The 250,995-nt window shown below is 40.1% G+C and overlaps 3 protein-coding genes, 1 long non-coding RNA gene, 1 other non-coding gene and 1 pseudogene across 16 annotated transcripts; 4 read left to right on the plus strand and 2 right to left on the minus strand.

The window, feature by feature from the left end:
• Positions 1 to 23,151: 23,151 nt before the first annotated feature.
• Positions 23,152 to 187,542, plus strand: LOC104006792 (uncharacterized). 6 transcript variants are annotated; one of them, XR_008548461.2, is made up of 8 exons: positions 23,152 to 23,339; positions 139,160 to 139,219; positions 178,974 to 179,036; positions 179,515 to 179,605; positions 180,841 to 180,986; positions 182,339 to 183,130; positions 185,620 to 186,159; positions 187,017 to 187,541. It is a non-coding gene; the product is annotated as an uncharacterized LOC104006792 (long non-coding RNA). The 6 variants fall into 6 exon arrangements; XR_008548462.2 differs by having other exon boundaries at positions 180,838 to 180,986; positions 185,620 to 187,542; XR_001718361.4 differs by having other exon boundaries at positions 185,620 to 187,542.
• Positions 63,593 to 145,472, minus strand: TSBP1 (testis expressed basic protein 1). 7 transcript variants are annotated; one of them, XM_024356989.2, is made up of 26 exons: positions 145,237 to 145,472; positions 143,470 to 143,556; positions 142,345 to 142,377; positions 141,489 to 141,521; positions 139,770 to 139,802; positions 139,656 to 139,685; positions 139,550 to 139,570; positions 129,013 to 129,033; positions 128,488 to 128,508; positions 119,976 to 119,996; positions 113,811 to 113,831; positions 110,163 to 110,201; positions 109,541 to 109,561; positions 106,465 to 106,485; positions 105,990 to 106,010; positions 102,586 to 102,606; positions 101,148 to 101,168; positions 94,153 to 94,176; positions 93,679 to 93,699; positions 93,048 to 93,068; positions 86,956 to 86,976; positions 86,332 to 86,352; positions 73,445 to 73,465; positions 71,564 to 71,584; positions 70,806 to 70,820; positions 63,593 to 64,930 (listed from the first exon to the last, which is right to left on the minus strand). In XM_024356989.2, exons 1-26 carry the CDS (start codon positions 145,247 to 145,249, stop codon positions 63,876 to 63,878), a joined length of 1,698 nt encoding a protein of 565 aa, XP_024212757.1. In that variant the 5' UTR covers positions 145,250 to 145,472; the 3' UTR covers positions 63,593 to 63,875.
• On the plus strand, positions 95,661 to 98,092 carry LOC107975110 (heterogeneous nuclear ribonucleoprotein A1-like; annotated as a pseudogene).
• On the plus strand, positions 123,113 to 123,219 carry LOC112209614 (U6 spliceosomal RNA). The gene has a single exon (XR_002944445.1). It is a non-coding gene; the product is annotated as a U6 spliceosomal RNA (small nuclear RNA).
• A 3,836-nt stretch (positions 187,543 to 191,378) lies between the features above and the next one.
• BTNL2 (butyrophilin like 2) lies at positions 191,379 to 227,801 on the minus strand. The gene is made up of 5 exons (XM_016955229.4): positions 226,974 to 227,801; positions 196,707 to 196,790; positions 194,626 to 194,973; positions 192,618 to 192,899; positions 191,379 to 191,485 (listed from the first exon to the last, which is right to left on the minus strand). The coding sequence occupies exons 2-5, from the start codon at positions 196,783 to 196,785 to the stop codon at positions 191,379 to 191,381; spliced, it is 816 nt and encodes a 271-aa protein (XP_016810718.3). The 5' UTR covers positions 196,786 to 196,790; positions 226,974 to 227,801.
• Positions 227,802 to 228,365: 564 nt separating this feature from the next.
• On the plus strand, positions 228,366 to 233,859 carry PATR-DRA (major histocompatibility complex, class II, DR alpha). The gene is given in 5 exon segments (NM_001134339.1): positions 228,366 to 228,853; positions 231,270 to 231,515; positions 232,007 to 232,288; positions 232,578 to 232,743; positions 233,470 to 233,859. Coding segments are annotated over 4 exon segments (765 nt in total). The 5' UTR covers positions 228,366 to 228,771; the 3' UTR covers positions 232,733 to 232,743; positions 233,470 to 233,859.
• Positions 233,860 to 250,995: the final 17,136 nt, after the last annotated feature.

Raw genomic sequence — 250,995 nt, forward strand, 5'->3', positions numbered from 1 at the left:
TAAGTGCAAAACTATAAAACTATTAGAAAAAGGCCTAAAAGTAGATATTCATGATGTTGGGCTAGGCAATGATTTCTTACATATGATACTTTCTTACATCTACACAAGCAATAAAATAGTATTTTGTTTTTGGAGACAGGGTCCTGGTATGTCACCCAGTCTGGAGTGCCATGGTGCAATCATAGTTCACTGCAGCCTCAACTCCTGGGCTCAAGTGATCCTCCTGCCTCAGCTTCCTGGATAGCTGGGACTACAGGTGCATACAACCACGCTTGGTTAATTGTTAAATTTTTTTTTTTTTTTTTTTTTTTTGGTGTGGAGACAGGGTCTCACTATATTGCCCATGCTTCAGATAAAATATTGATAATTGGATTTCATCAAAATTGAAAACTTTTGTACTCCAAAAGGCACCATCAAGAAAGTGAAGGCTGGGTGTGGTGGCTTACACCTGTAATCCTAGCACTTTGAGAGGCCGAGGCAGGTGGATCACTTGGGGCCAAGAGTTTGAGACCAGCCTGGCCAACATGGTGAAACCCTGTCTCTAAAAAATGCAAAAATTAGCTGGGCATGGTGGTGCATGCATGTAGTCCCAGCTACTTGGGAGGCTGAGGCAGGATAATTTCTTAAACCTGGGAGTTGGAAGTTGTGGTGAGCCGAAATCATGCCACTGCACTCCCGCCTGGGTGATAGAGCAAGACTCTGTCTCAAAAAAAAAAAAAAAAAAAAAAAAAAAGTGGAAATTGCCTTCATTAAGGAAAAAAACAAACATAAAAATAACAGCAACCATAAGAAAGTGAAAAGATAAACAAAAGCAATAGAATGAGATCAAGTATTTGCAAATCATTTATCAGATAAGGGACTTGTATCTAGAATATAAAAAGAACTTTTATAACTCAATAATAACAATAAAAAATGGGCAAGAGATTTGAATAGACATTTCACCAAAGAAGATATATAAATGGCTATCAAATACATGAAAACATACTGTTTGGGGTTCACTTAGCTTCTTGCATCAATCAGTTAATATCTTTTGCCAAATTTGGGAGTTTTTCAGGCATTGTTTCTTTGAGTACATTTTCCTGCTCCATTCTCTCTCTCTTCTTCTTAAATGCTGATGACAGAACGTTAGTTAGCTCTTTTGTTACAGTCCCATAAATGAACCTCTGTTCATTTTTTTCAGTCTATTTTTCTCCGTTGTCCAGATTGAGTAATTTCTCTTCTACCTTTAAAAGTTCGCTGAATCTTTCCTCTGTCCTCTCCAATCTGCTGTTAAGCCAATCTATTGAGTCTTCAATTTTCATGATTATATTTCTAAGTTCTAAAATTTCTATTTGATTCTTCTTCTTCTTTTTTTTTTTTTTTGGAGATGGAGTTTCACTGTTTTTGCCCAAGCTGAAGTGCAATGGTACGATCTCGGCTCACTGCAACCTCTGCCTCCCAGGTTCAAGTGATTCTCCTGCCTCAGCCTCCCAAGTAGCTGGAATTACAGGCACCTGCCACCATGCCTGGCTAACTTTTTGTATTTTTAGTAGAGACGGGGTTTCACCATGTTGGCCAGGATGGTCTTGATCTCTTGACCTCATGATCCGCCCACCTCCACCTCCCAAAGTGCTGGGATTACAGGTGTGAGCCACCTCACCCGGCCTGATTCTTCTTTATATCTTCCATTTCTTTGCCAAAATTTCTGGTTTTCATTTGTTTCAAGAGAGTTTGTAATTGCTTGTTAAATGTTGTTGTTTTTTTTTTTTTTTTCCTTTTCTTTTTGAGACAAGGTCTTGCTCCGTTGCCCAGGCTGAAGTGCAATCATGGCTCACTGCAGCCTTGACCTCCTAGGCTCAAGTGATCCTCCCACCTCAGCCTTCAAGTAGCTGGTACCACAAGTACACACCACCATGTCTGGCTAATTAAAAACATTTTTTTTTCCCAAGGGGCTGGGACCACAAGTACACACTACCATTCCTGGGTAATTATTATTATTATTATTATTATTATTATTATTTTGTTGTTTTTTGTAGAGACAGCATTTCCCTATGTTGCTGGTCATGAACTCCTGGGCTCAAGTGATCCTCCCACCAGGCATGAGCCACTGCACTTGGCTGTAAAGCTTTTTTTTTTTTTTTTTTGAGACAGAGTCTCACTCGGTTGCCCAGGCTGGAGTGCAGCAGTGCAATCTTGGCTCACTGCAACCTCCACCTCCCAGGTTCAAGTGATTCTCCTGCCTCAGTCTCTCGAATAGCTGGGATTATAGGCATCTGCCACCACGTCTGGCTAATTTTTGTATTTTTAGTAGAGATGGGGTTTTGCCATGTTGGCCAGGCTGGTTTTGAACTCCTGACCTCAAGTGATCTGCCTACCTCGGCCTCCCAGAATGCTGGGATTACAGATGTGAGCCAATGTGCCTGGCCTGTGAAGCTTTTTTTTTTTTTTTTTTTTTTTTTTTTTTTGAGATGGAGTGTTGCTCTGTCGCCCAGGTTGGAGTGCAATGGCATGATCTCAGCTCACTGCAACCTCTGCCTCCGGGTTCAGGTGATTCTCCTGCCTCAGCATCCCTAGTAGCTGGGATTACAGGCATGCACCACCATGCCCAGCTAATATTTGTATGTTTAGTGGAGACGGGGTTTCGCCATGTTGGTCAGGCTGGTCTCGAACTCCTGATCTTGAGTGATCCACCCGCCTTGGCCTCCCAAAGTGCTGGGATTACAGGAGTGAGCCAATGTGCCTGGCCTGTAAAGCATTTTTAATACTTGTTTTAAAATACTTGCTTGCTTTAAATATGCATCAGGTGATTCCAACATTTAAGTCAACTTGGGTGTTGATGTCTGTTAATTGTCTTTTCTTATTCAAGATTTTCCCGATTCTTGGTATGACAAGTGATTTTCGCTTGCATCCTGCACATTTTGGATTGTATGTTATGAGACTCTGGATCTTATTTAAGTCTGTTTTAGTGATCATCCTTTGACACTGCACTAGTTGAGCAAAGAGGGTGCTGCCTCACTGCTGTCAGGTTGGGGGAGAGGCCCAGGTTCCTCACTTGGCCTCTGTGAACACTTGAGGGAGCCGTGCTCCTTGTTATTGCTAGGTGTGGATGGGGGTTCAGGCTTCCCACTAGGTCTCTGCTGACACACCCTGGCTGAGAGAGTAAGAAGCACCTCATTCCTGTTCCCCACGGGGTCTCCAGTGACACCGGTTGTCCTGGTGGGATTTCATACCACCAGGCGGGGCTGAGAGTCCCAGCTTCCTACTTGCTGGGGAGGGGTGCCTCAGCTGGGTGGGAGTTGATGGCTAAACTCCCCACTCATCCTTTATTGGCAGATATGGGGGTGAGAGTGTTTTTTTTTTTTTTGCCTGAAATAGAGTAGTCATTGTCTAAAAGTTTTGTCTTTCCAGGATGTTCCTTTGTTGGTCCTTTGGCCAGAGACTTTCCGGGATTTTTTTCATCTTCCTGTTGGAGTTTCCTGGTTGCTGGCTTTTCCAGCACCCAGTCTTGTATATATGAGGCAAAAGCCAAACCCAGGGAACTCACCACTATATTGTTTTTTCGGGTCTTGAGATTCCTAGCCAGTCTGCCTTCTCTGCATCTTTCAGGATCTTCTTATGTTTGTTTTATATATACCATCCAGGATTGTAGCTGTATTTAGCAGGAGGAATCAGAAGAGCATCTACGTCATCTTGTCTTGGAGCTTGAAGGCAGCTGGTTAAGTCCTTAAAACATTCAACACAGATTTTCCATATGACTCAGCAATTGGGTTCCTAGGTATCTACCTAAGAAAAATGAAAGCAGGCCGGGTGCGGTGGCTCACGCCTGTAATCCCAGGAATTTGGGAGGCCGAGGTGGGCGGATCACCTGAGGTCAGGAGTTTGAGACCAGCCTGACCAACATGGAGAAACCCCATCTCTACTAAAAATACAAAAATTAGCTGGGCATGGTGGTGCATGCCTGTAATCCCAGCTACTTGGGAGGCTGAGGCAGGAGAATCACTTGAACCCAGGAGGCGGAGGTTGCGGTGAGCTGAGATTGCGCTGTTGCACTCCAGCATGGGCAACAAGAGCAAAACTCTGTCTCAAAAAAAAAAAAAAAAGAAAGAAAAATGAAAGCGTATTGTCCACACAAATACTTGTATAAGAATTCATAGCAGTGTTATTCACAATAGGTATGAAGTAAAAACAACCAAATATCCATTGATCAGTGAATTGGTGAACAAAATATGGTGTGTCCCTTTGGGAGGCTGAGGCAGGTGCATCACTTGAGGTCAGGAGTTTGAGACCAGGCTGGCCAACATGGTGAAACCCCGTCTCTACTAAAAATACAAAAAATTTAGCTGGGCATGGTGGTGCACCCCTGTAATCCCAGTTACTTGGGAGGCTGAGGCAGAAGAATTGCTTGAACCTGGGAGGCAGAGGTTGCAGTGAGCTGAGATCACACCACTGCACTCCAGCCTGGGTGACAGAACAAGACTCTATCTCAAAAGAAAAAAAAAAAAAAAAGGTGTGTCCATACAATGGAATACTATTCAGCAATAAAAATGAATGAAATATGGATACATGCTGCAAAATGAATGAACCTCAAAAACATTATGCTAAGTGAAAGAAGCTAGACTCAAAAGGCTGCAGGAATCCACTTACATGAAATGTCTAAAATAGGCAAATCTATAGAGACAGAAAGATTAGTGATTGTCTAGGGCTCAGGTTTGGAATGGGGGCTAAGTACAAAGGAATATGAAATTTCTTTTTGGTGTGATGGAAATGTTTCAAAATTAGATTGTGGTGATAGTTTTACAACTCTATAAATATACTAAAATCATTGAATTGTACACTTAAAATGGATGATTTTTTTTTCTTTGAGGTGGAGTCTCGATCTGTTGCCCAGGCTAGAGTGCAGTGGTGCCATCTTGGCTCACTGCAATCTCCACCTCCCAGGTTCAAGCAATTCTCTTGCCTCAGCCTCCCGAGTAGCTGAGATTACAGGGGGCCACCACTACATCTGGCTAATTTTTGTATTTTTAGTAGAGACGGGGTTTCACCATGTTGGCCAGGCTGGTCTCGAACTCCTGACCTCAAGTGATCCATCCACCTCGGCCTCCCAAAGTGCTGGGATTACAGCTGTGAGCCACTGCGCCCGACCAAAGTGGGTGAATTTTATGGTATGTAAATTATGCCTCAATAAATCTGTGAGAGGAGAGGAGGTAGAGACATTTTGTGTTGTAGAATTTCTTAAGGAATTTTGCTGTCAAGAGTTGCAGAGAAAGTATGTCTAGCGAGACAGCATATGAGGTCATGAGAAATTTTAAAAAACTCATTATTCCAGAAAATTCATACACATAAATAGAGATAATGAAAAAGAACTCCCATATACCCGTGACCCAGATGCAATAATCATTAATTCAGGAACACTGATGCCTGTAATCCTAGCATTTTGGGAGGCTGAGGCAGGTGGATCACCTGAGGTCAGGAGTTCAAGACCAGCCTGGCCAACGTGGTGAAACCCCGTCTCTAATAAAAAATACAAAAATTAGCCGGACACGGTGGTGCATGCCTGTAATTCCAGCTACTAGGGTGGCTGAGGCAGGAGAATCACTTGAACTCAAAAGGCGGAGGTTGCAGTGAGTCAAAATGGCATCACTGCACTCCGGCCTGGGCAACAGAGCGAGACACTGTCTAAAGAAAAAAAATTCAGGACCACTCTGGTTCCATCTCTACTCCCAACCTCCATACCAGATTATTTTAGAACAAATCCCAGATATGATATGATATGATATGACATGATATGATATGATATCGTATCATTTCTATCACAAATATTTCAGTATCCTAAAAGATAAGAACTCTTAAATAATATAACCATTTTGCTAGTATTATTTCTGAAAAGTTTACATAATTTCTTAATATTATCAAATATGCAATGTTTAGTTTTCCCAAATTCTCCATTAAATATATATACAGTTTGAATCGATGTCAAAACAATATCCGTGCATTGTATTCAGTTGATATGTGTCTTAAGTCTCTCTTTCTCTTCTTTGAAGTGGAATTCACATTTTAGAACAGTTTTAGATTTATAGAGAAACTGAGAGGATAGTACAGAGTATTCCCATGTGCCCTCCCTGGATTCAGTGTCCCTTATTAATAACATCTTACGTGAGTGTGGGTATATGTGTTATAATTAATGAATCAATATTGATAAATTGGTCAGGCATGGTGGCTCACGCCTGTAATCCCAGCACTTCGGGAGGCTGAGGTGGGCGGATCACCTGAGGCCAGGAGTTTGAGACCAGCCTGGCCAACATGGTGAAACCCTGTCTCTACTAAAAATACAAAAATTAGCCAGGCGTGGTGGAGCACACCTGTAATTCCAGCTACTTGGGAGGCTGAGGCAGGAGAATCACTTGAACCTGCAAGTGGAGGCTGCAGTAAGCTGAGATCATGCCACTGCACTCCAGCCTGGGCAACAGAGCAAGACTCTATCTCAAAAAAAAAAAGATAAATTATTATTAAAGTCCATACTTCATTCATTCAGATTGTCTTAGTTTTCACCTGGTGTCTTTTTTTCTGTTCCAGGATTCCATATTTCTTTTCCTTTTTTTTTTGAGACGAAATTTTGCTCTTGTTGCCCAGGCTGGATTGCAATGGTGTGATCTTAGCTCACTGCAACCTCCGCCTCCTAGTTTCATGCAATTCTCCTGCTTCAGCCTCCCGAGTACCTGGGACTACAGGCGCCCACCACCATGCCTGGCTAATTTTTTTGTATTTTGAGTAGAGACGGGGTTTCCCCATGTTGGACAGGCTGGTCTCGAACTCCTGGCCTCAAGTGATCTGCCCGCCTCGGCCTCCCAAAGTGCTGGATTGCAAGCGTGAGCCACCACGCCTGGCCTTCCAGGATACCATATTTCATGTATTTGTCATGTCTCTTTGGGCCCTCTTGGTTGTGACAGTTTTGCCAGTGTTCCTTGTTTTTGGTGACCTTGATAGTTTTGAGGTGTACTAGTCAGGTGTTATGCAGGCTGCCCCTCTTTTGGAATTTGTTTGGTGATTTTCTCATGGTTAGACTTGGAGCTTAAGTCTCTTTAAATCTTTTTTTACCCCCTTGACATTTATCTGTTGAAGAAATGGCTTGTTTCCTATAGAACTTCCCACATTCTGAATTTTGCTAATTGAATCACTGTACCATTTACCATATTCCTCTGCCTCCCCCATTTTCTTCTTAAACTGGTAGTTAGATTTAAAGACTTTATATGATTCATGATCTATTTTCTGGCAAGGCTACGTCATAGGTGGTATTGTGCTGTGTTTCTATCAGGAGGCATAGAATTCTAGTTGGTAGCCATGATGAGCATTGCTAGATCCATTATTTTCTTAGGGATTACAAAATGCAAATATTGTAAGTCTATTATTCTGTCTAAACTGATTTCATTTATACAGATTATGTCCCATCTACTATTTTGACATGACTTATTTAGGAAAGGCAGATTGATGCCATTCTTTCCCCTTTATTTAGCAGCTTTCAGAATAATGAGTTTGTTCTCTAGCATCTGCCAAAGGTAACCAATGACCCTTTATTTAGTATCACTATGAGTCAGTTGATTTTAATGTGTTTTAATCCCTTGCTATCACTATTTTTACTGAGGCTCCATTTATGCCATATTTGGGCAGTGCGAGCCTCAAGTTGATAAAATACTAATATCTTTGATGCCTTTCTTGTTTTCTGGTGATAAGATGTTCAGGCTCATCTTGTACATAAGCTGCTATATGTTTCTTTTTAGAGGAAATGGTACTAGGAGACCTCAGTTTTGGTGCTGAGGAAGGTTTGTATTTATTCATTTTTTATTTTCTAAGATAGGAGGAATAACATGTTTGCTTGCTGATGGGAGTGAGCCACTGCAGAGGGAAAGGCGGTGTGCAGGAGACGGGGTATTGCTGGAGGAATGGCCCTGAGTAGGTGAGAGGCAGTGGGGTCTAGTGCCCAAGTGGAGGAGTTGGTTGTTAGTTGAAAGTGAGCAAGATGAGCTGAGCACATTGGCTCATGCCAGTAATCCCAACATTTTGGGAGGCTGAGGAGGGTGGATCACCTGAGTCAGGAGTTTGAGACCAGCCTGGGCAACATGGTGAAATCCCGTCTCTACTAAAAATACAAAATTAGCCGGGTGTGGTGGCGCATGCCTGTAATCCTAGCTAATTGGGAGGCCGAAGCAGGAGAATCACTTGAACCCAGGAGGCAGAGGTTGCGGTGAGCCGAGATTGCGCCATTGCACTCCAGCCTGGGCCATACAATGAGACTCTGTCTCAAAAAAAAAAAAAAAAAGAAAGTGAGGAGGATGGAGGCTGTGTAATGAAATACAAGAAAGTGTGAAATAGTTGCCTTGAAATTCTGTGAGTGAGTGGCCAGGAAAATGCCGTATACTTCTTTTTCTTTTCTTTACTCTAATTCCATCACAGGTTATCTGCTGGGTGTTTCTAATGGCCAACTTGAAGTTTGTAAATGTTTGATGAGCATGGTTGAGTATTTTTATCCAACCACTTCAGCTGCTTGGATGCAGGCATGGAGTCGGTGGGAAGTTGGAGGTAGCCAGAGCTAGGCTTTTGACAGGCAGGCATGATGGAGGGAATGAGGGAAATAGGAGTTGAGATGCAAGATAGCTCTGACAACATTGCTTCCTGAAACCTAAGCGGGATAAGGTTGGGAGGGCACAGGATCTCATAATGTCAGGGTCAAAGGGGTTGGAGGTCTGGAGAAGTGAAAATATTGTTTGATCTTTGGAGGTGGACACTAGAGGGAGTGATCTGCAAGGACAGGAAGGGGGATACTTAAAACTGAGATTATGGAGAGGTTTCAGGTACAGGTACGGGTAATGACAAGGTCTAGGTATGACTGTGGAGTGAGTGGCTGCGGTAGGGGGAGGACAAGATCACTGGAGGTGAGAAGGTCAAAAGGTCAAGGTGAGAGGCCAGGGTGTTGGGCGGAGTGTCTTGGTTGATAGAGAAGCCACAAAGAATGGTAGCAGGAGTGGGATGAAGAGAAAGACAGTGACCCAGGGACTGAAAATTTTAGTGAATTGTGAAGAGTGAGGAGTGACTGGAAGGCTGTTAAATGCTGGCAACAGGAGCAGCTGAGGGTGACGTTGGAGGCCACATGTACTGCAAAGCAGCTAAGGCCCTGCATTACTCTTGACCACCAGAGAAAAGTTCATGTATTCATTCATTTATTCAAGCAGTAAGTCAACCAAGCTTGACTATCTACCCTGTGCTTAGCAAAACCCTCCCTGCCCTCACAGAATGTATATGTATTCATTACAAAATTGTCCTTATAAAGTCAGGACATCTTCAGGACACTTCCAGTTAATCAGACACCCCCGTCAATACTTCTGGTTAACTGACAGTTTTTTTTGGTTGTTTGTTTAGCAGTGAATTTTAATGAATAAAACATCTGGGATTAAAACTCTTTTTTTTCCCTCCATTTTTTGAGATAGGGTCTTGCTGTGTTGCCCAGGCTGGAGTGCAGTGGTGCGATCTGGGCTCACTGCAACCTCTGCCTCCCAGGTTCAAGCGATTCTCCTGCCCTAGCCTCCCAAGTAGCTGGGACTATAGGTGCACACCACCACACCTGACTAATTTTTGTATTTTTAGTAGAGATGGGGTTTTGTTATGTTGGCCAGGCTAGTCTTGAACTCCTGACCTCAAGTGATCTGCCCGCCTTGGCCTCCCAAAGTGCTGGGATTACAGGCATGAGCCACTGTGCTCAGCCATATTAAAACTCTTGTGTAATAAATTCGCAGATATGGAAATCCTTCATTTTCCACAAAAAAACCCCATCCTGTGTAGATACCAGGTGACCTCATCACAAGAGTCAAAATGAAAGTGCTGTCAGCGTGGTGAGAGAGGTGGTGATGTCAGATCACCTGTGGAAGTGAAAGGACCTTGGAGTTGAAAGGAATCTTCAGGATGGTCTTGCCTCTGGCTTTCAAACTTTTTCTTTTCATCATGTCAAATGTAGAGGAATTTTGTCCATCAAACTCATATCTAGAATCCCAAAATAGAGAAGAGATATAGGATCAGTGCTCTGGCTGAGTCTTTCCCCTCCTGAGACCCCACCCCTACCCAGAGTGACCCTTCAAGGTTGCCATGGGACGTAGGATGCTGGGGAACACAGCCTGGAACCGTTCACTTGGTCCCATTTCTTCTTTTACTGAGGCCCAGAGGGGAGACGTGACCTGCCCAAGGTGACACAGGCTTGGGACCCATGCCCAGTGTCCTGCTTGCTGGTCAGGAGTGGCTGAGGAAAGCAGAGCAGGGGTGAGGTGGGAGGAAAGGGCAGGGCCGCACTGCCTTGGTTCTGGAGCCCTCGCTGATAGCCTTGGGCCTTTTTCACTTGTTTTTCTAACTTTGGGGACAAAAGATTTTCTTTCTTTCTTTCCTTCCTTCCTTCCTTCCTTCCTTCCTTCCTTCCTTCCTTCCTTCCTTCTTTCTTTCTTTCCTTCTTTCGCAACAAAGGCATGATAAGAAATTTTTTGGTGGGTAGAGCAGAAGAGTATATAATAGTAAAAAAAACACTTAGCTTAGGAGTTTGACACAGTGTGATGTTGGTCAGACTAGCTAACCTCTCTGAGCCTCACTCAGTTCCTTCATCTGTAAAGAGGTTGGGGCTGGCGTGGGTGAGTGAGTGGGTGCTGGATGAAGAGGGAAGGAGATGGACAGGAGGCACCTGGCGGACTTGGCCAGTGTCAGCTGCCGTCCTAGGAGACTCTGGGCTGGGGCGGCATTACTGGTTATCCCTTTCCTGGGGAGGTTGACAATTAACCCTGGAAACAGTCTTTAAAATTTTTACTGGACACATATAATTATGGATTGACAATCTTCCATTTTAAATTTAGAAACTACAGGCGAAAGTTAAAGATATCACAAATGAGTTTTTTATTTTTATTTTTTCATGACAAGGAAATTAGTTGTGTGCTGGGGTCTAGTATGGGGAAAGAATCTATTAAAATATATTTAAAAAGGTAAATCCAAAAATTTATAATTACAAGAGTGAATGACAAGATGATTGTCAATAAAATTAAATAAGCAAAACAACTGCTTGCCCTTTAGAAAATGTATCCAAGCTCCAGGGATCCAAAATGTTTATGAATCTGTGGATGTCTGTGTGTGTGTGTGTGCGTGTATATTTTTTTGTCGTTGTTGTTTCTCTGCCTCTCTTGCCAAACTATATGGAGCCCTGGCTAAGGATAGAGGACTGTCAGATGTGTTTTCAGGGGAATCGCTGTTTTCTTCACATCAGGGGGGAGTTCTTAGGCAGCTGAAAGCGGGGGCTCAGGTGGGCATGGGGGGGTGGGAGGGCTGAGGTTTAGGATGGGAGGGTGGGTGAGAGCTAGTAAGGGTGGGTGGGGCACTGGGGGTGGGCAGCGGGTACTTGGCTAGGGGTTCAGGACCTGTCTCAGGGCTGCTGTCCAGGGGGGTGGAGGAAGGGGTAGTGAAGGGGTCAGAGCACTCAAGATGCGCAGTGTAGGCAGGGGACAGGCTGCGGTGTGTGACGAGGGTAGCCTGAGGTGGTGAGACTTGCTGATCACCCAGCTGGGCTGCCTTGGTCTACTCACAACTGGTCTTCCCTGTGTGTTTGGTAAACACCAAAGGAGGTAAACTCTCCAATCCTGGCCTGTGCTGATGGTGAGGCGGGAGAAGGCTTCCCTGGGTCCCAGGTCCCCAACCTGGCACAGTCATGGGTCAAGGGCTGCCTGTTCCTCACCTGCCTTCCTCACGGGGCTTCTGAGCCTAGCCTTGCTTTGGGCATTAGGAGAGTCTGCCTGGAAGGCTCTCTGGCCCCCAATGCCCTGCCCTCCAAGGCTCCCAGTCTAGGTGGGAGAGACATACAGAACAAATAGCATCGTGGGGGTGGTGGGAGGTGGTGTGAACATGTCTCCTGCAAGCTCTGGGAAGAAGCTGTGGCCACACAATGGAATGTCTCCAGCCCTGACCTCTCCTTGGAACTCAGACCTTTCTGCCTCTCTCGCCAAACTATACGGAGCACCTGGTAAGGATAGAGGACTGTCGGATGTGTTTTCAGTGGAATCACTGTTTTCTTCACATTCTTCACATCAGCCACCTCCTCCACTCCCCACCAGGATGTCAACTGAAACATGTCTCAGTCCAAATTCTTTATTCCCTGCTTCTGCAGCTACTCCCTCCCTCCCCGCAATCCTGGCACAGCGTATTGCTTAGGCTGGACTACGCTGTGAATGTGTCTCCCAAAATTCATGTGTTGGAAATTTAATTCCCATGCAACTGTTGGAAGGTGGGGCCTTTTGGGAGGGCCTTTTGGCAGAGCCTGCATGAATGGATTAATGTCATTATAAAAGGACTTGATGGAAAGAGTTCATCCCTTTTGCCCTTCCACTCCCTGCCACGTGAGGACACAGTGTTCCTCCCCTCCAGAGGATGAAGCAACAGATGCCACATTGGAAGCAGAGAACAGCCCTCACCAGGCAGTAGTGCCTTGATCTCAGGTTTTCTGGCCTCTAGAACTGTGAGAAAAGACATTTCTTTTCTTTTTTCTTTTTTTTTTTTTTAAGACAGAGTCTTACTCTGTTGCCCAGGCTGGAGTGTAGTGGCATGATCTTGGCTCACTGCAACCTCCGCCTTCCGGGTTCAAGCGATTTCCGGCTAATTTTTGTATTTTTAGTAGAGACGGGGTTTCACCATGTTGGCCAGGCTGGTCTCAAACTCTTGACCTCAAGTGATCCGCCCGCTTCAGCCTCCCAAAGTGCTAGGATTACAGGCATGAGCCACCGCGCCCGGCCTCGTTTTGCTATTCTTCAACTTCGCATGTTTGGATTGCTACAGCTTGAGGTCTTTAGTGTCTGGTTTCCTTCGCTCCCTTCCACGGTTCTAAGATTGTTTTCTGCATCCTCCGTACCCCTCCCTCGGTGTCTTCCTGCTGGGAACTGCTCTTTCTGTCTGCCACGTGGTGGCCACAAGGGGGCAGCAGAGGCTGAGGAAAATCTGGTGAGACCAGGTTGGGGGCCTTTTCCCGGGCCCACGAGTTACTCCCCCCCGCCCACGGAGCACCTTCTGTCTGGGCGCCTCCCAGGCCGCTGCTGCTTCTTGGTTCTGCTTCCTTTTCTGAGACCCGCTGCTTTAGAGAAGATTTCTGGAGCAGAGATTTGGAGCAAGGATCTCCAAACTCTTTTGATCACACACTCCATTCAGTAATATATTTTGAACATGCAGCTAACAAACACGTGCAAACATAATGCAGGTTGAAAGAACAAACGCAAATCACATTAAAAGGGCATAAGATTAAAGATTTTATAATAGTTCTAATATGTTCTCTGCCTTCTTTCCTGTCTCTCCAGATCCCTGGAGGACCCCTAGGGCTGGTGCCCCTAATCTGGTGGCCCCCTGTTTAGAGCTCAACTGAGCTTTGATGTAGACCTGGCCCTTGTTAGGGTTTGGCCACACGACCTGTGACCCTGGGCAGGTTTCCTCAGATCATCGAGGCTCTGTCTTTCAGCTGTAAAGTGAGGACAGTAAGGACCATCTCATGGTATTGAGCTAAAACATTCACGGAAATAAATATGTAATGCTCAGAGTAAGATGCCACCTAGTGAACAGTGGGCCTGAGTATTTGGTGGTGGTCATTAGAGAGCAGAGGCGCTGGCCTCAGGGTTCAGCCCACAGTTCTGCCTGTGGAGAGGAGACTCAGTGACAAGAGAGAAAAAAGTGTCCGACATCCTGGGGACTGAGAATCTGCCTCTCAGGGTTGGACAGGGCAGGGCCTCTTCTGCCTCCAGCACCCCAGGCCTCTCTCCTCTGATTCTATCAGGGACGGAGGCCAAGGTTGGAGACCCCTAGGCCTTTTCACCTAACTTGGTTTTCAAATTCCTCCCACTAGGACTTGCGTGTTTCAGCCTTAACCATGGATGGGCCTGACCTACACGGGATTGAGAGGGTCAGTAAATTCGTCCCCACCACTGACTGGGTCACCTACCTGGGCAGTACACATGCTGCTCTCGGCAACTGTTTCTTCTCCTGACACTTATGATTTTATATACAAATTGTTGGAAGTTATGTCGTAATATAGTCCTTTTGGTAAGAGTATATATGGTCAAGGATACTGTGACTGAATTTGAAGAGTAAATAATACAGCTCTGTATTGAGCTATATAATGACTAGGGCTCTCTTTATTTTGGGGACAGAGTGAGAACTTCTTCACTTATAAGGTGGCTTTGTCTTGATTGGTGAAAATAGAGAATTATTTCATTGTTGTATAAAAGTTCAGGCCGGGCACGGTGGCTCATGCCTGTAATCCCAGCACCTTGGGAGGCCAAGGCAGGCAGATCACCTGAGGTCGGGAGTTCCAGACCAGCCTGGCCAACATAGCAAAACCCCATTTCTACTAAAAATACAAAAATTAGCTGGGTGTGATGGTGGGTGCCTGTAATCCCAGCTACTTGGGAGGCTGAGGCAGGAGAATCGCTTGAACCCAGGAGGCAGAGGTTGCAGTGAGCTGAGATTGTGCCACTGCACTCTGGCGTGAGTGACAGGGCAAGACTCTGTCTCAAAAAAAAAAAAAAAGTTCAAATATGTGTAATATGAAAACTGTGCAGCCAAAGGTGTGACTGGTGCTCAATATTATTTTATTGCATCTTTGTTCCAAATCCACTCCATCTTTGTCCTGCCTTGTGGTTCTGGAGCAGGACCCTATAAACATTTCCTCTTTACCATTGGGCACAACGTTAGACTTTGACAGTAAATTGCACTGGAAGGAATACTGCAAGACATAGCAGAGAAAACAGCTTCATTCTAGTTCTGGTACTTTTTTTTGAGATGGAGTCTCGCTCTGTCACTCAGGTGGGAGTGCAGTGGCGTGATCTCGGCTCACTGAAACCTCTGCCTCCCAGGTTCAAACGATTTTCCTACCTCAGCCTCCTGAGTAGCTGGGATTACAGGTGCACACCACCACACCTGGCTAATTTTGTATTTTTAGTAGAGACAGGGTTTCACCATGTTGGCCAGGCTGGTCTCGAACTCCTGACCTCAGGTGATCTGCCTGCCTTGGCCTCCCAAAGTGCTAGGATTACAGGCGGGAGCCACCGCGCCTGGCCTGCCAGGCTTTCTTAATATGCCCTACCACCATGAAACTTATATTGGGGAGGAGACTCAGATAGGGGCCAATGGGGGCAAGTTTGAGCCTTGCCGGGTTGATACTTGGGCACTGAGCAGAGTGACTAGTGTCTGTGTTTTGACATGTGTGTATAACTCCTGTTGGAATGGGAAATGTTAATTTAGTTCCCCCACACAACCTGTTGGGCTGCCTCTTGCAAAACTGGGGCCTTTTGCCTGTGGTTCCATGAAAAGAAAAGGAATGTTTTTCTTTTGTAACGTGGCTTGGCCCCCACAGCTATGGTGCAGCAAGCAGAGTCATCAAAAGCCACTCTGCTCTTCTGGAAGCAGCTGAGAAAGGGAAGCCATAAACCTGACAAGCTGGTAAAAAGCTAATTTCTTACCAGCTAGCCTCTGGCCTTTCTCTCTCTGTGCAAATGAGTTGAGTGAACAATAAAAATCACTGTTTGTCTCCTCTGCAAAGTTTTGATTAATAGGGAAGAAGATTTGTGTGACTAGTCTTAGGTTGTAGTGAATCTTGTGTACTTTTGCTACTTTGAACTATAAATATTTGTATTGTTTGGCCCCTTCTCAGAAATCACCTTTTTTGCCATCTTCCTTTGTCTTTGCCTTTTTGTGTCGTTCTGTCATGGAGAAGGATACCATAGGATAGAACACAGGCCTAGGATCCCTGTAAGCCTGCTGTTCAAGCCAGCCCTGCAGAGTGGTCGGTTACAAACTTTGCTGCAGGTCCTTAGAACAAAAACTGGATGAGATTTCCCTTGTCTTGTTTTATGTGGTTGAGAGCTTGACTTTGTAACCATGTAGGGGTACTCTCTCTCTTGATCTCTGCCATCTGGAGGGTGGAAATTCTTGGGTTCAAGTCAGGTGGCTGGTCTGAGAGGACTGGGAGTCTGAGACACATTAGCATACTCTTCGTCCTGAATGTGTCGAGCCCTTAGGTGAGTTTTGTCTTAAAACGTCCCATCTCTGCTGGTTGGATTTATTAGGACAAAAAAACAGTCCTATCTCTACAGGACTTTTGTTGTATTTTGCTATCTTAAACCCATTTCCAAGAGGGAATACTTGGGGATGCCTCCTCTAGGAATACTTCTTGCTGCTTATATGGCAAAAACCTGGAAAATTACCATCTGCAATTTAAAAAAGGTGTTTGAGTCTCTATTGGAACTAAGTACACCATTGAAAGAAAAAGGATTTTAGAGATCTCTTATCTAAAACAATTGAAGGAAGGTTAAACAGTAGTGTCGTGGGTAGCCTTAAAAATTCTCTTGAGCAGTTAAAATCATTCGCAAGCTTGAAAATGACTGCTCTAGATTCTTTCTGGGAAGAGCACTGGCAACCACCCTATGCTGTAGCACAGTAGCTAAATCTCTGCCCTTTCACTATGGTGGCCTGGGATCACTTCCCAGCTTAGGGAATGCGTCCTTTCTGGTTTTGTATTTGTGGGACTTTTTGCCATTCATTGATGGACAGCTTCTGATTTCCTGTCTTGAATTTTCCTTGCTCTGAGATACCTTTGGGGTGATTCTAGATCTTGTAAAAAACTGCTTGGCATCTCTTTGGAGATACCTTGTGCATCTGTGGTTAAGTCATAACCCTAGTTAAGGCTCATTGGTTTCAGGTGGGAGGTTATCCTTAGTAGAGAGTTCAAAAGCCAGAAATATCAGCTGTTTGTTCCAGCTAAAAACTTGTAATAAGAGATCTGAAAGAATTTTCTTCAAGAGCTCTATAGTTAAAAGTCAACTTAATTAAAACTGATTTAGAATATATGTGTACAGATATTGTTTTAAAGCCTCTGCTCTCTCTCTGTAAAAACTTCTTAAGCAACTGAATTCTGTCTGCTTAAATTTTAATCTTGGTATGTAAAAGCTAGGAAAGAAATATACTTTTAGAGATGGCTATTGACAGTTGTTTACAGTGAATAGTTATTACTACACGGTGGTACTGCTTTTTTTTGCACATTTAGATAAGAAAAGCATGCTTTGGGGCACCTAGAAGGTATGGAATGAGGGCTAAGACTCCCATGGAGCATTAAGTGATTACAGAATAGGCTGATTGCTATAGGGTTGCCCACCAGCCTCAGGGGAATGTCCTTGCAGTGAAGTGCACCGTAAAAGCATTGCACTGTCTTGTCATGCGGTGTTCTCCTCTTTTGAGGACCCAGGATTCAGTGTTAAAGTTGGATCCTTAACTTTGGAGATCTGTTTTGCCTTCCAGCTGTGCCTGCTTATTAGGCCATAGAAACTGCATGCTTTCCTGGCCCTGTTCCTTAAAGGGCTCCACCCTAAAGCCAGTAATTCAATTAAGAAACTAACATCTTTAAAAAAATTTCAGTGGGCAAGTGTGTCTGTTTTCCTAACCATCTTTTTTCTTTTTCTTCTTTTGAGACAGGGTCTTGCTCTGTCACCCAGGCTGGAATACAGTGGTGAGAACATAGCTTACTGCAGCCTTGACCTCCTGGGCTCAAGTGATCCTCCCAGCTCAGCCTCCCCAGCAGCTGAGACCACTACGCCCAGCTAATTTTTGTATGTTTTTGTAGAGATGGGGTCTTGCCATGTTGCCCAGGCTGGTCTTGAGCTCTTGGGCTCAAGTAATCCTCCTGCCTTGACCTCTCTAAGTGCTGGGATTACAGGCATGAGCCACCACACACAGCTTCCTGGCCATCTTAACTGAACTTTTACTCATACCATTTTTCCTTGGTTTAAATAAAATATGAATTTTCTATTTCATTTCACTTAAGAATTGTGCCTTTAGAAATGCAGATTTGGAGTGGCATAGCTGACAATTATTTAGGGCAGGGAACAGGTAATCAAGAGAAGGTCCAAAATGAGGAAGAGAAACTTTAAAAACTGGCACATGAAGAATCTTACAAATCTATAAAATCTGCTTCTGTGTGTTTGTATGTCTGTGTGTTTATACATGTCATGTGTTTGTGATATTTTCACTACCAAAATATATGAAAAAGCTGTAATTAATGGCTTTTAGAAAAATAAGCACTTAAATATTTTATCAGAGAAATATATATATATATATACATATATATATTTTAATACAGAGTCTCGCTCTGTTGTCAAGCTGGAGTGCAGTGGCACAATCTCGGCTCACTGCAACCTCCACTTCCCGGGTTCAAACAATTCTCCTGTCTCAGCCTCCTGAGTAGCTGAGACTACAGGTACACGCCACCATGCCCAGCTAATTTTTGTATTTTTAGTAGAGCCAGGGTTTCACCTTGTTGGCCAGGATGGTCTTGATCTCTTGACCTCGTGATCCGCCCACCTCGGCCTTCCAAAGTGCTGGGATTATAGGTGTAAGCCACTGTGCCAGGCCGAGAAATAGAAATTTTAAGGCCTTTTAGTTCATGTGACTTCAGTGATCTTTGGTAAATAAAGATGGTTTTAAAGATTATTAATAAAATCAAATAACATCTTCAAAATGTATGCATTTGGTCTAAATTAGTCAAAGGTTTTGCAAGGCTACATCAAGGATGCAGTTATATTATTGGGCCTAAGCCATAGGGTGAAAGATATGGCCCAGGTAGAGAGTAAGAGTGAAAAGACAATAGGTCAGAACCTTGGGGACATCATCACTTAAGGAAGAGGAGCTTCCCAGGGACAATGAGGACCACTACATGGGAGGCAGGAGGCTTCAAGGCACAGGATAGTTTGAATCATAAAAGGCTTCCTACCTCCAGGAAAAGGGAAGAGCAGTGTAGTTAATATTTAGATTTACTTTGCATTGCATTTAATGGAAAATAAAGGGGAAAAAATTGTATCTTGTTAGTCCTATATCATCTGTGCTGTGGTTAGAAAGATTAAAATAATAAGTCTTTTCAAGAAGTGGGGGGATAGCCCTAATTTTGGCAGGCCATAAGACATGTAGTGTCTTCTAGAACTAGGGGAAGAATTAAGGCCAACCAGCATCAAGAAAAATAAGCACCTTGTTTACTGGGTTTAGTATCTGAGTCGTTTTGATGCTTTAGTTGGAATAGAAACCAAATTGCAAAGTGCAATCGATGGCGAGGAAGTAAAGAGTATGGACATGATTCCTCTAAAAAGCTTGGTTATAAAGAAAAGGTGCAGGCCGGGTGTGGTGGCTCACGTCTGTAATCCCAGCATTTTGGGAGGCTGAGGTGGGCGGATCAACGAGGGCAGGAGTTTGAGACCAGCCTGACCAACATGGTGAATCCCCGTCTCTACTAAAAATACAAAAAATTAGCTGGGCATGGTGGCACGTGCCTATAATTCTAGCTACTCAGTAGGCTGAGGCAGGAGAATTGCTTGATTCTGAGAGGCGGAGGTTGCAGTGAGCTTAGATCGCACCATTGCACTCCAGCCTGGGTGACAGAGCAAGACTCTGTCTCCAAAAAAAAAAAAAAAAAAAAAAAAAGGTGAGAATAATAGGATATTTTGAAAGTTTTTTTTTTTCTTTTTTGAAGATTGGAGAGTCTTGACTGCATTCATATGTGTTTGAGGGGTAAGGTATGGGCATGGGAAATAGGAAAGAGGTTGAAGATGAAGTATGGACTTCTGGGAGACAGGAGATGATGGAATCTAGAGCAGGATACTCAAAGGATGATCCGCAAATGGGTGGCACTGGCATCACCTGGAAGCTTGTTAGCAATACAAAATTGTTAGACTTCATCACAGATACAGTGAATTAGAATCTGTGGGTGTAGGGCTTTAGCAATCACCAGGTGATTTGGATGCATGCTCAAGTTTGAAAATCACTTGGCTAGAGCACAGGTGAAGGGAAAAACTTTGTATGGAAGCAGGAATGCTACTTCCACTGAGATATGAGAGAAGGATGTGAGGATAGATCTCTGGGGCAATTAATAGAGTTGTGAGTTGATTAATTTAATTTTCTCTGTGTGTGTGTGTGTGTGTGTGAGAAATATTCAAAATAATAATGTCTTTTCAAGAGGTGGGGGGGATGGCCCTAATTGCAGCAGGCCATAAGACATGTAGTGTCTTCTAGAACTAGGGAAAGAATTAAGGCCAACAGCATCAAGAAAAATAAGAACTTTGTTTACTGGGTTTAGTACCTGAGTTATAATACAAAATTGTTAGACTTTATCCCAGGTACAGTGAATTAGTATCTGTGAGAGTGGGGCTTTAGGAATGTACCAGGTGATTTTGATGCGTGCTTAAGTTTGAGAATCACTTGGCTAGAGCACAGGTGAAGGGAGAAAATTTGTATGGAAAATCTGTATGGAAGCAGGAATGCCACTTCCACTGAGATATGAGATAAGAATGTAAGGTATGATCCTCTGCTGAGAATGAAGACTAGGAAGTGGTTTAAGAATATGCCTGAAGGTCTGCAAAAGCTGCCTTGGTCAATAGAAGGACATGCTTAAGTGAGCATGTTGGAGGCTCAGAGGAACATGGAGCTGAAGAATTGGGAGTCCAACATGCAGACTTTTTAATCTTCTGACAACTGAGAGGGCAGAGTTAATTTGATCTAGTAAGGGGATGTTTGAATTGTGGGTGCAACTGAATTGACTGATCATGGTTTAGGCTAGAAAGTTTCAGGTAATGTAGTCGGTAAGGGAAGGAAGCTGACTGACTGGAAACAAAAGGGGGAAGTGCCTGAAGGTACTAGTGAGGTCAAAGAAGAAAGGCAGTGGGAACTCTAGAGCACTAGAGCTGCAAAGATATTGGGTTTTGGTTGGAGAGTGAGATGCTGATGTGTAAGGTTTCAGAAGGGACCTCTTAGTCTCATTAAAATGCAAAGAAAGTATCCAGTAACAAAGGCAGAGTTCAAAACAAGGAAGAACTTGGAAGAACAGAGACAATTCAGAAGAGACTTTAAAACACAACTATAATCAATGAGAAATAAAAGCAGGTATCACATCTATGAAAGAACAAGATACTTAAACAAGGGAAGGATTAACAAGTAAACAGCTCCTGAAAACTTAAAATATGAGAGCTCAGAATAAGTATTTAATAAAGGTTTGGGAAGGTAAAGGAGAAGAAATATCCCAGCAAGTATAACAAAAACATAAAAACATAGGCAATAGGAAAAGCAAAGATGTGAAAATAGAGGATTGAGTTTATATCAGTTACTTCATTAAACTTTCCTATTATTTATAGTAATTTGTCTTTAGATTAATTTATCTTTAGATTCTATGGTGTAATCATGTCCTCTGTAAATGTTGACAGTTTTATGTCAACATTCCTTTCCAATCTTTTGGTTTCTTTTTCTTATCTCATTATGCTGGTAATGACCAAAATACAATGTTGAATAAAAGTGATGATAGTAGTCTCCTTGTCTTCATAATTTTAATGAGAATGCATCCCAACTTTCTCTTTTTGGAAGATGTGTTTCAGAATAAAAAAAAATAGATACCCTTTATCAGGTTAAAGAAGTTCTCTTCTATTCCTGGTTTGTTTATTTATTTTATTTATTTATTTGAGATGGAGTTTTGCTCTTGTTGCCTAGGCTGGAGTGCAATGGCATGATCTCGGCTCACTGCAACATCTGCCTGCCGGGTTCAAGAGATTCTCCTGCCTCAGCCTCCCAAGTAGCTGGGATTACAGGCGGGCATCACCATGCCCAGCTAATTTTGTATTTTTAGTAGAGATGGGGGTTTCACCATGTTGTCCAGGCTGATCTTGAACTCCTGACCTCTGGTGATCAGCCCACCTCAGCCTCCCAAAGTGCTGGGATTGCAGGTGTGAGCCACTGCACCTGGCCTTATTCCTGGTTTATTAATTGTTTTTTTCTTTAAGCCAGGGATGAGCAAACTACCACCCAATGGGCCAAATCCAGTCTGCCACTTGTTTTTTTTTTTTGTATAGCCCATGAGCTAAGAATGATTTTTACATTTCATGTAAAATGTCACATAATATTTTGTGACATGTGAAAATTACATGAAATTCAAATTTAAGTCTCCATAAGTAAAGCTTTATTGGAACATAGCCATGTTCTTCATTCATTTATGTATTGTCTATGACTGCTTTTGTGCTATAAAGGCAGAGGTGAGTAGTTGTGATGGAGCCCATAGGGACCTACAAAGCCAAAGTAAACATTTGGCCCTTTATAGAAAAAGTTTACTGATTCTTGTTTTAAGTCAAAAATGGTATTGGGGGAAAGTTAGGTTCATGGATGTGCAGACCAAGAATAAGGGAAAGATCTCAGCCCTAACTCCTTCTTATACAGATTTTCAATAGGTCCATCTTTTTCAGGTTTACCCTCTTACCCTAGACTTTCTTAGTTTTTAGCTTTCCATTTCTAGAGATTTAGGGCTCTGTCTAAACAGTGGTTTTCCTTCTGTGTAGCATTTCTTTGGATGCACAATAGGTTCCACTTTCATCAGCTCCGCTTTTCACCAGTTTTCCAGAAAAGCATTACAGCCTGTTGCTGTTCCCTGTTCCCCTTGTCTGCCTGATTATTTATTTTCAGAGTCATTTTAGCAGTGTTTGGGGAGGGAGTTATACCTTTTATTCCTCAGGTATAACCACTCTTCTCTTCCTACCGCGAAACAGCACAGTGAAAGGGAGGAGATGGAGTGAAGAGACCGAGGGCAGGGAGAGGGAGGGGGGTGTGACGGGGTGGGGAAGTGAGGAGGAAGAGGGGGAAGAGCTACTGGGGAGGAGGAAGATTGGGGAGGAAGAGGATGATGGGGTGGGGTGGTTCAGGGAGTGAATAGGCCGGGTTGGGTGAGATGAGGCTGGGTGTATGTGCTTGAGAAGTCCGGGAGTGCGGAGGGGCAGAAAGGTAGACAGTGCGTGCGGGAAGAGGGGATGCGGGTGGGGAGGCGAGGGCGGTCAGTGGGTTGAGAGGAGTGGGGAGAAGATTTAGGGCGAGAGAGGTGCCATCGTGCTGGGGAAGGCGGGACTAGGAGAGGTAAAAGAATGGGGAGAGAAATGGGAGGGAGAGAAGGAAGCTGAGGGAGATTTGAGGGGAGAAGGCGCTTGAGGGGGAACCAGGAGGGGAGAAGGCTTGTGAGGGGGAAATGTGAGAGGAGAAGGGGCGCGAGGGGGAACCGCGAGGGGGAACCGCGAGGGGAGAAGGGGCGCGAGGGGAGAAGGGGCGCGAGGGGGAACAGCGAGGGGAGAAGGGGTCCCGCCTCCTGGCCGCGCCGCCCTAGGTGTCGCCGCCTGGCGGTTACGAGGAGGCCGCCTCCTGCTTGCCGGCCTGGCGGTCCTACTCAACACCGCAAGATTTCAAAAGGGAAATTCCTCCAGGGCTGAGTCACAGGGAAGAAAGCCATTTCCTCCGCCTCTTCCAAAGCGGTAGGTTTCCTTCCTCCGCCCGCCTCTTAAATAACGTGGTACCTCGCAGTTTGGCTGAAACCTGAACTAAATGCAATGCTTTTTTGACTTTTACTTTCTCCCAGAACAACAGTTGTGATATGATCTGTTTTGGGGCCCTTCCTGTGCTCCGCCCTGGGCCAGAGTATGTAAAGCTCGTGGGTCTCTGTGTGTGTCTGAGCAGCTGCTCTGCCAAGACTCCACACAGCTGTGTGTGTGTCGGACCCAAGGCTTTGGTGGCATGGGCTCATGAGGGAATCTCCTGATCCACCAGTCGCAAAGATCCATGGGAGAAGCATGGTTTCCTGAGGTCGCACCATCACTCACTTCTTCCCTTGGCTGGGAGTGGGGGTTCCTTTGGCTCTGTGTCGCTCCCAGGGGGGCTGTCGCCCCATCCAGCTTTTCTTTGTTCTCTGTGGGTCGAGTTGTTTTCCTGATGAGTCCCAATGCAAGTACCTGGATATTTCAGTTGAAGATGCTGTATTCACTTGCCTCTTTTGTTCCTCTCTGTGAGTGCTGTGGACCATAGCTGTTTCTAATCAGCCATCTTGGCCTGGCAATCTACAGTAGTAAATGTTAACATTGGATAGTGTGATTCTTCCTACTTTACTATTCTTTTTAAATATTGTTTTAGCAATTTTTGTTCTTTTGACTTTACATATAGATTTTAGGACCAGTTTGTCTATATCTACAAAAGGAAGCTTTTGATAGGAAATGTGTTAAACCTATAGACCGATTTGAAGAGAATTGACATCTTTGTTGTCTTCCAGTTAAATGACACTGCATGTCTCTCCGTTTGTTTAGATCTATTTTTATTTTTCATCAGCATTTTATAGTTTTCAGCCTGCTGATTCTGTACATATTTTGTTAGATTTATACTTAAATATTTAATTTTCTTTGGAGTGGTTGTAAATAGTACTGTGCTTCAGTTTTGGCTTCCTACTTTTTATTGCTAGCATAGAGGAATACAATTGATTACTATTCTGTAACATTGCTAAAAATGTGTTTGAAGTTTCCTTGGAGTATTATCTCTGGATATAAGCTTCTGGGCTGATAGGTCTTATTTTTTAGCAGTTGAAAAATGTTGTGCTACTTTCTTCCTGTTTTGGGTTTTTTGGTGAGAAATCCACTGTAATTCTAATTGTTGTTCTCCTATAAATAATGCTTTTTCTTTCAGAATGTTTTCAAGATTTTTTTAAGTTTTCAGAAATTTGATTATGATGTATCTGAGCATGGATTTCTTTGAGTTTATTATATTAGAAGTTGCTTTAGCTTTTTGAATTACACATTTATGTCTTTCATTAAGTTTGAGAAGTCTTCAATCATTATTTTGTTAAAAAGTTTTTTCAGACCAGCCTGGGCAACATGACAAAACACTGTCTCTACAAAAAAAAAATAAAAAAAATGAGCTGGTCATGGTGGCATGTGTCAGTGGTCCCAGCTACTTGGGAGGCTAAGGCAGGAGGATCACCTAAGCCTGGGAGTTTGAGGCTGCAGTGAGCTGTGATCATGCCACCGCACTCCAGCCTGTGTAACAGAGTGAGAGCCTGTCTCAATTTTTTTTTTTTTTTAGCACCCTATGCCATCTCCTTCTGTAATTCCAGTCACGGGAATGTTAGAGACTTTGTTATTGTCCCACAGATACTTGTTGCTCTGTTCGTTTTTTCTTTTCTTTCTCTCTCTTTTTTTTTTTTTTTATTATACTTTAAGTTCTGGGTTACATGTGCAGAATGTACATTTTTCTTACATAGGTATACATGTGCCCTGGTGGTTTGTTGCACCCATCAACCTGTCACCTATATTAGGTATTTCTCCTAATGTTATCCCTCCCCTAACTCCCCACTCTCCGACAGGCCCCGGTGTGTGATGTTCCCCTCCCTGTGTCTGTATGTTCTCATTGTTCAACTCCCACTTATAAGCAAGAACATGCGGTGTTTGGTTTTCTGATCTTGTGATAGTTTGCTGAAAATGATCGTTTCCAGCTTTATCCATGTCCCTGCAAAGGACACGAACTCATCCTTTTTTATGGCTGCATAGTATTCCATGATATATATGTGCCACATTTTCTTAATCCAGTCTATCATTGATGGACATTTGGGTTGGTTCCAAGTCTTTGCTACTGTGAATAGTGCCACAATAAACATATGTGTGCATGTGTCTTTACTATAGAATGATTTATAATCATTTGGGTATATGCCCAATATTGGGATTGCTGGGTCAAATGGTATTTCCAGTTCTAGATCCTTGAGGAATCGCCACACTGTCTTCCACAATGGTTGAACTAATTTACACTCCCACCAACAGTGTAAAAGCATTCCTATTTTTCCACAACCTCTCCAGCACCTGTTGTTTCCTGACTTTTTAATGATCGCCATTCTAACTGGTGTGAGATGGAATCTCATTGTGGTTTTGATTTGCATTTCTCTAGTGACCAGTGATGATGAGCATTTTTTTCATATGTCTGTTGGCTGCATAAATGTCTTCTTTTGAGAAGTGTCTGTTCATATCCTTTGCCCACTTTTTGATGTTTTTTTTTCTTGTAAATTTAAGTTCTTTGTAGATTCTGGATATTAGCCCTTTGTCACATGGATAGACTGCAAAAATTTTCTCCCATTCTGTAGGTTGCCTGTTCACTCTGATGATACTTTCTTTTGCTGTGCAGAAGCTCTTTAGTTTAATTAGATCCCGTTTGTCAATTTTGGCTTTTGTTGCCATTGCTTTTAGTGTTTTGGACATGAAGTCTTTGCCCATGCCTCTGTCCTGAATGGTATTGCCCAGGTTTTCTTCTAGGAGTTTTATGGTCCTAAGTCTTATGTTGAAGTTTTTGATCCATTTTGAGTTGATTTTTGTAAAAGGTGTAAGGAAGGGGCCCAGTTTCAGTTTTCTGCATATGGCTAGCCAGTTTTCCCAACACCATTTACTAAATCGAGAATCTTTTCCCCATTGCTTGTGTGTGTCAGGTTTGTCAAAGATCAGATGGTTGTAGCTGTGTGGTGTTATTTCTGATGCCTCCGTTCTGTTCCATTGGTCTATATATCTGTTTTGGTACCAGTACCATGCTGTTTTGGGTACTGTAGTCTTGTAGTATAGTTTGAAATCAGGTAGCATGATACCTCTAGCTTTGTTCTTCTTGCCCAGGATTGTCTTGGCTACGCAGGCTCTTTTTTGGTTCCATATGAAGTTTAAAGTAGTTTTTTCCAATTCTGTGAAGAAAGTCAGTGGTAGCTTCATGGGAATAGCATTGAATTTATAAATTACTTTGGGCTGTGTGGCCATTTTCATGATATTGATTCTTCCTATCCATGAGCATGGAATGTTTTTCCATTTGTTTGTGTCCTCTCTTATTTCCTTGAGCAGTGGTTTGTAGTTCTACTTGAAGAGGTCCTTCACATCCCTTGTAAGTTGTATTCCTAGATATTTTATTCTCTTAGTAGCAATTGTGAATGGGAGTTCACTCATGATTTGGCTCTCTGTCTATTATTGGTGTACAGGAATGCTTGTGATTTTTGCACATTGATTTTGTATCCTGAGACTTTGCTGAAGTTGCTTATCAGCTTAAGGAGGTTTTGGGCTGAGACGATGGGGTTTTCTAAATATACAATCATGTCTTCTGCAAACAGAGACAATTTGATTTCCTCTCTTCCTATTTGAATACTCTTTATTGCTTTCTCTTGCCTGATTGCCCTGGCCAGAACTTCCAATACTATGTTGAATAGGAGTGGTGAGAGAGGGCATCTTTGTCTTGTGCCGGTTTTCAAAGGGAATGCTTCCAGTTTTTGCCCATTCAGTATGATATTGGCTGTGGGTTTGTCATAAATAGCTCTTGTTATTTTGAGATATGTTCCGTTGATACCTAGTTTATTGAGAGTTTTTGGCATGAAGGGGTGTTGAATTTTATCAAAGGCCTTTTCTGTATCTATTGAGATAATCATGTGGTTTTTGTTATTGGTTCTGTTTATGTGATGGATTACATTTATTGATTTGCGTATGTTGAACCAGCCTCGCATCCCAGGGATGAAGCCAACTTGATCGTGGTAGATAAGCTTTTTTATGTGCTGCTGCATTCGGTTTGCCAGTATTTTATTGAGGATTTTCACACTGATGTTCATCAGGAATATTGGCCTGAAATTTTCCTTTTTTGTTGTGTCTCTGCCAGGTTTTGGTATCAGGATGATGCTGGCCTCATAAAATGAGTTAGGGAGGAGTCCCTATTTTTCTATTGTTTGGAATAGTTTCAGAAGGTATGGTACCAGTTCCTCTTTGTACCTCTGGTAGAATTCGCCTGTGAATCCATCTGCTCCTGGGGTTTTTTTTGGGGGTAGTAGGCTATTAATTACTGCCTCAATTTCAGAAATTGTTATTGCTTTATTCAGGGATTCGACTTCTTCCTGGCTTAGACTTGGGAGGGTGTATGTGTCCAGGAATTTATCCATTTCTTCTAGATTTTCTAGTTTATTTGCATAGAGGTGTTTATAGTATTCTCTGATGGTAGTTTGTATTTGTATGGGATCAGTGGTGATATCCCCTATATCATTTTTTATTGCATCTATTTGATTCTTCTCTCTTTTCTTCTTTATTAGTCTGGCTAGTGGTCTATTTTGTTGATTTTTTCAAAAAATCAGCTCCTGGATTCATTGATTTTTTTGAAGGGTTTTTTGTGTCTCTGTCTCCTTCAGTTCTGCTCTGATCTTAGTTATTTCATGTCTTCCGCTAGCTTTTGAATTTATTTGCTGTTGCTTCTCTAGTTCTTTTAATTTCGATGTTAGGGCATCAATTTTAGAACTTTCCTGATTTCTCTTGTGGGCATTTAGTGCTATAAATTTCCCTCTAAACACCGCTTTAAATGTGTCCCAGAGATTCTGGTACATTGTGTCTTCATTTTCATTGGTTTCAAAGAACATTTTTAGTTCTGCCTTCATTTCATTATTTACCCAGTAGTCATTCAGGAACAGGTTGTTCAGTTTCCATTTATTTGTGCAGTTTTGAGTGAGTTTCTTAATCCTGAATTCTAATTTGGTTGCACTGTGGTCTGAGAGACTGTTTGTTATGGTTTCCATTATTTCACATTTGCTGAGGAGTGTTTTACTTCTGATTATGTGGTCAATTTTAGAATAAGTGCAATGAGGTGCTGAGAAGAATGTATAGTCTGTTGATTTGAGGTGGAGGGTTCTGTAGATGTCTGTTAGGTCTGCTTGGTCCAGAGCTGAGTTCAAGTCCTGAATATCTTTATTTTCTGTCTCATTGATCTGTCTAATATTGACAGTGGGGTGTTAAAGTCTCCCACTATTATTGTTTGGGAGTCTGGGTCTCTAAGAACTTGCTTTATGAATCTGGGTGCTCCTGTATTGGGTGCATATATATTTAGGATAGTTAGCTCTTCTTGCTGCATTGTTCCCTTTACCATTATGTAATGCCCTTCTTTGTCTCTTTTGATTTTTATTGATTTAAAGTCTGTTTTATCAGAGATTAGGATTGCAACTCCTGCTTTTTTTTTGCTTTCCATTTGCTTGGTAAATATTCCTCCATCCCTTTATTTTGAGCCTATGTTTGTCTTTGCACATGAGATGGGTCTTCTGAATACAGCATACTGATGGGTCTTGACTCTTTATCCAATTTGCCAGTCTGTGTCTTTTAATTAGGGCATTTAGCCCATTTACATTAAGGTTAATATTGTTATGTGTGAATTTGATCCTGTCATTATGATGCTAGGTGGTTGTTTTGCCCATTAGTTAATGCAGTTTCTTCATTGTGTCAATGTTCTTTACAATTTGATATGTTTTTGCAGTGGCTGGTACCAGTTGTTCCTTTCCATGTTTAGTGCTTCCCTCAGGAGCTCTTGTAAGGCAGGTCTGGTGGTGACAAAATCCCTCAGCATTTGCTTGTCCGTAAAGGATTTTATTTCTCCTTCCCTTATGAAGCTTAGTTTGGCTGGATATGAAATTCTGGGTTGAAAATTCTTTTCTTTCAGAACGTTGGATATTGGCCCCCACTCTCTTCTGTCTTATAGGGTTTCTGCAGAGAGTTCGGCTGATAATCTGATGAGCTTCCCTTTGTGGGTAACCCGACCTTTCTCTCTGGCTGCCCTTAACATTTTCTCTTTCATTTCAACCTTGGTGAATCCGATGATTATGTGTCTTGGGGTTGCTTGTCTTGAGGATTATCTTTGTGGTGTTCTCTGTATTTCCTGAATTTGAATGTTGGCCTGTGTTGCTAAGTTGGAGAAGTTCTCTTGGATAATATCCTGAAGAGTGTTTTCCAACTTGATTCCATTCTCCCCGTCACTTTGAGGTACACCAATCAAACGTAGATTTGGTCTTTTCACATAGTCCCATATTTCTTTTTTTTTTTGAGATGGAGTCTCGCTCTGTCACCGAGGTTGGAGTGCAGTGGTGTGATCTCGGCTCACTGCAAGCTCCACCGTCCGGGTTCACGCCATTCTCCTGCCTCAGCCTCCCAAATAGCTGGGACTACAGGCGCCCACCCCCACGCCCAGCTAATTTTTTGTATTTTTAGTAGAGACGGGGTTTCATCATGTTAGCCAGGATGGTCTCGATCTCCTGACCTCGTGATCCACCCACCTCGGCCTCCCAAAGTGCTGGGATTAGAGGTGTGACCCACCGCGCCCCAGCAAGTCCCATATTTCTTGGAGGCTTTGTTCGTTCCTTTTTATTCTTTTTATCTAATCTTGTCTTCTCTCTTTATTTCATTAAGTTGATCATTAAGTTGATCTTCAATCACTGCTTCATCAGTTTGGCTATTGATACTTGTGTATTCTTCATGAAGTTTTTGTGCTTTGTTTTTCAGCTCCATTAGGTCATTTATGTTCTTCTCTACATTGGTTATTCTAGTTAATTTGATTAACCTTTTTTTAAGGTTTTTAGCTTCTTTGCATTGGGTTAGAACATGCTTCTTGAGCTTGTAGTTTTTTGTTATTACCCACCTTCTGAAGCCTACTTCTGTCAGTTCATCAAACTCATTCTCTGTCCAGTTTTGTTCCCTTGCTGGCGAAGAGTTGTGATCATTTGGAGGAGGAGAGGCATTCTGGTTTTTGGAATTTTCAACCTTTTCATGCTACTTTTTTCCCATCTTTGTGGTTTTATCTACCTTTGGTCTTTGATGTTGGTGACCTTCGGATGGGGTCTTTGAGTGGACGTGCTAATCCTTTCTGTTTCTTTTCCTTCTAACAGGCCCCTTTGGTGCCAGTCTGCTGGAGTTTGCTGGAGGTCCACTCCTGACCCTGTTTGCCTGGGTATCACCAGCAGAGGCTGCAGAGCAGCAAAGATTGCTGCCTGTTCTTTCTTCTAGAAGCTTCGACCCAGTGGGGCACCTGTCAGATGCCAGCCAGAGCTCTCCTGTATCAGGTGTCTGTCGGTCCAAGCTAGAAGGTATCTCCCAGTCAGTATACACGGGGATCAGGGACCCACTTGAGGAGGCAGACTGACCCTTAGCAGAGCTTGAATACTGTGCTGGGAGCTCCACTGCTCTCTTCAGAGCCATCAGGCAGGGACATTTAAGTCTGCTATAAGCCCCTGACTGGGGTTGCTGCCTTTTTTACAGAGATGCCCTGTCCAGAGAGGAGCAATCTGGCAGTCTGGCCACAGCAGCCTTGCTGAGCTGCAGTGGGCTCTGCCCAGTTTGAACTTCCCAGCAGCTTTGTTTATACTGTGGCCATAAAACCATCTACTCAAGCCTCAGCAATGGTGGACGTCTCTTCCACCACCAAGCTCAATCATCCCAGGTGAATCTCAGATTGCTGCTATGCTGGCAGCAAGAATTTCAAGCCAGTGGATCTTAGTTTCCTGGGCTCCATGGGCGTGGGAGCAGCCAAGCCAGACCACTTGGCTCCCTGGCTTCAGCCCCTCTTTCCAGGGGAGTGAACGGTTCTGTCTCGCTGGTGTTCCAGGCGCCACTGGGGTATGGAAAAAGAAAAAAAGCTCCTACAGCTAGTTCAGTGTCTGCCCAATTGGCCACCCAGTTTTGTGCTTGAAACCCAGGGCCCTGGTGGGGTAGTCACTGGAGGGAATCTCCTGGTTTGTGGGTTTCGAAGACTGTGGGACAAATGCAGTATCTGTGCTGGAGTTCCTCAGGCTCAGACCCTCATGGCTTCCCTTGGGTAGAGGGGAAAATTCCCTGACCCCTTGCACTTCCCAGGTGAGGTGATGCCCCACCCTGCTTCGGCTTGCCCTCCGTGGGCTGCACCCACTGTCCAACCAGTCCCAGTGAGATGAACCGTGTGCCTCAGTTGGAAATGCAGAAATCACCCACCTTCTGCCTCGATCTCACTGGGAGCTGCAGACTGGTGCTGTTCCTATTCGGCCATCTTGAATCTTGCCTGTTCATTTTTTACTTTTTCTTTCAGTGTATTTTCCTCTCAGTTCAGGCTGGAAAATTTCAATTGCTCTATCTTTGAGTTCACTGATTCTTTCTTTTGTCATATTCATTCTGTTATTGAATCCATCCAGTGAGTTTTCGTTTTGGTTATTTTATTTTCCAGCTATAAAATTTCCATTTGCTTCTTTCTTTCTTTTTTTTTTAGAAATGTTCATCTTTTTATTTTAAGTTCCGGGGTACATATACAGGATGTGCAGGTTTGTTACATAGGTAAACATGTGCCATGGGTAGTGTTCATCTATAGCTCTATCAATGCTTCTTGTCTTTAAGTCTACCTTGTTTGAGAGCTATGTCAGCATTCTTTTTTTTTAAATTATACTTTAAGTTCTAGGATATATATGCACAATGTGCAGGTTAGTTACATGTCTATACATGTGCCGTGTTGGTGTGCTGCACCCATTAACTCGTCATTTAACATTAGGTATATCTCCTAATGCTATCCCTCCCCGCTCTGCCAACCCCACAACAGGCCCCGGTGTCTGATGTTCCCTTTCCTGTGTCCATGTGTTCTCATTGTTCAATTCCCACCTATGAGTGAGAACATGTGGTGTTTGGTTTTTTGTCCTTGCGATAGTTTGCTGAGAATGATGGTTTCCAGCTTCATCCATGTCCCTACAAAGGACATGAACTCATCATTTTTTATGGCTGCATAGTATTCCATGGTGTATATGTGCCACATTTTCTTAATCCAGTCTATCATTGTTGGACATTTGGGTTGGTTCCAAGTCTTTGCTATTGTGAATAGTGCCACAGTAAACATACGTGTGCATGTGTCTTTATAGCAGCACGTTTTATAATCCTTTGGGTATATACCCAGTAATGGGATGGCTGGGTCAAATGGTATTTCTAGTTCTAGATCCCTGAGGAATCGCCACACTGACTTCCACAATGGTTGAGCTAGTTTGCAGTCCCACCAACAGTGTAAAAGTGTTCCTATTTCTCCACATCCTCTCCAGCACCTGTTGTTTCCTGACTTTTTAATGATTGCCATTCTAACTAGTGCGAGATGGAATCTCATTGTGGTTTTGATTTGCATTTCTCCGATGGCCAGTGATGATGAGCATTTTTTCATGTGTCTTTTGGCTGTGTAAATGTCTTCTTTTGAGAAGTGTCTGTTCATATCCTTCGCCCACTTGTTGATGGGGTTGTTTGTTTTTTTCTTGTAAATTTGTTTGAGTTCATTGTAGATTCTGGATATTAGCCCTTTGTCAGATGAGTAGATGCAAAAATTTTCTCCCATTCTGTAGGTTGCCTGTTCACTCTGATGGTAGTTTCTTTTGCTGTGCAGAAGCTCTTTAGTTTAATTAGATCCCATTTGTCAATTTTGGCATTTGTTGCCATTGCTTTTGGTGTTTTAGACATGAAGTCCTTACCCATGCCTATGTCCTGAATGGTGTTGCCTAGGTTTTCTTCTAGGGTTTTTATGGTTTTAGGTCTAACATTTAAGAGGATACAAACAAATGGAAGAACATTCCATGCTCATGGGTAGGAAGAATCAATATCGTGAAAATGGCCATACTGCCCAAGGTAATTTATAGATTCAAGGCCATCCCCATCAAGCTACCAATGACTTTCTTCACAGAATTGGAAAAAACTACTTTAAAGTTCATATGGAACCAAAAAAGAGCCCACATTGCCAAGTCAGTCCTAAGCCAAAAGAACAAAGCTGGAGGCATCACGCTACCTGACTTCAAACTATACTACAAGGCTACAGTAACCAAAACAGCATGGTACTGGTACCAAAACAGAGATATAGACCCTCAGAAATAATGCCACATATCTACAACTATCTGATCTTTGACAAACCTGACAAAAACAAGAAATGGGGAAAGGATTCCCTATTTAATAAATGGTGCTGGGAAAACTGGCTAGCCATATGTAGAAAGCTGAAAATGGATCCCTTCCTTACACCTTATACAAAGATTAATTCAAGATGGATTAAAGACTTAAATGCTTCTTTCTTATATTTTATATTTGTTGCTAAGATGTTCCATTAAAAATAATTTTGAAGTTATTCATAATTGCTTGTTGGAACATTTTTTATGATAGCTGCTGCAAAATACTTGTGAGATAATTGCAATACCTGTGTCATCTTGGTGTTGACACTGTTTGAATTTTCTTATTTAGATTTTTGTGGTTCTTGATAATGACAGGTGATTTTTTGTTTATATGTTGGACATTTTGAATATGGTGCATTGAGGCCTGGTTTCTATTTAACGTTTCTGTTTTAGTAGGCAGTCAACTTGTTTAGGTTCAGAACACATGTCTTGACCCATGTTTATGGGCCATGATGCAAATGTTAATTTAGTGTTCAAAGTCTTTATGGTGCTATTCTGGCTTGTCCTACTTGTGTGCTACTTAGAGGTCAATCTGAAGCCTGGTGATGTTTCACATCACTGTTAAGTTCTCAGGTTTTGTAGATGTCATTTCTGATCAGTTTAAAAATTTTTTAAAAATTATTTATTTATTTTTGAGACAGAGTCTTGCTCTGTTGCCCAGACTGGAGTGCAGTGGCACGATCTTGGCTCACTGCAACCTCTGTCTCCTGGATTCAAGTGATTTTGCTTCCTCAGCCTTCCGAGTAGCTGGGACTACAGGTGCGCACCACCACACCTGGCTAATTTTTGTATTTTTAGTTGAGATGGGGTTTCACCATGTTAGCCAGGATGGTCTTGATCTCCTGACCTCGTGATCCACCTGCCTTGGCCTCCCAAAGTGCTGGGATTACAGGCATGAGCCACCACGCCCGGCCTATTTATTTATTTATTTATTTTGAGACTGAGTGCAAAAGTGTGTCGCCCAGGTTGGAGTGCAGTGGCGCTATATCGGCTCACTGCAACCTCCACCTTCTGGATTCAAGTGATTCTCATGCCTCAGCCTCCCAAGTAGCTGGGACTACAGGTGTGTGCCACCACGCCCAGCCTCTGATTAGTTTCTTACATGTACTGCTCACAAGAATTTCATACACAGATTCAGAATATTCCTTTCTCTTTTTTCTGTAATCTTACCAGCCCCACATACTTTAGTTGGGATAGAGAAGAAACTGCCTTGTGATTGCAGGGCAGGGGTTCTGCACCCTGTCTCTACAGCTGCTGCACCAGATACCTTTTGATTCAGAAATTACTTTTTTGGAAATTTAACTTCAGGAAAAATTTAGATAAATGTGTAAAGAGACATACATTTACTGTAGTGTTGGTTTAAATGAAAAGATAAAGTCCACCTACAGGGGAGTGTTTAAATAAATTATGCACTGATTAAATATTATATAGATACATATTATTATGGAAAAATTTTCATGGTATATTGAGTGAAAAGATGCAGGTATGTAAGTTTGAAATCTACTTGGAAAAATGAAGTATCTATCTGTATGTATACTCAGGCTTTGAAGAAAGTTAATGATTTAACTTAAATGTTAATAGCAGAGTCATTTTAAGGGATGAGGATGGTTATAGTAATTTTCACTTCCCTCTTTTTTTTTTTACATTTTTTAGTATTGTCTGTTTTTAAATGACCATGCCTTGCTTTGTATTCAAAATAAATTACAAACTCTAATTTGAACAAATCAGATCTAGTCACTTGTCTGATGACCAGTACAGTTTTAATCTTAAATAAGTCTTCTATTGCCAGTCATTTGATTCTTGTATCTTATGCTGTCCTGCCTGAGAGTAGTCCTACCAAAACCAGTTTTATCTGAGGTTTTTCTTTTCCTTTTTTTTTGTTTTTTTTTTTGTTTTTTAGAATTGCTTTCCTGTAGAGGAGAAGGATTGAGACATGACCTTTGGTGAAACTGAAGCTATAACTTGAATAATATTCGTTAATCTGGGGAGAATAAAATTTTGAAAGAAGAAATTTAATTTTGATGCTCTTCTTTAAAACCAAGGGCTCCACATTGTCTGTAAGATAAATAATTAAAGCTTTATTTACTATGGCATTCAAGGGACTTCTCAATTGGGCCCCAATCTACTTTTCTGATATCATTTCTGATACTACTTTTCACTTATAGTCCAGCAAGGCCTGTCCACTCACTCTCGTTAGACCCTTCATGCTGTCCTACCTCTGGGCATTGGCTCATATTCACTCCTTGGAATGGACTTGATTTCACCTTTTAAAATCCACTTTTATTTGCTTCATCTAACTTATGACTTCTTCAAAGCAGATCAAATATCATCTTTTTGTGAAGTATCCCAGCACTCTATTAGGGTGAAATTATCATTCCTCCTGTAATATTTTGTTCCTAAGCTGTTTGTTACTGTATATGATAGTTGTTTACTTTTTTCCTCTTAAGACTGAGATTCTTTCAGTAATTTTTGAATGATTTTCATGAACCAGCTAAGCTTAACTCTGGAGAAACAAAGATGAAAAACATCTGGTTTCTCACCTCCAGGTGCACAGAATCTAGTAAAGCGGGTAAACGTATAAACAGAGAATAATTGAGGTATATAAAAGTGGTTTGGGAACTGTGTGGAGGGCAGTCTCCCTTAGTAGGTGTTTAGGAAGACTTTACAAATGAGATGACATTTGACCTGAATCGCAAATAAGTAGGAGCTTGTCAGATGGATAAAAGGTAGAATGTGAGTCCTTTTAACACCTAGTCAAAAGTGATTGGATGGTGGTTAGTTTTAATGTAATTTTTCTTATTTAGTGTATGAAGATGTCCATAAGTTACAAAGCAGTGTGGTTTCATCAGAATTGCCACTGGACCATAGGGTACTTCATATGATAAAGAAGATGTTTCTTTCCACAGTCATTCAGTCCACCATTGAATAGATCTGAAAGGTGTAAAGTTCACTGATATTCATCTGATTTTTTTTTTCTTTCTTTTTTTTTTTGAGACAGAGTCTTGCTCTGTCACCCAGGCTGGAGTGCAGTGGTGTGGTCTCGGCTCACTGCAAGCTCCACCTCCCAGGCTCACGCCATTCTCCTGCCTCAGCCTGTCATGTAGCTGGGACTACAGGCGCTTGCCACCATGCCTGGCTAATTTTTTTTGTGTGTGTGTTTTTAGTAGAGATGGGGTTTCACTGTGTTAGTCAGGATGGTCTCGATCTCCTGACCTCGTGATCCGCCTGCCTTGGCCTCCCAAAGTGCTGGGATTCCAGGCGTGAGCCACCCCACCCGGCCCATTTTTTTCTTTTCAACTTTTCTTAGGCTGGACAGACACATTTCAGTGATTGGCAAAGCACCTCATTAAACTTGGCTGCTGTAATTTTTCTTCTTTTTTCATCTCATTTTCTATTCTCTCATTTTATTTTTGCCTTTGTTTAATCTACTCTTTGTTGGTTTGGAAGTTCCTTCTGTTTTTAGCTGATAAAAATCTATGACTAATCTCAGATAATTTTATTATTTTTCATTAGTCATTTTGCTATTCAGGGGTGTTTTCTTTTTTTAAAAAAATAGACTTAATAGACTTAAATAGATAGTTATTATTTGGAATGGACTACATCCAAACAATTATGAGGAACAATTGTGAGGAACTCAGTTCCAGAAACTTTTGTATCCAATAACTGATAAATAGATAAGTAATGTACTAATGGGAAAAACTCGATCAAATAATAAACCAAAGTCAATCTTTTTTTTTTTTTTTCCCCCTAAGATGGAGTCTTGCTCTCTTGCCCAGGCTGGAGTGCAATGGCGTGATCTCGGCTCACTGCAACCTCTGCCTCCTGGGTTCAAACAATTCTTCTGCCTCAGCCTCCCAAGTAGCTGGGATTACAGGCGTGCACCACCACACCCATCTAATTTTTGTATTTTAGTAGAGATGGGGTTTCACCATGTTGGCCAGGCTGGTCTCGAACTCCTGATCTTGTGATCTGCCCACCTTGGCCTCCCAAAGTGCTGGGATCACAGGCGTGAGACACTGTGCCCTGCCAAAATTTTTTTTTTTGAGACGGAGTCTCGCTCTGTCATCCAGGCTGGAGTGCAGTGGTGCGATCTCAGCTCACTGCAAGCTCAATCTCCCGGGTTCACGCCATTCTCCTGCCTCAGCCTCCTGAGTAGCTGGGACCAAAGACCCCTGCCACCACGCCCGGCTAATTTTTTTGTATGTTTAGTAGAGACAAGGTTTCACCCTGTTAGCCAGGATGATCTCAATCTCTTGACTTTGTGATCCGCCCATCTCGGCCTCCCAAAGTGCTGGGATTACAGGCATGAGCCACCGCACCCAGCCCAAAGTCAATGTTTTGACCAAGAGCAAGGCTACCACTTGTTATTATTAATTAATTAATTAATTAATTAATTTTTGAGACAGGGTCTTACTATATTGCCTAGGCTGGCTTCAAACTCCCAGGCTCAAGTGATCCTCCTGCCCTGCCTCCTGAGTAGCTGGAATTACAGGTGCGTGGCGCCATGCCTTACTATTTATTTCTAAACACATTGCAGAACATGGAATTTAGGGAGGACAAATTTTGATGAATCAAATAGGTACAGTGATATGGGTAGAAGATTGGTTTACTTTATCATAATTCCTTAAATACATATTGTGTACTTGATTAATGAAATGTTAAATGCTTAGATATCATTTGACATTAAATAACTCAATCACTAAGCATGAACTCCATATTTAAAAACTTTATAAAATTTTCAGAGCTCACACAGACAAAATTCCTTATTGTCATGATCACTACGTATAAGTTCGAGTTCTTTCTTACTTTTTTTTTTTGAGACAGAGTTTCGCTCTTGTCGCCCAGGCTGGAGTGCAATGGCGTGACTTCGACTCACTGCAACCTCTGTCTCCTGAGTTCAAGCGATTCTTCTGCCTCAGCCTCCCGAAGTAGCTGGGATTACAGGTGCCCGCCACCACACCCAGCTAATTTTTTTGTATTTTTAGTTGAGACGGGGTTTTACCATATTGGCCAGACTGGTCTGAACTCCTTATCTCAGGTGATCCACCTTATCTCAGGCGCCCCCCGCGATGCGGGGAGTAAGAGCCAGCCCCTCTTCCCTCGGGCCTCCCAAAGTGCTGGGACTACAGGCGTGAGCCACAAAGCCCAGCCCTTTCTTACTCTTCATTACATTGTTGAGTATAGTATTAACTATCCTATCAACTGACATTTATATTGCCATTTAATCCAGTTTGATAATTTTTGTTTTTAAAATGTGGCATTTCTTGTCCAACAGGAAAATATCACAATCCTAAATATATATGCACCTAACACTGGCGCTCCCAAATTTATAAAACAATTACTGCTAGACCTACGAAATGATATATACAGCAACACAATACTAGTGGGGGACTTTAATACGCCACTGACAGCACTAGACAGATCATTAAGACAGAAAGCCAACAAAAAAACAATGAATTTAAACTATGCCCTGGAACAAATAGACTTAACAGATATATACAGAACACTTTACCCAACAACTGCAGAATATACGTTCAATTCTTCAGCACATGGAACTTTCTCCAGGATAGACCACATGATAGAGCACAAAACAAGTCTCAATAAATTTAAGAAAACTGAAATTATGTTAAGCACTGTCTCAGACCACAGTGAAATAAAACTGGAAATCAGCTCCAAAAGGAACCTTTAAAACCACGCAAATACATGGAAATTAAATAACCTGCTCCTGAATGATCATTGGGTCAACAATGAAATCAAGATGAAAATTAAAAAATTATTCAAGCTGAATAACAATAGTGACATGACCTACAAAAACCTCTGGGATACAGCAAAGGCGGTGCTAAGAGGAAAGTTCTTAGCCCTATATGCCTACATCAGAAAGTCTGAAAGAGCACAAATAGACAATCTAAGGTCACACCTCAAGGAACTAGAGAAATAAGAACCAAGCCCAAAGCCAGCAGAAGAAAGGAAATAACCCAGATCAGAGCAGAGCTAAATGAAATTGAAACAAAAAAATACAGAAGTGAAACAAAAAGCTGGTTCTTTGAAAAGATAAATAAACCTGATAGACCATTGGCAAGATTAACCAAGAAGAGAGAAAATCCAAAGAAGCTCAAGTAGAAATGAAATGGGAGATAGTACAACTGACACCGCAGAAATACAAAAGATCATTTGAGGCTACTATGAACACCTTTATGTGCATAAACTAGAAAACCTAGAGGAGATTGATACATTCCTGGGAAGAGAAAACCCTCCTACCTTAAATCAGGAAGAATTAGATACCCTGAACAGACCAATAACAAGCAGCAAGATTGAAATGGTAATAAAAAAATTACAAAAAAAAAAGTCCAGGGCCAGACGGATTCACAACTGAGTTCTACCAGACATTCAAAGAAGAATTGGTACCAATCCTATTGACACTATTCCACAAGATAGAGAAAGAAGGAATCCTCCCTAAATCATTTTATGAAGCCAGTATCATCCTAATACCAAAGCCAGGAAAGAACAAAAGAACATAACAACAACAAAAAAGAAAACTGCAGACCAATATCCCTGATGAACATAGATGCAAAAATCCTTAACAAGATACCAGCTAACCAAATCCAACAACATATCAAAAAGATAATCCACCATGATCAAGTGGGTTTCATAGCAGGGATGCAGGGATGGTCTAACATATGCACGTCAATAAATGTAATACACCACATAAACAATTAAAAACAAAAATCACATGATCATCTCAATAGACACAGAAAAAGCATTTGACAAAATGCAGCATCCTTTTATGATTAAAGCTCTCAGCAAAATCAGCCTACAAGGGACATACCTCAATGTAATAAAAACCATGTATGATAAACGCACAGCCAACATAATACTGAATGGGGAAAAGTTGAAAGCATTCCCTCTGAGAATTGGAACAAGACAAGGATGCCCACTTTCACCACTTCAACATAGTACTGGAAGTCCTAGCCAGAGCAATCAGACAAGAGAAAGAATAAAGGCATCCAAATCGGTAAAGAGGAAGTCAAACTGTCACTGTTTGCTGATGATATGATTGTATACCTGGAAAACCCAGAAGACTCCTCCAAGAAGCTCCTAGAACTGTTAAAATAATTCAGCAAATTTCCTGGATACAAAATCAATGTACACAAATCAGTAGCTCTCCTGTACACCAACAGTGACCAAGCTGAGAATCAAATCAAGAACTCAACCACTTTTTACAATAGCTGCAACAAACAAATAAACAAATCACACAATCAAAAAAACTTAGGAATATACCTAACCAAGGAGGTGAAAGACCTCTACAAGGAAAACTACAAAACACTGCTGAAAACAATCATAGATGACACAAACAAATGGAAACACACCCCATGCTCGTGGATGGGTAGAATCAATATTGTGAAAATGACCATACTGCCAAAAGCAATCTACAAATTCAATGCAATTCCCATATAAATACCAGCATCATTCTTCACAGAACTAGAAAAAAAAATCCTAAAATTCATATGGAACCAAAGAAGAGCCCAAATAGCCAAAGCAAGGCTAAGGGAAAAGAACAAATCTGGAGGCATCACATTACCTGATTTCAAACTATACTGTAAGGCCATAGTCACCAAAACAGGATAGTACTGGTATAAAAATAGGGACAAAGACCAATGGAACAGAATAGAGAACCCAGAAATAAACCCAAATACTTACAGCCAGCTGATCTTTGGCAAAGAAAACAAAAACATAAAGTGGGTAAAGGACACCCTATTCAACAAATGGTGCTAGGATAATTGGCAAGCCACATGTAGGAGAATGAAACTGGATCCTCATCTCTCACCTTATACAAAAATCAACTCAAGAAGGACTAAGGACTTAAATCTAAGACCTGAAACTATAAAAATTCTAGAAGGTAACATTGGAAAAACCCTTGTAGACATTGGCTTAGGCAAGGATTTCATGACCAAGAACCAAAAGCAAATGCAATAAAAACAAAGATAAATAGCTGGGACTTAATTTAAGAGCTTTTGCATGGCAAAGGGAATAGTCAGCAGAGTAAACAGACAACCCACAGAGTGGGAGAAAATCTTCACAATCTATACATCTGACAAAGGACTAATATCCAGAATCTACAACAAACTCAAGCAAATTAGCAAGAAAGAAAGAAACAATCTCATCAAAAATTGAGCTAAGGACATGAACAGACAATTCTCAAAAGAAGATATACAAATGGCCAACAAACATATGAAGAAATGCTCAGCATCACTAAGGATCAGGGAAATGCAAATCAAAACCACAATGTGATACCACCTTACTCCTGCTTCTCTGAATCAGGGTTTTTCTAAAGAAATCTTTCAGAATCAGCAAAAGTGGGGATGACCCAGGCATCTTGATTTGCAAAGTCACAAAACTAAGTTGTCAATTATCACTGTAGATGAGCAACTCATCTTTTTAAAGTATAGTTACTGAACTGATTCTGAGAAATCTTTAGAGAGAAAAAACTCAACAGTACAAATTAACTAATTGGGAAAGTTAGAATGTCCTTTCTGAATTTTTCATTAAAAAATTACATTATCTGAAATAACATACAGCTACTAAACTGCTTTGTATTCTATTAAGAAATAGCTCCTAAAGATGTAGTCTTGTTTCATAGTTGTAAGCCCAATTCTTCTCTGTATAGAAAGGAAACATTGTGTACTTAATGAATTATTTATACAGAGCATTTGTTGCCAACTGTTGTTCCAGCTATCTACACAGGAGTCTGTTCTGAGGTGGCAATAGCACATGGGAAGATGAACTTTCCCTGTTTGTTTACCCATTTTTCTTTGGCTGTATCTGATGACAGTATAAGATGTTCTTAATAAAGTTTTATGTTCTTTTTGAAAAAAAAATCAGAAAATAATAGAGGTTGGCATAGATGCGGTGAACAGGGAACACTTTTACACTGCTGGTGGGAATGTAAACTAGTACAACCACTATAGAAAACAGTTTGGAGATTCCTTAAAAAACTAGAAGTAGAACTACCATTCAATCGAGCAATGCCACTAGTGGGAATCTACCCAGAGCAAAAGAAGTCATTATACAAAAAAGATACTTGCACATGCATGTTTATAGCAGCACAAGTTACAACTGCAAAAATGTGGAACCAACCCAAATATCCATCAGTCAACGAATAGACAAGGAAACTGTGGCATATATATATGGTGGAATACTACTCAGCCATAAAAAGGAATGAATTAATGACATTTGCAGCAATCTGGATGGGATTGGACACTATTCTAAGTGAAGTAACTCAGGAATGGAAAACCAAACATCATATGTTCTCGCTCATAAGTGGGAGCTAAACTATGAGGATGCAAAGCCATAAGAATGACATTGGGGACTCAGTGGGAAAGGGTGGGAAGGGAGTGAGGGATAAAAGACTATAAATTGGGTTCACTGTATACTGCTTGGGTGATGGGTGCATCAACGTCTCACAAATCACCGCTAAAGAACTTACTAGTGTAACCAAATACCACCTGTCCCCCTAAAACCTATGGAAATAATAAATAAATAAATAAAAACTTAAGCAAAAACAAATAAAATGTGGCCATTTAGTCCATTTATAATTAATGGAATTATTGATTGATATATATGGGTCTAAGATTATTTTATTGCTTGTTTTATATTTTTTTCACCTGTTTTGTATTCTATGTTTTCTTATGTTTTTGGCCTCCTATTTATTTATTGAGACTGCATCTGGCTTTGTTGCCCAGGCTGGTGTGCAGTGGTGTGGTCTCTCTTGCAACCTCCACCTCCCAGGCTCAAGTCATCCTGCCACCTCAGCCTCCCGAGTAGCTGGGGCTACAGGTGCACACCAACATGCTCAGCTAATTTTTGTATTTTTTGTAGAGATGGGGTTTTGCCATGTTGCTTGGGCTGGCCTTGAACTCTTGGGCTCAAGGAATCCACTCGCCTCTGCCTCCCAAAGTGCCAGGATTATAGGCATGAGCCACTGCATCTGGCCTCTTGGCCTCCTTTTGGAATGATTTTTATAAATTATTCTATGATCAGCCTTTGTTAGTTTTTTTTTTTTTTTTTAATTAATTTATTTATTTTTATTGATCATTCTTGGGTGTTTCTCACAGAGGGGGATTTGGCAGGGTCATAGGACAATAGTGGAGGGAGGGTCAGCAGATAAACAAGTGAACAAAGGTCTCTGGTTTTCCTATGCAGAGGACCCTGCGGCCTACCGTAGTGTTTGTGTCCCTGGGTATTTGAGATTAGGGAGTGGTGATGACTCTTAACGAGCATGCTGCCTTCAAGCATCTGTATAACAAAGCACATCTTGCACCACCCTTAATCCATTTAACCCTGAGTGGACACAGCACATGTTTCAGAGAGCACAGAGTTGGGGGTAAGGTCACCGATCAACAGGATCACAAGGCAGAAGAATTTTTCCCAGTACAGAACAAAATGAAAAGTCTCCCGTGTCTACCTCCCTCTACACAGACATGGCAACCATCCGATCTCTCAATCCCTTCCCCGCCCTTCCCCCGCTTCTATTCCACAAAACCGCCATTGTCATCATGGCCCATTCCCAATGAGCTGCCAGGTACACCTCCCAGACGGGGCGGTGGCCGGGCAGAGGGGCTCCTCACTTCCCAGTAGGGGCGGCCGGGCAGAGGCGCCCCTCATCTCCCGGACCGGGCGGCTGGCCGGGCGGGGGGCTGACCCCCCCACCTCCCTCCCAGATGGGGCGGCTGGCCAGGCAGAGGGGCTCCTCACTTCCCAGTAGGGGCGGCCGGGCAGAGGCGCCCCTCACCTCCCGGATGGGGCGGCTGGCCGGGCGGGGGGCTGACCCCCCCACCTCCCTCCCGGATGGGGCGGCTGGCCTGGCGGGGGGCTGACCCCCCCACCTCCTTCCCGGACCGGGCGGCTGGCCGGGCAGAGGGGCTCCTCACTTCCCAGTAGGGGCGGCCGGGCAGAGGCGCCCCTCACCTCCCGGACAGGGCGGCTGGCCGGGTGGGGGGCTGACCCCCCCACCTCCCTCCCGGTCAGGGCGGTTGGCCTGGCGGGGGGCTGACGCCCCCACCTCCCTCCCGGACGGGGCGGCTGGCCGGGCAGAGGGGCTCCTCACTTCCCAGTAGGGGCGGCCGGGCAGAGGCGCCCCTCACCTCCCGGATGGGGCGGCCGTCCGGGCGGGGGGCTGACCCCCCCACCTCCCTCCCGGATGGGGCGGCTGGCCTGGCGGGGGGCTGACCCCCCCACCTCCTTCCCGGACGGGGCGGCTGGCCGGGCAGAGGGGCTCCTCACTTCCCAGTAGGGGCGGCCGGGCAGAGGCGCCCCTCACCTCCCGGACGGGGCGGCTGGCCGGGCAGGGGGCTGACCCCCCCACCTCCCTCCCAGATGGGGCGGCTGGCCGGGCAGAGGGGCTCCTCACTTCCCAGTAGGGGCGGCCGGGCAGAGGCGCCCCTCACCTCCCGGACGGGGCAGCTGGCCGGGCGGGGGGCTGACCCCCCCACCTCCCTCCCGGATGGGGTGGCTGGCCGGGCAGAGGGGCTCCTCACCTCCCAGTAGGGGCGGCCGGGCAGAGGCGCCCCTCACCTCCCGGACGGGGCGGCTGACCGGGCGGGGGGCTGACCCCCCCACCTCCCTCCCGGATGGGGCGGCTGGCCGGGCAGAGGGGCTCCTCACTTCCCAGTAGGGGCGGCCGGGCAGAGGCGCCCCTCACCTCCCGGACGGGGCGGCTGGCCTGGCAGGGGGCTGACCCCCCCACCTCCCTCCCAGACGGGGTGGCTGGCCGGGCGGGGGGCTGAAACCCCCCACCTCCTTCCCGGACGGGGCGGCTGGCTGGGCAGAGGGGCTCCTCACTTCCCAGTAGGGGCGGCCAGGCAGAGGCGCCCCTCACCTCCCAGACGGGGCGGCTGGCCGGGCAGGGGGCTGACCCCCCCCCACCTCCCTCCCGGACGGGGTGGCTGGCCAGGCGGGGGGCTGACCCCCCCACCTCCCTCCCAGACAGGGCGGCTGGCCGGGCGGGGGGCTGACCCCCCACCTCCCTCCCGGACGGGGCGGCTGGCCTGGTGGGGGCTGACCCCCACCTCCCTCCTGGATGGGGTGGCTGCCGGGCAGAGACGCTCCTCACTTCCCAGACGGGGTGGCTGCCGGGCGGAGGGGCTCCTCACTTCTCATATGGGGTGGTTGCCAGGCGGAGGGTCTCCTCACTTCTCAGATGGGGCGGCTGGGCAGAGACGCTCCTCACCTCCCAGACGGGGTCGCGGCCGGGTAGAGGCGCTCCTCACTTCCCAGATGGGGCGGCGGGGCAGAGGCGCTCCCCACATCTCAGACGATGGGCGGCTGGGCAGAGACGCTCCTCACTTCCTAGATGGGATGGTGGCCGGGAAGAGGCGCTCCTCACTTCCTAGATGGGATGGCGGCCGGGCAGAGACGCTCCTCACTTTCCAGACTGGGTAGGCAGGCAGAGGGGCTCCTCACGTCCCAGATGATGGGCGGCCAGACAGAGACGCTCCTCACTTCCCAGACGGGGTGGTGGCCGGGCAGAGGCTGCAATCTCGGCACTTTGGGAGGCCAAGGCAGGCGGCATGCTTCGCCGGGTGGTCAGAGCTATTCGCCCATAGTCCGTAGCCCAGAGCCGGGGCTGCTCGGCTCTCCGTCCCGGGGGGCCGGGGCCGGGCTGGAGGCGTGCGAGCCTCTCATCGCCGCCTCCCAGCGCAGCCACCCGAGCCGCCGCCGCCGCCGCCGCCTCCGCCTCCCTCCATGGCTGCGGCGCCGCCACCCGCAATTTTTTAAAACCCTAGATTTCTAGTATCTAGGGCCTGGCTGGAGTGCAATGGCGTGATCTTAGCTCACTGCATCCTCTGCCTCCAGGGTTCAAGTGATTCTCCTGCCTCAGCCTCCGGAGCAGCTGGGATTACAGGCATGCGCAACCATGCACAGCTAATTTTTATATTTTTAGTAGAGATGGGGTTTTGCCATGTTGGCCAGGCTGGTCTTGAACTAGCCTTTGTTAGTTTTGTATTATGCATTTTAAATTGTTATTGTTGTTACTTAGAAAATACAAATATATCCCTGATGTGAGTACTTTATTTTAAAATTTATATATTTAAACTGACAAATAAAAATTGTATACAATTATCATGTATAACATGATGTCTTGAAATACGTATACATCACAGAATGCTAAATCATGCTAATTAACATATATCAGCTCATATACTTATCCTTTTTTTATGATGAGAACACTTAAAATCTACTCAGTGGTTTTTCAAGAATACAATAATGTTGTTTTAACTATAGTCTCCATGTTATAAAATAGATATTCTGACTTCCTTATTTATTCTATGAAACTAAATTTTGTATCCTTTGACAAACAACTCCCCAATTCCCCCATTTTCTGTCCCCCATTTCCCTGCTCCCAGTACCTGGTAACCACCATTCTACTCTCTGCTTCTTCATTCAACTTTTTAAGATTCCACATATAAGTGAGATCATGTGGTATTTATCTTTCTGTGCCTTAACATTTCACTTAACATAATGTCCTCCAGGTTCATCCATGTTGTCACAAATGACAGAATTTCCTTGTTTTTTAAAAGCTGAATAGTATTCCACTACATACATACATACATATATATATATATATATATATATGTATCACATTTTCTTTATCCATTTGATGCAGGACAGACATGCCCCAAAATTAGAGCTTAGCCCAGGAAAGTTCTTGACTTTGCCCAGGAATGAATTCAAGGGCAAACCAGTGGTTTTAGACAGCAATCTTTTATTGAACTTTATTGCTCCTTGCAGAGCAGGGCTAACTCATAGATAATGTGCCAAGCTGGCAATGAATGGACTGTTGGCAACTCTATACCCACTTATCCCCACTTTCAATCATATGCCAATCAGTGGTGGGTTAATGCAAATTGAGGAGTAGTTTATTTAAAGCTTTCTAGGAAAGGGGTGGTAACTTCTTGGTCATTGTCATGGGAAGGGGCAATAACTTCTGGGTCCTTACCATGGCATTTGAAAACTGTCATGGTGCTGGTGTCTTATACTAATGAGTAGTGAGGGCAACTAGGGATTGCTTTTGTTACCATCTGCTAGTTTCTGCTGTTTTTTTCACTTATCCTGTCAGTACCAGGAAATAAGTCCTGCCAGTCTCCTACCTCATTCCCCCCTCAGATATTAGATACTCCTCCTTAATCTTAAGGGGGCTGAAGAAGGGTGGAGGTCCATCTTCTGTAACTGCTTCCTGCTGATTTTATGGGCATAGGCCCTGATATGGTTTGGATTTGTGTCCCTGCCCAAATCTTATGTCAAATTTTAATCCCCAATGTCGGAGGAGGGGCCTGGTGGGAGGTGATTGGATCAAGGGGGTGGAGTTCCCCTTTGCCATTCTTATGATACTGAGTTCTCACGAGATCTGGTTGTTTAAAAGTGTGCAGCACCTCCCCCTTCTCTCTCTTCCTCCTGCTCCAGCCATGTAAGATATTGCCTGATTCCCCTTCACATTCCATCATGATTGTAAGTTTCCTGAGGCCTCCCCAGAACATGTACAGCCTGCAGAACTGTGAGCCAATTAAACCTCTTTTCTTTATAAATTACCCAGTTTCAGGCATTTCTTTATAGCAATGTGAGAACGGACTAACACAGAAAATTGGTACTGGTAAGTGGGGCATTGCTATAAAGATACCTGAAAATATAAATCTTAAACTATGAACTTTGGGTGATAATAACACATACACATAGATGAGACTATGAACAAATATTAGGAGAAGCAAATCGTAATTTTAGAAACAGTAAATATTAGTAATTGGCTAAAACTCAATAGGCTAATCAGGACATTAGACACTGAAAAGAAAATCAGTGAATTGGAAGGTAGACCTGAGGAAGTTGTCTATACTGCATTGCAGACAGACTTAAAAATACATAAAAACAAGGTTAACAGAAATAGAGACTAGAATGAGAAGATCCAAAATACATTTGAATTCCAGAAAAAGAATATAGAAAGCATGGAGGAAAAGCAAAGTTCAAAGAAAGAATGCTTAAGAATTTTTCAAAATTGATGAAAGACATTACTGTAAAGTTTTAAGATGCACCCTCCTAAAGCAGGAATAATGAAAATGGACTGGACACATAGTAGTGAAACTGTGTAACACCAAGACAAAGACAAAATTCTAAATATTACCAGACAGAAAAAGACAAAATAACCTGCAAACTAACTAGGTATTAAGCCGACTTCTTAAGAGCAAAAACAAAGGCCAAAAGGCAATGGATAACATCTTCAATTAGCTGAGAAAATACATTGAGTTCCTTATTCAGCAAAACTGTTATTTTATAATGAAGGCGAAGTTAATTTTTCTGGCAAAAGTCCAAGAATTTATTATTCACAGATCCTCATTTAAAAATGAAACCACAGGCGGGGTGCGATGGCTCACACTGGTAATCTCAGCACTTTGGGAGGCCAAGGCAGGCAGATCACTTGAGGTCAGGAGTTCGAGACCAGCCTGGCCAACATGGTGAAACCCTGTTTCTATTAAAAATAGAAAAATTAGCTGGGTATGGTGGCACATATCTGTAGTCCCAGATACTCGGGAGGCTGAGGTGGGAGAATCGCTTGAACCCGGGAGGTGGAGGTTGCAGTGAGCTGAGATTGCACTACTGCGCTCTATCTTGGGTGACAGAATGAGAGAGCCTGTCTCACACAAAAAAACTAAAAACCAAAAAACAAAAAAAATCAAACCACAAAGCAAGGATTAAGATACAAAGAGAAATAGTGAGCAATATTGGTAAATATATGAATATATCTGAAAAACACAGACTATAAAAATAATTTTATCATGACTAATTTTGGGGTGCATAAGTGTAGCAGAATGAAAATATCAGACAACAATAGCAAAGACAGTGGAATAGTACTGTAAAATTATGCAATATGGAAAGCACTTGGTAAGGTGTCATAAACAAAACTGAATAAATCAGTAATCATCATAAATACAAATGGTTTAAACTTGCCACTTAAAAGATCTATACTCTAAGACAGGGAAAAAGGATCCAGTTATTTTCTATTCACAAGACTTATTGGAATCTGAAAAGTAAAATAATAGAGAAAGACAAAGCAGAGGAAAATATTAACCAAAAAGCTATTATTTAAAATATAATTTAAATCAGAAATTACTATTTGAAATAAAGAATACTGGAAGTTCCTGGGAAAGATGGCTGAATAGGAACAGCTCTGGTCTGCAGCTCCCAGTGAGACCAATGCAGAAGGCGGGTGATTTCTGCATTTCCAACTGAGGTACCCGGTTCATCTCATTGGGACTGGTTAGAAAGTAGGTGCAGCTCATGGAGGGTGAGCAGAAGTGGGGTGGGTTGTTGGTTCACCTGGGAAGTGCAAGGAGCTGGGGACCTCCCTCCTCTAGCCAAGGGAAGCCGTGAGGGACTGTGCTATCCGGGCCAGGGACTGTGCTATCTGGACCAGATACTATGCTTTTCCCATGGTTTTTGCAACCCACAGACCAGGAGATTCCCTTGTGTGCCTACACCACTAGGGTGCTGGGTTTCAAGCACAAAACTGGGCGGCTGTTTGGGCAGACACCGAGCTAGCTGCAATTTTTTTTTTCATATGCCAGTGGCACCTGGAACCCCAGCAAGACAGAACCATTCACTCCCCTGGAAAGGGGGCTGAAGCCAGGGAGCCAAGTGGTCTCGCTCAGTGGGTCCCACTCCCCCAGCACCCAGCAAGCTAATAACCACTGGCTTGAAATTCTCACTGCCAGCATAGCAGTCTGAAGTCGACCTGGGATGATCCAGGTTGGTGTAGGGAGGGGCGCCCGCCATTACTGAGGCTTGTGTGGGTGGTTTTCCCCTCACAGTGTTAAGGAAGCCACTGGGAAGTTCGGACTTTGCAGATTTCACTGCAGTGCAGCAAAGCAGCTGTGGCCAGACTGCCTCTCTAGATTCCTCCTCACTGGGCAGGGCATCTTTGAAAGAAAGGCAGCCCCAGTCAGGGGCTTATATGTAAAACTCCCATCTTCCTGGGACAGAGCACCTGGGGGAAGGGGCGGCTGTGGGAGCAGCTTCAGCAGACTTAAACATTCCTGCCTGCCAGCTCTGAAGAGAACAGCAGATCTCCCAGCACAGTGCTTGAGCTCTGCTAAGGGACAGACTGCCTCCTCAAGTGGGTCCCTGACCCCCATGCCTCCTAACTGGAAGACACCTCCCAGCAGTGGTTGACAGACACCTCATACAGGAGAGCTCTGGCTGGCATCAGACCGGTGCCCTCTGAGATGAAGCTTCCAGAGGAAGGAACAGGCAGCAATCTTTGCTGTTCTGCAGGCTCCACTGGTGATACCCAGGCAAATAGGGTGTATAGTGGACCTCCAGTAAACTCCAGCAGGCCTGCAGAAGAGGGTCCTGACTGTTAGAAGGAAAACCAAAAAACAGAAAGCAATAACATCAGCTGGGCATGGTGGTTTACTCCCAGAACTTTGGGAAGCTGAGGCGGGCAAATCACAAGGTCAGGAGTTTGAGACCAGCCTAGCCAATATGGTGAAACCCTGTTTCTACTAAAAATACAAAAAGTAGCTGGGCATGGTGGCGCACACTTGTAGTCCCAGCTACTTGGGAGGCTGAGGTGGGAGAATCACTCGAACCTGGAAGGTGGAGGTTGCAGTGAGCCGAGATCACGCCGCTGCACTCCAGGTTGGGCAACAGAGCAAGACTTTGTCTCAAAAAAAGGCAATAACATCAACATCAACAAAAAAAAGGATGCCCACACAAAAACCGCATCCAAGGTCATCAACATCAAAGATGAAAAGTAGATAAATCCACAAAGATGAGGAAAAACCAGTGCAAAAATGCCGAAAATTCCAAAAACCAGAATGCCTCTTTTCCTTCAAATGATTGCAATGCCTCTCCAGCAAGGGCACAAAACTGGACAGAGAATGAGTTTGACGAACTGACAGAAGTAGGCCTCAGAAAGTGGGTAATAACAAACTCCTCTGAGCTAAAGGAGCATCTTCAAACCCAATGCAAGGAAACTAAGAACCTTGATAAAAGGTTACAGGAACTGCTAACTAGAATAACTAGTTTAGAGAAGAACATAAATGACCTAATGGAGGTGAAAAAACACAGCACAAGAACTTCGTGAAGTGTACACAAGTATCAATAGCCAAATTGATCAAGTGGAAGAAAGGATATCAGAAATTGAAGATCAATTTAATGAAATAAAGTATGAAGACAAGATTAGAGAAAAAAAATGAAAAGGAATGAACAAAGCCTCCAAGAAATATGGGACTATGTGGAAAGACCAAACCTACGACTGATCGGTGTACCTGAAAGTGACAGGAAGAATGGAACCAAGTTGGAAAACAAGCTTCAGGATGTTATCTAGGAAAACTTCCCCAGCTTAGCAAGACAGGCTGGCATTCAAATTCAGGAAATATAGAGAACACCACAAAGATATTCCTCGAGAAGAGCAACCCCAAGACACAAAATCATCAGATTCTCCAAGGTTGAAATGAAGGAGAAAATGTTAAGGGCAGCCAGAGAGAAAGGTCAGGTTACCTATAAAGGGAAGCCCACTAGACTAACATTGGCTCTCTCTGCAGAAACCCTATAAGCCAGAAAAGAGTGGGGGCCAATACTCAGTATTCTTAAAGAAAATAATTTTCAACTCAGAATTTCATATCCAGCCACACTAAGCTTCATAAGGGAAGGAGAAATAAAATCCTTTACAGACAAGCAAGTGCTGAGGGATTTTGTCACCACCAGGCCTACCTTAAAAGAGCTCCTGAAGGAAGCACTAAATATGGAAAGGAAAAACCAGTACCAGCCACTGCAAAAACACACCAAAATATAAAGACCAACGACACTATGAAGAAACTGCATCAACTAATATGCAAAATAACCAACTAGCACCAGGAGGACAGGATCAAATTCACACATAACAATATTAACCTTAAATGTAAATGGGCTAAATGCCCCAGTTAAAAGACACAGACTGGCAAATTGGATAAATAGTCAAGACCCATCAGTGTGCTGTATTCAGGAGACCCATCTCATGTGCAAAGATACACATAGGTTCAAAATAAAGGGATGGAGGAATATTTAACAAGCAAATGGAAAGAAAAAAAAGCAGGGGTTGCAATCCTAGTCTCTGATAAAACAGACTTTAAACAAACAAAGATCAAAAAGACAAAGAAGGGCATCACATAATGGTAAAGGGATCAATATAACAAGAACAGCTAACTATCCTAAATATATATGCACCCAATACGGGAGCACCCAGATTCATAAAGCAAGTTCCTAGAGACCTATAAAGAGACTTAGACTCCCACACAATAATAATAATTCCTGGACACATACACTCTCCCAAGACTAAACCTGGAAGAAGTTGAATCCCTGAATAGACCAGTAACAAGTTCTGAAATTGAGGCAATAATTAATAGCCTACTACCCCCCAAAAAAGCCCAGGAGCAGACGGATTCACAGGCGAATTCTACCAGAGGTACAAAGAGGAGCTGGTACCATTCCTTCTGAAACTATTCCAAACAATAAAAAAAGAGGGACTCCTCCCTAACTCATTTTATGAGGCCAGCGTCATCCTGATACCAAAACCTGGCAGAGACACAACAAAAAAAGAAAGTTTCAGGCCAATATCTCTGAAGAAGATTGATGCAAAAATCCTTAGTAAAATACATGCAAACTGAATCCAGCAGCACATCAAAAAGCTTATCCACCATGATCAAGTCGACTTCATCCCTGGGATGCAAGGCTGGTTCAACATATGCAAATCAATAAACATAATCCATCACATGAACAGAACCAATGACAAAACCCACATGATTATCTCAATAGATACAGAAAAGGCCTTCAATTAAATTTGATACCCCTTCATGCTAAAAACACTCAATAAACTAGGTATTGATGAAACATATCTCAAACTAATAAGAGCTATTCGTGACAAACCCATAGCTAGTATACTGAATGAGCAAAAGCTGGAAGCATTCCATTTGAAAACTAGCATGAGACAAAGATGCCCTCTCTCACCACTCCTGTTCAACATAGTATTGGAAATTCTGGCCAGGGCAATCAAGCAAGAGAAAGCAATAAAGAGTATTCAAATAGGAAGAGAGGAAGTCAAATTGTCTCTGTCTGCAGATGACATGATTGTATATTTAGAAAACTCCATCGTCTCAGCCCCAAAACTTCTTAAGCTGATAAGCAACTTCAGCAAAGTCTCAGGATACAAAATTAATGTGCAAAAATCACAAGCATTCTATATACCAATAATAGACAAAGAGAGCCAAATCATGAGTGAGCTCACAATTGCTACAAAGAGAATAAAACACCTAGAAATACAACTTACAAGGGACGTGAAGGACCTTTTCAAGGAGAACTACACACCACTGCTCAAGGAAATAAGAGAGGACACAAACAAATGGAAAAACATTCCATGCTCGTGGATAGGAAGAATCAATATTGTGAAAATGGCCATATGGCCCAAAGTAATTTATAGATTCAATGCTATTCCCATCAGGCTACCATTGACTTTCTTCACAGAATTAGAAAAAACGACTTCAAATTTCATATGGAACCAAAAAAAGGGCCCATATAGCCAAGACAATCCTAAGCAAAAAGAACAAAGCTGGAGGCATCATGCTACCTGACTTCAAACTATACTATAAGGCTACAGTAACTAAAAGAACATGGGACTGGTACCAAGACTGATATATAGACCAATAGAACAGAAGAGAGGCTTCAGAAATAACACCACATGTCTACAACCATCTGATCTTTGACAAACCTGACACACACAAGCAATGGGGAAAGGATTCCCTAATTAATAAATGGTGTTGGGAAAACTGGCTAGCCATATGCAGAAAACTGAAACTGGACCCCTTCCTTACACCTTATACAAAATTACCTGAATAAAGACTTAAACAGAAAACCTAAAACCATAAAAACTCTAGAAAAAAACCTAGGCAATACCATTCAGGACATAGGCATGGGCAAAAAAGATTTCATGACTAAAACACCAAAAGCAATGGCAACAAAAGCCAAAATTGACAAATGGGATCTAATTAAACCAAAGAGCTTCTGCGCAGCAAAAGAAACTTGTCATCAGAGTGAACAGGCAGCCTACAGAATGGGAGAAAATTTTTGCAATCTATCCATCTGATGAAGGTCTAATATCCAGAACCTGCAGGGAACTTAAACAAATTTACAATAAAACAAAACAACCTCATCAAAAAGTGGGCAAAGGATATGAACAGACACTTCTCAAAAGAAGACATTTATGTGGCCAAGAAACATATGAAAAAAGCTCATTATCACTGGTCGTTAGAGAAATGCAAATCAAAACCACAATGAGATTCCATCTTATGCCAGTTAGAATGGCAATCATTAAAAAGTCAGGAAACAACAGATGCTGGAGAGGCTGTGGAGAAATAGGAACACTTTTACACTGTTGATGGGAGTGTAAATTAGTTCAACCATTGTGGAAGACAGTGTGGTGATTCCTCAAGGATCTAGAACCAGAAATACCATTTGACCCAGCAATCCCATTACTGGGTATATCCCCAAAGGATTATAAGTCATTCTACTATAAAGACACATGCACACGTATGTTTACTGCAGCACTATTTACAATAGCAAAGACTTGGAACCAACCCAAATGCCCATCAATGATAGACTGGATAAAGAAAATGTGGCACATATATACTATGCAGTCATAAAAAAGAATGAGTTCATGTTCTTTGCAGGAACATGGATGAAGCTATAAACCATCATTCTCAGCAAACTAACACAGGAACAGAAAACTAAACACTGCATGTTCTTGCTCATAAGTGGGAGTTGAACAATGACAACACATGGACACGGGGACGGGGATATCACACACCAGGGCCTGTCAAGGTGTGGGGGGCAAGAGGAGGGAGAGCATTAGGACAAATACCTAATGCATGTGGGGCTTAAAACCTAGATGACAAATTGATGGGTGCAGCAAACCACCATGGCACATGAATACTTATGTAACAAACCTGCACGTTCTGTACATGTATCCCAGAACTTAAAGTATAATAATAAAAAAAGAAAGAAAGAATATCATTAAAATTAATAAAAGAAATTATTCTCCTGGAAAAAGCTGGATTCTATACACACAGAACAAATACTAAAAATGCATAAATGTAAATTGTATGAAGCAAAATTGTATCTCTTTACACAGTATACTAAGAAATCCAAGAAATGGCCAGAAAACTATTAGTAATGATATGAGAGTCTGATGTCACGTTAATCAAGATAAATACAAAGATTAATTACTTTTCTCTACACTTGTTAAAATTAATTAAAAAATAAATGTAAAAATCACACTTACAATGACAACAAAACATTATAGGTACCTAGGAGTAAATATAACAAGAACTAATATGAAGAAATCTGTAAACTTTTCAGAAAGCACCAATTGTAAAGTCTTGTGAAAGCACCAATATGAAGACCTAAACCAATGAAGACTCATACAACATTTCTGGGTGAAGTGACTTCAGTAATAACAATAATGTCAAATATCTCCAAATAGTTAACTCATTTTCAGCCAGAATGCTATTTTTTTTTGAGGGGAGTCAGGTAAAATTAAAGTTCATGTGGTGGAACATATTCCAAAAGAGCCAAGAAAACAATGAACAAAGAGCAGAATGAGACATGCTTAATAGATACTCAAACTTTCTATATACCCTGTATAATCAAAGCAGTATGATATCCTAATTGCCTCACTTTACAAAATTGTAATATTACCAATATACTGTATATCTGCTTGTGTATTTTATTGTCTATATATCTTCTTATGTACTTTATACATAAGCTGATAAGCAACTTCAGCAAAGTCTTAGGATACTGAACATCTGTGATTTATACCTGAAAAGAATAAATCGCAATAAATCATTGGATTTCTTGATCCACCCAGAACTCGTTTTTGACCCTTGGAGGGCAATGTGGCCCCTGTTGAGAATGCATGATTTAGGGGAAAAAGAATAATTGATTCTACAAATGCTACTGACATAATTTGATATCTGTCAAGAAGGAAAAAAAGTGAAACCTCTGTTCACACCATAAACAAAATGGATTAAATATTTAATTGAAGAGAAATAGAGAATAAAAATTATAAAAGAGAAAAAAATTAGGTGACTATAAATATGTGTACCATAGTAGTCAAGGAGACCATTTATTTATTTATTTATTTATTTATTTATTTATTTATTTATTTATTTATTTTTTCAACTTTATTTTAGATTCAGCAAGTACATGTGCAGGTTTGTTACCTGTGAATATTGTATAATGCTGAGGTTTGGAATATGAACGATCCTGTCACTCAGGTAGTGAGCATAGTAGCCAATAGGTAGATTTTCAACCCTCATCCTCCTCTCTTCTTCCCCTCTCTTCTTGTCTCCAGTATCTATTGTTCCCATCTTTATGTTCATGTGTACCCAATGTTTAGCTCCCACTTGTGAGAACAAGCCGTATTTGGTTTTGTTTCTGTGTTAATTAGCATAGGATAATGGCCTCCAGCTGCATCTATGTGGCTGCAAAGGACATTTCATTCTTGTTAATGGCTGGGTAGTATTCCATGGTATATATGTACCACATTTCTTTATCCAGTCCACTACTGATGGGCACCTAAGTTGATTCCATGTCTTTGCTATTGTGAATAGCACTGCGATGAACATATGAACGCACATGTCTTTTTGGTAGAATAACTTTTCTTTGAGTGATATATATATATATATATACATACACACACACACACACACACACACACACATACATGTAATGGGATTGCTGGGCCAAATGGTAGTTCTTTTAGTTCTTTGAGAAATATCCAAACTGCTTTCCACAGTGGCTGAACTAACTTACGTTCTCACTAATCGTGTATATGCATTCCAAAGAGACCCTTTAGAAAGCCCAGAAGTTTCCGAGGATAAGGCAGACATATTTGACTAGATGAAATATATTTTTGTATAGTAAAATGTACCTTCATTTAATCTACTTCATGTCAGTTAACAAATCTTTGATGAGCATCTACTATGTGCGAGGCACTTTTCTAAGCATGGAGATTCAGCGGTGAACAAAGTCCCTTAGAGTTTACATTCTTGTGGGGCAGAAAGTCAATAAACAAAAATAAATATATGATGTCAGGTGATAAATGCTAGTAATAAAGATACATCAGGGCAAAGAGATAGAGAATGGGGGGTACTGTTTTAGTTAGGGTAGTCAAATTTAAGCATATTTCTTAAAATAATTGAGTAGTGCATATGTTTGAGGGGGAGTGTTCAGGTTGATTCTGAAGCAAGAACATGCTTGGCAGGCATGAGGAGAAATGAGGAGGCCAGTGTGGCTGCAGCAATGGAAGGGAGATGGAGAGTGGGTGATGAGGCTAGAGGAGAAGCCAGAAGCTAGATACTGTAAGGCCTTCAAGGCCAGGATAAGAACTTTCATGAAGCTGGGCCTGGTGGCTCAGCCTAATCCCAGCACTTTGGGAGGCTGAGGCGGGAGGGTTACTTGAGCCCAGGAGTTTGAGACCAGCCTGGGCAACATAAGACCTCATCTCTAGCAAACCTAAAAAATAAAAAATTAGTCGGGCATGGTGGCGTGCATTTGTAGTCCCAACTACTCAGGAGGCCAAATGGAAGGATTGCTTGAGCCTGGGAGGTTGAGGTTGCAGTGAGCTGTGATCATGCCAGTGCACTCCAGCCTGGGCAACAGCTCGAGACCCTATCTCAAACTAACAAACAAAGAAACAAAAAACAACTTTGCAATTTTTACACTGATGGGGGTTGGTCTTTGGAGAGTTTTGAGTAGAGAAGTGACTTCATCTGATTTATATTTTGAAAGCACGATTCCGTTGGGAGTGGGGAGTGGGATTGGGAAGCTCAGTTTGGAAGCAGGCACAGCAATGCAGGTGAGATATGGCGATGGTTTGGACTTCTTGATGAAGGAGATGAGTAGTAGTCAGATTCAAGATATAATTTTAGGGTACAGGTTGATGAATTGGATGTAGAGAAAGAATGAGTAGATTGGGAAAACATTTTCAACACAAATGGCAGATAAAAACTTAATATGCAAAAACACATAAAACTGAGTAAGACAAAGGGCAAACCACCAGTTTGAAAAGCAATTAAATCACAGGAGAGAAAATTCAAAATACGATTAAACTTATGAAAAAATGTTCAGTCTCACTAGTAGTCAGGAAAATACAATTAAAGAAACAGATACCACTTTTCTCAATAGACAAAGATTAAAAATAGCTACCGCTTCCAGCACCAGTGCAAGTATGGGGAAGATAGGACTCTCATATATTCCTGTAGGAATATGAATTATTACAAATTTGGGGAAAAGGAATTAGGTAATATCTATTAACGTTAAAATACACATTTCTTTTGATCTGGCAGTTCTACTTCTGGAAATCTATCCTAGAGAAATAAAATCCTGATCATATATAGAGATGTGTATTGCAGTATCATTTGGCAATGGCAGAATCATTTAGCCAAAGGCAAAAGGTTGGAAACAAGCTAAATGTCTATCTTTAAGGAAATGGTTGAATAAGCAGTAATTCATTCACACTACTGGATGCTATGCTATTAAAATGTTAGATTGATGTGTTGCCCATGATGTATTGTTAGGCAAAAAAGACAAGTTGCAGAATTATGTATATAGTTTGACCCTATTTTTAGAAAAAAATTCCTACATATACTCGTATTTGCATATATTTTTATATAAACATGGATTAAGATGTGGAGAGATTCATAGAAAGTTAACACTGTGAGTTTTTAATTTTTGAAGAGAGAAACTTAATAAAGATTTGAATAGAAAATTTATTGAGACCTAGCTTACAACGTGTATAATCTGTAGTGTGGCATCTCAGGTTTGACTTCTCGGTCTTGGCAAGTGCTCAAGCTTCTGGATGATGATAGATAAGAGTGTCTTTATTCCTGAAACACTAAGATTACAGGCTTGTATTTCTTCAAAACCACAATTGGAACTTCTCAAGTAGAGTGTAGGAACACTAGTTGTTTTTTTCCTATTCCTGATTGTTTTTAAGGGGGAGAGTAAAGGAATCTCATCAAATATAAAACTGAATATTTTGATCAATTTTTCAGGTTATTCTTTTATTCCTTTGGATCCTGTTTTTTCCTTCTATATCTTGTCCCCTTTCTCGGTTCCCTGTATTCACTTCCTTGATATGTCAGTTATAACCTAGGGTGAGAGATATTTAGGGGAAAATGGGAAATTGCATTTTTTTATTTTTATTTTTTGAGACAGAGTCTCACTCTGTCGCCCAGGCTGGAGTGCAGTGGCACGATCTCGGCTCACTGTAACCTCTGCCTCCCGGGTTCAAGCAATTCTCCTGCCTCAGCCTCCTGAGTAGCTGGGACTACAGGTGTGCACCACCACGCCTGGCTAATTTTTGTATTTTTAGTAGAGACGGGGTTTCCCCATGTTGGCCAGGCTGGTCTTGAACTTCTGATCTCATGATCTACCCGCCTCGGCCTCCCAAAGTGCTGGAATTACAGACATGAGCCCCACACCCAGCCAGGAAATTGCATTTTTAATGCACTACTAACTCAGGGAGTCTTTAATTGGGATAGGAGCCGCATTAACTGATTTTACATAAATTGTTTGTTTCCTAATATTTTGTGTTTCTCATTTAGCTTCATTATCTCTAAACTCACCTTTCTGCTTTTCTTTCCTGTGTTCTGCTCCTAAATGAAAAATGACTAATTGAATTGACTTCTATTCCATTCTTGTGAACAGGACATTTGACATTTGTATTAGTTTATTTGCAAAACAAAATTTACTATTGATTTCTTAAGGTAAGTTTCACATTCCTACTTTTATATTGCCACTATCTTAGAAGCACATATTTATGTATTTTCTTAAAATTTTCGTCATTTTGTTAAACATGGTTTCATTTTGATAGCTTGTCCTTTCTCCCTTCCTTTGTTTGGGGTCCTTTAAGATTTCCACATGTGTATCTTTACAGGAGGGTTAACAATTGCTTTAAATTTGTCAGTTTTTCAGTGGCCTTTAGAAAATGGTCCACAGAATTTTTATAGTTGGAGTATTCTATTGTATGATTTACTTGCCTTCAAAGACCTAGTGGGAGTGCAAATGTTTTGACCCCAAGTTAGAAGTTATGGAGAAGATACAGGGAGGTTTCTATAGATCTATCTCTTCTGAATTCTTGCTTCAGTGGGACATACACACAGATATGGAGTCAGCTGAGCTGGGTTGCTGAAGCCTATCTACTGTTTTTTAGTAATTGCCTTGACAAGGTCCCTGCTTCTTACCAGAAATCTGAGAGAAGTTGAATTAGTCATACCCTTCTAAAACCTAGTAGTGGCTGGGCACAGTGGCTCACGCCTGTAATCCCAGCACTTTGGGAGGCTGAGGCGGTGGATCACCTGAGGTCAGGAGTTTGAGACCAGCCTGGACAACATGGTGAAACCCCATCTCTACTAAAAATACACTAATTAGCTGGGCTTGGTGGTGCACTCCTGTAATCCCAGCTACTTAGGAGGCTGAGGCATGAGAATCGCTTGAACCCAGGAGGAGGAGGTTGCAGTGAGCCAAGATCATGCCACTGCACTCCAGCCTGGGTGAAGAGTGAGGAAAAACAAACAAACAAGCAAACAAACAACCTACTAGTTAGCTGTCACATGGACCAGAGGGGCTATAGGAAAAATGACATGAGAATGATGAAAATCTAATACTTTTAACTATGTGAAAATCTTTCTGGTCAAAAATGTTCCCTGATAACAGCATAATGTATGTAAAAGACATGCCAACAAAGGCTGGTAAAATCTCTAAATGTGTATTTTCCACAGATGACAAAAGCAACTTACAATATTAAAATCCATGTTTAATATCTGTCTTCTTCTCTCTCACTCTCTCTCTCTCTGGCAACTCAGTTTTGCTAAACCTGTGCAGCTCATCAAAGACCTGAGGATTCTGTGACTTCTAAAATTAACATAGGCTTCCATACCTGCGGCAGGGCTGTGAGAACACAGTAGACAGCCATACAGTGGATTAGATTGTGCTAGAAGTTATGGAGATACTCTTTTAAGGTTGTGATTGGGTAGCCTGAAACATTTATGAAACATTTTATACTTTGGGCAGAGACTAATGTCTGGTTTCTCTCCTTTATTCATCAAACGCCTCCAAAGAATAGCATATCAGTATGAAAAGCTTCCTTGGAAGACATCTAGTTAGTCCAAAGAATTTGATAACTAGAATTATAGACTCTCAGGAATTCTATTTGGAAGGGACCATAAAGATAACTTATTCCAATTACTCAGCTGTTTCCTGAGTCTCCTCTATGGCATTCTCACTGAATGAGCCTTAAACTCTTGCTTAAACTCTTTGGACCTCCACTTCTCCTTATTACTAAGATAAAATTTGTTACTTTGTACCTTCCATTCACTGATCTCATTTCCTTGGGGCTATACAAAATATTCTAATCCCTTATGAACTTTCACTATTTGAAAGTAATTCTCATTGTTTCCTCATATTTGTCTTCCCGGGGGAATTCTGCAACTTCCTGCACACTTGAGTCTTTCTCTCCTGAAGGCATTTAGTTTATCCACATCCCATGATTGAACTAAATGTATATTCAGGGTGTGGGCTAACCAGCACAGTATTGAACAGTATAAAAATAAAATTTCTAAAAATGATTATTTTAAAATAGACTAAAATAAGTTAACTCTGTTGGATGTTTGAAAGGCACATCCCACAACTACTTACTTGTATCTCTATATTCTTCCTGCTTACCTTCCTTCTCCTAGCTTCCTTTCTTTGGAAAGTGCTCTTTAGAAGTTCATTAGTCAGCTCCAAATAGCAACTACAGTGTTCTTTCAGTCCTTATTTTCCTTGAAGTTTCAGTCATTTTTTTCTCAAAACTCTCATCTTCCTTAATTATTGGAACATTCCACTATACAGGTTTTCCTTCTATCTTCCTATCCCTTAGTTAAATTTCTTCAATATATTACATATAACAAACTCAGTCCTTGGACTTCTGCTTTCGTTAGTCCTGTACTTTCTCCTTTGAAGAACTCACTCTTATTGCTTCAATTGTTACCTGTACTCATCTAATTCCAGATATCTCTTGAATGACAAATGTTATTGCTTATCCCCTTAAAACAATTTGTTGTTCCCTCTCTGTCCCCCAAATTAGTTCCTAGTTTGTTTGTTACCTAGTTTCAAAAGTTTTGAAACCATTGTTTTTTTCACTTTTCCTTACTCCTATGCAGTCAGTCATCATGAAGTAATGATTCTTCTTTTATTTTTTTCCTATTTATTCTCTTTCCATTACTTACTCCAAGTACTTCTTAATTAGATTTACTATCTATGATGTTTCTTTTTCTATCTTATTTTTCACAATCACATGATACAACCTTATTTTTAAAATGATACAACCTCATTCATTTCCCTCTGTGTCTCAAACATTGTAGAATGCTTCCAGCTGCCTGAAGAGTAAAATATAAATTCCTGGCTTGTTTTTCAAATCCTTTTATATTCTCCTTTTCAAAATTATACCCCAGGATGCCTCCCATGAATCTGCCGTAACAGCAAAATTGCCTACTGCACCTGGAGCATGGCACGACAGCCTTTAACCCTTTACCTTTCTTTTACTCTTTGTAATTCACTCAGCATATCAACACCTTATCCATCTGCTGTGACATATTGTATACCACTACTCCCTTCCCCATGAAGTTACCACCTCTACTTTCTCATCCCATGATGGATTATGTTGTCCATCTAAACTTTTTGTAACTTAGATTTTACTTAAAAAATTGCCATGTATACATATATCACTATATATGTTATAAGCTACTTGATTGCAGGAGCTCTGACTTGTGTTTTTCTGTACACCCCTTATTGCTAGACCAGCGCCTTGCAAACATTAGGCCTGCCATGAGGAGTTACTGGTTGATTGGTTGGAAAGGCTATCATAGACATACTTGTCAAAGGAAATTACTATATATTTCTTTAATTAAAATGTTTTACTTCAGAAAGTATCCAGTCTTTCTTGATGGAATCATATATGTCTTAACTTATAAAACAAATATTTGGAAACTGAGGTTTGTGGCTGAGAGATTAAAAAGGGTGAAACTTCTGAAGAGCAGAAACTGTGATATGAAGATGAAAGGGATTTTATAATTATAATCTGTTTAGGCAATGGCTGGGATATGGTTTGTATCTGGAGTATGGGAATCATAATAATCACTTGTCTTATGGGCCTTTAAAAAATTTATCCTTACTCTTCCACTTTTTTGTTGTACTTCCTTCCTTTATTTGCCTTCGCCCTTTTCGAGCCTTTTGATTTTTCACCATTGATTTCTGATTCTCTCTTTCCTTTAACTTTGTCCTTTCCTTTGTCACCTTTTGTGTTTTTGTCACCTTTTTCTTTTTTATTTGGATCTTTCTCTGCATCTCTCTCCTTTTCTTTATCATTATTTCCTTTATCCTCAAAACTCTCCTTCTTTTCTTGGGCTTCCTTTCCTTTTAGTACACCTGACTCACTCTTCTTTACTTGGGATTCCAGTGTTTCTGGTACACTCACCTCAGTGTTCTTTACTTGGGATTCTGGTCCTTTCAGTACACCTGCCTCACTCTTCTTTTCTTGGACCTCTTGTTCCTTTGGCACATCTGCCTCACTCTTCTCTACTTGGCCTTCTTGTTCTTTTGGTACCTTCAACTCACTCTTCTCTACCTGGGCTTCCTGTCCTTTCAGTACAACTGACTCCCTCTTCTTTACCTGGGCTTCCTGTCCCTTTGAGACACCAGACTCACTCTTCTTTACTTGGGATTCCTGTCTTCTTGGCACACCCATCTCACTCTTCTCTACCTGGGCTTCCTGTCCTTTCAGTACAACCAACCCACTCTTCGTTACTTGGGCTTCTTGTCCTTTTGGGACACCTGACTCACTCTTCTTTACTTGGGACTCCTGTCCTCTTGGTACATCTGACACACTTTTCTTTATTTGGGCTCCCTGTCCTTGTGGTACACTCATCTCACTGATTTTTAGTTGGGTTTCCTGTCTTTTTGGTATTCCAGCGTCACTGTCTACCTTGACCTCCATTCCTATTTTGTCTTTCTCTAAATCAGTGCCTTTTCCTTCTCTTTCTGGCTCCTTTATGTGTGCTGATTTCAAGGATTCTACAGAATTCGTAAATATGATGTCATTCTTTAGTGCTTCCTTGTTTTCTTCTCGGCTATTCTGAGACCTTGCAGTGCCTCCACATTTTAGAATCTGGATTTTGGAACAAGATTTTTTTGCAAGTTCTTCATCCATGTAACCTGTTAATATAACTGAGCATACAACAAAAGGGCGTGATTTAGATATCAAGTATTTTCTCTTTATTTCTATTTTTTTCCCCTTGATACTGGTTCCTTTTTTGTCTTAAAACTGACACACTAAAATTTTTCTGAATCTCAAGTTATCTAACATGATGGTTCTCTGTACATAAAATTATAAAAGTATCGATAAAATTCTGGACTATTTTCAATAATTTGGAAGATTAATGAGAGAAAAGGTAAGATGTACTGTAAATGAACTGACATTTGTTCAGTGGATTATGGCTAATGAATAATGCTTAGTGGCTAACAGAGGATGTATTCTGAAAAGAAATAGAATTTGTTTTAAGGAAAAATTGTGGGAGGAAGCAATAATTATATTTCTCAAGACAGAAAAAGGAAACTCAAAAATGCTTTCCATATTGAATAAAAGCATATCTTATTATGCAAAAGTAATAACAGTACTAGCTGATAATTATTAAGTGCTTACCACATAGCAAGTACTCACTGCTCTAAGCACTTTATGTATTAAATCATTTGATACTCACAACAACCAGGTAGGGTATTATTAACCTCATTTTACAGATGAAGAAACTGAGGCACAGAATGCTTAAATGAATATGAATAAGGTTATGTAATCAGTAGGTGGTGGAGCTGGGATTTGAATCTGAGTAGTCAGACTCCAGTATTCAGTTTTGATCATTACTGTAGACTACTTCTTGCAATATCTGCAAACTCTGCAAAAATTTCAGGTCCTTTGATCATGTTCAGGTAAATCAGCTGTTACGTCTCAATTCCTGTGTGATTTAACAAACCTGAATTTATTGGCTTCTCCTAGTTATTTTTTATTTGCTTTTTTTTTTTTTAAGTAATATGGTTCCCTGAATTAAGTAAAAGAAATATCTGAGCCACCAAGGCATTGTGTGGGTTCTTGCCATGGAGCAGAGGGATGTCTTGCTTTGAGAAAATCTAATATTTAATATTTACTATAGTAGAAAGAATACTGAATATAAAAGCTGAATCAGAAGACTTGGGCTGGGGGCAGTGGCTCACACTTGTAATCCCAGCACCTTGGGAGGCCAAAGTGGGCAGATCACTTGAGGTTGGGAGTTGGAGACCAGCCTGGCCAACATGGTGAAACCTGATCTCTACTAAAAATACAAAAATTAGCCAGGCATGGTGGCACACACCTGTAACCCCAGCTACTCGTGAGGCTGAGGCAGGAGAATCGCTTGAACCCGGGAGGCAGGGGTTGCAGTGGGCTGGGATTGCACCACTGCACTCCAGTCTAGGTGACAGAGCGATACTCCATCTCACACACACACACACACACACACACAGAAAAAAGAAGACCTAGGTTTATTATTCCTGCTAGCTGGGTTTAATGGGTTTATTAAGGTAAATCAGTTAATCCTCAAAGATTCACTGTTTTTATATTTAGTTTGATCTGCTCACTTTGTAGAGTTACTAAATATTGTAGACAAATGTTAAAGTAACATAGCCTTTGGAGACAGACTGGTTCAAATCCTGCCTCCGCACCTGCCTAGCTGGGTGACCTTTGGCAAACTTTACTTTCTGTCTGTAAAATGGGGGCAATAGTAGTAGCTACCTCAAAGAGGTGTTATGAGATTAAATAATGTTATCTAAATAAAAGCACTTGGTACAGTGCATGGGACATAAGTAGTCAATAAATATTGGCCATTACTACTTCCCAATGAGATAGTACAGGAAAAAACTCTCTAATTAAATCAAGACAAGGCATTCTTAGTTTCCAACAAATAATTTACAGGAGTGGTTAATTGTATTACAGGAAAATTTCTTTTTTTTTTTTTTTTTGAGATGGAGTTTCACTCTTGTTGCCCAGGCTGGAGTCCAATGGCACGATCTCGGCTCACCGCAACCTTCGCCTCCTGAGTTCAAGGGATTCTCCTGCCTCAGCCTCCCAAGTAGCTGGGATTACAGGCATGCGCCACCACACCCGGCTAATTTTGTATTTTTAGTAGAGATGGGGTTTCTCCATGTTGGTCAGGCTGGTCTTGAACTCCTGACCTCAGGTGATTCACCTGCCTTGGCCTCCCAAAGTGCTGGGATTACAGGCATGAGCCACCACACCCAGCCAATTACAGGAAAATTTCTTGCTTAAAAATGAATTATTGGACTTTTCGTTTTTTACATTTAGGGTTTGATGTTTGAAAAATTGGCATACACATAACTTCAGAATTTTATCAATTATAAAAATGAGGCACACCTGTATTAGATAAGAAACTAATTATAAATCAAAAGAGTTGTTGTAGTTCAGTGTTTTCTTTTATTATTTTCAGCTGTTGACATCCAAATAAAAATAACATTAGGAAAATTACAGTAATGTTTTCTGAACCTTTTTGTGTATGTCCCCACCTAGAGTTCTTCATTAAAATATGGTTACTGACATTTTATTCTAGACAATCAATTTTCAGTTTCCTAATGAAAATCAGTGGTAATATATTTCAAGCATTGCTAAATTGAGAAAAATAGTTCAGAATATTTTGATCTTCGACAGTGCTACCAGTGGACACTGTTTTGTTTTGTTTTCTTTAGGGGTATGGTGGTGTGGAATGGTAAGATCATGCTCCACTGAAGTTTCTAACCTTAAGAATTTCATGGAATGTACTCCTCACATAAGCTGATTTTCCTTAAGCTATGAATATTTTTAGTTTTACTATCCCTTGGGGGTAATTATTTGCTACTGTGTGTAATACTTCATGACTCATTTTAACCTAAATTTACCTTCTAAATTATATAGGCTTTGTAAACCAAAATTAAGTATTATAGGATTTCCTGAAGCACCCAGTGTTTATTCTAGCTACACCTTTCCTAATTTCACAGAATTAAAAAACTTTTTATTCTTTCTCCCACTACACTGAAAAATACCTCTAGTTACTTCTAATAGAATCTTCATACCCTTATTTTAATATATTTGCTGTCATCTTTTAAATCTTGAATTTAATTAACATAGATGAGATTTACAGGATTTATTTTTGAGGAATCTAGCTATCCCATAAAGTGAGGTTCACTTTTATTTCAACTTTGCATTTGAAGTAAGCCACAAATCATTATTCCACCACATTCTAAGTTCTTTTCTTCCTTCTCCCAGATTTCAAGATAGTTCATACATCTTTTCCTTCTGTTGGACCTCATAATCATCCAACAGGTACAGTGTAAATCTTCATAATATAAAGACTTGGAAGCCCTGGCTGCAAGTACATTTATTGCAGGCAGTAGCCCATACTACAAAATTTTAATGCAATCAAAAGATTTAATCAACACTTTGGGGATCATCATAATATATTCTGATTAAAAAGTAATTATTAAAATGTTTAAATTGGATTAATTTTTGTTAAAGCTAAAAGATATCATGAAATAGCTATCACATTAACAATTCTATCTAAATGATACTTAACGTAGAAAATAGAATGTGGGCTTTATTAGGAAACTAATCTTAGGTTCTTAATCCAGTGGTTGTCAGGGAGAGCACAATTGGATCTAGACTGTAAAAGATCTATTCAGTATCAGAGGGATAAGTCATTATAGTTCTCAGGCTATGAATTACATTTTAAAAGATCATATACTTATTAGTTGAATGAGGAGGTGAGAAATAAGAGACTCAGTTTGCTGGGATGATGATGTTTGTTGGTTTAATCTATCTTAAACCTTTCTTTGAACATTGACTTAAACCTTAACCTCCTTTTTCTAAAAATATCAACTGGGGCCAATGCAGTGGCTCACACCTGTAATCCTAGCACTTTGGGAGGCTGAGATGGGAGGATTGCTTGAGGCCAGGAGTTCGAGGCCAGCCTGGGCAACATAGTGAGACCCCATCTCTATTTTTTAAAAGAAATAGAAAAACAATCAATTGGGAAAAATGTGTTTGAAAGATTATATCAATAAGAATATGTCTTTTACAAAAAATTTTTTAAAAGATTAAACAGATTTTTCTCTGGCAACTTAAAAAATTAGTATTCATTAAAAATTTATTACCTCTGGGAAGAAACTTGGCCTGTGATCCCTTCTCAGAGCCCTTGTATTAGTCAGGGTTCTTCTGAGTCAAGTTGACATACAACATCAATCATCAGAGCCCACCTTTTTTTTTTGTAAGAGAAACTCACAAGATCACAGTCCTATCACTTTTTCTATGTGAGGAGAGCATTTGAGGGATGTTGGCGCATTATAATTATTCTGAATGCATACTGTTTCTTGTACCATGAATCAAAAGAAATTAATTTCCCCGGCTGGGTGCAGTGGCTCACGCCTGTAATCCCAGCACTTTGGGATGCTGAGGTGGGTGGATCACCTGAGGTCAGGAGTTCGAGACCAGCCTGACCAACATAGTGAAACCCTGTCTCTATTAAAAATACAAAATTAGCTGGGCATGGTGGCACATGCCTGTAATCCCAGCTACTTGGGAGGCTGAGGCAGGAGAATCACTTGAACCCATGAGGCAGAGGTTGCAGTGAGGCAAGATCGCGCCATTGCACTCCAGCTTGGGCGACAAGAACGAAACTTTGTCCAAAAAAAAAAAATTAATTAATTGCCCCTTTCAACTTCATCTCCCTGCCTTCCTTTCCCTCTAAACCCACTCTCTTTCTAGTGTGAACTGAGAAAGAAGAATGAGGCTTAAACACGATTAAATATAAGGACATATTTTGTGTTTGTGTCAGTGTTTGGAATGTTTGAAATGCTTGAAACGTGTCTCACTAGGTTTAAGTCTTATTTGCTTCTTTTGATCATATATTTACAGAATTAAACAAAAGTTATTATTCTACTTTGTTTTGTATGGTTTCCTTGCTTGAAGAGCTGAGTCATATATTAAGTAATCCCAATAGTGATAAATCTGAATCCAGAAAACAGTTAAAAAAGTCAAACATTGATTTAAATGCGGTCTTCTATTTTTAAAAGGATCCTTTTGTGTACATTTAGTTATCCAGCTTTTCTGTAGATGTATATTTGTATTTACAAACATTCCATAAAGTTTCCTGACTAATCACAAAAAATGCATTTGTGATTCAGTATAGGAGGCAATGTGTTAGTATGGGAAGAGTGGGAAGAGTGTGTATTTTGGAGATAGGACATCCTGGGTTTAAATCCTGACACCAGTGTTTACCAACTCTTTAACCTTGTGTAAATACCTGAGTTAGTTTCCTAATCTGTAAAATGGGGAATAATAATATCTACCAGGCAGGCATATGGTAAGAATAAGAGATGCTACTTTTGTAAGTGCCTAGCACAGTGCACAAATACATAGTCAATGCTCAATACCTACTGTCTTTCAAAGGTAGTTATTTAGAAGGCAATAGAAAGGAGATGGTATTTTGTTTTTAACTAGTTTTTTTCCCCCATTAATATGATTCAGAGGGACTTCACCTATAACTAAAAAAAGAGTTCTAAATTCCCAGCAAATAACTAATGGAATTCAGAAACCAATCTTCCTTTCATTATGTTTTCCTGAGAATCAGGGAGGAGATTCTTTTTCAGAGCCTAGAAGATGGCCAGAGATTGTGGCACCCTTTCATATGAGCTTCATCTTCTCTACAGCAATCTCTTAAATTGTAGTTATTTAAAAACTTGGGGCCTGGCACAGTTGCTCACACCTGCAATCCCAGCACTTTGGGAGGCTGAGGCAGGAGGATCACTTGAGCCCAGGAATTCAAGACCAACCTGGGCAACATAGTGAGATCCTGTCTCAAAAAGAAAAGTGGAGGGCGGGGGGGAAACTTGGAAGTTTCTGGAAGATAGGAACATTCAAATTGGCCTTAGAAGCACAGGCCTCTATTTTGGGAGTAGAAACAGGCAGGTCACAAAAGAATTAAAAGCAATGTAAAATATCAGAGTTGAGAATAGATATGGAACTTACCCACAGGAGTCAGTGCTAAAAACAAAACACAAAAGAAAGATCAGTGAGGATTTTCTAACTCAAGAGAAACCCACCTTCCAATAGTATCCTTCCTAGGTGAATTTAGAAACAGGACTTGGAGGGAGCACAAAACTCTATTTCATCCTCAGGAGTGTTGCTGGCCAATGCTCCATATCCCACTCCACACAGAGGGTTATCTTTAGGATGCCATTTAATTACTATAGGCATTTGAAATCTTGGGTAGGTAATATCAATTCTACTGAAATTCAAACTATTGCATTTCCTGCCTTTCTTTGTTCTTTGATAAGTCTTTCATATGTCTTCTGCAAAACAGTTTTTTGCTCACTGTTCTGGTCAGTTTGAAAAATGTATATTGTTGGTCAATTACCAAAATCACATCTAGTCCTGACACATATTCTTTTTGTCAATCTTAGAGGATTTTCTTTTTTAGTAAAAATTATTAGTTGCCAGATTATAGCACAGAGGAAATAGGCTCTGTTGTGATAGATTAGCTGGGAATATATGCTACCAATAATCTTTGGTAGTAAATAACTAGAATCAAACACAAGACCATTATACTTTGTTACAAAAGGAAAATAGATAAGAAGAATTAAAATTGAAATATGAGGAAATCACTTATTGAAGAAATATTGACTGCTGTAAGGTAGAGGAACTCGTAACACAAGAACATTTGGGAAAAAGAACTTAAAGGTCCTAGGCACAGAAATAGGTAAGGCAAGGAAATGATCCAAACTTACTGATTTTTCCAGAACTGTCCACTGAAAGAGACAAAGGCAAACACATCAGTAGGTACTGGGCATTCCCTTCTTCCCAGTCCCCAAGCCTCTGCATTGAGTGGGATCTGTGTCATTAACAACTAAATTTCATTTATTTAAATGTGAAGAAACTTCATTTCCCTTCCCCCTTCTCTTTGCCCAGTGTAGTTTACAAAGACCTTGTGATAAGCTACTTTAAATCACCTTTACTTATCATTGATCATTAGCAATTTTGTCTAGAATGTCAAGATTACAATTTATAAAAATAGGACATATAATGGTCTTGCTTAGAAGATGTGTGCTAACATTATTTTTTGACATTGTTTGATACGAATTTTTTTTTTAATATATTTTTTTGAGACAGGGTCTCAGTCTCCCAGGCTGCAGTGCAGTGGCATGAACATGGCTCACTGCAGCTTCCACTTCCGGGGTTCAAGCGATCCTCCAGTTTCAGCCTCCTGAGTAGCTGGGACTACAGGTGCGTGCTACCACAACCAGCTAATTTTTGTATTTTTTTGTAGAGACGGAGTTTCATCATGTTGCCCGGGCTGGTCTGGAACCCTGAGCTCCAGCGATCCACCTGCTTTGGCTTCCCAAAGTGCTGGGATTACAGGTGTAAGCCACCATGCCTGGCCTGGTACGAAATATTTAAGATACAGTTGTTACCAAGTACTGAAATATAGGTATATCTCTTGTGTTGATGTTACTTGATAAACCTAACATAGAAAGCACAAAATAGGCTGGCGCGGTGGCTCATGCCTGTAATCCCAGCACTTTGGAAGGCTGTGAGGCAGGCGGATGGCTTGAGCCTAGGAGTTCAAGACCAGCCTGGGCAACATAATGAGATCCCCATCTCTGCAAAAAAAAAGAGAAAAAATTAGCTGGGTATGGTGGCAAGCGCCTGTAGTCCCAGCTGCTCAGAAAGCTGAGGTGGGAGGATTGCTTAGGAAGTCAAGGCTGCAGTGGGCCATGATCACACCAGTGCACTCTAGCCTGGGTGAGTGAAATGCTGTCTTAAAAAAAAAAAAGCACAGAATAATAAGAAAGCATGAAATTGTAAGAAACATATACCAGGATTGTTTACCAGAGATACATATGTGGAGTTAGGGTATTTAAACCATAGAATGGGAGTTGGCAAAATACAGCCCATGGAATAAATCTAGTATGTTGGCTATTTTTGCATGTCCTGTGAGGTAAGAATGGATTTTACATATTTAAATAGTTGAAATAATAATAATAATAATAATATTTTGTGGCACATGAAAATTGTATGAAATTCAAATTTCAATGTCTAAAATAGTATTTTATTGGGACATATCCATGCTCATTCTTTTATATATTGTCTACGACTGTTTTTGTGCTACAACAGCAGGGTTGAGTAGTTGTGACAGAGACTTTAAGGCTTATAAAATTTAATAAAATATTTGGCTGGGCATGGTGGCTTATACCTGTAATCCCAGCACTTTAGGAGGCTAAGGCAAGGGGATCGTTTGAGGCCAGGACTTTGAGACCAGCCTAGGCAACATAGCAAGACTCAGTTTCTACAAAAAATAAAAAAAAGTTAGCCAAGCATGGTGGCACACATCTGTAGTCCCAGCTACTCAGGAGGCTGAGGCAGGAGAATTGCTTGAGCCCAGGAGTGGAGGTTGTAGTGAACTATGATCACACCACTGCACTCCAGGCTAGGTGACAGAGCAAGACCGTGTCTCAGAACAAAACAAAACCAAAAACACCAAACAAACCAAAAAACACAAAAACCCAACAAACAAAAACAAACATAAAACATTAAAAATACTTGTAGGAAAAATTTGCTCACCCCAGCCCTACAAGAAACTAATTATTAAAAATATATTAGGAACTTACTAGTGTGAACTTGAGGTATTCCTGAAAATCAAAACAAGAAAATAGGTTAATGGCAGCATTTTTGGAACAGAAGTACAGTTCTTTCCTACTCCCAATTCCCTAGTTGTTTTTTCTAGGGTACCATAAAGACTTCTAGCAGAATACAATGAAATATGATGAGACAACAGATCCCTTAGTGTGTTATAAGAACCTGACGGTTTTTACCACCTTTATGTGGTCCAACTTATTGTTGTCTCTCTAATTGAGCTCTCTGCTTTCACCCTTGCCTCCCAGTCAGTTCCCAGTACAGCAGTAAGTGGGACCCTTTTAAAGTGTCAGCAAGACTCCTGCTTAAGAGCCACCAATGGTTCCCCATCTTGGTTTAACAAAAGTCAAAATCACAACAGTGGCTTTCAAAGATGGCCCTGGAAGATCTGTCCCTCCAAATCTCTCTTATAGCTTCTTTTTATGTCACTTTTCATTCTGTTTCAGCTATATGGTACTTGCTGTCTTGCTTTTCCTCAAATAGTCTGGAAATGTTCCTACCCTAGGGTGGTTTACTTGTTGTCTTCTCTGATTGAAATATTCCCCCCTCAGATATTGCCTGGCTAATTCTCTCACCTATTTCATGTTCCATCTAGTAGTTATAGCAATTGCTGAGAATGAGGCATTAAACTTTCCAACTGTAGTTGTGGGTTTTTCTGTTTCTCTTCAGTTCTAGTAGGTGTTTTTTTTTTTCCAGTGTGTTTTGAAGCACTGTTGTTTGGTTCATACATATGTAGGATTTCTATGTCTTCTTGATGCATTGATGTTTTTATCATGATATAATGTCCCTCTTTTGTCCCTGGTAAATTTCTTTGCATTTAGGTCCACTTTACGTGATATTAATGTAGCCACTTCTGCCTTTTTTTTGAAAAAATTAATGTTTCATGGCATATATTTTTCCTTCTTTTTACTTTTATTGTTAAATTTGAGGTGACTTTCTTGTAGATAGGATATAGTTAGGTCATGTTTTTAATGTACTCTGGTAATCTTTTAAAAAAATTGGTGTATTTAGACCTACACAAAATAAATTTGTGTGATTTGCCTGATTGTTATGAGAGGCAAGTCCCAATTCTTTCAAGGAGGGGAAGTCAGAAAAGGCTTAATCTCTGCAGCACTAGTGGTCCAAGTTTAGATGTAATAAACTTTATGGAGGAAAAGGCAAAGATCAATCTTTCTTTTTTATCTTGAATTCTATTTTAGTGTTTTCTCTGTTTGCATTTTGCAGTCTGTCCCTTCTTCTACTCCCATTTGCTACATCTTCTTGTTTTTATTATTTTTACCTTTTATCTTTTGGAGTTTCATCTTGTGACCCTGTGGCTTCAGACTGTGATACAAACTTCTTAGTGTATTATTTCCATAGTCTTCCCAGCATATTTTCCCAGCATTATTTCCTCTTGCTTCTCTTTTGCAACTTAACTCTCTAACCAGAAGAACAACTTGATTTTGGTCCTTTCTATGTGGTTTCTTGTTTCTGTGGGCCTTTGACTTATTTAAAAGACAAAGACAGGAAGAAGAAAGAAAGAAAGGAAGGAAGAAGAAAGAACGAGCGAATGAACAAAAGAAAGAAAGAAAGACCCAAACTAAACCAAAATAGAAACCAAAAACAACAAAAGTGTCAGTGCAAATAAAGGAATCGAGATGCTACAAAAGACCAGAGGAAACTGAGAAAAACAGTAGGAGCTTACTGGTTGCTATTGGACCAATTGCTAAAAATAAAATAAAACAAATCAGTTTTTTTTTTTTAAATTATGTATTGAGTTCCTATTGAAAATCCACTTGGAACACCAGAAAACAGACCTTTGGGCAACATTAAATCTTCTAGGAATATGCTATCTCATATTAAGTCAATTTTAACTCCACTTTAATAACTTAAATATCCAGGCCATTTTGAATGGCACGTATGATGGGTTATATGAGTGAAGGCCACTTTTTCTAATGAAATAAAATATATTTTTGAACATTCTTAAACTAGGTCACATTCTTTCAGGAGACTGGCTAATAGTTAAAGTTTACTAATTTACGTTATCTCTTCATCGTCTTTTTTGTCTTTTCATGTTTTCTCTTCTTTTCAAATCTCTACCATTATACCAGCTCTCATTGTATTTTTTTTTACAGTACAGAAAGTTTATTTGTAATTAAAATGTAGTTGAGTTTAGCACCTTTTCTTTTTCTTTTCAGCTTTTATGAGAATTTAAAACTCTTCAAAAGTTAGTAATACTTATTTTAAGTTTTGCTTCTTTTACTTTTTTTCCTATTTCAGTCTCTAATCTCAAAATATCTGTTCTCTTCTTCACTGTTCATTGTATTCTCCTTCTAGATTTCCATTACTAAGTTTACTTACTCTTTGCCTTACTGTGGTAGGGCAGGTCTCACTAACGCAGGCCTCCATAACAACTGTTTCAGCACTGACTGACTGGTTAAGTTAAATGTTGAAAGCTGATAGAGCCAGGCTAGAATGTAACAAGCCCACCAAGAGTTTGCCTAGGCCTTTCCTGGGCCTTGAAGCATGACAAGATTACGAAGGAATTCTTAACAGGACCGGTTTAGGATGAAAACAAGTTTATTGGGGGGTCTGAAGAAACTCCCCAGGCCTTCACAAACAAGTTTATTGGGGGTCTTCTGAAGGAGACAAGATAAGGGTAATCATCCCAGCACCTGGACCCATTTAGATTAAGTAAATTTACTGAAGCTCTAGAGGAAAGCCTTCAGGACTCACATCTTAGTCACAGATTAGAAGAAGTTAATCACTTATGTCTTTAGATGAATGCATGCTTACACGTAGACATATAGCTTAGAAGGTATATTGGCTCTGGAAAACTTTGTAATTTTCAGTTGGTCTGGCCAAAATTTCCAGGCCTTCTCTCTGTACCTACTTATATAAATAAAAACTGTCTTCTTTCTCAGTTCATCTGCATCTCATTATTGGGCCATGAAGAAAAGCAGCCTGATTCTCCTACCTCAGCCTCCCAAGTAGCTGGGATTACAGGTGTGTGCCACCACACCCAGCTAATTTTTGTATTTTTAGTAGAGACGGGGTTTTGCCATGTTGGCCAGGCTGGTCTCGAACTCCTGACCTCAGGCAATCCTCCTGCCTTGGCCTTCCAAAGTGCTGGGATTACAGGCATGAGCCACCACGCCTGGCCAGGTCATATGTTTTTTAAAGGTCTGTATTGTCAATAAAAACTGGAGGCAAATTGGAACTGAGAAACATTTTTCTTTTCTTTTTTAAGTTGCAGTGCTTGCAAGCAAGTCCTGTCTTCAGAAGAACTGGCTCACTTAATAAGAGACATAGCAGGAGTTTAAGGGGCATAATCTATAAAGTTAGTCAGTTTACCGATTATTCTCATTGGTGGAAAAATAATTCTCCATCATAATTATATATTGGCAAGGGTCATAACACATTTGTATGGCAGTGAAACAGCAAAATAACTAACATGAACTCTTTTTTTGTTTAAAGGACCTTCACCCATTCCTGCATGTAAGTTAGGACAATTTTAGAACACTAAGATAAAATGCAAAAACAGCAATCACGGAATTTTTGAAACTAACTGTACGACTAAGGGGGAATTATGTAAACAACTAATTATGTTTTGTTAAAGATTTATGGGAGCATTGTGACCTGACCAAGGACAAAGACGTTCCCAACCTCCTCTGACTCTTGCTGGCATCCAGATCTCTGTGTTCCTCAGTCATCTCTTGATTCTAACTCCTGTGCATAATTTCCCCATATCCCCCCTCCCATAGAAACCCTCCAGCCAGCCTGAAAGACATTAGAAGGGTGGTACTTTAGAATGCTGGTTCTCCATCTTCTCGGTTTGCTGACTCTCCAATATAATCTGCTTTTCATCCCACCAACCCTTGTCTCTCATGTCTGGCTTTTCAGCTGCAAGCAGCCAAACCTGGGTTTGGTTACTTACATTTATGTGTATCAATATTGTAAAAATCAGCACTAAAATTGTTTCCATTAGGAAGCCAGCAATGTAAAGCATATGAACTTAAGCCTTTATTTTAGGTTGCAGTGCTAAATGGAACTATTATTCAATATAAGAACATATAAAGCAAGTTGTCTGTCCCTCCCTCCCTCCTTCTCTCCTTCCCTTCCTTCTGGTTTTCTTTCCTTCTTTTTTCACCTCCTGCCATCCTCAGTTTATCTCATGATACAAGGTTTTTCTGACTGTCATGTTTAATGTCAAGTGCTCAGGCAAAATAGATGATTTGGCTAGGCTAACGAAGTATTCATTTTGCAGTATTTCCATTTTTTTAGTGCATTTTCTTATGATTTTGAGGAAATTTTGCTTTCTCTCTACATTTCTATTTTGTTCCTTGTACTGTTAGTGCTTTTCCTTTTCTTTAATTTTGTTTCAAAATAATCAAAATTATTCTGTTGATTATTTTTAAATACTTTTCATTTCATTAATTTTTGCCTAATAAAAGTAGGACATTTTTATTATTGTGTCCTACTTTTGAGATTTTTCCTTTTTTAATCATCTTGAGCTCATGTTTAGTTCATCAATTTTTATTAATGAATAATTTCTATTAAAACCATTTACCATAATAATTTCTCTCTAAATGATATTTTGGCTGTATCCGAAGTGTTTTGATAAGTAATGATTTTATACTCACTTATTTCTATATATTCTGTAATTTCTCTCACAATTTTGTTTGTAACCTGTGGATTATTTGGTTGTATGCTTTTTTGTTTCTAAATATGTATATGTTAATATTTTTTGTTATTTATTTCTGTTTTGTTGCCTTGTGCTCAGAAAATGTGATTTATATTATGTTGAAGTGTACTTTGAAATTAGTTGAGGCTTGCTGTAGTTGAAGGAATTGGTGGTCAAGTTAATCTTTTCCATCTGTGCTTGCTTGGTGGAATGTTCAGTGTACATTACTAGATAAAGCTTTCTAAAATTATGTCAAAGCCTCTCTAGCCTTACTAATTTTTGTCTGTTTTATTTATTTATTTTATGAGAGAAATATTATTAAAATATCTTTATTTAGTTACAGATGTCTTTGCTATTTTGTCAGTTTTTGTTTTATGTATTTCAAAGGCTATGCTATAAGCTCACAACTTTCACTTATACTTTATCTGATATTTGCACAATTATATCAAGTTTTGTTTTGTTGTTAATTGCCTGGTTTTTTTTTTTTTTTTTTTGAGACAGAATTTCGCTCTTGTCACTTAGGCTGGAGTGCAATGGTGCAATCTCAGCTCACCGCAACCTCTGCCTCCTAGGTTCAAGTGACTCTCCAGCCTCAGCCTCTCAAGTAGCTGGGATGACAAGCATGTGCCACCATGCCTGGCTAATTTTGTATTTTTAGTAGAGACAGGGTTTCACCATGTTGGCCAGGTGGGTCTCGAACTCCTGACCTCAAGTGATCTACCCGCTTTGGCCTCCCAAAGCGCTGGAATTACAGGCATGAGCCACCGCACCTGGCCAATTGCCTGGTATGTTTTAAAATTTCTTCATTTAAATTTTTCTGTGTGTCACCTTATTTTAGGTATATTTCTTAATAGAGTTTAGCTATTTTTCTTATTTTTTTTTAACAGGAAAATAGAAAAATTAAAAAAATTTAATTCTTTTAATTACATCTGAGAGTTTCTAGCTTTTAATCTGTGAGTTTAATCTGCTATTGTATAATATTGTGCTAAGCAACATATTTAGACTTTTTTAACCCTCATTTAAAAAAATTTGCTTTTTATTTGCTTTCTCTTTTTCTTTTTTCTTGCTTTCTTGTGGACTAGTATAGTTTTCTTTCTTCTTTTTATTTTCCCTATGGGTTCAGAAGATGTATGTCACATTTCTATTATATTAATAGTTGTCTTTTATTTTTGCCATAAATATCCAAATGTATATATTTAATGAGATGAAAAGTTAATCAGTACATCTGACCTTTTGTCAAATTATCTTAGTTCATAATCATTAGCCTTGTCTCTAAGGTTTTTTTCCCTAATGCTTTAGGTCTACTCATTTTAAAGCACACTAATATATTTCTCCTTCACTCTCTCCTTCTCCTTCTTTTCTTCCTGCTTTTTTTTTTTTTTTTTTTTTTGACAGGGTCTTGCTCCTAGGCTGGAGTGCAGTGGCATGATCACGGCTTACTGCCGCTTTGACCTCCCAGGCTCGAGCAATCCTCCCGCCTCAGCCTACTAAGTAGCTGTGACTACAGGCATGCACCACCACACTCACCTGATGTTTGTATTTTTTGTAGAGACAGGATTTCACCATGGTGCCCAGCCTGGTCTCCAACTCCTGAGCTCAAGCAATCCACCTGCCCTGGCCTCCCAAAGTGCAGGGCTTATAGGTGTGAACCACTGTGCTCAGCCTCTTTCTGCTTTTCCTTCTCCTTCTTCTCTTCCTTCTCTTTTTTTTCTTTATAGTCAACATTTTAGATTTACTATCATGTTTTGTTGATTTGTTTTCTTACATATGTTTCTTGGTTCTAACTTCTTTTTGAGTTTTTACTCAAAAGTAAACTCCCTGAAATTTGTCCCTTTGATAATTCTTTCATTGGGGACCTGTGTTTAATGAGTTTCTATGTTCTTGAATATACAAAATGACTTCATTTCAGTCTCACTCATAAATGATAATTTTGCTGATTGTATCTTATGGGTTTATAGTAATTTTCCTTCAGTCTTTTGATGATATTGTTCTGTTGTATTCTTTTTAAAATTTTTTTATTTTTAATTTTTATGGGTATATAGTAGGTGCAAGTAGGTACATGAAATATTTTGGTACACTCATACAATGTGTAATAATGTGTAGTAATCACATCAGGGTTAACTGAATATCACCTTAAGCATTTATCATTTCTTTGTGTTACAAACATTGCAATTATATTCTTTTAGTTGTTTCAAAATGTACAATAAATTTCCTTTGACTATAGTCACCCTGTTGTGCTATCAAATATTAGATCTTATCCATTCTATCTAACTATTTTTGTACCTATTAACCATTCCCAATTTTTCTCTCTCCTGACTACCCTCCCCAGGCTCTGGTAACCATCATTCTACTCTCTATCTCCATGAGTTCAATGTTTTAATTTTTAGTTCCCACAAATGAGTATGGACATGTGAAGTCTGTGGTTCTATGCCTGGCTTATTTCACTTAACATAATGACCTTCATTTCAATCCAGGTTGTTGCAAATGATAGGATCTCATTCTTGTTTGGATTTCATTCTTGTTCTGTTGTATTCTGGCACATATTATTGCTAATGAGATGTCTAGTGTTAACATGATTTTTTGCAGGTGATCTGCTTCTCTGGTTGTCTTTATGATTTGCTTTTTAATGTCTGTTTGTCAGCTTACTACGATGAGTTTTGGCACATGTAAGTGTGTGTGTGTGTGTGTGTGTATATATATCTGTCTGTGTGTTTTAAAGTTATCTAATTTCAGCTTTCAGTGGACCATTTTGATCTGAGGATTTATGTCTCTTTTCTTCTGGAATGTTATTAATTATTACATTTAAAATTATTACCTGACACTTATTCTTTTAATTCTCTCTTATCAAATTCCATTACACTTGACCTCATTCTATTTACAGCTCTTCTTTTTCATATTTTCAATATCTTCTGTGTATTATTTTGAGCTGAGACTTTCAATATTTTCCATGTACTATTTTGAACTGAGATTTCCTCAGTTCTATCTTCCAGTTTACTCTTTTAAACTGTGATTAATAATATTTAAATATTATTTACATATAGTTACATTAGAATTTATATATTATCTAATCACTGTTTCAATATTAATAACTTTCTTATTTTCAAGATTTCAGCTTGGTTCTTTTTTAAATCTGCCTGTTCTTTCTTCAAACTATCTCTGAAATATATATACGTATATATATATATTTTTTATCTTTTTAGAAAGGATAGTCTTTCTTTTATTCCCCAATAGGTAAGCCACAACCTATCAGAACTCCAGCCTTTTGTGGCCTTTTCATGCTATACTAGCTGTCATATGCCGTATCAGCTGCCTTACCGTTTAAAATTTTATTATCTCCTTCACCTCCTCCATTTAGGCATTTCTTCCCTCCTATCTTATCAAGGTTACTTATGACATTCATTTTGCAAAATTCCTTGTCAGTTCTTACTCCAAAAATTTATTGCTTAGCTGTTTTTGATGCTGTTGTTTATTTTTTCCATATTGAAATACTATCTTCTCTTGAGTGCTGCGAGACCCCCCCTTTACTGGTTCTCCTTCTTTCTCCCTGCTCACTACTTCTCTATATGCATAGTTAGATTTTTCTCATTCTAAACTTCTAAAACTGATTAATCCTTACCCCTTCATTTTTACATATACCTTTGATTATCTAATTTAGTCCAATCGTCTTAAATGTTACCTATATGCTGATTACTGTCTAATTTATTTCCCACCCAATCTCTCCCTAAATCTTCAGACTCAAATATTTAATTGCCTTTTGATATAGAGTATATGCTTGGATGGGGGGCAGAATGTTTAGTGGGATTTTTCTTGTTACTCCCAAATTGACAAGTAGGATCACAAAGCTGAGGAAAAAGAGGTTATAACTTCCCATTATCCTCCTCAGCAAACTGAGGTGAGACAAGCCCTCAGGAGGGATTGCAGCATTGCCAACTCCATAATTAAAAGGGAAAGGATTCTTGAGGCTGTGCAGTGCAGAGGTGCTGCTCGCCGGCCTTGACAGATGATGGCCAAATTAGCTCTCCTATCTCAAGTGTCACCCTTTTTCCAAACAACATAAGCAAACAACTGTAAAGGGCAGGAGATTTAAGAGTCTTTAGAGTTGTGAGTAGTTAACAAAGGAATGGTGTTGTACGGGAGGAAGGAATAGTGCTTTCTTTTTCTGAAGGCAAATGAGTAGCACTTTGAGATTTGCTTACAGTGATTGGGGGTATCTGTGAGAAAGGATGTGTGGCAACCCATCTTCTGGTTGAATAGTGGATTTGTTGATTTGTTTTGTGCCTATCTGAATGAAGGAAAATAAAATTGGAGAGAGACAGTAGTGCAGAGTGTCCTTGTTCTGTGATAAGGATTCTTGAACCTCCTGAGGGCTCAGTGGGCAGTGCAAAATACATCCTGGCTTGAGCCTTCTTGCTAGTATGTCACTCAAGTGGGTGGCCTACTTGGTAAGGGCATCTCTGCAGTATGAGAAATGAAGCGTATTGCTGGAGAGGGAGTTGAGGGGCTCTGGAATAGGCAAGACTAGAGTCAGTACTCCCACATCAGGGACTATGCATGGTCGAGTTCTTGTATGTTCCTCCAAAGAACTGGAATATGTATTCTGCAAGACATTTGGGTGTCTGCTGTAGATGATATCAAAGGGCAGTCAGTCTCAGGTTCTCAGAGAAAAGAACCTACAACTAACAGAGGAAGGAGATTGCATGCCCCAAATCCATCCTCTCAGCCTCAACAGTGGGAATTATAACAACAGTGGGAATTATAGCAACAAAGAGAGTGGACAGGAAGGGGAAGCACATTGTATTTCTCCTCCCCATTCTGAGTCAGTGTGCCTGAGACTGGCCATTAGGAGAGGAGAGGGTTTTAAAGGGGGTGGCTTGAGCATTTTAAATAATTTAGCATAACTAGAAAATTATGGGTTCTAAGACATCATTAAATGATAGGAAGGAGACACATGGCAGAGAACATGCTTGAAGCTTGCTAAGGTCAGATTATTTAATTAATTAGTCCTAAATGTTCCAGGCATCTAGAACCAAGCATACACAAAACTGAACTCACAATAGCATCCTATAAATCTGCTCTTCTCCACTACCTAAATCAATAAATAGTTTCATTCGTCAAGTTGCTTAGACCCCAAATCTAGGAGTAACCCTTGGTGTCTTCTTTTTCCCTTAAAATCACATTCAGTCGAACAGCAGGCCCTGTTGGCTTTGCCCCCAAAATAAATAAAATCTGAAGACCTTCTTCCCACTTCCACTCTGATCACTCTTCTCATTGCCACACTCACCTTTAGTTTCAGGCCTCTAAACTGGTCTTCCTGCTTGCCCTCTTGAGCCCTCACTCTCACCCCAGTTAATCCTCCACAATAATAGAGTGATCTTTTAAAATTATAAAGTAGACCCTATCATTTCCCTGTTCAAGCCCTTCAGTTACTTCTCATGATGCCTAGAATGAAATCTGCAATTTTTTATTAAGGACTGCAGGGCCCGACATAATCTGGCTCTTGTCGCTCTGGCCCTACCTCCTGCTCTGCCTCCTTCTTTCTAGCCTGGCTGGCTGTTTTGCACCTCCATAGCAGGCATGTGCATGTTGTACTTGTTCCTTTTGCCTGAAGCACATTCCCCCTTCTATACCATCTTTCTTTAGTCTGTTACTCTTCTTATTTTTCTACATGAATTTATCTGCCTGACATTTACTACATGTTTACTTGGCATTATTTGCCTGTTTTATCTCAACATATAAACTCCTTAAGTGCAAGGACTTTGTCTTGCTCATGGCTATATTACCAGTGCTTAGGATAATGACTGGCCTACAATAGGCCAATATATATTTGTTGAATACATATATTTTTAAAATGCATTAATATCTTTGAAGGTTTTTTCTTTTTTTTCCTTTAGTGTTTACTTGTTCAATGCTGTCAGGTTTCTTATTTTAGTCTTCTTCAGATTGCTCTAGTTATATTTCTCTGGGTTGGAATTCTCCAATTTGTTGGGGCTTGTGAGGTATCACTCACATGGTGCTGGATTTTCTCATAGATTTCATAACTTTTAGTAGTTTCTTATTCCTTAGGGGCTATCTTTCATGGATATTCTATGATATAAATACCCTGGGTTGTGGATCCCTTCTTGGTGGCTATTGTCCTAACTTCCTGGGTACACTGCCACTGAACCAGATCTCAGCTGTTTTAACTTGGAATATTATGCACACTGCATGGGTAGCACACCTCCAGCAGGGCTCTGCACCCTGGACAGATCTAACTCTGGACCTGTGTGGGTGGCTTTGTTTTCATGCCTGGGGCAGATGGGTGAAGATATTTTGGCTTCTCCGCATGGAGAGGCAGTGTGTTTTCTGCTCCTGGCTTTACTCCAAGTGGTGGAATTCCAGTTTTCTACATGTTGTATCTTGAGGCTTTGTCCACCATCTAGGATCAGGTGTTGAAACCCTACCTTTGTTCCTGAGGCAAAGCTGCCACCTCTGTTTCCTCATCCCCTCACCATTCCTCCCAAGAGCTTAACTTTAGCTTTCCTTTCTTTATATGTGTTCCTATATTCCATTTCTGCTCCTTGGAAATCACTCTTACCCTCCTTCTTTATGCTTAGGTATGGCTGTGTATTTTTCATTTAAAAATATTTCCAGCCAAGACTTAGCCAGCCAAAAATGAGGTGTTATAACCCCTAGTTACTTTGGCATTCCTTTTTTCTTTCTCCCTACCCCTCGGATATTGGATTTTTACATTATTTCCCTGCCCATCCTCTTTGATGACTCCTCTGAAAAGGACACTATGCATTCAATTTGGGTTCTGGCTTGTAATTTCTAGCTGTGAGACCAATAATCCCTTCTCCTGAACTTTGGTGGGCCTTGGTCTCTGTTCCCAATTATATGGCCCATGTGCAAACATAGACATCTGGAATTTCCAGCTTCATTTCTGGGTCTCAACCACTGAGTATGTATTTTCATCTGTGCAGTGAGAATACGTAGCTGATCAGCCTCTTTGCTCAGGCTTCAGAAAGGTATGTGGATGGGGATTTTGGAGAGACACTCACTTATAATTCTTTGTTGACAGTTCCAATTCTCTTCACTCAAATACCAATGTCTTTGTCCTAACATTATTGAAATTAGTAAAATGTTGTTATTATGAAAACTATATCCGAGTGTGTTTAGAAGGAACTGGAGGAGGACATATAAGCATATTTGAAATCTGTTAGAATAACATAGATGTCTTTCATGTTTAAAAATTGGAAAATTTTACCTACTATCTGGATTAAGTGAGATGCTTTGACAACTCTAGATGTGAATTCTTGCATGAAGAGGTTGGCTGGAGCTGGGCAGCAGCTACCTTCTTCAGACTATGCGTGTCCTCCCAGTTTAACACAGTTCCCAGGAGACTCACCTCAACTCGCTCATTTACTGACCTGCCTGGGCTCTTTTGGCATCTGCATTTTTAACCTTGACAGGAACTTTGGGTTTTAATATTAATGTGATTTAATTTCAGGATGAGGAATCTCAGCTGATATTGGGTTTGCTTAAATCATTTGTAACTGAGATATGAGAACCAGATTTGCATTTTGGAAAACTAGGACATAGTGTGAAAGGTGCTTTCACGAATTCTATATTAAATATCATCATTGTCAACACTTGATCTGGTTTAAAAATTGAGTCACTGTTGGTATGTGTTACCTTGGAAGTTGAGTTTAGAACTAAAATAATGGGGCTGGGCGTGGTGGTTCACACCTGTAAGCCCAGCACTTTGGGAGGCCAAGGCGGGCGGATCACTTGAGGTCAGGAGTTCAAGAACAGCCTGGCCAAATGAGGAAACCCTGTCTCTACTAAAAATACAATAATTAGCTGGGCATGGTGGCTTGCACCTGTATTGCTAGCCACTTGCGAGGCTCAGGCAGGAGAATCGCTTGGACTCGGCAGGTGGAGGTTGCAGTGAGCCTAGATCACGCCACTGCACTCCAGCCTGTGTGACAGAGTGAGACTCTGTCTCAAAACAAAACAAAACAAAACAAAAAAACCTAAATAATGGGAAATATTACAGTTATGAATCAAAAAGTTTGTCTTGCAGTCCTAATCTGGAGGACTTTGGGTAATGTAGAAGCAAATGAATATGAGAAATATGAGTCTCAATCTTTTGGATACTTAGAAGTAGAAACATCTAACATAAATCTCCACATATGACCAGCTGAGAAATAAAGAACTTACTTGCAGTTCTCTGCGAAATTACTAAAAAATAAGCAAAAAGAAATCCATTTAATTTTTCTCAAATGGAGAAAACATAGCATTATCTAACATATTTTGTTGGAGTCTGTGAGGGGAGGACTTGTGTGGGCAAAGAAGGAAGCATTCCAAACCGCCCTATAGATTAGTTTTAGATTAGTTTTACAATGCAAAAAACTAGATATAAGATTAGGCAGTGATGATGTGATGAAATCAAAGGTAGGGTTTCCTTAAAGGCCCTCTTCATTTACTGGACCCAACAGCTTTGGGTATAGTCTCGGGTAGAGACTGCCATATCTTTCTGTTTCCTTTGAATAGCATTATAATGTTTGAGAGAACACTGAAAGCCTCTCTCCATTTAAACATCATTATGGATTTCATCTCTCAATAATTCTGCTTACGTGTTATTTCATAATATTGTTCAGTTTATTACTGATGAATCCTAGCTTAGTCCCTCTTTTAATTAGTGTTTAAAAAGATTCTCTGTAATATAGACCATGTAGGGTAATAAGGAAGCAAGGGAATAATGGGAACCGCAAATCACTTTGACAGAAGTGAAGTGAAGGGGACCAAAGAGAACCAAAGTAGAAAAAGACATGTAATACTTACTTATAGGTGCTGCCAGCTGACCTAAAAAAATTAGATATCAGTGAAGATTTGTTTGAAAGGAGCAAGTTTCCTTCTAGGGAGAGATATTTGTGTTGGGGAGAATCTTGGTAGTCACACAGCTCTGGATGGCAATGGCTAATTCTCTGTTAATAGCTCCAATTCTTTATGACTGCATTCTTGGGTAAGTATTTGGGTCAGTTTCTTATCTCTTACAAAGGGGTTAGTGGAGTGATTCTAAGGATTAAATGGGATAATGTAATTAAAGCACCTATATAATTCTATAGGAGGTACAAAGTACATATGTGTTTGAAATCATGTAAATGTAAGCTTCCTTCTCAGGGAGAAGCTAGATTAGCAGAGGGCAGAGGAAACTGGGAGCTTTGAGTCAGGTAGCTGCACACAGAGTTAGAAATGAGTAGGGTAGGCCAGGCGCGGTGGTTCACACCTGTAATCCCAGCACTTTGGGAGGTCGAGGCAGGTGGATCACGAGGTCAGGAGATCAAGACCATCCTGGCGAACACTGGGATGTTCTAAAAATACAAAAAAATTTCTCCTCCCTATTCTGAGTCAGTGTGCCTGAGACTGGCCACTAGGAGAGGAGAGGGTTTTAAGAGGGGTTGCCCTGAGTGTTTTTAATAATTTAACATGATTAGAAAATTATGGTATGCTACCAGGCTACAGTAAGCAAAACAGTATGGCACTAGTAGGAAACAGACACATAGATCAATGCAACAGAATAGAGAGCCCAGAAATAAGGCCACATGACTACAACTATCTGATCTTTAACAAAGCTGATAAAAACAAGCAATGGGGAAAGGGCTTCCTATTCAATAAACGATACTGGGATAACTGGCCAGCCACATGCAGAAGATTGAAGCTGGACTCCTTCCTTACACCACATACGAAAATTAACTCAAGATGGTTTAAAGATTTAAGTGTAAAACCCAAAGCTATAAAAACCCTGGAAGACCACCTAGGCGATACCATTCTGGACATAGGAATGGGCAAAAATTTCATGATGAAGATAACAAAAGCAACTGTAACAAAAGCAAAAATTGACAAATGGGATCTAATTGAACTAAAGAGCTTCTGCCCAGCAAAAGAAACTGTCAACAGAGTAAATAGGCAACCTACAGAATGGGAGAAAGTTTTTGCAAACTATGCATCTGGCAAAGGTCTAATATCCAGCACCTGTAAGGAACTTAAACAAATTTACAAGACAAAAACAACCCCATTAAAAAGTTGGCAAAAAAAAGGGAATAGATACTTTTTAAAAGAAGACATACATGCAGCTCACAAACATATGAAGAAAAGCTCAACATCACTGACTGTTAGAGAAATGCAAGTCAAAACCACAATGAGATACCATCTCGCACCAGGCAGAATGGCCATTATCAAAATGTCAGAAAATAACAGATACTGGGGAGGCTGTGGAGAAAAAGGAACAGTTTTACCTTGTTGGTGGCAACGTAAATTAGTTCAACCATTGTGGGAAACAGTGTGGCAATTCCTCAAAGACCCCAAAACGGAGCTACCATTCGACCCAGCAATCCCATTTCTGGCTATATGCCCAAAGTAATAAAAATTGTTCTATCATAAAGAAACACACGTGTGTTTATTGCAGCACTATTCACAGTAACAATGACATGGAATCAACCTAAATGCCCATCAACGATAGACTGGATAAATAAAATGTACATATACACCATATAATACCATGCAGCCATAAAAAGGAACAAGATCATGTCCTTTGCAGGAACATGGATGGAGCTGGAGGGCGTTATCCTTAGCAAACTAATGCAGGAAGAGAGAACCAAATACCACATGTTCTCACGTACAAATTGGAGATAAATGACGAGAACACATGGACACAGAAGGAAACAACAGGCACTGGGGCTTATTGAAGGGTGGAGGGTGAGAGGACGTAGACAGTCAGGAAAAATAACTAAGGGGTTCTAGGCTTAATACCTGGGTGATGAAATAATCTGTACAACAAACCCACATGACACAAGTTTACCTATATAACAAACTGCACATGTATCCCTGAACTTAAAACTTAAATAAAAATAAAGAAAGCAAGTTGATACTACTTATCATAATATTTCCTTACAAGTAAATAAAGGAAAGCTAAAAAAAGCCAACCAAAGACATAATGAAATATTATTTGGCCATAAAAAGAACTGAAGTACTGCTGCATGTTATCATGTGGATGAACCTGGTAAACCTTATGCTAAATGGAAGAAGCCAGTCACAAAAGACCTCCTATTGTTTGATTCCATTTATATGAAATGTCCAGAACAGCTGAATCTATAGAGACAGAAAGAAGATTAGTGGTTGCCTGGGGCTATGGTGTGGAGAGGGTTTTGGGTTGGGGGATAGTGGGAAGTGATTGCTAAACAGAGTTTTTCTGGGGGGTGATGAGAATGTTCTAAAATTCATTCTGGTGATGGTTGTACAACCCAGTGAATATACTAAAAAGCATTAAATTCCACACTTTAAGTGAGTGAATTGTGTCATATGTTAATATCATCTCAATAAAGCTGTTATTTACAAAGATAAAAAAGATAAAATTATGGGTTCTAATGCATCATTAAGGGACAGAGAGGAGATATTTTCCAGAAAACATGCTTGAAGCCTGCTAAGGTCAGATTATTTAATTAATTAGTCCTAAATATCCCAGGCATCTAGAACCTAACATATGCAAAACTGAACTCACAATAGCATCCTATAAATCTGCTCTTCTCCGCTACCTAAATCAATAAATAGTCTCATTCGTCAAGTTGCTTAGACCCCAAATCTAGGAGTAACACTTCGTGTCTTCTTTTTCCCTTAAAATCACATTCAATCGAACAGCAGGCCCTGTTGGCTTTGCCCCCAAAATAAATAAAATCTGAAGACCTTCTTCCCACTTCCACTCTGATCACTCTCTCCTTGCCACACTCACCTTTAGTTTCAGGCCTCTTAACTGGTCTTCCTGCTTGCCCTCTTGAGCCCTCACTCTCACCCCAGTTAATCCTCCACAATAATAGAGTGATCTTTTAAAATTATAAAGTGGGCCCTATCATTTCCCTGTTCAAGCCCTTCAGTTGCCTCTCATGACACCTAGAATGAAATCTGCAGTTTTTATTAAGGACTGCAGGGCCTGACGTAATCTGGCTCTTGTCGCTCTGGCCCTACCTCCTGCTCTGCCTCCTTCTTTCTAGCCTGGCTGGCTGTTTTGCACCTCCATAGCAGGCATGTGCATGTTGTACTTGTTCCTTTTGCCTGAAGCACACTCCCCCTTCTATACCATCTTTCTTTAGTCTGTTACTCTTCTTATTTTTCTACATGAATTTATCTGCCTGACATTTACTATATGTTTACTTGGCATTATTTGCCTGTTTTATCTCAACATATAAACTCCTTAAGTGCAAGGACTTTGTCTTGCTCATGGCTATATTTCCAGTGCTTAGGATAATGCCTGGCCTACAGTAGGCCAATATATATTCGTTGAATACATATATTTTTAAAATGCATTAATATCTTTGAAGACTTTTTCTTTTTTTTCCTTTAGTGTTTGACTTGTTCAGTGCTGTTAGGTTCCTTATTTTAGTCTTCTTCAGATTGCTCTAGTTATATTTCTCTGGGTTGGAATTCTCCAATTTGTTGGGGCTTGTGAGGTATCACTCACCACTCACATGGTGCTGGATTTCCTCATAGATTTCATAACTTTTAGTAGTTTCTTATTCCTTGGGGGCTATCTTTCATGGATATTCTATGATATAAATGCCCTGGGTTGTGGCTCTCTTCTTGGTGGCTATTGTCCTAGCTTCCTGGGTACACTGCCACTGAACCAGATCTCAGCTGTTTTGACTTGGAATATTATGCACACTGCATGGGTAGCACACCTCCAGCAGGGCTCTGCACCCTGGACAGATCTAACTCTGGACCTGTGTGGGTGGCTTTGTTTTCATGCCTGGGGCAGATGGGTGAAGATATTTTGGCTTCTCTGCATGGGGAGGCAGTATATTTTCTGCTACTGGCTTTATTTAGAGGGGCCTAATTTCAGTTTTCCGCATGTTGTATCTTGAGGCTTTTGCTGTCATTTGGGAGCAGATGTTGAAACCCTACCTTTGTTCCTGAGGCAAAGCTGCCATCTCTATTTTTTCATCCCCTCACCGTTCCCACCAAGAGCTTAACTTTAGCTTCTTCTTACAATGTGTTCCTATATTCAATTTCTGCTCCTTGGAAATCTTACCCACCTTTTTTATGCTTAAGCTTGGCTGTATACTTTTCATTTATAGATATTGCCAGGTAACACTTTTTAAACTTTTATTTTAAATTCAGGGACACATGTGCAAGTTTGTTATATAGGTAAACTTGTGTCATGGGGGTTTGTTGTACAGATTATTTTGCTACCCAGATATTAAATCTAGTTATTTTTCCTGATCCTCTCCCGCTCCCACCCTCCACCCTCTGACAGGCCCCAGTGTCTATTTTTTCCCTCTGTGTGTCCATGAGTTCTCATCATTTAGCTCCCGTTTATAAATAAGAACATGTGGTATCTGGTTTTCTGTTCCTGCATTAGTTTGCTAAGGGTAATGGCCTTTAGCTCCATCCGTGTTCCAGCAAAGGACATGATTTCATTCTTTTTTTGGCTGCATAGTATTCCATGGTGTATATGTATCACATTTTCTTTATTCAGTCTACCATTGATGGGCATTTAGGTTGATTCCATGTATTTGCTATTGTGAATAGTTCTGTGTTTAACATAACTGTGCATGTGTCTTTATGATAGAATGGTTTATATTCCTTTGAGTCTATACCCAGTAATGGGATTGGCCAGCCAACCCTTAGCTATCCAAAAAGCAGGTGGTATAATCCCTAGTTACTTTTGCGTGCTTTTTTTCATCCCCTCTACTAGGATGATATATAGGATCCAAGACCCTATATATCTATTGGGTCTTGGATTTTTACATCTTTTTCCTGCCCATACTCTCTGATGACTTCTCTGAAAAGGACACTATGCCTTCAATTTGGATTTTGGCTTGTAATTTCTAGCTGTGAGACCAGTAATCCCTTCTCCTGACCTCAGGTGGGCATTGGTCCCTGTGCCCAATTATAGGGCCTATGCCCAAACATGGGCATATGGATTTTGCAGCCTCATCCCTGGGTCAGAACCATTGTCTCTGTATTTTTATCTGTGCCGTGAGAATACTTAGCTGATCAGCCTCTTTGCTCAGGCTTCAGAAAGATGTGTGGATGAGGACTTTGGAGAGATACTGGCTAATTCTGTGTTAATAGCTCCAATTCTCCTCTCTCAAATACCAATGCCTTTGTCCTAACATTATTGAAATGAGTAAAATGTTATTATGAAAACTGTATCCAGAGTGTGTTTAGATGGAACTAGAGGGGAGTATGTAAGTATGTTTGCAATCTGTTAGAGTAACCCAGATGTCTGTCATGTTTAAAACTTGGAAAATTTTACCTACTATCTGGATTAAGTGAGATGCTTTGGCAACTCTGAATCTGAATTCTTGCATGAAGAGGTTGGCTGGAGCAGGCAGCAGCTACCCTCTTCAGACTATATGTGTCCTCCCAGTTTTACACAGTTCCCAGGAGATTCACCTCATCTCACTCATTTACTGACCTGCCTGGGCTCTTTTGGCATCTGCATTTTTAACCTTGACAGGAACTTTGGGTTTTAATATTAGTGTGATTTAATTTCAGGCTGAGGAATCCCAGCCATGTTAGGTTTGCTTAAATCATTTGTAACTGAGATATGAGAACCAAATTTGCATTTTGGAAAGGTAGGACATAGTGTGAAAGGCGGTTTCACGAATTCTATATTAAATATCATCATTGTCAGTGCTTGACCTGGTTTAAATATTGAGTCACTGTTGGTATGTGTTACCTTGGAAGCTGAGTTTAGAACTAAAATAATGGGAAATACTACAGTTACGAATCAAAAAGATTGACTTGCAGTCCTAATCTTGAAGACTTTGGGTAATGTAGAAGCAAATGAATATGAGAAATATGAGGCACTTAGAAATAGAAACAACTAAGATAAGAAAAGTCCCCACATATGACCAGCTGAGAAGTAGAGTACTTACTTGCGGTTCTCTGTGAAATTACTGAAAAATAAGCAAACAGAAATCCATTTAATTTTTCTCAAATAGAAAACACATAGTATTATCTAATATATTTTGCTGGAGTCTGTGAGGGGAGGACTTGGGTGGGCAGTGAAGGAGGTATTCCAAACCACCCTATAGATTATTTGGTTTTAGATTAGTTTTATAATGCAAAACTAGATGTAAGATTTAGCAGTGATGATGTAATGACGAAGTCAAAGGTAGAGTTTCCTTAAAGGCCCTCTCCACTTATTGGACCTGAACAGCTTTGGGCATAGTGTTGGGAAAAGACCACCGGATCCTTGCACTATAATGTTTGAAAGAGCACTGAAGGTCTCTCTCCATTTAGACATCATTTTGGATTTCATCTCTCTCTCTCTTTCTCTCTCCATCCCCCTGAAAATTCCTCCTACTTGTTATTTCATAGTATTGTTCAGTTTATTGTTGATGAATGCTAGCTTAGTCCCGCTTTTAATTAGTATTTTTTAAAAATTATAGGGCAAGGAGGGTAATAAGGAAGCAAGAGAAGAATGGGAAACTCAAATCACTTTGACAGAAGTGAAATGAAGGGGACCATAGAGAACCAAAGAAGAAAAAGAGATGTTATACTTACTTATGGGTGCCATGGGTGGACCTAAAAACCAAATTAGATATTGGTGAAGATTTCTTTGAAAGAAACAAGGTTCCCTCTAGGGAGGTATATTTGTGTAGGGGAGAAACTTGGACACCTTTCTGGGTCTAAATTATGATTCTATGACTATGTATTCTTGAGTAAGTATTTGGCTCAGTTTCTTATCTCTTACAAAGGGATTAGTGGAATTATTCTAAGGATTAAATGAGATAATGTAATTAAAGCACTTAAATAGTTCTAGAGGAGATACAAAGTAAATATATGTTTGAAATTATGTAAATATAACTTCTTTCTCAGGGAGAAGCTGGATGAGCAGAAGGCAGAGGAAACTGGAAGCTTTGAGTCAGGTAGCTGCACACAGAGTTAGAAATGAGCAGGGTAGAGACAGGTCTCTAAGCCTTGCAGGGAACAACAAGAACAACAACAGAAAACAGTAGAAAAAGAAATTGAACTTACCGCGGGGTGCTGAAGGTGGACCAGCTGAAAAACAGAGAGGTATCTTAGCAACTGTTTTTTCTCCCATGATATTTTCCTTTCTATGTAGAGAGTTTCTTCTTGGTAGGTCATTATAACAATAGGGAAAACTTTCCCTTTGGTATTCATTTATTTTAATATGAATCAGCAGAATGTGAACTTTCAAAAAATCATTAATAACTTCATGGAATTTTGATGATGGGAAAGTAAATAGTTAAAGTAGTATGCACCCCAAGCCTGGAAATCTTAGCTGTACCAGGGAAAGGAGAGGTTCCAGAATCCTACAGTGGTGAAAACATGGACATACTGATGGCAAGTGAAATGAATCCAGCTTGCAACTAGACCAGAGACAATTATCTCCTTTTTCTTTCCCCTTTGCTCAAATTGTCTTTCAGTTTGTTAAGTCCCTTGTAATATATCATTTTGACCTGCTGATAAACTTTCTCCCCTGCCCTTTATTTTTTAATAAAATAGTAAGTTTGATTTTTTCCATAGAGTTATTTAAAATGTGAGAGAATGATGTGTCACGTGAAAGCAAAACATGGAGGAAATAACAACTTAAAGTTGTTATTTAAAGTTTAGGCTTAAATCCTCTAAAGTCTCTAAAAGGTGATACAAATTTTTCTTAGATGTTTTGGAATTTAAATGTGGAAAAAAGAGACCAGATATGGCAGGAGGTTCAAATGAAAAAGGGTTATAGAAACTTCTTATCTACTCCTTTCTCTCCTACCATTTTTTCCCTCTTTAAGATAGTCTCTTGTTGATGGGCTTTGAAATTTTGTAAAATTTTTTTCTCTGCTCTGACTTATCTCTTCCCTTTTTGCAGTGACTGGTAACTGCTTGAAATCCTGCAGGGGATTGTAAATTGATAGTCTTAAAACTTTCCAGTACATCATTAATAATGCAGAGAGGTTTTGATAATGAGACAGCAAGAGGCCAAGATGTATCTCAAGCCCTTTGTATCCCAATATGGGCAGATAAAGACTCTTGGACTCCACTAGAGACCAACTGAGTCCTAAAGGAGAGAATTCAATGAACACATAGACTTACTGATTGTGTGAGGATGCGATCTGACTGAAAAACAAGCAAAGATACTTTTTGTTACCCCTTTCTTGTTTCTTTTCCTACTCATTTTTTTTTCTATTGGTAAATTTACTAGTGATATACTTGCTTGAACTTTTTTTTTTTTTAATCAAAGGCACTAGAAATTTCCAGAAAACTAATTATCAGCTGGTTGAATTCTGGATAATGGAAAAACAAAAGGCTGAGAAAATAGAACTTCAAGTTCCATGTTGCAACTCAAGTTCCAATAGACATCAGTGGACTTTGATAAGTGCACCACAGAGAAACAAATAAATAACTGACTAATTGCCTGTATAGATGACTTATCTAGAAAGCAGAAATGGGTCTATATCATTTTTCTCTCATTTTTTTCCTTCTGCATGGGAAGTTCCTAACATTCTTTAGAGTCATGTAAAAACTTTTTTCTCAGGTCTTTATTTTTTATGCGAGTCAGTGAATGTTCTAGAAACTTATTAATAATTTATTTATGCCTTTCTGCCCATGGATGCCATGGAAGAAGCATCATTAAAGTCTCTCTTCTCCTGGCCGTCTTGTCTAAGTCAGAGTCTCCTAAAGAGCCAGAACAACTGAGGAAGCTCTTCATTGGAGGGTTGAGCTTTGAAACAACTGATGAGAGCCTGAGGAGCCATTTTGAGCAGTGAGGGACACTCCCGGACAGTGTGGTCATGAGAGATCCAAACCCAAGCGCTCCAGGGGCTTTGGATTTGTCACATATGCCACTGTGGAGGAGGTGGATGCAGCCATGAATGCAAGGCCTCACAAGGTGGATGGAAAAGCTGTGGAACCAAAGAGAGCTGTCTCAAGAGAAGATTCTCAAATACCAGGTGCCCACTTAACTGTGAAAAAGATATATGCTGGTGGCATTAAAGAAGACACTGAAGAAATCACCTAAGAAATTATTTTGAGTAGTATGGAAAAATTGAAATGATTGAAAACATGACCGACCGAGGCAGTTGCAAGAAAAGGGGCTTTGCCTTTGTAACCTTTGATGACCATGACTCCGTGGATAAGACTGTCATTCAGAAATACCACAATGTGAATGGCCACAACTGTGAAGTTAGGAAAGCCTGTCAAAGCAAGAGATGGCTAGTGCTCCATCCAGCCAAAGAGGTCGAAGTGGTTCTGGAAACTTTGGTGGTGGTCATGGAGGTGGTTTCAGTGGGAATGACAACTTTGATCATGGAGGAAACTTCAGTGGTTGTGGTGGCTTTGGTGGCAGCTGTGGTGGTGGTGGATATGGTGGCAGTGAGGATGGCTATAATGGATTTGGTAATGATGGAAGCAATTTTGGAGGTGGTGGAAGCTACAATGATTTTGGCAATTACAACAATCAGTCTTCAAATTTTGGACCCATGAAGGGAGGAAACTTTGGAGGCAGAAGCTCTGGCCTCTCTGGTGGTGGAGGCCAATACTTTGCCAAACCATGAAACCAAAGTGGCTATTGTGGTTCCAGTAGCAGCAGTAGCTATGGCAGTGGCAGAAGATTTTAATTAGGAAACAAAGCTTAGCAGGAGAGGAGAGCCAGAGAAGTGACAGGGAAGCTACAGGTTACAACAGATTTGTGAACTCAGCCAAGCACAGTGGTGGCAGGGCCTAGCTGGTACAAAGAAGACATGTTTTAGACACATACTCATGTGTATGGGCAAAAAACTCGAGGACTGTATTTGTGACTAATTGTATAACAGGTTATTTTAGTTTCTGTTCTGTGGAAAGTGTAAAGCATTCCAACAAATGGTTTTAATGTAGATTTTTTTTTGCACCCATGCTGTTTATTGCTAAATGTAATAGTCTGATCGTGACACTGAAAAAAATATATATTTGTGTTCTGAGTAATGGAAAAATAAGGGACCAAGGAAATTGGAATATTATCATATCACAATGTGGATGCATACATTTTGGCTTAAGATATGTTAGACACTGCTGGAGATAATTGAGTTTCAGTCATGAAGGGAAATGGTCAAACTTACAAGAGGATCCTGTAGCTGAAAAACAAAGATAAATCAACGTGTACAGCCTGCTGAAAAAGGAGCTAGTTTTCGTACTACTTTCCTGAAAGGAAATATCAGAAATGGCAACGGAAGAAACATCCTTCTTAGGGCAGGGGCATAGAGCGCTGTGCTGGGGAATATACCTGCCATCATGCCTTGTGGGGATTCTGCCTTCTGCTTAGTATAGGAGGCTGCAGGAAAGGGAGATGATTGATCTCTTTTTGCAGTGAGTGGTTACTGCTGGAAATCCTGCAGGGGATTGGTAATTTCTTTAAACTGTGCTGCCTTTACCTTTCTTCTCCCTATTTCTGCCATCCTGTGAAAGCTTTCATTTATTCATGCAAATATCCTTCCCTTCCCTTGTTGACAAGTCACTATAAACTTCGGGTAGTTTCCGAACTTTATCTCTCTATTTTGGGTTTGGTATTCTCCTTTATTCATTCCTTACAGGAGTGGAGCAGCAGCTAAATAGAGGAATAAGCAAAAGAAATGAAGAAATGTGAGTTTCCACACACACAAGACAGAAATGAGCAGAGAGGAAAAGTATGCCAGGCCCTATAGGAAGCCAAAGGCAGCTATCATACAATAGACATGGAACTTAACCAGTCATTTCTGAAGTTTCATCTGGTGGTAAAAAACGGAAGGAACACAAAATGGAGAAATCAACGTGTAGAACAAAGTGAATTCAGTTCTCCCTTGATAGGCTTAAAGAGGGTAACTGCAGAGAGGATATGGGGGGCCCTAAAATCTGACAGCTCAGTGCATGTCTGGCCTTACGGGCCTTACTTTGTGCTTTGTAGCCTCAGACCTGTTTCTGCTGGTCTGAGGCAGGAGATTGGCTATAAAGTGATAAAGTGAGGCTTTGTTCTTCCTTCTCATTTCATTTAGGGACAGTAAATGCTTGAAACACTTCTAGAGGTTCATAATGTCTTAAACTTATATGTACTTTTGTCAGTCTCATATTCTTTTTCTTTTATTTTTTTCTTTTTGAGACAGAGTCTTGCTCTGTTGCCCAGGCTGGAGTGCAGTGGCATGACCTCAGCTCACTGCAACCTCTGCCTCCCAGGTTCAAGCGATTACAGGTACCTGCCACCAAGTCTGGCTCATTTTTGTAGGTTTTTTTTTTTTTTTTTTTTTGAGACGGAGTCTTGCTCTGTCACCCAGGCTGGAGTGCGGTGGCGTGATCTCGGCTTACTGCAAGCTCTGGCTCCTGGGTTCATGCCATTCTCCTGCCTCAGCCTCCCGAGTAGCTGGAACTATAGGCACCCGCCACCATGCCCGACTTATTTTTATTTATTTATTTTTTTTGTATTTTTAGTAGAGACAGGGTTTCACTGTGTTAGCCAGCATGGTCTCCATCTCCTGACTTCGTGATCTGCCCGCCTTGGCCTCCCAAAGTGCTGGATTACAGGCGTGAGCCACCAGTGCGGCCTAATTTTTGTATTTTTAATAGAGGCGCGGTTTCATCATGTTGGCCAGGCTGGTCTTGAACTACTGACTTTAAGTGATCTGGCCCACGGGGCCTCCCAGAGTGCTGGGATTATAGGCGTGAGCCACTGCGCCCGGCCTCATTTTTTTTTTGAGACAGAGTCTCGCTCTGTCGCCCAGGCTGAAGGGCAGTGACACGATCTCGGCTCACTGCAACCTCCACCTCCCGGGTTCAAGCGATTCTCCTGCCTCAGCCTCCTGAGTAGCTGAGATTACAGGTGTGCACCACCACGTCCGGCTAACTTTTGTATTTTTTTTTTTTTTTTTAGACAGTCTCACTCTGTCACCCAGGCTGGAGTGCAGTGGTGAGATCTTGGCTCACTGCAATCTCCACCTCCCAAGTTCAAGTGATTCTCCTGCCTCAGCCTCCCAAGTAGCTGGGACTACAGGCATGCGCTACCATGCCTGGCCAATTTTTTGTATTTTTAGTAGAGACGAAGTTTCACCATGTTGGCCAGGCTGGTCTTGAACTTCTGACCTCAAGTGATCCACCCACCTTGGCCTCCCAAAGTGCTAGGATTACAGGCATGAGCCACCTTGCCTAGCCAAATTTTTGTATTTTTAGTAGAGACGGGGTTTCACCATGTTTGTCAGGCTGGTCTTGAACTCCTGACCTCGTGATCCACCTGCCTCGGGCTCCCAAAGTGCTGGGATTACAGGCATGAGCCACCGTGCCTGGCCCCGGCCTCATTTTCTTTAGTCACTCTTGTTCACTAACCTTTTAATTAATTAATTATATTTAAGACGTACAAGTACAGATTTCTTATGTCATATACGGCATAGTGGTGAAGTCTGGGCTTTTAGTGTACCCATTACCCAAATAGTGAATATTCTACCCAATAATTTTTATTGACTTGAAAAGCTTTCTTCCTACTCTTCTTTACTAGGGCTGTTGGGAGCCACTAATTTTTGTTAAAGTCATTTAAATTTTAATCAGTTCATTTTGCACTTTCTCCAAATCGCTTATAACTTAGGGGAAAGCTAGAAAGGAATAAAATAGCAATATATTTTTCATTTATACACTATCATATTTTTAAATTGTTTACACATAAGGGAGAAGGAGTCAAGCAGGGGAGAAAAGGGAAAGGGAATTCATGTATCCATGTAGATTCTCTGGCACATGGTGGCTATTAGGGAACTGTGGACCAGATGTGACCCTTCCTTTAGCCCCAGTGAGATCCTCTGAGGTGAGCTGGCTTATGTTTATCCTCCCTGTAATAATTATGAGAACTTCCAAGGCTATAAGTCTTGGCAATCTGTGAGTACTGAGAAAAGCAGTCTTGATTCAGGGGAATAGTCAATAACAAATGGCTCATATTCATTCACAAAAAGGATAGTTAGAACCAGAATTCAGGGCAGTAAATATCCAGTTTTAATGGTCGTAGTGTGGTTGTGTGGGGTGCTGCCTGCCCTCTACACATTTTGGGTTTGTTTTCCCAAGTTATCTTATAGGACTGTAAACTCCATGGCATCAGTGACCAACCATATCTTTCTCTCCCTTATTCGTGACTTTATCCTCAGTGCTCAGCTTAGTATCAGATACATGGTAGGAGCTCAGCTAGATGAAGGAATGTTTGTTTGAATATATGTGACTTGCCCTCTGATAATTCTTCCTGCTTGACTTAAACTTTCTAATGCTATCCCTTAATTTCTAGATTCAGAATTTCCCATGTCCTGGGGTTGGTTCGATGCCCTAGATTTTAACACCAGTTTCTCCCTAGCTCATCACAATATGAACTTTCACTTTATTCTCTTCCATATGTGATGCTTCTGCCAGTTCCTGTAAATTATAGCCCAATTACTGTTATATCCTGTTCCATGAGGTGCTCTGTCCTATCTTTCTTTTCCTCTCTCTTTGTCGTGCGTGTGTGTGCGCGCACGCACGTGTGTTGGGGATGTTTGGAGATAGTAGCCGGATAGGACATGAGGAAAGAGAAAGGCCTTTGGAGAGAAGACTGGAGAACTCAGGTTAGACTAGACCCTGCATAGTATTTCCTGTTAAATTTTATTGTTTTTTCTCCCTTTTGTATTTATTCTTAAAATTTGATTTTCTTTTCTCATTTCCTCCTCATTGTCTCCTCCATTATCTTTGAGTAGGCCCTTTAGAAACTACAAAGCACTTCAGAACTGGAAAGCTGCTCTTATTATTCTCTCTCTGCTACTTTAGCAAATTCTTGTATATTGTTATAGAAGACATTATGACTATTTCTGGGGACATTTTCTTACTCTTTTTCTTTTAAAAAAAATAGCCCTGGAGAATTCTCAGTAGGTTGAAATCAGGAAGCATAAAAACATGTGTAAAATAACTGCTCTTATGGCAGTGAGACACATCTAGGGCATTTGAGACAGGGAACAGGCCCTCTAGACACTGTAGAAGACCAAGGAACCTGGAGGGAGAAGGATAGATAAGGTACTTACCATTGGGTCCAGGATATTGTACTAAAAAATAGAAACAAACAAATTAAACACACACACACACACACACACACACACACACTTCTATTTTTTGAGACAGAGTCTCTCACTCTGTCGCCCAGGCTGGAGTGTGGTAGGGTGACCTTGGCTCACTGCAACCTCCACCTTCTGGGTTCAAGTGATTCTCGTGCCTCAGCCTCCTGAGTAGCAGGGATTACAGGTGCCTGCCACCATGCCTGGCTATTTTTTGTATTTTTAGTAGAGATGGGGTTTCACCATGTTGGCCAGGCTGGTCTCGAACTCCTGACCTCAGGTGATCCTTGGCCTCCCAAAGTGCTGGGATTACAGGTGTGAACCACTGCGCCTGGCCCCAAAACACCTCTATTAGTGATATTTTCCAAAGGCAAGCAGTGAAAATGATTTCCTCAGGAATTACTAAATCTCAGTATTCAGGATTAAATATTTTTCACTGCACTGCTGCTGTACTCTAGCCTCTCCATAAGAACCAGATCTTCTTTTAGGAGATTATTAACCCTGTTTTAGCATAACCACTTCATTCTTGCTTTTCACTATAGGTGTTGGAGATGAGATCCTTAATTGTATTCCTTTCCCCATATTCCCCCAGTGTTTTTCCTCAGATCACTCTGTTTCACTCTCAGCTATCTTTATGTTCTTGTTCATTTCTTATATTCTTTTCCAGATTCGATTACACCTTTGCCTTAGGAAGTTATTCTAATGATTACTGACAAGCCACTATAATCATTATTAAAACAATGCCTATCTATTATGAATTTTAAGGTAATGGAATTTCCATTTTCTAAAATATAATTGGTTGCCCAGAGAGATGGTTAGTGTTAATCCAAACTGCACCATTTTGTAAGCCTCCAGCAATTTGAAGACCTTGGTAAAAGTGAAACATTCCACGGGGGTTCGGGCTGTGAGAAACATTCTGCCTAACCACCTGAACACAAGGTGGACAAAGGGCCAACTAAAGGAACATCCCTATCATATTCAGCTGGGAGAAAGTGCAAGGAACACTACATTCTGCAGGAACAAGGGCCAGAACCCCCTCATCATGGGAACATCTTATCAATATCCTGCCGGCCAGCAAGCCATACTACCCAGACCCCTCCCGCCTATACCTATAAGTACCCCCAGCCTGTAAGCAGCAGTGGGCACTGGCATTAGGCTGGTTCCCCACTTCTGTAGGTCTTATGCTGGACGTAAAGCCTACATTTGCTGTACAGCCGCCACTCTCTCTGTGTCTTTCTTTAACCCTCGCCTTCCCTCCAAAACCTAACAGTTACGATATGGGGAAATGAAAGTCTAAGAAATATGATTTTTAGCTTCTTTAACCCAGATACTTAAACAGTTGGAGCCAGTCTCCTTCAGACATAGTAAGAAGCCAGTAGAGATAAGTTGATATATACAGGCAGCTTACCAATAGGTCCTGGAGTTTGCACTAAAAAGAAATTCAAATTGGCATATTAGTACAGTTATTTGACTGGAGAGTGTATTTTTCACTAATTGTATCCTAGAAGTGAGGCTTTGAGAGGTAGAGCAGGGGAGAGGAAGTGATATCAGTTATGAGATCATTAGGGAGACGTAATCCAACTATATTAACTATAGAAAAAAGGAAAAAGGATATTTAGCATTTACTGCAATATTTCAGCCCAAGGTGAAGGTTTTTATAGGATCCTTGCCAACCTAAGAGATACTAGGGAAAGGCAAAACTTTGTTATTAGGTATTAACATTACTGATGGTAGGGAAAGGTGAAACACTTCCTGTCAGTAAGAGTAGAAGATATTTCTTTCTCAAGGGACTGTTCTTTCACTAAAATCTTTATTTCTGATCAACTAATATGTTCCAGAGGTAGACATTAGAATAGGAGGTAAGAATCTAGTTTCTTCTTCTCACAGCTTCCAGCTTATTGGAGAGTGATAGAGCAGTGACTGCTGCTTTGATTAGCTTTAGAGTCTGTGAGCAAAGAGTCAACAAAGCCTTCTGTTTTTTTTGTTTTGTTTTGTTTTGTTTTTTGAGATAAGGTCTCACTCTGTCACCCAGGCTGGAATGCAGTGGTGCAATCCTAGCTCACTACAGTCTCGACCTCCTGGGCTCAAGTGATCCTCCCACCTCAGCCTCTTGAGTAGCTAGGACTACAGCTGCATGCCACTATTCCTGGCTAATTAAAAAAATTTTTGTAGAGATGGGGTCTTGCTCTGTTGTTGCTCAGGCTGATCTTGAACTCCTGGTCTCAAGTGATCCTCCTGCCTTAGCCTCCCAAAGTGCAGAAATTACAGGTGTGAGCCCATGCCTGGCCAAAACCTTCAGTTTTTAATGAGAATTTGGCCTTCAGTTGATTTTCTAGCTCTGATCGCCTGGTGACCTGATAAATATCGAAAGCCTGTTATGTTTTTGTTGTTGTTGTTTTTTTTTTAGACGGAGTCTCACTCTGTCGTCCAGGCTGGAGTGCAGTGGCACGATCTCGGCTCACTGCAACCTCTGCCTCCTGGGTTCAAGCGATTCTCCTGCCTTAGCCTCCTGAGTAGCTGGGACTGCAGGCGCACGACACCACACCCAGCTAATTTTTGTATTTTTTTAAGTACAGATGGGGTTTCACCATATTGGCCAGGCTGGTCTCAAACTTCTGACCTTGTGATCCGCTGGTCTTAGCCTCCCAAAGTGCTGGGATTACTGCACCCAGCCGAAAGCCTGTTATGTTATTTAGCAACACTGCTTACATAAGAATGATCCTTGATGTTAGACTGCATCTGAACTGGGAGAATTGTAAATATGTATTAAGGAGCCATAACTTTGGGCTTCCCTGAGTGTAGTGACCCATGTATTTGGTCATATTCCTTACGGGATCCCTGCAGGTAATGTGTATGGGGTTCTTATAGGAGATTTTAGTTCCTGGTGGACCTGTGGGGTTTCTAAGCGAGGTCAGCTCCCAACTCAACTGACAGAAAGCCAAACAGAATAGGTCCTAGGTGGCTATGTGGACACCTGCATAGATCATGGCGAGTACTACTCCCACAGCAGAGGGATAGCTGTTAATGCCCTTGCTGGCAAACTGTGCTTCCTGCCTTAGGTCCTACTGAGTAGACTGTTCCCAGATGAGAGCTATGGTAATCTTCTAAGTCTGCATGGTTAGTTGAATCTAAAAAGACCATATCCTCACCCAGTGGGCATTGCAGTTAATAATCCTTCACTTCAGTGTCACTCAGAATGAGAAATATCCACATTTTGATCAATAATCCTCGAACTTTTAACTCTGAATTTTTTTTTTTTCCTGTGTAAAACACCTGGAAGATGGCTTTCCAGATCTGGATACCCTTGGCTATGAGCAGTAAACCAGTAACACATTTAGATATTATGCTAACTTAATAGTTGCTTTGCCTGTATCTACAAATATGTATCTTTGATTCTGAAGTAGAACTCATATGATACCTGCCCTCTTGACATAAGTTACTAAATCCTTGGATAGGTGATCACTTCAAAATTTTGTTTCTTCAGTTTTTCTATATTCTCTTCCTTCCTTTCCGGTTTCAATTTGTGACTTTTTGTACCTTTATTTTTATTCTCTTTCTCAACATACTCATTTCCCTTCTTTATTCTCTTATGTGCCAATTCACTTACTCTTTCTGCTTCCAATTTTCTTCCTACTTTTGTTCTTTTTAAATTTTCTCCTATTTATCTCTCTCTAAACTGCATCTTCATTCTGTGTCTGTTACTATTTGTGTTACTCATTCTCTCACTTTTTCTCCTCTAGGCCTTTACTACCCTTTAATCTCAATATTAGAAGTTCATTTTATTCATTGTTAATAACCTGTTATAACACCCAAAAATGATAGTGGAAAGAATGAAGAGTTAGTAAAACTTCAGTCTTAATTTTATTAACTAACCCATCCTCTTATTTTTTTGAGAAATGACTCCTGACCCTCAGTTTCCTCATCTCTAAATATGGGGATAATAACTGCCTTACTCATTGCCATTTGAATGTTGTTTAGATGCAACAAAGTAATGTACGCGAGGGTTAAAAAAACAGTAGTAAGACATTATAGGGATCACTCAAAGAATGTGACTAGGTTGCTAAAAGTTGCTGAAAATAGAGCCTAACTCTTCTGGAGAGAACTTTTCAGGGCAATTAGAAAGGAAAGGAAGGCCGGGCGCGGTGGCTCACGCCTGTAATCCCAACACTTTGGGAGGCTGAGGCGGGCGGATCAAGAGGTCAGGAGATCGAGACCATTCTGGCTAACAGAGTGAAACCCCACCTCTACTAAAAATACAAAAAAATTAGCCGGGCGTGGTGGTGGGTGCCTGTAGTCCCAGCTACTCGGTAGGCTAAGACAGGAGAATGGCGTGAACCCGCGAGGTAGAGCTTGCAGTGAGTGGAGATCATGCCACTGCACTCCAGCCCGGATGACAGAGCGAGACTCCATCTGAAAAAAAATAAAGGAAACTTAAAATTTGCATTATTTTACAAAGTGAAGATAATCTAATAATGGAAAAATTATTTGCATGGAAAGCAAAGCAGGAAGTTTAGGTGCTGGGTTCTAAGTCTTTATTAAGTATTGGCTCTACAGAGCTAGATTATATGCTGAAGTGGAAACAGCTTAGGACCATCTCTAGCAGGATATTTTTCACTTTGCATTTCAGCTTCATAGTTAATATATTTTTATTGCAGAACCTGGATGAGTCCAATCTGGAGTTCTGGGTGAGATTATGAGGTGGCAGAAGGACTTGATCCTTGAGTCCTTGGGCATGAATAATTGAAATAAAAATAGATTGATGTTCTAAGTAAAGTACCAAAAGGCATTATAATTGAGAATCAGATGACTTACCAATGGTTTTTTGAGAGAGCTCTAAAAAAAAAAGAGAAAAGAAATCAGTAGCTATATATATATTTTATATATACTTTTTATTTATATACTTTAATTTGTATACTTTCCCTAGTAGGAATCTGCATCACTATTGTCAAGTTCAGCTGCAGTTGAGTAGTAGAAATGGTGACTTTCTTGCTATGGCAAACTAGTACATATAAGGGCCTCCTCATCTAAAAATCCCTTGTGTGATGCTGAGAAGCCATTGGAAATCTGCAAGGGTTCATTCTCCACTTTGTAGTTTGTTTTTATTGGTGAAGTGTACATTCACACAGCTAATCATGACTTACTGAAATGCTAGGTTGAAGAAAAATAAGGGTTGAAGAAAATGTGAACTCCAAACCCTTGAAATCCCAACATGGAAACCAGGTAGCGATCCCTAAGATACTGCAGGAAAGTAAAATGCTCACTGTGGAGAATCAGAGAGCAAACTTACTGATAGGTCCTGTAGCTCCGGCTGTGAGAGAGAAAGAGGGAGAAAGAAAAAGATATCAGTATGCTTCACCACTGTGAAGGAAATTCCCATTTCCCAACACTCGCTCTAGGGAGTATCATAAATAGAAACAACGGGAAGATCAAGAGTTGCTTGTATGGCGAGCCTCAGGCAGGCTCCCTGTTGCACAATATAAGGGACCTACAGGAATGGAGGCCTCCTCCTGCTTTCAGTGATGGTTGAAAATCTTCAGAGGGTTGGGAAAGACTCACTCCATATTAATCTGTTATGCCTCTATTTTTCTTCTTACATTTTCTTGCCCCTTGCCCCTAGTTTCCTTAGAGACATGGTTTATTTGAAAGGTGTACCTTCCCTTGCTGATGGATCATTATGACTATTTCTAAGAGGGCTGTTTTGGTTTATATTTTTAAATGTTAGCCTGTGAGATTTCTTAACACTTCGTGCATGGCCTCTTTGGAAACTATGTAATAGGAATGCCAGGGGAGTTGAGAAAGACAGTGTTAAAAAAGCAAGTCACCCCTAAACCTCAGCATCACACAATATACCCATTAGCAAACCTGCATAGGCACCACCTGAATCTAAAACAAAAGTTGAAATTATTTTAAAAAATGCAGGGCAGATTAGGCCCCAAGACCTTGTAGGTCAGATATCAAAGGGACCAGAGTGGAAAAACAAACTTGATACTTATGAATAGGGGCTGTGAATTGCACTGAAATACAAAAAGGAGGAAAGTGTGGTTTGACGTTAATAGAATTTTCATTTTACCAGTATTGTTTCTAAAGAAACTATGAAGCAATTCAACCAGAGGAGAACAACTACTGTGGGACTGCAGATAATCTTAGCCTGGAAGCTGCATAACCCTCCTACCCGATCAAATCATTCAGCATCCATCTTAAATGAGAAATTTAAGTAACTAAAAATAATAAATATAAATAATTAAAATAAACTACAGTTTTAAACATGAATTATTTGGCTTTCCCTTGTCCTAAACTCAGTAACAATTCAGGATATTGTGTCTGATTGCTTGGGCATCAGAAGGTGTCAGAAGATTTGAATACAATTAAGAAGTATGAGTGAGAAATCCTGCAGGGGTAGAAATGGTAACAGTTAGGATGTGGAGAGGACCCCATATCCTACAGAAGGCCAAAGAACATTAGAGGAAACAGAAAAGGAACTCACTTATAGGTCTAATAGTTACAGTTAAAATATGGAAAAAACAAAATAGAACTAATGAGAAAATACTGTTTGCATTAAAATTCTTCCTGGGAAAACATCACAAATGTAGACACCAGGAGCAAAATTTCCACTTCAGTGGAGGAACAAATAAAGTTTATAAATGCTTCTTTCTTCATCTTGGAGGATCCCGGTTACTGGTGGAATCTGCCAGCTGGAACTGCGGAGACGCACATTTGGTCAGGCAGCGTTCCTTCCCCTTTCCCGACGGGTGTCCTGCTTGTATCTCAGGAGATTACACAGGCCATTGCCTGTCTTCCAGCTGGCTAATTTGAACTTACTTAGCTAGAATCTATAGCCTCATCTGAAGGAGACAGTGGGAATTGCTGTCTCTGTAGTGATTTTGGCCCTTATTCAACAGAGTAACTTGGCCTGCCATGTAAAAGGGAATAGAAACTGCTAGGTTGACTTAAGACATTTATAGGTATGAGTAGTGGGCAAAGGAATTGAGACACTAGACCCACATACTTGTTAATAATGCAGTAACAGTCTTCTTCTTTATGACCACACACACACATACACACACACACACACACACACACACCCCACCACACCTCTCTACACCTCATAGGCTATAAGTGATCCTCTCACCTTGGCCTCCCAAAGTGCTGGGATTACGTGTATGAGCCACTGTGCTTGGCCTAATATGTGCTTTTATGATACCTACCCAGTATTTGCTCTCAAAGTTTGACTTGATTATTTTAATAATGTTTCATTTGTGTAAATACTCCAAGAGGAGTAGACACAGGATGTGATATACCATGAGCTTTAATTATCAAATCACTTTTTTTCTCCTTCCTTCAGAGTTAGTCCTGTCTCAGGGGCTCAAGCTCTGAACATCCTCAAAAATGAAGGATAGAAATGTGTTAAGAAGTGAATTAAACCCTGATGAGTTTCATCTTTCTTGTCTTTGGCTTTAAGGTCACTCTTGGTGTGGGGAATCTGCAGGGCTGGAAAAGCTGGTTAAATTTGGACCAAGTGCATTCATCTTTTTATTTCCTCTCTCAGGGCAGAGAATTAAAATCCTGTAGAGCAATGGTTCTTAAACTTTGGTATGCACGCAAATCACCTGGGGATCTTATTAAAATGCAAAGTCTGATTTAGTAGGTCGGGGTGGGCAATAGGCTGAGATTCTGCATATCTAAAACTCCAGGGTGATGTTGATGCAGGCCCTTGGACCCACTTTAAGCATCAAGGCCATAAAGGGCTGGAAAAATCTCAGATCATATAAAAGTCATTGTTTCCATTTACCATTTTTTTTCCTTTTTAAATCAACTTCCTCTCACTTATTCCTTATTCTCTATTCCCAACCAGTGCTTCTTCCAGAGATATATGCTACAGTTTCATTTAAAATTCTATCTGGATACTTATTTCAGATTTATTCTTTGTTCATAACAGGGGATATACATCCCACACAAACATCAGCGACAGTCTGGGATCCTCGGTCAGTGAGCTGGGACTCACTGCATGTCACTGAAATTTTCTTGGTGGGTCTTAAGTAGAATGGCCACCATCAAGCCTCTTTCTTTGAGTGTTACTGGGTTTTCTCACAGGGGAATCTTTCTTCCTTTCACTTGACCATTTTTTGTTCTTCACTCTTTTCCCTTTGCTGTTGAATCTCAAGATTTCGGAAAAGTTAAAGGCAATAGTAGTTTCTTACAGAGGCACCCCAGTTTATTAAGATAAGAATAGGGAATAAAGAAGGGGAAAGGAATGGACAATTTGTGAAAGAAATAAAAAAATCTAGGAATATGAGTGTCTTACATATTCTAACAGTTTAGTAAAGCAAAGCACATGAGAATTAAAGGGCAGAAAAAGAACTTACTCATGGCTCCTGCAGTTCTGGCTAAAATACAAACAAAAAAGGTGAGTTTGAAGAGAGCATGACTCAAGGGTGTTTATCTCAGGGAGTTTCAGATCAAGCATTTACTACATATTTGATTTACATGGAAAGGCAGCAAGAAGGTAAGTAGGCATTTTCCTTTTTTCCTTAGGAGACTGTTAAAATCATACTCCCTGCAGTTATTTTTCTTATTCTTAATTTTCATTATCTTCCTGCTGTCAAATCCTTCTAAAGGTTATAGATAATTTTCCCTGGCCCCAGAATCTTTTTCACAATTTCATTAATTAATCTAGTTTTTATTATAAGAATTTCCACTTTGTTAAATGAAAAAATTGATCAGTCACTTAGAGGATCTTGAAATCAGCCTCAAATTCCTCACACTGGTAAAAGAGAGAACAGTAAAATTGCAAGTTTTTCTCCTTTCCTCCATCTTTATGTGCTTTCTCACCACCTTCCCCATTCCTCTGGTAGCAGGCACATTATAGAAGATCAAAATCATTACACATGGTATGCATGTATCAAAATATCACATGTATCCCATAAATTTGTACAATTATTAGGTGTCAGTAAAAAAAGGACTGAGTTGTATATATGGGAAACTTACAAGGAGGTTCTTCAGTTGTTTGTAAACATTTTATACTACCTATAATAAAAATTGAAAAGTGTAACATTACTTAGATTTAGACTTTCAGAAGGCATGGAGATAGACAATCCCATTCCCTCCTCCCCTTCCCCAGGTGTGGTACAAACAGTCTTGAGGTTAAAGAGCTGAGTCCGACTTTTGCTATTCTCTAGCTCTGTGATTTTGGGCAAGTCACTAAATGTTTTGAACATTAATTTCCTCATCTCTAAAACAGAAGTTGTGTCCTCTGTCTTACCTATATTGTGAAGTTGCAGTGAAAAATCAGGAGTAATAACAGAAGGGAAAGATGAAAAGTTGTATTAGAAATGTTATGGAAAGAAATATTCAGTAACTATACATGAATGAAACACTTCGGCAGAGTAGTAAGCTACTTTATATTTTACTTTTTTCTGCTTTAATTTTTCCTCTTATTTCTGACTGTCATTTGGAAAGTTCTGAGTCCTGACAGCAGAGCATTATAATGTGCACTTAATTGTGTTTTTATTTTTGATTTATTAATTTCTGTTATTTTAATCTTTAAAACAACGCTATCTTCTTGTGTACCTTAGTACCTTAATTATGTCATTTTAATCTCTGTTGCTTCTATCTTGAGAAATAACCAATCATATTTTAAGATGTTGAAAATTTTGCAATTTTTTCTCTTAAAATAATTGAATAATTTGTTTCCTTCTTTGTGTATCATTATTTTTCCCTTATTTGTTACTTTGCTGTTTTGGGGAGGGAAATAGTAGCTTTCCCCAGAAATGACAGGATCTACCCTCAGCATTTGGGAAGAGATGTCTGTTTTTCTATGTGGTATTTTAGGCCATCAATCATTGAACTGTCAGTTTCTTGAGAAGGTGAAGCCTATCCTACCACCAAATAAAGATAATTTTAAAAGGACAGTTTTCATATACTTAATTTTTAAAGATTTAAGATATTAACCTATGTTAGGAGTGACAAGTATACTTGAGTTATGCATATTTAATTTTGATCAATTATTAATGACTATCTGGAGATGAGAAGAATTTTAGGATACATGTGGGCTGAGCAGGAAAGAGAATCATGATCAATTACTGATTTCTGCCACAGGCAAAGGCATGAGCAGAAATGTAACACAGGTCATATATATTCCATTCCTGACCTAAAGTAATATGGAATAATGAGGAGAAAGGAATTTTTCTTTCTTTTTTTTTTTTGAGACAATCTCTCTCTGTCACCCAGACTGGAGTGCAGTGGCACAGTCTCGGCTCACTGCAACCTTCACCTCCTGGGTTGAAGTCATTCTTGTGCCTCAGCCTCCTGAGTAGCTGGGATTACAGGCATGTGCCACCACGCCCGGCTAATTTTTGTATTTTTAGTAGAGATGGGGTTTCGCCATGTTGGCCAGGCTGGTCTCAAACTCCTGGCCTTGAGTGATCCCCTCACCTCGGCCTCCCAAAGTGCTGGGATTACAGGTGTGAGCCTCCATACTGGGCCAAGAAAGGAAATTCTTGAACTGAGTATTTTGTGGCGTTTCCCAGCTGAAGACAAATAAGCAGGGCAGTGGAAGGTATTTACTTGTTGCCTTACAGAGTAAAGAAGAAGATAAAAAAAACTTACGATGTATATATCCTGCCAAAATACTGAATATTGTGTGTTTTGGATTAAGGACATTGTCTCTGTGGATATTCTTCCTAATGGGAGCATCAGTTAGTTCTTTTAGAGAGTACCACATTTTCCATACCAGACAGAATTCCTGATTATCTCTGTGGGGATCGATCACAAACTCAGTTGCATTAAGGGGCCCAGCAGGTCTCATGATTGTGAATCTGCTAGTTATAAGGGATAGAGATGGTGAAAAGTCCATGCCCTACCCAGAGGCATTCAAATTCAAAATTTAAAATAATACCGTCGTGACCAAACAAAACACATCTATAGGTGGCACCGGGCTAGTGGTGGCTAATTTGGGAGCTCTATTTTCAGATGAGAAGAGACGATTTAAGTGAGCACCATCTATACTTCAAGAACAGTGAACTTTGAAATCAGTGTCATATGGTTGTGGCCTGATTTGGGATAGGGCAAGTGAATCCCTTCCTTTTCGTTACTTTAAGGATAGGTATTGGTTGGATCACATTTAATTAAAACCTGTGAGTAATAAACTTGTTCAGATTGTGAAGCATCTGGAAGTTTTGATACCTTTTAGAAAAAATAATGGAATATGATATATTTAATTCCATCTTTGAACAAGAAACAACTTTGCTAGTAGGAAATGTGTCCCTAATATGTAACCACAAATGTAATAGTCAGTATGAAAACTTTTGTAGGAAAAGCACATCGATCAGAAAAAAAACCCTGTCCAGCCAGGATTATCTGTTTTGGATTTTTTGCTGATTTCCTCACTTCCTTGCTCCTCATTCCTGTCACAGTCTTCCCTTCATTTAGAAAATGTGTTCTTTTTTTTTTTTTTTTTTGACAATCAATTGAAATCAGTTCCAGAAGGTTTATTTAAACTTTACCTCTTTGGTTTTCCTCCCTTCTCCATTCATTTTTTCCAGCTTCCCTCACTTCTCTGTTCTTTTTTTTTTTTTTTTTTGAGATGGAGTCTCACTCTGTTACCCAGGTTGGATGGCAGTGTTGTGATCCCGGCTCACTGCAACCTCCTCTCCCAGGTTCAAGCAATTCTCCTGCCTCAGCCTCCCGAGTAGCTGGAATTACAGGAGCACACCACCACGCCCAGCTAATTTCGTATTTTTGGTAGAGATGGGGTTTCAGCAGGCTGGTCTTGAACTCCTGACCTCAGGTGATCCACCTGCCTCAGCCTCCTAAAGTGTCATGATTACGGGCGTGAGCCATGGTGCCCAGCCTCTTCTCTGTTCTTTTATTTGATTAATTTTCAACTGGTTGTTGAAATTAGTTATGTAACGGACTTGAAATTTTAATGAGAGATTAAATAACTTGCCTATGTTCAAACAAATAGTAAGTAGGGAGCTGGGATACAACTCCAGTTAGCCTGGCTCTAGAGTCTGCATGCTTAACTGCTAGGCAATAGTCCTCTGTAAATTGAAAATAATTAACAAGCAAATTTATTTTAAAAGTGATTTTTTAGTAGGTCTTATTATATTATTCTCAATTCATGGAGAAATAGTGTATAGTTCAGATACGAAGTGAGCAATAACTTTTTCCTAAGCCTACAGTCAGAGTGTACAGCATAATTTCCTCCCTTGAAGGTAGGCTGTGATTAGAGAGGGACATAGTCAAGGGAGGATCTGTTTAAGATGGAAGAAAATCAAACCTGTTCTATACCTTAAGGAGAAGCAGTTAAAGGAAGGAAAATATTTAAAGATGTAGAAGAGAGAAGCAATGACTTCTGAAGAAATAAGGGGGTGAGAGGATGTGGTCAAAGGCAAGAATAAAATAATTTGCTTAAGCAAGGTGGGAGGTCTCATTGTCTTAGAGAGGGGGAAAGGTGAGAAAGGTGGGCATGATCCAGTTAAGATGGCTAATGAAGGACAAGGTGGAGAATTATGAGTCTTAAGCCCTTTCACCCTGACATAGCAGGAAACAGGAAATAGTTAAGACAGGGAGAAGTCCTCTGCCTAGTATAGGAGCCCAACAACACCAGAGTTTGAAACAAGAAGATAAACTTACTCATGGATCCTTGAGGTAAAGCTAAAGAACAATAACAATTATTCAAGTCAGTCTAAAGTTTCAATAATCCATCAATTTCCCAAAAGTCTTCCCAGAAATAGTGTCCTCCCTCAGGTTATTAGACTTTCCATTCCCCTGTAGGTAGGCTCATAAAGTGGCCACACTTGCAAGTGATCCCATGTCTTTTCCCCCTTAGACACTATGCAGGAGTGAAAGTTTCAGGGGAATATTCAGCTTTACTATATTTCCAATATTCTGATTTCATTCACCACCTTTCTCCTGTCTTTTCCGTTTCTCCCTCCCTCTTTCTTTCATCTTTTCAGTTTGGAGAGTCTTCTTTCCCTAATGTGATAGCCTCAAGAACCAAAGAAAGGCAATGTTACAAAGGTTCTAGTTTTATAAGAAAAGAAAACCGAGATTGAGAAAGGGCAAGGCTGTGCCTGAGTATGCAAAAAATTAAAGGCAGTTTTAGCTTCCAGTTTGCTTGACTTTAAGTTCAGCACGTTTTCCTTCATATTCTTTACAATTTTCTCTTCTTTCTGAATATTCCTTAAACATTTTTTTTCTTTAACGTACTGACCATCTTCCCTCTCCAACATTTTGTTTCTGTTCTTTTTGTTCAGCTCTAAAATGTTTCTCTTGTAAAATAACCTAAATTCTAGGGCAAGACTTATAGAAGGCTTAATGATATTAACTTTGATAGTAATTTGTACAAGCTACCATAGAATGAACCCTCACTATATTCAGTGGAGAAAGTCTGGGCATTAGTCTTATTTGTCTTACATTGACTGTTAAATGACTATGCAAAGTTTGATAATTCTCACCATCTTTTGGAACTGCATTTATTTAATTTAATTAATTTATTTATTTTATTTTATTATTATTGTACTTTAAGTTTTAGGGTACATGTGCACAATGTGCAGGTTAGTTACATATGTATACATGTGCCATGCTGGTGTGCTGCACCCATTAACTCGTCATTTAGCATTAGGTATATTTCCTAATGCTATCCCTCCCCCCTCCCCCCACCCCCCACCCCACAACAGTCGATCAATGACAGGGTTTAATAATTTTTCTTCTGCTCAACTTTTATGATTCAATGAGGCTAAATTCACAAACTAAAGCCCTGTGTTCTTGGGCCTTTTAGCCTTAGGGTAAGTTTTGGTAGGAGAAGCAAAAAGGCTGACTTTCTAGAAATAGGGCCTGCCTAGAAAGAGGTAAATAAGGAGGACAAGGTCCCTAGACAAACAAGCGTTTATGGTACTGAAACAACCAAGAACTTGCTCAATTCCCTTGTAAATTGTGCTAGATACCCACATCTCTAAGTGCATGTCAATTGCTTAAAAGCATCAGCGTTAATCCCCCTTTGAAAAGAAGATCAGAAAAAAAATCCCTCACACTACCTCCCCAGGGAGCATCAAATCCTCTATGCCAGCTGTAGTGTGATTTTTTCATGGATTGTTTAGGCATCTTATATTTTGGTGGTGTGGCCGAGGCCCAGAATGACATGTAGGACTGACAATGAGCAGAGAAGGTGATTCCCTTTTCCTTTTCTTCTCAGCCTTTGTAAAGACTGAAACTGTTAAGGGAACTTGGAAGACCTTAGGTTTTTTTGGGGGGGCTGGGGTTGGGGGGACGGGTTTTCACTCTGTTGCCCAGGTTGAAGTTCAGTGGTTGCATAGCTCACTATATATAACCTCTCACTACTGGGCTCAAGTGATCCTCCCAACTCAGCCTCCCATGTAGCTAGGACTACAGGCATGCCACCATGCCCTACTAATTCTTTTAATTGTTCTGTAGAGACAGAGCCTCACTATGTTGTCCAGGCTGGTCTTGAGTTCCTGGCCTCCAGGATCCTCCTACTTCGGCCTCCCAAAGTGCTGGGATTACAGGTGTAAGCCACCATGCTTGGCCCTTAGTCTTTTTTTTTTTTTTTCTTTTTCCTCTACTTGCTTTTAGGAGGTGGAGGACCTTAGTCTTGATTAAACTTTCCTTAGTTTCCCTATGTACTCCCTTCTTATTATCTGTTTGCTCTCATTTCTCTTTCCTAAATTGAGAAATAGAAAATAAACTGAAATATGGTTCCTGGAGTTGGCACTGAGGAATAATAATAAAAATCCACATCAGTCTGAGTTAATTGGTTTATAAAGTATATAATTCTCACCGAAATCATTTTAGAAAGGGGACCCTTGATTAGGTCTCATTAAGTACAATGGGCCATCAACTACTAGAATGCTTGGGTTTGAATTCTGGTTCCTCTACTTACTAGCTGTGTTACTCTGCCTGTTTTTTTTTTTATGCCTAAGTTTATTCATTTTAAAAATGGGATTTATAATATCTACTTTCTAGGATTATTATGAAGAAAAAATGTTTAGGACAGAGCCTGGAGCATAATGCTTAACACATATTATTATATCATCATTTCAGATTGCAGTCCTTATCTGTTTATACATGTATGGGTAATGGACCATAGTCTCCTCTATCTTGGGCACTACGCTAGTTCAAGATTTTCAAGGAAATAATAGGATCAAGTCTTTTGAGGTCCTGGTTTGACAGGCCCTTTCTCGAGTTATCACAGTCCAGTGAATTGCCTATGAGAATTATCTCTCAAGAGGGCCTCATCCATTCTGTAGGACCACACATCATCTTGAACTTCAGGGATGAATAGCTTCCTGTGGCCCTATGCATCTTTCAGCTAAATACTCTATGTAACTAATTACTCATCATCCTTTGAGATTAATCCCAAAATGTGTCATATCCTCATTTAATTTACTCACCATCCAAAGACAATCCTCATCTTAAGGATGCTTATTATCATAATGCTTTTTATAATTCCTAATCGGACGTTCCTTCCACCTCTCCTTGCTCCCTAAAACACACCATGCTGTCTGAAATTCATATCAGCAAATTTTCCTGTATCTTTAACTTCTCCAAACGTTTTCTTCACCGTCTTGCTTTAATATTCCTGTCTTTTAAAATACTGTATCTCAAGCCTGGGTGCGGTGTCTCATGCCTGTAACCCCAGCAATTTGGGAAGCCGGGGAGGGCAAATCACTTGAGGCCAGGAGTTCAAGACCAGCCTGGGCAAGATGGCAAAACCCTGTCTCTACTAAAAATACAAAAATTAGCTGGGTATTGTGGCGCACGCCTGTAATCCCAGCTGCTTGGGTGGCTGAGGCACAAGAATCGCTTGAACCCGGGAGGTGGAGTTGCAGCGAGCCGAGGTTGCACCCTGCACTCCAGCCTGGGTAACGGAATGAGATTCTATCTCAATTTAAAAAAAAAAATACTGTATCTCAGATGTTGCTCAAAGCATACAAAATTGCAGTTAGATGGGAGGAATACTTTCAGGAGATCTATTGTATAACATGGTGATCGTAGTTAATAATGTGTTATACTTGACATTTGCTAAGAGAGTAGATTTTAAGTGTTCTTACCACAAAAAGTATGTGAGGAAATGGATATGTTAACAGCTTGATTTAGTCATTCTACAATGTATACATATATCAACACATTATGTTGTATACCATAAATATATACAATTTTGTCAATTAAAAATTATAACATTTTTAAAAAACCATGTCTCTTACAGCCCTCTTAGATTTTTTTTTTTTTTTGAGACAGGGTCTCACTCTGTCACCCAGGCTGGAGTGCAGTGGCGTAATCACAATTCACTGTAGCCTTGACCTCTTGGGCTCAAGTGATCCTCCCACCTCAGCCTTCCAAGTAGCTGGGACCACAGGTGCACACCACCATGCCGGCTAATTTTTTATTCATTGTAGAGACAGGGTCTCACTCTGTTGTTGAGGCTGTGATGTCTGGTTTTTTGTATGTTTGTTTTAGAAAAAATCCATACCCATATACATGCCTGAATGTAGGTAAATGTCATTTTTGCTCCCCATTGCTGTTTCCAAACAGTCTTCTCCAGTAGAAACTCCTGTTGTCTTTGAAGCACATATGAGACTTTACTCTGTACCTCTCTCCTTCTTGCCATCATAAATAAATATGATGGTCATTCTCTCCCATTTCATTCTCTACCAGAAGCCAGGGTTGCCTTTTTAAAGCATAAATGTGGCTTTATCCCTTCCCTGATGAAAACAATGGCTTATTGTGGTGCTCAGAATTGTTCTCCATATTTTATTCTAAAAGACTTTTTGTGATCTGGCCTCTCCCTACCTTTCAAACTCCTCCACGATCTTTCGCAACTGGCCTTCCTGCAATCTCTCATACATGCTACTCTTCTTCCCCTCTCAGGAACTTGGTGTTCTTTCTGCCTGAGATACTCTTCCCTAAGATCCTCCTGTGGCTGCCACCTTTTCGCCATTCAGAGTCAGTTCAGATATCTCCTCAGGGAAATTTCTTCTAATCTCCTAGCTAAAGGCCCTCACTTCTTGGTCTTGCTCTATCATATTATCTTAATTTGTTTTCTCCATAGAATTTACTATGATAGTCTAGTAATCATAGTAGGAATTATCTAGAAAGGGAAATCATTGTATTTGTTTGCTTATGTGTTTATTTTCTGTCTTACCGCACTAGAATCTATGCTGTCTATGAAATACTTATGTTGTCTTAGGTATAGCAGCTGCAGTGCTCTAAATGATTTCCCCTTTGGAGGGTTTTTATGGCAAGCCTGTCTCACATGGGTCCTCTGCAGATTTTGCTGAAGAAACTGAAGATTTGAGTTTATTGTTTAGCATGTTTCAACTCCCAAATATTTTACCCTTTCCATAAGTTAGATGCAAACAAAGTAAAACTAGATAAAACATGTTTTAATTATAAAAGTAATAAAATATTGAGCTTGATAGCTTTCTAAGGGCACCTGTTAACAGTTGTATATACAACAAAACAGCCTTATTCATGGGATAAGGTTATGGCACAGTATTGGATTAGCACATTAATTCTGATATTTTATATTAATTTACATTTTAAGATTTTCAAATTACATTTTAAAAATTGAAGTAATATATTTTTAACATATGCATGATTTTCTAAATTCCTTGGAACAAACATTTTATTTCCAAAGAATACTTTGGATTGGAAGAGTAAATACATTTAATGATGTCCTGGGGGTAGTTGGAAAACCTCAGGACTTGGAGTCCAAAGGCCAGTGTTTAGAACCTCAGTTTTACTCTTTTGCTAGCTATATACCTTTGGTCAAGTTAAATAATATCTTTAAATTTCATTTTTTCCTCATGTGTAATATCTGTAAATAGTCAAGAAAGATGACTTGCTTTAATTACAAACCTCTCCTTGTCCCCTACTCCCATTCCCTGGTCTCTTCACAAGCCTCTCTCTTCTTCCCTCCTATTCCTAAGTTAATGAATTTATTACTGTTTTGCTGAAACTATGATTGCCAGCTAAAACCATTTTAATCCTCTCTTTATTCTTTAATCGGTGGACTTCTCATTCTTCGAAGGTCTCATTAATTTTAGACAAAATGCTCAATGATGGGGAAGGAAAAGGAGGTGAGGGACAAAAGCTCAGCAGGGTTAGGGAATGTTCCTTAGTTCTGTGACACACTAAAGAGACTTAGAATTTGGAAATACGAAATTTCCCCCCTTGCTCTCCTAAAAGTAAATATAAACAAAAAATTCATGTGGTTGTCTGGCTCAAAAACTATCCATTCTTTTTTTTTTTTGCAGGGGACAGGGCAGGAATGAGTATCAGAACCAGGAACGCCTAGGAGCATCAAACCCTTAGTGTCAGTTGCAGCTCAGGGAGATAGGGAATTAGCCATCTCTTCCACTGCTGCCAGCCTGACTTGGGGATGCCTCAGGGAAGGCTGCCCTTTCGTGCTAGCCATGTAAAGCTTTAAAATTCTGAGGACACAGCTAATATCATTTATCCCTCATTCTATATTATCTTCATCCTCATCTTATTTTTCTTACTAACTTTTTGCTCTTATCCTTTATTTACTCTGTTTTTCCAACACTTCAGGTTTGGAAATTGCTCTCTTCATGTCATCATAATAAACCACTAGAAACTTGCATTTACTTTTGACTGATTATTGAAGTGTCTGGTTATGGAGAACAAAGAAATTGGAGAAATGTGAAGCTTAAGCTTCTGCTGTGCTGCAGCGAAGAAGTCTGGGAAGTTTAGGAAGATATCCTCTTGATTAAATGGGGCTAAATGTCAGCAGAATTGAAGAAAAGTAAAGGAACTTACCAATACTTGATCGAGACAGTGCTAAAATAAAACACATCAAAAGAAGAATGAGTTCTGTTTGTCCCAGGGAGAACTTAGATGCCATAGACACTACATTGCAGAAAGGTTGTGGAAAAGAGGATAGAAATGAGTCACAACTCATTTCCTGGTATCAATTGCAATGCAATGTGGTGAGCAGCTGGATATCTACATATGGATTCCAATACTTTTGTGGTAAGGTGGGACTACAAGATCTATGCAACCTGTCTTTCAATTTTGGTAAGAGAATAAAAATATTTTTGGAGATTGCTAGTTTCTCAATCTGAGGACATTTTTCTCTCCCTATAAGTCTTCTTTCATTGGTGATTCTGCTGCTCTGTTCTTTCCTTCTCTACCTTTCCTCCACCTCTTCCTCTCTCTCCTTAATTTTCTTTCTGTTTTCCCTTTGTTCAAAAAGATTTTTTGTTACACCAAACAATTACCACCTAACTGCTTCAACAGGGGTTTCCACTTTCCAAAATTCACTTGTGCCCTATGGAGATGAAGAATAGCAAGAGACCAAATCAGGAAGTTCTTGAATAATATTAGAAGCTAAAGAGTCAAAGTAGTGAAAGTATTTAGAACCTCGGGGCTTACTGAAAGGGTGCTTGCTATTGAGGGGAATATTTCATCCTTTCCTTTAAGTGATTACTTTGAACATGGTATTTTTAAAAGTTTATAAAGTAGAGCTGAGCTTGAAAACTAAAAAGAGAAGTAATATATTCAAGAAAAGTATATCAAGAAGGAACCCATATTCTTGGTAATGAATGAGAAGTTTTACCACCCATGTGATACCTTATTGGGGGATTGAGGCTTAAACACCTGATCACCAGCAGAAATCAAGGCCATAGGCCTCATGCATTGTAAGAACCTGGGATTATCTTCCTGTTTAATATGTTAGGTTACATGGAAAAAGGGAATTAATATTGCAGATGAAGTTAAAGTTGCTAATCAGCTGACCTTAAAATAGGATGATGATTTTGGTATATCTGAGTGGGCCTAATATAATCACAAAGATTTTTAAGAGTAGAAGAGGGAGATAAAAGAGAGTAAGAGAAAGAGGTACTACAGTGGAAGAAGGGCAGAATGGTGTGATGTGAGGACTTGATTCATTTTTGTTCACTTTGAAGATAGAAGAAGGGAGCCATGAACCAAGGAATGTGGCCAGCCTCTAGAAGCTGAAAAAGCAAGGAAACAGATTTGTTCCTAGAACCTCCAGAAAGAATGCAGTCTTGCTGACAACCTGATTGTTGTCCAGGGAGACATATATGACAGATTTATAACCTATGGAACTGATAGATAATAAATTTGTGTTGTTTTAAGCCATTAAGTTTGTGGTAATTTGTTAGAGCAGCTATAGAAAACTAATACAACATGGTTGACTATTTCCCCAAAATTCCCTTGTAGTTAGGTGTGGCTATATGCTTGAGTTCTAGCCAATCTAATGTTGTTAGAAGTGATATGAAAGTCATCCAGGCTTGTTTGTAAAGTCATCCACTCATGATCTTCAAGCTTTTTTCTTTCTGTTCACTTAAGGTGGACTAACATGATGAACTTAGGAGCCATTATTTGAAGATGGTGGAGTCATTAGTTAAGATGAATTTGAGTGCCTAAGACATTGCTGAGAGAAGGGCCATCCGCCAATCTGGAATTCCTGTTTTGGACTTCTCATAAGTAAGAAATAAAATTCTATTAGGGAAAACCACTGAGATTTTAAGATCCGGGGCTAACTTAATCAGTGCAGGTAAGAGATATTAAAGAGAAGTCACAAGATCTGCAAGATGGAAGGAAAATCTTTACATACATAGTAATTTTAGAAGTAGAGACTACAGTTTGTTGTTAGATATAGATATAAATATGGGCAAAATTCATAGCAATTAAAGTTAAATTTTTCTGTAATTAGAAAGATTGAGTCCACAGAATGGAAACTCTTGAATGTTTATGAGTGTGAGATTAACTTCATTTATCCTGCTCAGAGTAAATGGAAGCATTCAGGATTTTCCATCGTGGGTGTGAGATTCACTTCATTTATCCTGCTCAGGATAACCTCACACTCATAAAAAGTTAATCTCACACCTATAAACATTATAATTAAATGCAGAGCACAAAAATAAAGAGAATCTTGAAAATATATTTACTTAGGAACAAACATCAAACTAGTGATAGATTCTTATCAACAATAATAAATAATAAACAACAAGCAAATGGAATAAATCTTCAAAGTACAGAGGGAAAATAATGTTCAATTCTATACCTAGCTAAATTTTCATTTAAGGCTGAAGGTAAAGTAAAGCTATTTTCAGCCATATGAAGGCTTAGAAAATTTTTCACATACATGTAGAGTTTAAAGAACCAGTAAAGGATTGTATTTGGGCAAGAAATAGAAGAGAAAAGACACAGGATGTAGCAAATAATGTTAAGCAAAAACAATGCTGAAATATTGTTGTAAGTCTAAGTAATAATTAATTGTGAAAATAAATGATTATTTTGTCTTTAAAAAGGATACCACAAACAAGATGGAGAATTTGGAAAGAATAGTTTGGAGGGAAGATGGTCAAATAAAAGTTATTATCTAGTCTTGGAAGAAGATACCGATTATCTTTAATTTTTAAAGAAAAATTAAATAGTACGCATGTTACAAATATCAGGATACATAAAACAAAATCCAGAAAAACACTAAGTAAAACAAAAGAAACAAGGAAATCTAATATACCAGCAGAAGGTAGGAAAGAAGATTTAAAAATGAAAGAACAGAGCATAGTACTGTAAGTTGAAAACACAATATAAATTGGAAACATTTAGATAAACATATAACAATTCACAATATAAAATGAACTAAATTCATCTATTAGGAAACAGAAAATTTTACATTGTTAATATGAACAAAGTCAAGCAATATGCCATTTAAAAAAGACACAAGACAAAAACAAACTTTTAAGGTTCAAAATAAAAGGAAGAAAAATAGGCAAATACTAATTAAAACAAAGGTGTTAGAACAATGCTAATATCAGAGTGTAGAATTGAAGTAAAAAAATAGTCATGAGGATATGAGTGGATATGAGGATATGAGTTTCAGCAGCATTTAGAAGTTACTTAGATACTTATATTAGAAAATAAGAGCGCCAACTTCGGCAGCATATATACTAAAATTGGAATGATACAGAGAAGATTAGCGTGGCCCGTGTGTAAGGATGGCATGAAAATTCATGGTGTCCCATATAAAAATAAAATAAAAAAAGAAGATGAGAAAGTCTGGAAATTGATTAAGAGTTTCATACAGCAAGCTAGAAAAAGGAACAAAAATAAAGCAAAAGTAAAGAGAAGGAATTTTACCCATAGATATACATAGCCCAAGCTATGACAAGAAAATGGTTTTAAGAATTGGAAAAGGAAACTCAAGATTATCAGATTTTGCAGATGACATGATTTTTTACATATAGAATTCAAAAGAATCTGAAAATTATTAGAACTCTAAGAGCACAGCAGGGTGGCTAGATACAAAATCTACTCTCAAATATACAACATATAACTTATATTCCAACAATAATTATTTGTTTTTTTTTTTTTTATTATACTTTAAGTTTTAGGGTACATGTGCACGTTGTGCAGGTTAGTTACATATGTATACATGTGCCATGCTGGTGCGCTGCACCCACTAACTCGTCATCTAGCATTAGGTATATCTCCCAATGCTATCCCTCCCCCCTCCCCCCTCCCCACCACAGTCCCCAGAGTATGATATTCCCCTTCCTGTGTCCATGTGATCTCATTGTTCAATTCCCACCTATGAGTGAGAATATGCGGTGTTTGGTTTTTTGTTCTTGCGATAGTTTACTGAGAATGATGGTTTCCAATTTCATCCATGTCCCTACAAAGGATATGAACTCATCATTTTTTATGGCTGCATAGTATTCCATGGTGTATATGTGCCACATTTTCTTAATCCAGTCTATCATTGTTGGACATTTGGGTTGGTTCCAAGTCTTTGCTATTGTGAATAATGCCACAATAAACATACGTGTGCATGTGTCTTTATAGCAGCATGATTTATAGTCATTTGGGTATATACCCAGTAATGGGATGGCTGGGTCAAATGGTATTTCTAGTTCTAGATCCCTGAGGAATCACCACACTGACTTCCACAATGGTTGAACTAGTTTACAGTCCCACCAACAGTGTAAAAGTGTTCCTATTTCTCCACATCCTCTCCAGCACCTGTTGTTTCCTGACTTTTGAATGATTGCCATTCTAACTGGTGTGAGATGATATCTCATAGTGGTTTTGATTTGCATTTCTCTGATGGCCAGTGATGATGAGCATTTTTTCATGTGTTTTTTGGCTGCATAAATGTCTTCTTTTGAGAAGTGCCTGTTCATGTCCTTCGCCCACTTTTTGATGGGGTTGTTTGTTTTTTTCTTGTAAATTTGTTTGAGTTCACTGTAGATTCTGGATATTAGCCCTTTGTCAGATGAGTAGGTTGCGAAAATTTTCTCCCATGTTGTAGGTTGCCTATTCACTCTGATGGTAGTTTCTTTTGCTGTGCAGAAGCTCTTTAGTTTAATTAGATCCCATTTGTCAATCTTGGCTTTTGTTGCCATTGCTTTTGGTGTTTTGGACATGAAGTCCTTGCCCACGCCTATGTCCTGAATGGTAATGCCTAGGTTTTCTTCTAGGGTTTTTATGGTTTTAGGTCTAACGTTTAAATCTTTAATCCATCTTGAATTGATTTTTGTATAAGGTGTAAGGAAGGGATCCAGTTTCAGCTTTCTACATATGGCTAGCCAGTTTTCCCAGCACCATTTATTAAATAGGGAATCCTTTCCCCATTGCTTGTTTTTCTCAGGTTTGTCAAAGATCAGATAGTTGTAGGTAAGCGGCGTTATTTCTGAGGGCTCTGTTCTGTTCCATTGATCTATATTTCTGTTTTGGTACCAGTACCATGCTGTTTTGGTTACTGTAGCCTTGTAGTATAGTTTGAAGTCAGGTAGTGTGATGCCTCCAGCTTTGTTCTTTTGGCTTAGGATTGACTTGGCGATGCGGGCTCTCTTTTGGTTCCATATGAACTTTAAAGTAGTTTTTTCCAATTCTGTGAAGAAAGTCATTGGTAGCTTGATGGGGATGGCATTGAATCTGTAAATTACCTTGGGCAGTATGGCCATTTTCACGATATTGATTCTTCCTACCCATGAGCAAGGAATGTTCTTCCATTTGTTTGTATCCTCTTTTATTTCCTTGAGCAGTGGTTTGTAGTTCTCCTTGAAGAGGTGCTTCACATCCCTTGTAAGTTGGATTCCTAGGTATTTTCTTCTCTTTGAAGCAATTGTGAATGGGAGTTCACTCATGATTTGGCTCTCTGTTTGTCTGTTGTTGGTGTATAAGAATGCTTGTGATTTTTGTACATTGATTTTGTATCCTGAGACTTTGCTGAAGTTGCTTATCAGCTTAAGGAGATTTTGGGCTGAGACGATGGGGTTTTCTAGATAAACAATCATGTCATCTGCAAACAGGGACAATTTGACTTCCTCTTTTCCTAATTGAATACCCTTTATTTCCTTCTCCTGCCTGATTGCCCTGGCCAGAACTTCCAACACTATGTTGAATAGGAGTGGTGAGAGAGGGCATCCCTGTCTTGTGCCAGTTTTCAAAGGGAATGCTTCCAGTTTTTGCCCATTCAGTATGATATTGGCTGTGGGTTTGTCATAGATAGCTCTTATTATTTTGAAATATGTCCCATCAATACCTAATTTATTGAGAGTTTTTAGCATGAAGGGTTGTTGAATTTTGTCAAAGGCTTTTTCTGCATCTATTGAGATAATCATGTGGTTTTTGTCTTTGGCTCTGTTTATATGCTGGATTACATTTATTGATTTGCGTATGTTGAACCAGCCTTGCATCCCAGGGATGAAGCCCACTTGATCATGGTGGATAAGCTTTTTGATGTGCTGCTGGATTCGGTTTGCCAGTATTTTATTGAGGATTTTTGCATCAATGTTCATCAAGGATATTGGTCTAAAATTCTCTTTTTTGGTTGTGTCTCTGCCAGGCTTTGGTATCAGAATGATGCTGGCCTCATAAAATGAGTTAGGGAGGATTCCCTCTTTTTCTATTGATTGGAATCGTTTCAGAAGGAATGGTACCAGTTCCTCCTTGTACCTCTGGTAGAATTCGGCTGTGAATCCATCTGGTCCTGGACTCTTTTTGGTTGGTAAACTATTGATTATTGCCACAATTTCAGCTCCTGTTATTGGTCTATTCAGAGATTCAACTTCTTCCTGGTTTAGTCTTGGGAGAGTGTATGTGTCGAGGAATGTATCCATTTCTTCTAGATTTTCTAGTTTATTTGCGTAGAGGTGTTTGTAGTATTCTCTGATGGTAGTTTGTATTTCTGTGGGATCGGTGGTGATATCCCCTTTATCATTTTTTATTGCGTCTATTTGATTCTTCTCTCTTTTTTTCTTTATTAGTCTTGCTAGCGGTCTATCAATTTTGTTGATCCTTTCAAAAAACCAGCTCCTGGATTCATTAATTTTTTGAAGGGTTTTTTGTGTCTCTATTTCCTTCAGTTCTGCTCTGATTTTAGTTATTTCTTGCCTTCTGCTAGCTTTTGAATGTGTTTGCTCTTGCTTTTCTAGTTCTTTTAATTGTGATGTTAGGGTGTCAATTTTGGATCTTAACAATAATTATTTGTAAAATCCATGTAGAGAGATAGTATTCACATCCGAAACAAAAAACAAGTATGTGTATAAGAATTAATGCAACAAAAGACATGCAAGACCTTTCTGAAGAAAATTATATGACATTATTGAAGGGTATATGAGAAAATTTGAATAGTAGGCAACCATGTTAATGCATGGGAATAATTGATTTTACAAATTAATCTACAGGCTCAATGAAATTTCAATGAAATCCTAATATGACTCATAGATTTTGAGAAATTATGAAATTCTTGTGTAAGAGAAAAGGTCAAAGAATAGCCAACACATTTCTGAAAAAGAACAAAGGTAATGTGCTATTTTTTGTAATAAATGTTATAAAGTTTTAGTAGTGAAAGCAATGGAGTATTGGTTCAGTAAAAAACAAAAGATCACTGGAACAGAAAATAAAATCCATGGAAAAATGAAATATATAAGATGAAGATGGCATTACAAATCAGCAGAGAAAGAATGCACCAGTCAATAAATCTAGTTGGAACAAGATGAGACGAAATCCCTCTAGTTTGTTTTCCAGATGAAAGGAAAATTAGATCTCACCTGTATTATTACTAAAATCACTCACCAAAACCAAAAAACAATTAACAAAGCCCCATTTGGATTAAAGTTCTATATGTAGAAAGGGAAATTTCAAAACTATTAAGAGAAAGTATTAGATAAAATCTTTGTGATACCCAGATAAGGCCAAAGAAACTAAAAAGCAGAAACTCTAAAAGAAAACAAGAGATTGACAAATTTTATTACAATAAATTGTGTGGTGTTGGGGGAGAGTGAGTAGAGGCCTTCTAAAAGTCAGAGACAGCATAAAAATTTAAAGCTAAGAGACAGAATTGGATGAGATAATTGCAGATATTTAACATAACATATACAAGTTGATCTTTCTTAATAATAATTACCACATATCAATAACTAATAGATAAATGGGTAAAGTAAATGAACAAGCAATTTATATAGGGTGAAGCCTAACTAGCTAGTAAGCCTATGAGAAGATACTCAATTTCAGGAGTGAGCAGGGAATGCAGATTTTAAAAATTGTATACGTATTCAAGTGGCAATAATAGAAAAATATGACAAAATCTGGGATTGTTACTAATGCAGAGAAATTGGAAACATTTATTTATTTTTGTATGCCTCTATGTAACTACCAAGGAGCTTAATTAATAGCTACTAAAATTTAAAATATGCATAAATTACATAAATGCTCATATACAATGTGAACACTAATCCTACTTCAGGGTATGTACCCCGGATAAACTCTTTTCCACCTACTTAAGGACTATCTTTGCAGCATTATTTGTGATAGCAGAAATTGGAAACATTGAGAATGCATCGGTAGTAGAAATAATAGAAAAATATTGTATATTCATAAGGTGGAATATTATTCAACAAAGTGTATAACCTGGATTTCAAAACTACATTTTGAGAGAAAAATGCAAATTGTAATGATACTATCAGACAGATGCCATTTTTGTAAAATTAAACGTTAAAAAAAGATACTATATTTTGTTCAGTGATAGGTAGAGACTATAAATATATGTAAATAGACTTAAATATTTAAAATATATTAATAAGCCTTTGGGAAGAAGGGAGTGGAATATGTCTATGATAACTTGAGAAATATGACAAGAATATTATCAATTTGTCACATCTAAGGTGTGGATATACAAGTGTTAATTATTTTATACTTAATTTTAAAAACTTTCTTAAAAGAGAAAAAATACAGAAAAAATAGGGCTTGCAAACCAGATGACAGTGGAATTGAAAGAAAACCACAAAGCACTTACCTAGAGAGTTGGTTGATGGTGCTAAAATACACACACAGAAAACATGAGGTGAATCATGAGAGTTTGGATCCCTAATCTTTACATATCAGCTTCAGTTGCTGTCACCCCCTTCTCAGGAGTTAAAGTCTAGGCCCCGGGAGTCATCACTGATCTGGTGATGGGTACTGACAGCCACTCCCACCAGCTACTGCATATGCTTTCCATCTCTAAAAATGGGTTTAATTTTTAGTAGGCAGATGCCATTCCTACTGCCCTAATTCCTCCCTCCCTTTTTTCCCTCTCTATTTTCTTCTCTCTCTCCCTTTTATCTTTATTACTTTCCTTTTCTCTTGCTCATCACTTCTATTGTTTTCCTTTTCTCCCAGCCAGATCATTCTAAACCAGCACTAGAAAACTTTATCTATTGCTTAATATTCATATGACTTGACATATGACAGGATTTCTCTTTCCTCCAAAGCATTTACAATCTAGGGAAATGTTACTAATAGGAAGCAAATTTTTGTTAAGAAGCAAGATAATACTTACTGTAATCTCTTTTGGATCCCTCTGAAAACATAAACAAAATAAAGAAAAATCAATTTGGATATTCTATTTCTGTAGTTTTGGTATCACTACAGAGGATTACCCAATCAACACCCTCAAATATCCAATTAGGCAAGAAACTGGAGACAAAATCTCCTCATGGCTTAATTTATAAGTTTAATGACATTAAAAAAACAGGCAGAGTTTAATTAAGGTAAATACATGTAGTGAGAAGAAATAATAAACTATACATGCAAACATTGAAACAGAAGAATGTATAGTTATAAGGTAAGTTGAGGTCAAATAAAAGAAGGAATGGCAAAATATTTACTCAGCTGACTGAGAATTCAAGTTCAGTGACAATATGGCAAATTATAATGAATGCAAATGTGTATATTGATTGCGATTGAATGTGTATCCTATGATCTAAAACTTGTTTCTTAGTGATGTCATGGAAACAGACTTTCTAAAAGATCTGGAGACAAAGCAAATTACATGGAAAACTAGTCATGTTATCACTGTTGTTTTCATAAAAGTGTAAAAGTAAATAGTAATATTGATACTTTGTAGTTGATTTAAATTATGTTGAATCATAATATCACTTGCTATTTCACTAAAGTATAGTTAAAGATCTACTCAGAAATGTAAAGACAATAGTATTTTTTTTTCAGCTTCTTTTCTGAAAATGAGTACTCTCCTTCCATACTTGGCAGTCATTGTGATGGGAATTAAGTACAAAACACATTCTCTGTTTTATAATAATGTTTCTTGTTTCTCATGGTTCTATGGGGATTTTAAAAATGGTGTCTCAAGCCTGTAGTCCCAGCACTTTGGGAGGCCGAAGTGGGTGTGTTACCTGAGGTCAGGAGTTCGAGACCAGCCTGGCCAACATGGTGAAACCCTGTCTCTAGTAAAAATACAAAAATTCTCTGGGCCTGGTGGTGCACGCCTGTAATCCCAGCTACTCAGGAGGCTGACGCAGGAGAATTGCCTGTGCCTGGGAGACGGAGATTGCAGTAAGCTGAGATAGTGCCACTGCACTCCAGCCTGGCCCACAGAGCAAGACTCTGTCTCAATGAAAAAAGAAAGGGAAAATACATCAAGATGTTAATAGAGTTGCCACAAAAATGGAAAATACCACTGAAATGCCGAACATTTTAATATGCTGCACTTGAAATTTGTTATAAAAACTTTCATGCGCTGCACTTACATTTGCTAGAAAAATACTAAGAATAAATTTAATTTCAAAAAAATTTTGGAATAACCATGGCAGCTTTTATATGTGATATATTTAAGTTAAACTAAACTTTGAGTACTAAATTTCATGTACCTAAACTAACATAATGATCTTACCTAATATTAATATCTTCCTGCCAGAAGATTTCTATAGTCTCAAGTTGACCAGTACATTTATATTCCTATGTCTAGAAATAATGGAGGGAAGACTAGTAGGGCGTGGGAACCTAGAAACTTAGGATGACTGAGATTTACAGGTTATGTTAGGGGGACTGGAAAGTCAGAGAAATAGTCATTTGGGTTTATGAATTTTAAAGTATGACTTATTAAAACAACAATAAAATGTTTACTGATTCAAGTTTTTCCTTAAGAATGCAAGGGAGCCCAGATTAGAAAGATACTAAGATTGTAGGCTTGTACACTAAAGATCTGTAAACAGGAAATTAAAAATTAAGATACTACTAAATTACATAAGAATAAACTCTCTGACTGCCTAAAATTTGGAATTGGACAATTCTAAATTCCTATCCAGGTTGTCACTTCCAAGTCCTGTGGCCTTGGGCAAGTCATTAATGTTTTTTAAGCATAAGTTTCTCTTCTGTAAATTAGGGATAACAATAGTAAATTACTTTATTCATTTAAGAGGTACTTATTAAGGATCTCCCTCGCTGTGGTGAGGTGAATAGACTATAAGAAGGCAAGAGGAGTATCAAGGAAACAAGGTAGGAGGCAAGAGATATTGGTGTTTGGGCAAGGATTGTCATGGTGGTGGAAGGTGGTTTGATTTGGAGTATAATTTGAAAGCATCAGAGATGGGATTTGATGGTGGATTGGATGAAGAGAGTAGGAAAGGAGTTAAATATCATTCCAAGGTAGATAGTCTGAGCAATTAGGTGAATACAGGTGCTAGCACCAGTGTGTAGAAGGGATTAGGGCTTGGGTTTTAGATATGCTAAGAGTGAGATGCCTTTCATATATCTTCAGGACACGTGTGCTATGATTATATAGGTTGGCTCACTGCACAAAGGGTTAAGGGAACTGAAATCCCCAGCAGTGTCTCTGGGGTGGGGCTGCATTCACTTGCAGGAAGGAACACCTTTTCCTAATATGCACCAAAGCAACCTGTAGGCTACTGGAGGCCTTGGACAGCCAGGGAGGGATTTTTGGGTAGCTCATCTTTGTGTGGTTGACAGGGTTGTTTGTAGATATTCAATATTAATAAAATGAAAAAATGCTCACCAGAATGACTAACATATAGTAGGTGCTGAGTACATGTTAATTCTCCTCCCTTCTTATAGTGTGTAGTTTTATTTTGCTTATCCGTGTACCCTTAAATTCCTAACATTGAGGTAGCTTCTTGCACTGGTTAAATCTGGTGTTCTGGTGGACTGTTACTGGAGAGGTTTTTTCCCAAGAAATATGAGATGTAAATGACAACAGTAGACAACAGCAGTATTTCTTTGCACCCTTGGAATTTTATTGCACAAGTCATATCTTAATGTGATGAACTTTTAAGAATTTATTCCTTGATTTCTTTTTATTATTATTATACTTTAAGTTCTAGGGTATATGTGCACAACGTGCAGGTTTGTTACATATGTATACATGCGCCATGTTGGTATGCTGCACCCATTAACTCGTCATTTACATTAGGTATATCTCCTAATGCTATCCCTCCCCACTCCCCTCACCCCACAACAGGCCCCGGTGTGTGATGTTCCCCTTCCTGTGTCCAAGTGTTCTCATTGTTCAATTCCCACCTGTGAGTGAGAACATGAGGTGTTTGGTTTTTTGTCCTTGCGATAGTTTGCCGAGAATGATGGTTTCCAGCTTCATCCATGTCCCTACAAAGGACATGAACTCATCCGTTTTTATTGCTGCATAGTATTCCATGGTGTATATGTGCCACATTTTCTTAATCCGGTGTATCATTGATGGACTTTTGGGTTGGTTCCAAGTCTTTGCTGTTGTGAATAGTGCCACAATAAACATACGTGTGCATGTGTCTTTATAGCAGCATGATTTGTTTTATTATTATTATTATTATTATTATTATTATACTTTAAGTTTTAGGGTACATGTGCACAATATGCAGGTTAGTTGCATATGTATACATGTGCCATGCTGGTGCGCTGCACCCACTAACTCATCATCTAGCATTAGGTATATCTCCCAATGCTATCCCTCCCCCCTCCCCCCAACCCACAACAGTCCCCAGAGTGTGATGTTCCCCTTCCTGTGTCCATGTGTTCTCATTGTTCAATTCTCCTTTGGGTATATACCCAGTAATGGGATGGCTGGGTCAAATAGTATTTCTAGTTCTAGATCCCGGAGGAAGAGCCACACTGACTTCCACAATGGTTGAACTAGTTTACAGTCCCACCAACAGTGTAAAAGTGTTCCTGTTTCTCCACATCCTCTCCAGCACCTGTTGTTTCCTGACTTTTTAATGATCGTCATTCTAACTGGTGTGAGATGGTATCTCATTGTGGTTTTGATTTGCATTTCTCTGATGGCCAGTGATGATGAGCATTTTTTCATGTGTCTTTTGGCTGCATAAATTTCTTCTTTTGAGAAGTCTCTGTTCATATCCTTCACCCACTTGTTGATGGGGTTGTTTGTTTTTTTCTTGTAAATTTGTTTGAGTTCATTGTAGATTCTGGATATTAGCCGTTTGTCAGATGAGTAGATTGCAAAAATTTTCTCCCATTCTGTAGTTTGCCTGTTCACTCTGATGGTAGTTTCTTTTGCTGTGCAGAAGCTCTTTAGTTAAATTAGATCCCATTTGTCCATTTTGGCTTTTGTGGCCATTGCTTTTGGTGTTTTAGACATGAAGTCCTTGCCCATGCCTATGTCCTGAATGGTAATGCCTAGGTTTTCTTCTAGGGTTTTTATGGTTTTAGGTCTAACATTTAAGTCTTTAATCCATCTTGAATTAACTCAATGAGTAGTTAGCATTTGTGAGATCTGGGATGTTGAATTTCTCTTGACTACTCAGATTATTTTTTTCTTTTCTTTGGCTTTATTGAGGTATAATTATAAAAATTATATATATTTAAGGTATTACAGTGTGCAATTCTAATATATGTATACATTGTGAAATGATTGCCACAATCAAGCTAATTAACATATCTACCACTTCAAATACTTACTTCTATTTTTCATTTTGTGATGAGAATATGTAAGACCTACTCTCTCAGTAAATTTCAAGTATATAATACATTATAGTCACCATGCTGTACATTGGGTCTATATAACGTATTTGTCATAAAACTGCAAGTTTGTACCCTTTGGCCAACTTCTGCCCATTTCTTCCACCCCCTAACCTCTGGTAATCACCTTTCTGCTCTCTGAGTTCAACTTTTTAAGGTTCCATATATACATGAGATCATGTAGTATTTGTCTTTCTATGCCTGGCTAATTATACTTAGCCTAAGGTCTTCCAGGTTCATCCATGTTGTCACAAATGGCAAGATTTCTTTCTTTTCCTAAGGCTGTATAATATTTCATTGTGTGTGTGTGTGTGTATGTGTGTGTGTCTGTGTATCACATTTTCTTTATCCATTCATCCATTGATGGACACCTAGTTTATTCCTCTATCCCAGGTATTGTAAATAATGCTGCAATGAATATGGGAGTGCAAATATCTCTTCAGGATAATGATTTTTATTTCCTTTGAATATATGCCCAGAAGTAGCATTCCTGAATCATATGGTAGTTCTATTTTTAATTTATTGGAGGAACCACAATACTGTTTTCCATAATGGCTGTATTACTTTACATTCCTAACAGCAGTGTACAAGGGTTCCCTTTTCTCCATATCCTTGCCAACACTTGTTATCCCTTGACATTTTGAATGCATCCTATCTGGTGTGAGGTGCATTTCCTTGATGATTAGTGATATTGTGCACCTTTATTTATTAGTTGGCTGTATGTCTTCTCTGAAAAAATGTCTATTTAGGTCCTTAGTCCATTTTATTTTAATTTATTTTGTTTCTCTCTCTCTCTTTTTTTTTATTATACTTTAAGTTCTAGGGTACATGTGCACAACGTGCAGGTTTGTTACATATATATACATGTGCCATGTTGGTGTGCTGCACCCATTAGCTCGTCATTTACATTAGGTATTTCTCCTAATGCTATCCCTCCCTGCTTCCTCCACCCCGCAACAGGCCCCAGTGTGTGATGTTCCCCACCCTGTGTCCAAGTGTTCTCATTGTTCAATTCCCACCTATGAGTGAGAACATGCAGTGTTTGGTTTTCTGTCCTTGCAATAGTTTGCTGAGAATGATGGTTTCCAGCTTCATCCATGTCCCTACAAAGGACATGAACTCATCATTTTTTATTGCTGCATAGTATTCCATGGTGTATATGTGCCACATTTTCTTAATCTGGTGTATCATTGATGGACTTTTGGGTTGGTTCCAAGTCTTTGCTATTGTGAATAGTGCCACAATAAACACACGTGTGCATGTGTCTTTATAGTAGCATGATTTATAATCCTTTGGGTATATACCCAATAATGGGATGGCTGGGTCAAATGGTATTTCTAGTTCTAGATCCTTGAGGAATCACCACACTGTCTTCCACAATGGTTGAACTAGTTTACACTCCCACCAACATTGTAAAAACATTCCTATTTCTCCATATCCTCTCCAGCACCTGTTTCCTGACTTTTTAATGATTGCCATTCTAACTGGTGTGAGATGGTATCTCACTGTGGTTTGATTTGCATTTCTCTGATGGCCAGTGATGATGAGCATTTTTTCATATGTCTGTTGGCTGCATAAATGTCTTCTTTTAAGAATTGTCTGTTCATGGACTAAGGTTCATGAACAGATATGAACCTTAGTCCATTTTAAAATCAGCTTATTTGTTTCAGCTGTATTTTGAGTTGTATCTTGCTTTTGAGTTGTATGAGTTCCTTATATATTTTGGATATTGCTGTGGTTTTAATGTCCTCTCCAAAACTCATGTTGAAATTTAATCCTCAATGTGACAGCATTGAGAAGTGAGGCCTTAAAGAGGTGATTATATCATGAGGGTTCTACCCACATAAATGGATTAATCCACTAATGGATTAATGAGTTGTCAGGCAAGTGGAACTGGTGGCTTCATAAGAAGAGGAACGGGCCGGGCGCAGTGGCTCAAGCCTGTAATCCCAGCACTTTGGGAGGCCGAGGTGGGCGGATCACGAGGTCAGGAGATCAAGACCATCCTGGCTAACACGGTGAAACCCCGTCTCTACTAAAAATACAAAAATTAGCTGGGCGTAGTGGCGGGCACCTGTAGTCCCAGCAACTCGGGAGGCTGAGGCAGGAGAATGGCGTGAACCTGGGAGGCAGAGCTTGCAGTGAGCCGAGATCGCGCCACTGCACTCCAGCCTGGGCAACAGAGCCAGACTCCGTCTCAAAAAAAAAAAAAAAAAAAAAAAAAAGAAGAGGAATGACCTAAGCACAGCATGTTAGCCACCTTGCCATGTTATGCCCTGTACCACTTCAGGAATCTGCAGAGAGTCCCCACTAGCAAGAAGGCTCTCTTGCGCCACATGCGCCCCCTCAGCCTTGGACTTTCCATCCTCCATAACTGTAAGAAATAATAATACATTTCTTTTCTTTATAAATTACCCAGTTTCAGATATTCTGTTATAAGCAACAGAAACAGATTAAGACAAATATTAACCACTTATCAGATATATGGTTTGCAAATATTTTCTCCTATTCTGTGAGTTGGCTTTCATTTTGTTGATTGTTTCCTTTGTTGTCCAGAAACAATTTTGTTTGATGAGATACCACTTATTTTTGCTTTTGTTACTGTGTTTTTGGTGTCATATAAAACAACTTGCAAAGACCAATGTCATGGAACTTTTCACTGTTTTATTATAGGAGTTTTACAGTGGCAAGTCTTACATTAAAGTCTTTAATCCATTTTGAATTGATCTTTGTGTATGGTATATGATAAGGGCCAATTTCTTTTTTATTTTTTGCATATGGATATCCAGTTTTCCCAATAACATTTATCCTTTCCCTATTGGGTATTCTTGGTAACTTTATTTTCTCCCTTGTTAATTTTCTGTGTGGATGCTCTATCCATTGTCAATAATGGGTTACTGAAGTCCGCTACGATTATTATATTGCTGTTTCTCCCTTCAGTTATGTAAATATTATATATTTAGGTGCTCTGACATTATGTGCATATGTACTTATAATTTTTATATCCTCTTGATGAATTGGCCCCTTTATAATTATATAATGAGCTTCTTTGTCTCTTGTTATAATTTTTGACTAAAAGTCTATTTTGCCTGATATAAGTATAGCCACCCCTACCGTCTTTTGTTTTCCATTTGCATGGAGCATCTTTTTTTCATCCCTTTACTTTCATTCTATATGTATCCGTAGAGCTGGAGTGTGTCTGCTACAGGCAGCATAGATAGTTGCAACTTGTTTTTAAATACATTTAGCTACTCTGTGTCTTTTCATTAGAAAATTTAATCCATTTACGTTCAAGTAATTATTGATAGTTAAGGACTTAATATAGTTATTTTCTTGGTTGTTTTTTGGCTGTTTTGTATATCCTTTCTTCCTTTCTTCCTGTCTTTCTTTGTGATTTGCTGATTTTCTGTAGTGGTATGCTTTAATATCTTTCTGTTTTGTGTATCTAGTATAGGTTTTTGGTTTGTGGTTACCATAAGCTTACATAAAACATGGTTTCAACAGTCTATCTGAAGCTAATAATAACTTAGATTATTAAAATAGATTACATACAAAAACTCTACATATTATTCTCCCTACTTTTTACATTCTCAATGTCAAAATTTACATTAAAAAAAATTGTATATCCATTAACAAATTATATACTTTTAATATTTTGTCTTTTACCTTTTATATTAGCATTAAAAATTATTTATACACCATCATTACAGTATTAGAATATTCTGAATTGACTGTATGTTTACCTTACCAGTGAATTTTATACTTGGATATGTTTTCATTTTACTAATTATTGGCCTTTCATTTCAGCTTGAAGAACATTCTCTAGCATTTCTTGTAAGGCAGATCTATTGGTGATAAACTCCCTCAGCTTTTGTTTGTCTGATAAAGACTATCTCTTTCTCAGATCTGAAAAACAGCTTTACAGGTAAAGAGTTATTGGTTGGCAGTTTTTTTCTTTCAGCAAATTGAATATATCATCCCACTATGTACTGGCCTAGAAAATGTCTGCATAGAAGTGCTAATATCCTTTTGGTGTACCTTTAAATGTGATATGCTTCTTTCAAGATTCTCTCTTTAACTTTGATTATTGACAATTTGACATAATGTCTTGGAGAAGTCTTCTTTGGGTTAAGTATGATTGGAGAGTTTTGAGTTTCATATATTGAGATGTCTATATCTCTTCACAGATTTGGAAAGTTTTTAGCAATTATGCCTTAAATAAGCATTTATTCCATTTTATTTCTCTTTTCCTCTGAGACTCCAATAATGCAAAAAGTTAGCTCCCTTGATGGTGTCCCATAAATCTTGTACATATTTCTTCATTTCTTTTCTTTGTGGTTTTTTTTTTTTTTTGTACTCTGACTAGATAATTTTAAATGATTGGTCTTTGACTTCTCTTATTCTTTCTTGTACTTGATCCATCATCTTGGAAGCTCTCTATTCCCTTTTTGTTTTAGTTTAGTCATTGCACCCTTCAGCTCCAAAATTTGTATGGCTCTGTTTTGTTTTTTTTTTCTTTGTTGAACTTCTACTTTTGTTCTTGTGTTGTTTTCCTGATGTCATTATATTGTTTGTGTTGTCTTGTAGCTCACTGAGCTTTCTTATAACAATTGTTTTGGATTTTTTTTGTCAGGCAACTGTGGATTGATTTTTAGGCAAACCTTCATTTTTGGGGGTTAGTTACTGAAATATTATTGTGTTCTTTTAGTGGTGTCATGTTTCCTTGATTTTTATGACCTTGAAGTCTTGTCTTGTGTTTTCACATTTGAAGAAACAGTCACCCTGTTCAGTATTTGTTTGTGCCTACTTCACAGATGGGATTTTTTCCCTTTTTTTGAGAGAAAATCTCACTCTGCTACCCAGAGTGGAGCAGTGGCATGATCATGGCTCACTGCAGCATCAAACTCCTGGGCTCAAGCAATCCTCCCACCTCAGCCTCCTGAGTAGCTGGGACTGCAGGTGTGCACCACCACATCCAACTGATTTTTTTTTTTTTTAGAGACAGGGTCTCACTATGTTGCCCAGGCCAGTCTCGAACTCCTAGGCTCAAGAAGTCCTCCTGCCTCGGCCTCCCAAAGTGCTGGGATTTCAGGCATGAACTACCACACCCAGGCTAGATGGGATTTCTAAGATTGTGCTTTCTCTCAATCCTGCAAAGCCAGTCCAGGTTCTGAGAGCCTTCCCTTTGTTTTCCCTAGGGTGGTGCTCTGGAATTCTCAAGTTTGTGTCCTTTTTTCTGATCCCACAAAGTCAAACTGACTGTGAGATGTTTCCTTTTGTTGTCCATGGTGGCTCATTTGGGGACTCAGCCTAGATGGGAGAGTGAAATGTGTGAAAGGCATGCCTGTGGGTCAGTAGTGCAAGGAGCATAGGTCACGCATCTCAAATGGCAGGCTTTCTGATGAGGCTTTCTGATGAGTGGGTTCTGCAGTCTCTTTTCCCTGCTCCCAGCCTCTCCTAACCATTCAACTATGCTGATCATCTCAATGTTCTGGGTGGAGTGAGAAATAAGTGGGCTTATCGGACAGCATCCTGAATGGCTGGGGGATGTGGGCACTCATTAAGTTCTGCACATTTTTTCTGTGGGAGAAATTGTGGGCCAAGTGGGTCTGTCTCAGCATTGAGTTGTGCCACCTTGGGGGAGGAGTGATGTGGGTAAAGTGAAACTGTTCTTCTTACCCTCTTTAATACATCTGTTCTAGGATTTTATAACTTGACAGCGTGCTGGAACTTCTCTGCTGGACTCCTGGACTCCCACAACGGTATTGTCTCATCTGTGGATAGTTGTCTAAATTGATGCTTCTGTGTGGGAAGAAAGCTCCTATTCTACTATTTTGCTGATGCCTTTCTCTCATATTACTTTTGTTAAATAATTAGGAGTTGGATAGGAGAGGAATTGCATAGCTTTGGGGAAAATGGTGCCTCATAGCGTGATGGTGAACATTTGTGAACATTTCTCAGAATATTCTGTAACTACTTTGATTTCTTCTTCTTCTTTTTTAAATTTTGGTCAGTTTTTATAGCCTTTTATGTTGTGGCAGGAAGAAGCTTGATTTTCCTTTAATTTTACAAAAATCTCTACATATACTTACCTCGGTTATCATATGAAGTGTCTAGAGAATTGAAGAAAAATTATAAGATTCTTAATTTCTCATAAACAGACTCCTATATTAATTTCTTAGCAATACAATAATTTACCACTTTGTGTTGAATATGCATGTCGGGATCCTAAAAGAGAAGATAAAAACATAATGAGATTTTACTTCAACAAGTAAGTCTATATTATTTTTTGTTAGATAAAAATCTGTTTACCTCTTCCTCTTTTAGATCTCTGAGAAGAAAAATCTTTTAGGAAAGAAAAAAACATATTAACTTTACCAACAGTTCATTAAAAAATAAGTTTATATTTGAGACATGTTTATCTATTTGTATATAAGTCATCTTTTTAACTTTTCAAAGCTGTATGTTGACACTTCTTTTCTGTCAAGTGAATGGCAACATTTTTTTCTAATTTTTCTGTTGTCTTTTGACTTATGTAAAACCTTATAAGATTTCATTGGCTTATATAATTAAAAATATTTTGTATTAAAAAAAATAAGTTTATTGGGCCGGGCGTGGTGGCTCACGCCTATGTTCCCAGCACTTTGGGAGGCCGAGGCGGGTGGATCACGAGGTCAGGAGATCGAGACCATCCTGGCTAACACGGTGAAACCCCGTCTCTACTGAAAATACAAAAAAAAATTGGCTGGGCGTGGTGGCAGGTGCCTGTGGTCACTGCTCAGAAGGCTGAGAGAGGAGAATGGCGTGAACCCGGGAGGCGGAGCTTGCAGTGAGCCGAGATTGCGCCACTGCACTCCAGCCTGGGCGACAGTGCGAGACTCCGTCTCAAAAAAAAAAAAAAAAGTTTATCATTAGTCTCAATCCAACTACTAAAAGATTTGCTAGTTTCCCAGATATTCCCATTTTCTTTAGGTTCCATTTCAGAAAATAAGGAGGGAATGCCATGGCACTGTGCTCTTCACTCTTGTTGTTCATGATAGATGAATCATAGAGGTAAGAAGGAGAAGGATGGACCAAGAGTCCAAGTGTGGGGCATGGACAGCAAGCGAAGTGACTGAGTTACTTTCTCTTTTCTTTCCTCAACTCTCAGGGATCTATATGCTTGTAGCGTGTGTGTGTGTGTGTGTGTGTGTGTGTAATTATTTCCACATCCACAATCTCATAACCTTATAGTTCTGGTGTAGCTGGTGGGCCTGGTGTGGACAACTTTAGTGGCTTCCAGCAAGAATGAGAGGTAGCTCTAGTGGTTCTTGTTGAGTTCTGGAGATAGGACTAGTCAGAAAGAGAGAAAGAGGGAAGGAAAGAGAGAGAGAGAGAGAGACAGCCGAGGGAACATCTATAGGCAGCCCTGGTGAGTGGATATTGAAAGAGAACATTGAGTGTTGGGGCGTGAAGGTTAGGGATAGCCATGGTACATTGAAATTAGTGGTACTGGTGTGTCCCTTCAAAAAAGTAGACAGTGCATTGCCGTCTTCTCATAACTATCACGTTTCAAAACCTGAATTTGATATCCAGCTCCCTCCTCAGCTAGGTGAACTTGAGTAAGTCTCAATCTTTTGAGCATAAATTTCATCTTCTTAAATGGGGATAAGCTTTGTTTACCTCTTATACTGTATGGCTTTCAAAGTGTATTTTCACATATACTATTCCATTTCATATTCATTTTATCCACATTTTAAACATCCAAGAAATTGTTTCGGAGCGGTTCCTTAACCTTTCTAATACCTTGGAAGTAGACAGAAGATGGAAATGAATTCTTTTGATGGTCTTAAGAAGGAGAATTATTTACCTTTTCTGAGAAAAATGCACAATTTTTCTTGAGAAAGAGAGAGAGGAGTGATAAGCATTTGAATATTGTAAAAACGAAAGATATGCTGACTCAACAAATCATGCTCAAATGGAGATGAGTTGATTCACACTCTAAAGAGTATATTCCTTCATTAACTGTCTAGTAGTTCCTAATCTATTTACCTCTACCATCCTCATAGTCCAGAAGTCTAGCACCTAGAAAAAAAGGGAGAGCACATGATTTTGCTTCTTGATTATTAATGAGGCTTTATTTAAGACTCTGAGAACTAATGTAAACATGAACTCCTAATGGTGAATAATGATGTGAATTAATTTACTTTGCAGGAACTAGGAATTGTGCATAAGCTACAAGAGCTGATGATGATAAGTGACTGTGTCAATCACCAATTTTATAATATTAGCCAGGCTAAATGATAGTCAGAAGGAGTTTCAGAGTTTCTTTTACCTCTTGATAATTCAGCAGCTAGTCTCCTAGTTTTTGCCTTATACCAATCCTGTGCTATCTTTCTTAACAACTTTGGCATCTCTCCAGACCTTTCCATGAAAAGTCTTCTTCAATTCTTCACATCCTGAAGTTGGTACTCTTCTCAATCATAATTACCCTAACTGTGTTCACTCTCGTTATTCTAGGATACATTATATTTTTCGGTCCGGCCACTTCACTAAGGCCGTCTTCATGAATGGATTTAGGCTTTTTACTGAACCATCTGTTCCAGTGCCTGAACTGGAACAGTTCTCTGTTGCTGCTCTCAGACCACAGGCAGCATCTGAAGAGAGCCTCAGAATTATGCAGGCCTACCCAGTATTAATTAATTCTCCCCAACTCCAGTTTGGCATTCAGTACTGCTTAGAAATCTCTGGTAGACTTCTCCCACTCACTTAGAAGCAGTTCAGTTCATGCAATAGTGCACTATGCAAGGTTCTGGAAACACAACTGTAAACAAGACAGATTTCATTCCTGATTTGTGAAAATTCTATAAATACTATATTTATTTTTCTCATGAGTATAAGTACTTACTTTGTTCTGAACTGTATCTGGAGATATACATTTCTGTGGAAGAATTAGGCATAATGTTTTTATTAGTTACTTAGGAGAAGTGTTCTTCCTCTGATCAAACTCTTCTCACTCTAAGCTATGCTTCTTGCTTACCAAGGTGGTCCTCCTGATATAATGCATTGTTGCTCTCACCCATTTTCCACATCTCCCATCAGCCCTGTTTTACCTATCTTTTCACACTACTTCTGCTTTGAGGGCTCACAGGCATTGAGGATGGGAAACAGGGAGGGAATATAGCTGATTAGAAAGTTGTGGGAGAGAAACAGAAAAATCCAGGAAAGAGAGACCTTATGGCATAGAAATAGGTATCTTAGCTTTTATGAGCTCCATCTCTATTTCATTGACAAGTACTACTCTGTATTTGTCTCTTCTTATCATCTCCCCAGATTAAGTCACTAAAAGTCTCCAATTCTTTTTATATAATACTAGATACTGGTGTTTAGCAACATACTGTCTTCTCACTTCTATTTTTATTTTTTTTAACTCAGGTAATTTCCCTTGCAGCTCAGGTAATTTTCTTTTAAAATATTCTTATTACTTTTGCTAAACTCTGTGATTTTTTTTTTTTTTTTTTGAGATGGAGTCTTGCACTGTCACCCAGGCTGGAGTGCAATGGCGTGATCTTGGCTCACTGTAACCTCCGTCTCCTGGGTTCAAACAATTCTCCTGCCTCAGTCTCCCGAGCGGCTGGGCTTACAGTTACCTGCCACCATGCCCAGCTAATTTTTGTATTTTTAGAAGAGACAGGGTTTCACCATTTTGGTCAGGCTGGTCTCGAACTCCTGACCTTGTGATCCTCCTGCCTCGGCCTCCCAAAGTGCTGGGATTACAGGCGTGAGCCACCGCTCCCGGCCTATCTGTGACTTTTTGTTTGACATTATTGATAATGTAAACCTTGGGAGTTAAAAGTGCAGGGACAATCACTAATAGGTCAGAGATTCTTTGACTCAAGTATTGAAACAGATTCCCAGAATATTGGCAAAGTCTCTAGCTGTTTGATGAGTGAGATGAACTCAGACTGAATCTTGGCATCCCTCCCTCCGTGGTTTTCACAGGAAATCTTCATTTTGACTCATTATTACTCACCACTTTGCTTACGTCGTGCCCATCTTGTTAACAAAATAGCCAGGATGGCAAGTCCCAGTAGAGTCAGGATGACAGCCAAAGTTATTTCTGAAAACAAAAACTCACCTGTAAACATGCTTATTTAGACCAGGAAATTACCAGACACAACTTCTGATCACCTCTTACTATCCACCAGATGGACTTTTTTTTCTTTCCCCTTTCTGCTACTTCAACTCCTTTATTCTTTTATTTGCCGCATATTACTGTCCTCACATTCCCGCCCCTGCCCATTTTTAGCTCTTACATTGGTTCTTTGGTCGTATACTAAGAACCTCAGATGCTGTGTACCCTTGGTTTAGAGTTGGAAATCTGACAGATTTCCTCCTCAGTTGAACCCTTTACTCCCCAGGCAGGAAGAATGTTAAAGGGAATCAGTGGTCTACGAAGCTATCCACTGGGGTATGGGGAAAATATTAGAACTTCTATTTTCTGTGTAATTTTAACTCATACCTTTAAAGTTGCAAGATTTTCTGTATATATATATAGCTATAAATAAGATTTATAAATATACTTTTATAGGCAATGCATACTCAAAACATTTTTATGAGTGAGTGATCAAAAAACTTTCAGCACCTTGACTGAAGGGTGCTGACTGAAGGTGGTTTTATTAATTAAAGCCACAGCAAAGGACAGAAATTTCTTGTCACAGAAAAACCTTTCAGTCATCACTCGCCAACCTCCTGATGATGAGATGGATATTTGCGAGGTTTGTTATTGTGGTTAGTAGGATAAAACATGCTGGGATTGCTTAACTTGTGTTTGTTTATGTGTCATTGATCTGCATTCAGTTGATGTAAGATAGAGTCTTGCAGTCATAGGAGAGAAAAATCTTAGACAATATCATATGGTTATAAAGGGCAGTGGCTATGAAGGATCGGAGGAGAAAAAAAAAGAAGAGAGAGAGAGAGAAAGGAAAGAAGAAAAAAAAACCATAAAACTGCCTGTGAAAGTAAAAACTCTGAAGAATATTGAGCTCTGAAAGACTAGGAAAGTAGATTACACCCACATTAAGACTACTTCAAACGAACAATAGGTGAATCCATCTCAAGATATAACAACACACCTCCAACCAGGGCAGATTAGGCATTTGTCTACTGAGTCTTCTAGGTGTTTGGTCCTGTGAGAAAATTCTCCTGCCAAATCAACTTTTGGAGATTTTCTTCTAATGTACCTCTAAAATGAACAGCAAGTAGTCAAATGCCCTCTATTATGTGAATTTTTTTTTCTAGTGTTAAATAACTCATTGGGGAGGAAAGGATAACTAGATGGTGTACTCAGTACTACTGTCTATTCCTTTTCTTCCTTTAGTGTCTGAAATGCCCTGTCTATAGGGCAGTTAGAAGATGGTCCACCCTATTAATAGGGAAAATGAGAGGAAATCATTATTTCTGAGTTGAGGCAGATTATATAGAGTGACCATGCTACAGGAAGTGAGATAATGGGCTAAGGAATTTTCCTAGTGCTACGGAGGATGGTTATTTTCTTTGTTCAGTTTAAACTCTAGAAACCAAAGGAGAAACCAGCACTATCAGCCTAGAGCTTAGTTAACTGTGGGTTGTTTCCCCCAGGCTTCCAGAGGAATCAATAAGAGTGAAAGAAAAAATATTGAATTTGAAAAGGAAGCAGGCAAGGAAGATAAAGCAGTTGTGTTAAAGTCCCTAAGTCCCTAAGAGGAGACTCCTGAACTATTAGAGTTGAGGAAGCCTCAAAGAGGGAGTTAGTCCATACCCAAGACTGTCATTTTCCATGTATTGTCTTCATCAGGTCTCGCATCATCTGGATTTCTTTGTCAGAGAGAGATCAAGATAAAACGAAAAACTCAAGTTCACTGTTTCTGAGCAATATGAACTTGGGTGTCAGGGAGGCCCTTGTAGGCAGAGATGCAGAGGATCACTGAGAAATTGTGTGGAGCAGATTGATCAGACCTAAACAAATGATGGGAGTGTGGCCTGTGAAGGTTCTAGAATCTGTGTCATAACAGAGACTTAGAACATTAGTGAGGCAGGAGAAAAGGCAGAGGAGGATCAAAAGGCTAGGAAGATTTAATAATGCTTGGGAGGACCTTGAACTTGTATAGGATACTGGAAGGGAACTCACTCTATCTGGGCTTTAGAATTATTTCTAGTTTTTCAGAGATTTTTAAGGCCAGAGATTGTATATCATTAATCTTTGTAACTCTTTTTTTAAATTTTTTTTGAAGATGGAGTTTCACTCTTGTTGCCCAGGCTGGAGAGCAGTGGCGCCATTTCGGCTCACTGCAACCTCCACTTCCTGGGTTTAAGCAATTCTCCTGCCTCAGCCTCCCAAGTAGCTGGGATTACAGGCATGCGCCACCACGCCCAGCTAATTTTGTATTTTTAGTAGAGATGGGGTTTCTCCATGTCGGTCAGGCTGGTGTCAAACTCCCTACCTCAAGTGATCCACCCGCCTTGGCCTCCCAGAGTGCTGGGATTACAGGCGTGAGCCACCGTGCCCAGCCTAATGTTTGTAACTCTTGAGGCAGAGAACCTTCCACAGAATAAGCATTTTATAAATGTTTGATAATTAAAAATGAGAAAAATGACTATATTTAAAAAGAGGCAGACTGGATAAAGAAAAAGTGGTAAATATACACCGTGGAATACTACACAACCATAAAAAATAATGAGATGATGTCCTTTGCAGCAACATGGATGGAGCTGGAGACCACTATTCTAAGCAAACTAAAGCAGGAACAGAAAACCAAATACCATATGTTCTCACTTATAAGTGAGAGCTAAACAACAAGAACACATGGACACTAAGAGGGGAACAACAGACACTGGGGCCTACTTAAGGGTGGAGGCTAGGAGGAGGGAGACAGCATATCTCTTGGGTATTATGCTTATTACCCAGGTGACTAAAGAATCTGTACACCAAACCCCCACAACACACAATTTACCCATATAACAAACAATTACATACATGTACCCTTAAAACTAAAAGTTAAAAAAAGAAGAGCCTTGAAACAAATGAAGGTGAACAAAGGAAGTCAAGTTGTTGGAGTTAGATAGCAAGAAGAAATCCAGTCCAGAGGTCTATGGTGCTAGGAAGAGTGAGCCAGTAAATGGGATCTCATAAGCCACTGTGGAGAACAAGGAAGAGTAATAAACACCTTTTATTGAGTGTCTATTGACTACAAAGTTCAATAGTGGGTACCTTATAAGCACAAACTTGTTTAATCCCTAATAAACTGTACGATGAAATTCTTTGAGATGGAGAGAGACACTAGAAGTTACCCAGCCAACAAATGGCAGAGTTTCTGACTCCAAAGCCCACACTGTATTCACAAAGCCACATTTTGTTTCAGTCTTCTATGCATCCTGTGGTGGTGATTTCTAAGTTAAGAAGTCAGTCACTTGAAGAGGAAGGTGATGACTTCTAGTTTTAGGATGCTCCATCTGCCAAAAATAATCTCAAAATTGTTGAGATTATTTTTCCATAAGTGTTTTATGCATACTTATGGAACACCATCAAACATACAAATATATGAATTATGGAAGTACCAAAAGAAGAAAAAGAGGAAGGGGCAGTAAGCTCAATCAATGGAATATTATCTGAAAATTTTCCAAATCTTTAGAGGGATATGAACATCCAGATTGAAGACGATCAAAGCAACCCAAGCAAGTTCATTTCAAAAAAGACATACTCCAAGATATATTATAATCAAATTGTCAAAGGTCAAACACAAAGAGAGAATTCTGAAAGAAACATCACATGTAAGAGATCTCCCATAAGTCCATTACCAGACTTCTCAACGGAAACCTTGCAAGTCAGTATTTTTAACCTGCAGAATTGCTATTTATTTCTATAATTTCTCCTTCTGATATTCTCAAATTGCTGAGACATCATTCTTATACTTTATTTTTTAGACATGTCTTATTCTGCTAATTACAATGTCTGGGCTTCTTCAGAAACAGTTTCTTTTTATTATTTTCTGTGCATGGGTCATGATTTCTTTTTTCTTTACATGCTTCATTATTTTTTGCTGAAATCTATACATTTTGAATATTATAATGTTGCAATTTAGAAACCAGATTTCCTCCCTCTACAGAGTTTGCTGTTGTTGCATTTGTTGTATTACTACTTGTTTGTTTGTTTGTTTAAAGATTTTTCTGATCTAATTTTATAAAGTCTTCATTCTTTCCTGAATGTAACGTTTGATGTTTCTGCCCGGTTAGCTTAGTCATTAGCTAATGATTGAACAGAGACAATGCCTAGAACCAAAGCAAACACTATGCTAGTCTGTGCCAAGGAACTCTGTGTGTGTGTGTGTGTGTGTTGAGGTACACCTTCAACATTCAACCAGTCTCACTTTTGCCCCTCCAACAAATGCCCAGTGAATTGCACCCAGCAAGGTCCAGGTCACCTTCTTCCTACAGGACTTAAAGCAAACCAAGGGGGATCTTGGCAAGCTTTCAGATGACCCTTATAGATACATAGAGGTTTTCCAGACTTTCACCCATATATTTAAACTCTCCTGGAGAGATGTTATGCTACTTTTGAATCAGACCCTGATGGACACTGAGAAGCAGGCCGCTCTGCAAGCAGTAAAGAGATTTGGGAATGAGCTTTGTATCACATATGGCATCAGGGAAGGGAGCGAACATTATCCAACTGGAAGAGAAGCAGTAAAAGTGAATGACCCTAAGTGGGATCCCAGTGACACGTGGAAGACTGGAAGAGGAGACGCTTTCAGATGTGCATAATGGAAGGCTTTTGTAGGACTAAGACCAAGCCTCTCAATTATACTAAGTTGTCCATGATCGACGAGGTATTTGATGAAAATCCTGCTGCCTTCCTGGAGAGACTAAGAGAGGCCTTGATAAAGCATACCTGTCTATCTCCTGATTCAGTCGAGGGACAGCTAACCCTAAAGGATAAATTTATTACTCAGGCAGCTCCTGACATCAGGAGGAAGTTGCAGAAACGGACCCTGGGACCGGACAGTACATTAGAGGACCTTCTGAAAGTGGCCACCTTGGTCTTTTACAATACAGACAGGGAGGCCCAGGAAAGAGAGAGGAAATACAGGAAAGAGACAGAAGCTTTAATGGCCACCAGGCAAGCCCACAAACCCCAGAATTCCCAGGGTACACCTGTTAACTACTAAACATATGGCCAGAACAGTTATCTCATTCTAAAAGTTTATCCACTCCCATACAAGGTTTAATTTCTTTCACCAGGGTGAAACGTCTCAGGGTACAATGTTGTTGTTAGTATATTTCACTTCTTATCTCTGTAATCTTTGGCACTAATTTTTTTTCCTTGTATAATACACGTATTTATTATAGTATGTATAGTATGTACGTACGTAGTTACAGTGTGTATAACTTGGGTATACATACCCAAGTATATATAATCCATGCATACTTAACCTTATAAAACTTGTTTTTTCTCTCACACCTGGAAGCCATCAACCTCCAAATGGTCAGGGAACCGGAGCCTTGGATGATGGCTCCCCTTTGCTAGGAACCCTTATATAGACCTCTGGGAAGAATCTGACTGCTGTTTTCCCCAAAACGATGCCCCTATCAGCAGGAAGCAGCTAAGACACGTCATCATCAATATTCGAACAGCAGTTAGATGTACCTCTTCAGACGGGGGAGGTGATATAGAAGAGGGGCAGGGAAGTGCTGGTAAGGGAAGGGCATGGTCCCTGGCTAAGGTTCCACCCCTGGGCCTGTGCCCACAGACCTAGGTAAGGACAGACACTCCTGCCTTCATGCCCAAATGTTGCATTTCCCAAGACCACCCTGGCCTGCCATGCTCCCATCCTGTGCCTGTAAAAATCCTGAGACTCTAGCAGGCAGAGACAGAAGCAGCTGGACGTCGAAAGGAACACATCAGTGGAAGAACACACAAGTGGCTGGATGTCAAGAGGGACACATCGGTTAAAGATCACGCCAACAGGAACCAGCAGACGCTGGCACGCTGGCAGGCCATTGACCAGCGGAACAACATGGAGTTTGGCCGGGGCAGTTGGAGGGGAACCCAGCTGCTGAGCAGCCTGACTCCAGGGGAAAATCACCTTCCCACTCCATCTCCCTTCTGGCTCCCCCATCTGCTGAGAGCCACTTCCACTCAATAAAACCTTGCTTTCATTCTTCAAGCCCACATGTGATCTGACTATTCTGGTACACCAAGGTAAGAACCTGGGATACAGAAAGCCCTCTGTCCTTGCAATAAGGCAGAGGGTCTAATTGAGCTAGTTAACACTAGCTGCCTATACATGGCAAAACTAAAAGAGCACACAGTAACACATGCCCACTGGGGCTTCAGGAACTGTAAACATACACCCCTAGATGCTGCCGTGGGGCCAGAGCCCCACATCCTGTCCGTCTGTATGCTCTCCCTAGAGGTTTGAGCAGCAGGGCACTGAAGAAGTGAGCTACTCCCGCTGTTGCAAGCCCTGTGAGGGGGACAAGAAGACCTTTCCCATTTCAGTATCTTAGAAGGTGGTAACTGCTGTGAAAAGTGAAAAAGCAAGTCAGTGAAAGAGAACTACTGGCAGCTGCAGTGGTATTTCATTTTAAATAGATTATCCTGGATATACCTCTGTGAGAAGGCAATACTTGGGGGAAGTAGGGTAGATATCTAAGTGGATTTCTGAGTGAAGAGTTTTCCAGGCAGAGAAGACAACTACAGCAAAGATCATAAGATAGGAATGTGTCTGGTGTTTTCAAGGAATATGAAGTGGCCAGTGTCACTGGTATGAACTGATCCAGGAAAACAACAGTAGGAAAATAAGTTAGAAAGATAATGGATCAGCCAGGCATGGTGGCTCATGCCTGTAATCCCAGCACTTTGGGAGGCCAAGGTGGGAAGACCCCTTGAACCTAGGAATTCAAGACCAGCTGGGGAAAGATGGCAAGACCCCGTCTCTACAAAATAATAAAAAAATTAGCCAGGCATGGTGGCATGCACCTGTAGTCCAGTTACTCAGAAGGCTGAGGCAGGGGAAGACCCTTTGATCCCTGGAGGTTGAGGCTGCAGTGAGCTATGATTGTTCCACTGTACTCCAGCCTGGGCAACAGAGCAAGACCCCGCCTCAAAAAAAATTGTAACATCTAGTGAGCTACTGACAGGACTTTGATTTTAACTTGAATGAAATAAAGAGATAAGATGGGTCATTATGTAGGCAAATGACACGTTTTTACCTATGTCTGCATAAAGACATAAAACAATTTTGCTGCTGTGTTAAGAAAAGACAGTAGTGGGAGGAAAAGAAGAAGCAAGGAGACTACTGTTAGAGTTATCCAGGCAATCGTTGACAGTACCTTTGTCTAGTTTGTGAACTACTAAAGTGGTGAAATGCATTTAAATTTGTAGCAGTATTTTCCCCACTGGGGATAAGGGAATGACTGCCAAAGATTGCCAATACCTAGGCATTAAGGAGAGCATAAATATAAGTATGGAATTTCATGCAGACCAGGGTTAAAGGGTCTAAGGATACACCTGAGACAATGTCTGAAAACTAAGGAAGGGAAGAAAAGTGAACAGAAATAGAGTTAAGTGGGAGTAGTTGTCAGAAAAGAAAGTAATGTCTAATTATACAGCTGTTTATTGATTAACAGACGGCTTCTAAAGGGCAGTTATTTAGATAAGAACTTCTTAGATGAGAGTGCAACTTCGCTGAGCGTAGTAGATTCTAATCTTAGGCCCTTTGCCATAGACATTTTCTTTCCCTGATGATTTTTTTTAAATCCATATTTTATATCTGCAAACACATTTTTCTTTCCCTCAGGTTCCAGAATCTGTGTCTCAAGCCTACGTGGCTTAGATGGGATCTAACAAGAAAAGTCTGTCCCCTGTCTGGGTTACTGGGTCCAACCAGTTGGCAAGTTTTAGCTCTGATTTTGTTTCTTAACTTCTAGAATAACAGGAATATAGGGTATCTTAGTATTTCAATGACAAACTCTGACAAAAGGATATATATCAGAGGTGGGGACTTTCAACAAATATTGGACTAGAGCAAATAAAACTGTCATATGCAGTTGGCATTATTGTGTATTTAGAAATTTCAAGAAATACTACAGCTAAATTTTTGGAATTAATAAGTTTACCAAGGTTATTAAATACAAGAATAATATCCAAGAACCAACACATTTTTATAAGACAGAAATGAAGAGAACATACAATTTGAAAAGAAAATACAATTCACATTATCATCAAAATTACACACTACCTAGGAATACATCTTTTTAAAAAGTTCAAAGTATGTGGATTAAATGTAAAAAAACTTTGTCTTATAGATATCCAGATATAGCTATAGCTCTCTATAAATAAAGAGGCATGTATAGTTTTTAGAGTAAAAATAAATACATATTTTATTTTATTTTATTTGCTTGCTGCAAAACTTTTGTGACATATTGGCTCCTTAAGCAATATTTGGAAACAGGGTAATACTGTTGAGAAAACAAACATATTACATTTAGAGTTTCGAAATGAGAATATATACTTTACAAATTAAACCACATACTTTGACATTTTCTTTAAAAACTACATTTATAAATTGTATGGTAACACCAATGTTTATCTATTCCCTGGGCTAATCTACTAAATTATCATGATATGGATAATAATCCTCCATGGCAATGTCAAAGATGGTATTTAAATAGACATTTGATAGATAGATAGATAGATAGATAGATGATAGACACACACATATAATTTGTTTGATTTTGTGTTTTTATTATTTCTATACCTAGAGTCAAGGGGTTAACTGAGCTAGGTGCAATCTGATTCTTTTTATTCTAAGTAAAATAGCCAGGCACAGAAAGACAAATACTGTGATCTCACTTATACATGAAATCTAAAAAGTCAGACTCATAGGAGTGGAGAGCAGAATGGTGGTTACAGGCTGGGGAAGTGGGGCGATGATGGGGAGGATGAGAAGATGTTGGTCAAAGAGTACAAAGTTTCAGTTACACAAGAGCAATATGTTTTTGAAATATATTGCTAATAATAATGTATATTTTACAAATTACGAAGAGGAAATTTCAGTCTGTTCACCAAAAAAAATTGATAAGCATGTGAAGTGATGATTATGTTAATCAGTTTAATTCAATCATTCACTATATAGCTTAATTTAATAATTCCACTATATATAATATATAGATTTATTTTTATACTTTTATATATTTGTATATAGTTATATATATCTATGAATATGTAGTTATATATTATTTATATATAGTTACATATTAGTATATATATTTATAGTCTATAAATATATGTAATATATAATATACATTATGTTGTACATAATATATATGCTGTGTATGAAATATATATAAATAGTTTTGATGTACATATATCTGTCAAAACTTGATATTATGCCTCATAAATATATATATTATTGTCTATTACAAAAGAAAATATTAAATATAAATCAAATTTATTTATATACCAGTAAAGCATATAAAATTATATAAATATTGAAAACAAACCTATGTAAATATAGATATACCTCTTTATTTAAAAGACTTCCTACAGTCATGGATTGGAAAACTTAATATTACTAAGGTGACAATATTATCCAATGTGATAGGGAGATTCAATGTAATTCCTTACCAAAATCTTAATGGCATTATTTTTTGGATAGAAATAGAAAAATCTCTCTTAAAATTCATGTGGAACATAAAAGGACCTCAAGTAACCAAAACAATCTTGAAAAACAAGAAACAAATTTGCAGGACTCTCACTCCCCAGTTTCAAAACTTAATACAAAGTTACAGTAATCAAGAGTGCATGCAGCACTGGTATAAAGAAAAATACAGAGACAAATGGAGAAGCACTGAGAGGCCAGAAGTGAACTCTCAATTCATTTACCACGGGTGCCAAGACCATTCAATGGGGAAACGGTGGTCTTTGACAAATGGTGTTGGGAAAATTAGACACCCACATGCAGGAAGAATGAAGTTGGATTCTTACTTTAAGCCATGTGCAAATTCAATCAAATTGAACCAAAGAGCTAAATTTAAGTGATAAAACTGTAAAACTCTTAAAAGAGAACAAGGGAAAAATCTTCATGACTCTGGATTAGGCAATGGCTTCTTTAAAATGACACCAAAAGCACAGACCACAAAAGAAAAATTACATAAATTGGGCTTCGTAAAAATTAAAAACTTTCGTGCATCAAAATACACTTATCAAGAGAGTGAAAAGAAAACCTACAGAATTGTTTGCACAGATGCAAAGATTCTAATTAAAACAGTAAGATAAATCTAGTAAAAATACATATAATTAAGTGTAGTTTAATCTTAAAAATATAAATTTTGTAATACATTAATACAATTATGAAGTTATATACATAATATAAAGCAAAAACAAAATTAAAAACAAGAAAATAAAAACTATATAATCTTAGATGGCACAAACATTTTAAAATAAAAGTTAATATCCACTCATGATTTTAAAAATAAAACAACAGCAGCAACAATATCCTCTAGCAATGTAAGAATAGAAGAAAATTTTCTGAGTCTACTAAATAGTGCCAGGGAAGAATCAAAAGCTAACATCAAAAACAGTAGTGTTGTATTGCTCACTTTACCCCTAAAATCGAGAACAAGAAAAGAATGTCCTCTATTAGTACTTCCAGTAGTGAGGAGGACCTGGCCAGAAGAATAAAGCAAAATAATTAATTAATTACTTAAAAGTAATAAAGATTGGAAAGAAAGAAGACAGTATTGTCATTCACACATAATGTGCTTAAGTACTTAGATAATCGAATGGAATCTATAAAACCACCAAACTTCTAGAATAATTAATCAGGGATTTTAGCGAGGTTTCAGTGTACAAAATTAATAATGAAAATAAATTTTATTTCCATACATTAGTAATTAACATTTGGAAAATGAATATATCACTTACAATAGAATCAAATAGTATAAAATTCTTAAGAATATAGTTAACAAAGTATATGCAAGATACCTACACTGAAAACTGCAAAACCCTTCAGATAAAAATTTAAAAATACCTACATAAAGGAAGAGACCTAACAAAAGTGTTGTATCTAGACTATTTGAAGAATTTCTTCAACTTCATAAAAATATTAAATAATGCAACAAAATAGAACAAAGATTTGAATGAATATTTCATAAATGAAGATAGATGACTAAAGAATTCAACATAATCATCAGGAAAATGCAAACCAAAATGAGTTATTACTTTACACTCACTGACCTGGATATAATTTAAAAGGCTGAAAATATCAATTATTGGTTATGTGGAGTCACTGAAACTCTCATACATTGCTTATTTGAATGTAAAATAGTGCAGCCACTTTGGAAAACTGATTTGTAGTATTTTATAAAATTAAACACATACCTACTCTTTGACCCAGACATTGTATATGGAATGAAAAGTATAAAAGAAATGAAATATGTGTCCACAATAGACTTGAAAGAGAATGTTCATAGCAATTTTATTAATAATAGCCCAAACCTAGAAACATCCAGGCATCCATCAGCAGAAAAATGAGTGGAAAAAACTGAAGCATATTCATAAAATGAAATTCAACTTAAAATATTAAAAGAACATACACAGCAATATACATGATCTCAACATTATATTGAATGAAAAAAATTAGATACAACAGAGCAAATAGTGTATTATTACCATATGAAGTTAATGAAAAGGCAAAACTAAACTTTGATGATGGGAATCAGACTATTGGTTGCCTGTGAAAAATTAATGTTCTTTGTTTGGATTGAGGTATGAATTACTCGGGTGTATTCAATTGTTAATACTTATAATCTGTGCTTGTAAAAATACATGTCTGTAAATTACACTTCAATCATTTAAAAAAGAGAGATTACAAAATTTTGAGTTTGAGAGTAGAAATTCAAGCCTAATCTTCTTGAGCCTTCTAAGACTACTGGGTTGAAAGGGAGACAGACCCTAGCTTACTTTATAACACTGATGATATGGATTTGAGGTGAGAGAAAAAAAATATTTTTCATCATCCTAATGAAATTTATGTCTTCTCACATCCACAATTTTTTTCAATCTCATGTCTTTGGAAAATCCTGCTTCGCAAATATGGAAGAGAAAGCTACACCCTCCCCTCTAGGAATCAGAGGTTGTCCTAACGTCCTCTTTCACATCATTCTCTTCTATAAACCCAGTGTCCTTAAAATTAGTTAGGCCTATAGTCAAGTAAGACTGTAATAATAAATATAGTAAGTGGAACTGCCAACCCTGTCTTTCCTAATCTTTTGAATTAGCAAAATATCCTTTATCCAAAGGGAAGAGAAGAAATCCTGTGTCAGGAGGACATAATTGCTATCTCTCCAGAAAAGAATGCCAATCCATGTATCTCTCTTTTTGTTTTTTTAGAGAGAGAGACAGGGTCTCTCTCTGTCACCCAGGCTGGAGTGCAGTGGTACAGACATGGCTAACTGCAGCCTCTATCTCCCAGGCTCAAGCAATCCTTGTCCTCCTGCTTCAGCCTCCTGAGTAGCTGGGACTACAGGCATGTGCCACCAAACTCAGCTAAGTTTTTGATGTGTGTAGAAATGGGGCCTCACTATGTTGCCCAGGCTGGTCTCAAATTCCTGTCCTTAAGCTACCCTCCCATCTTGGCCTTCGAAAGTGCTCGGATGTTGGGATTACAGGCTTGAGTCACCACACCAGCCTCCCTCTATCTAGAAACAGAATAAAGGTGAGGGGGTAGGTAGGCAGGATTAAACAAACAAAAAGCACTGTCCTCTGTGAATGATCGATTCAACCAAATTAAAGACTATGTATCAAAACCCTGCACCATTCTCTCTACTGACAATCACACTCTTGCATAGTCTCTCACACTATAGCAGGAGTGGTCTGTATGACCAGTTGACAACAGCAGAAATTATGGTATGTTACTTCCTATATTAGGTCATGAAAACATTAAAGTCTTCCTTCTTCTCCCCCACTTCCCTCCCCTCTTCTCTCTCTCTCATCATCTGTTCTGGGGGAAGTCAGCTGCCAAATCTTAAAGACGCTCAGGTGGCTCAGTAGAGAGGCCTATTGGTGAGGAACTGAAGCCTTCAGTCAACAGCCATGTAATGAGCCTTCTTGTAAAGAGACCCCCAACCCCAGTCAAGGCTTCAGATGGCTGCAGCCCCAGCCAATGGCTTCACTGCAACCTATGAGAGACTGAGCCAGAGCTACCCAGCTAAGCTGCTCCAAAATTCCTGACCTGTAAGATAATATGCAATTGTTGTTTTAAGCCACTAAGTTTCCAGGTAATTTGTTACCAGTAATAAATAATTAATTCACTAAGAATCTGTCATAAGTGTGGCTTCTCTCTGGATTATGATTACTCACTTACTACAGTGGTTCCCAAAATGCAAGCCTAAGCTGAATCCTAGTAGTTCTTCTTTGATTGCAGCAGCTTTGCCCTTGATACGTGACTTTCTCTCAGTTCAATTGTATTAAATATTTAAAACACAGAAATGCCTCCCTGGACCCTCACCATGAATCCCCATCCCTTCTGATACCGGAATCTGGTTGCTATTTCCAGAACATTTCTCATCAAGACATTATCCTAACTTATGGTTTCATTGCTAATTCATAGACACTTGTCCCATTATAGAGATCTAGTGATTTCCATGTGAGATTTTTGCCCTCACACATGCCAATTCCCCTTGTTCTACCTGTCTACCTAACATCAATCAGATGTCAATAATGGAAAAGAAAAAAATCAAGAAGTAGGAGCTTAAGACACTGTGTACTGGCAGGGCTATTGCTTATTTCTGCCGTACCCCTCTTTCTTGTCATCTCTTAGTTCAGATGCCTTGGCCCTGTGCATAGTGTGCTCTATCTCATGAATCTGAAGTAAAGAGAATCAAAAGGATGAAGAACTTTAAATCTTTTGACAACATTTAAGAGAGAACAGGAAATTTTCCTCCCTTTTCCTGGAAGTCTTTGCTGATGAATGAAAAATTGGGTTTCCTTTATGTAACCTGTCGATGGGGAGGCAAAACTTGTCCAGAAAAAATAAAAATGTTCTCACTGTGCTATGTTACTAGAATTGTGATCTGAAGCCTGGAGCAGAACTTACCTATGCTATTCATCTGAATCCTTTTAGGCAGTGGCACTAGGAGCCTTACTCTTTTCAAATTTGGTGCCTTCCTACCGTTATGGAAGGAAGCTCTGTATTCTCCTTACTTTCTTCAACCTTTGATCCTAACAGAGGCAGTTTCTTTTTTTTTTTTTTTTTTTTAATTGATCATTCTTGGGTGTTTCTCGCAGAGGGGGATTTGGCAGGGTCACAGGACAATAGTGGAGGGAAGGTCAGCAGATAAACAAGTGAACAAAGGTCTCTGGTTTTCCTAGGCAGAGGACCCTGCGGCCTTCCGCAGTGTTTGTGTCACTGGGTACTTGAGATTAAGGAGTGGTGATGACTCTTAAGGAGCATGCTGCCTTCAAGCATCTGTTTAACAAAGCACATTTTGCACAGCCCTTAATCCATTTAACCCTGAGTGGACACAGCACATGTTTCAGAGAGCACAGGGTTGGGGGTAAGGTCACAGATCAACAGGATCCCAAGGCAGAATTTTTCTTAGTACAGAACAAAATGAAAAGTCTCCCATGTCTACTTCTTTCTACACAGACACGGCAACCATCCGATTTCTCAATCTTTTCCCCACCTTTCCCCCCTTTCTATTCCACAAAACCGCCATTGTCATCATGGCCCGTTCTCAATGAGCTGTTGGGTACACCTCCCAGACGGGGTGGTGGCCGGGCAGAGGGGCTCCTCACTTCCCAGTAGGGGTGACCGGGCAGAGGCGCCCCTCACCTCCCGGACGGGGCGGCTGGCCGGGCAGGGGGCTGACCCCCCCACCTCCCTCCCGGACGGGGCGGCTGGCCGGGCGGGGGGCTGACCCGGCGGGGGGCTGACCCCCCCCACCTCCCTCCCGGATGGGGCGGCTGGCCGGGCAGGGGGCTGACCCCCCCACCTCCCTCCCGGACGGGGTGGCTGCCGGGCGGAGATGCTCCTCACTTCCCAGACGGGGTGGCTGCCGGGCGGAGGGTCTCCTCACTTCTCAGACGGGGTGGCTGGGCAGAGACGCTCCTCACCTCCCAGACGGGGTCGCGGCTGGGCAGAGGCGCTCCTCATATCCCAGACGGGGGCGGCAGGGCAGAGGCGCTCCCCACATCTCAGACGATGGGCGGCCGGGCAGAGACGCTCCTCACTTCCTAGATGGGATGGCGGCTGGGAAGAGGCGCTCCTCACTTCCTAGATGGGATGGCGGCCGGGCAGAGACGCTCTTCACTTTCCAGATAGGGCAGCCAGGCAGAGGGGCTCCTCACGTCCCAGACGATGGGCGGCCAGGCAGAGACGCTCCTCACTTCCCAGACGGGGTGGCGGCCGGGCAGAGGCTGCACTCTCGGCACTTTGGGAGGCCAAGGCAGGCGGCTGGGAGGTGGAGGTTGTAGCCAGCCGAGATCACGCCACTGCACTCCAGCCTGGGCACCATTGAGCACTAAGTTAACGAGACTCCGTCTGCAATCCCGGCACCTCGGGAGGCCGAGGCTGGCGGATCACTCGCGGTTAGGAGCTGGAGACCAGCCCGGCCAACACAGCGAAACCCCGTCTCCACCAAAAAAACACGAAAACCAGTCAGGCGTGGCAGCGCGCGCCTGCAATCGTAGGCACTCGGCAGGCTGAGGCAGGAGAATCAGGCAGGGAGGTTGCAGTGAGCTGAGATGGCAGCAGTACAGTCCAGCTTTGGCTCGGCATCAGAGGGAGACCGTGGAAAGAGAGGGAGAGGGAGACCATGGGGAGAGGGAGAGGGAGAGGGGGAGGGGGAGGGAGAGAGAGGGAGAGAGGGAGAGAGGGAGAGAGCAACAGAGGCAGTTTCTATTGTGTCCCTATTATTCCTGAATTAGGCCAATTCACAGCATCTGTTATCCACTTTGGGTGGATTGTGAGGTCAGGCAGAGGGAATGGAGTTAGGGAACAAACTGCAGCCTTCTATGTCACAACCATCAAAAAATATAAAACTAGTCCCAAATGCTTATTAGTGAGGATACAAAAATCTTCATATTTTTGGTCAGTCAATCAGCCATACCAATTCTCTTTGTCCTTGCTGAAAAATACAAGTTCTGAGGGATAGAGAACAATGAAGTGTGGCATCAAAATCCATTTGGCTACTCAACTAGTTTGAAACATTAACCCTGCTGCTAGATCAGCAGTTCTCAACCTGAAGAACTTTGTAAAAAGTGTCATTGCTCATCTCAGATTAATCAAATAGAAATTTCTCAATGGTTAGCGTAGAGAGAAAAGTAGGACTATAAATCAGTGATTTAAAAACTATTCCCAAGTGATTGTACTGTGCACCCGGGATCAAGTTGCACAGGCCTAGGATGACAGCTCCATGCCCCCATCCCTCATCTATTCCGCTGACACTGAGACTTCCAAGGCAGGGTGAAGAGGGAGGCAGTGCATCGCTCAAGATCTGTCTTATTGCACCAGGAAATGTTTGAACTCTGTTCTCATTAAGAGTTTCACCAAAAACTAATTGAGTATTCTTGATCTGTATCATTATTTTCATGGGTGTCATCATACTGTGGTGCCTCACCCATCCAATTTAGCATATGCCACTAAAAACCACGAGGGTCTTTGAGTAAAGCTATGGCAGTGTCCTTTGATGCCGTCTTTAATGCATTATTTCATTTTCCTTATTTTTTAAACACTCTCATTTCAAAGAATATATTACAAGAGTGGTCATTGAAATGAGATGACAAGAATAAGACCTTTCCTGTGAAGAAAGTAAACATCTTTACTCTGTGATTACACCAAATAAAATTTATAGCCATCTTATAAATGTAGAGAAATCAGTCTAGAGTTCCTTATGTCTATTATACTAATTAATTTTTTATGTGTTAATTTTAGATAAAGCCAGAGGGTGGCAAGCTCCGTATGACACTTTAGCACGTTAGTTGATGAATCATTTCTGGAGGAATCTTTTGTTCAGAGCCTTCTCTCTCAACTGATTTTTAAAAATATTTCCTGCTACCTGTGTTGCTTCTAACTTGAGATATTTTGTAAAGCTCAGTATATCGGGGTATCTAGTTTTTCATCTCTATTGTATTCTTTAAGAAAATCTCATGATTTCAGATTTATTGCTAACCATTAAAATTTCATCTCTATGTTAAAACTGTGGGATTTTAAAGGTGGGGCTCCTTATCCTCTGCTGTTGGGCCAGCCATAGCTGAGCAGGTCTGTTGTGGGATGAAGTACAGGCTGCTGAACATTTTAGTGTCCTTTCCTTTTTTTGTATCTGCCTGTGAGCTGGAAGAGACATTTATATCCAAAAAAAAAAGAAAAAAGAAAAAGGAGAAATTATCTCAACTGCAGTCAGGCTAGTTAAGTCTTAGATAGCCTCAGTTACTAGTCACTTAACAAAAAGTGATTTTTTAGTTTGGTTGTTGTTGTTGGTTTTTTTTTTTTTTTTTTTTAAATAGTCCCCAGTGAATGTCTGAGTATGGGAGGGGAGCAGTGCAGTAGATGGTCATAAGGTAAATGTTCCCAATGGAGAAAACCACAATGAAAGGAGGCTTGCTAAGAAGTGGCCAAGCAATGTTTATCTGCATTGCACCCTCACATTAAAATCACAGGTGTGAGGACAAGTGCGTATTTACGACGCGTATTTTCTTAACCCCTCTCTATAGTGGATAGTGAGCACTGGCACTACTGCGTGGTTGGAATGTGAAGTCTAGATCATTTTCTAGTTTAGTTATTTTAAGCCTTCCTTTTCTCATCTATAAAATGGGAATAATACCAAATTTCCAAGGCATCGTAAAGACATAATAGCATATCATACATGACTCTTTCAGCATCCACTAGTGTCAATTTGACATTGTAAAAACACTCGGCCAGGCACAGTGGCTCACGCCTGTAATCCTAGCAGTTTGGGAAGCCGAGGCGGGCGGATCACAAAGCCAGGAGTTAGAGACCAGCCTGACCAACATGATGAAACTCCGTTTCTACTAAAAATACAAAAATTAGCTGGGCGTGGTGCCATGTGCCTATAATCCCAGCTACTCAGGAGGCTGAGGCAGGAGAATCACTTGAACCCAGGAGGCGGAGGTTGCAGTGAGCCGAGATCACACCACTGCACTCCAACCTGGGTGACAGAGAAAGACTCTGTCTCAAAAAACAAACACACAAAAAAACTCAGTAAATTTTAATTTCGAGTATGATTATTATCAAAAGGATACTTGTTAAATAGATACAACGTTTACATTGCCTGCAAATAAAGTGAGTTGTCTATTTATGTTTCCTTGAATATTCTTTCTTCTATTATTTCTCCATAGTCTTATCTGGCCCCTTTCCAACTTCCCCTGTGTAGCCAGAGACGTGCCTTCAAAGCTGACAAACCACTGGTGAAGGGGGCAACCCAATTTCAATTTTGGGTCCCATCAGCTCCTACAACCTTCCACGTAAAAATCTTTTAAAAATAATTTCCGCAGATATTGATTTAACATTCAAAATGATTTCATGCCCACATCTTTCTCTCCCACCTCATGCTGATTGGTTGCTTGCATAATTAAGGAAGGGAAAGATAAATGAGCAATTGGATAGCACTTGGGCCAATGAGGAAACCTGGGATTGACTGCAAATGGACAACTAATGGAATTTGCCAAACTTTTCTAATACACTTGAAACAGACCTTCTGGATCCTTACATACATTATTCAATGGATTTAACGAATCTTCCCCCAGTCATGCCCCTAAATCATATTTCAAACATATTTCATAATTCTAGTAACATATTTCTCACATTGATGTTCAACCACCACGCACTACTGACACATATTTGCAAGTGGTATTCTGAAAACGTATGTTTGGCCAGGTGCAGTGGCTCATGCCTGTAATTGCAGCGCTTTGGGAGGCCGAGGCGGATGGATCACTTGAGGTCAGGAGGTTGAGACCAGCCTGGTCAACATGGTGAAACTCTGTCTTTACTAAAAATACAAAAAATTAGCCGGGGGTGGTGGTGCACACCAGTAATCCCAGCTATTTGGGAGGCAGATGCAGAATTGCTTGAATCCAGGAGGTGAAAGTTGCAGGAAGCCAAGATTGCACCACTGCACTTCAGCCTAGGCTACAGAGTGAGTGAGACTCTATCTCAAAAAACTAGAAAAAAACCCCATTAAACATAGTCTGACACTTTGGCTCACTAAGATTCATAAATTTAAACAATTACATGGATAAATTATATTGTTGTTATCTTTGGTTTCTTTTTAACCTTCTTATTAATGCTAAAGTCTTCAATTTTAACTATGAATCCTTACTTCACCTAGGTAGTCCTTTTATAATAATTGAAAAAATAATTAACTCCATAAATCAACCAAGACACCTTCTACCAAAAAATATATACTTAAACCATTTGTTTTTCTCTTAAATTGCCAAATATCCCATTAACACAATCTAGGTTTCAGGGGGAAAAATTTATAATTTTCGCAAATAAACAAAAATGCAAAGATTATAATCTTGGTATATGAAATGCAAGAGAAAAACAGGATGACTTTGCATGTGAGATATGGAGCATAGACAACTTAAGAGCATCTAGGTCTCTTCATATCACTGGAAGCAGTTGCCATAACCTATGGCATTGGCTGTCAGAAAAACGTAGAAGAACAATAAAATCCTTATAGTTACCAAAGTCAGCTTTCCACATACTAGGTACTCAACAACAGCAGTAATAAAAAACATTGATATACACGTTAGAAATTTTCCTTTTAAAAGTGATAGGAAGCCTAATACATGCAAAAATGAACATGAGTTTAATGTCTTCTGTGATAGAAAAAATGTCAAAGCTGAGTAGCTTCCAGATATGATGCAGTGTCAGCCCCAGGTTGTCTTCTCTTGATTCTGCTCTCCTTCAAATTGGCTTCAGATAGAAGTAGAGTTCATCTTTGGGGTGATCCACAGTGGAACCAGTCTCATATCTGAACAGATTTAAGCCCAGTGAAAGATACTGAGTTTCCCATGCTTGTGTCTCTCTCTCTCAAATCCAGAGATTCCTTTGAATGGATAAACATAGGTAACATGCTTACTTCTGAAACAATTATTGTGGTTAAGAAGATTTGTTATATGAACTAGCTAGGCCTTAATCTCCTATTTCACCCATAGTCCAGGGTCTGGAGCTTCACTCAAAATTCATATACTGCAAACAACAGGATATGGTTCCTTCAAAAGACTTTTGAGATTCTCTTGTAAGAAAAATTGAAAGAGGTTGCTGGGTATGCATATACAACTCATGTTCATTTTAAGATACAGGAGTAAAAGAACATCAGTTATGGGGTGTTGCAAAATTATTGCTCTACTCGTCCTTACATTGACCATGGTGCATAAAATAAACCTTATTTCTTTGGTCAAAACAGTGCTCTTCAAGCCCCATTGTTTCCTCTTCTTTCTTATGAGCTGTCATGGAGACTTTGCTCATCAAGGGGATCTGCTGCCTATCTTCTCTTTTCCTATTTCTGGAGCAAATATACATATCCTGCAGTACTATCCTTTCAAATGCCTGGTTTGAAAGTTGCTATTAGTAGCATCAGGCTATTCCAAAATCTTCCATTATTCCAGGAACACATATTCATTATTATTGTGTAGGTCTTATGCATACATTAAAAAATTGCTACTTATAAAGGACATGCTTTACACCAATTGTTGCTTTAGTAAATAATGAAATAGAATATATCAGAATAGCAACATAAAAGTCCATCAAATAATTTAATATGCTCTAATTGAACCCTAACCCAATATTATTCTAATAAATGCTAATCCCTGTCATAAAACTTACTGTTTCCCAAATCATAAAATAAAATAATACAAATGTGTAAAATAATAAATGAAATATAAAAGTGTATTCACTATGCCTTAGCTTATTGGAAATGTTTATAATAGTATTTTTGGAAGTGGCTTAAATTCCTTTTGTATCATAACTCTCATGAATTTATGTATGTTTATATTATACTTGGTTCTATTTATGAAACTTGGCAGTTTGGGATCAAGTCCCATAACAGTCCTCTTTAGGAAAATATTGTTCTTTTAAAAAGTGTTTTAGTCAGCCTAGACTGATATGTCTGCCTCATGCTGACAGGAGAAATTATTTACCCCTGGAAAATCTGGAAGCAGATTTAGTACCCCTATATGTCAAATATTACAAAGAACTAATATATAGCTACTTTTATAGAATGTTTCAGGTATGTAATTTGATTTACGTAAGGATCACCATAGTGTACCCAACTGCAGACTAGAGGAATAATTGACAGGTATTAATTTTGGTCTTCTTTGAATAGGGCTTTTTGCTACACAGGAGAAAAACAAGAGATCATGTAAAAACGGAATGAATTAATAAATCAGAATAATCTGGGTTAGGTTTTCTCATTATACATAATTTTTATTAATTTAAAAGAGAAACAGGTATCCAATGCAGAGGGTGGAAAGAAAAACCAGACTTAATAGAGTCTTATGCAAAATGTAAAACATTCAACAATTAGGAAGACCTTGTACAGCTGCTCAGAAAGTGCCTGCATACCTCTGGGGAGATCAATTCTATAGACCAGGGATCATCAAGCTTTTTTCTGTAAATGGCTAAATAATAAATATTTTAAGCTTGTGGGACACACATAGGTTCTGTCACATATCATTCTTTTCTTCACAGCCCCTTAAAAATGTAAAAATTATGCTTAGGTTGTAAACTTACAAAAATCAGCTGTGGACCAGAATTGACTTGTGGGCCATTGTTTGCCAACTCCTACTATCAACTGTGACATATAGTTTGTAAATCTGCAACATCATAAAACTCCAATGTTAATATCAATGCTTAGATAAGAAGAACCTCATCCTAGTTATAATGGATAATACTCAAAAGTCAGACAATAACAAATGTTGGCAATGATGTGAAGAAAGAGGAACTCCTGTACACTGTTGTTGGGAATGTAGATTAGTGCAGCCATTATCGAAAACAGTATGGAGGTTCCTCAGAAAACTAAAAATAGAACTACCATATGATCCAGCAATCTCACAACTGGGTATATATTTTTAAAAATCAGTATGTTGAAGAGATGTCTGCACTTCCATTTTTATGGCAGCACTATTCACAATAACCAAGATGTGGAAATCAACCTCTTTGCATCAATGGATGAATAGATTTCAAAAAATGTGGTATATATACACAATGGAATAATATTCAGCCATTAAAAACAATAAAATCCTGTCATTTCACATAGATGAATCTAGAGGACATTATGTTAAGTAAAATAAGCCAAGCACAGAAGGACAAATGCTGCATAATCCCACTAATATGTTAAATCTAAACAAGTTGAACTCGTAAAAGTGGGACTACAAAAATGATAACCAGAGCCTGGGGAGGAGGGAGGAAGAGAGAAGTTACAAGCAGATTTTTTAAGCCAAAAAGGGACAAGGAGTGAGCTGGTACAAAGAGATTGGTCAACTGGTACAAAGTTACAGTAAGAGAGAAGGAATAAGTTCTAGAATTCTATTGCAGAGTAGATGACCTAGTTAACAATGATGTATTGTATGTTACAAAGTAGCTAGAAGAGAGGATTTTGAATGTTCTCATCACAAAGAAATTATACATTTTTAAGGTGATGGATATGCTAATTGCCTTGATTTGATCATTATATAATGTATACAAGTATGGAAACATCACACTGCACCCCAGAAAATGTACCATTATTATATGTCAACTGAAAGCAAGATAAAACTTTAAAAAATATATAAAAAATAAACAAAAATACAGGGAAAAATGTATAATAACATCATCCATACTGAGAGAGAAAATAAACACAAACTGTGGGGAAAAAATTCTTTTTCCTCTGCTCTCACCCCCAACAAGCCACACAAAAGACTTCTGTGACCAAATGTGTGGGATTATTTCCACATACAACAAACAAGCAATCAGCTGGGTGTTCTCCAATTTAACTCCAGTGGCGTTTACCTCAATCACATCCCACAGGTTGAGAAGACAGTGGCGTTTACCTCAATCACATCCCACAGGTTGAGAAGACAGTGTCACAAGAACGCCCCTCCCCCAACTTCCGGTGCCAATCACAAGCCTCAGGTTGTTTTACCTGTGCTTTAGACTGACCAAGTATAAACTGAGGTTCCCAAGACTCCCTCCTCAGATTTGATCATTTTGCTAGAGAGACTCACAGAATCCAGGAAGACACTTATTTTCACTGGTTTATTATAAAGGATACTACAAAGGATCTAGATTAGGAGATACATAGGACAAGGTATAGGGGAAGGGGTGCAGAGTTTATGTGCCCTCCCCCACGTACCACCTTCCAGGAACGTCCGTGTGTTCAGCGATCCAGAAACTCTCCAAACTCTGTCCTTTTAGGTTTATATGAAAGCTTCATTACACAGGCATGGCTGATCAAATAAATCACTGGCTATTGGTTGTCAACTTAACCTTCCAGCCTTTTCTTAGTCTGTTTATATTGCTATAAAGGAATACTCAAGGCTTGTTAATTTAGAAAGAGGTTTATTTGGCTCACAGTTCCACAGGCTATACAAGATGCATGGTGCCAGTATCTGCTTCTGGCGAGGGCCTCAGGAAGCTTCCATTCATGGTGGAAGGCAAAGGGGAGCAGGCATCCCATGGCAAGAGGAAGGAAGCAAGAAAGAGAGGAGGAGCTGCCAGGTTCTTTTTAACAATCTATTCTTGAGAGAACTAAGAGTGAGAACTCACTCACTCCCATGAGAATGGCACCAAGCCATTCACGAAGGATCCATGCCACAATCCAGATATCTCCCACCAGGCCCCACCTCCAATACTGGGGATCAAAGTTTAAAATGAAACTTTGTGGGTCCAAACGAAGCATATCCAAACCCTAACAAGCCCTCTCCCCTCCTTGGAAGTTGAGGGTGAGGCTGAAAGTCCCACTCCTCTAATTCTTCCTTGGACTTTCCAGCAATGAGTGGCCATCCAGAAGCTACGTAGGGGCTGCCAACCATCAGTCAACTCATTAACATAGAAAAAGACACCACTTTGGAGTTTCTAAGGATTTTAGGAGTTTTATGCCAGGAAATGAGGCCAAAGACCAAATAGATATTTCACAATATCATGCATACCTATGTCTGTTTGGGAGATGAAAACCTAAATCTTTAATTAAGTTATTAGATATGTAAGTTTCGAAGGAAGACTTGTGTCAACCTAAAGGAAGAAGCTGAGGCACAAATATAATTTTAAAGAGTTTACTTGAGCCAAAATGAGGACAGCTACCTGGAAGACTCAGACCTAAGTAACCTTGGATATAAACTTCGGTCTTTGTTACAAGCTGGTTTTTAAAGGCAAAAAGGGGACAAGGAGTGGGCTGGGACAAAATTGTCAGGAATTCTCATTGGTTTAGAGAAATGACATTGATTAGTAATTGGCTGCACATTGTTGAACTACCAGGTATGAGTAATGGTGTCCATTGTATGGCACTGTTAGGTTAATTTATAGCTACTTGTGGTGGCAGTCAGTCAAGTGTCCACACAGCAAGCAGCTTCAAGAGATGGTTACTTAGCTCAAGGGGGAAATGGTACATGACTCTCTGGGCCTGATCATTTTTGGATTACTCAGATAAAAAGTTTCTTTTCTTTCTCACTGGAATAAACATATATGTGGGTGTTAAATTCAATATGCAGGCCTAGGAAAGGCTTAGCACTCCAAACATTGTAAAAGTGCTTATATATAAGAGGCCTATATAAGATGAATACAGGTCTAGCTCCCTGCATTACTTGAAAATGATTATTACAGACACTCCTTTGCATAAGCAAAATATGTTTCTTATATCGTAAATGCGCAATAAGATAGATTGGAAAATATATCCAGCAACCTGGAGCTTCTTTGCCTCTTTTCCAACTAAAAAGACTCAGTCTGCAAACTCAAAACATTCAGGGAACCTTTCCAGATCTCAGCAGCTGCTCTGTAGTCCTACATGGATAAGGCACAGGTGTACCTATCATTGTGAAAGAACATTTCTGAATATATTCAACTTAAGATGGATATTCAACTTCAACTTTAAGTTAAAGAATTCTTATATTGAATACGTAAGTTGGATGACCTAGACTTCCACAGTTTTTATAAGATCTCAATTGGTGACCATTGATATTTTTCACATTTAAAAAAAATGACAGTGCTTCAACATTTGGTTGTGGAATTAACTTGAATTCTGATCCTCTTACTGAAGTATTTCTTGCCCATCAATGATCCTCTCTTTGTGCTATTCCCTAAGGAGGAATTCTCTGTCTGCTTTCCAATTTCTTCCAAACAAGAGTACCTTATTCTTCATTTTTATACTTCTCTCCCTGTCATGGCCCCAGACAGACCTGTATAGTCCCTTCCTATGAGACATTCCCTTCCCATGCACACCAGCTTTGGGGCTCCCTCCTCCCTGCTGCTGCTTCCTCATGGTAACACCTGTTTTACTGGTAAGTTTTAAGCAGTGCATTTATTTTAAATTTATGCATTCATATAAGATATCCTCGCATGACTGTTAATAGTTGGTTCTTTCTTAGCATCTTTCAACAGGTTAAAACACACTGGAAACACATTTTCATGTGCTTAGCTAATACTCTTAGGCTTATGTACTTGCAGTACACTCTGCAAACATCTGAGGGCAATCGCCTATAGAAAGCATATCAGCACTGCTGGGACTTACACATTCTATGCGGATATTCGCTTCTGACATTCCTCCATTTTTCTCCTTCACCCATACAAAAGTATCTGTCCACTTTTCACTAGTTACACCAGTTACACTTTTACTTCTACATTGTTATGGATATTAATATTGATATTCTTTCCTGAAAGGACAAGAGTCTTACCTTTTGCTCATTGGTCATTTGTAAAATCTGAATACTGACAGAAAACATATATGATTATATCAAAATTTCCTCTGAAAGAGAATTTTCCTAGTATCAGACCAAATGATTTATCTGTTCTTATACTTTAGCAATTGCGTAAAATCATGCCCCATACTTCTTTAAAACACTTTAATTTATCTCATAGTATTTTCTCTTCCCACTCTGCATGTAGTTTATCCAGGATGGTTTTTTTCTCTGAATCTTCTATGCTCACACCATAGACAGTTGTCATTTGTGGGCTCCCACCTTCTTTGAACACACTACCTGCTTGTTGTTATTTTTCCACCTTATAAGCTCTCTTCTCCAAGCTGATTGCAGACAGTGGCAGGGCAGGAGTGTCTTCACTGAAGAACTCCCATGATGGTTAGGAGTATTATTACTGCCTGAGTGTATCAGCATCTAGCTTTCTACTTACCAAATAGTTGGTGTGCCATGTGATATCCTTTAATACAAATCTTTTAAGCTAAAACTTACCATAAATATATCCTTGAGTTTCCACTTTACAATTTTAATGGAGTCACAGCTTCTGCAACCTTGAATACTTTCTGAATCTCCTGCCATTTGTTACTTTGAAATTCTTATCACTATTCAACTGGATTGGATCCAGTCTCTTGGCTTAGGCCTTCATTCCTCTGGGATATTATCTTCAATATTTTTCCAACAGATTATGTAGTAGGTAAGATTTCTGAGACCATGCATAACAAAAAATACTTTCTCCCAAGATACTATTTATATTCTAGCTAAATATTAACCTCTTGATCACCTCAGAAATTAGAAGGCATTACTGTCCTGGTTTCTCTTATGTAATAATGCTGATGGGAAATGGGATGCCAGTTTGATTCATGCTCTTTTATAGGCAGCTTTTTCATACAGATGAATTTAGTGAGGATTTCTACCCTGACCCTATTACTTTGACCATTCATGAGTCTTTTCAATCTGTAGATGTCTAACTTTCCTTATCTCTGGAAGATTCTCTTCTATTGATTTTTGAATACTTCTTCATATATATATATTTTTCTTTTTATTGTCCCCATTTTCAATCAATTCTTAATTTTTTAAATAAATATATAACAAAATAAATATGTTAGTTGATTTTAAGAATTGTGGACTGCACTACATGTATGTCTATTTACATATATTTTGAAATCAGATTTTATTTTAGAATAGTTTTAGATTTATAGAAAAGTTGCAAAGATGGTGGAGGAGTTCCCATGTACCCTACTCCCTGTTTCGCCTATTGTTAACATTTTATATTTGTATGGTTCAATAGTCACAACTAATGAACTAATCCTGCTGCATTGTGACTAACTGAAGCCTGTACTCTATTCAATTTTTCTTTCTTTTACCTAATGTTCTTTTTTCACTTCAGGATCCCATCCAGAATACCTCGTTATATTTAGTTGTCATGTCAGCCTAGGCTGCTCTTCTCTGTGACAGTTTCTCAGGCTTTTCTTGTTTTTGATGACCTTGACAGTTTTGAGGAAGGTACTCTATAGAATGTTCTCATTTTGGGTTTTGTTGATTTTTTAAACGGTTAGGAGCAATTTGTTTGGGGGATAAAACCACTGATGTGTAGGACAGTTCTCATCACAAAATATCGAGGATACCTATAATCAACATGACTTACTATGATGTTAACCCTGATCACCTGGCTGAGGTAATGTTTGTCAGGTTTCTTCACTATAAAATTACTTCTTCCCCTACCCCTTTTCATACTGTACTTTTTGGAAGAAAATCACTATGTGCAATCCACACTTAAGAAGTGGAAAGTTACGTTCCACCTTTTGGGAGGACAGTTTCTACATAAATTATCTGGAATTCTTCCACACAGAAGATGTGTCTAATAGCTCTCAATTTATTAAATTATGTAATCATTTTTATTTCAGTGTAAATATCATGGATATTTATTTTATACTTGGGCTATAATTCAATAATAACTTCTCTTTTGTTTTTGCTTAAAATTTTCCAGTGTGGTCCATTGGGAGGTCTTTCAGTTGACCCCTGTGCCTCTTTGACATATTCCTATCATTGTGTTTACTTTTGTTATTCTTGTTGTTTTCGTTCTTGTTGTTGCGGTTGTTTTGAGCATTTTCTTACTTTCTGGTATTACACGCTGTGGCCTAGAATCAGCCATTTCTCCAAGGAGCCCTGGTTCCTTTTATTGGAGAATGGTGTTAAAAACCAAAATCTTAGGTCTGGGTGTGTGAGTGAGTTGCTACTGGGATGTCATTCGCTCCAGGCACTCTTGGCTGGCAGAGCAAGGAAATAAATGTATGTGTGTATACTAACCGATGAATATATACATATCTATATTTATATCTATATATCTGTATATATAGATATATATATATCTCTATATAATAACCGATGAATATGTACATATCTATAAATATTTATTTATGTAACCATAAGGTCAATATGAGTTCATACTGTTTCCAAATCCAGTCTGGTAACACATGGGTCATTCTAGCTTTTCTCTTTGCTTATCTATAGCCTCCCTTATCTGTCTCTTGCTTCTCTATCACTCCCACCATCACCATCCATTTACTTAATTGTTTAATTCCAGTATACATGTATCATCCTTTCAGAGTTGTAGATTCATATCCCTGTAGGAAACAATTTTTTCAACTAAGGTACAATGATCTGTGGTTCATTTTGTCTTTATTCTTATAGACAGTCCTTATTTCCAAAGTTGTGTTGTACAAATGAGCCAAAAATGGGTCTTATATATTGGCCCTTAGGCTGTTTACTTTTCTACAGCAGACTGAGACTTTTAGTTTAAAAGCCTACCAGTGTGGAACTAAAAATGTTACACATCGAATTGTTTTAAACATAACCCAAATGAACAGAATTTTAGCCATTTAAAGTTTGCCTGCTTTGCATACCCCTTGAAGCTGTACCTGACATGTGCTAGCCAGGATAAGATAAACTCTAGGACAAAAACAAAACCAAACAAACAAACAAAAGCCCAAGCCACTGCTTTCCTTGAGTGCTGTAAGTCAGAACCTCCCCATTGTGCTATTGAGTGATATCACCTATACATGTGAGCTTCCTTTCATCTCCCCCTCTGCCCCTGAATTCTCATGTCTTCTTCTCCTTCCAGATGGTGTCTCTGTAGCCCCTGGACAGTTTCATGCTATGAGAGACTTCCTACATGTGCAAACTTGTCAAAGTTTTGCCAAAATAAAGCCATGTGGGCTACTGTCACCTCATTGTCATAACTTTTTGCTGGATCAGCCACCAAATCCTTAAATTCACTTCCTACAAGTTGGCACCATTTTCTCTCAGCAGTGCATTTATTTTATGCATTCCTGATGCAGTTAGACTCTTTGGTGATAGTCTGAATTCCGTACAGGGTTTCCCAAACTGCCTAAGTGAATTTTAAATTTTGCATACATCGGGATTCACTTTTTTGTGCTTGTAGTGTAAATTAGATCACATTGTGTAATAGTGTTGTTCTACACACACACACACACACACAGAGTCATGCATCACTTAATGATGGGATACATTCTGAGAAATGCATTAGGTGATTTCATCATTGTGCAAACATCATAGTGGGTACTTACACAAACCTGGATAGTATAGCCTACCAGACACCTAGGCTATGTGGATAGCCTATTGCTCCTATGCTACAAACCTGTACAACATGTTACTGTACTGAACACTATGGGCAACTGTGACACAATGGTAAGTGTATGTGTATTCTAAACATAGAAAAGGTATAGCAAGAAATATGATTTTATATATTTTTTGTTTTTTTATCTTTTATTTTATTTTTTGATACAGAGTCTCACTCTGTCTCCAGGGCTGGAGTACAGTGGCACGATCTCAGCCCACTGCAACCTTCCCCTCCTGGGTTCAAGGATTCTCCTGCCTCAGCCTACAAACTAGCTGGGATTACAGGCATCCGACACTACACCCAACTAATTTTTTGTATTTTTAGTAGAGATGGGGCTTCACCATGTTGGCCAGGCTGGTCTCGAACTCCTGACCTCGTGATTTGCCCGCCTCGGCCCCCCAAAGTGCTGGGATTACAGGTGTGAGCCACCGCGCCCGGCCATAAAATATATACTTTAAATGTTACACTTGTACAGGGCACTAACCATGAATGGAGCTTGCAGGACTGGAAGTTGCTCTGGGTGAGTCAGTGAGTGAGTGGTGAGCGAATGTGAAGGCCTAGGGCATTACTGTACACTATTGTAGACTCTATAAGTACATGTCCATGGAACGCAGAACCCAAGAGAAAAAAATCACGTACAACTCCAGTTACAAACAAGAGAGTGATAAGCACAATGAGCTGTGCAGGTGCCTCGCCCAGTTGCCTGGTGTTCCTGGGGTCACTGGAGTCTAACGTTGGGTCCTGCTTTTTGACACCAATCTGTAAAAAGAAAAATGTTAGGTATGTTAAATTCAACAGAGTTAGGCTGGGTGTAATGGCTCATGTCTGTAATTCCAGCATTTTGGGAGGCAGATGCAGGAGGATCACTTGAGGCTAGGAATTCAATACTAGTCTGGACAACATAGCAAGACCCTCATCTCTAAAAAAAAAAAAATTAACTGGGCATGCCAGTGCAACACTGTATCCTAGCTATTCAGGAGGCTGAGGTGGGGGGATCACTTGAGCCCAGGAGGTCAAGGGTGCAGTGAACCATGACTGGGCAACTGCATTCCAGCCTGGGCAACAGAGCAAGACACTGTCTCTAAAAAAATAAAATAGACCGGGTGTGGTGGCTCATACCTGTAATCCCAGCACTTTGGGAGGCTGAGATGGGTGGATCTCTTGAGGTCAGGAGTTCAAGACCAGCCTGGCCAACATGGTGAAACCTCGTCTCTACTAAAAATACAAAAAAAAAAAAAAATTAGCTGGGTGCAGTGGTGGGTGCCTGTAATCCCAGCTACTCGGGAGGCTAAGGGAGGAGAATCGCTTGAACCCAGGAGGTGGAGGTTGCAGTGAGCCAAGATCATGCCACTGCACTTCAGCCTGGGCAACAGAGCAAGACACTGTCTCAAAAATGAATAAATAAAATAAAATAAAATAAAATAAAAATAATAAATTCAACAGAGTTTAGCTGAGCATATCAGGCAGCAATCAGAAACAGAACAGGTTCAAAGCAACTGTGCCACTGCAACATAGTTGCACAATATTTATGGACAGAAAATGTTAAGTGATGTATACAAATAGAAATGAAGTACAGATGGGTTTGATTGGTTAAATCATGGCATTGCCTTATTTGAACACAGTTTAAACAGTTGGCCACCTGTGATTGGCTAAAATTCAGCTATTCGTTACAAAAGCAAATTGCTAAGTCAGGTTTTTAGTTTGTTCATGTACTAAGTTAGGTTGTAGTTCATTACCCGGGTGAGTACAGACACTTTCTTCAGTCAAATTTGGCCTGATTTAACACATTTAGTTCTTATTTTAAGCCAGTTTGTCATTCCCAGGTGTGCTGTTTCCCCCATCCCTTATTCCCTACAAATAACTCCTTCCTATTATACTTCACATTTTTATGTTTAAAATCTTACACACATTATTCTTTACTTTTTTATGTTAGAGAAAGCTGAAAATTAGAGATAAGCAAAAATTATAAGTAGAAATACCTGTATTTGCAGTACTTAGAAATAAATACCCTGTTATTTTTTGTGTGATTTTGATGTCTATCTGACCGTATGTCTTAAGCAAATAGAATTATACCTTTCACACTATTTCTAAAAACTGCTTTTTGTAATTATCAATATCTTGTAGATGCCTTTCCTTCTCTCCCCTTCCACATCTTTCTTTCTTAAACACAGAAACTTTAGGTCCTCTGTACGTATTCAGTGTAATTCCCTCAAAATATTCTCTGCAGATTACTCGACTTTTTTCAAACAATGCTCTGTTATTGGGGAAAATACATAAGCTATGTATGTGAATTTTCCAAATTTATTTTTCCGGCTTAGTTGGAAATGTACATTAATCTATTTACATTTTGAAATAGAATACACACAGGGGTTCATACCATAAATTCCAAAGTAAACAAAAGAGGGAAATGTTGTCTTCAAACTTTTCCTTTTCTTCTTCAGTTTTCCTTCCCATTCCCTAATATTTCAGACCTAAACCACTAGGTGGAAGTTAGAGTCCAAGTAAGACAGGAGAGCCTTGGAGGAAGGCTGGCCAGCACAGCGTGCAAGGGCTTGAATGGAGTGAAAAGGGCACGTGTGAGGTGGGGAGGCAGCACTTAAGAGAACTGCAGCAGCATAAATGGTAGCATATTCACACAATATAATAATATGCAGCAATAAAAATAAAGTATAGACACACACAACATGGTTAAATCTCAAAACCCATTTTATTTAGCCAAAGAAGCTAAATACAAAAGCATATATGCTGTATGATTCCTTTTTGTTTTCAAAGTTTTAGGATATGCAAGATTAAGCGGCTGGGCGCGGTGGCTCACGCCTGTAATCCCAGCACTTTGGGAGGCTGAGGCGGGCGGATCACGAGGTCAGGAGATCCAGACCATCCTGGCTAACAGGGTGAAACCCCGTCTCTACTAAAAATACCAAAAAAAATTAGCCGGGCCTGGTGGCACGCGCCTGTAGTCCCAGCTACTCGGGAGGCTGAGGCAGGAGAATGGCGTGAACCTGGGAGGCGGAGCTTGCAGTGAGCCGAGATGGCGCCACTGCACTCCAGCCTGGGCGACAGAGCGAGACTCTGTCTGAAAAAAAAAAAAGAAAAAAAAAAAGATTAAGCTATCATGCTTTATATCAGAATAGTTTTTCCTGGGATGGATTGACTGACAATGAACATGAGGGGAAGTTTCAAGAGAGGGAAATGTTCCATATTTTGATCAAGGTAGTGGTTACATTAGCATAAGCATTTGTGAAACCCCTTTGAAATGTACATTTCAAATAATGCATTTCATTTTATGCAAATTATATCCAAATAAATCTTATTCTTAACAGGTGGAATGTACCTCCCTGGATCTAGAGAATATTTATTTAGGACTTTGGTTTCCCTTTGGCCAAATTCTCAGTGGCTCAATACTAATATTTATGTAACTGCTAATTGTGTCTCTGATTACCTGTGAACCTTTGTGACATGAAGAAACAAGACTTAAACTTGGGAAGAATGTGAAACAGAAAGACAATTCCTGTTGAGCACATTTTATTCTGGCACTGTACAACTGTATTATAATTTCTATTCTACTATTGAAGCCCTAAGGTTCTTGAAGCACAGAGCCCTGCATTTCTGAGCTGTGATTTCCCCTGCACAGCTCTGCACATGCTCTCCACTGGTGAATATGGTGTGGTCGAGAAGTGTGCTTCTTTTGGTTTTATTTTTAAATCAGTTAACTTTGTGAGTTGAACAATGGGATGATCCACAGACCTGGATATCATACAGGAAGATGATTCCTGCTCCCTGAATAATGTGGTTTCAGCCCTTTGCAAGTGAGAGAAGGGAGTTACACTGAGTATTGTCCACAAAAGCACACATTAGAATTCCTATCATTCTGTAGCTCAGTCCAGTCCAAAGTCTCCTGGGGTGATTTTTATTACTTCCACTTTCAAAGTAACTGTAGAGAGCTGGGGGCAGGCTGCGATTTTCTCCTTAGACTTACTGTAGAACAGGCATTCAAAAGCCAGTGCATCTTGGCTTGACCTTCTAGGAGGTGCAAGGTCTGTTTGGTCTATGGCTGGCCTTGCTTCCTAGCCTTTGGTCTGCTCTATTTTGCTCAGGACCAGTTTCACTCACATTCATTTCCTTTGCTTAAGACTTGGCAGCTCCCTCAGGCAATTCTGAGAATATGGGTTTTCTTCCTGATTGCTTTCTGTTCCACATTCCCAGAAATGTGTCCTTCCTAACAGGTCAAGGTCTGGTAGTAAACATTAGCTGTTATATTTTTTAGCCAAAAAGAGATGTAGCTGAGCTTCTTAATATATTTTGTACATTTGAAGAACTGGAGTAGGACTCAGTGAGACATAAGAAGATCCATACCAAGTGATATTAGGTTAAAAAACAGCAGAATAACATATAGTCATAGAAGTCAAGATGGTCATTATTCTCGAAGACCATCTTCAAGTGTTCTGGTAATGCTATGCTTGATAAAGGTGCTGGCTGCCTAGATCCACTTGTAAACCTGGATTCTGGTGAATTAAAAAAGAGGGGAGGAAGTAGAAAGGGAAAAGAAAAGGGTGAGTGTAAAAAAAAAATAGAATACTTGACTTCTTCATGGACTACCTTTACCTGGATACCTTCATCTTTTGGATAATCTCTACTCAGAGGAATTAAGAAAATTTGAAGAAAAAAAAAGTGCAAAGGGATATTGTTTAAGGAACTACCAGAAGTCTTATTATAAGCTCAGAAAGATCATTTTCCTTGAGACTCCAATGAATGAAGTAGACGAGAGATATAGATAGATATATAAATGTTTTTCTGAAAGAACTCAACATTGGCAAATTTTACTCTGCCCCTTTTCTATTTTCTCCTTTCTCCTTGGGGAGAGAATGTGTGGCAGGTCATGGTACAAGTCTTTTTTTTTTTGAGACCGAGTTTCACTCTTGTTGCCCAGGCTGGAGTGCAATGTCATGATCTCGGCTCACTGAAACCTCCGCCTCCCAGGTTCACGCGATTCACCTGCCTTAGCCTCTCGAGTAGCTGGGATTACAGGTGCCCGCCACCACAGCCAGCTAATTTTTTTGTATTTTTAGTAGAGACAGGGTTTCACCATGTTGGCCAGGTTGGTCTCAAACTCCTGACCTCAAGTGATCCATCCACCTCGGCCTCCCAAAGTGCTGGAATTACAGGAGTGAGACACTGCGCCTGACCTTGGTACAAGTCTTAGTGTATGTTTTAGTATCAGTTTCAAGTCCGCTAAGGTTTTTGAACCCCAGATACACATTTCTCTCTTGGGAGAAAGAAAGAAACCCTGTCTTCCCACCAAAAACAGTGTGCTCCTTCCATCTCCCTGCACTGGCACTGCTGTGTAATGTTAGGGATTTCCGGATGAAGAGGCTAGGTCTCAGATGAATGACGTTTCTCTCAAGACCTGGGTTCTAGTCCTCACATTCATATGGTAAGTCCAGAAAATGAAGGAATCAAGCTGACATGCACAAACTAGGGTTTCTTTGTTTGTTTTCTGTTGTTGTTGTTGTTTGTTTGTTTTTGCCAGCCTGAGGTGCAATGGAAAGATGCAAAGGGAGGGAACATACCATCTCTCTGTGAGGACAAGACCTATGATGATGCATTGTTCCAGATAGATGTATCCCTCATAGTGTGAGACAGCTCAAACGGAAAAGTGTCCTGCTCCATGAAGAACCCCTTCTTTGGACAGTTAGAACTGTCCAAAGTTTGGAAGTTAGAACTCTAACTTCTATCTGAGGTTAGAGTTGCTCATTTTGGAGACAAGAGGAGAATAAGAAGGGAATGTTTGAGACCTGGGATGGGATAGACTTGTTGCTGCATGTTGTTGATGAGGTTTTGGGGCCTGTGTCAGATCCCTTCTTCTCTCCTTGGGAGGCAGCATTTGCTGCGACTTTCCCTATACTTGTGATTTACATGAATGCTGTTGTGTTTTTGGCATGGAAAGAAAAACAGAAGAAAAGAGGAGAGCTTGGAAAACCAAGAAGAAAAAGAGAAAAGAAGGCCGAAGGTAAATCTATGACTCAGCCTCGGTGGGGTTTGTGAATTCATGGGTTTGTAAGCATGGCTATGGAGATAGGTGGCACCTGTTGGAACACAGAGTCATGTGTAGGATTGTATTACAACTCCAAGACCTCAACAAGTCATGGAGTCTGGGGCCCCCATGAGAAAAAATATTAGAATCCAATATAGAGAGAAAACTCATCGATATAAACATGAAGTAAGAAAAATATAGTAGTCCTCAGTTAAGGTAAATTCCTTGATCTAGTTATGGAAAAGTGACATTCAGGATTTGAGCTTGTAACATAAACAAGAAAATAAACTTTGGACATTATTTGTCTGTAAAATCTGTTTTGTCATTTTCTCTTTCCCCTTGTCCTCCACATCTTCCTCCTCCTCCTTCTTCTTTTTCCTCTTTCTCTTCTTCTTCTTGTTTAGAACCACACAGGAAGGAGTTTAGTAAATTCTCTGTTTTCTTTGCGTTATAGAGGAGGTTGAGTCCTTACTCCATGCTGTGTACTTGGCATCTCACAGGCTGTTCTTCCCTTTCAGTAAGAAGAAAGGAATTGTATCAGCAAGGTGAGTTACATTGAAGTGATGTTTGGGCCAACCATCTCATCTGCCCGTCTGTTCTGTTGCCTTCTCTCACCTTGTTGGTGAGGGAGGGATCCCTACACTAAATAATGTAAGGTGGTCAAACCCATGACACCCAACAGTGGACAGATGAGATGGACAGCAGTCGATTAGTCACATAAACTTGGACCTTGGGGAGGAGGACACTGCTTGCCATGCAGGACCTCACGGGGTTGCACTTGGGAGCAGAGTGGACCAGCAAGGGCTCTAGGAGGCAGGCTTTGTAGTAACAAGAGGGTGAGGTGTCCCTTGTTTTCTAAGGAAATATTGATTGGCTTGCTTGAATAAATGCAGGCTGACAGGAAGATGAGGCCTCATAGGCTGAGAACCAGGCAGAGTTTAGCTGGCTTGATGAATAGGGGAATTAACTGGGTGGGAAATTTTCCCACTTGGTGGGGGCATATCTGGTGAGAGCAAGGGAACTCATGGTTATGCGTTTGGATCTATGTGAGGGTCGAAAGTGTCAAGGCAGCACATAAACATTTCGTCTTTGCAACACACCCCACGATTCAAGCCTATCCTCCTCTTCTCCCAAAAGGACCTCATGTTTCATTGCTGATGTGTTGGTGGAATGTGGAAAATGTGGAAAGTAGAACAGGAGATGTAAAAAAGACAAATACCCTGAACTGTTCTTAAGAAATGGTAAACCTAGAAATATAGCACTGTCATAAACCTTCAAGTTTCATGTGGTCTCAGTAATTTCATACTCTGAAGTGAAAGTTTCGTGAATGAGAGAATGTAATTCATTTGTTTTATTTTAGACTGGAGAAAAGCAAAGCTATATGCTAGTGAGTAACTCTAATGTTGTCTTGTGGCTTCGACTGCCCCAGGGTTTAATGAGGCATTTCCTGGGCATTTTCCAGAGACATGCCGTCTTCTGGAAATTTTATTTTGAAGCTAGGAGTCCAGAAAGATACAGGGAGGAGGGAGGGGAGTATCTCAGTAGTACATAAGACATGTTCTTGGCGTTATTTCCCGTGTGATTTTTTGTTGTTGTTGTTGTTGTTGTTTTGAGATGGAGTCTCACACTGTTGCCTGGGCTGGAGTGCAGTGGTGCGATCTTGGCTCACTGCAACCTCTGCCTCCTGGGTTCAAGCAATTCTCCTGCCTCAGCCTCCCGAGTAGCTGGGATTACAGGCACCCGTCACCATGCCTGGCTAATGTCTTTGTATTTTTAGTAGAGATGAGATTTCACCATGTTGGCCAAGCTGGTTGCAAACTCCTGACCTTGTGATCCGCCCACCTCGGTCTCCCAAAGTGCTGGGATTACAGGCGTGAGCCACAGCGCCCAGCCTGTTGTTTTTGACTGAAGAAAGGTTTGAAGCAGGTGAGTGACATTATTTTGTCCCACATAATCTCCTCCATACAAATGGGAAACTTTTGCATTTGTTTATTGGTTATTCATTCCATGGTTTTCACTCTGTCTATATTTCATTCTGGAATGTTAGCAGATTTTTTATGTTCTGAGACCATTCATTCATTCAGCATAAATATATACAACCATTTATTCAATGTCAAATAAGTAAAGCAGATCAGATTTCTGGTTTTATGAGAAAGTACACAAACAAATTGTGATGAATGTTATGAAGGAATAAGAGATTTCCAAGAGACAAAATAGTGCGTTCAAGGAATTCCTCCAGTGAGGTGATATTTAAGCTGAGACTTGAGCAACCTGGTGGATGTTTTCATGTGAATTGCATTGAAAGATAATTTGCTCAGAAGGAAGTCTATTGTTTAACCAGCCTGAGATGGAGAAAAGCTTGTTGCATCTCGTGAAGTGGAAAATGGCCCCTGACCATCTTAGAGTCTTTCTAGAATTGTGGGCTATCAATTTCCAATGCATGTCGCTTTACTCTAAATAGCCCTGCACCTACAAACATTTCCTAATTAATTTAATCCTCCTCAAATTCAAACATATTCTAATTTACAAATACAAATTCTTATAAGAAAAATTTTAATTACTGAGGATGTTTGATTTGAAAAGAAGATTAGTTACTACCAGTATTAGTACTATTGCTATCACCTCTGCTATTAGTGTTACTATAAATATTGGAAGCTAAAATGAACCAAGTGTTCATCACAGAGAAGTCATAGTATTAAGTTCCCTATACGCTATCTCATTTATTTCTCACAATAGTCCTGTGCTGAACGCCATAATTATTTGCATTATTATGAGAGTTAGGTGTGCCTGAAAGAAGCAAGGTAACGTCACCAAGATCAGAGCTACTAAAGAAAGAGCAATTATCAAGATTCAGATCTTTTTGACTACAAGGCCTGGGATTTCAATCACTAGAAATATAATAAAGGTGTATGAGAAGTGGATGGCCCAGTTATTACATAAACCCACAGAAAATGAAAATGAAGAGGCTTAAATGAAAGTGGACACACCATGACTGGTGATACTATAGGACTTAATTTTAAGAACAAGCAATAACGTAACAGGCGTTTGAAGAATAGGCAGGACCCCATCCTGAAAACCTTACCCTGGAAGACTTTCAGGTGTGACAGCCATCCTGGCTAGACAGTCCTAGCCTGGCTGGAATAGATGGTTACTGAAGATCCTGTCCAACCCTAGCCTTCTAGGACTTACACATCGTGTGTCTCCTAGGACGGAACGCAGTTTTACCTAACCTTCCACTTTTCTTCTCTCTCTTGTTTTTCTCCATTCTGCCTTCCCAGTATTTGCAGCTTTCCTCCTTTTTTTTTTTTTTTCCAACTATACATGCAGTGGCTGTTTCTCTGGATCCAGATGCAGCTCATCCCAACCTCATCCGATCTGAGGGTAGAAGATACACTTCTTCAACAGAGAATGTTCCCCGAACTGGGATGCCCCCACACACCAAGGACAAGGGGAATCCAAAACCATCTTCAGTGTTCTGGGTTTACCACAGGGGAGACATTACTTTACCACAGGGGAGACAGACATTACTGGGAGGTAGAAGTAAATAATGGGACAGAAGTTGGACCAGGAACGAGATGAGCTCTGGGTGTTTGTTCAGCACAATGAAGAGAGAGTGGTGGTTTGTAGAAAGTCCAGAGAAGAATTTCTGCATGGTGACATGTGAAGAAGGAAGGGTCATGGCTCTCACTTCCTGCCCAGAGACTCTGTCAGGAGCCTCCCTGTCCCCCTAGAAGGTTTCCAGGACAGCAAGGCTGGAGACGTGTCTTTTCACAATGAGGTCGATTAGTCCCACATCTATTCTGTTACTGGAATCACCTTCTGTGGGATTTTCCATCCTTATTCTAGCCTTCAGGGTGCTGGCACATGTCTGTCCTTCTGCTTAGATCATCGTGAAAATTGTCCTGATTCTTTTCCAGTTACCTCTGTAACTTCTTTAACGAGTTGTGATAGAGATGTTGCCCAGGAAGCTAATGTTCTATTAGCATAATAAGCAGCGAAGTGTTGGCACCTCTGCTGTCTCCACTGGAGCATCTTCTAGGTACATTCACCAGGAAAGCTGTCCTTGGATGGTGAGTAGGTCAGTTTCACTAGGTGTGATTTCACCTTCTGTCAAAGAGGAAGAGGCAGAAAGTGAAGTGAGAGAACTGGAAAATGTCCAGGGAGATTTCCTCCAGTGCTGCTTTTGGGGAAATAGAGTCTCTTTGTGGGCAGCAACTATTTCTCACAAGAAAACTCCAAACAAGTGCATGAGTTTCTCATCTGTTTTCATGCTGAGTGTGTGTTGAAGTATATAATTTTAAAGCTACATTTACGGGGAAATCTCTTCTTACTATTTTTGTTATCAAATATGGAGGGGGGTGGCGTTTGAAGGGAAGTATTGCAGTAGAGTGAATTCTCACTTCCATTACCACTGTTGGAGATGCACAGGAATCTGTCCAAGTCCTTTAATAGCTCAGCGTGTTTGCTCTTCAGGCTCTAGTGTACAATCAGCTGCTAATCTTGGACTTTGACAAGGGACGGAGAAGGCTCATGAATAATTGTAAATAATTGGAGGAGGAGCCCAAGCCTTCTGGAAGGAAAGAGCCTTTTTCTTTAATAAGTTCTCACTGGTCAGCAAGTCCAGAATTGTGTCCTATGTGAGAATGTGAATGAAAGAGGAGTCAGTGTTGCAGTTTATACTTTAGGAGAGAAAGCAGTAAAGTAGAAATAAAGAAACATCTGTACCAAGAGTCATTGCTAACATTAACATTCTTTTTCTTCCTGACCTGTTCTGCCCACTGTTGAGGGTTTCCCTTGTCCTTGCTGCATGTAAGACTTCTCCAGCTGTTTATCATCAAGTTGTCTTCAAGGATATAGAATATGAGCTTCTCCTGTTTTTTGTTTGTTTGTGTATTTTTGTTTGTTTGTTTGTTTTTTCTTTGACGGAGTCTCGCTCTGTCACCAGGCTGGAGTGCTGTGGCACCATCTCTGCTCACTGTAACCTGCACCTCCCAGGTTCAAGCGATTGTCCTGCCTCAGCCTCCTGAGTAGCTGGGACTATAGGCATGTACCACCACGCCCAGCTAATTTTTGTATTTTTTTTAATACTTTAAGTTCTAGGGTACATGTGCACAACGTGCAGGTTTGTTACACATGTATACATGTGCCATGTTGGTTTGCTGCACCCATCAACTCATCATTTAAATTAGGTATTTCTCCTAATGCTATCCCTCCCCGCTCCTCCCACCCCACGACAGACCCTGGTGTGTGATGTTCCCCGCCCTGTGTCCAGGTGTTCTCATTGTTCAATTCCCACGCAGCCATAAAAAAGGATGAGTTCATGTCCTTTGCAGGGACATGGATGAACCTGGAAACCACAATTTTTGTATTTTTAGTATAAGAGAGAGGGTTTCACCGTGTTGGCCCAGATGGTCTCCATCTCTTTACCTTGTGATCCACCCACCTTGTCCTCAGAAAGTGTTGGGATTACAGGCGTGAGCCACCGCACCTGGCCGAGCTTCTTCTGTTAAATGAACCCTTTCTTCCTGATGATGGAAGAGATCCCCTTAGTTTTTCTTTTACAGTATTTGCAGATCTGTAAACCACAAGTGCCTCTAACAATCTGTCCTGTAGATGTATCTCCTTGGTGAAATTTCATGTCACACACTAAGTGGCAAAGACAGTATTCGAAGCCAGGAAGAATCAAGCCAGAGCCTAGTCCTAATTTCACTGACCCTAAAGGGAGGCTTACATATTTCATCAAGAAATAATCAAGGCAGGACAGAGGTAAATAAATGGTGATAAAATATTAATAGTTATAATCAAATGGACATGGTGGATGAGAAGGGATTTCTGGACATGCGAGCCCTAAACATGGGGGTAACAACAAAACAGGAACAAATGGGGTGGAACTGTGGTATAGAACACGAAAGGTAACAGGTTCAGCCTTAGACATTTTACATTTTTATACACTTAGGACATTCAGCATGAGGTTCAAGAGGAGTTTTTACTATCTCTTTTTCAGAGTCTAAATTCATATTTTTTCTACAACAAGATTCTTAAACTTGTCACTTCTTTACTCATTTTAATGGGTGTTTGTCCTTCTAAGCTTAGAGATTGGGGAGCAGTGGCTGCAGGTGGACATGGTAGAAAACGTGAAGGTGGATGGTTGATTGGACTCAGAGCTTTAGACCTGTCAGGGATAACAGTGTCCATCTTATTTTCATTTGTAGCTTTGAGTAAATCAATAAGTAGTGCAGGGTCTCCAAGTAGCCTATCCTTTCTGGAAAAGTGAATTCACCACCTGGCTACATCAATTAATTCTTTATTGCTGGACTACTCTGGCACTCCCATTTTTAGTAAAGTTTATGAAGGTATAATAAGACATTCCAAAAACAGAGTGACTCCACTGCAAAAAAGAAAGACCTGAGGGCAGGAATTATGTCTTATTAAGGATTGTATCTCTAGGCCTTAGCATAGTGCATTCAACAGGTAAGATATTCAATAAATATCACTTTATGAGACAATTCATGCATTTTACAAATGTTTATTGATCAATCAATATATGTCATTTTTACAGGTTGTGGAGCTAGACAAAAAAGAAAAAAATCACTGTCCTCATGGAAGTTAAATTGTACTGACAAAGGAGGAAAATGTCAGGGAGTTAACAATTCAGTCTCTGTGGCTTCCTCCTGTCCTCTCCCTGAAACTGAGATCCAGCCAATCTGCACATCTATTCTGAGAGTGGCCCCGCTTTAATGACTACACCCAGCTGTCTACACACCAGGAGGGGAGGGAACTGCATCCTGAGGCACCAACCCGATTACCCACCCAACAGCCACAGGGACTTCCAGTGACTGGGGCATCATCCTCACGCCACCAACCCCTCTCCTTCCTGTGGCTTTTCTAACTGGAACTGGAACTCAGAAAGTACATTAATCACCAATTTGGGAAGCTATAGGAAAGTATGTTTTCTAATATACAGTGAGAGAATGTGACTGATAAAAACCAATTTTCTTGAGACTTTCTCCCTGGAAAGTGAATATATTTATTCATAGGGCCTTCACAAGCACAGACTAACAAGCAAAGAGCTACATTCACTAGGAAGGAAGACTCAAAAGTAAGTGAAAAATAATAGTTAACCTTTAGATGTTGTGCAATAAATTATTTTTAATTACATTAAATCAAAATAGTGTTAACATATTTTCAGGTAAACCTAGTATATTTACTAATAAATTTAAGTCTTCATAAATATAAAGATAGATCAATGTAAATGTAAAAATCATTTGTTAAACTCCAGAGATTATATAAACAAAAAGTGAACCTAATGTAAAACTGTGGACTTTAGTTGAAAATAATGTGTCACTATTCTTTCATGGGCTGTAACAAATGTGCCACACTAATGTAAGATGTTAATAATAGCAGAAATAGGGGGGAGAGAGGAGGGATCTAGGAGCTCTCTGGATTTTCCATTTTATTTTGTTATAAATCTAAAACTGTTCTTAAAAATAATGTCTGTTAATTTTTTTTAAAAAAAGGAAAGAAGCACTGATACATGCTATGACATGGAAGAACTCTAAAAATATTAGGCTAAGGGAAAGAAGCCACATACACATACACAGATAGTTTATGGTTCCATTTATATAAAATATTCACAATAGAAAAGTTCATAGGGACAGAAAGTAGATTACCTGGGGAGTAGGGGGTGAAAAATGGATAGTAACTGCTTAATGGGTATGGAGTTTCGTTTAGGGCGATGAAAATATTCCAGAACTAGAAAGTGATGATGATAGTCACACAGCAATATCACATACACAATACCACAGAACTGTACACTTTAAAATGGTTAAAGGGTAAGTTTTATTTTATGTTATGTATTTTACCACAATTGAAAAAAATGTTTATTAAAATTAATGTGCAAACATTTGTGGAAGAATAATGTGTAGTTTCTAACATTTATGTGTTTAAATTTATGAGTTTAAAAATAGAAAAAAAAAATGATGGCCCAGAAGAGCAAGTCCAGACTGCTGTTCATGAGTGATCCTCACAGGACTGTGTTGCCTCTGACGTCGGCCATCCTGGAGAGCAGCAGAGCATCACTGGCAGGCCTTCGTCTTCTCACTTCATAACATTCTTTCCAAAAGTCTTGTTGACATTCTTCTGTCTTCCACATACAGTTTATCTTCTTGAACTCATTATGACTTTAAAATATTTTTACTGTGTTACAGGTACTGCTTATATTTGTTTATTTTATAATTATTAATTTTAAATTGTGCACTTTATTTTGCTCTAACAATAAAATTGACATGTTCATATAGATGATACATAATTTTTCGCTTGGATCGGAAAGTCTAAAACTTTTTTCCTGACTCAATTTCCTGTATCAACTTTCTCAAAAAGTCTGGAGGAGGGATTTTACAACACTTCATAAGATTTTCAAGATTATATTTTAGTGATCAGATTTTTCTCCCCCTTATGCAGCTGTATTTTCTCTCACTTTTTTTAACTGTATTTTTTTTTTAATTTTCTCAGTTCCACCTATGTGGACAATTAATTGTCACCATCTTAAATAAACTGATCAGGCCAGGTGTGGTGGCTCATGCCTGTAATTCCAGCACTTTGGGAGGCTGAGGCGAGTGGATCACTTGAGGCCAGAAGTTTGAGACCAGCCTGGCCAACAAAGTGAAACCCCATCTCTACTAAAAATACAAAAATAGGCCGGGCATGGTGGCACATGCCTGTAATCCCAGCTACTCATGAGACTGAGGCAAGAGAATTGCTTGAACCCGGGAGGCAGAGGTTGCAGTCAGCTGAGATCATGCCACTGCACTCCAGCCTGGGTGACAGAGTGAGACTCTGTCTCAGAAAAAAAAAAAAAAAAGAAAGAAAAGAAAAAGAAAAAAAGAAACTGACCAAATGCTTGATTATTCCTTTCATTTCCTCCTGTAGGCTAAATTGTATTTCCCATGGGATTTTCTAAGGGTCCTTGATTATCAGATGTCAGATTGTGATTGATAGGCCGGATCTCAGAGAACCTGGAAGAGGATAGGTCTCTGAAAAGATCAGTCTCCAGCAGATTTTCCTGAGTAGAATTAAAGTACCTTGAGTTGGTACTTCAATGATCATGGGAGCCCCCTTCAAGCAGTTAGAGAAATGAGAAATGATCAGGACTCAGAATATCATTCTGGTTTCCAGAATCCCAGATTGTTATTTTCCTGATATGTTGGAGATGTTCTTGTGGGTACAGAAAAAATGTCCAGAGAACCTACATTAGGGAACCAAAGAATGAAGCGGGGTGCAGAGCCCCAGAGAAGGAAGTTTTGGGGAAGGTGTAGATAGGGCACTTGCTAATCATGTTATAAGAGGAGAGGTATTCAGAGGCACGGTCAGGAGGATTCTGACTTGTTCAGGGGCCACCTTCAAGGGGATGGGGCTTGGAAGAGAGGGGATGGCCCAGAACTCATTTCTTTTGCAATCCATTGCCTAAAACTCACTGTCAGGTGACACAGAGATGACTCTTTCTTTGCAACATGTGCTTGGCAACCTCCGGGACCCATCGCGCCCTGTTCCCAGTCTCCACCTCTCAGTACCAGCTCTCTGACAGGAGTTCCCCCTGGCCCATAGAGCAGATAGTCTTACTATCTTACTGCACAGGTCATCCCATCACCCAGGTGTTAAGCCCAGCATCCATTAGCTGTTCTTCCTGATGCTCTCCCTCCCCCATCCCCCAACAGGTGTCCAGTGTGTGTTGTTCCCTGCCATGCATCCATGTGTTCTCATCAATCAGCTCCCCCTTATAAGTGTAAACATGCAGTAGTTAACCTTTTTCTATACGGTTTTGTACACAGCCTTCCAGATAATTTTGTGCTGAAATATATTGCTTTGTTTTGTTTCGGTTATTGTTTGTATGTTCTGAAATGCCTTCTGAATATCCATTGAAAAATTAATTCCCTTCTGGAGCGTGAAGTACACTGAATTATACACTGATTCCTTGAAACCTGATAATATCATCATCATACCACATAATCCTCTTTCAATCAGCATATTCAATTAATGCACTATCTCATTTCTCAAATATGCTAAGTTATATCAAATCTCTTAGAACTGGACACTACATTAGAGATTAAATTCAACCTGTTCACTTTAAAGATGAGAAAAATAGAGATGAATGAGCTGACAAAGTCACACATAAGTAATTAAGGACTTGCACTGTTAAGTTAGATAGATGTAGATTAGAAGGTAAACATCACCATTTCTTCCTGATTTTTGGCAAACCATGTATGTCTCTAAGATTGTTTCTTAGCTGTAAAATGAGGATAAAGCAATTAAACTTTATAATTATTGTAAGAAAAAATGAAATAATTCCCATAACACATTCAGCATCGTGCCTGGCATACAATTAATATTTTAAAAAACTATTATTTTTATAAATGAAAAACATTATTTGTAAGACTACAAGCAGCGATTTCAGTCTTAGGACTTCCATAGAGAGCTGGGTGTCCCATCATTAGAGCTTACCTGCAAAGCTTCCGTGCCCAGAGCCCTCCTCTCCCACCTGACAGGAAGCAAAGGGAAGCTCCATCTTTCCGTGTTGGTTAATTGTGGCCCCAGAGGTTACCATGACTTAGGAACAACAGGACATGGGGTCGTATTGTGTGTGCTGGGTCTCCAGTGGGTCTCAGAGAACTCAGAGGAGTGACTCTTCTCCTAAAACCTTCTTGAGAGACAGACTTGTGTCAACCTACCCCAAACACTGGCTTGACTTCCTGATCTCAGAAGGGTAAGGTACACAGGTGTGTGTCTCTCCTCAGATTGTGGAGTTACTTTGCGCCTTCCAGGGACCCTTCCCTTTATGTTTATGGCCTAATGGGGTTGAAGGTGCCATAGTAGACTCTGGTAGAGATTGGGTTGTGTTTGTTACCCTGATTTTCCTCAAAAACTCTTTTGTGGGCTGAAAGGTGTGCTTAAGCTCACCTAAAGCACACACATGGACACACATTCCTGGAGCAGGTGACTTGATGGAGAGCAAGGAATTGATGGAAAGAGCACATAAGGGATCCACATTCTATGCACCTAGGCAGGGAGGCAGGCTGGTTGCCTTGGGCTGGGAGAAGAGGCCATAAAAAGGAGGGAGCTAGTAAGGAGGTAAAGGGGAAACTCAAAGGGGCTCAGACATCGGCCGGTTATGTTTTAAACCACTTATCTCAGGTACAGCAAAATAATACCCTCAGTCCAACTCCGAGATTTAAAAAACAAAAATTAGGCTGGGTGCAGTGGCTCATGCCTGTAATCCTGCCCTTTGGGAGGCCAAGGCCAGCGGATCATGAGGTCAGGAGATCAAGACCATCCTGGCCAACATGGTGAAACCCCATCTCTACTAAAAATACAAAAAAAAACAAAAACAAAAACAAAAAACAAATTAGCTGGGTGTGGTGGTGTGTGCCTGTAGTCCCAGTTACTCAGGAGGCTGAGGCAGGAGAATAGCTTGAATCCAGGAGACGGAGGTTGCAGTGAGCCAAGATGGCATCATTGCACTCCAGCTTGGGCAACAGAGCGAGACTCCGTCTCAAAAAAAAAAAAAATGCCCAGCGCCGTGGCTCACACCTGTAATCCCAGCACTTTGGGAGGCTGAGGTGGGGGGATCACGAGATCAGGAGATCGAGACCATCCTGGCTAACACGGTGAAATCTCATCTCTACTAAAAATACAAAAAAATAGCCAGGCGTGGTGGCGGGCGCCTGTAGTCCCAGCTACTTGGGAGGCTGAGGCAGGAGAATGGCCTGAACCCGGGAGGGGGAGCTTGCAGTGAGCCGAGATTGCGCCACTGCACTCCAGCCTGGGCGACAGAGTGAGACTCCATCTCAAAAAAAAAAAAAAAAAAAAAATTGCCACACTCACAGGATCCCAGGTTGCACTCAGAAAGTAACAGCTCCCTCCCAATAGTGATTAGCTTAGGGATGTACTGGGGTGAGGAGCAGGTGCAGGACCCCATAGCAGAGTTGAGCAGGGAGGTGCTGGGTGCAACCCTGGTTGTCATAATGATGCTGCCCTTGTTCACACTTGAAATGTTTTCAAAGGGCCTCCAGGCCGCGGCCAGCTGTCTGCTGTCATCCCGCACACATTCTGAGGCAGCTCCCTTTCCCCTCAACACATAGAACAGAGATGATGCCATGCTCCCTATAGGTGTCCATCTGATGCTCACTGGAATCTCCATGAGCCCCCAAAGTGTCAGGTAACACAGCTGCAACCTCCTTGAATGAGGCCATTACTTTGCTGGTCTCCTCTGGTATTTAATGAACATAGGACCTGGTAAAATCGTGCCTCAGTTTCTCCTCTGGGTCACATGGTCTCGTGGTAGCTCCCCTCCCTCTGCTGGGGAGGGCAGAGGCTCCCTCCACAGGTGTGTGCCACCACCTCGTACTTACCCAGCTCAGTCTGGAGTTTCTCTGGAAAAAGAAAAAGAATAACATATTAAGGAATTTGGTGTAAGGGAAAGGAGAGAAACTATTTTTTAAAAAAGAAAGCAATTTATACATTATATAGGGAAGCTCAATTCATTAAAAAAATGAAATGCAGAAAAATACTGATTCTTTCCCACAGATTACCCAATGATACAGCTTTTTTTCCTTTTCTCTGCACAACAAAAATGCTGTCACTTCTATCTCCCCATGATTCTGTTGGTTTCTTCTGATATTTACAGCATAAATACTTAGCTATCAGCATGAAAATAACATATGTTCCTTTTATAGATACACAGAAAGTACAAAATTATATGGACATAAACAGTATCACCTATAATTACAAAGTAGAGAGACGAATTATATGTAATATACAATCAGCTTCATTTAAAATTAAAATGTAACATTAACTTTAAAGTTTTTTTAATCTATCCATTTATATGAATAACTGTATACTTATATCCAAATGTGGAGGGTATCCTGAAAGTTTTAGTGCAGTTATAAGTTATTTAAGGCCAATAACTTTTATGTGATTGGAAATGTCAATTTATAGGTAGATGTCATGTTTATCATTGAATAGTGCATCATGAGGATTTTTTTCAAACATTAAAATTATTTAAAAATATCCTTTTTCATTAATGCTATAATGTATAGTAAGACAAGATTCCACACTGTACTGTTGTTTTGGGGGGTTGGTTGTTTTTGCTGCTATTTATAAATAAGGCCATAATTAATATTCTATTATGCAAACAGTTGTCTACATCTCTGATTATCTTCATATGATAGATTTCTAGAAGTAATCAGCACAAGACAGCATAGGAAAACATTTCAGTTGAAGAAATATAGCTTTATTTTCTTTACAATGCAATGAATACTTGTGAGTAAAAACAATCAATGCAGAAGAAGGAAAGGTAGAACTCAAAAATAACGGAGGCGCCATAACAGCTATTCAAGTAAAATGTAGTGCGTATATTTCCAGTCATAAATGTTTTATGGCTTTCAATACATATGGCTATATGATAGATAATGTCTCTTGATAAAAATACGAGGTGCTGTGGTGCAGTCCCTGGGACCTCTCCTGCTGATCTGAGCATGTGGGTCCTAGAGGCAGAGCACTGACCTGGGAGGCTGATGACCGACCCCTTCTCCTCAGTGAGGACGGGGTTGTGGACCAAGCAGGACACTGACTCTGCAGAGGCGTTCCTGACCACCAGGGTGGCTTCCACATAGAACAGGCCATCTTCATCTTGGATGTGATGCTCAGACACGGCCAGCAGCTTCTCCCCCTGGATGTCTTCCCAATACACCTGGGGCTCTGGGAACCAGCCCCTTGTAGTGCACACAAGCTGGACTCCACTCTCCCCAGGTCCCTCCATGTGGATGTTAGGGGCAGACCCCAGATCTGCAGAGGGAAGCCACAGCTCTGACACCCAGAGCCCACAGAGGCAGAAATCACAGAGGCTGAGATCCCAGTGATGTTGCTCACAAGGAGGTGGCCGGAGTTCAGGAGTCTGAGAAGCAGAAAGTCGACCTCAGTCTCCCCATTCAAATGTGAGTTGAGATACACTTTATTTGTTCCCCAGGCTGGGTCTTTACATTTTAGCATCTGACCAGTACTTTTCTCCAGATCCAGAAAGGGGAATCGGAGAAGGGGGACATCATGACATTTTGCAACGCCTCTAGCACTGCAAACAGAGATGAGGTGTAATTTATTCATTAATTCCTCTGTGCCATGAACTCTGCCTTTTTCATCTTAAAATTATCTGTATTGGGCACACTGTCTCGTATTTTAGATGATGTCTTGAACTCCAATTTAGATTGAAGATTTAACACAAAGTCAGAAATCACTCCCCAGGGGCCTGTTCTTCCTGCATATTTTGCTGGTGGCTGTGATCTTCGGAAGCAAGTGGATAAACGGGAGCATGTGAAATGCGAATCTCCACGAGTCGTTATTTGTAGCTAAATATTCTATTCAATGGGTGAGATGGTTTTGAGAAATCCTAGTTTACAACAGTTTATGAAATCATGAATTTTTTTTCTCTATTTAACGTGAAACTCCCACACCCAAACTAAGGGGACTATATTTTCCATAAATGGGAATTCTGTCTTAATCACTTGCTGGTAAAAGAGAGATCCACTCCCTTCCCTTGGAGCCTTAGAAAATGTGTGACTTATTTGTAAATGTTCCTGATATTGAAATACATCAGTACATTCCCTGTCCCCCCATGTCAGAAATATATGTATTCCTCCATCCATTTTGAATCACCTTGAACATAGTAACAGTAATGGATGTTAAGAAAAAAAAAAAAGGTATTAGGAAACAGCCTCCCAGGGAAGTAAAGAAGGAAGCAGTATCAGCTGGAGACGTTAACATCTCCAGAGAACTATTTTCCCCATTTGCCTTAGTAATTGGATTTACTTGATTTTCTCTTTAGAGCATGGAGGAGTTAGCCCTGTCAGGGAATCATATGATAGTTTACTTTTCATAAGACAGACCCATTCTTCAGTTGTCCCCTTCTTCCCTATTCCTTCCTGCTTAGCTAATACAACAGCAATATGAAGAACCTTCCCATTCACAGAGGGTGTGTCCAAAAGCATCTGTGAGTCCCCAATTCATAGAACACTAGTATATAACAATCTCCAAAGCACGACATTCTTAGCCTTTTCAGTCTTGTTGATAGCTTTCTAACTGAGGGCATTTCACAAGGAAAGAACATTTTCACGTCTCAGTTTCTGCATAGATGGGATTGGGTAGAGAAAAACCAATGCCCTGAGATACAGATGCCAGACGTCAGCTGGGCTCATTCACGCAGCAATTGGTTTGCTCTTGCGCACCAGCCTTAGGTAGCACAAATGTGTGTCTCAGCAAAATTGCTAAAGACTGCATGTCATGGATTCCAAATAATCCTCAAGAACAGTCAAAACTGTGCAAATTAAATTTGGGAAAATATTTTAACACTAAGCTTGAAGACTCCAGAACCACTTATTTTTAAATCAATCAGGGTAGAGAACTAAGCATTAGGAATTACCTTGATGATTCAAAAGGATTTCCTCAACTGTCACAAAGCTTACCACAAATTAATATATCTCTGCCTCTTGAGACCCTGTGTCTTTCCCCAGATATTCACCTGCTACTTTGAGCAGCAAGCTTGTTTCTCCACAGTAGTTCCCATCCTGGAAATGGCACCAGTATTGTCCATTGTCGGAGGGCTGGATGTTGTGTATCTTCAGTGCCACATTTCCCTTTGCAATGCCATTCTCTATCCACTCTACTTGGCCTCTGTACTCCTCCATCTGCATCTCAGTCACCTCCACTCCAGCCCTGTGCACAAACACAGGGGTGCTGGGCTCTGAGCAGTACCACCTCACCTCCATGTGCATTGTGGTCCTCTTGGGGAGTAGCTGGCAGGTTAACAGGGCATCTTCCCCAACCCTGGCCAGGATAGGATGAGCAGGGCCAATGACTCTAAAGTCTTCTATAAAATAAGTGAAAAAGAGGAACGAGGAAATGCCAATCAGAAAATCATATGCATACTTTGGGGTGTCCAGCCTGTCAAAATGGAGGCAACTAGAAGAGGGAGAGATATATGTTTAATGTTTTAGAGAAATCCAGCATGATGATTTGCACATCTGTTTGTTACAGAGTCAATTTTGTGTACTGAAAACAAATGCAGTTCAAAAATGTGGGTGAGGTTGCTGTCTGTCACCTACCAGCTATGTGATTTGGTGGCAAATCTATTACTCTTGGTAAGATTTTGAGATTTGAAGTCCTAATTTCTTCATCTTCAAGATACTAATACCAGCATGCCTGGGTTGTTTTTATTCTCAAGTAAATTATTTATTCCTTGAGTCATTTATTCTCATGTAAATTGACTTTTTAAATTGGAAACCTTATTCTTGTTATTAACATTTTATTTTCCTGAAGTTTAGATAATAAATCCATTTATTAGCTTTTTTAGCCTTTCAGGATTCCTCTTCTCTTAGATATAAAACTGTTTTTTTTGTTTGTTTTTTTGTTTTTTTTCCCGTCTGGAGTTGGCAGGAGGCCAGTTACTGGGACTATGTACAATGCAGTTTTCACAAGGACATTTTGTGCTGGATTAAGGACACTGGTTTGTCTAGAGATTTTTGGGTCTTCCAAACAAATTCTAAGACATGTCTGATCTCTTCCTTGTTATCTGCAAATTGAAGAGATGTTTAACAGTTATGTATGTTATTATGTTTGATCATTTTATTTCATGTATGATATGTTCTTTCTCATTCCAAATGCTCTGGGGCCATTTGCTCTTTCTCTGTGCAGATCCAATCCTGCTAGGAAGAATCTCACCCTACTTAGCTGCTGCTGGGTATCAAATAGATGCTGCTCAAAAGGTGGCTAAAGAGCCTAAGTGGAGATCTGCTTGTATTCTTCATTGATGAAGTCTAAATATGAAGCTAGAACTGAAGACATTCCATCAGATTGACTGTTTCAGGGTAGGGAGCTGCAGCACAAGCACAGAGAAGCCAGCAGCCTCATCACATCACACCAGCTCTGAGGCGCCGAGGCAGACACACCAGCTCTGCGGCGCCGAGGCAGACACACCAGCTCTGCGGTGCCGAGGCAGAGCCTGCGCCCTCTGATGCTCTGTGTCGTGTTTTTTCCCACTTCGCCATGCTGCATTTTCCTTAGGGCTCTGACATCTCCTTCTGACACTGATTTTTTTTTTTTGACACTGAATTTTTAAATAATTATTTTTCAAGGAGCGACATTTTGACGTCAAAATTCAGCTAGTGAGATTTCCAAAGTCCCTTTCTTCTAATTTCTTATTTCCAAGTATTTTTTTAATTGCAGCTTAATTTATGGTAAGAAGCAGCTGCATTTCTTGACCCCAAAGTACTAGAGTGAATTAATAATTTAACGTGGTGCAACCACTGATTCAAGTGCTTTTAATGTCTCATTTAATCCTAAAGCCTGTGCTGGCCTCTGAGATGTAGTTACTGCTGTTATTCTCATTAAAAAGATGAAAGAACTAAGGTATGAGGTGCTCAAGTAACTTTCCAAAGGTGACTCAGCTAGGAGTGGAGGAGCTCCTCAAAAGTGAGGAGTTCCTTTTTGGATACAGGTGGCTTGGCCCCAGACTTACACTCTTAGATGTTGTTCTAGACCTTTGGACCCAGACTAGCTCACTGGGACATTAGACTATACAGTAAAGGGAGAAGGGAATCCTACCTGACTGCTTCATTGTCAGCAGGATGAATAGGAAGGAGGCGACTGCACCAGACAGATTGTACCCTGGAAAATCCACCATCCTCCCTGGAACAAAGATAAGGAAACGCTGTGCCTAAGTGAGGCTGTGACACACCCGGCACACTCCATGGCTCCCATTGGTTATGCAGTCTTAGCAGAGAATCCACATCAACCCCTGCACAGTCAATGAAATGGGCTTGGCTCCATTTCTCTGCAATTATTGGTCACATCCAACCCTTTACCTAACGTGTTATATTGTGAGACAATGTAGCAAATGTAAGAAGCCTTGCTTGCTCATTTCGGCTTGCTAGCATACTTTCACAAAGCCCCTGAGTCTGTGATGACCTGCAGCTCTCCAGAAAGATGCTTCAAAGACAAAACAAGATTGAACACACGGCCTCCCATCTCTCTTGCCTGAGTCACTCTACTCCTTAAAAGATAAGCAATAATAGTCCTTGCCTTTTCCTACACATAAGATAACGTCTGATTGAAGGATACCTCTGTAACCTATAACCAGATCTGCTCATACACCCAAACGTTGATGTAGTTCCCCTTCAATGTAGCTTCTGAGCTAATTTGATGTAGTGATTAATATGTAACCTCCTGACATCGAAAAGGATATGGATTTGTTTCTGAATCATAAAGTTTTACTGATTGTTTTGTGCATGAAATACTTTAGTCTATATATTGTCATCTGTGTCCAATGATTGTAACCTCTGTATTGTACCCTCCAATGAAAAAAGACAACTCCAATATGAAGAGCCCCTTTCTTTCTGCCTGAACTTCCTTCCAAAAGCCTTCCAACTTGTAACAGACTTTGGACCACCCTCAACTTCGTTGGTGTGTCTTCCTACATCAGTCCTGACATTTGCCTTCCAATAGAACTTTATGAAATTATTCCTGCCTCAACAACCCTAATTTCATGAGACAATATTTTAAGCAATTTTTTAGGTATAAGGAAGTCTTGTGACTGAAATGAAAAAACACTTGAGGTAAAGGAACAATAATATTAAAAAAACCCCAAACCAAACCAAAGCAAACAAAACTCCTTAGGTTCATCTGTTGTGAGCTTGCAAAACTTATAGAGCAAGATTCAAATATTTTTTCCTGTCCTCCTCCCAACTCCTCCTGCAAAGCCTTCCTTTACCACAGTTTTCTACACATGGAGGAAAGGGCAGGAAGGCTCTGCATCTCCACACTGCAGCCAGAAAGCCAACATTCAGTGCTAGCACTCAGAGAACCCGGGACACAGAGATGCCGTGGAAAGTGAAAGAAAGAGTAGTAGAAAGATAGTCGGGGAAATATCTGTAAGTGGCCTTTTAGAATAGACTTAAAAACACGAATGAATTAAAAAAACAAAAAGCCCAACTGGCAGAAACTGGCAAACCCAGCAACGCCACTGTACCAGCTTAACAAAAATACTTCACACAGCTAAAAAGTTTAAAACTTACCAGGACAAGGATAGAAGGCTAGTTTTACCATTGAAAAATACAAACTTCAGAGTGAAAGAAGTCTAAGACTTATTATATGTGATGTGTCAAGTATTTTATTGAAAGAAAACTTGCTTCACACAAAGTAGAGAAACCAGCTCAGGAGCAATGTCAAGTCAATTACAGTTTCCCCCTTTCCAAGAAACTACTGCTAGTAAGATTTTATGGGACAGGGGTAAAATTCAACATTCTGAAATGGAGATTTAACAATCAAATGAATCAGGAGATTGTTGTTACACAAATATTGCCCATTTGCTTTATAAAAAATATGTACTTTCATATAAGATATCTCTAAGGAAACTTATATGAGCCCATTCACAATACCTAGATCGAAAAGGGCAGTATGATATTTATGTGAAAATGGGGTTGGGTGTTAGAAGACAGTGCAGACCATGAGCACCTTGCCACCTGAAACTTACCAGTCACCTCCCCTTAGACTGAAGGGTGTTGCTGATGCCTCCTTGACTCCTTTTGTGAAAAGCAGGAACTTTTTTTTCCACCAAGTAAGAATAAAGAAAGCCCCACAACATCCATACCAAGCATGATTTCTCAGTCGTGTGAACTAAAATGAACTCACATTTGCTACAGACCACTTCAGAGGCTTGCGTTCCTGTAGGTCTTTTATATCAAAGCGGTGGGAGGGAAAATCTACAAGTGAACTCTCAAAAAAATTGCTCAAATCAATGAAGCTTTCGCAGAATGTTGGGAGAATCCATCTCCAGTGCTCAGATAGATTGTGAGAGAATATATCAGGGAGGATAACCACCTTGGACCAGGGTTCTTAATGGGGAAAGAGGCTGTTTTGCCCTTGGAGGACATTTGGCAATGTCTGGGAACATTTTCAGTTGTCACAACTGGGGGAGGGGACATATATTGAGTAGAAACCAGGGATGCTGCTAAACATTCTATGAGGCACGTGGCAGCCCCCACAACAAAGAATCATCCAGCCCAGAAGGCCGGTGGTGCCGAGGAAATGCCCTGCCACAGGGTTTGCTGTCAGGATGCTGAAAAGCTTTGGCACATTTTTTGAAAATAGATAACTAGACTTAAATTGCCATCTTTAAGTAAAAACCTTTTAAAATGATAAGCTTTTGACTCCTCCGTTTTACTATTTGCATGTAATGCAAGAATCTTCTGAAACTGCTGTTCCTATTAAATATAGTAAATTTTGGTGTTGTCAAGATATATGATATAATATGCAAATGTATCATCAAATTATCAAAAACCCATGTTTAATTTAATTTAATTTTCTGGATAAAGTATAAGTGTTAAATTGTAATAATAAGTGGTAGCTTATGTTTAGGCATTAGATGATGAACAATTCTGAATTTCAAGGCCTATCCTGCACTGCTAAAACTCATATCAAAGAAAATTGCAAATAACTACGTATCATGGGTCATTAGAACTTTTTTCAGTAAAAGCCTCAAATGTTGCTCCTCAAAATGCCAAGCAGCCACAGTAACTAACTGGTAAGAATAAATTAACTTAGTTCACGAAGTCGAAAGCTGATGTATCTATGTAGACATTAAAAACAGCTATAGTTTATCATATGTTAAAACAACACATTTTTATAGAGAAAGCTAAAATAAGATTTCTAGGAGACAAAGTGAATTGGGTTTTTGTGTGTGTGTGTGTGTGACCTTGGACATCTTTGTTTACTTTCTTGAGCCTGTATTTTCTCTGCTGTGTGGTGGAGACAATCATCCTAACGTTTTCCAAGCTGTGTCATGACCATGTGACAGAAGAAGACGTTAAGGCTCAGGGACACATGCCCCACATCATCCATGACAAATGAAAATGTGATCCTGGTTTTCTTGTTTTTAATTTCGTGCTTCTTCCTCACTCAGCCTGCTTCACGAGAACACTGTGAGGGTCAAATGGGCTACAATCGCACTTTGAAGACTGCACAGTGGGATATAAATATAAGTGGGAGGCAGTGTAACAGGTGGCAGCATTTCCCTAAAGGACATTGATTCCGTCCGTATGTCCTACTCTCTAATCTGAGACAATGTCCCCAGCTTCCCGTGGCCATCCTTCACCAGGGAATCCAAACCACTCACATGTCTCCCTCTCTCCTTTGGGGCAAAACCCGGTGCTACTGGGTCTTCTCACTTAGCCCCAGATGTACCTTCATCCACATAGCAGGTGGTCAAAAACAGGTCAGAGCCCTGGGGTGTGCTAATCAAAGACAGACCAGAGAGCCAGAGAGTGTGGAGGCCTCCTCCAGGACTTTGGGTGAAGGAGGATTTAAGCCCCCAGTTGAAGGCAGAGCCAAATCCCAGAGGCCCTCTGAAAATGAGATTGCATTCTGAAAATCAGAATAGCACATTCACCTCCTAACAGCTATAATCCTCTCAAAGGTGAAACTCTGGGGACAAGTGGACTTTGGCTGGGTTCAGTTGTGAATTCTGCAGACGTGCACACAAAATCACGACACTGGCAATTCTCACCTTCCCCAGAAAGCCAAGGCCTTCATGGAGGCCTCATGTGCAACCCCCCAGTTAGGTCCTCACACAGACCCCACCGTCCCACACATCAGCGGGTGCTATCCACCCTTCCCTCCACCTTGCCACACATCAAAGATTCCCAACTAGTGCCAAGTCTCCACCAGAGCATGGCACTCATCGGGCTGGAGTTGGAAGCAAAACTGAATATCAAACGTGCCATCCCTCATTCCACTGATGAGAAAACAGAGACCCAGAGAAAGGAACTGCCCTCTCCAGGATCAGAGCTCTGGGCCAAGGTCCCTTGTGGGCTACTTTATTGCTCTTTTTACTCAGGTACTTTATCTCCCTTTGCTGAGTAATAAAAGGTTTAATTACTCTCAGATATTTACCAAAGAAATGTAATTAGCTTCTCAGCATAATATTCGGGCATGAAGAGTATAATGATAGGCACATTTTATGTGTGTTTTTGTTTCTGCCAGATTTTCCTTTACGTTCCCCTTAAGTCTGTGTTCCTTGAGCTAGAGGGGGTCTCAGATATAGTCTCAGGATTTCAAGAGTTCTCCAGAACAATTTTTAATTTAATTGCAGATTTTCATGTCAATGTAATAATAAAAGCATATGCGGCATTATGATGTTACAAGGTTTGAGCCGATTTTTTCCTGAAGTTTCTTTCCCTCCCGTTATGAGCAGCCCATAATTGGGTCCCCTGACTTACGGTTATGATTCTTAATGTAAGGGTTTCCCCCTCCATCCTTCAGTCTAGACAAAGACCCTCCCCTCACTGTAGAGGATGAGAGGTTTGGAGAGAAGAGAAACATAATTAAACATGGATGGGGATAGGAGGGTCTCTTTACCCTGGTTCTCTCTCAATTGCAGTAGAGGGGAATGAACCCCACTTCACCTCCGGTTCCCAGAATGGTAGCGATGCCCACAGATGTCCCTCTCAGAGTGGCAGCAAAGGAAAAGTTCCCCAAGGCAAGAAGTGGCAGACTCTGGAAGGCTCCAACAGTGGGATGAAGGTTTGCTGCCTAAAATGCTGGGATGGAATGTTCCAGCAAGAGGAGAGTGGCATCAAGGACATAACAGTGATCGTCACCTCTGTGGGAAGGACAGTGACGACCAGGAAACACGACGGGATAGTGACATATTGTCGGAGCTGATGATGCAAATGTGAGGAGAGACTTCTACACCAGCCCTGCACCGCCTCCCACCTCAGAACTTAGAAATCACACGGCGGGTGGAGGAGAGGCTGCTATTAAATTAATTGTGTGAAAGCCACTGAATTTATCTGGAAATTACCAGGTGAACTCCTCTGTCAGAAGACATAATAATGCTTTGCATACAAATTAAAATCCGTAATAGGAAAATACAGAAATTTACTTTATACATCTGAATGTGTGAAAAGATGCCGCTCATTGCATGCATTCTGTAGTATCATCTCTATGGTACCAAATGCTGGAATTATTTGAATTTTTTATGGTCAGTCACATCAGCGCCAACTCACCGCGTAAAGAAGCTCTGTTTACACTCGCGTGTGTGTGTTCTCACAAATCATCTGCATACACTTTCTCAGAGGTCTGCCTGTGCTGAGAACTGTGTCCTAAATTATGCTACCTATTATGGGAGGCCATTTTGTGCAGGAAGATGTTGGTGTGTGGGAGAGAAAAAAAAGAGTCACAATCTCTGCCATTCTGACTAGAGTCCACCTCCAGGAGAAGCGGGAAAACAAGGCATAAGCTGCTAGAACTGAGGAGAGGGAAAAACAAGCATCCGGCGAGGGCAGGAGGAACAGCAGAAGGGAGTCATGGATTGGCCTGGCCACCAGAGGGCAGCAGAGACAGGCTCACTGTCGGCTTCAAGGCTGTTCCGCAAGTCGATTCATTTACAGACTGTTCTTCAAATGCGGCGGTCACCTGTGACCCACATTCATAACTCCCTCAGCCACTAGACGACAAAAGAAGCCCTGAGTTTAGGCTGACTGAGATTTTCATTCTAGCTTTGCTATACATTTGGGCAAGCTTTACTTTGGGTAAGTCTGTCCTTTTCAGGGGTCTCAATTTTCTTAGTTTTTACACAGGGATAGTATGTGGGTGGCTCACATTAAAGTACTGTTGTAAGGATAAAGTAAGAATATAATCATGATACAAAATCCCTGTATAGCTATAAGGTGTCATTACTGGGAGTGGAAGGTCTTGGAAAGAAGGTGGATAGAAAAACAGAGGAGATTAGAAATGAAGATAAGAAATCAAGGTCAATCCAAGAAATTTCAGGAGTGTTGCTATGAATATGGAGAAGTTCAGGCGACGCCATCAGCTGTTTCTTGGGGACCTGGTTGAAAGATGTTTTGAGAGCTCTCAGATCAACTCACCAGAAAGATGATTACTTTGCGGGGTCTCCCAGCAGTGAGACTTATACAGGTATCGTTTCCTCAGGGAAAGGAAAGAAAAATCAGCAGCTCTCATCTCCTGGAGGCACAGTGGCTTGTCCTCCACAGTCCCCTCGGTTTGCTGACTGACTGGAGGAGAGAGAGCACCTGCAGAAGCCCTGCGACTCCTCCCCCAGATGTGAGTGGGGGGCCTGGGATTCCCGAGGCCAGTGAGGGGAGGGTGGTGCTCACAGGACGGAGGCCTTTCCTCACAGCGTGGCTACGGTTCAATCTGCACCTCTGGCCATTTTTCTTGATTGGCAAAAAGAAGGAAAGAAGAAAGGAAGGAAGGGAGGAAGGGAGGGAGGGGGAGGGAGGAGGGAGGGAAAGAAAAGAAAAGAAAAAAGAAGAAAAAAAAGAAAAGAGAAGAAAGGAGGAAGGGCAGGGAGTAGAACTTCTGAATAGGAAAATGCCCAAACATTTAGGGATGGAGGACTGAGGTATTCTTAGTTCTGGCTGACCTACAGTCTAAGTTGAGCTCTTTACATACATGGCTATCATATACTTTACAAAAAGTGTCTGACAAACCAGTTCCTCTAAAACTTTTAATTTTAAAAAATTTAGGTTGGGTGTGGTGGCTCACACCTGTAATCTCAGCACTTTGGGAGGCCGAGGCATGTGAATCACCCGAGGTCAGGAGTTTGAGACCAGCCTGGGCAACATGGTGAAACCCCGTTTTTACTAAAAATACAAAAATTAGCTGGGCGTGGTGGTGCACGCCTGTAATCCCAGCTACTCCGGAGGCTAAGGTAGGAGAATCACTTGAACCTGGGAGGCGGAGGTTGCAGTGAGCTGAGATTGTGCCATTGCACTCCAGCCTGGGCAACAGAGTGAGACTCTGTCTCAAAAAATAAATAAAATAAAATAAAATTTTACTTTTAAATTTACTTTTATGAAAGAGTTACAGAAGTTTAAGACAATCATAATAATCATCTATTATTTTTTGAAAATGATGAAATTACTTAAAATTGATTCTACTGCAGGTGGGAGCCTGTAAGACTAAAGTTCCCAGGAAGAGATGTAAGCTTCGGTGAAGCCCACCTCAGTTGACTCCTAAACTAATGCAGATGCCCCCTTGGGGAATTGCGGGGAGAGGGTGTACAGAATGTGTTAATACCATCACACTCCTCCCAGGACCCCAAAGAAGCTGCACTCACAGAGATATCCGGGCATGTCTCACACTGGAAATAGGGTACCCTTCCAAATATTGGGAGAAAGAAGGCAAAGAAAAGCACACCGATCTACTAAGCCTCCTGCATTTGCACCCATCCAGCCTGCCATTCATCCTGGGTTCTTTTACTTGGTCCTCTTGGGGCCTCTGAGAGCCCCTCCATCTCTGCGAAGTGCATTCCCCACCGGGCTGTTGCAGTTCCACACATGGCCAGTAGATGACAGGTTTGTTCAAGAACCGCCTCCAAGATTTTACGACTGCACCGCGATTTTAGAGTGGCGGGAAGGACTGAGAGTCCCATTTAGAAACTTCCCAAATCTTAACCGCCAATATCTTTCTTTCTAAAATTGTGTTTTTGTATTTCGTGGTAAACTCAGTTCAAAGCCGCGGATGGGGGCAGGAATAGGAAAACTGCTGCTGCTGCTGCTGAATATGCTTCTCTCTCTTAAAGGTCCCAGCAGAATTCTGCCACTGAACCACCCTGGGAGAATGCGGGGGAAAGAGAGGAGGAGAGAAGGACAGAGAGAGAGAGAGAGCCAGAGAGGATATGAGGGAGATAGGGAGAGAGGACTGCTTCATTGTCTTAAATTCGTTGTAATCACGTCGCAATACCAGGCACTCACTCTTAAGGTAGCAAAGCAGAAAATATTATAAATTCAGTTATTAATGTCATTTGCACTTTTGAGAGTAGAGAACATAGGCACTAATATTATAATAATTCAATAACTATGAAGGAATCAAGACAATCTTCAGGGAGGATGTGGTGCATGGAATGGAATGTAAGAATCGTTCCTACTCCATGTAGGTTTAGCATTTCTTGATTACAAGCTAAATAAGGGGTGGATTACTCATGAGTTTTCCGGGAAGGTGGTGGGCATTTCCTGGACTAAGGGTTTCTCTCCTTTTTAGACCATATAGGGTAATTTTGGATGTTGCCATGGCATCTGTAAACTGTCATGGCGCTGGTGGGAGTGTCTTTTAGCATGCTAATACTTTATAATTAGCATATAATGAGCAGTGAGGATGACCAGAGGTCACTCTTGTGGCCATGTTGGTTTTGGTGGGTTTTGGCCCGTTTCTTAACTGCAACCAGTTTTATCAGCAAGGTCTTCATGACCTGTATCCTGTGCAGACCTCCTATCTCATCCTGTGACTGAAAAATGCCTTAACCTCCTGGGAATGCAGCCCAGTAGCTCTCAGCCTCATTGTACCCAGCCCCTATTCAAGATGGAGTTGCTCCGGCTCAAACACCTCTGACATTTGTGGATACGTAGAAAAGGATAATTAATGGGTTAGCAGGATGAAAGGAAAACTATACCCCAAAGGATAGCCTAGCCATTGAAATTGATATGAACTGGAATATGAAAATAATTGGGGACAATTTAGTTTCATGACCATATATAAAACACTTAACTATGTCTGGTTGTATTTTAACATAAAATTGGGCATGGGAAACTATTTTTAAAATATTCTTTATTTTTTAAATTGACCTGGCTTTTTCTTTCAACTTTTATTATTTTAAAAATTAGTTTAAGCCTAGCAGATTTCACATAATTTCAGACTCCTTTTGGCAAACAGTAAACATTACAGCCTGGAAAGCTTGATTGCTTATATATAAAACCCTAAGAGAGCTATTGAAAATGCCTAGAACGTGTGAATTTAACAATGGTAAAATACAAAAACAAATTGTAATTCTATACACCACAGCAGAATATCACATATAAAATTTAAAAATCACTTCATTATGACAGCAATAAAAACATAAAATACTTAGACATAAACTGAACCGAAAGATGTGTGACGTGAAACAATAAAATACTGATGAGAGAAACTGATAAAATTCTAAATGTGTAAAGAGATATAATATATTTTGATTTGGGAAGAATTGATATTTTTGAAATAACAGTTCTCAACACAATCTTGATCAATATTCCCACTGGGTTTCTTTGTGGCAATAGACAATTCTAAAATTTATATGAAAATACAAAGGATCTACAATAGCCAAAACTTATTTGAAAAAGGACAGAAGAAATATGCAAAGCTTGGTTTCAAGTCATGCTTCAAAGCTATGTGCAACATGTCAAGGCTAGTAATGTAAGTTAGAGAAACTTCAACAAAGAATTGTGCTTAGTTGTGGGAATCCATGGGAGATTCTGGAATGAAGATGCATAGGAAACAAATGCAAGAGATGAGTCCTGGGCCCTCAGTCATTTAGAGGTTGGGAAGATGGGAGACTTGGCAAGGCAGGCTGAGATCTGGCTGTTATTCTCGTGTGATGAGAATCCCAGGACAGTGAGGTTTAGTAACAAGTCAAGAAAATACATCAATGATGCAGTAGTGGTTAACTACATAAAATGCTTCTGATATGATGAATAAAATGACGTCCTAGAGATGACCATTGGATTTGGTAACATTGAGCTAAAACATGTCAGTGACAAGGAGTTCAGTTAAAGATGTGGACTGTAGCCTGATCTGTGAAGAGTGGAAGAAGAATGGGGAGGAATGGAAATAACAGGTGCAGCCCAGTATTTTTAAGGGTTTCCTTCAGATTAGAAGTAAAAATTCGTTAGCAGAGTTGGATTTAGGGAAAAGGAAATGCCGTGGCATGTTTATATGCTGATTGGAATCACTCACTAGAGAGAGGAAATTTTTTTTGGTAAACTGGATAAAGATACTTACAACATATTAAACCATGAAAAGGATTAGTACCCAGAACATAGGAAGGCCTCCTACAAATCAATTAGTAAAGGACTATATTTATCTGAGAAAAAAAATGGTAAAGGCAAGAAGAAACATTTTATAGCAACATGTATAAATGACATGTGAATATGTGAAAAAATTTCAAACGCTTCATTATAAGTCAGAGAAATGTAAATAAACACCACACTGAAAAAACAATAAAAATATCAAAACCTAGCAAGGATGTGGGTCAATGTTTCTACCAACAGACTTCTGAAGGAAATAGAAATTGTTAGGATCATTTTGGAAAACAAGTCAGCATAACATAGTAAGGTTGAAAATATATATACATTATCATACTACATTACTACTACAATGCTACTCTAGAACATACATCAAGAACTATTGCAAGTTCATTACAACTTCATTCCTAATAGCAAAACATCAAAACAACTTAAGTATCCATTAACAACTGAATAACTTTATATATTTTCATATCAATTATAGTTATTTATACTATATAGTTATTTATAGTTAAATTCATAAGCGGAAATAGCTTTTTTTTTTGAGACGGAGTCTAACTCTGTTGCCCGGGCTGGAGTGCAGTGGCATGATTTCCGCTCACTGCAAGCTCCGCCTCCCAGGCTCACACCATTCTCCTGCCTCAGCCTTCTGAGCAGCTGGGACTACAGGCGCCCCCCACCACGCCCGGCTAATTTTTTGTATTTTTAGTAGAGACGGAGTTTCACCGTGTTAGCCAGGATGGTCTCGATCTCCTGACCTCATGATCCGCCCGCCTTGGCCTCCCAAAGTGCTGGGATTACAGGCGTGAGCCACCGCGCCCGGTCAGAAATAGCTTTTTTAGGGCTGGTAAAATGGCCTTCATCTAGATTTTCTCATGCTTGTTTGTGAATTGGCTCCCCTCTTGATGAGCTGGTGCACTATCATTATGAGTTTTGTGCAACACTGAGTTCTTGCTTGGCAAGTTTTGTAGAATTTCTTTCCTGGGTTTTGCATGCTGAAAACATGGCTTCATTGGGCATTGGTAAATCAAACGGGGAGGAGGCAGTGCGGCAGGTACAAAGACCACAGTTACAATACTTTAAACCAAAAAGTATCTGAGACAGGTCTCAATCAATTTAGAAGTTTATTTTGCTAGGGTTTAAGACAATGCCCAGAAGACAGGTCTGTGGCTTTCTCCAAAGATGATTTAGAAGGCTTCAATATTTAAAGGTGAAAAGCAGACTGGAGGGAGAATGGAATAGCTCCAATAGTGTACTTTCCTTGGTAATTTTCACTCTTCCTTGGACTATCACATAGGTTGAAACTCTGATATATGTCAACGTTGTAAACCAAAAAGTATCTGAGACAGGTCTTAAGCAATTTAGAAGTTTATTTTCCCAAGGTTAGGGACATGCTGGAAAGAAAAAATCATCGAATGACACAGGCAATCTGGTCTGTATCTTTCTCCAAAGATGATTTCGATATTTAAAGGGGAAAAGCGGGCTGACAGGGAAAGAGAGAAGGTATGGCAATCCACATGTTGCGAGGAAAAAGGGGCAGGTAGGGGAAGAGTCAGTTATGTATTCATCTTGCACTCAGTAAATCATCGCTTTGCATATGATTAGGTGAACATAGAGTAGCTACCGGTGGGGATATTTTTAACCTTTTATCTGTAGCTATCTGCTTGGAAACCAAAGGAAAGGCAATTTCTTGCATGACTCAGCTTTCACCTTAACTCTTTCCTTTTGACATGGTGAATTGGGGTGCCAAGTTTTTAGTTTTCTTTCACAATTTATACAAAACACAACTCAACAGACATCCTCATGGCTCAGTGTATGTGGCGGCTCTGGATTCTATTCCTGCTCACCTGGACCTGATTGAGCTGATACAGGCAGCCTGGAAACTACTTAGGTAGATGGTGGGGAGGGAAATGTTCCAGCTAACCATGAGCAAGTAAAATACAACTTCATATCTGTCATTATCCAGCCCCAAATCATCCAACATCTAGATAATTCCTTGGAATAAGGGAACAAGATAATGGCCATGACCATGTAGGAAAGAATCACATATACAGATGGTTTTCATTCCCAGTCAAAGATCAGAAGAAGTAAAGGCAAAGAGAAAAGGTGCTTCCTATGATGCCAGCTCCAGCTTGATAAGAATGTATACTATTTATTATGTGAGGGGGAAACATGTTCAATACAGCTAGCTGCTTCAGCTTCCATGTGGTGTTTGATACCTGTGTTCCTTTTCATTTGGCTCAACTTCCATTAAGCACAAAAACCTCACAAAATGTTCAAAGGGCCAGGGGGACAAATTTGGATTTCATGCCTCACAAATAAAGGAAGGACTCCATAAGATAAAAATACACTTTCCATAGAAACCTTGGAAGTCTAATATGTGGGATAAGGTGAAATAGAAACAGATCATCCTTCATAGGAACTGAATCCTGAGTTCTAACTAACCAATCCTAGACTAGATTTGGGTGATTTGAGATATTAATGCCCTTAGCCTCATTGCCTGACACAAGCAAAACTAAATAACCTCTAGAGAAATATAATATTTCCTGGAGCCTCAAATTATCACTCATATTTTTCTTCTGCATGGCCTCAATTAAAAAATCAATAAGAAAACAAAAAATAATAAAATCCAGGAAAAACATAACAGAAAATAAATATAGGACTTTGACTTCTCTGTGGGATACTGCTAGATTAACTCAACACTCCCAGTACAACAGCTAGAAAAGTTCAAGATTTAAAACACAAAATTCGTACTTTAAAGGAAAAGGAGAGCTGTGGAAGCAACATGCACTAGATGAAATACAATTGCAGAGAATAGGTGACCCTTTTGAGGTGAGCTGACAATCACAGCTCTTCCCCTGCCACCCATGGGGCATTTGCCAATTCATTGTTCATACAGAAGAGGTGTCATGGGCTCAGGAGGGAATCTGCTGGAGAAAGGGAAACCAAGCAAGGGACACAGGGACTGAATAATGAAATTAGATATTTGAGGTTCTCAAATTCTCAAGTTCACGGCCAGATTTCCCCACAAGATATTTCTTGAGCTGTGGTGTAGCAATGAGCTATGAGCCAGGCCCCAAACCCCAAAGGCAGAATGAGGCCTCCTCCATGTTGCTTGTGTTCAGGACACAGAGAACTGCCTTCAGCCTGGGTCTGCTGGGCACAAGGTGGGTCTCCCCATTTTCACATGTGCCCGCTCCTGAAGCCACCTGAGAAGGAGGCCAGGGAGCTGGGCCAGCAAGTACTGAAGTTCAGGGCTGAATCTCTCACTGACATTTGTAGGAACAGAGACCTACCTGGGTCTTAATTAAAAGCTCTGGAAGGAGAGTCATGGCCTCTGATACTGACGGAGTAGTTTGTATTGAAATAACCCTCTTGCTGGTAACAATGATAAATTCTGGACCACCTTCATTTTCCAATTTATTTCATTGTGTTGTGATAAGAACACCTTACATGAAATATACCCTCTTAAGAAGTTTTTAACTATAACACAGTATTGTTAACTATAGGCACAATGTTGTATAGTAGATCTCTAGAACTTATTCATCTTGCATAACTAAAATGTTATATTTGTTGAACAGTAACTCCCCCATTTATCTTGCCCCCAGTCTCTGGCAACCACCAACCTATTCTCTGTTTCTATGAGATTGGCTACCTAGACACCTCATATAAGTGGGATTGAAGCAGCCTCGTTTGTCTGGGGTGACCTGAGGTTTGTTGTCTCGTGACCATGGAGATCAAGGATGCAGACACACAAAAAGTGAGGCTAAGAGTGGAAATTTAAAGAATGTCTTTATTCCTGTCTTCGTTTTGTTATTTACCCAGTCATTCAGGAGCAGGTTGTTCAGTTTGCATATAGTTGTGTGGTTTTGAGTGAGTTTCATAATCCTGAGTTCTAATTTGATTGCACTGTGGTCTGAGAAACTATTTGTTATGATTTCCATTCTTTTGCATTTGCTGAGGAGTGTTTTACTTCCAATTATGTGGTCAATTTTAGAACAAGTGCGATGTGGTGCTGAGAAGAATGTATATTCTGTTGATTTGGGGTGGAGAGTTCTGTAGATGTCTATTAGGTCTGCTTGGTCCAGAGCTAAGTTCAAGTCCTGAATATCTTCATTAATTTTCTGTCTTGTTGATCTGTCTAATATTGACAGTGGAGTGTTGAAGTCTCCCACTATTATTGTGTGGGAATCTAAGTCTCTTTGTAGATCTCTAAGAACTTGCTTTATGAATCTGGGTGCTCCTGTATTGGGTGCATATATATTTAGGATAGTTAGCTCTTTTTGTTGAATTAATCCCTTTACCATTGTGTAATGCCCTCCTTTGTCTCTTTTGATTTTTGCTGGTTTAAAGTCTGTTCTATCAGAGGTGTTTATAGTATTCTCTGATGGTAGTTTGTATTTCTGTGGGATCAGCGGTGATATCCCCTTTATCATTTTTATTGCATCTATTTGATTCTTCTCTCATTTCTTCTTTATTAGTCTGGTTAGTGGTCTATCTATTGATCTTTTTTTACAAAAAAAAAACCAGCTCCTGGATTCATTGATTTTTTGAAGGGTTTTTCATGTCTCTATCTCCTTCAGTTATGCTCTGATCTTAGTTATTTCTTGCCTTCTGCTAGCTTTTGAATTTGTTTGCCCTTCTCTAGTTCTTTTAATTGTGATGTTAGGGTGTTGATTTTAGATCTTTCCCGCTTTCTCTTGTGGGCATTTAGTGCTATAAATTTCCCTCTACACACTGCTTTAAATGTGTCCCAGAAATTCTGGTATGTTGTGTCTTTGTTCTCATTGCCTGAAAGGAATTTAACCCATAAGGAGGCCAAGTCAATGCTAGCTTTCAAGGCTTTTAAGTACAGATAACGGTCTTACTTGAGGCAATGTTGCAGGCTACAACTTAAAGCCCTTTGTGATCCAGCAAGGTGAAAACCCCAGGACCTTCCTTTAAGAATATAAAAAGAGGCCAGATACGGTGGCTCACGCCTGTAATCCCAGCACTTTGGGAGGCCAAGGTGGGTGGATCACGAGGTCAGGAGATCAAGACCATCCTGGCTAACACAGTGAAACCCTGTCTCTACTAAAAATACAAAAAGTTAGCTGGGCGTGGTGGTGGGCACCTGTAGTCCCAGCTACTCAGGAGGCTGAGGCAGGAGAATGGCATGAACCTGGGAGGTGGAGCTTGCAGTGAGCCGAGATCGCGCCACTGCATTCCAGCCTGGAAGACAGAGCGAGACTCCGTCAAAAAAAAAAAAAAAAAAGAATATAAAAAGCATACCCTGCCAGTAGACTACAGGTGTAATAAAACATCATGGATGACCCATCTCCTCTTCCATGATTACATCCTAAATTGCTATGCCAGAGAAATAGAGAGGCATTGTTTGAAGAATACCATAACTTTCAAGATTTTGTTTAAGGTTATTTGTTCTCCTGCACATCCTCCTGTTATTAATGATCTTTATCCCAATATCGAAGTGGTGCTTCTCCCTCTTTAATCCAACCAATGGATCAAGGAATTATAGCAGCTTTTAAGGTTTACTATCTGAAGAGGGCCTTTGCCCCGGTTATTACGGTAACTCAGGAAGACATTGAGAGGACACTGATGCAATTCTGGAAGGATAACAACAGCTATGGCTACATCAAGAACCTTGCTTGGGATGGGGATGATGTCACCAAAGACTGTGTGAATGGCATCTGGAAGAAGACACTCAGGAGGTTTGTCTGTGAGTTCAAAGGGTTTGCCAAGGATGAGGAGATTGCAAAAATCTACAAGGCTTTTGTTGAGATGGCAAACAACTTTAAACTGAGTGTGGATGAGGATGGCATTAGGAGCTCCTAGAGGTAGTTCCTTGGAATTGACTAATGAGGAGTTGTTGGAACTGAGACAGGAATGCATAGTTGAAGTAGTGGTCAGAAAAAAAGGAAACTGAAGAAGAAGAAGAAGAACCCCAAATAAAATTCCCTGTGCAGGGTTTAGCAGGAGCTTTTGCAGACCTCAACAAGCTCCCTAAAAAGTTTGAAAACATGAACCCCAGCACAGCACGGTTTTCATTAATAAAGAGGAATGTTCATGGTGAATCATCTGCTTATAAGCAAACTATGATGAAAAAAGGAAACCAAGCAAACCACCACAGATCTGTTTCTGAAGAGTGACACCTCCTCAGGAAGAGCCTCAAGCAGGTCCTTCAGGAGGAATTCCAGAAGAAAGTGTAGTTATCATAGGAGATGGCATCTCCATGTGTGCTATGGCCCCTGAAGATATTTTGGTAGGACAAGATGTGGAAATGGGAAACAGTGATATTGATGACCCTGACCCTGAGTAGGCCTAGGCTAATGTGTGTGTTTCTTAGATTTTTTTTTTTAAGTTTAAAAAGTAAAAAAAAAAAAAAAAAAAAAAAAAAATTAAATAGAAAAAAGCTCATAGTATAAGGATATAAAGAAAATATTTTTGTATAGTGTGTTTGTGTTTTAAGCTGTGCTATTACAAAACAGTCAAAAAGTTAAAAATTAAGCTTATAAAGTTTAAAAAGTTACAGTAAGCTAAGGTTAATTCATTATTGTAGAAAAAACATTTTTCATAAATTTAGTGTTGTCTTAGTTACAATATTTATAAAGTCTACAGTAGTGTATAGTAATGCCCTAGGCCCTCAAATTCACTCACCACTCACTCACTGACTCACCAGGGCAACTTCCAGTCCTGCAAGCTCCATTCATGGTAAATGTCCTAGAAAGATCTACCATTTAAAAATCTTTCATATGGTATTTTCATTACACCTTTTCTATGTTTAGATACATAAACAGTTAGCATTGTGTTACAATTACCAATAGTATTCAATACAGTCACATGCTGTACAGGTTTGTCGCCTAGGGGTAATAGGCTGTACCATATAGCCTAAATGTGCAGTAGGCTATAACATCTAGTTTGCATAAGGACACTCTGTGATGTTCACACAAAGATGAAATCACCTAATGACACATTTCTCAGAGCCTGTCCCTTTAGCTAAGTGATGCATGACTTAAGTTTTGCCCCATTTGTAGAGCATGGTCCTCCATGACTTTCAATGAAAAACCCAATAGTTTTCATCTTCTCAATCCTGAAGGGCTGAAGGAGATTTAGGCTGAACTTAAAGAAATTTTCAGCTTAGCTCATTAGTCTTCTACTCCATACATCTTCAACATTTAACAAGTGTTTTGAAAAGGACACCTACAAAGTGCTTGAAGCCATCAACTCTCAAATCTTGTCATTTCAGCACCACATCAAATGACAAAACACTTGCTATTTTCTTAGTCCATTGGAGGAGCCCATTGTCAGGGGCCAAACCTGGATTATTAGCTCCAAACAAGCACTCAGATCAGTAAGTGTCCTCAGGTGATAAGTGGTTGTTGCTACTTGGCATCAATTCACCAGTTCTTCTGAAACTTATGTCTGTTTTGTTTTAGGCCCCTTATCAATGGTAGGTCTTTGTTTCCTCAACACCAATGGACAGCGAAAGATTTTGAACTGCCTTTCAGAAGTTGACACTCTAGTTTTTTGTTTTACCTTCTACCGTACCATCAGAAGTTAACCAACGTGTTTTGAAGAAACCAGTGTGTTTGAGATGCCCCAGTTTTCTAGTTACATCACACTGGCCCCATAATTGCTGCTGATTTCTTTCTTACAGCAGAAAACTGTAGGAAAATTGTAGCAGAAAACTTTCCTACAGCAGAAAATGGTAGCAGAAAAATGGCACTAAAACGCAGCGCACACTTGCAAACATCAAATGCTACCAAGAGAAACAGTGATGTCCAAACATCAGCTTACATTTGCATGGTTCTTCTTTGGAATTTTTGTTCATCTAGTCCTATTTACTTTCTTAGCTAAACAATGCTTTTTTAAAATATACCTTTAAAATTTTATCCTATTTTGGTAGTTGTTGCCAGTGGGACAATTTGTCCTACTGTGACCCTAATGCATCTTATACTGTGGTGGAAAAAAGAATAAGATTTTAAATTGTGCTTACTGAAAAACTGGATATTGAAACAGACAATGGCCAGACCATATATAAAAATAGGCCTGGCTGGGCAGGGTGGCTCACACCTGTAATCCCAGCACTTTGGGAGGCCAAGGCAGATGGATCATGAGGTCAAGAGATCGAGACCATCCTGGCCAACATGGTGAAACCCTTGTCTCTACTAAAAATACAAATTTAGCTGGGCATGGTGGAGCACAGCCGTAGTCCCCGCTACTCGGGAGGCTGAGGCAGGAAAATCACTTGAGCCCAGGAGGTGGAGGTTGCAGTGAGCCGAGATCGCGCCACTGCACTCCAGCCTGGCAACAGAGCAAGACTCCGTCTAAAAAAAAAAAAAAATAGACCTTTGACCCACAGCCTACAGCAACCTGCCTGGGGAACCAATTCCCTTATCTACAATGAACAATCCAGCAAGGTAGTCTGCTCTAAGTCCGACTTGCAGGAAGTCAGATTGCTGTCTCTAGTGACAATCCAGGAAGCTAAATAATAACTTTTATAACAATTGTTCTAAAATGGCCAGGACTTGATTAATAACTGACAGTTCCCCCAATATTTGTGCCTACTTCCAACTTAGGACCAACCAGGGAAAGCTAAATATGCATCCTAACCAATTACATAGGGTACTCCACTTCTAGTTACCCCTTAAGCATTCCCCATGCCAACAGCCTCCAATCAGGTCCCTTTTAACCACTATAAAGTTTCCTACTTCTCTGCCTGCCTTTGAGTCTCTGCCAAAATGCAAATGATGGTGGCTGACTCCTTTGTCATAGCAATTTGTGAATAATCTTTGCTCTTTTCATTTGGTTGATCTTCATGTGTTTTCACATTATTAAGCTTTATATAAATTAAAACCCAAAAGGCTAACATTTAATTAATGCCATTTAAGATCTTCTATATCGGATAATGCTATACATTATATTAGGTTTAATATTTCTATTGAATATAGATTTATAAATTACTAAAAATGCTAAAAATTCATCAAATATATATGTAAGTGCAAATAAGGAAAATGCAGAGAGATATTAGAAAGGGGTAATATATCCAGGAATAAATATTCAAGATATTTTAAGTTGGAGATATTGTCTGTTGGTACTAAATCAATTTTCCCCTATTTTGTGCTTTTTTCTGTATCACTTGGGGTTGAAGCCTGGACACCACTTCTTCCAGAGTCCCTTTCTTACGAAGGCACTCACTTGCGATTGGAAGGCAGTGGAAAAGTGCTGTCATTCTGCTTCTGACAGCAAGTAGCAGCAGCTGCCAGGAGTGTGGGTTTGTTTAGTGCTGCAGGGCCAATAGTAGCTTCCTGCAGTTCCTGGAAGCACAATTTTGCTTTTTCTGTCCTTAACAAAACTTTTGCAATGCACTTCACTGTATTACATCTCTCTGGGCTTAAAATACCTTGAGTGTGTTTCTTTCCCCTTGTAAATCTGGGCTAGACTGAATAATCTTGTAAGTATGTAAATATAAGCAACTATTTTAAAATAACCTGGGTTTTTAAATGTAATACAGATGCTGTTCAACTTATGATGGGGTTAACTCCCAATAAATCCATTGTAAATTGAAAATACTGCGAGTTGAAAGTGTAGAGTATAAGTTGTTCACCTTCATGATTATGTGGCTGAGGCTGCCTGGCATTGTGAAAGAGTATCTTACTGAGGATCGCTGGTCTGGAATAAGATCAAAATTTAAAGTATGGTTTATACAGAATGGATATTGCTTTTACACCATTGAAAAGTCAAAAAATCCTAAGTCAAACCATCTTAAGTCAGGTGTGTCTGTAGTTTAAAAAAGAATTACAAATAAAGAATATCCAATGTTGTTGGGAGTGCAGAGAAGATTTACAAGGTAAACATTGATTTGTTTAAAGTTTGAGAGAAAAAATTAGATAATATGCTTTATGATTTTTAAATGTTAATTTCAAAATAATTATACATTCACAGGAGATGATGCAAATAGTACAGAGAGGTCCCTTGTACCCTTCACCCAGTTTCCCCCAATGGTTACATCATACATAACTGTAGCATAATATTGAAACCAGGAAATCGACACTGATACAATGTGTTTGCAGTTTTCTACTTTATCACGTGTAGATTCATGTAACCACCATGATCAAAATACAGAACTGTACTCCATCACCACAAAGATCTTCCTCATGCCACTCGCCCTCAAGAGTCACACCATTCCCCCACCCCCCACTGTCCCTACACTGTGCCAACCATTAATTTGATTTTCATCTGTATAATTTTATCATTTAGAAAATGTTATATAAATGGAATTATACTATACGTGACCTTCCGAGACTGGCATTCTGTACTCAGAATAATGCCCTTGGGATCTGTATTAGGTGCTCCAGAGCAGTTGTACTAATAGGATATGTATATATAGAAAGATATTTCTTTTAAAGAATTTGCTCACATGATTGTGGAAGCTTACTGAGTCCAAATTCTGATGGAAGAGGCCAGCAGTGGAGGAGACTGGGACAGAGTTGCAGTTTGAGCCCATAGGTAGTCTGCTGTGGAACCAGGAAGAGCCAGGATTGCAGATGGAGTCTGAGGCAATCTGTTGGAGAGTTCCCTCTTATGCTAGTCAGGCACTCAACTGATTAAATGAGGGGAACCCAGTTACGGAGGGCAATGTACTTTACTTAAAATCTACTGACTTAAATATGTAACTCTCACCCCAAAACTGCCAGATGATGTGAAATTCCATGTCCTCTACTTGGCTCCATTGACACTCAGATGGAGTAGATTAAACAACAGACAAAGTCCTCACTTAACATCATCAATAGGTTCTTAGCTGTGACTTAAAGCAAAATGACATATAATAAAACTAATTTGACCATAGGCTAATTCAGCGATCCCCAATATTTTTGGCACCAGGGACTGGTTTTGTGGAAGAAAATTTTTCCATGGATGGGGGTTGGGGGCTAGCGGTGGCAGGGAGTGGGATGGCACAACCTCGATCCCTCGCATGCGCAGTCCACAATGCAGTTCACAAAGGTTTGCACTCCTGTGAGAATCCAATGCCTCTGCTGATCTGACAGCAGGCCATTAGTGGTCTGTGGCCCAGGGGTTGGGAACCCCTGGGCTAATTGATGCAAACAAGATTTAAGTTCCTATGGCTTATTTCTGGTCACAAACACATCACCAAACTCCTAAATAAAGACTCAGAACACTTCTAATATTAAACATTAAAATAAATGGGAACTATATATACATTTAAGGTAGGTTTATAATAACAAGTAAGATAATTAATTACCCAGTTTTTGGTGAATTAGTGAGTGATGGCAGTCACAGTGGTGGTGGGTTACATTAAGGAACAAATGTTTGTAAAATGAAAATGGTAAGGAGCACCTCCTGCCATCACACAGCTCAAACGCAAAGAAGAACAAATATGTTGAACTCACTGAGTACTTTTGTACCCCATTGTTTACTATTGTGCAGTTGTATGAATATCATGTACTTTACAAATTTTTATTTTAGAAACACTTCTATTCATTCGCTTATTCATTTTCCAACCTGCTTATTCCAGTTCAAGGTCGTGGGTGACTGGAGCCTATCCCGGAAGCTCAAGGACAAGACAGGAACCAATCTTGTATAGGATGCCATCCCATCCATTGTGGGATGCAGACACACACACACACACACACACACACACACACAGAGTCACTCTGCTGGGACAATTTAGACTCACCAATTAACCTAACGCATGTCTTTGGGATGTGGGATAAAACTCAAGTACACAAAGAAAACCCATGCGGACGTGGGGAGAACACACAAACTCCTCATGGACAGTGGCCCTGGCCAGGAACCTATTTATTTTCTCACCAACATTGTAACAAAACGTTGAATAAAACAACGCTATAGGAGGACCCTCTGTGTTTCTCACAGTCCTGGAGGCTGGGAAGTCCAAGATCAAGGTGCTGACAGGTTCAATTTCTGGTGAACTTTGAACTGAAGGCTCTCTGGCAGGGGTGCCTTGTGGCTGCAGGCTGGGTATAGAAACTCAGGCTCCCAGTAGGCCTCCACTTACAGAATCCTGACTGGGAGGGAGAGGGTCTCATCAATGCTCCCACATGGCCTCTACTGACACCAGGAAGGGAGGAGTGCCTCCTTACACCTGGACAGTGGTGAAAGTCCCAGCTTTCTACTTGGCCTCCTCTGACAACACCTTGGCAAAGTGGGTGAGGAGTGCTTCCTTGCAACAGGGCAGGTGGAAGTCCAGGCTCTTCACACGGGCTTCACTAACACCACAGTGTGGAGGTGGCTGATTACTGATAGGCGGGGCGAAAGTCCTAGGTCCCCATTTGGCTTCCTCTGACATAAGCCCGATGGGTCTAGGCAGTGTCTCATTATCGCCAGGCAATGGGATAAGACAAAGCTCCTCACTCAGTGTTTGCTGACTGAGGCGGGATGGAAGCCCCTGATTTTTCTGTATTTGACTGGAGTAGTGCGGTTACTGTCAGTTATCTGCCTGGTAGGCTGCTCTTTCTTTTTCCCTTGGATAGAGAAACATGCTTTCCTTAGGATATTTTTGTCTGTGACTACTGATGTTTCCTGTTTTCCAGTTTCTCCAGCACTCATTCCTGGATATATTAGGCAGAAAGAAGACCCATGAAACTCACCACTCTGTCATTCCCCAATCCCATGGTCTGAGGCCAACCTGCTTCTCCTCTTCGTCATTCAAGGGCTTTTTATGTCTGTCTGTAGCTGTACTTAGCAGGAGGAATAGGAAGAATTGTACCTACTCCATCTTGTCTTAGAACCAGAAATCTCTCACCATATTTTTTAAAATATGTTTTTGGCATATATTAAAATATTATACATCTATCCTTAGATCCTTAAATAAACATATCATCTATCCTTAGAGTTAAGTTAATTTGGTAACAAAAATAAAACAAGACTAAAACTATTAATTATGTTAAAGCCATAAAAAATATGCAAATTTTTTCCTAAAATATGGGAAGTGTGCGTGTGTGTGTGTGTGTGTATATCTCCTATGTATACACATATACCATGTGACATATACACATAAAAAAAGACATAAAATGAAAATTGCCGATATATCAATACCCGGGGACAGGGAGTATTCTCAGGTTTAACTAAATACTCATATTAAAGTTTTTACCATAGGCCACACCTGGCTCTCAGATTCACTTAGAAGGATATTAGACAGGAGTCAAAGTACGCCAAAGTGCTGAATCAGGTCATTTTCTTCAGTGGGAGAAGTTCTTGAAACAGTCCATAATTTATTCCAGGTGCTAGTTTCATCCTCTGCCCCCATCCCCCAAGTGACAACTCAGGTACAAGGAGCTGAATTTACACCTGTGGAAGTTGTGTCCACCCTAGCTTAGAATCCTCATGTCATCTACGAGCTAGTACCTCTTATAACAAACCCATGGGCACAGCTTCCAGAGTCCCTGTAAAGGGCATGCTCAGTTACAAGGGTCACTGCATTTGGAAATACCCAAACTATGGGTCCCCATCATTTGTTACGGTTCATGAAATATTCTTCCCAGTAAAGATACAAAATGCCAACCAGAAGCCATTTGTGCCATAAGCAATGTTGTCTAAAAATCCAGCTGACATTCTTCCTCCATCAGGTTTCCAGAAAACAGCTAGAAAATTAGCCTAAGATTAAATACATCATGGAGAAGTAGAAAGGGTGTTATAAAGCATTTATCCACAAGATTCAAAATGAAATACAGTTAATTTGGTCCATTTTAAGAGATTATTTCAACCTTCAAATTATTTAAAAGAAGTACATCCTATCTTTTGCGTGCTTATTCAAAAAAGGCATGGTAATACTTACAAAAAGACTAAATATTTTTATAAGTTTTAAATATTTTATAAATAATTTTATAAATAAAATTACAAACCATTTAAGCGACCTAATTAAATCAAACACACTTTGAGTACGCACATAAGAAAAAAATTAGTTGAAGCATCCTGACTTAAGAAATCCTTGATCTTTCATAAGGTGTCTGAATACTCAATGTCAAAAACACTTATGAAGAATTAAACACTGTTGACCACAAGAGGGAAACCTAGTCCCAGTTATACTACACATTAGAAAATCAAGGGAAAAAGATGTGTCCTGAGAACTTTCGAAATAGTCACATATAAACATAGTATACAAGAAAAAACCAACCGTCATCCCTACCCAAGGATATGTTTGTGGTATGAGTGGTTTTAGTGTTTTGAGTGGACTGGTTCTTGGACTCCACATATTATTGGCTACAGAGATAGAGACTTGATTTAGAAAATCACAGTTGCCACTTTCTAAGTAAGCCCTTGACCAAAAGACTAGATTTCTTTAAACCCAGTTTTCTCAGGTAAAATGGAAATACAACTATTATCTAATAAATATAAGTAAGCTTTAGTGTCATAGTCATAGCAGTAGTATTTTCAATTGGTAAAAAGAAACTGGACCCCAAAAAAGAATTTCAGTGAAAGCAGTAACAGTCTTCTGGCATATTTCTCACCTTTCTTTCTACCTTAAAGGTTCAAAGTTCCTAAGTAATCTCAGAAACCTAAAATAGTTTATTCTCTATCCTCACTATTGGTTTTTAAAAAACATTTTGCAGCATGGACCACTGCTCGTGTACAGATGCTCTCCAACTTAACAATAGGGTTATGTCCCAATAAACCCATTATAACTTGAAAATATCTTAAGCTGAAAATGCATTTAATACACCAATAAACCCATCATAAAGTTGAACAATCATAAGCCAAATTATAAGTCAGAGACCATCTGTATTAGCTTAAGTCTTGGAATGGTTTATTTTTTAGATGCCATTTAGCCACTTATATTCTCTTCTATTTTATTGTGAGAACTAATTCCCCTCTTACATTCTGTGCTTGACCCATGCTATACTTAGTGTGAACAAGAGCCACCTTCTTCTCATGACTTCTATTTTTTTGTGAAAATTTCCTTCACTCATTCACGACATTTGGATTTGAAATCTTACCTACTTAAGTACGTTAAAAAATCATTTTCTACCATCTTTCTTATCAGGAGGCTCTAGTGATTCCTTCTCCACATTTCTAACTTCTCATCTTCACACTCCTTGTCTTCCTAACTTCACTACAGTAAGTGTTTTACATGTTTAGAACCCAGCTCCTTTACTATGATTGCTAACCATGTACCTTAAATAAACCGTCTTCTAGTTTTTTGTTTCTTACTCTCAATTATACCTTTTAGAAAAGAATTAAGAATAGAAAAAGACTGCTACACAGACATTCTTACGATCTTCAGAAATGAGCACAGATCATGCTTAATGAAAAAAGATTTCCAAATAATGCTGCATATGTCCAGAGAAAAGTTGGCAGAAATGACTGTCATCTGGGGGCACTATTGTCTGGACATGGCCAGTTCTCAGAACTCCAGTCCCTAAATTCCCTTCTAACTAAAGGAAAAGCCTCTTAAGGGTCGTATAGAAATCCTGCCACTTTCACCTGAAAGAATAATCTTCAGTTATGTGGCACATGGCCAAGAGTAAAAGTCTTTAGTCACTTGGAAGCAGACAGACACTGTAATGCTAAATAATTGGACATAACATGGAACTTACTGAGGCCTCAAATATCAATTTTACTTTGGGAAAAAGAGCAGGACCCTTAAAAGTGGTTGAAAGTAACTCAAATTTATTCCTTAACAGAGTGATGCTTAATCTAACAAAAAACATGTTATATGCATACTCTTCTCCATTACCTTGTAAGAAAACTGGACTAGGAAACACAGCTTAAATGGCCAGTTCTGCCTCCATTTCCTAAACCGTGTTATAATTATGTCTATGTGACCAGTAACAGACAATGACCATGATTTATACTTTTTCATATGTTTGTTGTTTTGTTTTCAATGTTTGTGGTCTTTCCTCAGTATCAGCTAAGAGGCCATTAACACAGATATCTATTTATGGACATGTGAGACTGTTGTTCACCTCTTTTGCAGAATTCATAAAGAAATGATGGGGAAAACACATCAAAGATAGAGTGAATAAAGCAAACGTGCCACATATACACCATGGAATACTATGCAGCCATGAAAAAGAATGAGTTCATGTCCTTTGCAGGGACATGGATGAAGCTGGAAACCATCATTCTCAGCAAAATAACACAGGAACAGAAAACCAAACACTGAATTTTCTCACTCATAAGTGGGAGTTGAACAATGAGAACACATGGACAAAGGGGCCTGTTGGGGGGGTGGGGGGCAAGGGGAGGAGAGCATTAGGACAAATACCTAGTGCTTGAGGAGCTTAAAACCAAATGACGGGTTGATGGGAGCAGAAAACCAACATGGCACATGTATACCTATGTAACAAACCTGCATGTTCTGCACATGTATCCCAGAACTTAAAGTAGAATAAAATAAATAAGTAAATAAGGAATGATGGGACAAACAAGTTTCTGTTATTGTCTCTCTACTGACCAAAGGGTGGTCAGAGAGTATAGGATGAAGCAGATTTGTGATATCCTTGAATAGATCTGCTCTTTACTATGAATTCTATCATCTACTCCCAGCGTATGTGGGAAAGGGACCAACTTACTTGCCTGGAATTTAGTGAAATTGTTTTCTAGGGGGACCAAGAGTTTCCTCTACTTGATATGAAGTTGGGTGGTTGAAGATGATAGGATTGGCTTCTGCTTCCATCAGAATCCTAAAGGGCAGGGTATATGGACTAGTTGGTATTGGATCTTGGAAACTGTGATGCATTGGGAATGGTCACACTCCCAGAGTTTGTGGACACAAAGAATGTTTTAGTGTTCCCTACACACCAGACACGGGCTATGAGGGAATCTGAAGAGCCTACCAAACCTTGCACAAGAGAAAAGCTTTGCTTGGAACATCATCCAGGCTCAGAGAACACAAATATTTCATTTCCAGTAAGACGTTTCTGGTCTTTTTCTCTTCCTCCCCTTCCCTGAACCTACCCTAGATGAGCTATGGCCTCAAAGTGCCAGTAGAACGTAAGAAGGAAGGAGAACCACACTCATTCCTGCCTTCAACAATTTACACAGGGATAGAAAAAGATTTATATTAAATCAAGTTGGGACTTTCAATTATTATATAGTACCAAACAATCTAATTGCTGAACTAAGATATACTTGTGCAATTTAAGGGAATTGTAGAATAGCATATTAATTAGAATCAAGAAAATAATTCATGAAGTATGCTATAATTCCTACCCAAGCGCAGGGGAATAGCATCTGTAATGAAATTCTCTAAAGAGGCAATAGCAGGCACAATGAGTTTTTGTTTGATTAAAGATTCCATTTAGTGCTTATCCAACCTAGCAATTACATTTGTATGCTTCAGATGTTTTAAAAAAATAAACAAAAGAAAGTACCTTAAATAAAGAATAGGATCAAATAGTATTTAAACAATTGAGTAAATTAAAAAATTATATGAATTAGATTGATTGAAATTGATACTTTCCTAATTCTCCTCCTTCAACACACACACACACACACACACACACACACACACGTATGCATACAAACACATCTGAATTCTATAAAATCATTCTGACCTTGATGAGATTCCATAGTTTACTCATGCAACAGAACATAATGTCTAAATGAAGTTTCTGGTCTCTGTTTTACATGGATGATTGAGTAAAATCATTCCCTATTCCTGGAAGAATAGCTAAGAAAGGATTCACAGGTGAGGACATGCGTTTTTTCAGAAGATGAGAACAAAGATGAGAAGATGAGAGCAACAGAATGTCCTGTATCCTAATTCTCTGTGCTGACTTCGGAGTGGCCAATATGATAGAGATGGAAGGAACTCTGAAAACAAATTGCCAGAATTTCTAAGGAACAGGAGATGTTGAGTGAGTGAACCAAGCCATGGACTGGCTGTATGGGGGCAGCTATTAGAGACAACTACCCTTAGACTTCTTTGGTGATTGGTCAAGCTAATCTTTTCCTTCAGAGTCTCTCAATTATAAGACTTAGCTTGTGCCATTTAGAACAGACAAGAACACAGAGAATTATAGAACAATCTGACTACAGGTTCTCAAGTTATAGCAATGAAACTTGTAGTTGGCCAGCAGGAAAATATTCTGAGATGTGGATTCAAAGTTTCTAAGTGTGCACACGTACACACACACACACACCCCTACCTGCATGCGTTTTCTAATTTACAAAGACTACTCAAGTAAAGAGGGGTAATTTCACACCCCAGGAGGTCTGTATAAAGATAACTCTGGTCTTTAAAGCATCAGGTTTCAGGTAGAGGTGAAGAGAGAATGAATCAAAGTCAAACTGCCATCCTCCCAGGTTAAAGATGAGTCCAGTCATCGTGGAGCCCTCTATTAACACAGGACATGCTAGGAAGGCCCATTAACCCACTGCCCTAGCACATTTGTTAACATCCTAGTGCATTTGTTGATATCAACTGTTCACAGTTTTTATTCCGATAGGGATCTATTCCAGCAGACCAGCTTCTGTGACCTCTCAGGATGCGAAAAAGTAACACAAGAAAAGCTTCTTATGTAGTGAATTGAGAAGGAAATACCTAGATCAATACTCCCTCAGCACCTCTGGTAGGAAGTCCTTAGTAGGAGAAAAACACCATGAAGACCCTTAGTGCAGAAGGAAAAGGGGGTAGGGGGTGGTGGAAGGGAAGCTAAAAGAAGGGGCTGGAGGTTCTCAGAATTCAGACCACACAAACAAATGAAGTATTGAGGTCCCAGACTTGATCTGGGCGCAGTGTGAAAGCCCTAACTTATTTCTCCAGAAGAATATGTCCTCTGGTTTTAGACTTGGCACTGTGGGGAGAACCAGAGTGATCTATGGTGGATATACACACAAACATAGACACACATATTTGCATTTAGTAATTTTTGTAAAATTTCCATTTGCTTCTCTGATCCTGTCTGTATCTTTGGGAATAGATGTAAGAATATTACATCTCTCAGGCTTGCTCTGCCCCAGGTTTCTGAACGTGGAATACATTTCTCCAGTGAAACTCAGTATTATGAGATTTGGGAGGTGGAAGTTAGGCCACAGCCATCTCAGGGACAGGTTTCACAGACATGAGTTTTGGCAGCAGCCTTGTGTTCTAAAGACATTTACTCCTAGGGGCTCTACAGGATCTGCAACATCAGCAGAGGCTTCCTGTGGGTTCCTGATCTTTTAAAATTAGGGGTCTGCAGTGACTTGTGCTCCTCCAGACCCCCTAACAGTTTTAAGGGCTAATTCCCTGTAATATATTCAGTTCTGCTTAGACTGATTACAGGGATTCCTATTTCTTGACTGAATTCTCATGGCTATAGTGGCTCGTCACCATTTGACATCACCAAGAAGTCCTCATTCAGGTGCCTTTGGAAATTCCCTCAAACACACAGGAAATTAGAGTTTGAAAGAAAACGGAGAACCATGAGCACTGTCCAAATAGGAACTTCTCTCCTATCACAGAGAAAGGGAACTGAAAGTCATTTCTCAAGTCTCCCAAATTTAGTAATCTCACAAGAAGAACCAATCAGTGTTCTAGGACTAAACAGTGTCATAAGTTGCTGAGCAACAACTTGGATTGAAGATGCTATTATAATATATGAAATGTCTTTGAATTTACCATGTTTTTCTCAAGCACCATTTAAGAACAAGGCATTATGGCAGCCAGCAAAGGGCAGACATAGAAAATTATACATGGTTTTGCCTCTAAAAGAGGAGATGACAAGCTTAAATCATAGGATCAGACTCTTAGCACAGACTGATACCATAGGCTCTCATCTGGCCCATTCTCCTGACTCTTTACCTTTCAGGAAAGGTATTCCTGAAAAATTGCAGGAGAGACCATGCTGTAGGTCTCTTTCTAGCGATCTAGGAGTTAATGCCACAGTGTGTTCAAAGCCCTTTGATGTGATCAGATAATCAGTAATGTATGGAATATTTGTGTTCATAACTTGTGAGAATGGCTGCATGGCAGGACAAGACCCCAGCACAACAGTATGGAAAATCCACCCTAAGCAGACATGTCATGACTGATGTTGAACAATGGACTCACCAGCCAGGCACGGTGGCTCATGCCTGTAATCCCAGCACTTTGGGAGGCAGAAGTAGGCAGATCACGAGGTCAGGAGATCAAAACCATCCTGGTTAACATGGTGCAACCCCGTCTCTACTGAAAATACAAAAAAAAAAAAAAAATTGGCCGGGCATGGTGGCGGGCGCCTGTAGTCCTAGCTACTCGGGAGGCTGAGGCAGGAGAATGGCTTGAACCCAGGAGGCAGAGCTTTCAGTGAGCCGAGATCGTGCCACTGCACTCCAGCCTGGGCGACAGAGCAAGACTTCCGTCTCGAAAACAAAACAACAACAAAAAAAACAATGGATTCACCATCCGATGGGCTCCCTCACTGCCAGGTCACTCTTCATGGAAGTATTTGTATTCCAGTCCTTTCTGTGGAAAGAACTTAACATTCTCCTTTTCATAACACTGTATCTTCAGAAACAAGAGAGTCGAAGTCTCCTAATTTTCAGGACTGTCTATGTTGAACATCAAAATATATTCTTTACAGCAGATCTTTAATAATCATATGACAAGAGAAAAACTTTCATAATCTTATGACATGAGGGAAGGAATATTAAAGCCGTTCTGTGGGTTATTATCTCTAACGTTCCCAATAGAATAGGCTTTGCCAGCTGGGTGCGGTGGCTCATGCCTGTAATCCCAGCACTTTGCGAGGCCAAGGCGGGCAAATCACGAGGTCAGGAGTCTGAGACCAGCCTGACCAACATGGTGAAACCCCGTCTCTACTAAAAATACAAAAATTAGCCGGGCATGGTGGTGGGCGCCTGTAATCCCAGCTACTCAGGAGGCTGAGGCAGGAGAATCGCTTGAACCCGGGAGGCGGAGATTACAATGAGCTGAGATCACGCCACCAACTCCAGCTTGGGCGACAGAGCAAGACTCTGTCTAAAAAAAAAAAAAAAAAAAAAAAAAAGAATAGGCTTTGCCCACTATACTCTCTCATATTCATTGACCTGAATCCTCAAATGAGGTGTGTCCATTAGTCAACTCCAATCTCTTGTCATATGTAAGATGGTAGAGATGAGAAGAAGATAGCTCCTTTACAGCCCACTATTTCCACTAACTACTACCTGTGTTTCAAGATACAGCCTTCCATCCTTCTCCAGTGTTGAGAGTGTTGAACCTCAGAGTTTCTCCTCTCATTTTCTCTAAATGAGATACAATGCCAGCCATCCCAAGCTCTTGGCCTGAGTTGATCATCTTGAAGTCTAGGACTCCAAGAAGCATGAAAGAGCTTCTTTAGTGAAGCTATGTCCTCAGTACTGCCAAAATTCAGACAATCTCCATGGCCTGACAATTTACCTTCTATTTGGGTAATTTATTGTCCCTTACGCAAACTCTCCAGCTGTCATGGCACAGACATATGATCTGTATTTAGCTCTCACTTTAGTTGTTTCCATTGATTCTATTCTCACTAATGTGCTTCAGGTATATCCCTGTCTAGAACTCAGATTGGGGTTAAAGAGTCTGTCCGTGATTGACTAACAGTCTTAAATACTTGATTTGTTGTCGTTGTTGTCCTGTTTGTTTGATTAAGAACTTTACTTCTTTATCCAATGAACGGAGTATCTTGTGTCCTGGACCCTTTGCAAGAACCCTTCCCCTAGCAACAGATGCGTCATCTCAAAATATTTTTCTGATTGGCCAATGAGTAATTGATTTGCATTTTAATGGTCAGACTCTATTACACCCCACATTCTCTTTTCTTTTATTCTTGTCTGTTCTGCCTCACTCCCGAGCTCTACTGACTCCCAACAGAGCGCCCAAGAAGAAAATGGCCGTAAGTGGAGTCCCTGTGCTAGGATTTTTCATCATAGCTGTGCTGATGGGCGCTCAGGAATCATGGGCTATCAAAGGTAGGTGCTGAGGGAATGAAATCTGGGACGATAGACTACGAAGCATTGGAGAAAAGACCTATGGACATTTGGAAGATAATGTGTGGAGTGAAAGAATAGTGTGACAGGTATTATGTGGTCTAGACAGAAAGTATAACAAATTGTGGTTTGGTGGAGTTCTTCCCTCACCACAAACTGAAGTAAGTCAAATTTGGTTTAGAGGATCAAAACTGAGTTGTGTATTGATGAATAGCACGGTCCTGCTACAAGCCAAACTGGGGGTGGGGGTGGGGGTGGGGGTGGGGGAGGAAGAATATTTTCTGGCAAGCATTAACAAGTTATATTTCTGGGCTTTAATTATTCTTTCTGGAAAATTAGTAAAATTAAAAACTAAAAACCACACATAGTTTTGCTAGAATTAAATGAAAAAAAAAGTTATTAGCCCTGTTCTTATCTGAATACATGATACAGTAGTTATTTTTTGGAGTGTAAATCCTGTCGGTATATATTGAGCACATATATTGTGTTGAAGATTACTAGAAGGAAAAGTCATCAAAAAGCAACAATTTACCCCAGGAAAAGGGGAGGGAAGGCATGCTGATATGAGTTGCCTCATGGGACAGTGATAGCCATTCCCTGCCTTCCCATCTCCATGGTACAGCAGATCTTATATCATGTTAACTTAGTAATATTTCCAAGAGAGTAGAAAAATAAGTAAGGAAATGGGGAATCTGATATTATTCTCTCTCATCTCCAGAGCAACACTGGTGCTGTTGTAAAGATGTACTGTAGAAAAGTATTCTTCACCCAGAGTGACCCCCACAGAAGGTGTCAGGTAGACTTGAAATAAGCAAAGTAATAACCCAGCTCCCATACCCATAGTGTCAATGGTAGATTTCTATTGCCCCAAAAGAGCCATACATAGGGATACTTACCTAGAAAGACAGAGGCTCTTCCCTTGGTTTGTGAAGAGGCAGCTAGTATATTTGTGTGTGTTTGCATAGATGCAAACGGTAAATAAATTCCTAGGTTTATCAATACACAGTCAAACATTAAAATCTCTCATCTTGGCTGGGCACGGTGGCTCACACCTGTAATCCCAGCACTTTGGGAGGCCGAGGTGGGCAGATCACGAGGTCAAGAGATCGAGACCGTCCTGGGCAACATGGTGAAACCCCGTCTCTACTAAAAATACAAAAAATTAGCTGGGTATGGTGGCACACGCCTGTAGTCCCAGCTACTCGGGAGGCTGAGGCAGGATTGCTTGAACCCGGGAGGCGGAGGTTGCAGTGAGCTGAGATGGTGCCACTGCACTCCAGCCTGGCGATAGAGCAAGACTCCGTCTCAAACAACCAAACCAAAACAAAACAAAATATCTCACCTTATCTTTGAAGACTAAGGAAAAAAAAAATCTCCCACTCATCGATACACTCCACAGAGGCAGCATACTCTCCAAGTGTAGCTTTCTCTTTTCATGTTCATTATTCCCTTGGTGTTGGTTATTCTCAATGTCAATCATAATAGAATATCTTCCATAATAACAGTCCCAATTTAAGGAGCATTAAGATAAAAGGTGGAATTGCCAAGGTCAATCCAGACGAGAACCTTCTCATAGAGGTAACCACCGTGTGGGTTTGGATGCTGGGAAGCAGGGGGACTATGACGCTACAAGGTCTCAGTCTTAATTTTTGGAGTACTTCAGTCCCCAGGTATATTTTCCATAGATTTGGCCCTTAAATAAAAAGAAGCTTCTGACTCTAAAATGTAAACAGTGCTTGTTACAGTCTTGTTGATATATTAAGAAATTACTCACCTTATCTCATTTAATCTTAAAAACAAACCCCTGACAGGATCAAAACCACAGCAGGGCTACATAATAGGAAAACTATACATAAATAGGTAGAATAATCTGCTCAGGATCACTAGGTAAGTTGCTGAATAAGAATTCAAGATGTTTTTGATCCCAGAGTTTAAAACCCAACCTTTCAAACAGCGTTTCTCTCTTCTTAGAGTACAATGTTCTGAGAAAGAGATGCTCTGGAATTCTGGCCTAAGTGTATTTAATGCCCGGGTAAAGAAAGTGAGAGAACATTTCTCTTTAGGGGCTGCTGCTGGATTTCTAAAAAGAAAATAATTTCTCAGCTACTAACATGGAGCCAAACAACAGCTTCACAAGACTGTGGGTTCTTTAGCCCTCATCTCCTTCAATCCACCCTCTTTTTAACCAGTTCTTCCTGTTTCTCCCCTCCCAGCTTTGTTCAGCAGCATGCCCTTCACCCAGACCTTGTCTTGTCACTCATCTCTACTTGCCATCATTCTTTCATTCCTCTTGGCCCAATCTCTCTCCACCACTTCCTGCCTACATGTATGTAGGTTATTCATTTCCCTCTCTTGATTCCCCCCACCCAACTCTCTTTCTCCATTTCTTGCTTTTCAGAAGAACATGTGATCATCCAGGCCGAGTTCTATCTGAATCCTGACCAATCAGGCGAGTTTATGTTTGACTTTGATGGTGATGAGATTTTCCACGTGGATATGGCAAAGAAGGAGACGGTCTGGCGGCTTGAAGAATTTGGACGATTTGCCAGCTTTGAGGCTCAAGGTGCATTGGCCAACATAGCTGTGGACAAAGCCAACCTGGAAATCATGACAAAGCGCTCCAACTATACTCCGATCACCAATGGTACCTCCCTCTCTGCTGCACTCCTGGACATGGGAATCCATAGTTTGAAAGTAGTTGCTTCAGCTCTTTGTGTTAGATTATTGTAACTGATTTTCCCTCCAAGGGCCTAACCTTGCCATTAACAAGCCCCAAATTCTCATGCCAGAGGTCTGAGAACTTTATGGGTTTGATCCTATCTTGTTGTGCTCAAGTCTTGTCTCTGTCATCCATGGTCTCCTACGAAGTCATTGCCCTAAGTTCATGCTGGGGGAGCCAGAAGGGAAGTCCTTGGATATCTTATACCTCAATATTGGCTCAATTTCTTGGGGAGGGGGTGCTGTCAGAGATTGTTATCTGAGGATGTGACATAGATTTCTCAGGGCACAATTTCAACTACTTTTTCAGCTTTAGGGTTTTTAGATAGGTTTGTACCACAATTGAGCATGGGAGGGAAAGGGGTGAGCCTAAGCAGTGATGGCTGATTTCTGTCATGTCTGTCATGTGTCCCCCAGTACCTCCAGAGGTAACTGTGCTCACAAACAGCCCTGTGGAACTGAGAGAGCCCAACATCCTCATCTGTTTCATCGACAAGTTCACCCCACCAGTGGTCAATGTCACGTGGCTTCGAAATGGAAAACCTGTCACCACAGGAGTGTCAGAGACAGTCTTCCTGCCCAGGGAAGACCACCTTTTCCGCAAGTTCCACTATCTCCCCTTCCTGCCCTCAACTGAGGACGTTTATGACTGCAGGGTGGAACACTGGGGCTTGGATGAGCCTCTTCTCAAGCACTGGGGTATGGACCATCACTCAATCTCCTTTATTTCAAGGTTTCCTCCTATGATGCTTGTGTGAAACTCGGTGTTCTAACTGTTTCATAATATCTGCTACAATTAATATAACTGTCTTCTCCTATTACCCAGCTTCCTCCTCTTTTTAATCTTTAGTTCTCTCAGTACATCATTCTGTCTTCCTCTTCTTTAATCTATGAATAACTTTTCTCTTTATTAAGTACCCTACACTTGATTCTGAGTGTTACTTCTTCCCACACTCATTACCATGTATTCTGCCTTATTTCCCCCCAGAGTTTGATGCTCCAAGCCCTCTCCCAGAGACTACAGAGAACGTGGTGTGTGCCCTGGGCCTGACTGTGGGTCTGGTGGGCATCATCATTGGGACCATCTTCATCATCAAGGGTGTGCGCAAAAGCAATGCAGCAGAACGCAGGGGGCCTCTGTGAGGCACACGGAGGTGAGTTAGGCGCAGTCAGAGGAAGACATATATGGAGATATCTGAGGGAGGAAAACAGGGTGGGGAAAGGAAATGTAATGCATTTAAGAGACATGGTAGGAACAGATGTGGCTCTTGATTTCTCTTTGCTAGAACGAATCAGACATTGGTATCATCTGGTATCCCAAAGCTTCAGGGTCTGTCATCCCTTTCCATAGACGGGCACCTCGATCATGGCTCCAGTCTTAGAAATCATCTCCAGTACCTAAAACCATTGTTTCACATTAGAATACTGAGTCTAGGGATCTAGAAAATACATTAGAATATGGAGTCTAGGGATCTAGAAAATACTGAGTCTAGGGATCTAGAAAAATAAGCCTCAAGATTTGGGCACATCCTAGCTTGTATTTTCTGGGGCAGGTCATCAGTTCAGAAGCATTTCCAGATCCTGGCTCCTTTCAGGTTAGGGTCAATTCATTGCATGAAATGGGAATCTCTTAGAGGCCAATGCCTGCTTCTGCTCCTTTAGTTTCAAATGTAGTATCAGAAACTTTAAAAAAAGGTAAAGCATGGTTGCTTATTATGTTCAGTTGGAGAGTGGGGTATACAGTTAGTTCATGTTGGAAAGGTTAGATGAACATTGAATTTTGCAAAGTCAAAGGATTAAGAGAAAAGAGGAAGGAATCTGAAGCAAGGGGCTCAAAACTGATCTTAAATTCCTTAGTAACTATGTGTGTCTTGCTGTAGGTGATGGTGTTTTTTAGAGAGAAGATCACTGAAGAAACTTCTGCTTCAATGGCTTTACAAAGCTGGCAATATTCCAATCCTTGACCTCAGTGAAAGCAGTAATCTTCAGCATTTTCCAGCCCTATAGCCACCCCAAGTGTGGTTATGCCTCCTCGATTGCTCCGTACTCTAACATCTAGCTGGCTTCCCTGTCTATTGCCTTTTCCTGTATCTGTTTTCCTCTATTTCCCATCATTTTATTATCACCACGCAACGCCTCTGGAATAAAACATACAGGAGTCTGTCTCTGCTATGGAATGCCCCATGGGGGCATCTCTTGTGTACTTATTAAGATTTCCTCAAACTGTGATTTTTCTGAACACAGTAAACTATTTTGATGATCTTGGGTGGAATTTTTGGTGTTTAAGCCAGTTCTTTGGGTGGCGGTGTAGGGTGGGGAGTTGGTCCTGGGGAATATATGTGATCCTTTCCTGGTAAAATATCTGAATGTTGAATTTATCTTATAAATTCTAGAATTCATCAGACATATCCCAGTTCATTTGGGCTTGGTCTCATTTTGTGCATCTGCAGGCAACCCTCTTGTTGTGGTCTAGTCCTCATCAGGAAAAACCTAAAGTGGGGTTGGTTTGTTGGGAGATCTCTACTGAGCAATGATAAAACTGTATCTTTAGTACAGTGAATCTGAAACCCCAAGGTATGGATCTCAGAATGCATGGGATGGAGGGGAGCAGATGGGGTTAGAGTGGGGAGAAGGAAGACAGAAGAATCCATAAACATTGCAGGATTTACATATCAACATCGTTCATTCCAGATTTAATGAGCAAAGAGATTGGACAGTGAAGACTGGCCTTGCCCATTCTGTTAGACATAGTCTCAGATGCCTATTTTATTACCGAGAGAGTAGTCTGACTGATTCTTGAAACCACCTTATATTTGAAGATGTGTCTTTGAGTGGAAAAGCTGAGTGAAATTTGGGGTTGAGGAGAAAGATATGACATTAAGATGAGAGGAAAGAATATTTGAAACACAATGAACTGTTGTTGCTCATTTGTCTATAAAACTATGACTTGATATTTATTTCTAAAATAGTTTCCAGAACCCGCCATAAACCACAAAGATAAACTATTCATGATAGTGTGGTAGACTGCAAATAAATGCTGTTGAAATGAGTTAGGCTTGGGTTTCATCTTGGCTGTATCATTTACTAGGCATGTTTTCACTGGTATCTTACTTAACTTAGCCTCACATTACTCATGAAAATACTGGTGTTAATTTTTACTACATTGAATTAATATCAGAATTAAAAGGAAAACGCAAGCAAAGGAATTAGATACATGCTTAGTGATAATAAAATATTGCAAAAAATTATACGTTCTGTTGTTTTTCTCAAAATTTCTATAGCCTGATGATAAAAAATCTAAGAGAAGCTAAACAAAACAAGGATAAACCAAAGCATCATGACCTTCTAAGCCTTACTAATAAATAAGAAGTTTCTCGGCCAGGCGCGGTGGCTCACGCCTGTAATCCCAGCACTTTGGGAGGCCGAGGTGGGTGGATCACAAGGTCAGGAGATCAAGACCATCCTGGCCAACATGGTGAAACCCCATCTCTACTAAAAATACAAAAATTAGCCGGGTGTGGTGATAGGCGCCTGTAATCCCAGCTACTCAGGAGGTTGAGGCAGGAGAATAGCTTGAATCCGGGAGGCAGAGGTTGCAGTGAGCCGAGATCGCACCACTGTGCTCCTGCCTGGCAACAGACTGAGACTCTGTCACAAAAAAAAAAAAAAAAAAAAAAAAAGTTTCTCTACTGTTGGTTCAGAGAATCAAAGAAGAATTTTGAGACTACTGAAGGTAGAATAGGTACGAGAGTCTTTCTTACATGACTACAAACTTTATTATAAAATAAATAGCTTAACACAGAGAATACACTACAACTTAGATAAGTATGGATTAAGAAAGCAAAAAGTAAACCCGTATGCTACCATGTAAGAAAATCATTTTTGGATGGGCACGGTGGCTCACGCCTGTAATCCCAGCACTTTGGGAGGTTGAGGCGGGCAGATCACGAGGTCAGGAGATTGAGACCATCCTGGCTAACACGGTGAAACCCCGTCTCTACTAAAAATACAAAAAATTAGCCGGATGTGGTGAAGGGCGCCTGTAGTCCCAGCTACTCGAGAGGCTGAGGCAGGAGAATGGAGTGAACCCGAGAGGCAGAGCTTGCAGTGAGCCGAGATCGCACCACTGCACTCCAGCCTGGGAGACAGAGCGGGACTCCGTCTCAAAAAAAAAAAAAAAAAAAAGGAAAACCATTTTAATAGACTTTTATTTTTAGAGCTGTTTTAAGTTAACAGAAAAATTGCAGAAAATGTATAGAGAGCTCCCCCATCCCCAGTTTCTACAATGCTTAACATCCTGTATTAATGTGGAACACTTGTTACAACTGATGAACCAATACTGTTAATTATTATTAACTAAAGTTCATAGTTATACAAGGGTTCACTCTGTATTACACAGTTATATGGGTTCTGACAAATACATAATATCATATATCCACCATTACAGGATCATACAAAATAGCTTCACTGATCTAAAAATGCCCCAGGCTCCATCTACTCATCCTTCCCTCCTCCCTCTGAACCACTGGCATTCTCTGAGCTATTTACTATTATTTTGCCTTTTCCAGAATGTCACATGCTTGTAATCATACAGTATAGAGCTTTTTCAGATGAGATTTTTTTGTTTAGCCATATGCATACAGGTTTCCTGCATATATTATCATAGCTTGATAGCTTATTTTTCTTTAATGTTAAATAATACTCCATTGCATAAATGTACTATGGTTTATTTACCCATTAGTCTACTGAAGGACATCTTGGTTGCTTCTAATTTTTGGCAATTATGAATAAAGCTGCTATAAACATCCATGAACAGATGTTTGTGCAGACATAAGTTTTCCATTTTGGATAAATACATAGAAGTGCAATTGCTGGATCATATGGTAAGAGTATGTTTAGCTTTGTAAGAAACAACTAGAATATCTTCCAAAATGGCTGTATCATTTTGCATTCCTACCAGCAATGAATGAGAGTCCCTGTTGTTCTATATCCTTGCCAGCATTTGGTATTCTGGGGTTTGGGATATCAACAAGAAAGCCATTTTAATATTTTTTATTTTAAAATAATTATAGATTCATGGGAAATTGCAAAGACAGTATAGAGACATTCTGCATACGCCTTCACCCAGTTTCTCCAAATGTTTATATTTTAAGTAATTATAGCATAGTAGCAAAACCAAGAAAATACCTTGATACAATGTGTATGTATAGTTTTATGCATATGTCTTATCACATTTGTAGATTCATGTAACCACCACCACAATGAAGCACAGAGCTATTCCATATCACAGAGATCTTCGTCATGCTTCCCTTTATAGCCAAATTCCCCCCACACAATCACCTTAACAACTTAAAACCACTAATTTCTTTGCTATTAATCTCTAGAATAGTGTCATTTTGAAAATACTAGTTAAATAGAATCACGCAGTATGTGACTGGTGTTTTTCACTTAGCATAATACCCATGAGATCCATCCAAGCTGCTGCATATATCGACAATCTTTTTTTTTTTATTGCTAAGTAGTATTCCATGGTCTAAATGCAGCACAGTTTGCTTAACTATTTGCCTATTGAAGGACATTTTGGCTGTTTCTAGTTTGGGGTCACTATAAATAAGGCTGTTTTGAACATGTGTTTAAGGTTTTTCTATGAGCATGAGTTCATGAGTTTTCATTTCTCTGGTATAAATGTCTGGGATATAATTCATGGGCATATGGAAATATATGTTTAGTTTTTCAAGAAACTGCCAAACTTAGCCAAGTATGATGGCTTATACCTGTAATCCCAGCACTTTGGGAGGCCAAGGAGGAAGGATAAATTGAGGCCAGGAATTTGAGGCCAGCCCCAGCGTCTACACTTTTTTTTTTTTTTTGAGACAGAGTCTCGCTCTGTTGCCAGACTGGAGTGCAGTGATGCGATCTCGGCTCACTGCAACCTCCGCCTCCCAGGTTCAAGCAATTCTTCTGCCTCAGCCTCTCGAGTAGCTGAGACTACAGGTGCACACCACCACGCCCAATTAATTTTTGTATTTTTAGTAGAGACAGGGTTTCACCATGTTGGCCAGGATGGTCTTGACCTCATGACCTCGTGATCCGCTTGCCTTGGCCTCCCAAAGTGCTGAGATTACAGGCATGAGCCACCGTGCCCGGCCAAATGTTTTGTTTTGTTTTTGTTTTTTGTTTTTTGTCAGGTGGATCAGGTGGCATGCCCCTATAGTCACAGCTACTTGGGAGGCTGAGGTGGGAGGATTGCTTGAGCCCAGGAATTCGAGGCTGCAGTGAGCCACTGCACTTCAGCCTATCTGACAGAGCAAGATCCTGTCTCCAAAAGGAAGGAAGGGAGGGAAGAAGGAAGGAAGGAAGGAAGGAAGGAAGGAAGGAAGGAAGGAAGGAAGGAAGGAGAAAAAAGAAGGGAGGGAGGGAGGAAGGAAGGGAGGGAGGGAGGAAAAAAGAAAGGAAAGAAGAAAGGAAGTTAAAAAGAAGGGAGGGAGGAAGGAAGAAAGGAAAGATGGAAGAAAGGAAGGAAGGGAGGGAGGAGAAAGAGAAAGAAAAAGAAGGAAGGAAGAAGGGAAGGAGGGAGGGAAGGGAGGAAGGGAGGGAGGGTGAAAGGAAGGAAGGAAAGAAGGAAGGAAGGAGAAAGAAAAGGAAGAGAGAAAGAGAAAGAAAAAAGAAAGAAGAAAGAAAGAAGAAAGAGAGAAAGAAAGGAAAGAAGGAAGGAAAGAAAAGAAAGAAAGAAAAAGAAAAAGGAAGGAAGGAAAGAAGGAAGGAAGGAAGAAAGAAAAAGAAAGAAAGAAGGAAGGAAAGAAAGAAAGAGAAAGAAAGAAACCGATAAACTATTCTCTAATTGCTTTGTGGGAGTATGGCCACTTTCATCATATTGATTTTTCCTTTCTTTTTTTGAGATAGAGTCTGGCTCTGTCGCCCAGGCTGGAGTGCGATGGCGTGATTTCGGCTCACTGAAACCTCTGCCTCCTGGGTTCAGGTGATTCTCCTGCCTCAGCCTCCCTAGTAGCTGGGATTACAGGTGCACACCATCACGCCTGGATAATTTTTTTGTATTTTTACTAGAGATGGGGTTTCACCATGTTGGCCAGGTTGGTCTCAAATTCCTGACCTCAGGTGATTCGCCTGCCTTGGGCTCCGGAAGTGCTAGGATTACAGATGTGAGCCACCACGCCCAGACAATATTGATTCTTCCTTTTCCATGAACATGATATTTTTTCCATTTATTTGTGTCATCTCTGAGTTCTTTGAGCAGTGGTTTGCAGTTTTCCTTGTAGAGATCTTTCTCCTCCCTGGTTAGCTGTATTCCTAGGTATTTCGTGTGTGTGTGGCAATCGTGAATGGGATTACGTTCCTGATTTGGCTCTCAGCTTGACTGTTGTGGTGTATAGGAATGTTAGTAATTTTTCCACATTAATTTTGAATGCCAAGACTTTGCTGAAGTTGTTCATTAGCTTAAAGAGCTTTTGGGCTGAGACTATGGGGTTTTCTTGATATAGGATCATGCCATCTGCAAATAGGCATAGTTCAATTTCCTCTCTTCCTGTTTGGATGCCTTTAATTCTTTTTCTTGCGTGTTGCCCTGGCCAAGACTTCCAATACTATGTTGGATAGGAGTAGTGAGAGAGGGTATCCTTGTCTTGCGCTGGTTTTCAAGGGGAATGCTTCTAGCTTTTTCCCATTTAGTATGGTATTAGCTGTGGGGTTGTCACAGAAGGCTCTTATTATTTTAAGTTATGTTCACTTACTATTCAGTTTATTAAGAGTTTTTAACATGAAGGGATATTGAATTTTATCAAAAACCATTCCTCCATCTATTGAGCTAATCATGTGGCTTCTGTCTTTAGTACTGCTTATGTAATGAATCAAATTTATTGATTTGCATATGTTGAACTAACCTTGCATCACCAAGATAAAGCATACTTGATCATTGTAGATTAGCTTTTTAATGTACTGCTGGATTCGGTTTGCCAGTATTTTGTGGAGGATTTTTGCATCAATCTTCATCAATAATATTTGCCTGAAGTTTTCTTTTGTGTGTGTGTCTGCCAGGTTTTGGTGCTGATCCTGATGATGCTGGCCTCATAGAATGAGTTAGAGAGGTATCCCTCTTCCTCAATTTTTTGGAATAATTATAACAGGAATGGTACCAGCTCTTCTTTGTACATCAGGCAGAATTCAGCTGTGAATTATTCTAGTCCTAGGGTTTTTTTTTGTTTGGTAGTCTACTTATTACTGATTTAATTTCTGAGATCATTATCAGTCTATTCAGGGATTGAATTTCTTCCTGGTTCTGTCTTGGGAGGGTGTACGTGTCCAGAAATTTATCAATTTCTTCTAGTTTTCCTAGTTTATGTGCATAGAGGTGTTTTTAATATTCTCTGATGGTTATTTGTGTTTCTGTGGGGTCAGTGGTAATATCCCCATTGTAATTTCTGAGTGTGATTATTTGAATCTTCTCTCTTTTCTTCTTTATTAGTCTAACTAGAGGTCTATTTTTTTTATTAATTTTTTTTTAAGAAACCAATTCCTGGATTCATTGATCTTTTGAGTGTTGTTTTTTTTCTGTGTCAATCTCCTTTAGTTCAGCTCTGATTTTGGTTATTTCTTGTCTTCTGCTAGCCTTGATATTGGTTTGTACCTGGTTGACCAGTTCTTTTAGTTGTGATGTTAGGTTGTTAAATTGAGGTCTTTCTAACTTTTTCATGTGGGCATTTGATGCATAAATTTCCCACTTAACACTGCCTTAGCTGTGTCCCAGAGATTCTGGTATGTTGTATCGTTGTTCTCATCAGTTTTAAAGAACTTCTCAATTTCTTCCTTAATTTCATTATTTACACAAAAGTCATTCAGGAGCAGGCGGTTCAACTTCCATGTAATTGTAGGGTTTTGAATGAATTTCTTAGTCTTAATTTCTAATTTGATTGCACTGTTGTCTGAAAGATTGTTTTTTATGATTTCAGTTCTTGTGCATTTGCTGAGGAGTATTTGACTTCCGATTATGTGATCAATTTTAGAGTACATGCCATGTGGTGATGAGAAGAATGTGTATACTGTTGTTTTGGTGTGGATAATTCTATAGATGTCTATCAGGTCCATTTGATTCAGTGCTGAGTTCAAGTCCTGAATATCTTTGTTAATTTTTTGTCTCGATGATCTGTCTAATATTATCAGTGAGTTGTTAACATCTCCAAGTATTATTGTGTTGGAGTCTAAGTCTCTTTGAAGGTCCCTAAGAACTTGCTTTATGAATCTGGGTGTTCCTGTGTTGGGTGCTGATCTGGTTTGGCTGTGTTCCCATTCAAATCTCACCTTGAATTGTAGCTCCCACAATTCTCACATGCCACAGGAGGCACCTGGTGGGAGGTAATTGAATCATGGGGGCGGGTCTTTCCCATGCTATTCTCATCATAGTGAATAAGTCTCATGAGATCTGATAGTTTTATAAAGAGGAGTTTCCCTGCACAAGTTCTCTTGTCTTGTCTGCCACCATGTGAGATGTGATTTTCACCTTCCATCATGATTGTGAGGCATCCCTAGCCATGTGGAACTGTCAGTCCATTAAATTTCTTTCTTTTGTAAATTGCTCAGTCTCAGGTATATCTTTGTCAGCAGCATAACAGACTAATAGAGGAGAGTGGAGCACTGCTGAAAAGATACCTGAAAATGTGGAAGTGACTTTGGAACTGGGTAACAGGCAGAGGTTGGAACAGTTTGGAGGGCTCAGAAGAAGATAGGAAAATGTGGGAAATTTTGGAACTTCCTAGAGCCTTGTTGAATGCCTTTGCCCAAAATGCTGATGGTGATGTGGACAATAATGTCCAGGCTAAGGTAGTCTCAGATGGAAATGAGGAACTTGTTGGGAACTGGAGCAAAGGTGACTCATTATGCTTTAACAAAGAGACTGGTGGCATTTTGCCCCTGTCCTAGAGATTTGTGGAACTTTGAACTTGAGAGAGATGATTTAGGGTATCTGGCAGAAGATATTTCTAAGCAGCAAAGCATTCAAGAGGTTACTTGCGTGCTGTTAAAGCCATTCAGTTTTATAAGGGAAGCAGAGCATAAATGTTTGGAAAATTTGCAGCCTGACAATGGAATAGAAAAGAAAATCCAATTTTCTGAGGATAAATTCAAGCCGGCTGCAGAAATTTCATGGGTAACGAGGAGCTGAATGTTAATTATTAAGACAATGGGGAAAATGTCTCCAAGGCATGTCAGAGGTTTTTTTTTTTTTTTTTTTTTTTTCCAGAGTCTCACTCTGTCGCCCAGGCTGGAGTGCAGTGGCATGATCTCGGCTCACTGCAAGCTCTGCCTGCCGGGTTCATGCCATTCTCCTGCCTCAGCCTTCCAAGTAGCTGGGACTACAGGCATCCACCACCACACCTGGCTAATTTTTTGTATTTTTAGTAGAGACGGGGTTTCACCATGTTAGCCAGGATGGTCTCGATCTCCTGACCTCATGATCCACCCACCTCGGCCTCCCAAAGTGCTGGGATTACAGGCATGAGCCACCATGCCTGGCCATGTCAGAGGTCTTGATGGCAGCCCTGCCCATCACAGGCCTGGAGGCCTAGGAGGAAAGAATGGTTTCTTGGGCTGGGCCCAGTGTCCCCGTGCTGTATGCGGTCTTTGGACTTGGTGCCCTATGTCTCAGCCGCTCCAGCTGTGACTAAAAGGGGCCAACATAGAGCTCAGGCCACGGCTTCAGAGGATGCAAGCCCCAAGCCTTGGCAGCTTCCATGTGGTGTTGAGCCTACAGGTACACAGAAGTCAAGAGTTGAGGTTTGGGAACCTCCACCTAGATTTCAGAGGATGTATGGAAATGCCTGGATGTCCAGGCAGAAGTTTGCTGCCTGGGCAGGGCACTCATGGGGAACCTCTGCTAGGGCAGTGCAGAAGGGAAATGTGGAGTGGGCACCCTCACACAGAGTTCCCAATGGGACAGTGCCTAGTGGAGTTTTGAAAAGAGGAACACCATCCTCCAGACTCCAGAGTGATGGATCCACTGACAGCTTGCATCATGCACTGGAAAAGCTGCAGACACTCAATGCCAGCCCATGAAAGCAGCTTGGAGGGAGGCTATATCCTGCAAAGCCACAGGGGCGGAGCTGCTCAAGACCAGGGGAACCCACCTCTTGTATCAGTGTGACCTGGATGTGAGATATGGAATCAAAGGAGGTCATTTTTTGGAGTTTAAGATTTAAGTGCTCTGCTGGATTTCAGAGTTGCATGGAGCCTTTAAGTCCCTTCATTTTGGCCAGTTTCTTCCATTTGGAATGGGTACATTTATCCAATGCCTGTACCCTCATTGTGTCTAAGAAGTAACTAGCTTGCTTTTGATTTTACAGGCTCATAGGCAGAAGGGACTTGCCTTGTCTCAAATGAGAATTTGGACTGTGGATTTTGAGTTAATGTAGAAATAAGACTTTGGGGTACTCTTGAGAAGGCATGATTGGTTTGAAATATGAGGACATGAGATTTGGGAGGGGCCAGTGGTGGAATGATATGGTTTGGCCCTGTCCCCACCCAAATCTCACCTTGAATTGTAGGTCCCATAATACCCATATGTTGTGGGAGGGACCTGGTGGGAGTTAATTTAATCATGGGGTAGGTCTTTCCCGTACTATTCTTGTGATAGTGAATAAGTCTCATGAGATTTGATGGTTTTATGAAGGGGAGTTTCCCTGCACAAGTCCTCTTCTCTTGTCTGCTGCCATGTGAGATGTGCTTTTCACCTTCCACCATGATTGTGAGGCCTCCCCAGCCATGTGGAACTGCGAGTCCATTAAACCTCCTTCTTTTGTAAATTGCCCAATCTCAAGTATGCCTTTATTAGCAGCATGATAATGGACTAATATAAATGAATATATATTTAAGAAATGGATAAATTCCTGGACACATACACCCTCTCAAGACTGAACCAGGAAGAAACTGAATTCCTAAACAGACCAATAATGAGTTCTGAAATTGAGTCAGTAATAAAAAGCCTACCAACCAAAAAAAGCCTGGGACCAGATGGATTCACAGCTGAATTCTACCAGATGGATAAAGAAGACCTGGTCCTATTCCTATTAAAATTATTCCAAAAAAATTGAGGAGAAGGGATGACTCCCCAATTCATTCTGAGGCCAGCATCATCCTGATACCAAAACCGGGCAGAAACAACAAAAAAAGAAAATTTCAGGCCAATATTCTTGATGAACATAGATGCAAATATCCTTAACAAAATACTAACAAACCAAATCAAGCAGCACATCAAAAGCTAATGTACCACGATCAAGTAGATTTTACCCCTGAGATGCAAGGTTAGTTCAACATATACAAATCAACAAATGTGATCCATCACATAAAGCAGAATGAAAGGCAACAACCACCTGATCATCTCAATAGATGTGGAAAAGGCTTTTGATAAAATTCAACAGCACTTCATGTTAAAAATGCTCAGTTCATGCCTGTAATCCCAGCACTTTGGGAGGCTGAGGTGGGCAGATCACAAGGTCAGGAGATTGAGACCATCCTGGCCAACATGGTGAAACCTTGTCTCTATTAAAAATGAAAACTTAGCTGGGCATGGTGGCATGCGCCTGTAGTCACAGCTACTCAGGAGGCTGAAGCAGGAGAATCACTTGAAGCCAGAAGGCGGAGGTTGCAGTGAGCCAAGATCCCGCCACTGCACTCCAGCCTGACAACAGAGAAAGACTCCATCTTAAAAAAAAAAAAAACCTCAGTAAACTAGGCATTGGAGGAACATACTTCAAAATAATAAGAGCCATCAATGACAAACCCACAGCCAACAACATAGTGAATGGGCAAAAGCTGGAAGCATCGCTCTTGAAAATCAGCAGGAGACAAGGATGCCTTCTCTCACCACTGTTTTTTTTTTTTTTTTTGGAGACAGAGTCTTGCTCTGTTGCCAGGCTGGAGTAGTGCAGTGGCACGATCTCAGCTCACTGCAATCTCCACTTCCCAGGTTGAAGCAATTCTCCTGCCTCAGCCTCCCAAGTAGCTGGGACTACAGGCACATGCCACCACGCCTGGCCTTTTTTTTTTTTTTTTTTTTTTAGTAGAGACCAGGTTTCATCATGTTAGCCAGGATGGTGTTGATATCCTCACCTCGTGATCCACCCACCTCAGCCTCCTAAAGCACTGGGATTACAGGTGTAAGCCACTGTGCCCGGCCCTCCCTCACCATTCTTATTCAAGATAGTATTGGAAGTCCTGACCAGAGCATCAGGCCAGAGAAAGAAAGAAAGGGTATTCAAAGAGGAAGAGTGGAAGTCAAACTATCCCTGTTTGCAGATGATATGATCCTGTGTCTAGAAAACCCTAAATCTCCAAATCTTGGCCCAAAAGTTCCTTTAGCTGATAAACAACTTCAGCAAAGTTTCAGGATAAAAAAAATCACATATAAAAATCAGCAGCATTTCTATACACAAAGAACACTCAAGCTGAGACCCATATCAAGAACATAATCCCACTCACAATTTCCACACACACACATATTACCTAAGAATACAGCTAACTATGGAGATGAAAGATCTCTACAAGAAGAACTACAAACCACTGCTCAGAGAAATCAGAGATGACACAAACAAATGGAAAAAATTATCATGCTCATGGATAGGAAGACTCAATATCATTAAAATGGCCATACTGCCCAAAGTAATTTATAGATTCAATGCTATTCCCATTAAACTACCATTGACAGTCTTCACAGAACTAGAACAAACTACTTTAAAATTCATATGGAAGCAAAACAGAGCCTAAATAGCTAAGGCAATCCTAAGCAAAAGAATAAAGTAAGAGGTACTATGTTGCTCAACTTCAAACTATACTATGAGGCCACAGTAACCAAAACAGCATGGTACTGGTACAAAAGCAGACACACAGACAAATGGAACAGAATAGAGTCCAGAAATAATGCTGTACAACTCCAACCATCTGATCTTTGACAAAGATGACAAAAACAAGCAATGAGGAAAGGACTCCTCATTCAATAAACAGTGCTGTACTAACTGGCTAGCCATATGCAGAAGACTGAAGCTGGTCTCCTACCTTACACCATATACAAAAATCAACTTAAAATGAATTAATGACTTAAATGTAAAACCTAAAATCATAAAAACCCTGGAAAGTAACCTAGAATATACCATTCTGAATATAGGACTTGGCAAAGATTTCATGGCAAAGACACCAAAAGCAATCACTACAAAAACAAAAATTGACAAATGGGACCTAATTTAACTTAAGAGCTTCTGTGCAGTAAAAGAAACTATTGACAGAGTAAATAGAAAACCTAGAGAATGGAGAAAATGTCAAGTCCTAATTCGGGAAAAGGAGTCAGGCTGGTGGGACCAGAAGAAAGCAAAGAGGTAAAACAAATAAGCTGTAAGTCTGTCTTTCCTCATGGTCCAGAACACACAGCCCTCCTGTGCAAATAACTCACAGTCTTCCCATGCCCAACTATCATCAGACATCTATAAGCTAGCTCACTGCAACCCTGGCATTATTGCTACTGCACATAGCACTCTGCAGCCTAAGAACCATCCTATAAAATCTCCTGCAAGCCTTTGTTTCCGTGCAGTCAGCTTCTCTTCTGCTGGCCTGCCTGCCTGTTGCCTCCTTGCACGTATTTTCCTACTTTCTCTAATAAATCTGCTTTTTTTCCTACCTACAACTGTCTTGGTAAATTCTTTTACCCTGGCGCCACTGGCCCAGATAGTTACTGCTCACCTGCAACAGAAAATATTTGCAAACTATGCATCTGACAAAGGTCTAATATCCAGAATCTATAAGGAACTTAAACAAATTTACAAGAAAAAAACCAAACAACCTCATTAAAATATGGGCATGAACAGACATGAACAGACACTTTTCAAAAGAAGACATACATGCAGCCAACAAACATAGGAAAAAATTCTCAACAGCACTAATTATTAGAGATATGCAAGTCAAAATCACAATAAGATACCATCTCATACCAGTGTGAATGGCTACTATTAAAAAGTCAAAAAATAACAGATGCTGGTGAGGTTGCAGGGAAAGAGAATGCTTATACACTGCTAATAGAAATGTAAATTAGTTCAGCCATTGTGGAAAGCAGTGGGGTGCAAAGAACTAAAAAGAAAATTACCATTTGATTCAGCAATCCCATTACTGTGTATATACCTAAAGGAATATAAACCATTCTACCATAAAGACACATGCACACATATGTTCATTGCAGCACTGTTCACAATAGCAAAGACATTGAATCAACCTAGATGTCCATCAACAGTGGACTGGTTAAAGGAAACGTGGTACATATACACCATGGAATACTATGCAGCCATAAAAAGAATGAGATTGTGTCCAGAATTGGTTCCTTCCGGTGGGTTCTTGGTCTCGCTGACTTCAAAAATGAAGCCATGAATCCTCGTGGTGAGTGTTACAGTTCTTAAAGATGGTGTGTCCGGAGTTTGTTCCTTCAGATGTTCAAATGTATCCCAAGTTTCTTCCTTCTGGTGGGTTCGTGGTCTTGCTGATTTCAGGAGTGAAGTCGCAGACCTTTGCTGTGAGTGTTACAGCTCTTAAAGGTGGTGCATCCAGAGTTGTTCGTTCCTCCCAGTGGATTTGTGGTCTTGCTGACATCAGGAGTGAAGCTGCAGACTTTCACAGTGAGTGTTACAGCTCTTAAAGGTGGTGTGTCCTGAGTTGTTCGTTCCTCCTGGTGGGTTTGTTGTCTTGCTGGCTTCAGGAGTGAAGCTGCAGACCTTAGCAGTGAGTGTTACAGCTCATAAAGGTAGTGCAGACCCAAAGAGTGAGCAGCAGCAAGATTTATTGCAAAGAGTGAAAGGACAAAGCTTCCACAGTGTGGAAGGGGACCTGAGTGGGTTGCAGCTGCTGGCTGGGGTGGCCAGCTTTTATTCCCTTATTTGGCCCTGTCCACATCCTCCTGATTGGTCCATTTTACAGAGTGCTGATTGGCACGTTTACAAACTTTTAGCTAAACACAGAGCACTGATTAGGGCATTTCTACAGAGTGCTGATTGGTGCGTTTACAAACCTTTAGCTAGATGCAGAGTGCTGATTGGTGTGTTTTCACAGAGTGCTGATTGGTGCTTTTACAATCCTTTAGCTAGACAGAAAAGTTCTCCAAGTCCCTGCCCAACCCAGAAGCCCAGCCAGCATCACCTCTCAAGATCATGTCCTTTGCAGGAACATGGATGGAGCTGGAGGCCATTATCTTATGCAAACTAACACAGGGACAAAAAACCAAATACCACATGTTCTCACTTATAAGTGGGAACTAAACATTGAGTACACATGGATACAAAGAAGAGAACAGTAGATATGGGGACCTACTTGAGGGTGAAGGATAGGAGGAGGGAAAGGATCAGGAAAAATACCTGTGAGATACCATGCTTATTACCTTGGTGATGAAATTATCTGTACATCAAACACACCTGACATGCAGTTTACCTATAGAGCAAACCTGTACATGTATCCCTAAAACTAAAATAAAAGTTTAAAATAAAAAAGAAAGAAATTAGTCGAATACTTTTTTCTCAGTGAAATGCTTATGCAAACAAATATACACTTTTATTTCAGAGATTTCGGGATCATAAAGGGTGTGTACCAAGGACAGTTTGTGACTAGCCTCCTCACATTATCCCTCACATTATCATTTCTCATCTCTTCTCCCCTAAACTTTCATGCCAACAGCAGACTAGGTAAGTTTCCCTTTCCTGCATCTCTAATGATCCAGGGCGATTAAGGTCTCCTTCTCCAGCCCCCTGCACCACCATTCCCACCCCCATCTCATCTCATCTCTGCCCAGAAGGCTGGAAGGACAAGCTGAAGTTCCCTCCTGTGTTCCCTCCCACAGCAGACACACAGACAAATCCCCACTCTACACTCACCTACCTGAGCCCTCCTAATTCCTTCTGGCTCACAATCCTACACCCTCCCACAGGGTGCTTACGTGTGCATACACACACACTCCCTGTTCTCAGGGACCCTACTCCCCTCCCCCACCCGCCTTGCTCACCTCGCCTGTGCATGGAGAAGCTCTCAAAAACCCCGTAGTTGTGTCTGCAGTAGGTGTCCAACAGACCCCGCAAGCAGCCCAAGAGGTTCTTCTGGCTGTTTGCATTCCTGGACTCTTCTCCGCTCCAGCTCCGCCACCGCCCGGAACTTTCCGACGTCCCTATGGAAGGGCGCATACTCCTTCCGGTGTGGATGAGTCTCTGCACAAACCGCATCCGCTCTGTCCCATTGCAGAAATAGCACTCGTGTTTAATCTGCTCCAAGAAATGTGCCGCAGGGACATGAAGAACCGGTTTCTTGGGCGGCATCTTAGAAAAAGAGTGATGGCTATGCCCACAATCAGCAGGGCGAGGGGCGGAACACCTTGACTGGCCCCCACCAGCCACCCCCGACCGCCTAGGGGTTCGTCTTCCATCTGCCTGAGGCGGAGGGAGGCTGCGAGGGGCGTGGAATACCATTTGGGATCCGCTACCCATTTCCGAGCTGAGCTGGACGCCTCTTTGCAAGGCTCTGGATCAGGATCACCTGCCTCATCACTGTCTCCTGCGCTTCCTCCTCCTGGGAGCCTCCATCCAAAAGACACTTCTGCTCCCTCCTATTATGCCACACTCTACTCATTCCTTAAACAAGACCCACTGCCTCCATTCTGTAAATGCTTCCTTAGTGCTTACCTTGTGTCTCATCTGTGCTGTCTCCTGGGAATCCAAACGGGAAAAATAGACCTCATCCCTCCGCTGGAGGAGCTTAAAGAGAAGTGAAATTGATGGCAAAAAACCAAACACGCAACACCTTATACAGGAACGAAAAATGTTAAGAGAAGTGTGGAGTTCTAGAAGAAAGAATAGGATGATCTAAATTACATTAGGGTGCCAGAGAAGGACTCTGAGAGTGACAGTTCAAATGTGACCTTACAGGTTTAGTGGGTGTGAGCCAGGGGGCAGAGTGGAGCCCGTGTGTGTCTCTGGACAAAAAGGGAGGCACATTTCAGGTAAGCATAATATCATGTACAAAAGCTTGAAAGAATTGATGAACTTCTTCAAGAAACCAGAAAAAAGTTCACTAAAGCACAGCATGAAGGAAAGGAGGGGAAAAGATTAAACTGGAGAAATCACAAGAAGGGAACAATTAAAATCATTGTCATGTTAGGATTTCGATTTATACTAAATGTAATGGGAAACAGTTGAAGAGTCCATGACCCCAACACAGGTCCACAAACTTTTTTTTTTGGACTTTCTAAATCCAGAAAACTCACGAATTCACTTGCTGTTGTTTTTAATTGGTTGCCGAAACTCATTTGGCAAATCTGATCTGAAGAAGTAAGGACTCAAAAGTGTCACAGAGCTCTTACTGGTGACATGTGCATCTGTAGTTTCAATATATATAAACATACAAACATACGTATGCATGTGTAAATATACACAGATTTCAAATACTGTGCATGTATATATTTTTGATGTTTTTGTATTTATGTTTAAATGAACTATGAAAAATCAAAAATAAAGAAAAATCCTTGTGTTTAATAAAATGAGATGAATAGAAAGCATTTTTAAAATAATAATTATTTTTTTTAATTTCTGGGTACATGTGCAGGATGTACAGGTTTGTTACATAGGTAAACATATGCCATGGTGGTTTGCTGCAGCTATCAACCTATTACCTAGGTATTAAGCCCAGCACGCATTAGCTCTTTTCCCTAATGTTCTCCCCAACTCTGCCCTCCCCCAGCAGACCCCAGTAAGTGTTGTTCTCCTCCCTGTGTCCATGTGTTCTCATTGTTTAGCTCCCATTTATATGTGAGAACATGCGGTGTTTGGTTTCCTGTTTCTGTGTTAATTTGCTGAGGATAATGGCTTCCAGCTTCATCCATGTCTCTGCAAAGGACATGATCTCATTCCTCTTTATGGCTGCATAGTATTCCGTGGTGTATATGTACCACAGTGAATAGAAAGCATCTTACATTATCAGTAGTATAAAATGTAGAATTACTGCAGAAATCTGAGGCATTTTACTGAAAAATATTTGGGATAGTCATCACCATTTATGACTTATAATTACCAGTTGTTGAAAGTTAATAGAGATAGTAATTATCAAGAACACATCAAAATTTTGAAATAAACTGCATAACGCAAAAAAGTAAAAATGAAGATCTTGAACCTGCATTGATTGAATGGATTCATCAAGAAAGCAGTGAATTTATGCAACTGTCTAGGTTTTTTTTTTTTCGGCAATGAAACAAGCAAAACTAAGCCATGAAGAGCTGAACTAAGAGATAAATGTGTTTTAAAAGTGTGAGTCTAGAATTTTTAGAAGAAACACAATGTAAACCAGTGTTCTCAGCCTTGGCACTACTGACATTTTGGACTAGATAATATTTTCTT

This window comes from Pan troglodytes, chromosome 5, assembly GCF_028858775.2.
Source record: "Pan troglodytes isolate AG18354 chromosome 5, NHGRI_mPanTro3-v2.0_pri, whole genome shotgun sequence".
NCBI lineage: Eukaryota > Metazoa > Chordata > Mammalia > Primates > Hominidae > Pan > Pan troglodytes.

What these genes read in the sequence shown, in the direction of transcription:
- TSBP1 (XM_063812027.1), bottom strand. An exon ending in GGGATCCAAAAGAGATTACA is followed by an intron (nt 128,509 to 129,012) that starts GTAAGTATTATC and finishes TGTGTATTTTAG; the next exon opens with CACCATCAACCAACTCTCTA. An exon ending in ACAATATCCTGGACCCAATG is followed by an intron (nt 95,245 to 101,147) that starts GTAAGTACCTTA and finishes CTTGTTTTTCAG; the next exon opens with TCAGATCGCATCCTCACACA.
- BTNL2 (XM_016955229.4), bottom strand. Translation starts at nt 196,785, where the DNA reads ATGGTGGATTTTCCAGGGTACAATCTGTCTGGTGCAGTCGCCTCCTTC. An exon ending in GCTGACAATGAAGCAGTCAG is followed by an intron (nt 194,974 to 196,706) that starts GTAGGATTCCCT and finishes CTTATTTTATAG; the next exon opens with AAGACTTTAGAGTCATTGGC. An exon ending in CTTGCTGCTCAAAGTAGCAG is followed by an intron (nt 192,900 to 194,625) that starts GTGAATATCTGG and finishes TTCCCTCTGCAG; the next exon opens with ATCTGGGGTCTGCCCCTAAC.